This window comes from Jaculus jaculus, chromosome 7 (assembly GCF_020740685.1).
Source record: "Jaculus jaculus isolate mJacJac1 chromosome 7, mJacJac1.mat.Y.cur, whole genome shotgun sequence".
Classification (NCBI taxonomy): Eukaryota; Metazoa; Chordata; class Mammalia; order Rodentia; family Dipodidae; genus Jaculus; species Jaculus jaculus.
In genome coordinates this window covers 155,521,632-155,763,877 of record NC_059108.1, presented here as the reverse complement: position 1 = coordinate 155,763,877, position 242,246 = coordinate 155,521,632, and the positions used below count along the sequence as shown (strand labels likewise).

General features: G+C 45.6%; 5 protein-coding genes and 1 non-coding gene across 16 annotated transcripts; 3 read left to right on the top strand and 3 right to left on the bottom strand.

The window, feature by feature from the left end:
• Positions 1-4,815: 4,815 nt before the first annotated feature.
• Positions 4,816-52,881, bottom strand: LOC105944577 (cytochrome c oxidase assembly factor 8). Of its 2 annotated transcripts, XR_006638137.1 has the most exons (6): positions 52,752-52,881; positions 39,176-39,373; positions 35,507-35,570; positions 16,478-16,568; positions 11,955-12,119; positions 4,816-4,832 (listed from the first exon to the last, which is right to left on the bottom strand). XR_006638137.1 is itself a non-coding variant. In XM_045154676.1 (5 exons), exons 1-5 carry the CDS (start codon positions 52,872-52,874, stop codon positions 12,014-12,016), a joined length of 582 nt encoding a protein of 193 aa, XP_045010611.1. In that variant the 5' UTR covers positions 52,875-52,881; the 3' UTR covers positions 11,828-12,013. The 2 variants fall into 2 exon arrangements, 1 of the variants encoding a protein (XP_045010611.1); XM_045154676.1 differs by lacking the exon at positions 4,816-4,832 and having other exon boundaries at positions 11,828-12,119.
• Positions 52,882-52,994: 113 nt separating this feature from the next.
• Bag5 (BAG cochaperone 5) lies at positions 52,995-57,952 on the top strand. Of its 2 annotated transcripts, none has more exons than XM_045154984.1 (2): positions 52,995-53,132; positions 54,332-57,952. In XM_045154984.1, the coding sequence occupies exon 2, from the start codon at positions 54,359-54,361 to the stop codon at positions 55,700-55,702; it is 1,344 nt and encodes a 447-aa protein (XP_045010919.1). In that variant the 5' UTR covers positions 52,995-53,132; positions 54,332-54,358; the 3' UTR covers positions 55,703-57,952. The 2 variants fall into 2 exon arrangements, with proteins under 2 accessions (XP_045010919.1, XP_004665683.1); XM_004665626.3 differs by lacking the exon at positions 52,995-53,132 and adding an exon at positions 53,326-53,463.
• Positions 57,953-89,476: 31,524 nt separating this feature from the next.
• Positions 89,477-95,909, bottom strand: Trmt61a (tRNA methyltransferase 61A). 2 transcript variants are annotated; one of them, XM_004665625.2, is made up of 4 exons: positions 95,840-95,909; positions 94,944-95,303; positions 91,905-92,171; positions 89,477-90,488 (listed from the first exon to the last, which is right to left on the bottom strand). In XM_004665625.2, exons 2-4 carry the CDS (start codon positions 95,272-95,274, stop codon positions 90,229-90,231), a joined length of 858 nt encoding a protein of 285 aa, XP_004665682.2. In that variant the 5' UTR covers positions 95,275-95,303; positions 95,840-95,909; the 3' UTR covers positions 89,477-90,228. The 2 variants fall into 2 exon arrangements, with proteins under 2 accessions (XP_004665682.2, XP_045011576.1); XM_045155641.1 differs by lacking the exon at positions 95,840-95,909 and adding an exon at positions 95,639-95,810.
• A 6,460-nt stretch (positions 95,910-102,369) lies between these two features.
• On the top strand, positions 102,370-105,317 carry Ckb (creatine kinase B). The gene is given in 8 exon segments (XM_045154378.1): positions 102,370-102,434; positions 102,667-102,874; positions 103,098-103,324; positions 103,327-103,471; positions 103,591-103,762; positions 104,378-104,501; positions 104,660-104,849; positions 104,928-105,317. Coding segments are annotated over 7 exon segments (1,230 nt in total). The 5' UTR covers positions 102,370-102,434; positions 102,667-102,681; the 3' UTR covers positions 105,107-105,317.
• Positions 105,318-122,002: 16,685 nt separating this feature from the next.
• Positions 122,003-238,498, bottom strand: Mark3 (microtubule affinity regulating kinase 3). Of its 8 annotated transcripts, XM_045154286.1 has the most exons (19): positions 238,344-238,498; positions 212,208-212,399; positions 200,590-200,643; positions 189,598-189,646; positions 183,686-183,751; positions 174,455-174,525; positions 169,207-169,263; positions 163,149-163,385; positions 162,870-162,989; positions 162,545-162,644; positions 162,123-162,235; positions 160,332-160,485; positions 156,035-156,252; positions 151,743-151,846; positions 137,588-137,746; positions 136,697-136,954; positions 126,199-126,225; positions 124,852-124,896; positions 122,003-122,544 (listed from the first exon to the last, which is right to left on the bottom strand). In XM_045154286.1, exons 1-19 carry the CDS (start codon positions 238,392-238,394, stop codon positions 122,199-122,201), a joined length of 2,421 nt encoding a protein of 806 aa, XP_045010221.1. In that variant the 5' UTR covers positions 238,395-238,498; the 3' UTR covers positions 122,003-122,198. The 8 variants fall into 8 exon arrangements, with proteins under 8 accessions (XP_045010221.1, XP_045010223.1, XP_045010222.1 ...); XM_045154288.1 differs by lacking the exon at positions 124,852-124,896; XM_045154287.1 differs by lacking the exon at positions 126,199-126,225 and having other exon boundaries at positions 238,344-238,497.
• LOC123462391 lies at positions 191,299-191,481 on the top strand. The gene has a single exon (XR_006638219.1). It is a non-coding gene; the product is annotated as a U2 spliceosomal RNA (small nuclear RNA).
• Positions 238,499-242,246: the final 3,748 nt, after the last annotated feature.

The following is a 242,246-nucleotide window of genomic DNA, read 5'->3' as shown; positions in this document are numbered from 1 at the left end:
TCTAACTCGAAAAAATTTATAAAAAAGAATTTTATTTCTTTTTTGTTTGTTTTTTGATGTAGGGACTTGCTCTAGCCCAAGCTAACCTGGAATTCATTATGTAGTCTCAGGCTGGCCTCCAACTCACAGCAATCCTCCTACCTCTGTCTCCCAAGTGCTAAGATTAAAGGTGTGCACCACTACCCCAGCCTAAAGTAGTTTTCTTTTTTTTTTTTTTAAAGAAATGAAGCCGGGCTGACCTGGAATTCACTACATAGTGGATTCCAGGTCAGCCTGGGCTACAGCAAGAACCTAACTCAAAAAAAAAAAAAAAAACTTTAGGGCTGGAGAGGTGGCCCAGCAGTTAAAGCACTTGCTTGCAAAGCCTAAAGACCCAAGTTTGATTCCCCAGTACCCAGGTAAAGCCAGATGCACAAAGTGGCACAGGCATCTGCAGTCAGTATGCTGTAGCTACAGGCTCTGTGGTGTGTCCCTTCTCTCTGTAGCAGGCTGTGGGGATGCACACCTTTAATCCCAGCATTTTGGAGGCAGAGGTAGAAGCATCACGGTGAGTTTGGGACCACCCTGAGACTACATAGTGAATTCCAGGTCAGCCTGAGCTAGAGTGAGACCCTCCCTCAAAAAACTATGTAAAAAATTTGTGTGTATGTATGTGTGTGTTGTGTGTGTGTGTGCATGCACACATGCATGCCAGGACAAATGAACTCCAGATGCATGTGCCATTTTTTGCATTTGGCTTTATGAGGGCCCTGAAGAATTGAACATAAGCCTTTAAACATTAACTTTTTTTTTTTTTATTGAGCTAAGGTCTCACTCTAGCTCAGTATGACCTGGAATTCACTATGTAGTCTCAGGGTGGCCTCAAACTCACAGCAATCCTCCTACCTCTGCCTCCCGAGTGCTAGGATTAAAGGTGTGCGCCACCATGCACAGCTCGTTTTTTATTTATTGACTTTTTTTTTTTTTGGTTTTTCGAGGTAGGGTCTCACTCTGGTCCAGGCTGACCTGGAATTAACTCTGTAGTCTCAGGGTGGCCTCGAACTCGTGGCGATCCTCCTACCTCTGCCTCCCGAGTGCTGGGATTAAAGGCGTGCGCCACCACACCCGGCTTTTTATTTATTGACTTTTGAGAGAGAGAGACCCCACACCAGAGTCTCCAGCCACTGCAAACGAACTCCAGACACGTGTACCACCTTGTGCATCTGCCTTATGTAGGTACTGGGGAATTGCATCTGGGTCCTTAGGCTTCACAGGCAAGGACCTTAACCACTGAGCCATCTCTCAAGCCCCAAAATTGGCTTTATTCCCCCCTGTATTAACAAATCAGGTAACCTAGCTTGAATTATGGGAGTATAACAAATCTAAGAAAGAGGAGGTCATTAGGTTTGCAAAAAAAAAAAGTTTGTTTTATACAGATGACAACTGAGCAATGTGAGGCAGGGCTGTTGGGAATCCCTGTGTGGAGATCCAATGGAGCCATGGATGGATTGTTCCCGAGGTTGTGAGCAGCCCAGCTGGAGGGGTAGAATTGGAATCCTAGGGATTTTGTCCTGGTTATAGATGCCAGTCTTGGAGCTATAGGAGTTGACATTTGTACTATTTGTTTTAGATCTTGCATTGGTTCAATTTTTCCTTGTAAAGAATGCCATCTTTTGCAGTGTGAATGTTTACTGTGCATTATGTGTTTTTGGTTTTCAGCTCACAGTGAAGACCTTGGACTATGGGGAAGTTTGATTTGTATTTGTAAAACCTATGGGTATTTAAAGTTAAATGAAAGCATTGCAATCCCAGATGGTCATCAGGTTATGGGGGCCAGGGGCAGAATGTGGTGGCTTGAATTAGGTTTCCCACATAAACTCATGTATTTTGAATGTTTGGTCCCCTGATGGTGGTAATTTAGGAGGTAGAGCCTTGCTGGTGGTGTGTTGCTGGTGGTTGGTTTAGGGAGTGTTATAGCCAGCTCCCTCTTGGCAGAGCTCAAGGATCCCTTTCCTGATGCTGTTTCCCACCTCCTGTGATGTCCAGCCTCTGCTCATGCCATACTTTCCTCAACCATCATGGAGCTTCCCCCTAAGATTGTAAACCAAAATAAAACTTTTCCTCAGCCGAGTGTGGTGGCTCATGCCTTTAATTTCAGCACTTGGGAGGCAGAGGTAGGAGGATCACCATGAGTTTAAGGCCACCCTGGGACTACATAGTGAATTCCAGGTCAGCCTGAGCTAGAGTGAAACCCTACCTCAAGAAAATTTAAAAATAAAATAATTAATAAATAAATAAAACCGTTCTTCCCATCAGCTGCTTTTGGTCAGGTGCTTTATCCCAGCAACTTAAAGGTGGATAGATGGTAACTACAACATTTAGTGTGGCCGGGTGTGGTGATGCACGCCTTTAATCCCAGCACTTGGGAGGCAGCGGTAGGAGGATCACCAGGAGTTTGAGGCCACCCTGAGAATACAGAGTGAATTCCAGGTCAGCCTCGGCTAGAGTGAAACCCTACCTTGAACAACAACAACAAAAACAAACAAAAACATTTAGTATGTTTGTGAGGGCCATAGCTAGCACAGGAGGCATGAGATGCGGGTGGGGACCGAGATGCTCCTGCCCTGCCCTCATAGCATGTGTCTCTGTGACTACTTGGCCTCGTGTCTATGACCAGATGGTCAGGTTCTGAAGTCCATAGCCAATGTATTACCAAGAGGTCCTGGCTAGAAATAAAGCTGACCTCTTTGTGGGGCCTGGGTGTGTACAGGTGGCCCTGCCAAATCCTGCCCATATGCCAGGCCAGGGCTGCTGGATTCCCTAACCATGGGGACAGGCTTGAAGGCTCCAAAGAGACACTGAATATTGTTTTCTGTTTACATCAGACGCTCCTTCACCCAGGATGGTTGCCCAGTCCACTTAGCCCAGGTGTGGCTGGCAGGCAGGACAGATAGCCCTTCTCCAAGACCTCTGTGTACACTGTGGCTGGCTTTGCTTCTATCTTTCTGCCCTCCATTAAGCTGCAGCCTCTTTCAATGGTGAATTCCTTCCTGGGTAGCAGTGTGTGCTTGGGGGCAGCTGGGCTGTCAGCCAGGTAGACCCAGAAGAACCCTGCTTCTGGCCACATACTCGCCCTCCTCCAAGTCCCCGTGTACTTTTCCACTGAAGGACTGAGTCAGGACAAAGTGGAGACAGTTACAACAATCAATAGCCAGCAGCTCAGTATGCAGTGGGAAGCAGCCGGAACTAGCCTAAGAGATGGATCAATTTATTTTGACAGCATGAAAGAAATGACTTTGCTGGCAGATCATGGCGGTGAGCTGTGTGCCCAAGAGGAGGGTGTGGGGTCTGGCAGTGAGGGGGCGTGGCATCAAGAGGAGCAGAGACCCTTGAGGGATGGGGTGTCTTCTCCAGTGTCCTGTAACAGGCCTGGTGCACACTAATGCTGAGTAAGCAAGGACCACGGCTCCTATCAAGACCCTCCCAGAAGCCCTCTCACACATTGCTGAGGGACCAGTTCCCAGTCTGTTGCAAACACATCTTCCCTCACTACAACATGAAAAGGCCTTGAGTGTGCTGTGAAATCAGCCAGTTACAGAAGGCTGACCTCTGAAGGGTTCCAAGTACATGAGGTCTCTGGAGCAGTTCAATTCACTGAGACAAAAGTAGAATGGGCTGCCAGGGCCTGTGGGAGGTCAAGGAGAAGTGGCACTTAGGGAAGATAGCTTTTTCTTTTTAATTTTTTGTTTATTTATTTTAGAGCAATAGAGAGAGAGAGAGAGAGAGAGAGAGAGAGAGAGAGAGAGAGAATGGGCGCGCCAGGGCCTCCAGCCACTGCAAACAAACTCCAGACGTGTGCGCCCCCTTGTGCACCTGGCTAACGTGGGTCCTGGAGAATCGAGCCTCGAACCGGGGTCCTTAGGCTTCACAGGTAAGCGCTTAACCACTAAGCCATCTCTCCAGCCAAGGGAAGATAGCTTTACTTTAGAAGAATGAACAAGATCTGGAGATGGATGGCGTCATGTGATAGTTCTCACAACATGCATGAGCTTAGTTTAGGATGATAAGCAAGCTGGTGGGCCTGAGGCAGAGGATCAGGTTATCCTTGGCTATAAAGTAAATTTGAGATAAGCTTGAGTCAGGAGAGAATCTGTCTCAAGCTAGGTAGGGTTTGTTCTTATTTTCTTGGAGACAGAGTTTCACTATGTACCACTGGCTGGTCTAGGACTATGTTGTCCAAGCTGGCCTTGAACTTTCAGCAATTTCCTGCCCCACCTTCCGAGTGCTGGGACACAGTTGTGCGTCACTATACACAGCTTAGGAAAGTTGGCTTAAAAATGTTGATTTCCGTGCACTCCACCATCTTCATTTTCTTTTTGCTTCATGTTCATGGGGCCTCTGAAGTGAGGCCGAGTCAACTGAAGGCAGGATAAAGTGCTAAGTGGAGTGGACAGGCTTGGGAGCAAAGGGCCCCTTCATCTAGAATCAGGGAATTAGAAAGGACTTCCTAGGAACACCCTTGAAGTGGTCAGGCTGTTGGCCCACGGACCTCCTATGGTCAGCCTGGTTCATCCCTACCCATTATCCCTCCACACACAGGCAAACGTGCAGATCCTAGAAATCATATCCCAGTGTCAGGGGCTGCGGGAGCTGCCCAGGGTGCTGACGGTGAGGCTCTGAGCAGAGTGGAGGTGGAGGATCACTTCTGGGAAGCTGACAACTGGAAGAAATATGGATAACCTGTGTGCCAAGGACCTGCTGGGTTGTAGGTGCAGCTGTAGGTGCCCAAGCTCATGTCAGCAGCTGGTAACGCATAAGGGTCTGGAGGGATGCCTGGTCCTGCAGGAGAGACACTGTGACTCTTTCAGAGCTGCTTTGCCCTCTGTGGGAGGCTTGGTGGCAGAACAGGGCCCTCCTTGGGGGAGGGGAAGGGAAGCATGCAGAGAGGCAAGGCAGTGGGCAAGGTTGGTGCCATCCCTAGGCACATCTATGTTGAGACAGGATTGGCTGTCTTCCAGCTCTGGGTGAGAGTCCCAGCTGTGTTCATCTGGAAGTGTGCAGCAGCAGACTCTGTGAGGCACCATGCCTGGAACAGGTAAGATGCTCAGGAAGCACCCATGAAGAAGAAAACACAATAGCCAGGCATGGTGTCACACACCTTTAGTCCTAGCACTCCGGAGGCTGGGGCAGGAGGGTCATTACCATGAACTCAGGGCTCACCTAGGGCTATAGAATGAGTTCCAAGTCAGCCTGGGCTAGAGTGAGACCTTGCCTTGAAAAAAATATAAAAATTTCTGGGTGTAGTGGTACATGCCTTTAAAATTCCAGCACTCGGGAAGCAGGAGGATCCCTGTGAGTTCAAGACCAGTCTGGGACTATAGAGAGAGTTCCAGGTTAGCCTGAGCTATAGTGAGACCCTACATTAAAAAAAAAAAAAAAAAAGGGCCCAATGCTATGGTACATGCCTTTAATCCCAGCACTTGGGAGGCAGAGGTAGAAGGATCACTGTGAGTTCGAGGCCATGCTGAGACTCCATAGTGAATTCCAGGTCAACAAGATGGTGCTGAAAGCGAAGCAGGAAGCCCCTGCCCTCCCAAAGCTGGGGCCAAAGCAAGGCTCTGACAGCCAAGAAGGCCGCGCTGTAAGGCGTCCACAGCCACCAAAAGAAAAAGATCCACATGTCATACACCTGTCAGCAACCCAAGACACTGCAGCCTCCCAGCCTGGATACCCTCAGAAGAGTGCCCCTAGGAGAAGCAAGCTTGACCACTGTGCCATCATTAAGTTCCCCTGACCACCAAGTTGGCCATGAAGAAGACGGAAGACAACATACTGGTGTTCGTTGTGGGCATCAAGGCTAACAAGCACCAGATCAGACAGGCTGTGAAGAAACTCTATGACACTGATGTGGCCAGTCACCACCCTGACCAGGCCTGATGCAGAGGAGAAGGCCAACGTTTGACTGTCTCTCCATTATGATGCTGTGGATGTTGCCAACAAAATTGGGATCATTTAAACTGGTTAATTCTAAATACACTTTTTTTTTCACTATAAAAACAAATTGAAGAGAGAGCTGGAGAGATGGCTCAGTGCTTAAAGGCACTTGCTTGCAAAGCTTGATGGCCTAGGTTCTATTCCCTAGTACCCACGTAAAGCCAGATGCACAAAGTGGCAATGTGTCTGGAATTTGTTTGCAGTACCTATTCCCTCTCTCTCTCTCTCTCTCTCTCTCTCTCTCTCTCCTTGCAAATAAATATTAAAAAAAAAAAGTAGATGTGAATGTTAATCACTGCTTGACTATGTTAATAAAGTTGTTTAACTATAAAAAAAAAAATTCCAGGTGTGGTGGCACATACCTTTACTCCCAGCACTTGGGAGGCAGAGATAGGAGGATCACTTTGAGTTTGAGGCTACCCTGAGACTACATAGTGAATTCCAGATCAGCCTGAGCTACAGTGAGACCCTTCCTCAAAAAAAAAAAGAAAAAAAAAAGAAAAAAGAAAGAAACAAGCCAAGAGTGTTGGCCCACACCTTTAATTCCAGCCTTGGAGGGCTGAGGCAGGAAGGTGGGGAGTTTGAGGTCAGCTTGGGGTACAAATAGAGTTCCAGGCCAGTCTGCATATGTAGTAAAAAAAAAAAAAAAAAAAAAAAAAAAGCCAGGCATGGTGGTGCATGTCTTTAGTCCTAGTACTTGAGGAGGCTTGCCTGAGAAGGATCACCATGAGTTTGAGGCCAGCCTGGGACTAGAGTGAGTTCCAGGTCAGACTGAACTAAAGTGAAAAACCCTGCTGCTGAAAACAATTCTTCCTTCACAATTAGTGAAGGAAAGGATAAGACAAGGTAACTGAGGTGGCATTGGGACTTGAGCCCCAGAAATGCCCATAAGTGAAGCTGGGAAGCCGGGTGTGGTGGCACGTGCCTTTAATCCCAGAACTTGGGAGGCAGAGGTAGGAGGATCGCCATGAGTTCAAGGCCACCCTGAGACTACAGAGTGAATTCCATGTTAGTCTGGGCCAGAGTGAAACCCTACCTAGGAAAACCAAAAAAAAAAAAAAAAAAAGTGAAGCTGGGAGAGCACCAGGTACTACAGAGGAAGAGCAAGAGGTATAGAAATGGAGGGACAGCTTGGCTGACTGGATAGGGGAGGAAGAAAGTGAGGGTTGGAGCCAGGCGTAGTGGTGCACACATTTAATCTCAACACCCAGGAGGCAGAGGTAGGAGGATCACCATGAGTTCGAGGCCACCCTGAGACTCCATAGTGAATTCCAAGTCAGCCTGGGCTAGAGTGAGACCCTACCTCGAGAACAAACAAACAGAAAGTGAGGGCTGGGAGAGGGAGAGAGCAACAGGACAGAAAGCCAGAGCTGTGGGTGGAGGCTCAGGAGAGCAGGACAAGAATGCCACAGGCCCTGACAACTGGCAGACAGAGGGCAGTCCTAGCACACTGGTAGACACAACCAAAGCTGCCTCCTTTCCCTAGGTGCTTAAAGTGGGGCAGCCATGTTGGAGTTTTTTATTTTCATTGTTTTGTTTTTTGAGGTAGGGTCTCAACTCTAGCCCAGGCTAACCTGGAACTCACTATGTAGTCTCAGGGTGACCTCAAACTCTTAGCAATCCTCCTACCTCTGTCAAGTGCTGGGATTAAAGGTGTGCGCCTGTCAGGGTCTAATGCGGAAGAGGTGGCAGAAAGAATGTAAGAGCCTGCCTGTGAAGTCTAAGGACCCAGATTCGATTCTCCAGGTCCCACGTAAACCAGATGCACATGGTGGTGCATGCATCTGGAGTTCGTTTGAAGTGGCTCGAGGCCCTGGCGCACCCATTCTCTCTCTCTCTCTCTCCCACACCCTTCTCTCTGTCTCTAATAAATAAATAAAACATAAATCAGAAAAAAAAAAAGAATGTAAGAGCCAAAGGAAGGGTAGGACTCCTTACAATGTGCTCCCTCCAGACATAAAATGGCTTTGATGCCCAGCCTGGGCCAGGGCCCCCCAACCCACATACACACACAAGACCCTGAGGGTGGTGAGGGGCAAATGATCCTACAGGACTTTGGGCAAGTACTCTGCGAATGGCTCTTATGCGTAGTTTAGTGAGAGTTCACTGTATTTGTATATACTGTCCTGACTGCATATGAGCACACACACCATACTGTAGCCTCCTCTTTGAAGCCAGGCATGCTGAGAACTCAAACATTACTCCTGGACACACACCCTCCACCTGGGAAGCCCCAGGGTGACCAGTCCTAGACCACTCTCTACAACTATGACCACCCCCACCACTCTTTTTCATGCAGTTCAGGCTGGCCTCAGACTCATAACAGAGAATGGCCTTTTTCTTCTGATGCTACTGGGATTCCAGACGTGTTACAACGTCCAGCTCTGACCCTGTCTTTTTTTTTCTTGTGACTTATGCCTTATTTTGTTGACAGTTTTGTGCACATATACGGTTTAACCATAAACCCCTCACAATTACTCCCTCTTGTCTCCCTTTTATGTATTTTATTTATGTGAGACAGAAGGGAAGAGAGAATGGGCATGCCAGGGCCTCCAGCCACTGTCAATGAACTCCAGACACATGCACCCCCTTGTGCATCTGGCTTATGTGGCTTCTGGAGATTTGAACCTGGGTGCTTAGACTTTGCAGGCAAGCACCTTAACCGCTAAGCCATCTCTCCAGCCCTCTGGCCTTCTTGATGCGGTTCTTCCTGGCCTCCCTGATCTGGGCTTTGCTGCTGGAGCTCGTCCCTGCCCCTGTGGCAGGGGGTCCTGCCAGACTTGTTAGAAGAATCAGACTTCTGTTTCTGTGTGTGTATGCGTTCAGTGTGCTGGTTGGGTTTATGGGGTTGTATAGCGGGACCCTGAGTTACAAGACACTTTTGGGGGACACTGCCTTTTCTGTTTTGCTTGGGAAGGCCATGAGTGAGGCATCTGTCTCTGGACACATCCAAACAGAAAGGACTCAATCTCCCTGTGGAAAGGCTGCCAAGAGGCTGTACCCATGAAGCACTTCACGGCCAGAAGACTCTGGAAGCAGGAATTCCAGGAAATGTCAGCTCTCAATGCCAGAACTCCAGGAAATGTATAGTGACTGTTGACGTTATCACAAAAGGTACCCCAAAAGGGCAAGTGGATGACATGCCCTCATCACCGTGGTGGGTTGTTATACATTTCTGAGTAATGATGGAGAGGGAGTTAGGTCCACTAAAACGGAGGACAGGTCATCAGTGTGCTCAGCCTGCTGTGTTTTATAGAAAAAATGAATAAACACGAGTACAGATCCTAAAAAAATAAATAAATAAAAAATAAAATAAAATGGCCTTGATATCCATGACCTCATAGTGCCTGACACTACCTACACAAGACCATCATAAGAGGAGGGAAAGATCACGATGTCAAAATAAGAGAGACTTATTTAGATGGGGAGGGGATATGATGGAGAATGGAATTTCAAAGGGGAAAAGGCAGGGGGAGGGAAGGTATTACCATGGGATTTTTTAAAAAATTTTTATTAACATTTTCCATGATTACAAAATATACCATGGGATATTTTTTATAATCATGGAAAATGTTTTTAAAAATTGAAAAAAAAAAAAAAGATTTTTTTAAAAAAAGGTGTGTACCACCACACCTGGCAATTTCTTTTAACTTATTTATTAGAGGCAGAGAGAGGATTGGAAACAGAGAGAGAGAGAGTGAATGGCGCGCCAGGGCCTCTAGCCACTGCAAACAAACTCAGATGCATGTGCCACCTTATGTATCTGGCTTACATGAGTCCTAGAGAATCAAACCTGGGTCCTTAGGCTTAGCAGGCAAGTACCTTAACTGCTAAGCCATCTCTCCAGCCCAAGTTTTATTTTTAAACATTATTGGGCTGGAGAGATGGCTTAGCGGTTAAGCGCTTGCCTGTGAAGCCTAAGGACCCTGGTTCGAGGCTCAGTTCCCCAGGTCCCACGTTAGCCAGATGCACAAGGGGGCGCACATGTCTGGAGTTCATTTGCAGTGGTTGGAAGCCCTGGCGCGCCAATTCTCTCCCTCTCCCTCTATCTGTCTTTCTCTCTGTGTCTGTCACTCTCAAATAAATAAATAAAAAATGAACAAAAAAAATATTTAAACATTATTTATTTGCAGAAAGGCAAGAGCAAGCAATAGAATAGGCACACCAGGGCCTCCAGCCACTGCAAAAAACTGTAGCATATGTGCCAATTTGTGCATCTGGCTTTACATGGGTACTGGGAATTGAACCCTGGCTATTAGGCTTTGTAGGCAAGCACTTAATCACTGAGCCTTCTCACCAGCTCCATTTTAGTTTTTTTTTTTTTTTTTTTTTCCCCAAATTAGGGTCTTGCTCTAGCTCAGCCTGGCCTGGAATTCACTATGTAGCTCAGGGTGGCCTCGAACTCACAGCAATATTCCTACCTCTGCCTCCTGAGTGCGGTGGCACACACCTTTAATCCCAGCACTCGGAGGGGAGGCAGAAGTAGGAGGATCATCGTGAATTCGAGGCCATTCTGAGACTACATAGTGAATTCCAGGTCAGCCTGGGCTAGAATGAAACCTTACCTCAAAAAAAAAAAAGAAAGAAAGAAAAAAAAAAGAAAAAAGAAAGAAACTTGATTCCAGGAGCCCTGAGGACCTCAGGAGGTGAACGGTGATGGCAATGAAAACAGGTATTAACCTGTTAGCAAGCCGCCAACTGACAGCCATTTGCTCATTGATGGTATTGTGTTTGCACCAGATAATTCTGGGATGCATAAGCTCAACATGGGTAATGTGGAATCTGCTGGAGGTGACAGGGCCTCTCCGTAGCAGCACACCCTGCGTGACTGCTAGCTGCTGTTGCTCAGAAAATACCTGAGATTGGGGCTGGAGAGATGGCTTAGCAGTTAAGCGCTTGCCTGTGAAGCCTAGGAACCCCGGTTCAAGGCTCGATTCTCCAGGACCCACTTTACCCAGATGCACAAGGAGACGCATGCGTCTGGAGTTCGTTTGCAGTGGCCGGAGGCCTATTCTCTGTGTCTATGTGCCTCTTTCTCTCTGTCCGTCGCTTTCAAATACATAAAAATAAACAAAAAAATTTTTTTAAATACCTGAGATCAAGTGAAGGAGGAAAGGTTTGTCTGGGCTCACAGTTTCAGAGGCCGTGTCACCTGGTCGTGTGGCGAGGCAACACCCAGGGCAGGGAGTAACTCACAGCAGCAATACTCCTACCACTGCCTCCTGAGTGCTGGGATTAAAGGTGTGTACCACCACACACAGCTTGATTCACATTTTTATATTGCTTTATTTTGAATTGATGTAACTCCATACACAAACACAGGCACATAGTACACCATGTCTGTGAGAATGAGCCAGCTAGGAATCCGGAATCCATGGCCAGGAGGAGGAGACCATGGCTCCTTAGAAGATGTGGGACTTCAGGTCACCTGTAGTTTTATTTTATTTTATTTTTTTGTTTTTCAAGGTAGGGTTTTACTCTAGTCCAGCTGACCTAGAATTCACTATGTAGTCTCAGGGTGGCCTCAAACTCATGGTGATCCTCTATCTTTGCCTCCTGAGTACAAACACCCAGCTTAGTTTTTTTTTTTTTCTTTTTTAAATTTATTTATTTATTTGAGAGCGACAGACACAGAGAGAAAGACAGATAGAGGGAGAGAGAGAGAATGGGCGCGCCAGGGCTTCCAGCCTCTGCAAACGAACTCCAGACGCGTGCTCCCCCTTGTGCATCTGGCTAACGTGGGACCTGGGGAACCGAGCCTCGAACCGGGGTCCTTAGGCTTCACAGGCAAGCGCTTAACCGCTAAGCCATCTCTCCAGCCCTTTGTTTTGTTTTTTGAGATAGGGTCTGTCACTCTAGCCCAGGCTGACCTGGAATTGACTCTGTAGTCCCAGACTAGCCTTGAACTCACAGTGATCCTCCTATTTCAGCCTTCTGAGTGCTGGGATTAAAGGTGTTTGTCACCATGCCCAGCCACTTACAGATTTCAGGGCCCTCATGAATGGAACCTAGATGCTGGAGGGTCTGGTGGAGTGGGCTCCTAAACACTTAGCTTCTTTTGCTTCCGTCGCAGCTTGTTCCAGATCTTCTCCAATGCCACTTTCCCCATGAGGAAGGTGATGGCAAAATTACGCTTGTACCAGTCTCTATAGAGAAACAGGAGAGGGACACATGATGCAGCCATCAGGAGGGGCCTGACTAAGCAGCTGCCCCAGAGGTGAGTACACCGACTACCCAGAAGTGACTACCCAGAGGTGACTACCTGGAAGTGAGTACACCAACTACCCAGAGGTGAGTACCTGGAAGTGACTACCCAGAGGTGAGTACCCAGAGGTGAGTACACCGACTACCCGGAGGTGACTACCTGGAAGTAACTACCCAGAGGTGAGTACACCGACTACCCAGAAGTGACTAACTGGAGGTGAGTACACCAACTACCCGGAGGTGACTACCTGGAAGTAACTACCCAGAGGTGAGTACACCGACTACCCAGAAGTGACTACCTGGAGGTGAGTACACTGACTACCCGGAGGTGACTACCTGGAAGTGACTACCCAGAGGTGAGTACCCAGAGGTGAGTACGCCAACTACTTGGAGGTAACTACCCAGAGGTGAGTACACCGACTACCCAGAGGTGACTACCTGGAGGTGAGTACACCGACTACCCGGAGGTGACCACCTGGAAGTGACTACCCAGAGGTGAGTACGCCGACTACCTGGAGGTGACTACCTGGAGGTAACTACCCAGAGGTGAGTACACAGACTACCCAGAGGTGACTACCTGGAGGTGAGTACACCGACTACCCGGAGGTGACTACCTGGAGGTGAGTACACCGACTACCCGGAGGTGACTACCTGGAGGTGAGTACACCGACTACCGGAGGTGACTACCTGCAGGTGAGTACACCTGACTACCCCCACTCCTGCCTTCTCTGCAGCTTCCTTCCCTGCCCATGGTTCCTTTTCCTAGAGATGTCCTATTCTCCTCTGGTGTTTACTAAGGGATTCCCAGCCTTGCTGGCATAGAGTAGTTCCTGGAGACAGTGAAGAAGGATGAGGAGGCCTGGCAGGCTTCAGAGGGAATGTGGGTGCTGCCCTGCTGTGGCCCCTGATTTGCATACGAAGCAACAGCCAAAGGGATACAGGGTGTGAAGCAGCTCATTGGGAAGCTCCACACCCTCTCCGGGATGACTGAGGAGATGGTCCTGAATGGCTTATACAAACCCTACAGGTAGCAGAGCCTGTGTTTCTGCATGGGAGTGAGGGCTCCAGGTCCCCCATCTATGGGGATGTGGCCATACACACAGAGCCTGCAGGCAGCAGACACGCTCCATGCTTTAAGTAGGTCAGGGTAATACGTAACGTTGGACACAGAGACTGGTCCACGGCTAATCTCTAGCCATGTGTGCCCTTTGGAACTCATCCAGCTTCCACTGTCCACACATCCACTGGGGTCTTGCCACCTTGTCCCAATCTAGATGTCACTGTTTATTATTTTCATTTTGTTTACTGAGGCAGGGCTTCATTCTGGCTCAGGCTGAACTTTAACTCATAGCAGATCTGCTCAGCCTCTCAAGTTCTGAGATTTAAGGTGTGAAAAATAAAATAAAGGCATGAGCCATCACATCTGTCCAGCTTCATGTTTTTGTTTGTTTTTTGAGGTAGGGTCTCACTCTAGCCCAGGGTGACCTGGAATTTACTGTGTAGTTTCAGGGTGGCCTCAAACTCACAGAGATCCTCCTATCTCTGCCTCTCAAGTGCTGGGATTAAACGTATGTGCCACCATGTCCAGCTCTTATTGTATTTTAAAGCAAAGCTCAACAGTTACATCCTACTATTTCATCTGTAAGTGCAGTTCCTTATAATGTAACCAAGAGCTAGAACATTAACATAATCAGCTAGGCAAGCAAGGGGCTCAGCCTTGTAATTTTAATCCTAGAATTCAAGAAGCTGAGGCAGGAGGGGTGCCTTGGATTTGAGGTTGACCTGGGCTTTAGGATGAAATGTTATCTGAAAAAGCAAATAAAGGCTGGAGAGATGGCTTAGCAGTTAAGGTGCTTGCCTGCGGAGTCTAAGAACCCAAGTTTGATTCCCCAGGATCCATGTAAGCCAGATGCACAAGGTAGCACATGCTTCTGGAGTTTGTTTGCAGTGGCTAGAGGCCCTGGTGTACCCATTCTCTCTACATAAAATAAATAAAATAAAATAAAATAAAATAAAATAAAATAAAATAAAATAAAATAAAATAAAATAAGTAAGGGGCTGGAAAGATGGCTTAGTGGTTAAGACAGTGGCCTGCTAAGCCAAAGGACCCAGGTTTGACATCCTAGAATGCACATAAACCAGATGTACAAGAGGACTCATGCACACAAGGTGGCACATGCATCTGGAGTTCAATTGTGGTGGCTAAGGCCCTGGAATGCCAATTCTCTGTCACTTGCTCTCTATAAAAATAAAATGGTGCCAGTGTCTGTCATTAGGTTGTCCCCCTCACCCACACACATGTGAATAAATAAAATTAAAAAAAAAAAAAAAACTAGCCAGGTATGATGGTGCATGCCTTTACTCCCAACACTTGGGAGGCAGAGGTAGGAGGATCACTGTGAGTTTGAGGCCACCCTGAGACTACATAGTGAATTCCAGGTCAGCCTGGGCTAGAATGAAACACTACCTTGAAAAAACAAAAAGAAAGAAAAAGCCAAGAAACAGCTGGGCTCCATGGTAGTGCACACCTTTAATCCCAGAGGCAGAGGTAGGAGGATTACCTGAATTTGAGGCCAGCCTGAGACTACATAGTGAATTCCAGGTCAGCCTGCACCCGAGGGAGACCCTACCTCACACACACACACACACACACACACACACACACACACATATATATATATATATATATGGAAGTACAAGACTAGATTAATGGGGATGTGTGGTGGTTTGATTCAGGTGTCCCCCATAAACTTAGGTGTTGTGAATGCTAGGTTCCCAGCTGATGGGAGATTTGGGAATTAATGCCTCCTGGAAGGAGTGTATTGTTTATTCCTCCCTGGATTAACAAATTGGCACCCTACCTGGTATCGTGGAGTATAAGAAATGCTAGAAAGAGGGTCATTGAGTTTGCAACACGGTCTTGTGTTTTGGAAATGGCCATGGGCAGTATGAAGCGGGTTTGCTGGTTGCCTGCATAGAGACCGCATGGGGCTATGAGGATGAACCGTGGCTTGCAGTGGAGACCCAGTGAAGATGCCGGGACCATGAGATGGCTACCGAGAAGCTGCCGGCCCCGATGAAGTTTCCCAAGACAGTGAGTAGCCTAGCTGGAGGGGTGGAATTGGAATGCCAGAGACTTGTTGCTGGTTAGAATTATTGGAGTTGAAGATTTGTCACTGGCTAGAGTTGCTGGACTTGAAGCTACAGAGTTTGATGTTTGCCCTGGTTGTTTTAAATCTTGTATTGGCTGAATGTTTCTTTGCTATGCCCAATAACATCTTTTGCAGTGTGAATATTTATTCTGTGCCATTATGGGTTTTTTGAGGTTATTTTTGGTATTACAGCTCAGTTAAAAGATCTTGGACTATGGGGATGTATGAACATCGTTGGGATTGATAAAAACTATGGGGACTTTTAAAGTCAGACTGAATGCATTGTATTTTACATCATGTATGGATATCAGTTTATGGGGGCCAGGGGCAGAATGTGGTGGTTTGATTCAGGTGTCCCCCATAAACTTAGGTGTTGTGAATGCTAGCCCAGCTGATGGGAGATTTGGGAATTAATGCCTCCTGGAGGAAGTGTATTGTTAGGGGAGGGCTTATGGGCTTTATAGCCAGTTTCCCCATGCCAATGTTTGGCACACCCTCCTGTTGCTGTGGTCCACCTTATGTTGGCCAGGGGGTGATGTCCACCCTCTGCTCATGCCATCAGTTTCCCCTGCCATCATGGAGCTTCCCCTCGAGCCTGTAAGCCAAAATAAATCTTTTTCCCAGAAGCTGCTCTTGGTTGGGCGATTTCTAACAGCAATGCGAACCAGACTGCAACAGGATGAAAGGGTCCAAGTGAGGTCAGGGGAAGAAAATGAGTAAAGGAAAGGTGGAGGGAAGGCAAAAAAGCCAGGCATTCTGGTGCACACCTTTAATCCCAGAACTCGGGAGGCAGAGGTAGGAGGATTGCTATGAGTTTGAGGCCACTCTGAGACTACATAGTGAATTCCAGGTCAGCCTGAACTAGAGTGAGACCCTACCTTAAAAAAACCAATAAATAAATTCTACTCTATTCTAGATATCATATTTGAACTTTTTAAAAATTTTTATTTATTTGACAGAGAGAAAAAGAGAGAATAGGCACACCTTCAGCCACTGCAAACAAACTCCCGACTCATGTGCCCCCTTGTGCATCTGGCTTATGTGGGTACTGGGGACCTGAGCCTCGGTCCTTATGCTTTGCAGGGAAGTGCCTTAACTGCTAAACCATCTCGCTAGCTCTGCCCTTTCAGGAAAAAATAAACACTTACCTGTTATAATACATATGCTTCTGAAAATTTTTACTTAAAAATTCCTTGTAAAAGTCAGCCATTTCTTCTGCATTCAGTGTTGCTTTCTGACCTGAAAGTAATTATACATAAGACATAAGGAAAAGAAGCTAGGCATGGTGGCCATGCTTGCAGAACCAGCACTTGGGAGGGAGAGGCAAGATGAGCAGGAGTTTGAGGCCAGTCTCAGCTACCTAAGACCTGTCTCAAGAAACCAGAACAGAAGGAGAAGAAACAAACAAACAACCAGTGAGTTATACTCAACAAGCTTGTAGAATATAAGGTGAGTACACTAACAGTATTTTTTTTTTTTTTTGAGGTAGGATCTCTCTGTAGCTCAGGCTGACCTGGAGTTCAGCATGTAGTCTCAGGCTGGCCTCACGGTGGACCTCCTACCTCTGCCTACCAATTGCTAGGATTAAAGGTGTGCACCACCACACCTGGCTAAGAACTGTATTTCTATATACTAATAAAGAATAATCCAGAAAGCAACTTCACTTACAATAGCATCAATAGTAAGTCTTGCTGGGCATGGTGATGCATGCCTTTGCACTGGGGAGGCAGAGGTAGGAGGACTGCTGTGAGTTCAAGGCCACCTTGAAACTACACAAGGAATCCCAGGTCAGCCTGGGCTAGAGTAAGACTCTACCTTGGAAAAACAAACAAACAAACAAAAAAGTAATTTTAAATGGTGGCACATGTACCTGGGAGTTACTTTGCAGCAGCTGGAGACCCTGGCATGCCCATTCTCTCTCTTTCTCTCATAAATAAATAAATAATATTTTTAAAATATTTTATTTTTACTTATTTCACAGAGAAAGAGGAAGAGAGAATGGGCGCCCTAGGGCCTCCAGTCACTGCAAATGAACTCCACATGCGAACACCCCCTTGTGCATCTGGCTAACGTGGGTCCTGGGGAATCAAACCTGGGTCCTTAGGCTTTGCAGGCAAACATCTTAACCATGAAGCCATCCCTCCAGCCCATAATAAAAATATTTTAGGGCTGGAGAGATGGCTTCGCATTTAAGCACTTGCCTGTGAAGCCTAAGGACCCCGGTTCAAGGCGCCTGATACTAAGGCACTGTATAATATACAGCCTAGGTGGAGTAGGCACCAGATACAGAGGCATTAACATACGATCCTGGTGAAGCTGACCTTAGGCACATAGGGACTAGGGAGAAAGTTTAACCTTCTGTACATAAGCCTGTGTCTGTCTGAATAAACCTGAGCCTTGATCAGAACTTGTCTTGGCTCCATTCCTTGTGTTCTTGTTTCAGACTCATTCCCACTCCCTCCTTCAAGGAACATTTTGACCTTCATGCTGCAGGCAGGCACAACATGGCGCCCAGAACAGTGACTTGAATCCAAAGGGCTTCAGTGAAGAACGCCAACATCAACTTGGGATCCGCAGAAGAAAGTGAAATTTAAGAGTCTTCTGGAATAAGGTAGGTTGGCACAATTATGGGACATGCAAAGAGTAAAAAGAGCTAATTGCTATAGTAAAAGATATTTTAAAAGCACAAGGAATTGGGATTGCATCAAGTTCTTTAAGCAATTTTTTTGATTTCATTAATAAAACAAGCCTTTAGTTTATAGAGCAGGGAAATTTTGATTCAGATGTTTGGGATAAAGTAGGGAAAGAATAGAATTAAATGCCTTTATACAAACTCATGGTCCTAGCAAGGTTTCGGTAATTGCTTTTTCCTTATGGTCCTTGATAAAGGATGTGTTGGATTCAGGTACAAAAGATAGTTTAGTGAAGCAAATGTTAGATCACACTCTAGATGTTATTGAAGAAATTACAAATCAAAGTCCTGAAAAAGGGACACCTGTAACTCACAAAGAATTGAATAAAATATTACAATCTTTACAAATTTCTAAGGAAAATAGTGATGAGGAAGAGGAGGAATTAAAAGAAGCAGCAGAATTAGAGAAAGAGGCCGCTAATTATCATGCAGATTGGGACCCACCGTGTCCCTCTGCCCCCATGCTCCCCACACAAGTAAGTATATGTAGCAGAATTAAAAAATGAGGTGGCAGCTTTAAAGGAGAGAGTAAACCCAGAGAAAGAAAAAAGAAATTTAAAAGATGAGTTAGATAGTATTATTAAGAAGCCTTCTGAAATTGTCTACACATCTTCATTGCATCCTACTCAGCCTGTTTTTTAATTGCTCCCTCTTAGACAGGGTAATACAGAAAGCCATGGAAGAAGGTGATGAGGAAGCACGAGCTTTCCCATTAGCTTATCCAGTAACTGAATTTCAACAGGGTGATCAAATGATGAGGCAATATGCTTCCTTTAAAGACATAAAAGAATTAAAAACAGCTTGTGCACAGTATGGACCTACGTCACCATATACTATGTCAATTATAGAAGCGTTGGCAGGGAAAATTCTAACAGCAGATGATTGGAAATCTATAGGCAAGGCTTATTTATCAGGAGGAGAATATTTAATTTGGAAAGTAGAATTCTATGATTTATGCAAAAAGACTACAATGTTGAATCAACAGGCAGGGAATGGTAATTGGAATGTTGATATGCTTACTGGGAAAGGAGATTATGCTGGGAATGACAATCAAATTATATATCCCCTTGTTGTTTAATCTTCCTTCAAAAGGAGAGGGTGAGAATTTAACTAAGGGAGAATTTAACTAAGATTATACAGGGTCCTGATGAGAATTATGCTGATTTTGTAGATAGATTGATAAAAACGGCTGGGAGTGGCACTGGTATGGACTTTGTAAAACAGCTTGCTTATAAAAATGCACATAGTGGGCTGGAGAGGTGGCTTAGCGGTTAAGCGCTCGCCTATGAAGCCTAAGGACCCCAGTTCGAGGCTTGGTTCCCCAGGTCCCACGTTAGCCAGATGCACAAGGGGGTGCACGTGTCTGGAGTTTGTTGGCAGTGGCTGGAAGCCCTGGCACGCCCATCCTCTCTCTCTCCCTCTATCTGTCTTTCTCCCTGTGTCTGTCACTCTCAAATAAATAAATAAATAATGAACAAAAAATATTTTAAAAAGGGCTGGAGAGATGGCTTAGCGGTTAAGCGCTTGCCTGTGAAGCCTAAGGACCCTGGTTCGAGGCTCGGTTCCCCAGGTCCCATGTTAGCCAGATGCACAAGGGGGCGCACGCGTCTGGAGTTCGTTTGCAGTGGCTGGTAGCCCTGGCGTGCCCATTCTCTCTCTCTCCCTCTATCTGTCTTTCTCTCTGTGTCTGTCGCTCTCAAATAAATAAATAAATAAATAAACCAAAAAAAAAATTAAAAAAAAATATTTTAAAAAAAGAAAAATGCGGGCTGGAGAGATGGCTTAGCGGTTAAGCGCTTGCCTGTGAAGCCTAAGGACCCCGGTTTGAGGCTCGGTTCCTCAGGTGCCATGTTAGCCAGATGCACAAGGGGGCGCACGCATCTGGAGTTCGCTTGCAGGGGCTGGAAGCCCTGGTGCGCCCATTCTCTCTCTCTCCCTCTATCTGTCTTTCTCTCTGTGCCTATCGCTCTCAAATAAATTAATTAATTAATTTTTAAAAAAAGAAAAATGCAAATAGTGCTTGCAAAGCAGCCATACTGCCTTATAGAAAGAAAGTTGATCTACAAGGATGTATTAGATTATGTGCTGATACTGGCCCTAGCTATATGCAGGGGATAGCCATGGCTGCAGCGTTACAAAGAATTCCTTTTCAAATGGCCGCCACTGCAGCAAGATCTGGCAAGTGCTTTTCTTGTGGAAAAATAGGACATATGAAAAAAGATTGTCCAATTAAAAGAAAAAAATGGAAATTCCAATAATCCAGCTCCTGGTCTTTGCCCAAAGTGCAAAAGAGGAAAACACTGGGCAAATGAATGTAGATCTAAAACAAATAGAGATGGCAACCCTATTATCCAGCAGCAGGGAGGAGGGGCAGCCCCAGGCCCCGCAAAGACAAGTTTATGGGGCAATTCAGTTTGTTCCTCAAACGGCCAGTCTCCCAACTTCTCGGAGCCACCCCAGGGAGTGCCGGACGCGACCTCCGTTCCTCCACCTCCACAGTACTGACTCCAGAAATGGGACTTCAAGCACTGCCTACCAGAGTACGTGGCCTCCTGCCCAAGGATAGTGCAGGCTTAATCTTGGGAAGAAGTAGCAGTACTATGCAGGGATTACAAATAGCACCTGGAGTTATTGATGCAGATTTCACAGAACTTAAAATTGTGGTGTCTTCTCCAAAAACAATCTTTACAATATTGCCCAGTCAGAGAATAGCTCAATTGTTGCTCCTTCCAATGATAAGAACTGGAAGAGTTGCTAATGTTCAGGGTCGAGGGACTCAAGGATTTGGTTCATCAGATGCTTACTGGGTTCAACATATCAATACGGAACGTCCAAAATTAACTTTAAAATTAAATGGGAACCCAGGCCCAGAAAGCCAAGCACCACATGTTCTCTCTCACATGGGGATCCTAGCTACAGATGATTGGGCTTCTGCGTGAGAAGGAAAATACTTAGTAGCAGAGGCCAGTACAGTAAGTTAAAAAGGAGATATAAAGGGAAGAGAAAGGAAGGGAGGAGGGTACTTAATAGGTTGATATTGTATATATGTAAGTACAATGATTGAGATGGGGAGGTAATATGATGGAAAATGGAATTTCAAAGGAGCAAGTGTGTTAGGGGGAGGGAGGGAATTACCATGGGATATTTTTTATAATCATGGAAAATGTTAATAAAAATTTAAAAATTAAAAAAAAAATTAAATGGGAAGCAATTTGAAGGGTTAATAGACACTGGAGCTGATGTTACTATTTTGTCTGGCAATCATTGGCCTGCTTCTTGGCCGAAGCATCCTACAGGGACTCAATCGAGAGGTATTGGAAAATCCTCTTGTCCTGAGCAGAGTGCTGCAGAATTACTTTGGGAAGAATTGGAAGGAAATACTGGGTATTGTAAACCTTACATTATAGACGGTTTGCCTTTAAACCTGTGGGGAAGAGATGTTTTGAGTCAAATGAAATTGTCGATGTGAAGTCCTAATGAAGTTGTTACTGCTCAAATGCTTAGACAGGGTTACTTGCCTGGTAAGGGATTAGGAAAATGGGGTCAAGGTGACCCATGACCTATTCAGGTAGCTTCTAATGCAAATCATCACGGGCTGGGGTATTTCCCCTAGTGGCCACTGGTCAGGCCATGCCGCCCCACGCAGAACCTATTTGTTGGAAATCTGATGATCCTGTATGGGTGGATCAGTGACCTGTGACATGGGAAAAACTGATAGCTGCACAAACGTTAGTTCAAGAGCAATTAGAGGCAGGACATATAGAGAAATCATCTTCACCCTGTAATATTCCAACTTTTGTCATTAAAAAGAAATCAGGAAAATGGCGGTTACTACAAGATCTGAGAGCTGTGAATGTTACTATGCATTTAATGGGAGCATTACAACCTGGTCTGCGTAGTCCTGTAGCTATTCCAGCTGATTTTTCTAAAGTGATTATTGACTTGAAAGATTGCTTTTATACTATACCTTTACATCCACGAGATTGTTGCCGTTTTGCTTTTAGTGTTCCTTCTAGTAATTCTAAGGAGCCTATGAAAAGATGTCAATGGAAAGTTCTCCCTCAGGGTATGGCTAATAGTCCAACTTTATGTCAGAAATTTGTGGCTAAAGCTTTAGCTTCTACAAGAAGCAAATTTCCTCAAATATATATTATTTACTATATGGATGATATTTTATTAGCTGGAAAGGAAAAGACAGATGTTGACTTGTTTTTCTTACATGGAACAACAGCTCACTATGTGGGGATTAAAAATTGCACCTGAAAAGGTACAACAAGATTCCCTTTTTTCTTGAGTTTTATTTATATCCAAGACAAATTAAACCACAGAAAGTTACTCTTAAAACACAGAACCTTGCCACTTTAAATGATCTTCAGAAATTGTTAAGAGATATTAATTGGATTAGGCCTTATTTAAAACCTATTACTCATGAATTAAAACCTTTATTTAATATACTACAGAGGGACTCTAATCCTTCTTCTTTTATCTCTCTTACACCTGAAGCTTCTAAAGCATTAATTACAGTACAAAAGGCTATAGAATCACAATTTATCGCTTATATTGACTATTGTAAAGAGTTGTGGGTTACTTGTACTTCCTACCCCGTATACTCCAACAGGATTGTTGTGGCAAGGAGCTCCTGTACTATGGATGCATCTTGCATCTCCTCCAAGAACTGTCACTCCTGATTATGACGAGGTTGCTAAAATAGTGATGGAAGGAAGAGCTGAGTCTATTAAGTATTTTGGAATAGAACCACAGGTTATCTGTCAGCCTTATAATTCAAAACAGGTTTCTTGACTTTTCGCTTTTTCAGATACTTAGGCATTATCCATGGCAGATTTTGCAGGAAGCATTGGTAATCATTACCCTAAACATAAATTGATTCAGTTCTTCATGCAACATCAAGTCATTTTTCCTTGCAATATACAATTTTCTCCTATCAAGGATGCTATGTTGGCCTTTACAGATGGATCTTCTTCTGGCCTAGCTGCTTATTTTTTAAATGGACAAACATATACTTTCAAAACTCTTTATAAGTCTGCACAATTTGTAGAACTGGCAGCCTTTAAAGCTTTATTGCAACATACTGCTACTATATCTGTTAATATTTACACTGATAGCCAATATATTGTCCACTCAGTTCCTTATTTAGAAACCTATAGTAGAGTAAGTCCTTCTTCTACTGATTACAATTTGTTTGTACAGGTTCAACTTTTGATTCTCCAGCGCTCAGCACCTTTCTATGTAGGACACCTTCATGCTCATTCTGGCCTCCCTGGATCCTTAGCTCTGGGAAATGCTATTAGAGACAAGGCTATTAGAATTTTTTCATGGAAGAAGCTATTAATGCTCATAAGCTTCATCATCTTAATGCTGATACTGTCTTAAACATAAAATTACACGTGAACAAGCACAACAGACAGTTAAAAATTGTCAACAGTGTCTCACATTTTTACCTGTGCCACACCATGGTGTCAATCCTCAAGGTTTGACTCCTGGCCACTTATGGCAAATGGATATAACTCATGTTCCTGAGTTTGGAAAAATGAAATTTGTACATGTTTCTATTGACACTTATTCTGGTTTCATTTGTGCTTCTGCTCAAATGGGAGAAGCTACTAAATATGTTATTGCTCATTGTCTTCATTCTTTTAATATTTTAGGAGTACCTTAACAACTGAAAACAGACAATGGTCCAGGATATACAAGTGCAGTATTTAAGCACTTTTGTTCTTCTTCTTTTTTAATTATAATTTTATTTTATTTTTTTCACAATTTTTATTAACATTTTCCATAATTATAAAAAATATCCCATGGTAATACCCTCCCCCTCCCGCACTTTCCCCTTTGAAATTCCATTCTCCATCATATTACCTCCCCATCTCAATCATTCTACATACATATATACAATACCAACCTATTTGTTCTTCTTTTAATATTGAGCATGTTATTGGAATTCCTTATAACCCCCAAGGGCAAGGTATCATTGAATGAGCAAATGGAACATTAAAAATCTGGTTACAAAAAACTAAAAAGGGGGAAATGACACAGGGATCAGTAACAAAATGGTTAAATCATACTTTATTTTAAAATTTTTACTTTTGGATGCAAAAGGGTTTTCTGCTGCTGACTGTTTTTGGCATGCACAAACCAAGACTAATTATGCTAAAGTAATATGGAAAGATCCATTGACTAACAAATGGAGTGGACCCGACCCTGTATTAATATGGGGATGAGAATCTGTTTGTATTTTTTCACAGACAGAAAATGGAGCCAGATGGTTGCCAGAACATTTGGTCCGGTATGCAGGCCACGAGATCAAACAAGAGGACACTGCTGATCCTGATGATATGGTGTCATCTACATCTTGCTTACAGTGAAGTTTACTGGACTGTCACCAGGATTGTGGTGGTCAGACAATGGTCATCAGCAAACTTACGTGTGGGAAATTGCTGCTGCTATAGGAGGTATCAAGGTTACATCTGCCAGCAATGATTCCAATAGTTTTCCGAAGGGAACTGTTATGGCCTATGTTACATCACCTTATGCCCTGATGTTAGGGAATATGAATATTACTTGGTATCACGGATCTGAAGGAATGTTTAATGTTACCTGTGATAATTGTAGTCTGTCCAATTGTTTCTCATGATTCTGAAACTGTAATGATTGTCAAACAACTTGCATTTGTTATGTTAATCTTTCAAAGGGTTGGTATTCTGACAAGGGTATTCAAATTCTAGAGGACACAAGAAGTTCATACTGCACACTTTGTTAATAATCTAGCTAAAAACATTTCTTTTGCTTTGGGAACTCAAGTAGCCATAGATAAGAAGTTAGAAGAAAAGACAGATGCCTTGTTTGATGTAGTGATCTATTTAGGAGAGCAAATTCAAGGAATGAAGATTAGAGCTCGATTGGAATGCCATGCAGATTACCAATGGATCTGCATCACCTCTAAAACTTACAATGCTACCTATGAAGATTGGATAAAGGTCAAAATGCACTTAGAAGGAATTTGGCACCATGATAACATTTTGTTAGATTTGGTTAATTTACATTCAGAAATTCTAGCTATACAAAACAGTCATCTTAATTTTGATGCCACTAAGGTTGCTAATGATTTACTTGCTGAAATTAAGTGTGTTACCTGGTTGGGACTCTCTAAATTCCTGGCTAGGCAGCTTTGCAGCTGTGGGAATTTGCCTTCTGCTTCTCTTATGCCTATTGCCTTCAAGTGTCTAATGAAGTCTATTGTGAATGTTCACACAGCGGTCCGAGGTATGCACTACAGAACACGTCCTTGGCTCCCTCAGACTTAATACTAATTCTCCCTGAATTTTATCTGGCTGGTAGCCAGAGATGGGTAAGATCGGGGGAGGAGGCATCCAACCTAAGATAGGGCACGTATTGAAGGATATTATGTTTGTCCAGTGATAGGTAAGGATGTTCTTCTGCCTCTGACAACCTAAGACAGGCACAGATGCTTCTTTTAATAAATAAAGGGGGAGATGTCAGGAGCTGTAGCTGCTCTTTGACCTTGGGAGCCAAGGGTGATCTCTAATCTCTCTCTCTTTTTTTGTTTGTTTTTACTTATTTGAGAGCAACAGAGAGAGAGAGAGAGAGAGAGAGAGAGAGAGAGAGAGAGAGAGAGAGAGAAAGAGAAAGAGGCAAATAGAGAATGGGTGCACCAGGGCCTCCAGCCACTGCAAACCGAACTCCAGACGCATGCGCCCCCTTGTGCATCTGGCTAACGTGGGTCCTGGAGAATCAAGCCTTGAACCGGGGTCCTCAGGCTTCATAGGCAAGCACTTAACTGCTAAGCCATCTTTCCAGCCTGGTCTCTTAACACAAAGGAGATGTCCGGATCTGCAGCTGCTCTTTGACCTTGGGAGCTAAGGGTGGTCTCTAATCTCTTAATACAAAGGCGCCTGATACTAAGGTATTGTTTAGCATACAGCCTAGATGGAGTCAGATACAGAGGCATTAACATACTATCCTGGTGAAGCTGACTTTAGGCACGATAGGGATTATCGAGAAAGTTTAACCTTCTGTATATAAGCTTGTGTCTGCCTTAATAAACCTGAACCTGGATCAGAACTTGTCTTGGCTCCATTCCTTGTGTTTTTGTCTCATATTCATTCCCACTTCCTCCTTCAAGGCCCGTTTCGATCTTCGTGCTGCAAGCCAGCACAATCTCTCCACTCTCCCAAATTTTTTTTTTGGGGGGGATGGTTTTTTGAGGTAGCATTTCAGTCTAGCCCAGGATGACCTGGAATTAATCTCTGGGTGGCAATCCTCCTACCTCTGCCTCCTGAGTGCTGGGATTAAAGGCATGAGCCGAGCTGGAGAAATGGCTTAGCAGTTAAGTGCTTGCCTGTGAAGCCTAAGGACCCCGGTTCCAGGCTCGATTCCCCAGGATCCACGTTAGTCAGATGCACAAGGGGCGCACGCGTCTGGAGTTCCTTTGCAGTGGCCGGAGGCCCTGGCGTGCCCATTCTCTCTCTCTCACTCTCTCTCTCTCAAATAAATAAATAAACAAAAAAGCCGGGCATGGTGGCACACGCCTTTAATCCCAGCACTTGGGAGGCAGAGGTAGGAGGATCGCTGTGAGTTCAAGGCCACCCTGAGATTCCATAGTGAATTCCAGGTCAGCCTGGGCTAGAGTGAGACCCTACCTCGAAAAACCAAAAATAAAAATAAAAAATCAGAATAAATAAACAAAACAATAATTAAAAAAAAAAGGTATGAGCTACCACGCCTGGCTCCCAAAAAGTATTTTCACAAAGACAATAAACTTGAGAGATAACCTGCAGTTCTCAGATACTGAAAACTATAAAACCAAGTAATGAAAGACTTAAATTAGTGTAAAGACATCCTATGTACATGGTTTGTTTGGAATATTTAATTCCCAATAGGATAATACTTTCCCGTGGACTAAAAGATTCAACACAAACTCTATCATAATTCCAGCTGACTTTTTCCCCCCTTGCTATAAGCCTTTTGGTTTGTTTGTTTTGTAGAAATTAACAAACATCCTCTTAGCACTGTGTGTGTAAGTGGGGGGGGGGGGCTTGGAGAGTGCAGAGCCAAGAGGTGCCTGAAGATATGAGACAGTATTTGGCCCATTTTTCTCTTGCTGAAAAAAACAAGCATGGCTGTCACCACATGACAGAAACAAGCACTCTCCTCTGACAGGCACAGGCTGGTGCCCAGGACTTCACACAGCTAGGGGCAGAAGGGCTCAGCCTCACTCCACCGCTGCATGCATCCTCAGCTCTGCCTCCTGTAGGTGCGGTGGGTGGTTTGCCGTCTGCTGGGCCTCCGCTTACTCAACTCCCGATGCACTGGCTGGCGGTGCGTCCTCTGTCACTACTCCTCTATGCGGAGCGCGGGAAAGTGCCGGTCCTTGTTCTGCGCTCATCCAGTGTCACCCACGCCACAGCTTCTGTGTCTAGTTCCTGACTGCTTCCTGCCAGCTACTCCACTTAGAAGACTCTTCTGACATTCCTCCTGTCCTGCTCTCCTCCTCACTTCACAGCTACTTTCTTTCCAGCAGCTGTACCCTAGCAGTGCAGTGTGGGATACTGGCCAAGCTCCCACCCTGCAGGTATTTTGGCTGCCACAAGGCAGGGCAGCAGCAGCCCTGCCCCATCCATCTGGTCCCAATGATAAGCAGTTTGCCTGCTCCTCAGGCACATTATCTGGGTGGAAGGATGGATGCTGTTCAGGCAGGGAGTCACTACTACCTGAAGGCAAGGGACACCAAAAGGCATCTGGGGAAGGCAACATGATAGCTGGTCTAGAAGGATGGACAGGGCCAGGTGGAAGCACTGGGAGGCCCCCGAAGTACAGGGGAAGTGGGAACAGACAGGAAGATGCCAAAGCGGAGCCTAGAGTAGTGGCTTTCAGGGTGGAAGCTTTGACTGGTCTTTAGGGAGAAGTGTATATCCCCCATCCTCACTCTTGATTCATGGACGTGGGAGAGACTAAGAGGCAAGAAACGTCCTTCCCCTGGCAGCATCAGTGAAAGCTGCTCCGCTGGACAGGCAGGCTGGGGCTCTGGCCTCAACTGACCACAGAGCCTTGTACTGTGACTTCCCAAGCCTGTTGTTTCCTCATCTCCAGCATGCGATCACCAGAACAGCCTCAAGGAGCTGCTCGGAGCCTGGGCTAGTTGGGGAGGCATGAGGGAGCTTTAGGTTAAGTCAGTGGGCACTAGGAGGGGAGCCCTGCTTGGGGCATGGCATGTGCTGCCCACACATGACACCTTCCCTCTAAGGGGCTCTCAGACAAGCCTGGGGCCATTTCCCCCAAACTCCTCAGGCCAATGCTCAGAAAGCAGGAATACCACATATTCTTATTAAGTCATTCGTGCTCCACCCACAAGCAAAGCTGCCTCATTGAGCACACAGCAAACTAAAGCAAGCAGGAAGGCAAAGAGAAGGGGTGGGGGAGGGGCAGGGGAGAAGAGGGGAGACAGAATGGAGGATGGAGAGGGAAAAAACCACCATAATTCATTACATCATTACTGAAACTGTGTGGGTGTCCCACAAATACCAGCTGACAAAGTGGATCTCTCCCTCCCTCGCGCCCTCCTTTGTGAATGACAAACACTTGAGCAATGAAAGCAACAGAGGGAAGAATGTTCTCTCCTACCATACTGCCTGCCCTACAGGTGGCATTTAAGGGAGGGACAGACAGAATTGAAATCAGGACAATCTGATGTCTGCACCTGAAATTAAATCAGTAATTTTAAAAAATTATTTATTTATTTGAGAGAGAGAGGAAGATAGAAAGAATGGACACACCAGGGCCTCCAGCCACTGCAAACAAACTCCAGATGCAGGCACCACCTTGTGCATCTGGCTTATGTGGATCCTGGGGATTCGAACCTGGTTCCTTTGGCTTTGCAGGTAAGTGCCTTAACCGCTAAGCTATCTCTCCAGCCCTAAATCAGTCATTTTTCTGCACTGCCTCAGAATTTCCCTGTGAACATCCAGCAGGCAGGCTTTGTCATTACAGAAAGCGCAGAGAAGAACCCTCGGCTGAACTGTTTCCCTGGATTCTTAGAGGCATTTCATGGCCACTTTCTTACAGCATGTGGTAACAGGCGCAGCTAAACCCTTCTAGAAAAGGGCCAGGAATTTCATGCAGCCACTAAAGCAACTCCACCAGCACTGAGCCTTCACAATTAAACCCTTTCCTATGAACACAGAAAGCACAAAATGGTCCAGACAGAAACTGGCCTCGATATACAAGACCTCACAGTGCTTAGCAATACCTACACAAGACCCTCATAAAAAGAAAAGAAGATGATGACATCAAATTAAAAGACAGACTAATGGAGGGAGGGAGGGGATATGACGGAGAGCAGAGTTATGAAGGGGAAAGCGGGGGAGGGGATTACCACAGTTTGTTGTCTGTAAGTATAGAAGTTCTCAACAAAAAGAAAAAACACAAAACGGTGCCTTGTTGCTTAGGATACAATGGAAAATTTAGTTTGCCCACTTTTTACTTTGTCTGTAGGTGTTGCTATTGAAGCAAATTTGTTGCAATCTGTTTAAAAGTCCAGCAGACCTATTGTCATCATGACCACAAACACCCGCCCATCTGTCACTCATGAATTTATGTTTTCTGGACACTGACCCCTTTGTCTAGCCAGCCCTCTGGGCCTCCGCCATCCTGTGTTTCCATGGTAGCAGCTAGGCTCATTCACCACAACACAGCTTCTGCCTCATATCTTAGGGCCCAACATGGAGGGCAGCCAGCTTGGTGAAAGGCTGGCATCCTTGAACATAGAGGGTTACAGAGGAAGGTAGAGAATTACATGCAGCAAAAGAAGGGCAAAACAACAGTGGAGAGAGAATTTTCAAATGAAAGGAGAACTGCTGGGGTAGCTCTGGTTCCACCTGACGATGACAGGTGATGACTGGGCCCTGGTCCAACCGCCACACTGTTCTGAGCCTCCTCTGCACAAGCTCAGCAAGCTCTTGCCAGAAGTCTCGGTCACAGGAGTCCTAACCACTGAGCATGTGTTCAGTTCTCATGTCACTGTAGTTCCTGGAATGTCTACTAAAGGCCTGGGTCCTAAAGGAAGGTGCCCATGGTGGTAAGACTAGGAGATGGTATCTTTAGAAGGTAAGAAACTAATGGGAGCCCAGGTCATTAATGTGCACCCTCAAAGAGGACTGTGGGATCCTGGTCCCCACTCCCCTTTTTGAAGAGACAGGATCAAGCTATGTAGCCATAGCAGACCTGGAATTCGTTATCTAGACCAACCTGCCCTTAAGCTTGTAGTTTTCCTCTTCCTGAGTGCTAAGATTATTGGCATTGGTGGCATACCTGGTTTCCTCTGAGCCCTCCCCTCTCCTTAAATTTTATTTATTTTCAAGCAGAGAAAGAGACACGGAGAAAGAGGGAGCACATGGGTGTGCCATGTCCTCTTGCCACTGCAAACTCCAGATAGATGTATGTCTTTATGTGTCTGGTTTTATGTGGGTACAGAGGAATCAAAACTGGGCTGTCAGGCTTTGCAAGAAAATGTCTTTAACCACTGAACCATCTTTATAGTCTTCTCTTTCTCTCTCTTTTGGTTTTTTGAAGTAGGGTCTTGCTTTAGCCCAGGCTGACCTGGAATTCACTATGAAATCTCAAGATGATCTCGAACTCATGGCAATCCTCCTACCTCTGCTTTCCAAGTGCTGGGATTAAAGACATGCGCCACCACGCCCGGCTCAGTCATCTCTTTTTATTTGCAAGGACAGAGACAGAGAGAGAGAGAATGGGCACACCAGGACCTCTAGCCACTGCAAATGCATTCTAGATGCATGTACCACTTTGTGTACCCAGCTTTACATGGGTACTGGAGGATCAACAAGGGTCTTCAGGCTTTACAGGTAAGCACCTTAACAGCTGAGCCATCTCTCCAACCTTCCCTTTTCTATATTTATTTATTTGTAACTAGGACCTCTAGCCACTGCAAATGAACTCCAGATTCTTGAGCCACTTTGTGCATTTGGCTATACATAGGTACTTGGGATTTGAACCCAAGTTGTTAGGCTTTGCAGGCCAGTGCCTTAACCACTGAGCCATGTAGCCAGCCTCCTTCTTTCTTTTTGAGGTAGGGTCTCATTCTAGCCCAGGCTGATTCAAACTCACAGTAATCTTCCCACCTCACCTCCCAAGGCTGGGATTAAAGGCATGTGCCACCAGGCAGGGTTTTTTATTTTATTTATTTGACAGAGGAAGAAGGAGCGAGAGAATGGGTACTCCAAGGCCTCTAGCCACTGCAGACAAACTCCTGATGTGCGTGCCCCCTTGTGCATCTAGCTAACATGGGTCCTGGGGAATCGAACCTGGGCCCTTTGGCTTTGCAGGCAAATGCCTTGACCGCTAAACCATCTCTCCAGTCCCCCAGGCTGGGCTTTTTTTATTTTTGGTTTTGTGCTCTAGCTCAGGCCGACCTGGAATTCACTATGTAGTCTCAGGTGGCCTTGAACTCATAGCAATCCTACTACCTCTGCCTCACAGGTGCTGGGATTAAAGGCAAGAGCCACCATGCCTGGTCTTTTTTTTTTCTTTTTTGAAATAGTCTCTGTCATAGTCAGCTCCATGATGCTGCGATGAAACAAACCAGACACAGTTCATGGGAGAAATGGGATTTATTTCAGGCTTACAGATCCAGGGGAAGTTCCACAATGGCAGAAGAAGCTGGCCCCCTTCCACAGATCCACACAGACAGAAAAACTACTACCAGTGCCACAAGCAAGCGTTAAACTAAAAGGGATCCCAAGACCCGCCCACAGTGACACTGCATCCAGACAGGTGGCTGGAAATCCAAATTATAAGCCTTTTTTTTTCTTTTAGTTTATTTTTGGTTTTGCAAGGTAGGGTCTTGCTATAGCCCAGGTTGATCTGGAATTCACTAGGTAATCTCAAGGTGACCTTGAACTCACAGCAATCCTACCTCTGCCCACTGAGTGCTGGGATTTAAGGTGTGCACCACCATGTCTAGGCCAAGTCACAAGATTTAATAAAATATCTGAGTCTATTGGAGGACATATATTCAAACCATTACCGTCTCACTCTAGTTTAGGCTAACCTGGATCTCACTCTAGTCCCAGGCTGGCCTTGTACTCACAACAATCCTCCTACCTCTACCTCCAAAGTGCTGGGATTAAAGGCATGCACCACCACACCCAGCGCTTTTTATTTTATTTTATTTGTTATTATTATTTATTTATTTGAGAGTGACAGACACAGAGAGAAAGAGGCTGAGAGGGACAGAGAGAATGGGTGTGCCAGGGCCTCTAGCCACTGCAAACAAACTCCAGATGCATGTGCCACCTTGTGCATCTGGCTTTACAAGGGTCCTGGGGAATCAAGCCTCGAACAAGGGTCCTTAGGCTTCATAGGTAAGCACTTAACTGCTAAGCCAGCTCCTTTTTAACTTTTTTTTTTTCCTCAGAAGAGGGAGAAAGAATGAGCACACCAGGGTCTCTAGCCACTGCAAACAGACTCCATATGCATGCACCACTGTGTGCACCTGGTTTTGTGTGGGTACTGGGGATTGAGCTCAGGTTATTTAGGCTTTGCAGACAAGCATCTTAACTACTGAACTCTCTCTCCAGCCCTTCTTTTTTAACTTTAAAAAAAATGTATTTAGGAGCTGGAGAGATGGGTTAGCAGTTAAGCACTTGCCTGTGAAGCCTAAAGATCCCAGTTCAAGGCTCGATTCCCCAGTACCCACATAAGCTAGATGCACAAGGTGGCGTATGCATCTAGAGTTTGTTTGCAGTGGATGGAGGCCCTGGTATGGCCATTCTCTCACTCTGTCTATATATACTTCTTTCTCTCTTAAATAAATAAATAAAAATAGAATAATATAAATTTAAAAGTGTGTTTATTTGCAAGTGTGTGTGTGCCCATGTGTGCGCATGAGCACCAGGACTTATTGCTACTACAAAATAATGTCCATCCAGAGCTGGAGAGACTGCTCGATGGTTAAAGGTGGTTATTTGCAAAGCCTAATGGCTTGGATTGGATTATCCAAACTCACATAAAGCCAGATGCACAGAGGTACAAGTGTCTGTATCTGTAGTTTGCAGTGGCAAGAGGCCCTGACATGCCTAGTCACTTTCTTGCTCTTCTCTCTCCTTCCCTCCTTAAAATAAATAATAAATAAATACCAGGCATGGTGGCATATGCCTTTTAGTCTAGCACTCAGGAGGCAGAGGTAGGAGGATTGCTGTTAGTTCAAGGCCAGCCTGAAACTACTTAGTGAATTCCAGGTCAGCCTGGGCTAGAGTGAGAAGACCCTACCTCGAAAAACTTAAAAAAAAAAAAGCAGTTCATGCATCTGTGATCCAAACAAGCCTAGACAATGGGAGGTGGAGACAGGAGAATCCACAGCTGGTGGTCGTTTTATTTATTTATTTATTTTCAGTCTGGCAGTTCATTTGCAGCACTGAGAGAGCCTGACTCAATGAAGGTAGAGCACAGGCATTTTGAAGTTGTCCTCTGACCTCCACGCAGGCTGTGGTACAAGTGCCCAAAAGCACACATGCACACAAATAAATAATAAATATGTAAGTAAATAAATAAAATGAATGTGGGAAGAGAGAAGAAACACCCAGAAGTTGTTTTCTGACCTCCACACCAGGGCACATGCAAGTCCACACACATAGATATAAACATGCACACATAAATAAATGGTTTAAAAACAAAACAAGCAGACAGAAAGCTGGAAGAAGCCATTCTACATGTAGTTCATGGGAGAAAGATATACCACCAGTGAAGATACTCAACAGTGGACACTGCAAGCCTTATAACTGGCCAGCCAGCCCAAATGAGCCAACGGGTGCAATAGAGGCAGGTCGGTCATGGTGGAAACCAACTGCCCTCCAACTGGACTGGAGGCTCATTCCATGGGAGGGAATACATCCCTGATACTGAAAACTTAAAACAGGGGTAGTCATGAGCCCTAGGGGTGTAACATCTGCTGATGTCTGGATAAATGTATATACCATGCTTATCAAACTGCCCAGTAAGCACTTCTCTTAATATTTATACCCTTATATTAACACTACTCTCACTTTGGGTAGAGGATCTTCTCTTTTCAGATGGCAGTGACCTTGAGATGACTCAGAAGGTATCATAGTGCTGGAAAGAAGTGACTGGAGTACTGAGTAACATCTTGATCACATCTTCCAAGGCTCAGGGTCTAATGTGGAAGAGGTGGTGGAAAGAATGTAAGAGCCAAAGGAAGGGTAGGACTCCTTACAACGTGCTCCCTCCAGACATAAAATGGCCTGGATATCCATGCCCTCACAGTGCCTGATACTACCTGCATAAGAGCATCATAAGAGGAGGAAAAGATCATGACATCAAAATAAAAGAGAGACTGATTGAGATGGGGAGGGGATATGATGGAGAATGGAATTTCAAAGGGGAAAGTGGGGGGAGGGAGAGTATTACCATGGGATCTTTTTTTTTATTTATTTTTTATTTTTATTTATTTATTTGAGAGCGACAGACACAGAGAGAAAGACAGATATAGGGAGGGAGAGAGAGAGAATGGGCGCGCCAGGGCTTCCAGCCCCTGCAAGCGAACTCCAGATGCGTGCGCCCCCTTGTGCATCTGGCTAACATGACACCTGAGGAACCGAGCCTCGAACCGGGGTCCTTAGGCTTCACAGGCAAGCGCTTAAGGCTTCACAGGAGGACCCCGGTTCGAGGCTCGGTTCCCCAGGTCCCACGTTAGCCAGATGCACAAGGGGGCGCACGCATCTGGAGTTCGTTTGCAGGGGCTGGAAGCCCTGGCGCGCCCATTCTCTCTCTCTCCCTCTATCTGTCTTTCTCTCTGTGTCTGTCGCTCTCAAATAAATAAATAAATAAATGAACAAAAAAAAATAAGAAAAAAAAATAAAAACAAAATAAAACAATGACGTCTCCAGTGGGAAATGAAAAAGTAAGTGTTCTGGAGGGATGGCTTAGCAACTAAGGTGTTTGCCTGCAAAGCCAAAGGACCCAGGTTCGATTCCCCAGGACCCACATAAGCCAGATACATAAGGTGCCTGCATCTGGAGTTCATTTGCAATGGTTACAGGCCCTGAAGTGCCCACTCTTTCTCTCTACCTGCCTCTCTCTCTCAAATAAATAAGTAAAGAAATAAATTTTTTTGTTTGTTTTGTTTTTCGAGGTAGGCTCTCACTCTAGCCCAGGCTGACCTGGAATTCACTATGTAGTCTCAGGGTAGTCTCGGTCTCATGGTGATCCTCCTACCTCTGCCTCCCAAGTGCTGGGATTAAAGGTGTACGCCACCACACCCAGCTTATAAATAAATCTTTTTTAAAAAGCGAGTGTTAGATGAGACCCTGAGTCAGCTTCCCAGAGAATGAGACCTACCCTTGACCTTCCCTCATTTCATACTTCCACTTGCTCAGGCCAAAATAACATTGGCAAACAGCCCAAATGTACTAACCTGTTTCAATTCTCAGGTCCAATCCCTTAGCTTTCAGTCTTGAGTGAATGAATTCTTCTTTTTCCTAGAAGAAAGGCAGCATTGGAGCTCTTGCTGGCAGGACATGCCTCTGAGCCCAGCACTTGGGCGGTGGAGGCAGGAGGATCAGGAGCTAGAGTCACCCTTAGGTTGATGCCTCTGTGTTCTAGGCCCCCTGTGTGTACATCGAAGTTCTATCCTCCACGTGCTTGTGGCTCTTCTCCGGTTTCTCCCTGAAGCCTCTCAATTTCTCTTGAGTAAACCTTAAAGTATAGTGTTTCCACATGACAGCTTGTTTCCTAAATTCCAGTTTGTGATTTCTCCCTTAAATAAACCCCACAATGTGTGATTTCCCTCTAAATAAACTTAATAGTTCATAATTTATCCTTCTTGAGTCTGTCTTTATTAATTCTTTATTAAAGGTATGACAGAACCTAAAATTTGGGGTTCATAAGTTCTGGGGAAACTCTACCAAACCTCAAAATCCTGAATCACTAAGGTGATCATGGTCTTTCTCTGTATCTCTCTTCATCCTCATAGATGAATAAAAAAGCCAGGCATGGTGGCGCATGCCTTTAATCCCAGCACTTGGGAGGCAGAGGTAGGAGGATCATCATGAGTTCAAGGCCACCCTGAGATGACAGAGTTAATTCCAGGTCAGCCTGGACCAGAGACCCTACCTCAAAAAACCAAAATAAATAAACAAATAACGAATAAAAATATTTTAGATTTTTTAATTATTTATTTATTTATTAGACAGGGAGAGAGAGAGTGAGAAGGGGCATGCCAGGGCCCCTAGCCACTGCAAAAAAACTCCAGATGCATGTGCCACCATGTGCATCTGGCTTACATGGGATCTGGAGACTCGAACCAGGGTCCTTAGGCTTCACAGGCATGTGCCTTAATTTCTAAGTCATCTCTCCAGCCCTAAAAATATTTTTTTAAATAATTTTTGTTCATTTTTTATTTATTTGAGAGTGACAGACAGAGAGAAAGACAGATAGAGGGAGAGAGAGAGAATGGGCGAGCTAGGGCTTCCAGCCACTGCAAATGAACTCCAGACCCATGCGTTCCCTTGTGCATCTGGCTAACATGGGACCTGGGGAACCGAGCCTTGAACTGGGGTACTTAGGCTTAACAGGCAAGCGCTTAACCACTAAGCCATCTCTCCAGCCCTAAAAATATTTTTTTAATAAATTTTTATTTATTTGTTTGAGAGAGGAAGAGGCAGATGGAGAAAGAAAATGGGTGTGCCAGATCCTCCAGCCACTGCAATCTCCAGATACATGCGCCATCTTATGTATTTAAATTTATAAGAATCTGGGGTACCCTAAATTTATTGGTACACTGGCATACTGGTGCATTGCCAAGGAACCCCAAAATTCCCATTTCAATTCAGCTAGTCTAGCTAGCCAAAAAGTCCTGGAGATTTTCCTGTCTCCCCTGTACAGTCTGAGCTCAGGTCATCCTGCTTATCTTACAAGCACTCTATCATGGAGCCATCACCCCAAACCCTAGCTCTTCTTTTCTTTTTGGAAACAGGGTCTGAAGTAGCTAAGGCTGTCCTTGAATTTGCTATGTTTAGGTGTGAGCTACCATACCCAGAAGATTTGAAAATGAGGTGCTCAATAAACTTCAGGTGGCCTGGAGTGGTGACGCACACCTTTAATCCCAGGCAGAGGTAGGAGGATCACTGTGAGCTTGAGGCTAGCCTGGGATTACAGAGTTCCAGGTCAGCCCACACTAGAGTAAGGCCTTACCTTGAAAAATAAATAAATAAAATAACTAACTAACTAGCTAAATAAATAAATAACTTCAGAACAGGGCATGGTGGTGCATGCCTTTAATCTCATCACTCAGGAGGTAGAAGTAGAAGGATCACAGTGAGTTTAAGGCCACTCTGAGACAACACAGTGAGTTACAGGTCAGCTTGGGCTAGAGTAAGACCTTACCTTGAAAAACACCAAAGAAGAAAACAAAACAAAACACTTCAAGAGACCATTTATAAACCCACACAACACAATGGTCTTTATCTGACTGGCTCACTAAGTAGATAAATAAAGTGTGGTTTTTTTTCTCCATTAGAATATTTATATTTGCTCTCATATAGTTTCTGAGTTAGGCTTTAAAAATCTTGAAGTCAGCCGGGCATGGTGGTACACGCCTTTAATCCCAGCACTCAAGAGGCAGAGGTAGGAGGATCGCTGTGAGTTCGAGGCCACCCTGAGAAAACATAGTGAATTCCAGGTCAGCCCAGGCTTCAATGAAACCCTACCTTGAAAAACAAATAAAAGAATCATGCCAGGCATGATTACACACACCTTTGATCCTAGGGCTGGGGAGGGGAGGCAGAGATGGGAGGATCGACATGAGTTTGTGAGACAACATAGTAAATTCCAAGTCAGCCTGGGCTAGAGCAAGACCCTACTTTGAAAAACCAAAAAAAAAAAAAAAAAAAGAAAGGAAGGAAGGAGGGAGGGAAGGGAGAGGGTGGAAGGAAAACAGAAAGAATGAATCTTGAACTCTCAGGAGTGGGTGAGGAATTTTTGCTATTGTCATGGCTGTTGTAAAATGTGGACACCATGTAGGACAGGTACTACAAGTTCTGGCTTTGGCACTAATGATCATTTCCCTTCCTAAAAAGCCTCAATTAAGGCCTGTGACTTAGGAATGATCAACACTTCTTATGAAACTTAGCTATTTATTGAAAAAATCATTTGTTGGGGCTGGTGGGATGCCTTAGCGGTTAAGGCATTTGCCTGCAAAGCCAAAGGACCCAGGTTTGATTGCCCAGGACCCACGTAAGCCAGCTGCACAAGAGGGCACAAGCATCTGGAGTTCATTTGCAGTAGCTAGAAACCCTGGTATGTCCATTCTCTCTCCCCCCCACCCACCGCCTTTTGCTATCAAATAAATAAATAAAAATTTTAAAAAATCATTTGCAAGAACCGGGCATGGTGGTGCACACCTTTAATCCCAGCACTTGGGAGGCAGAGGTAGGAGGATTGCAATGAGTTCAAGGTCACCCTGAGACTACATAGTAAATTCCAGGTCACCCTGGGCTAGTGAGACCCTACCTCGAAAAACTAAAATTAAATAAATAAAATCATTTGCTCTCTTAAATACACTATTAAGAGGCAGGGCTGGAGAGATGGCTTAGTGGTTAAGAAGTTTGTCAGCAAAGCCAAAGGACCCAGGTTCGATTCCCCAGTACCCACGTAAAGCCATATGCACAAGTTGGCACATGTATCTGGAATTTGTTTGCAGTGGCTAGAGGCCCTGGTACACCTGCTCTCTCTCTCTCTCTCTGTTGCTCTCAAATAAATAAATAAATAAATAATAAAAAGAAGGGCTGAGCTGGATGTGGTGGCACATGCCTTTAATCCCAGCACTTGAGAGGCAGAGATAGGAGGATTCCTGAAAGTTCAAGACCACCCTAAGAATAGAGTGACTTCTAGGTTAGCCTGGTCTAGTGTGAGACTAACCCTCAAAAAAAAAAAAGAGAGAGAGACAACATAAAATGTTGTATACATATGCCATACATATAGGGTAGGGGACTGAGAGGCACCAGAAAGGTAATGTAAACACTAAGGACTTTTAGCACCCCCAAGTGGCCAAATATATCTCTTCTGACCTGAATCCTCCACTTACCTTATTAAAAGTCAAATTCTGGTTAGCCCAGAACTGCTGATTCCATTCTTGTGTTTCCTGTCTCAGTTCTCTGAGCTTTTGTTCCATTGGTGATTCATTTTCAGGGATGTAAAAATGAACAGGTCGAAGGTTTGAATATTTATCTGGAGGTCCTATCCAATCATGACAGGATTGTCTTGGAGGACAGAATCTTGAGACCTTTAATGAAATGTGTGGGATTAGCACACAGCTATATGAAACCAGTTATTATATTCATAAAATAAACAATCTGAATTTGTTACTACCCTCATCAGTTCACTTTGTGTAAGGTTACAATGTGCCAAGGATTTCCCAAATAAAACACCTATAATTTTGGTGTTTGTAGCTAAGGCAACCCTGAACTCCTGATTCTCCTTCCTCCACCCTCCTACAGGTGTGCCCCACCATGCCTGGTTATTCATGCTAGGGACTGAACCAGGGCGTTGTGCATGCTAAGCAAGCCCTCTTCCAAACTGAGCTACATCCCCAATCCAAGACAACTTATTTTAAAACAATACCTATACCTATGCATGGCGGTACACATCTGTGATCTCCACACTTGGGAGGCTGAAGCAGGAACTCGTGGATTCTCCCCTAACCACTACCATGGGGACCAGCTGGTTCACACTGCCCTCTTGACACTGCCCCACACACCAGTTCCCAATCTGTCCAAAATGCTACTCCTTCCCTGAGAACCCTTCAAAGACTTCTCCTTAGACCCAGGGCGGTCTTAAATCCAGACAGAGGGAGCTTTCTCACAGAGGAGCACAGAAGGTGCCATGACTCCTCAGTCGGCTTTCACCCCCCTCCTGTCAGTGCAGCTGCCTCCCGTCTTTCCTCAACCAGGTGCGCAGCCCTGCACTGCACTCAGGCCCGCACGTTTGTTTCTCCCTGTGGGCTCCAGGGGGCGCCAGCCACACCTGTCCCTCTTTTGGTGGAAAAACAACATACAGCCGGGCACGGTGGCGCAAGCCTTTAATCCCAGCACTTGGGAGGCAGAGGTAGGCTGTGAGTTTGAGGCCACCCTGAGACTACAGAGTGAATTCCAGGTCAGCCTGGGCTAGAGTGAGACCCTACCTTGAAAAACCAAAAAAAAAAAAAAAAAAAAAAAGAAAAAGAAAAAAAGAAAAAACACATACATGTGCCAAAGGAAGGAGACTTGCTCCAGTACTCAGTAATGTCGCATGTTCAGGAGAAAGCCACTTTATCTTCATCCTGTAGGACGTGGTGGTACACGCCTTTAATCCCAGCACTTGGGAGGCATAGGTAGGAGAATCGCCATGAGTTCGAAGCCACCCTGAGACTACACAGTGAATTCCAGGTCACTCTGAACTAGAGTGAGACCCTACCTTGAAATATCAAAAAACCAAAAAAAAAAAAAAAAAAAGAAAACCAAACAGCATTTCATCCATTTATTTATTTGTTTATTTATTGCGGGGCTGTACTTGATTGAACTCAGGGCCTAACATATGCTTTGCAAAGGCAAGGCTCTACCATTGAACTACAGTTTCAGCCCCCAAAGGTATGTTTTAGATGGCTTGGTGTTGAGTGACTTCTAACTTCCGCTGCATGCAGCATTTATGGACAGACTAGCTCCAAAGGTCCAGATGAGCCAAAAGTCAGCACTGTTGAACTGATCTTCACATTTCTGGGGACGTGAAAACTCAAGCTACCGGTTTTGGAGTTTCTCCAGGTCTACTAATAAAAGAGCTCAGAGGTGAAGGAGAAGTGGAATCGCCTTGGGGGTCCTGAGTCAGACCTTGCACAGATGGAGAACAGGGAGAGAGAGCGCAGGTGAACAGTACCAGCAGGAACAGGGGAAAGCCAGGACTGATCAGGGGCTCCAGGCGGATGGAAAGTCGTGCACAGCCACTGCTGCAGGGGATGGCAGGAGCCTCGTGAACCTGGCCTAGTCACAGCTCTGTGGCCCAGCCTGCCCTTCTGACCACTCATTTTGCATTCCTTTCTGCTTGTAGATTCAAATCCCTTTAACTTTTAACCCCCTTATGCCAGCACTTCTAGAACTACATACACATCAGCCAGCTGAGCCACCAGAAGCAGAACAAAGTGGGAAGTTCTGAGAGGAGGGATGTGAGTCTCCATAGAGGGACTGCGTCCATCCTGGTGAGAGCCAGGCTTGTTTATTGACAGGCACTTTGACCTACACTGCTCCACATTACGGTTTAGAACTGGCTGAGTCAGCCTTGGTGTCACACACCATAGGTAAATGCCAAAGAGAATACGGTAGGACTGAGAATACATTAACATTAGACTGATGCAAGGATTTTGGGTAGGGGTTGCTGCTGTTGTTTTTAGCAGGGTCTTACTCTACTCTAGTCTAGGCTGGCCTTGAACACAAGCAATCCCACCTCAGCCACCAGAACTCTAGGATTAAAGGTTTGAGCCACTATGCCAGGCTTTAATTTTTGTGTTTATTTATTTGAGAGAGAGAATGGGCATGCGAGGGCTTCTTGCCACTGCACAAACTCCAGACACATGCACCACTTTGTGCATCTGGCTTTACATGGGTACTGGAGAATTGAACCCAGGCTGTCGGGCTTTTCAAGCAAGCACTTATAACCACTAAACCATCTCTCCAGCCCTCTCTTTTTTTTGAGGGTATATCAATGGCCTGGAATTCACCAATTAGGCTAGACTACCTAACCAGTGAGCTCCAGAAACTCACCTTTCTCCACCTCTCCAGAGCTGGGATTACAGGCGTATGACAACCATGCCTGGCGCTAACATGGCATTGGGGATCAAATTCAAGTCCTCATGCTTTTGAGGTAAGCACTTTACTGAGTTATCTTCCAGGCCATTTCTTTTATTTATTAATTTATTTATTCAAACTTATTTATGTGTGTACATGTGTTTGTCTTGTGTGTGTGCAGATGCCTACATGTCACAGCCTGTGTGTGGAGGTCAGAGGACAACTTTCGGATTGGTCCTTGCTTTCCACCTTGTTCCTGTGAGGCAGGGTCTCTTAAGTGTTGTTCACCACTCCATAAGCTTCTGCCTCCCTTCTTTTTTTATTCTTATTTATGTATTTGAGAGAGGGAAAGAGACAGACAGAGAGAAAGAATGGGTGTGCCAGGGCTTCCAGCCACTGCAAACGAACTCCAGATGCATGTATCACTTTGTGCATCTGGCTAACGTGGGTCCTGAGGAATTGAACCAAGGTCCTTTGGCTTTGCAGGCAAGCGCCTTAACCGCTAAGCCATCTCTCCAGCCCCTCTGCCTCCCTTATTCTTTTTTGTTGTTGTTGTTTGTTTTTTGTTTTTTGAGGTAGGGTCTCACTCTGGCCCAGGCTGGCCTGGAAATTAACTATGTAGTCTCAGGGTGACCTTGAACTCATGGCAATCCTCCTACCTCTGCCTCCCGAGTGCTGGGATTAAAGGTGTGCACCACCACACCTGGCTAGCCTCCCTTCTTGAAGTAGACTCCCTGAAATTACAGAAGCCCACCACAGCTTCTGGTTTTTTTGGATTTTATGTGATGTCTGGGAATCTGAACCCAGGTACTGATAGAGCAGCAAGGGCTTTATCTACTGGCCATTTCCCCAGCCACACTATTTTTATTTTCATGGTGGGCTGACCTGGAATTCACTCTATAGTCCCAGGCTGACTTTGAACTCACAGTAATCCTCCTACCTCTGCCTCCCAAGTGCTGGGATCAAAGGCGTAATCGCAGAGAGTTTGAGGCCAGCTTGAAGCTACTGAGTGAGTTCCAGGTCAGCTTGAGCCACAATAAGACACTGCCTTGAAAAAAGACCAAAACAAGGTGTTTTTGTTTTGTTTTGTTTTGTTTTTTTGCAGGGGTGGGAGGGAAGGACTCAGTTGGTACAGCATTTGCCATGAAAGCATGAGAACTTGAGTTAAATCCCTATAACCTCTGTGTTAATGCCAGGCATGGTGGTAGACACCTGTAATTCTAGCTCGGTGGAGGCTGAAGCAGGATTCCTGGTGCTTGCTTGACAGCCAGTTTAACCTACTTGGGGAGTTCAGGCCACCAAGAGACTGTCTCAAAAAAGGTAGGTAGGGCTGGAGAGATGGCTTAGAGGTTAAGGCACTTGCCTGCAAAGCCAAAGGACCCAGGTTCGATAACGAAGGACCCACATAAGCCAGATGTACAGGTGGCACACACATCTGGAGTTCGTTTGCAGTGGCTAGAGGCCCTGGCATGTCCATTCTCTCTCCCTCCCTCCCTCCCTCTCCCTCCCTCTCTCTCTCTCTCTCTCGCCTATTTCTGTATCTCTCTTAAATAAATAAATAAAAATAAAATATTTTTTTGGGCTGGAGAGATGGCTTAGCGGTTTAGCGCTTGCCTGTGAAGCCTAAGGACCCCGGTTCAAGGCTCGGTTCCCCAGGTCCCACGTTAACCAGATGCACAAGGGGGCGCACGTGTCTGGAGTTTGTTTGCAGAGGCTGGAAGCCCTGGCGTGCCCATTCTCTCTCTCTCCCTCTATCTGTCTTTCTCTCTGTGTCTGTCGCTCTCAAATAAATAAATAAAAATGCTTTAAAAAATAAATAAATAAATAAATAAAATATTTTTTTTAAAGGTAGTTAACTGGAGAGATGGCCCAGAAGTTAAGAGTGCTCATTTGCAAAGCCTCCTGACATGGGTTCAATGCCCTACAACCCACATAAAATCACAAACAAAGTGGCACATACAACTATAATCCTAAAGAATATTTATAGTGACTGGAGAGATGGCTCAGCAGCTCAAGGTGCTTGCTTCCAAACTGTGCCTACAATGGGTGGTTGAGCCAGTTAATCTGATGTTTTGTTTTGTTTTTTTATTATTTATTTATTTATTTATTTGAGAGTGACAGAGACAGAGAGAAAGACAGATAGAGGGAGAGAGAGAGAATGGGCGCGCCAGGGCTTCCAGCCTCTGCAAACGAACTCCAGACGCGTGCGCCCCCTTGTGCATCTGGCTAACGTGGGACCTGGGGAACCGAGCCTCGAACCGGGGTCCTTAGGCTTCACAGGCGAGCGCTTAACCGCTAAGCCATCTCTCCAGCCCTAATCTGATGTTTAATTACAGTCTGGTAGTTGGTCTGCAGCACCAAGAGATCTGTCTCAAAAGTGGTGGAGCACAGACACTTCAAAGTTGTTCTCTGACTTCCACATGTGTGCCATGATATGCACACACACACAATTTTTCTAAAAATAAGGTAGACTGCTAGGCATGGTGTTGCACACCTTTAACTCCAGCACTTGGGAGGCTGAGGTAGGAGGACTGCTGTGAGTTCAAGGTCAGCCTGGACCTAAAGAGTTGTACAAAAAAAAAATCCAAAGAATTAATGAAACAAAGAGTTGGTTCTTTGAAAGGATAAACAAGATTGATAAACCATTAGCAAATCTGACCAAAAGAAAGAGAGAAGAGACACAAATTAATAAAATCAGAGATGAAAAAGGTAACATCACAACAGATTCCAGAGAAATTCAAAAAATCATAGGGACATACTATAAAAGCATATACTCCACAAAATATGAAAATCTGAAAGAAATGGATGATTTCCTTGATTTATATGAACTACCTAAATTAAATCAAAATGAGATTAATCACTTAAATAGACCTATAACAAACATGGAGATCCGAACAGTTATCAATAATCTCCCAACTAAGAAAAGCCCAGGTCCAGATGGATTCACTGCTGAATTTTACCAGACCTTTAAGGAAGAGCTAACACCATTGCTTCTTAAGCTTTTCCAGGAAATAGAAAAAGAAGGAATTCTACCAAACTCCTTCTATGAGGCCAGCATCACCCTGATACCAAAACCAGGCAAAGATAGAACAAAAAAAGAAAATTACAGACCAATCTCCCTCATGAACATAGATGCAAAACTTCTCAACAAAATATTGGCAAACAGAATACAAGAGTATATCAAAAAGATCATTCACCCTGACCAAGTAGGCTTTATCCCAGAGATGCAGGGATGGTTCAATATACGCAAATCAATAAATGTAATACATTATATAAACCGGTTGAAGGACAAAAATCACATGATCATCTCATTAGACACAGAGAAAGCATTTGACAAAATCCAACATCCCTTCATGATAAAAGTCCTACAGAGACTGGGAATAGAAGGAACATATCTCAATATAATAAAAGCTATTTATGACAAGCCTACAGCCAACGTATTACTAAATGGGGGAAAAACTGGAAGCTTTTCCACTAAAATCAGGAACAAGACAAGGGTGTCCACTATCCCCTCTTTTATTTAATATAGTACTGGAAGTCTTAGCCATAGCAATAAGGCAAGAGACACACATAAAACGGATACAAATTGGAAAGGAAGAGATCAAGTTATCATTATTTGCAGATGACATAAAGGACCCTAAAGACTCTACTAGCAAACTGTTAGAGCTGATCAAAACCTACAGCCATGTAGCAGGATACAAAATCAATACACAGATATCAGTAGCCTTCATATACGCTAACAACAAACACACAGAGGATGAAATCAGAGAATCACTCCCATTCACAACTGCATCAAAAAAAAAAAAAGTACCTTGGAATAAACCTAACCAAGGAAGTAAAGAATCTCTACAATGAGAACTTTAAAACACTCATGTAAGAAATTGCAGAAGACACTAGAAAGTGGAGAATCATCCCTTGTTCCTGAATTGGAAGAATCAATATTGTGAAAATGGCAATCTTACCAAAAGCAATCTACACATTTAATGCAATCCCTATCAAAATTCCAAAGGCATTCTTCATGGAAATAGAAAAAAACAATCCAAAAATTCATTTGGAATAACAAAAAACCTAGAATATCTAAAATAATACTGAGCAACAAAAATAAGGCTAGTGGTATCACCATACCTGATTTTAATCTATACTCCAGAGCCATAGTAACAAAAACAGCATGGTACTGGCACAAAAACAGACATGTAGATCAGTGGAACAGAATAGAGGACCCAGATGTAAGCCCAAGTAGCTATAGCCACCTGATAATCGATAAAAATGCCCAAAATACTCATTGGAGAAAAGACAGCCTCTTCAGCAAATGGTGTTGGGAAAACTGGATATATATCTGCCGAAGGATGAAAATAGATTCTTCTCTCTCGCCATGCACAAGAATTAAGTCCAAATGGATTAAAGACCTGAAACTCTGAAACTGCTAGAGGAAAAAGTAGGGGAAACCCTTCAACATATTGGTCTTGGCAAAGATTTTCTGAATACAACCCCAATTGCTCAGGCAATAAAACCACAGAGTAATCACTGAGACCTCATGAAATTACAAAGATTCTGCACTGCAAAGGACACAGTGAAAAAAGCAAAGAGGCAACCTACAGAATGGGAAAAAATCTTCGCCAGCTATATATCTGATAGACAATTAATATCTAGGATATACAAAGAACTCAAAAAGTTAAATAATAAGGAATCAAACAAGCCAATCAAAAAATGGGCTATGGAGCTAAATAGAGCATTCTCAGAGGAAGAAATACGAATGGCATATAAGCATCTAAAAAAATGTTCTACGTCACTAGTCATGAGGGAAATGCAGATTAAAACTACATTGAGATTCCATCTCACTCCTGTCAGATTGGCCACCATCATGAAAACAAATGATCATAAATGTTGGCAGGGATGTGGAAAAACAGGAACCCTTCTACACTGCTGGTGGGAATGCAATCTGGTCCAGCCATTGTGGAAATCAGTGTGGAGGTTCCTAAAACAGCTAAAGATTGACCTACCATATGACCCAGCTATAGCGCTCCTAGGCATATATCCTAAGGACTCATCTCATTTCCTTAGAAGTATGTGCTCAACCATATTTATTGCTGCTCAATTTATAATAGCTGGGAAATGGAATCAGCCTAGATGTCCCTCAACTGATGAGTGGATAATGAAGATGTGGCACATTTATACAATGGAGTTCTACTCAGCGGTAAAGAAAAATGAAGTTAAGAAATTTGCAGAAAAATGGATGGACCTGGAAAGGATTATACTAAGTGAGGTAACCCAGGCCCAGAAAGTCAAGTACCACATGTTCTCTCTCATACGTGGATCCTAGCTACAGATGACTGGGCTTCTGTGTGAGAATGAAAATACTTAGTAGCAGAGCCCAGTAAGTTAAAAAGGAGACATAAAGGGAAGAGAAAGGAAGGGAGGAGGGTACTTAATAGGTTGATATTGTATATATGTAAGTACAATGATTGAGATGGGGAGGTAATATGATGGAGAATGGAATTTCAAAAGGGAAAGTGTGGGGGTGGGAGAGGGAAGGAATTACCATGGGATATTTTTTATAATCATGGAAAATACTAATAGAAATTAAAAATAAATAAATAAATAGAAAGAAAAGGAAAAATTATGAAAGAAAATAATAATACATCAATTAAGTTTAAAAAAAGAGTGAGTTGTGGTCTCCCCTTTGCTAGAGGTCAGAGAAGGGTATGGCTTGTCCTTATATCCTTCTGCCACAAGAGTTTACTCCCTAAATCTAGTTTCCCCTAAACCCAATCTAAGACCCTCCCTGGAAAGGCATTCTTCCCTACTTGAACAGTTCCTTTCTGGAGGATTAATCCTGATCCCCTACATAGAAACCTGGCACTGGGGCTGGTCAGTCCCAATCCCACCCAGAACCTGGAGAAGAACCCAGTCTGGCCTCTGTGTAGGCTTCTCCACTTCTGCTGTGTAGGAGCTATGTCTTCCTTCTCTTCAGTTCTAATAAAACCTTGCTACACTTCAAGGTAGATGACATCTAAGCAAAGACACCTGAGCTTTCCTGTGGCCTCCACACGCACCAGCACACACACGAACATAGGCATATACATGCATGCAAACACACATACACTTAAAAGCCTTAGTGGCTAGGGATATGACTCACTGGTAGAGCATTTGTTTAACATGCCCAAGGCTCTGGGTTCAATCTGCAGTACTGAAGGAGGAGAAAAAGTAGGCTCAGTGGGGTGGAACACACCTGCACTCAGGAGGAAGAAGGAAAGGATCATGAGGTGGAGGGCAGCCTGGGTTACCCAAATGGATCTTGTCTCACAAAACAAACAATAAAAGCTTTAGATTTTTACAAATGTTTCTGGGCTTCCCCCTAAACTAAAGCCTCTGCAACAGGGATGCTTAGACACTGGGAGAAGCACAATTCCAGCCAGTGGACACAAAGCCAGGGCCTACTGTGTGCACTGCCCCTTGAGACGGAGGCTCCTTCTCTCCTCCAGCAGACAGTGGGGCTGTAGAGAGCAACATTCATCTCCTTCCAGAACTGTACACCTCTTGTCTTCTTACAAACTCCCCACTGAAAATGTTAGAGCCCCTCAGCAAACAGTCCTTTCCCAGATGCACAAACAGAGAACAGCCCCCCAAGGTGTGACCAGCACATAGTTCTTTCTTCATGTTTATCTACTTTCCCACATCACCTGCTCAAGATGAACCTTATGAAAAAGGTTCCAGCCATTCTGTTTTTCATTATAATTAAAGAGATTTTTTTTATCTTGATTGTGGCAGGTTAGTAATCTTCTGCTATCTCTACACAAAAATATGTCTGTCTTTGTTCACTAAGCAATTGTCATTAGGAAGTAGGAAAGAAGGCAAGAGGCTTAGGGAGGAAAAATCCTTTTGTAAGAGAAAATTCCCTTTGTAGTGTGAATAATTACTGTAATTTATGGTTCTTATGGTATAAGCACATAATGCCTGGCTTCCTGTGGCTGTGTGTGGGAAAGGAGGCTCGTGGAGGGTCATGCCCCTTGCAGGGAGGCAGGCCAGAACCTAGCATTTCCAAGAAGCAGACTGGCAGTCCTAGAGGCACAGGCACGCTCTCATCAAACTGAATTTTCATTGTTGGGTCAAGAAGGGGGAGCTAGGCTTTTAGTTGTTGAAGTCTTTTTCCTTTTTACCTCTAACTTGCCAGGTGGGATGGCACCATACTAGGCTTCCGCTTGTCTAGTCCTGTGAACCATGAAGCTTCTTTCCTACTAAGGAGCACTCTGTCCCTAGGGATCTTCTTGCAGAAGCCAGGATAGAGGAGGCATTAAGCCACTTCCTTAGCACCCTCCTTCCTGGCAGTGCCCAAAGAAGCCAACAGGGAAGGACAGAAAGAGCACTGAGCAGTGCTGGCATACTTGCCAGGGCCTTCCTGATCTCTAGCTCCACACTCCTCTAATGAGCACTCAAAGCCTTTCCTGAACCGAGGGTCAGGGTCCTCAGACCCCACTACAGAGGTGCAAGACCAGCCAGCAAACCAAAATTAGCAACATGTAAAGGTCATACCCAGCAGGAGTGCAAAGGTGTCATGTTAGAAAAGCAATTGTGGGCAATCCTAATTTCAGGAGTGCCAACTGCAGGGAAGAGACAGGTGAGAGGAACATAGTCCCTGCACAGCCTCCCTCCCAGGTACCACTCAGAGTCACTTTTCTTACTAGTTTTTCAAGATAGTGTCTCACTATCAGTCTAGTCCAGGCTGACCTGGAATTCGCTATGTAATCGCAGGCTGCCCCCAAACTCTCTGCAATCTTCCTATTGCTGCCTCCCAAGTGCTGGGATTAGAGGCGTGCACCACCATGCCCGGCCCAGATTCACTGTTTTTGTCATCTTTGGGGACCACCTCTAGAACCCAGATCGAGTTTGCAGGCCCACACCTCAGTACTGTCTAACCATTTTGTTGGTGGCCTTAATCCAACTGCTTACTCCTCTCAAAAGCTAGGCATCAAGCTGGGCATGGTGGCACATGCCTCTAATCCCAGCACTTGCTAGGCAGAGATAGATGGATCGCTGTGAGTTCAAGGCCATACTGAGACTACAAAGTAAATTTCAGGTCAGCCTAAGCTACGGTGAGACCCTGCACCAAAAAAAAAAAGAAAAAAAGGCTAGGCATTGTCTCCCAGGCATGTTGGGGGAGGGCAATCTCAAATTACAGTGGCACCCACAGTTAGTCTTTCTGGAGCCTGCGTTTCTTCAGTTAGCTGGCTTTCCCTGGGTAAGAATCTACAGGCAGGCACCTAGGCCATGTATAAACATGCAAAGCCCTGCCTACCTGGCCATCTGTGTGAGAACAGCCACACACATTTTCTGTGCCCCTGGTATTTCATGAACCCAGACAGAAAATCCAACCTCCACAAGACAAATGTCTCCACTGATGCTTTAGCAACATATAATGTGGCATGACTTTCAAAAATGCAGGGGAAAAGCTGGGCGTGGTGGCTCAGGCCTTTTATCCCAGCACCTGGGAGGCAGGGGTAGGAGGATCACCATGAGTTTGAGGCCACACTGAGGCTACATAGTGAATTCCAGGTCAGCCTGAGCTAGAGTGAGACTCTACCTAAAAAAAAAAAAAAAAAAAAGCAAAAATCTGAGGGCTCAGGCCTATAATCCCAATACTTGGGTGGCTGAGATAGGAGCATCACCATGAGTTTGAGGCCAGTCTGAGCAACAAAGTGAATGAGTTCCAGGTTACCCTGGGATAAAGTGAGACCTTGCCATAAAAAAAAAAATAGTGACTAGAATCTCAATCTGAGTAGTATCAATTTAAAAGTTTGGGGTGAGTAGGAAAGATGTGGCCCTCCATGTTGTATAAGGTCAATGCAAAAAAAGAAAAAGAAAAGTCCTTTGACAGCAAAAATTGGGGATTAGAGGCTGGGGAGACAACTCAGGAGTTAAGGCACTTGCCTGCAAACCCTAATGACTGGGGTAAGACTCCCTGTACTCTCATAAAGCCAGATTCACAGAGTGGCACATGCACCTGGAGATCGTTTGCAGCCTCTAGAGGCCCTAGTGTGCCCATTCTTTCTGTCTTCTCTCTCTTTCTGCTCAAATCTTTCCAAAACAAACACAGGGAGCTGGGTGTGGTGATGAACACCTTTAATCCCAGCTGAGGTAGGAGGATCACTAATCTATCTGTGCTGCAAAAATTTAATTACCCAAGAAGCAACAAAGATGGCAACAGACACATAAATACAGTGTCCTGAGGCAAACTATTCTCTTCTGTGCCATCAAGTATCTACCACAATGAATCATTCAGCTCCAGTAGTGAGGGTGGACTCTGGCAAGCTCTGACTCACAGCCTACTCCCACAGCCGGAGTCATCACCACTGCCACCTCCCAAGAGTGAGCAGCACAAATTCAGCCATCACTGGGACTTCAAAAGCCAGAAGTGTCACCATAAGGGCCAGACGCCAGGTAAGACTTACTTTATTTTGTTAAGACTTACTTTAAAAAGGTCCTGTGTGCTGGGCGTGGTGGTGCACACCTTTAATGCCAGCACTCAGGAATCAAAGGTAGGAGGATCCTCGTGAGTTCGAAGCCACCCTGAGATTACATGCACAGTTAATTACAGGTCAGCCTGGACCAGAGTGAGACCCTACCTCGAAAAACGTAAAAAGAAAAAAAAGGGAGGGCCTGTGTGACCATGAAGAAATTCTTAAGATTGTAGTCATTTTTTCCAGCATTAGTTCCTGAAGAAGGTAGAGGAAACCCTCAGCCTGGAAGAACTCTTAGCTGGCTCACAGAGCATGTTCAGACACCTAATTTGTCTTTCTGCCCAAAGACTGAGGTGGGTTTCTATTTCGTAGGGACAGAGTGAGGGCTTGTCTCCTGTGCCAAGAAACCCAGCCAGGGGCCCAGGGCTAGGCAACAAGTCTAAACTGTAGACTAGACAAAACTTCAAAGCCCCTTTTATAAAAGTATGCTAAGACCCAACCCAACAGAAATGAAAATTTACAAGGCAGGCATATTTAGCAATTCTTAATTGGCTCTACTTTTTGTTTTTCTTTAATTACTGCTTAAAATAAGCTTTCCAGTGTCCCTCATTGGCCTGTTAGCAAATGAGGTGTCATTAAACACGTGCTCGGCTTAGCCTATCTCACACGATTAAGTCAACATTTTCATCTGACAGATGAAATGTTAACTTAGGCCAAGCGTTGTGACACACGCCTTTAATCCCAGCACTCGGGAGGCAGAGATAGGAGGATCACCGTGAGTTCAAGGCCACCCTGAGACTCCATAGTGAATTCCAGGTCAGCCTGGGCTAGAGTGAGACCCTACCTCGGAAAAAAAAAAAAAAAAGTTAACTTAGGTCTCTATTAAGCAAAATATCCTCGCCCAAAGAAGGGTGACTGAAGCTGGATGTCGTGGCACACGTCTTTAATCCCAATCGGGAGGCAAGAGGTAGGATAGGAGTTCGAAGCCAGCCTTGCCTAGAGTGAGACCCTACCTCAGGAAGAAAAAAAAAGGGGGGGGGGCTGTGACTGACTTTAAAAAATACTGCTTGCTATTCTTTCTTACTGCAGACATTCCTTGTGTATCTTTGGCCAGTTGCATGCATATTGCAAACAACAATTCAACAGAAGTCCTGCAAAAGTAGGACGATAAAGTTGGCTATAACGAGGCTAGGACGAAAACAATGCACGCGGTTCACATGAGAGCTCAGAAAACAAAGTAATGATCCTTGGGAATAAACAAGGCTCGCACACACTCCAGAGCTGGTCCGCTACACTGGGCCGTTGCGAAGGTCAGCCAGAACCTGGGGTGGACTCGGGCGCTCATCGGGCCCGGAAGTCTTCTTCCCGGTCGGGGTCCCGGCACCCCGCTTACCCGGCTCGGCGCCGCCTCCCTGCGCTCCTCACTGCGCTGGGGAGCCAGCCGACAGCCGCGGCCCGCCAAGGCGCGGCAGAGTGGCAGGCGAAGGGACTTCACTCGCGACCGGAAGGCGGCCATGCCCGAGCGCACGGGCTTCCGCGGCGTACAGCTGGATCGCGACACCGCCAGGAGCTGCCTTACGACAGGGTCGCAAAACCTCAGGCCGAGTGCTGCGCGGCCGACCATGAGCGTTCCCAGCGGGGCGAGGAGCTGCTGGGGAGGCGCCGAGCGAGGCGAGGCTTTCCCGGGGTTGGGGATCGTTCGGCCTGGGTCAGGCCGGCAACGGCAGCTCTGCGGAAGCGGAGGCGGCGGAGCGCGATGGCGCGCGCGGCACAGGTGAGGGCGGCGGGGCGCGGGCCTTCCTCCGTCGTCGCGGGGATCCTTGCAGCCTGTCCCTCCGCGGCTCTCATCCCGCGGGCCCGCGCCCATTGTGAGGTCAGGTGGCGGCGCGTCGGGCCCGGCCGACACGCCCGGGACCGGCCGCCGCGGCCAGTAGCTGCCGCCGCCGCCGGCCCCTTCACCGGCTGCCCGGGTCAGACCTAGCCGGGAAGGGCGAGGGGGATGTCGCTGGGGGCCCCGCTCCGGTGCCGCTCCCCGTGAAGGGTCGATCTCCCACCTCGCCTTCCTCCGCGGCAGTCAAGACCGCCGCCGCCCAGACCTCTTCGGGGTAAAGCGCTGCGAGGGCCGGGCTGGCCGGGGATGGAGGACTGGGGCGCCCGCCCGCGGGGCCTCAGAGGCGGGCCGGGCTCGGACACCCACCGGGGGCTGACTGTCCTCCTCCAGAGAGCCGTTTGGTAGAAACCGAGAGCGCGGGGATGCGCTAAGCACGCTTACGGGGAGGCGAGTGCCCGAGTTATCCCGTTGTCACGTTTTTGTGGGGACACAGGGAGTAGGACGGTGGACGTGGTATGGACGGGGGAGGGGGTAGTTCCCCCAGAGCCCCACATGTACCCTGGGCGTATCCTTCCCGCCCCTCTGTAGACTGCTGCAGCTCTCTTGGGAAGGTGTGCAGGAGCTGAAAGGATGGGCGGTAGGGTGCAAGGGACCCTTACTCTTCTAGGAACCCGGCTCTGCCAGTGGCTTAGTTTCTCTTTCTGGACAGTAGGGGTAGCTGTTGTCAAGATGAGGGTCCTGGGAATTTGGAAGGTTAGAATACTTAAGTTCCACAAAGGTGTCCTGTTGGTTTAGAAAGACGAGCATAGGATGTTGAGATCTAAGGAAATTGTGTGACTTCTAAGCTGATCATTTAGCTTCCCTTGAAGCTGTGTGCCGCTGTTTTTATGAAATTCACAGATCAGAGATTCAGCTCAGGCTGGTAACTACTGTCTAGTCTTAAAATCACATGTGCAGCTGTTTTCAGGTTGGGGAATTGACAGGTCACATCCTCTTTGTCCTTGTGTATAACCGGGTTTTGGATCATAAAGACAAGTCCGTTCTCAAAGCCTGCTTAAATATGAGCAATTTAGAATGAAGTTTTACCTGAGTCCTATCCTGTAGAGACTATGCTGTAATAAGTTGTTCTTGTCATTTTTCAGTGCTTGTGAAACGGAACACAACAAAGTATGGCTATGGGAAACCAACACCCTTCTGTTAGTAGGCTTCAGGAAATCCAAAAGGAAGTAAAAGGTATAGAACAGCAGGTAATCGGCTTCAGTGGTCTGTCAGATGACAAGAATTACAAGAAGCTTGAGAGGATTCTAACAAAACAGCTTTTTGAAATAGACTCCGTAGATACAGAAGGAAAAGGAGATATCCAGCAAGCTAGGAAGAGGGCAGCACAGGACACGGAACGCCTTCTCAAAGAGTTGGAGCAGAATGCAAACCACCCACACCGGATTGAAATACAGAACATCTATAAGGAAGCCCAGGCCCTTGTGAAAGACAAGATCGTGCCTTTTTACAGTGGGGGCAACTGTGTAACTGATGAGTTTGAGGAAGGCATTCAGGACATCATCCTGAGGCTGACACATGTGAAAACCGGAGGGAAGATCTCCTTGCGGAAAGCAAGGTACCACACGCTAACCAAGATCTGTGCGGTACAAGAGATTATCGAAGACTGCATGAAAAAGCAGCCTTCCCTGCCGCTCTCTGAGGACACTCATCCTTCTGTTGCCAAAATCAACGCTGTGATGTGTGAAGTGAACAAGGCCAGAGGCACTCTTATTGCACTTCTGATGGGAGTGGACAGCACTGAGACGTGCAGGCACTTATCGTGTGTGCTCTCGGGGTTGATTGCTGATCTGGATGCTTTAGATGTGTGTGGGCATACAGAAATCAGAAATTACCGGAGGGAGGTGGTGGAAGATATCAACAAACTCTTGAAATACCTGGATTTAGAAGAAGAAGCTAACACTACATATGCATTTGACCTGGGGCAGAACCATTCCATCCTGAAAATAGAGAAGGTCCTGAAGAGAATGAGAGAGATAAAAAACGAACTTCTCCAAGCGCAGAGTCCTCCTGAGTTGTACTTGAGCTCCAAGACAGAGCTGCAGGGTTTGATTGGGCAGCTGGATGAGGTGAGTCTTGAAAAAAACCCTTGCATCCGAGAAGCCAGGAGAAGAGCAGTGATTGAAGTGCAGACCTTGATCACATACCTGGACCTGAAGGAAGCCCTCGAGAAGAGGAAGCTGTTGCCTTGCGAGGAGCACCCCCCACATAAGGTGGTATGGGATGTCCTAGGAAACCTGTCAGAGATCCAGGAAGAAGTCCTCTCCTTTGACGGAAATCGAACTGACAAGAACTATATCCGGCTGGAGGAGCTGCTGACCAAGCAGTTGCTGGCCCTGGATGCTGTAGACCCGCAGGGAGAAGAGAAGTGCAAGGCTGCCAGGAAACAGGCTGTGAAGCTGGCTCAGAACATCCTCAGCTACCTGGACATGAAGTCGGATGAGTGGGAGTACTGAAGTGTCAGAAGCTGACCTGGCTGGTTTGCACTTTATATCCACTTCTAGAGAGCTTTCAGCTCATAGAGCTTCAATGGGATTTATACGTGCATATTCAATCTCAGTATTTATGGTTTAATCAAATTATATTCAGTATTCCTGCTGCTTTTGATGTTGCAAAACAAATATCATTACAGCACATTAATTTTTCCATTTGGCTCATTATCCTTACAGTGTGTGGTTTGTTTGGTATGTGCTTTCTGTGTTTATTTTATATGTTTTTAATCAGAACATGAAATAGAGGCAGCATTCCTAATTTTAAATAGGTTGTGCAAGCATTAAAAGCAGAAATCCACAATCTAGAAATAGACCAACCTTATGTAACTCCAGGGCAGTTATGAGAAGGGGAAATTTGGAGGTTGGATAGGCGGAAAGTCCAAGTACAAAAGCAGTACAAAGATAGGTTTTATGATGTGAAATAAAGCAGCTTTTTGTTATTTACAAGGCCTGATTGTCCCACCCAACTTAACAGGGTAGGGTTTTTGTTTGAAAACAGTCTCTCTTCCCCATGGTCTTCATTCTTCTGTGTGTAGCATTAAAAAAAAAAAAAAAAGATTAAACCTGATAGCCAAAAGACATCAGTTATTCATGCTGTTGCCAGATTTTTGTATCACAAGTTAAGATTTTCCTTACTAGCTAGTAAGGATAGGAGCGTTTAAATGAAGTCTGTGGACCTTAAAAAAAAAAAAAAGACATCCATGCCTGTAGTTAGAGGATGAAGGCTGAATAGGTTTACCATGTCATGTCACACCAACACTAAGCAGGAAGTTCTGCCTGTAACATATGGCGGACTTTCTCTGTGGATCAAGGCTGTAGAGTACACAGACATGTTAAACTGCTATTCACAGTGCAGATAGTTGGTAATCCACAGGGACCAGGTCTCTGCAGCTGTCAAAGGAGGCTGGCTGACTGCCGCTAGCGCCATAAGCACCACCTGCTCTTGCTTGGAGTTCAGGCTCCTGGATGCCTCCCTAGTTCATGTTATGGGTGTGAGTCCCTTCATTGCCTGAAAGGTCCATTAGACTGTTGTCAGGCATGAAGGGGTTTTGTAAATATTTTTGGAGGATCCAATTTTATGGTTACTACTATCAGTGAGAAAATAATTCTCCCAAACTGCAGTGCCTTGATAACGTGGGTCCCAGTATTGTAACAGACCCCATTCTGTAGCCACTTTTCCCATCATGGATCCTGTGAGAGCAGATCTTGTGAATCCTAGTGAGCTTTAACTTTTCAGAGACATTAATTTGGAAATTGTGTAAGGAAATTGTCACTTTAGACAGCTAAAAGTATGACAGATTAATAGCCTTAAGTAGCTGAAATGAAAAAAGCATAGTCCTAAACTAATCTCTTGGTCTCAAAACACGCCCTCAATATGCCTTTCCTACTGGAAATGTCTTGGAATCAATGGATCCTGGGATGTTCCAACAGTGAGCCCGTTTCATGACAGGCCCAGCCGTGCACAGCTATGGTGCTCTTAGTACAGGTCATTGGAATTTTCCTTTTAGCCAAAGCCTTTTAAGATTGCTTTTCTGTATCATACTTTTTAGAATGCTCTTAAAATCTTGAATTTTTAAATTATGCCCCCTGGGAAATCAAGATTACATTAAAATCACTTTAGATATACACTTCACCAGGCTCTAATACTTCTTTTGAGAGTCAAATGCTAGCCTTTCTTTCAAAGTGTCCATTGTCCTGTTGAAACAGATTTTTGTCTGTAACCAGGATGTCCCATTTCCCACACTGCCAAGCTTGACCCCTGGCTGAGCACAGGACACCCTCCTCCCAGCCCTGTTGAGTTTTTCACTTGGGTCCTTTTAGCGGAGATGATCACAAAACCTTGTGTGACTTGCGTGTGGTTCTGTTTCCTGTTTAGTCTGCTCTAGTTCCTTGTACTGATCATCTCCCGTAACAAGCCTGAGCTGCTATCCTCTCAGAGGGAGCCACGTGTGTTAATAAGGGCTGCCTGCCGCATGTACTTTTTAAGTTGGGCTCATCACTGAATGTTTTATGAACCTACATGAAGAATTGTAAAAGCCTGCTCCCCAAAGAAGTGTGGCCTTGTGTGCATTAAACCATGTCATCCATGTTATCAAAAAAAAAACAACAACTGGAAATTCTTGCTTTCTTCCCCTTCAGTCAGCTGTGCTTGCAGATGACAAAGGTCACTTTATGAGGAAGTCCCTGTTACAATAAATGTAATGGATTAATGGATCTCGTAACTTCAGTTTAATGCTTTATTTTGGAAAAAAAAAAAATGCCTGGGTATTTGTTACAATTAAGTTTAACCAGTTTTTTTTTCTCATTTGTTTTTATATTTTTCCCCTTTTTTTTTGTTTGTTTGTTTTATATTTAAAAAAAAAAAAAAGAAATGAAGCCAGGCATGGTGGCACACACCTTTTATCCCAGCACTCAGGAGGCAGAGGTAGGATCACCGTGAGTTCGAGGCCACACTGAGAATAGAGTGAAATCTAGGTCAGCTAGGACTAGAGTGAGGCCCTACCTCAGCAAACCACCACCAACAACAAAAAGGTTTTGAGACAGGGTTTCATGTAATTTAGGCTGGTTTTGAACTCATTACACAGCCAAGGCTGGCCTTGAGTTCCCATCCTAAGTCCTAGAATCACAGGTGTGCACCATCACATGTAGCATCTCATTTGTTTTTACTTTGATGACTTATACCTGATTTCTAAGAATCTAAGTTTATTCTATACATGCAGGGTTTTTTTTTTAATTTTTTTGTTTGTTTATTTTTACTTATTTGAGAGTGACAGAGAGAAAGAGGCAGATAGAGAGAGAGAGAATGGGCACGCCAGGGCCTCCAGCCACTACAAACCGCCCCCTTGTGCATCTGGCTAATGTGGGTCCTGGAGAATCGAGCCTCGAACTGGGGTCCTCAGGCTTCACAGGCAAGCATTTAACCGCCAAGCCATCTCTCCAGCCCTATACATGCAGGTTTTAATGTTTTTTTTTTTTTTTTTTTTTTTTTTGAGGTTAGTTCCTAGCCCAGGCTGACCTAGAATTTACTCTGTAGCCCAGGTTGACCTTGAACTCATGCTGATCCTCTTACCCGGGCCTTTCCAGTGCTGGGATTATAGGTGTGAGCCGCCATGCCTGGCTTGTTTTGTCTTTTTGAAACAAAGTGTCACTATGTAGCCCTGACTAGCCTCAAACTTGTTTCAATCCTCCTGCTTTAGTTTCTGGAATACTAAGACTATAGGTACACAGGTTTTATTACAAAGTTATGTAGCTTAAAAAAAATTTTTTTTTAGAATAATTGTACAATTACTTGCCTTTGATTTTGATGTGTAATACAGGAGTGTCTAACCTGCCTTAGCCCTGCTAAGTGTTTGACTGTTGTAATTTGTCTAAAATGATTCAGCATTATCTTGGTAGAAGACTTAGTAGCATACCCCTTAGTGCAGCAAAGCAAAACTCTCAGCTCTGCTTGTATGGAGAGAAGATGCGAGTCCCAAGGTGTGTGTTGAGTTCTCTGCTGGTCTCATGCTCCTCCCACACTGTTCCTCCCACATTCTATCTGATTTCAGGGAATCTTTTATAATCAGGTGGGTGGTCCAGACTTGAGAGCACTGGCAATCTTGCTGCAGTTGACCACACTGATGTCCCTGAAACTTTATGGCAGAAGTGTCCTCTCACTGCTGTGTCCGGGAGCACACTCAGAAACACTGCCATTGTCTTTCCACAGGTCAGGATTTATTGGATAACAATAAATTCATAAGGATGAGAGTTTTATTAGCATTAATTTGCCTAGTAGCCCTTATTCCCTTGGTAGCTGGCTGAAGAAACCGGGTTCTTTTATTCTGTAAATTCATATTGCACAGTAAATTATATCTGTGCATACATACAGTTACAGAATGCCTATGAAGGATGAGGCTTAGCAGAAGGGTTGATGGACACGCAGAAAGTGGGGCAGCAGGGTTACAGACTGCCCTGCTGTGGGATCTGTGTAGAGTCAAGCCAGTGGGTCTCAGGCATGAGCAGAGTTGAGTTGAGCTACCCAAATGTGGTCGAGACCTGGAGGCCATAGAGGAAAAGGGCAGGACCACGTTCAGACAGGTGAAAGAGTAGACAGCAAGCTCAAAGGAATAGAGCAAACTGGCAACATACAATTCAAGGAGGTCTTGTCAACAGTGAGGACCTAGAGGAGCTAAGGCCCCTGGAACAGTTGGGAGTTCTCTGCCTATCAGGGTTTTTTGTTTCTGTATTTTCAAGGTCAGGTTTTGCTCTAGCCCAGGCTGACCTGGAATTCACTCTAGTCTCAAGGTGGCCTAGAACTCACAGTGATCCTCCTACCTCTGCTGGGATCAAAGGTGTGCGCCAGCACGCCCAGCCTATCGGTCCTTCGATACATGCAGTGGTGCAGATCTCAGGCCAGTGGGACCATCGCCATTGCAGTGTTGTGTGTCCTCTGGGTTTCCAGCGAGGGTGTTTCACTCTTTTCTTGGTCTGGTGTGTTCGATAATGAGAGAGGGGTAGAGTTAGGGTGACTGGACCCCTGATGGTGAAAAGAGCAGGCTGGCAGCTGGGGCTGTTCAGCTGTGCAGCCTCCCTCCCTTGCCCCTCTTTTTTTTTGGCAGGGAGGGGCCAGAATTCAAGGTAGGGTCTCATTGTAGCCCTGGCTGACCTGGAATTCACTATGTAGTCTCAGGGTGACCTCAAACTCTGCGATCCTCCTACCTCTGCCTCCAGAGTGCTGGGATTAAAGGCGTGTGCCACCACACCCGGCTTCTCAGCTATGCAATTTCTAATAGGCCAGAAACAAAAGGAAGTTAGTGGTATGGATTAAGAATAATACCATGAGGTAAACTGGACAAAGGGCTTAGCGGGTAAGGTGCTTGCCTACAAAGCTTAAGGATTCAGGTTTAAATCTCCAGGTCCCACATAAGCCACATGCATCTGGAGTTCGTTTGCAGTGGTTAGAGGCCCTGGCATACCCATTCTTTCTCTAATAAATAAATAAAATGCCATGGAGTAACTTAGAATTTATGACGCTTAACTGGGCAGCCTTGGGCTTCTTGTTACAGGCTCCCTTGCAAGCATAGCTTGTGCTAAAATTAATATTGGCCATCCCTGGAGTGAGCAGAGTGGGGCAGGTGAAGGCCCAGCAGCCCCATAGGACCACTAAGCCTGTGCTGGGAAGCCCTGGAGCAGTCTGAAGACTAGTGAGCTTGTCCCAGCTTCTGGAGTGTTAACTGCGGCCCCAGAGACAGGTTTGTGTTTGCACTTGCTCATAGGGGCATGTCTGAATATTTCACATGTAGTAATTGGATGTTTTACATGCATTTCCAATTCTCAGAATCTTCCAGAGCAGGCCTCAGTACTGTCTGGGTGCATTGCCCAGACCTCAGACTGAGAAAACCGCCCACTGCAAGAATGTTGGCTGATAGTTGGTGCAGAAGACTCGGTCACATCACAGCTCTGGCCCTGTTGAAGCCAAAGCAGCCAGTGAGCCTCTGCTTCGGTTTCTGAAAGGCGGGTGTGTGTAGCCCTTGGGGTGACTGCTGGTTCATTAGTGAAATAGTTAGTGCAGTGACACATGCCCCAACGCCATCACCTCCGCGTTCAGTGGAAATACCCTTGTGGGTCTTACTCTGCAGAAATGACACCAGTGTGAAGGTATCTCCATCTTTTTTGGGGGGGAATGGTTTTGGCTTTTCGAGGTAGGGTCTCTAACCCAGGCTGACCTGGAATTCACTATGGAGTCTCAGGGTGGCCTCGAACTCGCAGCGATCCTCCTACCTCTGCCTTCAGAGTGCTGGGATAAAGGCGTGTGCCACCACACTGCCTGGCTATTTCCATCTCTGAATGCATGGACCTTTCCAGAGTGACAGGGCCTTAGGCCATCTATTTTCACATGTGTAGATATGTGCAAAACAGGCCACAAGCAGGATGACTGTCCGTGGCCCTTCCCTCTGCTCACTCAGGATCACCCAGCTTCTTATCCTGGGACCCCAGAGAACTGAACTGAGATAGACACAGCTAGCAACACTCAGGAATTATGAGGCTCTAAGAAAATAGCTCAAGAATTAAGAGGCTGGGTGTGGTGGAGCACACCTTTAATTCCAGCACTCAGGAGGCAGAGGTAGGAGCATCACCATGAGTTTGAGGCCCCACTGAAACTCCATAGTGAATTCCAGGTCAGCCTGGGCTAGAGCATGACCCTACATTGGAAAAAAAGGAAAAAAAAAGAATTAAGGGTTTAGGGCTGGGGAGATGGTTCAGTGGGCTAAAGGCACTTTTTTAAAATTTTATATTTTTTCAAATTTTTATTAACAACTTCGATGGTTATAAAAAATATCCCATGAATGGGCTGGAGAGATGGCTTAGTGGTTAAGCGCTTGCCTGTGAAGCCTAAGGACCCCGGGTCGAGGCTCAATTCCCCAGGACCCATGTTAGCCAGATGCACAAGGGGGCACACGCATCTGGAGTTCGTGTGCAGTGGCTGGAGGCCCTGGCGTGCCCATTCTCTCTCTCTCTCTCTCCCTCTGCCTCTTTCACTCTCGATCTCTCTCATATAAATAAATAAACAAAAAAATTTAAAAAAATAAGAAAAGTGCCCCACCATTCCACAATCCTGCAGCCTGGGCCAGGGGTGGGGGGCCGGTCTTGTCCTCAGTTTCACCCACAGCTGCAGTAGACAGCCTTGCGGGGAAGTGGGAGGTGGCTGTCATTTCAGACCTTGGTCCTTGCAGTAGGAGGGAGGGGTCAGTCCATGCCTTCTCAAGAACTTTCCTGGAGGTGGAGAGGAGAGAGGTGACAGTGTGGTAGTGTGAACTGGGCTTCCAAGAACACAGACGTGGAGCTGAAAGCCGGCTATGCGTTCTGGGTGGCTGCTAGTTGGGACTTGTTCCCACTCCAGAGCCTGGTGCTCATTCTCCCCGCACCTAGCAGGCCACTCTCTTGAGTAGTCCATTCCTTTTTCTTTGTGGCAGTCCTGAAAGGCACAGGAAGGCTCTCCTTCCTCTCTAGCGTGGACTGACGACCCCAGGCTGGAGCTGGAGCTGGAGCTGGACTGGCAGCAGATCTCCGGCCCTAGAGAAGGGCGGTGACAGGTGTGCCGTGAGAGAAGCCTTCATCGCACACCCAGCGGAGCTGCCCATCACGACTGCGTCTGCCTCTCAAAACTGCTGCTGCTGATGGCCAAAATGGAACTCTGGTGGCCATCCTGGCATGCCCCATCCAGCTGCCCAGGCTCTGGGGGGCACTTTGGAGTGCTCTGTCAGGGGCTGGCTAGGAGGCTCCCAGGGTAGTGTTACCAGTGTCGGGAGCAACAGAGCTGTTCTGAGTTCTGACTGGGCTTAGCTTGGGAGTGCTGCACACTCAACAGTCATTAGAACTCCTCAAGCCATAGCAATTGAGGAGCTTGCCAGCGAAGCCTAAGGACCCGGGCTGAATTCTTCAGGTCCCATGTAAGCCAGATGCACAAGATGGCGCATGCATCTGGACTTCCTTTGCAGTGGCTAGAGGCCCAGGTGTGCCTATTCTTTCTTTATCTCTCTCTCTCTCCTGTCTCTAATAAACAAATTTAAGAAAATTAAAAAAAAAAAAAAAAAAGAACTCCTTAAGCCAGTGGTTTTTGAGCTCTTAGGACTAGCAAAGACTAGGCAAGTGAGGACCTGGTGTGATGGCACACGCCTTTAATCCCAGCACATAGGAGGCCGAGGGAGGAGGATCACTGTGACTTTCAGACCAACCTGAGACGGCATATTGAATTCTGGGTCAGCCTGAGCTACAGCGAGACCCTACCTTGAAAAATACAAGGCTAGAGAGATGGCTTAGTGGTTAAGGCACTTGCCTATGAACCCTAAGGACTCATGTTCGACTCTCCAGGTCCTATGTAAACCAGACACACAGTGACACAAGCACACAGGGTCTCACATGAGCACAAGGGGGTCACACATGTCTGGAGTTTGATTGCAGTGGCTAGAGGCCCCTGGTGCACCAATTCTCTCTCCCCTGAATTAAAAAAAAAAAAAAAAAGGCAGTCTGGCTGAGCGTAGTGACACATGCCTTTAATCCTAGCACTCTGGAGGCAGAGGTAGGAGGATCGCCATAAATTTGAGGCCAGCCTGAGAATACAGAGTGAATTCCAAGTCAGCCTGGGCTAGAGTGAGACCCTACCTAAAAAAAAAAAAAAAAGCAGGGCTGGAGAGATGGCTTAATAAAGACACACAGATAAGTTATGAAAGTTTTATTTTAGGAAAATAAAACAGAAAGTAAAGCAGAAAATCTCCCAATCTGGGAGGGGTCCTGAGTGGGAATCCATGTGGCAACATGGGTCAGGGTTTATTTTATTTTTCTTTTTCAAAACAATTTTTCAATATTTTAGGGGCTGGAGAGATAGCTTAGCGATTAAGGCGTTTGCCTGCAAAACCAAAGGATCCCACATAAGCCAGATGCACAATGGGGGCATGCCCCTTCTCTCTCTCTCTCTCTTTCTTAAATAAATAAATGATTAAAGAGAGAGAGAGACCGTGGGCAGGGGGGAAAAAGCCACTGAAAACATTTCCTGGAAAGAGGAAGAACCCGACAGCTATTCCTGCTGGCCGGCTGTGTTAGACTGGAGTCTGGCACAGGTCAGAATATGGATGCAAGTTCTTTTCGGCCTGTGTCCCTTACTAGCTACAAAGAAGACTGACTTATTCCTAATCTCTGTCAGTAGCAGTGGTTACAGAAGCCTGTCTTACTGTGGTCACACAGAAGGACAGGGTTTGGTCAGCCTTTGCCAAGGCTGCTGGACAGTGTGGCCCACTGCATGCTGGCTTGAGCTCCTGCCATCTAGGTGGAATACCCAATACCCCATGCACGTGTTTCCTTCACAGGGGCGTGGCTACTACTAATGGGTTGCTGGATGATCACATGCCTGAGGGACGTGTCAAGCTTAGGGGACACTGGCCACCTACCATCTCCTATATGAGTGCAGGATGCTGCCCTGCCTGCCCACCTCTGTTTCCATCCAGCACTGCCTACATCTGCTATTCCCAGGGGCATGCTTCCTTCCCCTGACCCTTCCCTGAAGAGTCTGAGCTGAGGGCCTAGAACTGCCCCCACACTAGCACTGCAAGCACCTATACCCTGCTCAGTTAGGGCTCAGGGGCTGAATGGATGAAGTCTTTGGACAGACCCACAGACAGCCATAGCTGTTCTGGCAGGGAAGAGATGCAGGCAGTGGAGTCACCATTGCTAAGGAAGCCATCCTCTGGGTTTCAACAGCAGTGGGGTACTGTTGCAGTCAGGTTTGCATTGCTGGCAGAAAACACCCAACCAACAGAAGTTTGTTGGGGGAAAAAGTTTATTTTGGCTTACAGACTCAAGGGGATGCTCCAGGAATGGCAGGAAAAATGATGGCATGAGCAGAGGGTGGACATCACCTCCTGGCCAACATCAGATGGATGACAGCAACATGAGAGTGTGCCAAACACTGGCAAGAGGAGGTTGGTTATAACACCCATAAGCCTGCCTCCCAACAATACACTGCCTCCTGGAGGGGTTAATTCCCAAATCCCCATCAGTTGGGAACCTAGCATTCAGAACACCTAAGTTTATGGGGGACACCTGAATCAAACCACCACATTCCACCTTTGGCCCCATAAACTAAACCATCTATGATGTAAACTGCAATGCATTAAGCACAACTTTAAAAGTCCCCATAGCTTTTATCAATCCTAATGATATGCAAACATCTCCATAGTCCACGGTTTTTTAACTGAGCCATACTACCAAAAACAAAAAAAAAAAAAAAAAAAAAAACATAGTGGCACAATAAACATTCATACTGCAAAAGATGGCACTGGACATAACAAAGAACTATTCAACTAATACAAGATTTTAAAACAACCAGAGCAAACATCAAACTCTGTAGCTCCAAGTCCAATAACTAACCAGTGTCAAGTCTCCAAGTCCAATAATTATAACCACTTACAAGTCTCTGGAGTTCCAATTCCACTCCTCCAGCTAACTTCATCTGGTGCTGGCAGCTCTTCTTGGTAGCCATCCCATAGTCCTGGCATCTCCACTGGGTCTCTAATCTGCAGTTCATCCTCATGGCTCCATTGGGTTTCCACACAGCTAATCCAACAAGCCTGCTTCAAATTACCCGTGGCCATTTCCAAAATACAAAATACAAAACCAGGTTGCAAATTCAATGACCCTCTCTTTCCTGCATTTGTTTATATTTGTTATATTCCACAATACCAGGTAGGCTACCAACTTGTTAATACAGGGGGCAATAAAGCAGATTTTGAAGAAGAGGACACTCCTTCAGCATTCAGGCCCCTTCAAAAGACTGCTTTCTAGGGTCTGGAGAGATGGCTTAGCAGTTATGGAATTTGCCTGCAAAGCCAAAGGTTTCCGGTTTGATTCCCCAGGACCCATGTAAGCCAGATGCACAAGGTGGCGCATGCATCTGGAATTCGTTTGCAGTGGCTAGAGGCCCTGCTGCACCCATCCTATCTCTCTCTGCCTCTTTCTGTCTTTCAACTGTATAAATAAAATATATATGTTTTTAAAAGACTGCATTCTAGCTGGGCATGGTGGTGCACACCTTTAATCTCAGCACTTGGGAGGCAGAGGTAGAAGGATCACAGTGAGTTCAGGGCCACCCTGAGACTTCATAGTAAATTTCAGGTCAGCCTGGACTAGAGAGTGAGACACTACCTCGGAAAAAAAAAAAAAAAAAAAAAACCAAACCTGCATTCTTCCTGTTGTCCCATGCATGTCTCATACAATTGCAGCTAAATGGGCAGAAGTTTTGGCCCAAAGATGTCATTTCTGTGCCACATCCTTCTGTTCACACTAGTCCATTTCTACTCAATGCACCCTGCACAAACTCTCAGGACACAGGCACAACAGCAAGCCTCTCACACAAACTGCTTCTAGTCCAGTCCAGGCAAAGCTCTTTCTCACCTTCATAAGCCACACCTCACAGTCCATAGTTCTTACTGCATTCAGATCTTTCAACTCTGACCAGAATAGTCCATCAAGCTACACTTACAGCACTGCAAGGCATCTCTTAGGCCAAGATTTCAAATTCATCCACGTCCTCCTGAAAAGCAGTTCCAAATACCAAAGGCCACACAGTCAGGTTGCATTGCTGGCAGAAAACACCTGACCAAGAACAGCTTGGCTTATAGACTCTAGGTGAAGCTCCATGATGGCAAGGGAAAAAGATGATATGAACAGAGGGTGGATATCACCTCCTGCCCAACATCAGATGGACAACAGCAACAGGAGAGTGTGCCAAACACTGGCAAGAGGAAACTGGCTATGACACCCATAAGCCCACCCCCAACAATACACTGTCTCCAAGAGGCTTTAATTTCCAATCTCCATCAGCATTCAGAATACTTAAGTTTATGGGAAACACCTGAATCAAACCACCACTGGTACAAATGAGAGACACAGCTCCACACCACACTGCCTCTTGCAGCAGCCTGAGTTCTTTTTAGAGCCTCCACTCTGGAAGATTTTTTTCTTTTTTTTCTTTTGTAAGCAGAGAGAGAGAGAGAGAGAGAATGGGCAATGGGCATGCCAAGACCTACAGCCACTGTAAACAAACTCCAGATACACGCACTACCTTGTGCATCTGGCTTTTGATGTGGGCACTTGGGAACTGCACTTGGATCCTTAGGCTTTACAGCCAAGTGCCTTAACTGCTAAGCCATCTCTCTAGCCCAAAACTGGGATTCTTGATTTTTCTGCAGAAAGAATTTCACGACAAGCCAGCATGAAGCAGAGTTGGAGTTTATTAAAGAGATTTTTAAAATTATTATTCAGTTTTTTGAGGTAGGGTCTCACTCTAGCCCAGGCTGACCTGGAATTAACTATGTAGTCTCAGTGTGGCCTCGAACTCACTATGATCCTCCTACCTCTGCCAGAGTGCTGGGATTATTAAAGGTGTGCACCATCATGCCTGGCAAAAAGAGATTTTTTTTTTTTTTTTTAGGTAGGGTTTCACTCTAGCCCAGGCTGACCTGAAATTCACTACAGTCTCAGGATGGCCTTGAACTCATGGCAATCCTCATACCTCTGCCTCCTGAGTGCTGGGATTAAAGGCATGCGCCACCACACCTGGCTGCAAAAAGAGATTTTTGAGGAGCTAGGGAGTTGGCTCAGCAATTAAAGGCACTTTGCTTGCAAATCCTGATGGCTTGGGTTTGATTCCCAAGTACACATGTAAATCCAGATGTACAAAGTGTTGCATGCATCTGGAGTTCATTTGTAGTGCCAAGAAGCCCTGATTCACCCATTCTCTCCCTGTCTCTCTCCTTGCAAAGAAATAAAAATAAAATAAAAAAGAGATTTTTGAGGGGCTAGATGACTCAGTGATTAAAGGCATTTGCTTAGAAAGTCTGCTGGCCAGGGTTCAATTCCCCAGTACCCACATAAAACCAGATGCATAAAGTGGCATATTTATTTGCAAAGAGAGACAGAGAAAGGGAGAGACAACACACCAGGGCCTCTTGCCACTACAAACTCCAGATACATGCCCCACTTTGTGCATCTGGCTTTACGTGGGCGCTGGGGTATCAAACATGGGCTTTTAGGCTTTGCAAGGAAGTACCTTTAGCCGCTGGGCCTCTCTCTAGCCCTGAAGTCATGTCTCAGAAGGTTGCTAGGTTGCTAGGGAACATTTTTTTTCCATCCACTGTAAAAGAGCTCTTGAGTTCCTCCCAAGGTAAAGTGGATGGGATTACTGACAGTTGATAAGGTAAAAGCCTAGGTCATGGGGCTACAAGGAAGGTAAGAAGGTTTTATTGTTAATCTTGGTTTCGTTGTTGTTGTTTTGTTTTTTTTCAAAGTAGGATCTCACCAGGCATGGTGTGGTGGCTCATGCCTTTAGCCCAGTACTTGGAAGGCAGAGGTAGGAAGGTCGCTGTGAGTTCAAGACCACCCTGAGACTACAGAGTAACTTTCAGGTCAGCCTGTGCTAGAGCAAGACCGTAACTCAAAAAAAGAAAAAAAAAAATCATTTATTTGAGCCAGGCATGAAGGCACACGCTTTTAAATCTAAGCACTTGGGAGGCAGAGGTAGGAGGATAACTGTGATTTCAAGGCCACCCTGAGACTCCATAGTGAATTCCAGGTCAGCCTGGGCTAGAGCAAGACCCTAACTTGAAAAAATTATTTATTTGCATGTACATGGTACACCAGGTTCTCTTGGCACTACAAACAAATGCCAGATGTTTGGAGTTTTTTCTTGTGGGGGTTGAAGCAGGGTCTCACTCTAAATCAGGCTGACCTAGACCCTATAGCTATCTGCCTAACTTATTCTCCCCAGTACTGGTATTAAAAGGAATATTGTTTATGTGAACAACCTTCACAGCAAATGTTAACTGTGCTGGAATTCTTTTTATAACCTTTTGTTTCTTCTTCAAATTATTCATTTATTTGTTGGTTTTTTTGTTGTTGTTGATTTGTTTATTTTTCAAAGTAGGGTCTCGCTCTAGCCCAGGCTAACCTGTAATTCAGTATGGAGTCTCAGGATGGCCTCGAACTCATGGTGATTCTCCTATGTCTGCCTCCCGTGTGCTGGGATTAAAGGCATGTGCCACCGTGGCTGGTTAAATAAATAATTTTTTAAAAGGTTGTAGGGCTGGAGAGATGGCCTAGTGGTGAAGGCACTTGCCTACAAAGCCTAAGGACCTAGGTTTGATTCCCTAGTACCCATGTAAAGCCAGATGCACATAGTGGATCATGTATTTGGAGTTCATTTGCAGTGGTTAGAGGCCCTGGTGCACTCATTCTCTCTCTCTAAGCCGGGCACGGTGGCACATGCCTTTAATCCCAGCACTCAGGAGGCAGAGGTAGGAGAATTGCCATGAATTCGAGGCCACCCTGAGACTCCATAGTGAATTCCAGGTCAGCCAGGGATAGAGTAAGACTCTAGTTTGAAAAAAAAAAAAATTATTGGAGATAAAGAGACAGATTGAGAGAGAGGGAGGAAGAGAATGGGCACACTAGGGCCTCTAGCCACTGCAAACTCCAGGCACATGTGCCATCTTGTGGGTACTAGGGAATTAGAACCTGGGGCAGTAAGCTTTGCAAGCAAATGCCTTTAACCACTGAACATGCCCCCAGACCCACTGTGCCAGAATTCTTTTTGTAAAATTATATATGTTTTTATTAACAACTTCTATACTTATAGACAACAAACCATGGTATTTCCCTCCCTTCTTGTCCCTTCCCCTCTCCCACTTTTTGCTTCATAGCTCTGCTCTCCATCACATCCCCTCCTTCTATCCATTAGTCTCTCTTTTAATTTGATGTCATCACCTTTTCTCCTATTATGAGGGTCTTGTGTGGGTATTGCTAGGCACTGTGAGGTCTTGGATTATCAAGATCAAATTCTGTCTGGACAGTTGTTATGTAGGTAGTGTTACCCTTCCTTTGGCTCTTACATTCTTTCAACCACCTCTTCTGCAATGGACTCTGAGCCTTGGAGGGTGTGAGATGTTTCAGTGCTGGACACTCCCCCGTCCCTTCTTCTCACGATGTTGCCTTTTGGGTCATCCCAGTGGTCATCGCCATCTGAAAAGAGAAGCTTCTGGGCTGGAGAGATGGCTTAGCAGTTAAGCACTTGCCTGTGAAGCCTAAGGACCCCAGTTCGAGGCTCGATTCTCCAGGACCTATGTTAGCCGGATGCACAAGGGCACGCATGCATCTGGAGTTCATTTGCAGTGGCTGGATGCCCTGGTGAGCCCATTCTCTTCCTTTCTCTCTCTCTCTCTCTCTCTCTCTCTCTCCCTCTCTGCTTCTTTCTCTCTCTGCCTGTTGCTCCCAAATAAATAAATAAAAATAAATAAATAAAAATAAAGCTTCTCTAACCAGAAGTGAGAGTAGCATTAATATATGAGTATGAACATTAAGTGTAGTGATTTCAGGGCAATTTGGTGAGAGTAATATATGCATTTATCCAGACAAGAGCAGGCTTTATATCCCCAAGGCTCATGACCTTTCCTGTCATAGGCTTTTGATTAGGTCTTCAGCACCAGGCACATATTCCCTCCCATAGAGCCGGCCTCCAGTCCATTTAGAGAGCAGTTGGTTTCCCCTAACTGTGCTGGAATTCTTGACCCTCACCTGACCAGAGGCTCCAACCAGAGTCAGGTAGGGAGATCCTTTCCCTTCCTATATCCCCTAAATTCCCCTCCTTTCATCTTGCCTGGGGAGGACATCTGGTCATACTGGGAGAGGCCAGTGGGCTGCAGCTGGCTGTGGAGGCCCAGAGCAAGGTGGGGAGCTATGGGGGAGGGGTAAGACAAAAGCTCTGGGGAGTACATACTGATGCTTCCTCTGTCCTTCATCTCCTGGGCCAGGCTTGGGGCAGGGCAGGTGCCCAGAAAATGCCCATGGTGCCCTAACCCAGCTGGCAGACTGAAAGCATGCACAAAGAGCTATTTGCTCCCAACGGGCCCCATGCAGGCTTTTCCCTGCTCTGCAGGCCAATCAAGAGTGGTCACCATGCCCTTGCTAACAGAGGCAGAAACTGGCTATGGACACTGAGGGGGGGAAGAGAATGGACCAGCTAGCATGTGATCACACCAAGTGATAGCTGCTGGCTTCAGAGCGAACAGACGAGTTCAGAGACCAGTGAGACCCTGAAGGCAGCTCAGGGGCAGCACCCTGCCTGGACAAGTCACCTAGTCACCTATAGACCCTGAGGACCCGAAGCAGTTTGGTTCCTGCCTGAATCCCTGGACCAGGCTCACAAAATACCTATTGAACAAAGGCGTGCTTGCTGACAGGAAGTGCCGCAAGAGTTGGCAGGATGAGGTGACCTTACGGGTGCTGCACCCAGACAGTGAGTGGGTGTGGGCATAGCCCATTTGTGTGTCCATACATGTCCCACAGGAACAATAGAAGGGATCACGTGAGCAGGGGAGACAGAGATGGCCATTTTAGGGACATGCCCTAAAGGGACCAGCAGGGAGGAGACGTCCTAGTGGGTGCAGAGGTGGGAGAGCAAAAGCCCAGGCCCGTGCTCCAGATGCTGGGAAAACTCTGCAGTTGGACACAGCCAGTCAGAAGGACCTTGCTGAGCTAAGGAACGGTGGGTGCTATATGACTGGATGCTATGTTGACTGTCCATACTGGTGGCAGCTGGGGCCAGAGGAGAGGAGGAGGAGAGAAGGGCAGACTCGGATCCAGAGGAGAGGGTTTGGTTCAGTGAATGGGAGGGTGCCAAGGCTTGTTCTGCCTGGCGATAAGGTCAGCCCCTGGGACAAAGTCACCGCACCCTGGGTTTCCTTGAATAGGCATGTGAGCAGGGTGATCAAGGAGCCTCGAAGCCCAGGGCCAGGCTCTGCAACCTGGTGTTGGCTGGGCTCCTCAGTGTCTCTCGTGGACTTGGTTGAACCCCACTTCCTTCGGGAATCCCAGCCACCATCTTCCCCGGGAATGGCATCTTCTGGATCTCACTTCTAACCCAGCCATCCAAAGAAAGGGTAGGCATCCTCAGATCAACAGGGTGGCCCTATAGTTCAGGGACATGTGAGGACCTAGAGAAGATTACCGAGACAGAAGAACAGCCCGCACAAAACCCTGAGGCCAGAGAAATGCAGTCAGGTTAGAGCCCGCACAGCTGGGTCCCTGGGTCCTCCAGGCTTGCTGCCTGATTCAGCTCCCCGCAGCCCACCTGCTGATTTTCAGGGCCTCTTACATGCTAGTCACGTACTTTACACTGAGCTATATCCCCGCTCTTATTCACTCATTCATTCTCATTCACTTAATTTTTTTTTTTTTTTTTTTTTTTTTTTTGCGGCAGGGTCTCACTCTAACTCAGGCCGACCTAGAATTTATTATGTAGTCTCCGGTTGGTCTTGAACTCACAGTGCTCCTTCTCCTTCTGCCTCCCAAGTGCGGGGATTCAAGGCGTGCACCATCATGCCCGGCTTTATTCGTTTGATTTTGAGACACGATCTTACTAAGTTGCCTAGTCATTGTCACCCAGGCAGGCCATGCAATGCTCTGCCCTCAGGCCCAGTAGCCTGGTGACTTTTTGTGGACAGTCGCTGTTGCAGTCAGGTTCCCACTGCTGGCAGAAATCACCCAAGAGTAGCTTATGGGACAAAGAGGTTTATTGTGGCTTACAGACTCAAGGGGAAGCTCCACGATGGCAAGGGAAACGATGGCATGAGCAGAGGGTGGACATCAGCCCCTGGCCCACGTAAGGTGGACAATAGTAACAGGAGAGTATGCCAAACAGTGGCATGGGGAAACTGGCTATAACACCCACAAGCCTGCCCCCAACAATACACTGCCTCCAGGAGGCATAAATTCCCAAATCTCCACCAGCTGAAATTCCCAAATCTCATCAGCTGGGAACCTAGCATTCAGAACACCTGAGTTTATGGGGGACACCTGAATCAAACCACCACAGTCACTGTGAAAGGGTGCCCAGCTAGTCCTAGCCCTGTCCTCCTAAGGCCACCTGTAAAACTTCTTCCTTTTTTTTTTTTTTTTTTTCTTTTGGTGTTTCAAGGTAGGTTCTCACTCTGAGTCTGACTTGTAATTCATTATGTAATCTCTGGGTGGCCTGGAACTCACAGTAATCCTCCTACCTGTGCCCGGTGCAACCAAGTCTCTTTTAAATCAAGCTATGGGGAAGGAGCGCTACAGACACTCCTGGCCCCACCCTGCACTTTCACAGGCAGCCTGCAGGGTGGTCACCTGCACAGAGCTTGAGGCTCGGTGACCTTGAAGCACCCCCAGACATGCCTCAAGGCTGCCTTATTCTTTCATATGCAGCCACCAGGAGGCGCCCGGGGCCAGTTTTTTTTTTTTTTTTTTTTTTTTTGTAGAGCAGAGTGCAGCTGTGAGGCCTGGGCCCTTGTGGTATGTGTGGCGGGAGCGGGGGCGGAGGCCCCAGTCTCACTGATCTGATGGTGGACAGGTGCAGGTGGCCTTAGCACGACCTGATTTGCAGCTCTATGCCTGGCAGTAGATGGTGCTCTGGTTAGTCTTCTGGTGACCACTCACTGTGATCAATCGCAGGCTGGCATGGAGTCCCTGCAAATCTGGCAGGTGGCTTTTAACTCACTCCTAACTTGTCCTCAGGGAGATTGTCTCTGGCCCTCCCTCCAACAGCCCCACAGGGTCCCACTGCCATCAGGGTTCAAAGCCTGAGGGGTGGGCACAACCTCTGGCCATGAGGCCTGTGGGCCAGGTCTGCACTACCTCCCCTATGCCTAACAGTCTGGTTCCCTGCTGGACTCTAACTTCTCCCTCATGGGTAGTTGGTGCCCATCCTCCATGGCACAAGCCAAATGTAAGAATCCTTTGGGGGCTGGAGAAATGCTCAGCAGTTAAGGCGCTTGCCTGCAAAGTGTAGGCATCCAGGTTCGATTCCCCAGGACCCATGCAAGCCAGATGCACATGGAAGCACATGCGACTGGAGTTTGTTTGCAGTGGCTAAAGGCCCTGGTGCACCGGTATCCTCTCTCTCTCTCTCAAATAAATTAATTTTTAAAAAGATCATAGCTGGGCATGGTGGTGTACACCTTTAATCCCAGCACTTGGGAGGCAAAAGTAGGAGACGTGCTGTGAGTTCGAGGCCAGCCTGAGAATACATAGTGAGTTCCAGGTCAACCTAGACTAGAATGAAATCCTAACCTAAAAAAAAAAAAAAATCATAAAAAGAAGCCTTTGGGGATCTCTCCAGATGCAGACCTCGGTGCTGGTTCCTGGAGGTGCACAATGTGCTTGCCTTTGACAGACACTCCTGGAGCCCTTGGCCAAGTGGGGATCCTGCTGCATGTTGGGGGTCAAGGGAAGGAGGACTGACAGTCAATGAAGCTGAAGGGAAGGAAGGGTTTGGAAGGTCTGGAACACGTGGTATGGTGAACAGGGGGTGGCTCTGACAAAAGCAGGGAGTCCATCTCTGAGAAGAGGGAAAGAGGGCTGGTCCCCATCTTGCCAAGGTCTTCCCCAGTGCTTCCAAGGCTCAGGGGGTCCTAACAAGCCCTGTTTTACACAAGCCTCAGTTCTCCACCTTTACAATCAAAGGCTGGAGAGATTGCTCAGTGGTTAAGATGCTTACCTACAAATGTGGGACAATCAGACCTGAGAGAGCCCGCTCCATGCCGCCATGGTCCCCTCCCTACACAGGGGCTCGGCAGCTCCATGGATGGTCTAATAGTAACAGTCACTATCACTACATGGCATGCCTCTGAAATTCAGCTCCATGTTGCCCAGGGCAGGTCATGGCTGGGTGGGGTGAGGCATAGTGGCCTGGAAGCCTCACTTGCATCCCTGGGCCAGGCAAGTGTCTCAAGGTCCAGCAATGGAGATCTGCCTCCTACCTTGCGCCTGGCCTCTTGGCAGTAGTGGCCTTCACCCAAGGAACGCCTCCAGTGCTGATGGCCAGACCCCTGCTCTGACTATATGCCCCTCCTCTGAGCTCTCATTACCTCCCACGTTACCTAGAAACTTCACCCCAGCTCCAGCCAATCCCCCGTCACAAGTTCTCATGAGCAGCAGCCCCTTCTCGAAGCCCCCCTGCCCTCTGCTTGCTCCTTGGCATATCCTGCCCAAAGAAGCCTGATGGGAGCACACCACCACTTGTCTTGCCTAAATGCAGTCTGCTTTGTGAGGACTAGAACTTGTATCTCCTCTAAGATCAGAGGGACAGTGGGGTACAGGCAGGCCACCCCTAGTGGCCCCACCTGTTAGCCCCAGTACCTGACAGCCTCAGCTTAGGCCTTTCTGTTGAAGGATGGAAGCACCCTGGAACTCATCCTTTTCCAGAGGCCTTGCATTCCAACAGACAGCAGCGTGTGCCCCAAGGACAGACAGATGTCCTTAATGGGCAAATCTCACATCCCCCTGCTGATGACGCCGCCGCCATCCTTGCATCTGTCATGCTGAGCACACATGTGGCTTGGAGTCAGAACCTACCTGTCCACTCACGGGGGCCTGAGGACCTCTGGCCACACCCGTGTTGTTAGGCAGGGAGACTGAGGCAGGACATTAAAGCATTCAGCTGTGTCTTCAAAGAAGGCTTGAGTATTCTGCCCCCAAAGGGGCCCAGTCTTACCACTTTGCCCTTTTCCCAGGATGCCAGCAGCAAGGAAGACACCCTGCCTTGTTCCCTCCCTCCCTCACCAGCAAAGATCTGAAGAAGCCAGGGCCGCTGAAACCACCTCCTTCCCCAGACACCCAGATTCCAAACACTGGCCTTGATTGAAAGATGGCCATCCTAGGCCTGTGTGTCCCTAGACTCTGGCTAGTCTGCCGGGCTTAGGGACAGCCTCTGTCCTGCTGGGACCTAGTGCTTCCCCCCCCACCCCCCACCATAGCGCCATCTCTGGGTCATTGCATTCTGAATGCACAGACATTACATTCTGAGGCCTCGGTGGCCCTGCTCTGGATTGGAAGCTCTGAAGAGCCTATGGGACACCAGGGAGGCTGGAGTTCTGGACTGCTGGGCCACCCAAGGAGCCCAAGGCCTTAGGGACATGCAGCTTCTCCAGCCTCAATGAACACCTGAATGTGGCTGTGTGCAGTGTGCATGTATGTGAATGTGTGTGCATGCATGTGTATACTCACATCAGTGTGTGCTAGTGTGCAAATGTGCATGCGTTTACATGCATTGTGTGTGTGTTAGTATGCACTGGATGTGTTTGTATGTGGATTCAAGCACATGTGTGCTTGCAATGTGTCAAGGTGGGGATGGGGAGGGCTGAGGTCAGCGAGGGACTGGAGCAGCATTGACTGTTGACTAGGGACAGGCTGGAGCTGGGCTGGGGCTACCTTGAGGTGCCCTGGGAACAGGCCCAGAAGGAAGCTTGCATAGGCAGGCGACAGCACCATAGCAACGCAGCACAAAGCACTGGCCTACTTACCCTGCCTCCACCCCTCACTCTGCTCAGGGAGGGGACATGGGGCCTTTGGAGCCTCTGGGGAGATTGTGCCCCCAGCCTTTATGAACCCAGTGTCCTGGAAGCTTTTGGCTCCTCTTGACCTGAGCCAGGCTTGCAGAGACTCACTTTTCTTGTCCTTTATTTGGGGTGAAGAGTGAGATGCGGGGAGGCCAAGCTCTCAGTAAATGTCCTTGCTTCTGGGTGGCTCCAGACACAGTGGTTTTGAAAGTTCCTTTTAAAATTCCTTTTAAGCCTCAGAAATGTCAGGGTACTGGGAAAATGCAACCCCCCCACCAGGTGGCTCTCAGATGGACCTCTGCCAGCCCGGCCCTCTCTGGCCACCTGTGCTGTCCACACGGCTTGCTCATGCTGCTGGCCACCCAGGACCGTCCCCGTCCCATGGGGTCTCCAACACAGTGCTGGCAGAGGCCTGAGGGCCAGCAAACTGCAAGGCGGCTTAATAGGGCACCCTGGGGACAGGAAGCTCTTCTTAGCCCCATGTAGGGGACAGGGGTGTCACTTGATACTATACACAGAAAAGCAAATATTTTCCTGATCTCCTGGCACTCCCCACTCCCCAGAGGCCCGTGTTTGACCTCAGACTAGGCAGCTGCTGCAGTCTCTTGTTCTCCAACTCGCTCGAGCCCTGAGGACGGCTGTGACTCACCAGCCCAATTCCCCTTGTAGACTGGAGCCCCCACCCCCCATCATCCTCAGAAGTGCTCAGGGAATGAGTGAGGGATAGGAGTGAAGGAATCAACGAGATTTAGAGGGGGCAGTGCCTTGTACCGTGTAAGTTAGGGGGTATCTGCCCACACAAACTTGTGCCCCTTCCCCAGAGCCAGCTGCCACTGCCTTCCTCTCCCCAGCCCCTTAATTTATGCGGGGGGGGGGGAACCACTCACTGGTCCCCCGCTTGGCAGCGGCTTTGTCCCTAGGCGGATTCCCAACGGCTGCCTTGGGAAGAAAGAACCCTTCTCTCTGGCCGGTGGTGAGATCACCGGGAGAGGCCCAGCAAGCACAAAGGCCGTGGCCCCCACCGCGCTCCACTGGCAGCTGCCTCTTTGTCCCCAGCTCCTGGCCTAGGAGAGACCCCATGGGGCCCCAGCTCAGCCTCGGCGGGCCTGGCTTCCTCCCTGGGAAGCTCACAGATGGGGGAGGGGCAGGAGCCACCCCATCCCCTGGCTTTGCTCCCGATCAAGTGACTGCCCCTGTTGAGGGTGGACAGCGCACAATCCCAGGAGCCTGGCGAAGGTGCTCTGTCTGTGTGGGTCCCCAGGACACAGGCAGGCCAGCTCCCAGGGTAGGAGGGACTATGGAAGGGAGAGGTGTTGGAGGACAGCTCATTCCCTGGCAATCCAGAAAGCACGGATCAGCTGCAGAAACAGCTCGTTAGCCCCTGACGTTGGTGTGCCTGTGTCTTTGGGGGCTGGGCAACCCTAGACAGCTCTCAAGAAGCTCCAGCAGGCCAGGTGGGGGTAGCTCCTGAATATATCCCATTTCACTCAGGCCTGGCAGACTAAGGCTCAGAGCAAGAGCTCTTCTGCCCAAAGCCCGTCAGCTGGCCCAGGGCACAGTGCGGACCACAGGAAAGGCCCTCTCCGATCTGGCTTTCCTCTCGCTGTGCAGAACCCCCACTCCGGGCTGCACTGACCCTACAAGCCAGCCGGGGCTCAAGGACTGGGTCCGAGGTAGGAGACAGAAGGTGGCCGAGCTGTGCCTGTGGAGCAGCAGGAGACCTGAGCCATGTCAGGCGCTGGCAGGGCTCGGCAGGGGCCACCGTGTGCCTGGGCACGTCTGGCTTCAGACGGGAATGGACACAACGCACTAGAAACATGCGACTCGGCGGAGCTGTGCAGTAGGGCTGGCGGGAGGGGGGGCTCCGGGGACGGCCTGGGGCTGGCGTCCCAGTGAAGGAGGGAGGTCCGAGGCCTCGAGAATGGGCCTAGGGACGCTGCCAGAGTATGAAGGACTTAGAAACATGGAACTGTGTGTGAGGGGAGCAGCCATGAGGGAGAAGAATGGGGCGACTCCCCACCCCCACCGCTGGCAACACTGGAGTCGCGGAGCTCCTTAGCAGTCTCTCCACGGAAAGAGGAAGTGCAGCCTGAAGGAAGCAAAACAAACTCCGCCTCTGCCCAGCGAGGCCCGGGCCAGGGACATCGTTCCAGGGGAAGGAGGACTGGACACTGCTGGCTCGGGTGGAGTGTCCAGTGGGGAGAATTGGTAGGGCTGAGGGATCTCCCAAAACTCCAAGCATAGATTCCTGTGACCATTAAGTCCAGCTCTATGGAAAGATGCCAGGCCAGAAGAGCTGGGGACCCAGGCAGGAAGGAGGAGCAGGCCGGCCGGCCTGGAGGGGTGGGGATGGACAGGGTTGCAGAAGCCGGGTGGGGTGGGGGGCATCCAGGCAATACATTTGAGCTGAGAATTTACAGCCAGTGTGTCTGTGCCTCCTGTGGGGAGGGCTCACCGCAGAGCCAGGAACAAGGGGACACTGGGACCTCAGCAACCTCCTCTCAGAGAAATGTTTCCTTCCCTGTTGCCTACTGCGCTGAATGTCCATTGCTCATGTATCATGGCAACAAGGCTCTGTCGCCCCCACTGTCCCTGCCCCACAGCTGGCCCACCACCCACAGCGGTGCTGGCATTCCTTGCAGGCCAGGCTTCCTGCAAAATCCGGACCTGTATAAAATCCAGAACTTTGTTTGCCATATGTGTGTCTGATAGCTCAGAGTAGCCAGTGTCCTGCGTGTATTGTCCAGTGACCTGAGTGACAGAGGCTGCCAGTGCACAGCTGGGTCACTGCTGACTGCCAGGGGCTGGCTCCTTGCCACAGTTGTGCTTCCTGTGGCAGCCACACATACTTTTCAGAAATCTCACATTCCCACTGCCCAATAAACTTCCTTGACAGGTTCACTCTGGGTAAATGTTACTGATGTGACCAGAAGTGGCTATGTGGTTGCCCTTAAGTGAGGCTGGTGGGTACCAAGGTGTCCTCATGGGTACACAAACTGGTCAAAATGCTTGGAGCAGGAGCCAGGCGTGGTGGCGCACGCCTTTAATCCCAGCACTCGAGAGGCAGAGGTAGGAGGATCACTGTGAGTTCAAGGCCACCCTGTGACTGCATAGTAAATTCCAGGTCAGCCTGGGCTACAGTAAAACCTTACCTCGAAACACACACACACACACACACACACAAAGCTCCAGTCATGCATGATGTGGAGACTGAAAAATTACTGTATTACTGGGGCTTGAAAACTCAAGTTCAGAGTGGGAGAGAAAATATGCAATAACATGGATAAGCAACAGAGATGAGCACTCAATGTTCTCCTCTGGCCTCTGCATGCACACGCTGGTGCATGCACACACACCACAGGCACATGCACACACACAGTGAGCCATCTTTGGGGAAGGGGCAGGCTAGGCCTGTTGTTGGCAGTAGGGCTGCTGGGAGGGTCTGGAGAGGGACAGGAGTCCTCTGGTACAGAGTGGATGTAGGAAGTGGGGGCCCTACTTCCACGCTGCAGCCCTAGGCTGTTCTGGGGACCACTGGAGCTGCGTAGCTCCACCAGAGCAGAGGCCGAATGCACATAGTGGCCTGTGGTGGGGACAAGGGCACCGCACTTCCACCTGCCCCACAGCATGTGACCCCACTGTCCTCTCCCCAGTATGGTCCCAATACTAAAGAGCCCCAGTCACTAGAGGGACCATGAAAAGAGTGAGACTAGAAGCAGTGACTCCTGGGAGTGTGAGATGATGGACATGTCATGGCTGAGAGCAGTGAGGAGCAGGCTTCTGGCTTCAGGCCCAGCAGCATGAGAGCCCAGCTCGCTGTTACTACCTCCTCCAACCCAGGACCCAGGGTATTTTGAGGCTGATTTCAGACCATATCCTTTCACACCATCTGCACCCTAAAAAAGTTGTCATGCCTTAAACACACACACACACACACACACACACACACACACACACACACACACACAAAATCCAGCCAGGCTCCAAATTTCCTACATGCCTTATATTATGAAAGAGAGTATTTGGTGGGCTGGAGAGATGGCTTAGCGATTAAGGTGTTTGCCTGCAAAGCCAAAGGACCTCGATTTGATTCTCCAGGACCCACGAAACCAGATGCACAAGGTGGTGTATGCGCCTGGAGTTCATTTGCAGTGGCTGGAGGCCCTGGCCCGCCCATTCTCTCTTTCTCCTCTCTCTCTCTCTCTCTGTCTCTTTCTCCCTCACTCTCTCAAATAAGTAAAATAAAAAAAGAGAGTATTTGGGCTGGGTGTGGTGGCACATACTTGTAATTGTCCTATACTGGAGGTGAAGGCAAAAGTATCAGAAGTTCAAGGTCATCCTCAGCTACACAGAGCGTTCAAAGCCAGCCTAAGTTACATGAGACTGTCTCATTAAAAAGAAAAAGAAAAAATTAGCATTGGAGAGATGGCTTAGCACTTAAGGTGCTCACATGTGTAGCCTAAGGACCCAGGTTTGAATCCCCAGAGCCCACGTAAGCCAGATATACATGACATGGTGTTCATTTGCAGTGGCTAAAGGCCCTGATGTGCCCATTCTCTCTTTCTCCTCTGTCTCTCTCTTTCTCTAGTAAGTAAATTTTAAAAATGAAATAAGCCGGGCATGGTGGTACACGCCTTTAATACCAGCACTTGGGAGGCAGAAGTAGGAGGATTGCCAAGAGTTCGAGGCCATCCTGATAATACAGAGTGAATTCCAGGTCAGCCTGGACTAGAGTGAGACCGTACCTGAGAGAGACAGAGAGACAGAGAGAGAGACAAAGACAGACTAGGGAAACGGAATAGTATGAAGGATTCTAAGTCCTCCTAGCCAGAACCAGAGCTGGCAAAGGGGACCCAGAGCTTGCTGGGGCCTGTCATGGTGGGCATGGGCTGTGTCACAGTTTTCTCTGCATTTACACTGAGCTTCCATGTGATGTGCAGCCAGCTGGGCCTTTGTGGATATAAGATGCACACAACATGGCTGAGGCTGTATTTGCTTTTGTTCCTGGGCACAAGACCTGCCCCATGGTCTGTGAAGACCAAAGAACCTGAACCCCCAAGCCTGGCCCAGAGCAGGAGTGAATGCTTCAGCCAGAGGGAGAGGTCATACTATATTTCCCAAGGATGGGCTTGGCGCTGATGCACCGTTTGTTGGCAGCGTGCTGGTGTGACAGCATGGAAGTGGCTGCCAGGGGCCTGTGACATCAGCTACCCATCGCTGTTCTCTCACAGCTGCTTTAGCAGGAGGCCACAAGACTCAGGGCAAATCAAGTGCCAAGTAAGAGGGCAAGGAGAAGTGCTGTAGACTTTCTCTAGAGGGACAACAAATTTGGATCTGGCGTCCTAGTGGCTAAAACAAAAAAGGACCCAAGATTATCCAAACTGGCATTCCTCAAACTTCAATGTAGTTCCCATCACTTAGGAACTGTCTAAGACATGACAGAAAAATGCTAAAAGGTCTAGGATGGGGCCTGAATTCTCTCTCTCTTTTTAAAAAAATATTTTTATTTACATATTTGGAAAGATAGAGACAGAGAATGGGAATGGGTGCTTCAGGGCCTCCAGCCATTGCAAACAAACTCCAGATGCGTGCACCAGTTTGTGTGTTTGCCTTCTCTTATTTATTTATTTTTGATGTAGGGTCTTGCTCTAGCCAAGGCTGACCTGGAATTCACTATGTAGTCTGAGTGGCTTCAAACTTACAGCACTCCTCCTACTTCTGCCTCTAGAGTGCTGGGACTTGTAAAGGCGTGTGCCACCATGCCTGCGTCTATTTTTTAAAATTAATTTTTGGGCTGGAGAGATGGCTTAGCGGTTAAGCCCTTGCCTGTGAAGCCTAAGGACCCCGGTTCGAGACTCGGTTCCCCAGGTCCCATGTTAGCCAGATGCACAAGGGGGCGCACGTGTCTGGAGTTCGTTTGCAGAGGCTGGAAGCCCTGGCGCATCCATTCTCTCTCTCTCCCTCTATCTGTCTTTCTCTCTGTATCTGTCGCTCTCAAATAAATAAATAAATAAATAAATAAAATATATATATTAAAATTAATTTTTTAACAACTTGCATGATTGTTAACAATATCCCATGGTAATGCCCTCCCCCCACTTCCCCTTTGAAACTCCATTCTCCATCATATTCCCTCCCCCTCTCAATCAGTCTCTCTTTTATTTTGATGTCATGACATTTTACCTCCTATTATGATGGTCTTGTGTAGGTAGTGTCTGGCACTGCAAGGTCATGGATATCCAGGCCATTTTGTGTCTGGAGGAGCACGTTGTAAGGAGTGCTACCTTCCTTTGGCTCTTACATTCTTTCCGCCACCTCTTCCACAATGGACCCTGAGCCTTGGAAGGTGTGAGAGAGATATTTCAGTGCTGAGCACTCCTCTGTCATTTCTCAGCACCATGGTACCTTCTGTCATCCCAAGGTCACTGCCATCTGAAAAGAGAAGATTCTCTACCAAAAGTGAGAGTAGCATAAATACAAGAGTGTGAACATTAACAGAAGTGCTTACTGGGCAGTTTGATGAGCATAGTATATACATTTAGCCAGACAGTAGCAGATGTTATACCCCTAGGGCTCATGGTTACCCCTGTTGTAGGTTTTCAGTATCAGAGATATATCCCCTCCCATGGAGCGGGCCTCCAGTCCAATTAGAGAGCTATGACAGACGTGCCACTATTGCACCCATTGGCTCATTTGGCCTTGCTGGCCAAATATAAAGCTTGCAGTGTCCACCACTGAGTATCTTCACTGGTGATTTCTCTCTTTCTCCTCTGCCCCCCTCTCTCTCTCTCTCTCTCTCTCTCTAGTAAGTAAATTTTAAAATTTACTGGTGATTTCTCTCTCCCCCATTGAATTGCATGCAGAATGTCTTCTTCCAGCTTTCTGTCAGCTGGTCTACATGGAGGAGGTTTTCAGCTCAGTTTCAGCAGGATTTCTCAGTGACCTTGTAGCCCAAGTATGTGGAATCTTCAGCAGTAGGGTCTTACTATCTATTCCTGGTGGGAAACTAAGGGCCTCAGCAATAGCCTGTAATGTTTTGGGGGCATCAGGGACCTCCCTGGCCAACAACTCACTGGAAGGTATTCCATCCCTGACACTGAAAGTTTTCTAGTAACAATCCTGAGTATTCCATTGTCCAAAAAAAGTGGGTTTCCATATGATTTATTTATATCCTCTTAGACTTTGATTAGCCCTCTCTCCACCTTTCCTTTACTCAATCTCTTTCCCTGACCTCACTTAGGCCTTTTCATCCCCCATTAATCTATTCTTCTACTTACATATCTACAATACCATCCTATTAAGTCCCCCCATCCTTTCTACTCCCTTTATATCTCTTTCTAGCTTACTGGCCTCTGCTACTGAGTTTTCTTCCTACTCACACAGAAGTCCGATCATCTATAGCTAGGATCCACATATGAGAGAGAACATGTGATGTTTAGGTTTCTGGGTCTGGGTTACCTCACTTAGTATAATCCTTTCCAGATCCGTCCATTTTCCTGCAAATTTCATAACTTCATTTGTCTTTACCGCTGAGTAGAACTCCATTATGTAAATGTGCCACATCTTCATTATCCACTCATCAGTTGAGGGACATCTAGGCTGGTTCCATTTCCCCACTATTGTGAATAGAGCTTGCCTCTCTTTAAATAAAAATAATTTGAGGACTGAAGAAATGTCTTAGCGGTTAAGGTGCTTGCCTGAGAAGCCTAAGGACCTAGGTTTGATTCTCCAGTCCCCACATAAGCCAGATGCACAAGGTGGCACATGTCTGAAGTTCCTTTGCAATGGGTAGAGGCCCTGGTGTGTCCATTCTGTCTCTCTCTAATAATAAAATAAAAATAAGTCTTTTCTTTTTTTCTTTCTTTTTTCTTTTTCAAGGTAGGGTCTCATTCAAGCCCAGGCTGACCTGGAATTCAGTCTGTCGTCTCAGGCTGGCCTCAAACTCACAAGCGATCCTTCTACCTCTGCCTCCTGAGTGTTGGTATTAAAGGTGTGAGCCACCATGCCCAGCTAGCAAGCACCTTTAATAGCTGAAACATCTCTCCAGCCCACTGAGTTGTCTGCACACATTCCCAGGTTGTGTGGGTGGTGCTGCAGCCCTTCCTGGAGAAGAAGCCGGAAGCTACTCCTTGGCAGGAGCCAGGTCGGAGCTAGTCAAAGTGGGAAGAGGTCCTGAAGGGCTGGGTCACAGCTCTGTGTCAGCAGACTTGCTGGGCTTTGTGGAAATATGATTGGGAATTGTGGTGGTTTGATTCAGCTGTCCCCCATAAACTGAGATGCTCTGAATGCTAGGTCTCCAGCTAATAGTAACTTGGGGATTAATGCCTCCTAGAAGCAATATATTGTTGGGGGCGGGCTTATGGGTATTATAGCCAGCTTCCTCTCGCCAGTATTGGGCACTCTCTCCTGTTGTTGTCCATCTGATGTTAGCCAGGAGGTGATGTCCACCCTATGCTCATGCCATCATTTTCCCTGCCATCATGGAGATTCCCCTCAAGTCTGTAAGCTAAAATAAATCCCTTTTTCCCCAAAACTGCTCTTGGATTGGGTGTTTTCTTCCTTCCTTTCTTCTTCTTCTGTTTTGTGTGTGGGTGTGTGTTTCGAGGTAGGGTCTCACTCTGGCCCAGGCTGACCTGGAATTCATTGTGTAGTCTCAGGGTGGCTTCAAACCCACGGTGGTTCTCCTACCTCTGCTTCCTGAGTGCTGGGACTCAAGGCGTGTGCCACCACGACTGGCACTGGTCAGGTGCTTTCTGCTCACAAAGCGAACCTGACTGCCACAGGGCCCCAGCATGAAGCTTAGTTCTACATTGGGCAGAGTGGGGTGAGGGCTGCTTCAGAGCAGGTCACTGGGGCCTGAGAAACTTGGGCCCCAGGAACACTTGAGAGAAGGCATCTTGTGCACCACTGTCCCTTCATCCATAGTGGAAATGTAGCATACCAACCCCCGGGAGACAAAGGTCTAGGCTGGCCAGAGTGCAGAGGGGCAGGCCAGGGCTCTAGCCTCCCGGCCAATGCCCCACCCTCACTTGAGAGGGGATGAGACACGGTGCACTCTGGTGGGAGCCTTAGGAGTCTTGGGAGTGGAGAAACAGAGTGAATAGGACGGGCTGCAGTGGCCAGAAAGTGGGGACAAACAGTCACTGAGGAGCAACTGAGGTGGCTTCTCATTAAAAACAGCTTCCTCTCCCATCCCCTCTACTTCTTCTAAAAATGTGCCTGCACCCGCCTTCTCCCTCTGTGAAGGGGCAGATGTCAGGGAGAAAGCTGATTATTGTCAAAGGCTGGAGGCTGTGACCGGAGCACTTGGTGAGCGTGACCCAATTCTGAGCTATTCTCAGCCTGGTGGGAGCCAAGCTATTCCCTCCCGCCAACGATCCTGCCTCAGAGGCAGCCTGACTTTGAAGCCTCCTCGTCCTGGTGGCTGTTTAGACAGACTTGAAGCAGGCTGGCCAGGCTGCCGCATGGGCAGGGCCAGCAGAAGCCCCATGGTCCTGATGGCTGACAACGTACAGTGCAGAGCCTGTGGCCCAGATCAGCCAGGCTGTACTGTGACGGGCCTGCCCATAGCCTCTAGAGCCAGCCCACACTGGGCACATTTCTGAGGCCTTGCTCGGGGGCCAGGGAAGAGTAGGAAGCAAGCCAGGTTCCTTCAACATCCCAGACCCTGTCTGGACTGACCAGCAGTCCTGCCCATCATTCCCCAGGCTCTGGCTCTCTTTCCACTTGGGACTGGAAGTCACCAATGAGATGTGTTTCAACCAGAGTATCTGTGAGCACAATGACACGAAGTGCTTGAAGGGCCCGTGTGCACCTGAGCTGGGGATGTGATCATGCGTTTCAGGAGAGGGAGGTGGCCAGCAGCACCAAGCTTACATCAGCACAGTTCTACTTGCTCAGCTCAGCAGGGGCTGCCTAAGAGCTCAAGCCGTTTCTTTCTTTTTGCGGGGGCAGGGGGAGGGTGTTTTGAGGTAAGGTCTTGTTCTATCCCTGACTGATCTGGAATTCACTATATAGTCAGTCTCAGGATGGCCTCTTAACTCAGTGATCCTCCTACCTCTGCCTCCCAAGTGCTGGGATTAAAGGTGTGCACCACCATGGCCAGCTCACTGTTTTGGGGTGACTTGTTTCCCAGCATGTCTGATGGCAGCAGCTGAGAATATCCACCTGGACAGTTGTGCTCAAGCCAAGCACAGGCAGTGTTTCTAGTTGTCAGCTCCAGCCCACAGGTAACCATGACCATTGGTCTGACTTTCCAGAAAACTGATTGCAAATATTCTCCCTTGGTCCTGCTAAGTGACTCAAATGAGCTGATGTGTCAAAGCCTTCAAATACCTAGAGGCAAAGACCATTTCAGCATCCAGAGGGCAAAAGCCATCTAGTGCCTAGGGTACAAAGGGCACTTTTTGGATAGAGCCCAAATTCTGGCCTTAGATTGTGAAGCAGAAAGAAAAAGGGACTGGGCATGGAGTTGGGAAGATTGCTGTGAGTTTGAGGGCACCCTGAGAGTACATAGTGAATTCCAAGTCAGTCTGGGCTACAGTGAGACCCTACATCAAAAAACTAAAAAAAAACAAAACAAAAAACCCAACAAAACTCCAGAAAGAAAAACTAATGGGGTGGGCGCAGTGGCGTGTGCCTGTAGTCCCAGCTACTTGGAGGCTGAGACAGGAGGATTGCTGAGCCCAGTTCTGGGCTGTAGTGCGCTATGCTGACCAGGTCTCTACACTAAGTTCTGCATGAATATGGTGACTTTTGGGAGCAAGGGACCACCGCGTTCCAGGAAGGGTGAACTGGCCCAGGTTGAAGCGGAGCAGGTCAGGAAGTAGTGGGAGCTTGTGGGAGCAGGTGCCGCTGGCTCCCAGAAGTGACAACCATGGTGGTATTTTGCTAACTGCTTCAGTTACTGACATGACGCTGCCCATGTGCAGGCACTGTCTCATCCTCACAGGGAGGTGACTCACCACCAGCTTGAGGCAGGGCTCCACATGCTCCCATGGGAAGGGTGGGGCCTAGCTTCCCAGCTGAAGGCAGGCTGCTCCATGAGCTCCACTGCCCACAGGGCCTGTGAGGCCTCTTCCTCAGGCCTTCCCCATCTCGGAACCACACAGTAGTGGAGCCTACTTTTCTTTATTGCTCACGTCACCTATGCTATGTGTCTAGTTCTAGGAACCCTTCAAATCAGGTCCTTTTCCTGAGGGGGTCTCACATGATGAATTGCCCCTTCCTCCCTTGAATGGTGGGACAGAGCTACGACGGCCAGGCACAGGGATCTCCTGCATGGTCTTCCTTGTAGCCCCAAAAGCCCAGACCTGAAGGGAGGCCTCTGCCTGATGAGCCTCTCACCCAACTAACCAGGAAGGGAGAACACCCCAGGCTGGCCTGCAGCCCCCATGGCCTCCCAAGAGCTGGTGCCCTTGACGGCCATCTGCTCCTAGCATGTGGGCTGGCCTGAGACTGCAGAGGACACTGCAATGGGTGCAGGAGATGGCAGGGCCAAAGGACTAGACAGAAGACAGGCCAGGCAAGGGGCAGAGTGCCCGTCAGTGACCTGTCATTCCCTACCCTACCCACTCCTCCCTCAGAAGTGGTCCCCAGGATCCTTTCTGGGGGACCCTGTGGTAGTGCAGGACAGCTCACAGGAGGCTGGGAAGGGGCACACCTCCTTGGAGGCTAACCTCTTCCCCCCCCAGAGTGGGGTCTTGGCCTGGGAGCACGCGAGGAGTCTGGGAGTCAGGCAGGCCCTGTCCTGGTCACATAGGTCAGCAGGTCCAGCGGCATGGTTGGTGGAAGAGCTCCCAAGGAAAAGCTGAGCCAGGGGCCACTGCAAGGCCAGGTGGGGTATTTCCAGGATCTTGCTCCATGATGAGTCCCGAGCGAGGATCTGACTCAGGAGGTGACTATCCTCTGCCAACGGGACTTAACAGCCACCAATCAGGCAGGCCTGATCTGCAGGACAAGGCACCATCTGGCCTCCATTCCGGCCACAGGGGCATCCGTGCTGAGGAAGCCCTACAGAGAGTGTACAATGTAGGGCACAGGATGGCTGGCAGGATCCTACTGCTTGAGCACGGGCAGGTCTGAGAAAGCAGCACTGAGGAGGGAGTGTCTGAGCACTGCCCTGGCTCCACAAGGGCCCAGGGCAGACTCAGAGCCAGGTGAGGGCTCCAGGTTGAGCTTGACCTAAAGGTGAGCAGGTGTAGCCAAGGACAGTGGTCCTAGAGATTCTACACAACTCTGAGGGGACACGGACCTCCCAGGCCATGGAAGCTCCTATCAGTGGCGACATGCAAAATAGTCTACACAGGGACCAGTCATCTTGGGATGCTACCACCATGAAGGCTAAGTTAGATCTCTAGGGTAGTGAGAGAGGCAGCCCTGGCCAGGAGCTGCAGAACAAGGCACAGTGCTCTAAAATGACACATTGAGGGCTGGAGAGATGGCTTAGCAGTTAAAGCACTTGCCTGTAAAGTTTAAGGACCTGGGTTTGATTCCCCAGTACCCGCATAAAGCCACATGCCCAAGGTGGCATATGTGGCTGGGGTTTGTTTGCAGTGGCTGCAGACTCTGGTCATTCTGCACATTCTCTCCCTCTCATAAATAATAAAATGCCACACTAAGACACATTACCCCAGAGACAAGGGGCCCTTTCTGCAGTGGTGGAGGTGGCCACACACTTCCCCTTTGTTCAGAGTCCTGGGCCACTGTCTTGGAGCCCTCACAGTGTCTACTTAAGATGGAGAGGAAGGGGCAGAGTCTAGGGGCCAAGTGCGTGTGGTGGGCCTAGACACCAGCCAAACGGCAGCTCCTCAGCCGGCCAGGAAGAACAGCCAGCACAGCGGGGCAAAACATTTATTGCACCACCAAACACCCTTGTGCACCAGCACAGCATGGGTACACACTCCCAGGGGTGGCCCCACATCAACATGGCCTGCACACTAGGCCTCCCTTGAAACTGGCCATACACTAAGGCTGGACACCAAGCCCAGGGCAATGTAGGGCCCCAGCCCAGGAATCACCTTCTCCCTTGGGGAATGTTTCCCTGTCTAAGAGGTAGTAAAAAAGGTGTTTTCCATAAGGAACACCTGAGATGTACCACTGTCCCACTACCCTAGGACTCATGGGGAGCAAGAATGCCCATAGTGCTTTGGATTTTCACAGGCTGAGGGAAGGGACCCTGGCTCTGACATGGGCCTGTCCTACTGGACTTCCTCTCCGCAGGATGCTGTCTAAGCCAGGTAACAGCATACCAGGGGCTGTAGCCTGGGAAGGGGTTGGCAGTGCCCCAAGCTGTTCTACTCCAACCTATAACACTGGCAGTGATACCCAGAGAGACTGTGGCAGTGCAGACTTCATGTTGGTAACAGACAACAGCCAGGACAGAGCTTGAGCCAGGCAGTGACAGGGTAGAGACTTTCTCCCTGGAAGATGAAGAACGCATCCCCATCAGTGCCACCCTCCTCACCAGCTCCCCCACTCCAAGGAGGCAACAGGTTCCAGCCCTGTAGCCCAGGTCTAAACATGAGCCGCTGACCAGAGAAGGCAGCCTCCGGCCGCCCTGCCAGCCTCATATACCTCTACCAAGGCACACTAGCCTGGGGTCTTGGTGGCGAATGTCAGGTAGCCAGTGTGGCCCACAGTCTCTTTCATGGGTGTGCCGCTGCGAAAGGGGCTGCCGTCAGGACCCGTACTAGCCCCCAGGTCAGGCAGGGGCAGGCTAACGGTGCGCACGTTGTAGACCTGGGGCAGCACCTCCAGGGTGCTCAGCTCTGTGAAGCCCTGGGCTGCCAGTGCCTGGCACGTGCGCTGCACCTGCTCAATGCATGGAGAGAAGGAGCAGAAGCGTCCACCTGTGGGGAGGAGGATGGAGGGTCAGAAAGTGAGGCTGGCAGGACCCCAACCGCCCCCCCCCCGGGGCCTGAGGCTGGCTCAAGACTGTCTGGAGTCTCCAAGTTGTCAAGCCTGGAAGCTGTGTAGGGGTCTTGAGGAGCCATGTCCCACTTCCTGGCCTGCCCTGTGGCAGAAGTCCACCTCAGCCAAGCTCCATGGCAGCCGGCAGACAACCATCTTGCCTTCCAGAAGCCAGCCAAGGGCCAGGGCTGTCAGAGCGGGCCCAATAATAGCTCTAACAATAGGGCAGCATGGGGCGGTGCGTAGGCCTTCACTGTCACAGGAAATTAGAGGCTGTCGCTGGCTCTTGGGAACAGGAGCAACGTACCATGAGCACAGCCTGAGCCCTCCCTGCCTCCAAAGGGAGCAGCCCAAAGCTTCCCTCCACCAGCCCAGAGGGTCCAACCCTGTCCCTGTCCTGAGGGAGTCATAAGGAAGTCAGGGCAGGGAAGAGGTGTGCACAAATCTCTCTAGGCCCAGCTTCCAGTGTTCCTGACACAGGGCTGCTAGTAGGTGCCTAGGACACCAGCACGCAGAGCACATTGTCACTGAAAAGAAGAGCACACCACGCACCTCCTGTCAGAGATATGAGGAGTTGGGAAATACCAGTCATGAAAGTCAGGCTCAGAGGACCCACAAGAAGATCCAGGAAAGGGCCCAGTGGTAGGGACATGCAATAGGGGAAGGGAACAGACAGCCCTGGGCCACACAAGAAAAAGCACACAAGGGACTCTGCCTAAGTTGGCAAAAGCCCAAAAAGAACCCTGCCGTGGGGATCCTGAGGTGTGTGGGGCAGAGGTTGAGAAATACCAGGAGCTGGGTGGGGACCCATAGGATGTCCCTTCTCAGCCCCAGGCCACTTCAGCAGTCACCAGGGACAGGGCTCCAGCCTGTCTGGGAAGCTTCCCACCCTCTGCACCCTGCCCCTGCTAAGCCAGGAGTGGGGCAGCCTGGCTGCCAAGTCTGCTCCTTCTCCAGAAAAGGCAAAAATCCCTGGGACTAGCCAGCGCCTCTCTGGCCCGGGGCCAGACTTTCTCCAGGCCTCCCCAATGCTCCGCCTCCACACCCAGCATCTTCCCTAAAAGGGGCCTAGCTCTGCAGTGTGGGGGTGGGGAGGCTGCAGAAATGGTGGGGGCGGGGGGCTGCCTGTGACTTTCACCTAGGAGCCAGGCCTGCCCTGACACGCAGACCTGCTTGTACCTGGATAGGGCTGCTAGGGCTCCAGGGGCCACAGAAGACTCCTACCTCAGCTGGGGAACAGGACCCATCCTCCCCAGACCACTCCCCAGAAGCCTGGGCTCTATATGGGCCCAGAGCTTGGGCCAGACTGGCGAGTTCAGACCAGCCAGGCTGAGCACTGAAAAACCCTGACGCACCTTCAACCTTGAGGGCATCCCAGGCATGACCCACAGCCTCCCAGGGTGATGGGATGTCTAGGAAGACAGCGTCAGCCACGTGGTTCACACCGAAGCCACTGCGGCACACATCCTGGGTGCGCACGGTCACCCACTGGCCCACACGATGCTCCTGGAACTCTTCCCGGGCCTTTTCTGCCCGTTGCTGGTGGAACTCCACTGTGTGCAGGTGGCCCGTGGGGGCAATACTGCGAATGATGGCATGGGACACAGAACCACTGCCGGTGCCTGGCAGGACAAGACAGGATAGAGGCCAGGGTGTTACTTGAGGACCACAGCCACCTAGAAACAACTTCATCCTCACCAGAAGAACCCATAGTGGGCCTAAGAGGTCTGAGCCACACGTCTGCTTTGGGCAGCCTCGGCCCTGGGTTTGGGATGCTGGCGCTTGGAATGTCAGGCAGTGTTTGCCATGGGACAGCACCACCCAGTCCCCACATGGACCAGGCTTGAGGGTGTCCAGTGGGTTCACAAGTTCAGTGGGGCCAGCTGGAAGTGAGTTCAAGTGCAGATGACACTCAGCCTTGGAACTGACACCGTCCACATACTGGTTGATCCCTGTGTCCTGCCTTTACATGCCACCCTGTTCCCCATCTCCTCCAACAAGCTCGTTGGCCCACTAGGGTCAGTTCATCCCTGCCATGCTGCCAAATCCATCCCCACCATAAAGGGACAGTTCTACCCAGCCTTGTTCGACCTCGCATGGGACAGAGCCAACTTGCCACTCAGTCCCACCCTTCCTGCAGTGTCCCCTGTCTGGCTCTGTCCTAAGTTCTCTACTCTTCCTCAGCTTCAGGGCCATTTTATTATTTATTTATTTATTTGAGATAGCGGGGGGGGGGGGGGAGAATGGTACGCCAGGGCCTCCAGCCACTGCAAATGAACCCCAGACGCATGTGCCACCTTGTGTATCTGGCTTCCAATTCCTGGGGAATTGAACTGAGGTCCTTTGACTTTGCAGGCAAATGCCTTAACCGTTAAGCCACCTCTCCAGCCCACCTCAGCCAAGCCACCCTCCTCACCAGCTCCCCTCATTATTCATTTATTATTATTATTATTATTATTATTTTGGTTTTTGGAGGTAGGGTTTCACTCTAGTCTAGGCTGACCTGGAATTCACTATGTAGTCTCAGGGAAGCCTCGAACTCATGGCACTCCTCCTACCTCTGTCTCACGAGTGCTGGGATTAAAGACGTGTGCCACAATGCCAGGCTTCAGGGCCATTTTTCACTTGACCTCATATCCTCCAGGACCTGAGCTAGGCCTGTGTCTTCACCCACCTCCATTACTGCCCCCTTCCACAGCTCCAGCTGTCCCTATTTGATGGCCACTCTCAACAATGTGTCCCTCACTGCTGCTGACACATCCAATAAACTTGCCATGTCCCTCTTAACATCAAATGGCACTTAGCACTAAGTGCAAAGCTGGACACCATCCAACCCTGATCCACTTAGACCTAGACCGTGCCACCACGTCAAGGGCTTCAGGGCCAGGTGACACATGACTCACCTTGACTCCCCACTCTGCCACCCCGCCTCCAAGCCACCAGTGACTCCTACCACTGGCTCCCCAGGCCCCTCCCTCTTGGCTCTCTGCAGCAGCAACCCTGCATCTTGTCTCCACTGTCAGCACTGCCCTTTCTACCCTCAGTCAAATGGCTCCCCTTGGTAGAGTAACAGGGCTTGTCTTCCCCTAGGGAGAGTACAGATACCTGAAAGTCTTCCAAGGGGTACCACTAGTGCTCTCCAACCTCATTTTCTGCTCTCCTGCCCTCCCTTTCTCCTCCAGGCACCCTGGTCTCCTTACTGAGCTTAACAGCATGCTCCCACCGGGGCACATGCACCACCCTCCTTTGGCTCTTGGTAGCACCCTGTCGTCATTTTCAACTCAACGGTCACCTTCTCAGAGGTCTTCCCTGACTACCTATCCAAGTTTGAAGCACCCCTCTAAGTCACTCTGAAACATGCATCCTTACAAACTTCCCATAATCAACAGCACTGAGATGGTCATGAAGCTCACTGCTGTCCTGTCCCTTAAGGGTGGGAGCCTGGTACTGCACAGGAACACAGGAGAAGCAGGCTGAGAGTAGTAACACCAAAGAGTGGACGGGGCCTAGCTCAGGATGCATCTGGAGCTAGCATTGAACCCTACTCTCACCTGCCTTCCTCCTTACCAGCCCCAAAAGCAGTGGTACTAGGAACTTGCTATCTAGCCCATAAGGACCCATCACCAGAAAATCTGGCCACACCTGGGCCTGGGTACATTCATGTGAGGGTTGCATATCTTGCTGGCCAACCCCTGTGGGGGCGGGTGTGAGAGATGTGAGAGAAAACAGTGAACTCTCAGGCACTTCTACCTATGTCCAGGCCCTGGCTCAGTGACAATGGCACTTACCTTTGTTGGAGTGGGCGAAGGCCAGTAAATGGAGCAACTCACCACTACTCACCGCTCCTCTAGAAAGGGAGAGCTAAAGCCGGGGTGTGGTGGCACATGCCTTTAATCCCAGAACTCAGAAGGCAGAGGTAGGATCACCATGAGTTCAAGGCCACCCTGGGACTACATAGTGAATTTCAAGTCAGTTTGAGCTAGAATTGAGACCCTACCTCGAACCCCCTCACCCCTCAAAATAGGACAGTTAAGACTAGGGGTGGAAGTCAGAACCTTGGCCAGCACCAAACATCTCTGGCCATACTCCACAAAGCAAGTCAAGATACTCATGAGAAACAGTCTCCTCCCTCTCCCCTTTCTCCTTCTCTGCTAACCTAGATTCCATCCAGATCGCCTGTCAGTCCAGTGGTGCTAGCCTGATGGCCTTCCCTGCTCCTGTCCTCCATCCTTGACGTCACACCTCCCATCCCCCACCAGAGCAGAAGTGCTGAAACACAAACTGAGTAGGCCTAAGCTCCAGTCTGAAAGGATGGGCTGCAGGCTGTCTGAACCCTGGACTGGACCTTCGCCTTCATGCAGGTTCTCAGTATTGAGGGCACTGGAGTAACTCACCAGACTCACAGACCACAGAGCCAGGCCGCAGCTCCAGCATCATGGTGAGCAGAGCGATGTCGGTGGAGTACAGGATCTGTGTGCGGTGGGGCAGGTTCAGTGTCCAGAGCTCAGGTGTGGGGTGCAGTACGTACACCCAGCCACCTCTGCTGCAGATGACCTTAGAGCCAAACCTGCGACCAATGAGGTCTACTGAGTGTCGCAGGACACCATGCCGGGTTTGAGTCTGTGCCCCGCGCTGCACACGCACTGCCACCATCGAGCCATGGCCCAGTGACAAGATGACTGTGTCGCCCTCCTTGATCAACTCCTCATATGCCACGAAGCTCATGGTGCTAATGTCTTCCAAATGCCAGGGACCTGGAGAAGGGTGTGTGGGCGTAAGGTCGGGGGACTAGGGGCAACATGAGGATGAGGGTAAAAGTCGGTAGGGCTCAGATTCTGAATAGTATAAGTCGAGGTGGCCTATTTCAGGTCCTTCAGCTCAACAGAGCTGCACTCTGGCCTGATATTTGGTGCCTTTCTTGGTGTGGGAGGCAAGACTGGGGAGAATGGGCCATGGCAGAGGCAGGGGCCCAAGGGTTCCTACACAGCCAGGATGAGCCTCGTCCTCCTGGAAGGAGTCTGACTCCATTCCCCAGGTGGGAGAGAGGGCGGCTACCAGCGGGGAAGCGGCAAGTGTTCAGAGAGATCACCTCCAAGACGGGTGGGCTAGCGCGGAATCCCTCCCCACCATGCCCGAGTAGGGGGCTCCCGGCGGCAGGGGAATGAGCGAGGGGAAGCACGCAAGCGGAAAGACGGCTCGCCCAGGGCGCCGGAGGGTCGACTCAGGGACCGCGCAGAAGCCCTGGCACCAGGCTGGCCTCGGCGACCCGCAGGTTCGAGTTTAGCCTCACCCGCTGCGCGCCGGGTCCCCGCTTCCACACGTGGCCTGGCGGTGCCCGGCGGCTCCAGCCACACTTCCGGCGCGCGCTAGTGACGTCGCGCGTCTGCGCGCTGGTTGCGGCCGCGCCGCCCTTCTCGCGCTCACCCGGGACGCGCGCTGCTCGGCGTCTGCGTGGCTGCAGTCTTCGGTGCATGCCTGCGCGTTGCCTAGGAGACCGCGAAAGGACGAAATAAAAGTCCCTCCCCGCCAGCTGCTCCCGCCGCGCGCAGCCCTTTGGGTTTGCCTGGTGCCTGGCCACAGGGGCACCGGCCTGGCCCTAAAGCGCTTCCACGGTCCTGCAACCCCCCGCCCGACTTCCCCACGGGGGCGGAGCGGGGTGCATGGGACGCTCAGCACGTTTGTCATGGCAGTCGCTTCTGGAACACCCTTCCTGGAGCCCAGAATAAACCTCAGAAAGCAGAGTCGGCCGGGCGTGGTGGCGCACGCCTTTAATCCCAGCACTTGGGAGGCAGAGGTAGGAGGATCTCCGAGAGTTCGAGGCCACCCTGAGACTACAGAGTGAATTCCAGGTCAGCCTGAGCCAGAGTGAGACCCTACCTCGAAAAACCAAAAAAAAAAAAAAAAAAAGAAAAGAAAAAAGCAGAGCCGCAGGGCAGAGAGCCCCCAAAGGCTTGGGCCAGGGTCAGCCCGCATGCCCGACGGGGTAGTCCGGGGCTGGAGAGATGGCTTAGCCAAAGGATCCCGGTTCCACTCTCCAGGACCCACGTAAACCAGCTGCACACGGTGGCGCATGCATCGAGTTGGTCCGCAGTGGCTGGAGGCCCTGGCGCGCCCATTCCCTCTCCACCTCTTTCTCTCAAGTAAATAAATAAACAATAAAATATATTCTAAAAATAAAAAGAAGGGGTTAGTCCGAAGCAGTGTGCTGGAGTGGCCCTAGGCCAGGCAGGTGCCCGGCTTCTCCGAGGAGGCGAAAGGGGTCTCGCCCTCTCCGGGGACGCGGGCACCGCGGGAGCTGCAGGAACCGGGTTCCCGCGGGCCAGGGGGAGGGGCCGCCGGAGGAGGCCAGGAAAAGAGAAGCGGTGGCGGCGTTCGGTCCCAGCAGGCTCAGGCTGAGCCCCGTGGGCTCCTCGTGAAGGTTCCTCTGTGAAGTGTGTGCCTCGCAAAGGGGGGAGGGTGCCGGCAGCGTCTTCCTGCAGACTTTAGCGGGTGAGACCGGAGGGAGAGACTTAGGTTAACCAGCCCGCTACCCTGGGAACCCAAAGCCATTGCGGACCCCAGCCGGCAGGCTGCTGTAGCCTGATGAAATGGGGAGAGCCAGGCGCTGCAGGCCTGTGAGCCTCCTCTAAGGTCAGGTCAGGCTAGTGGTGTGTGAGGCCTGTGCTGTGGGTCCCTCTGGGAGGATAGACCATGATAGCTAGTTTTGGTGGTCTTCCACTGTGGGCTCATGTTCCTGTGAGGTCACAACTTTTAGCATCCATGGCTCCCTACCACATTCCAGTGGGCTACTTTACTTGCCTGGATCAATTCTAATTGCTCCCATGGGAACTTAGGACTTTCCACTTCTCGAAGTTCCTTTTCCAGAGCTTCTAGTGGTGACTGGGCCTGACATCTGTTCCAAGCTTGTGAGCTCAACAGGAATTTCCCCAGCTGCCCACTACCGGCTGGTCATCCTTTCCTGAGCCCCTCCTAAGCCACCTTAGAGCTGTCCATCTGTCCTGCTGGCCTCAGCCAGAGTTCTAGCAGAAACAGCCTTACCAGAGAGAGTTTACACACTGGGTTCTAACAAGAACTGATGTTATTGCCTGTGCCCAGCAATGTCATGTCATACACCCCCCACACACACACACACACAACCTGAAGGTGGAGGAACCACTTTACAGGTGGGGAAAAGACTAAGAGAGGTCAGGCGCTTCAACTGAGATTGGGGTTTAAAGCCAATAAACCTGGTTTCAGAGAACTACCAGCATATTCAAAGCAACAAGGAGAGGGGCAGGAGAGATCACTCAACGGTTAAAGATGCCTCCAAAGCTTGATGGCCACTGTTTGATTCCCCAGTGTGCACAATGGCACATGTATCTGGACCAAAGGAGGAGGCTCTGATGTACCCATCATGTCTCTTTCTTCCTCTCTCTTCGAATGAAGGAAGGGAGGGGTAGGAAGTCCCGAAGGAAAGGGAGAAGCTGAGGGTACCACTGGGGGAGGCTGCTCCACCTGTGCCATGTCCTCTGTGTCCAATGCCACCTCCTGCCTCATTGTGCTCTGCAGCTCCTAGGCAGTCTTTGCCACTCTCCTGACTTCTGCCAACTTCCTCTTTGCATTCTATAGAGCAAGGGAGCCAGGAGGAAGCAATGTTTCTGGGCACAGGCTGAAGATGGCCTTGGTGCTCAGCCTGGAGCCTGGTGCTGTCTGAGCTTGCACCTGCCCAGGTAGGCTGGGCCATGCTCTGTGGATGAAAGGCCTGGGACTTTTTTGAGGGCTCTTCCATGCCCCGTGGTTAATGTGTAATCAGGTGATTTCTAAGGAGTCTGGACCATAAACTGGCTGGGTGATGTCACCTAGCTTCTTGCCTGGAAGCTGCTGAGCCAACTACTATGGGCCCCAGAGAGAGCAGAGTGTCCACAGTCAGGGTTTGGCCCACCAGGCCTCACTATTGCTCCTTGCTCTGGGGATCACTAGGGCTTCCAAGTAACCTGGCCTGCCCTAACATTGTAGTCTGAAGGCTTCAAAGGCCTTGGCCACTGCCCCCCATACTCTGCTTGGTGAGTCAGCCTGTGTCCCAAGGACAGGTACCCTGGGATCACTGAGGGTGGCTGGACCTCTGAGCCAGCACTTCTGTTTTCCTCCTTAGAGTATCAACAGAATGGGGCAGAGGCTAAGGGTCACAGGAAGCCACAGGCGGCAACCTGTGCCAGTGCTGGGTGTGGCTCACTACTGAGGTGGGCAGCCTTGCCCCTCATCTCTCCTTGGTAGTCCTGGTCTCCTCTGTGCAGGGAGAGGCGAGGGGTAAGGACAGTTGGGGGGTTCTGAGAAGCTGCAAAAATCCAGGACAATGAGGAAGAGAAAGCCCTGCCCCCTACCTTCCCTGTCTGGACACCAAGCCACTTCCTCTGCTCTCCATTTTACACAGAGAATCATGAGCACTTTGGGCCTTTGGGGGTGGGGTGGGTTTGGCAGCTGCAGATATCTGAGATGAGGAAGGGGCTGCAGGGGCACAGGGTGCAGAGATTCCAGGCTTAAGGGACACCTGCTGCCTGGCCAGCCCAGGGCTCTTTTTCTTTTTTTCCTTTCTTTTGAAACAAGAGCTCATGTAGTCCAGGCTGGCCTTGAACTTCTGAGCCTCCTGCTTCCACCTAAGGGCTAAGATTACAGATATGAGTCAACACACCTAGCTCCATGCACCTTCTTTTATGGGTATGTTTTATTGGCCTATGAAGTACCTGTGTGGATTAGGCAGAGTGGCTCACACCTGTAACAGAACTTGGTAGGCTGAAGCAGAAAGTTAATGAGAGTTTGAAGCCAGCCAGGGTACACAGTGAGAACCTATCTCAAAACAACTATAACAACAACAAAACAAATGGCGACTTGGAACAGGTTGAAGCTGGTGGAGGTGAACAAGGAAAGAGTTCATCTGTTCAGCAGCCCTGGACACACCCTTCCAGGCTACACTGGCACAGGAGGGCGGGCTTCCTGCCCTTAGGTCTCTGCCTAGTGTCCCTTAAGCCTGGAATTCCTGCTCCAAGTCCTACTGTTATTTGGATCATGAGAGGACACTTGCTCAAAGCAGAAGCGCTGGATCCTTTCTCCTTTGCTGCCCGCCTCACCCTCCCATGTGACCCTAGCACCTGGAAGGGGCTTATTGTGCAAAGGCTGCAGGGATTTTGTCAAGTACATAGAGATGCGAGGTTCCCTCCTTATTTCATTACCATAGCAGTGGTTAAGGGGCTGTGAGTAGACACACAAACTCACTTATTTTCAAAATATTTTATTTATTTATTTATGCAAGAGAGAGAAAGCCAGGTGTGCACGCCTTTAACCCCAGCACTGGGGAGGCAGAGGTAGGAGGAGCGCTGTGAGTTCGAGGCCACCCTGAGACTACACATTTAATTCCAGGTCAGCCTGGGCTAGAGCAAGACCCTACCTTGAAAAAAAAAAAAAAAGAAAGAGAGACAGAGAGAGAGAGAATATATGGGTATGCCAAGGCCTCCAGCCATTGCAAACGAATTCCAGACACATGCACTACCTTGTGCCTCTGGCTTACGTGGGTACTAAGGAATTGAACCTGGGTCCTTAGGCTTCACAGGCAAGTGCCTTAACCAGTAAGCCATCTCTCCAGTCCTCACTTCTTTTTTTAAATGTTTGTTTACTTATTTATTTATTTTTATTTTTAAGTTTTTTGTTTTTTCAAGGTAGGGTCTCACTTTAGTCCAGTCTGACCTGGAATTTACTATGTAGTCTCAGAGTGACCTTGAACTCATGACAATCCTCCTACCTCTGCCTCCCGAGTGCTGGGATTGAAGGTGTGCACCACCACTCCCGGCTTTATTTTTTTTTAATTATCTATTTATTTGGGAGAAAGAGAGAGAGAGAGGAGAGAGAGAATGGGTGCACCAGGGTCTCTAGCCACAGCAAACAAATTTCATATGTATGTGCCACCATGTGCATCTGGCTTATGGGTAATGGGGGATTGAACCTGGGTCCTTAGGCTTCATGGGCAAGTGTCTTAACTGCTAAGCCATATCTCCAGCCCTACTAATTTATTCAAGAGAGAGAGAGGAGAGGGAGGGAGAGAATGAGTGCACCAGGACCTCCGGCCGTTGGAACTCCAAATGCACGAACACATCTGGCCTTACACGGGACCTGAGAATTGAACCCAGCCTGTCATGCACACGCCAGGGCCTCCAGCCACTGCAGACAAACTGCAGTTGCATGTGTTACTTTTTAATGGGACTTTTTTTGTTTTTGTTTTTTTGAGGTAGGGTCTCACTCTGGCCCAGGCTGACCTGGAATTCACTATGTAGTCTCAGGGTGGCCTTGAACTCACAGCGATCCTACCTCTGCCTGCCGAGTGCTGGGATTAAGGGCATGCGCCACCACACCTGGCCAGACTTTTTAAAAAATATATTTTATTTATTTATTTGATACAGAGAAAGAGAGAGACAGAGAGAGAGAGAGAGAAGGAGAGAATGGGCGTGCCAGGGCCTTCAGCTACTGTAAACAAACTCTAGATGCATGTGTCCCCTTGTGCATCTGGCTTATGTGGGTCCTGGAGAATCGAACTGGGATCCTTTGGTTTTGCAGGCAAGTGCCTTCACCGCTAAGCCACTCTCCAGCCCTAGCCCTAATCGGACTTTTAAAAAATGCACATAAGGGTACTCGGGAAATGGAACCTGGATTGTTAAGCTTTGCCGACAAACGCCTTATTTTTATTTTTTTAGGTAGAGTTTCACCCTAGCTCAGGCTGACCTGGAATTCACTATGTAGTTTCAGGGTGGCCTTGAACTCACGGTGATCCTCCTACCTCTGCCTCCCCGAGTGCTGGGATTAAAGGCGTGCGCCACCTTGCCCGGCTAAAACTGTTTTGTATAGGCTGGATTCATAGAAGTGGGATTGTCAGGGTTATGGATTTTGAACATTTTAAATTTTCATAGATTTTGCCAAATTGCTTTCCAGGAAGGATGTAGTGACCTGCAGCTGCAGGCAGGGCGTTAAGACATTTAAACTCACAGCCAGCACTGGCTAGAGTCAGCCTACGTTTTCCCAGATCTGGGTGCGTGGGGTACTGACAGAATCGCCGGTTTAGTTTGATTCTGATTAGTGGATTTTAGCAATCTCGTGTATGCGTGTTTTGTATTGACATTTCCTCGCATCTTTGCCTGGCGACTCTGGGTGGCAGTTTTGGTGGTGAGGTGGTAGGGACTTGAATCTTAAGAGGAGTGGGATTGTCAGGGCGCAGGTTCCTGTCTTTCAGCTCCCGTAAGTCTGCGCAAGGTCAGGCACCACGGGCTAGGTGGCAGCCAGACTGCGCCTCTAGTGCCGCATCGGAACACCCAGGAGATGTCCGCGGGCACCTTGAGGGAAGGTGAGTGGCTCGGTGCCAGTTCTGATGGCAGAATCGGAGTGCACGGAAGTGGTACGCGATAAGGAAGGACTCAGAGAGATGCTCTCTCCCGGCTTCGCGCGGTCGCGGCGGAGTGCGGGACTAGACAGGAGCGGGGGAGGCAGGAGCCCGGTCCTCAGTTGCTGGCTGGCTCTCAAGCCTCAGTTTCCCGCCTGGAGGCAGAGTGTAAGAGGCGGGTCTAGGATGACCAAGCACCGGGGATACTGGGCGTGCGCCACGCAGGACGGCTCGGCTGCGCGGGGTGCAGATTAGGGGACCGCTGGGTGGGCGACTGGGGGATGTCGGGGGGGTTGCTGCCGAGGGACAAAGCGGCGGCACCACCCCGAAGCGCGGGCCAATGGAATGAATGGGCTATAAATACCCGCCAATGGGTAGCCCGCGACGCGCCCCTTAAGAGCCCCGGGAGCGGCGAGCTGCCGCTGTTCGCCTGCGCCGCGCCCGGAGCTGCCGAGAGATCAGCGCCCCCGCCCCGTCCAGTCTCGGGGTGAGCGGGCCCAAGGGCCGGGGGCGGAGGGGCCCGGGGCGGCGGCGTCACGGGCTGCCGTGCGGCCTGGAGCGCTCCGGGGCCCGGGGATGCTCGGACGCCGGGCGCGAGCTGCAGACCCCTCCGACCTTGGCAGCGTCCCAGGGGTGGGGGGGCGCCTGCGGGCCCGAAGCGACCAGCGGGACCCGGAGGCTGGTGCGTGGAGCTCCGCTGACCCCGCGCCTCTCCGCAGCCCGCCGCCGCCGCCATGCCCTTCTCCAACAGTCACAACGCGCTGAAGCTGCGCTTCCCGGCCGAGGACGAGTACCCCGACCTGAGCGGCCACAACAACCACATGGCCAAGGTGCTGACCCCCGAGCTGTACGCCGAGCTGCGGGCCAAGAGCACGCCGAGCGGCTTCACGGTGGACGACGTCATCCAGACCGGAGTGGACAATCCGGGTGCGCGCCGCTCCCTCTCTGCCTCCCTCCCTCCCTCCCTCCCTCCGCGCGGTCTGCTTCCTTCCGTCTCCCGGGACCGAGGGTCCCGCGGCCCGTCTCCGCCCTCCCCCGGGCCGGGGGCGTGTTGGGGGGGCTCGCGCTCGTTCCCGCGCTCAGCTGCAGCCCCCCCCGCGGGGCGCCCCAGCTTGTCGGTGACGTCACTGTCCCTGCGCCCCTCCCCCAGGCCACCCGTACATCATGACAGTGGGGTGCGTGGCGGGCGACGAGGAGTCCTACGACGTATTCAAGGCACTCTTCGACCCCATCATCGAGGACCGGCACGGCGGCTACCAGCCCAGCGATGAGCACAAGACGGACCTCAACCCTGACAACCTGCAGGTGCGGGGTGGCGGGGCCCGGCGGGGGCTGGGGACGCAGTGCGCTCCCCGCCGCCGCCGCCGCCGCTCACCCCGCTGCGTCCCCAGGGCGGCGACGACCTGGACCCCAACTACGTGCTGAGCTCGCGGGTGCGCACGGGCCGCAGCATCCGCGGCTTCTGCCTCCCCCCGCACTGCAGCCGCGGGGAGCGCCGCGCCATCGAGAAGCTCGCGGTGGAAGGTAGGCAGGGGCGGGCGGGCCCCGGGCCAGCGCGTCCCCGAGGGACCCCGAGGAGCCGCGGAGGCCGGAAGGGGTCGGGGTCCGGCGGGCCGTGGGGTCCTGACCTCGCCGCCCCGCAGCCCTGTCCAGCCTGGACGGAGACCTGTCGGGCAGGTACTACGCGCTCAAGAGCATGACGGAGGCCGAGCAGCAGCAGCTCATCGACGACCATTTCCTCTTTGACAAGCCCGTGTCGCCGCTGCTGCTGGCCTCGGGCATGGCCCGCGACTGGCCCGACGCCCGCGGCATCTGGTGAGCCTCCTCCCCGCCCCCGTCTCCGTGGAGGGCGGGGTCCCTGGGGCTGAGGAGGGCGGGCCCCGTGCGCGCGGTGCCACCCCAGCCTGGTGCCCCAGGTGACCTTGGTCCCGCAGGGGTGCAAGGGCCCCGCGCCGCAGGAGGCCTCGGAGGTGGGGACTCGTCAGCGTCTCTCCTCCGCCCTCCTCTAGGGAGCCGGCGCTTCTTGTTTTCTCTCCTTCTCACCCTTTCCCCCGCCGGGATTCTGCCAGGTGCCAGTGACGCAAAAGCCTCCGCACCAGTTCGGGCAGGGCTCCTGCCCCCGCGGTCGGTGCGTGCGGCGGTGGAGGAGGCGCAGCGCGCTTCGCCTGGCGGTGGGCTGCCCTGCCCGGCCGCCCCCTGCCAGCCACAAGCACGTGGCTGCAGGTTGGGGTACATGTGAGGAGCCGAGGTGCCATCATCCCCCACTGTGGATGAGGCTGGGTTCTCAGGGACAGCCCACACCCCGCATCCCTCCAGAACCAGCACTACTGGGGCTTGGGAAGTTTCTCTGGTCCGAGGTCACCTGGAGTGGCTTTCAGGATGTGCCCACATTCTGCGAGGGGATTTGGCTTAACTGTGCCTCTCCCCCAGGCACAATGACAATAAGACCTTCCTGGTGTGGATCAACGAGGAGGACCACCTGCGGGTCATTTCCATGCAGAAGGGGGGCAACATGAAGGAGGTGTTCACTCGCTTCTGCACTGGCCTCACCCAGGTCAGGCCTGGTGCCCACACCTTGGGACTGCCTGCTGGGGGCTTGGTGCCAGGGAGGGCCTAGGGGCCGAGCCCAGAGCCCAGTTCTCCCAGTTCCAGTTGGTTCCTTGGGGGACTCCCAGCCAGGTCTCCCCTTTGACCTTCCCTTTCCAATTTCAGATTGAAACTCTCTTCAAGTCTAAGAACTACGAATTTATGTGGAACCCTCACCTGGGCTACATCCTCACGTGCCCATCCAACCTGGGCACTGGACTGCGGGCAGGTGTGCACATCAAACTGCCCCACTTGGGCAAGCACGAGAAGTTCTCCGAGGTGCTCAAGCGACTGCGGCTTCAGAAGCGAGGCACAGGTGAGGGGCAGGTGGCACAGGTGAGGGGCAGGAATTATCGGTTTCCTCTGCTCTGCTGACCTGTTTCCCGATGTCCAGGTGGTGTGGACACGGCCGCAGTGGGAGGGGTCTTCGATGTCTCCAATGCCGACCGTCTGGGCTTCTCTGAGGTGGAGCTGGTACAGATGGTGGTGGATGGGGTGAAGCTGCTTATCGAGATGGAGCAGCGGCTGGAGCAGGGCCAGACCATCGATGATCTCATGCCTGCCCAGAAGTGAAGCCTGGCCTGCACCACCACCAGCCTGCTGCTTCCTAACTTATTGCCCGGGCAGTGCCCGCCATGCACCCCTGATACTTGCCGCCTGGCGGCTGAGCCCTTAGCCTCGCCGTAGAGACTTCTGCTGCCCTGGGTAGAGTTTATTTTTTTGATGGCTAAGCTGTTGCTGATGTTGAAATAAACTAGGGCTTGGCCTGTTCTGTGTGTCTGGAGTGGCGCCTCTCCTTTCCTAGGGACAATGGCATGGAGGTAGGGGTTGTCTTAGGCCTGGCATCTGTGCCAGCTCATCTACTACAAGACAAGACAGTAGCCAGTGTGTGTGGGTGAGGGGGGGCAGTCTGCTGTTCCAGCTCTTTCCTGTCCTTGGAAGGGACATGAGGGGAAAGGGAGGGGATCCAAGGCTCTGAGTCCTGAGCATGTAAGGACATTTGGGCCTTTGGGGTGGAGCCTAGGACTTGCCTCAGCCCCATCCCGGGAGAGGGGAACAGATGGAGGGGCAGAAACTTGATACTTTTCCAGTTCCATCCCATCTTCCAGGCACCCTGCAGAGCCAGGAATCTCTCTTCCTGCCTTCTCTCCTCTCCTGCTTGCCCCCCCCCCACACCTACTCTGTCTCCAGAATAATCTTCTGTCCCACTTTCTGCTCCCAGCAGTCTCCCCTCTGGGTCCCCAGGCTCTACCCTCCAGTTCCATCCCGGAAAAATCCTTTTGGTCCCGATCCTTGACTTACCGCCTTCTTTCCAGGGCCCTAGGGATAGCCCACCTGCTTCCACTCATCACCTGGCCCCTTCTAGAAGATGAGACTTGGCTGTTTCTGCTGTGCCCTACCTCGGGAAGGGACATGGCAGAGAGGGTGGGGGTTCCAAGATTCTGAGCCCCTGCTATCAAGGTCCAGTTGGGTTCCATGGGCTCTTAGGAGGGAATCTGTCCAACAGCTGAGGCAGGATGCCTGCTTCCCAGCCCCCAGAGTGCCTCCTTCAAGACGGCTTGGGCTGCCACCTGCTGGCCAGGTTATCCTCTACTCTATGGCTACGTGTCAGGACCTAGGGGCACCCCTACTGCATGTGATCTGGCAGGGTGGATGGGTGTCACCATAAACCTCACACTCATTGAATGATGCTTGCTCAGTAAAGATTGTGGGTTAATACATTCTTGTTTCCTGTGGACATGGTGTGTGCCTGGAGACTGGGAGGCTGCAGCAGGCATGTCTGTCAATGGTCAGGCTCCATCTGGGGAGTCACATCCAGTTGGCATGGAGCCCTCAGCGACAGAATTAAGAGAGCACTGATCTCATGGGGTGGATTGGGTATGGTAGAGGTGGGTTTTCTTGGTATCTTGGTATCCCTCCTTTGTATCTTGGATGTCACTCATGTCTCTCCCCTGGGTGTCCTAGTCAGTTCCAGCTGCAGTTTTAGCTTTTTTTTTTTTTTTTTTTTGGCCAGGAAGGGCTGGGACCCAGACCAGGCCAGAATGAGAACTGGCACCTTTCCCTCAGCTGTGGTGTCCTACAGCTGGTGAGGATAAGCCAGCCAGCCACACTGTAGTCTCCAGTGGGTGACTCAGGGGAGAAAGTTGACAAGAGTCAGCCCTTAGAGGCAATCTTGTCACTGGCAGGAAGTGAGACCCTGAGAGGGGAGGGTGCCGGCAGCATGGAAAACATGTCAGGCACCGAGGGACACGGCTGCCACCCTCCATGCAGTGAGGGGCACCTCCGAATGATGACGGGGCAGGGACATGGTGTCCAAGAAATGAGGCAAGGCTTTCCTGGACCACCTGCCTGCAACTATCTGGGGCCTGTGTGGTCCCCACTCAGGAAACCATCCTTTCTCCTGTTCCTTGAACCCAGAAGTCCCTCCCGCTGGCTAAGACCCCCTTACCACTGCTGGGTCAACCAGACTGTCCTTGGGGCAGGGCTTGCTGCCCTACCTGAGGCGGGCACAGCACTGAGGCTGGGCAGATAGGCCCATACCTCGGTAGTGTTCTAACATTCTCCTTGTCATGTCTCAGACGAGGTTCTTCCCAAAGCACAAGGGACCAAAGCCTGAAATCACACCCCAAGTCACTGTGCCTTCTGAAGGGTTCCAGGAGGTACAGCCTAGGCTGGAAAGAGTTCTTTTCAGGCAGTAACGCCCACAGGCCATGTGGATGGGCCCCCGCTGGCTTTCCTACTCTTAGCGAGAGTGACAGGGCACCACGCCTGAGGCCCTGTGGGGAAGCTGCTTCCTGGACTCAGCTGCCCGAGGCCGCAGGCCACTTCCAGGCCTCTGAGCTCAGAACCACTGTACTCTCCCAGGTCCTGAGATTTTCAACCCCAAATGTCCTCTGGTAGAAATTGTTGCCTCTTCTCTTCCTTCCTTCCTTTATTTATTTATTTGAGAGAGAAAGAGGCAGATAGTGAGAGGGAATGGGTGTGTGAGGGCCTTCAGCCACTGCAAACGAACTCCAGACACATGTGCTACCATGTGTATCTGGCTTATGTGGGTCCTTGGGTGTTGAACCTGGGTCCTTAGGCTTCACAGACAAGCACCTTAACTGCTAAGCCATCTCTCTAGCCCCCCCCCCCTTTTTGAGGCCAGGTTTCATTGTAGCTCAGACTGACCTAAAACTCACTCTGTAACCGAGGCTAGCCTGGATGGGACTCATGGCAACCCTCCTACCTCAGCTTCAGTGCTGGATTATAGATGTGAGCCACAATACCTAATGGCTTGCTTGTCTTCACTTTGCTGTGCTGTACGTACCACTGTAAGCTGCCTGATGTTTGGGGCGAGGCAGAGTTTAAACATGTTCAGTTGGGGATTGCTGTTCCACCTGCCTGTGTGCTCACCAGCTCCATGGGACCTCCCACACGGTCCAGACAGCCTCCCCCTTCCTCTGGGTTCAAGATTTAAATGGGTGTATTGAATTTGCATTTCATGCACTGTCGAACGAGCGTCTAAGCACCCACCCAGGACAGAACCCAGGGGTGGAAGGAGGCAGGAAGGCACTGTGCTCAAAGGGAGCCTGGCTGCACTGAGTGCCCAGTGCGCACATGGGACTCCTGGATTTCTCTATGGGTCAGCCTACAGCAGGGCTTCAAGTCAGCCACCAACTGGCTGGGGTTTGCCTGTGGTGGGAGTGGGTACCTTTGCCTTCTCCACCTGAGTAGGACTCTCCACCCCTAACCTTGTGACCACCAGAAACATTTCTAGACACTGACATCGGAGTACCGCTGCCCTACAGAAATAATTAAGAGATAAAATTACATAGAACAGGAAAGAACTGGTCAGGACTGTTTGCCAACAATAAAAGCCTGGCCAGCCCCACCCCTCCTACTGCGTGCAGGCAGACATCATACTGGTGTGGAGAATTCACTGAGGTGATGACAGGCTGAGAAAGCTGACAAGCAAAACAGGTTATAAAACAGCTTGTACCAAGATCCTACACAGAATATGTATGGAAAAACCTCCGGAACTCTGGTCGGCTGTGGGTGGTGGGGAAACAGGTGATTTTCTTTATGCTTTATTTTCCATACTTTCTACAGGGAACATGTAGTACTTACATAAGACAAAGTCTTGTTTCCTGCCATGTTGGGGATTGAACTGAGGGCAACTAACCTACCCCTGGCTACACTTCCAGCCCTCAAAACAATTTCTTTTTTTTTTTGAGGTAGGGTCTCACTCTAGCCCAGGCTGACCTGGAATTCACTATGGAGTCTCAGGATGGCCTCAAACTCACGGTAATCCTCCTACCTCTGCCTCCTAAATGCTAGGATTAAAGGCGTGTGCCACTATGCCCAACTCAAAATAAAATTTTAATATTTTAAAAAATTTATTTATTTGAGAGAGAGAAAGAGGCAGAGAGAGAATGGGTGTGCCAGGGCCTTCAGCCACTGCAACTGAATACCAGATGCATGCGCCCCCTTGTTCATCTGGCTTACATGGGTCCTGGAGAATCAAACTTTGCTTTGCAAGCAAATGCCTTAACCGCTAAGCCATCTCTCCAGCCCCTTCCATTTTTTTTTTTTTTTTAAGATTTTAGTGTGTAACATCTGGTGAGAGATCATTAAGGCATTAGCTACCCCACCGTCACTCCATGCTTAGAGAGGAGAAAAGACTGGCCCTGGGTCAAACAGGGCCACTGGGCTCCAAGTCATGGCCTTTTTTCACTACTCTGACTTTTCAGACATTCCAGACTCCTCATGGGTGGGTCCTGCTTCCCGTAGTTGAGAAGGCTGCAATTGCCTGGCCGCCTTCTTACGCTGCACTTCTATTTCTGAGCCAGCCTGGTACTTAAGCCTCCCAGATGCCCGCGGCAGCCGCACATTGCACTCACAGGGATCCCAATTCATGTCTTTCCCACTGTCAAAAAGGAAACTCTGGGGCTGGAGGGATGGCTTAGTGGTTAAGGTGTTTGCCTGCAAAGCCAAAAAAGACTCAGGTTCGATTCCCCAGGACCTACGTTAGCCAGATGCACAAGGGGGTGCACATGTCTGGAGTTTGTTTGCAGTGGCTGGAGGCCCTGGTGTGCCCATTTTCTCCCCCCACACCCCGCTCTCTCCCTCTTTCTCTGTTAAATAAATAAAAATAAAATATTTTTTTTAAAAAGGAAAATTCTGGCCATGAAGAAGTCACCCCCCAGCCGGGCATGGTGGTGCTTGCCTTTAATCCCAGCCCTCGGGAGGCAGAGGTAGGACTGCTTTGAGTTCAAGGCCAGGTAAAACCAAAAAAATAGAAATTAAAAAAAAAGTCACCTTCTACCTGGGAGGTTTCCACCAAACAGGCTATAGCATTTCAGCCTACAAAAGTGAGGCTTTATACTGGAGGACTGGGTTCAAGTCTGGCTGTCTGCAGCCTCAGTGACTGTCCCTTTCCGTCCTCTCCCCGCTCCCTCACTATGAACTCCTGGCTCTGCTTTGCTGAACTCCCAGAGGAGCAGCTTTAGCACCAAAGTCCTGATGTCCACACAGTAATACCCAGACAAGATACAGGTACACTTACCAGCTGCTCCCTCTCTGGCCAACCTATAGGGCACTGATGGTGGTGGTTCCCTGATGATCAATCTCCCCTCTCCTTTAGCTACAAAGCCCTGGTGCTTAGCCTGTATTCCCAGTATTCCCTTGTACCCAGGTGTGGCCAGGTGATACAACAGAACGTTCTAGCAGCCACTTTGGGATGTGAGAGCTTCTGGCCTATGCCACTCCTGGCACTGATCAACTGGGTCTGTGCTCCAGCTCTGCCATCAGCAACTCCACTGCAGAACAGGGCCTGGAAAGGCATCTGTCCAAGAGGTAGGTGGATGGAAGACCAACCTGGCTCTGGGTGGCCCCTGAGCCCATACAACTCAGGATGACTTGCCAAGGTTGGCCTGATGATAGTGCAATAGTGTCAGACTTGGTTGGTGACTTTGTGTTTTTAACTTGGGGACAGGCTCCCTTTTGCATGTCTGCATTTTGCTTCATATTCTCTGCCATCCTATAACCTGCAATGGTGGCCCTATCCCAACAGCTTCCTTTTGGGAAGGCCCTTGTTTCTTGCTTGCTATCTCTGAGCCTCTGTCACAACATCAAGTGCGAGCTCAAATGCACCAGACTTCCAGGCCTGTGGGCAGCCCATCCTCATCGGGACCTGGGATTGTTGACTCTGGCTCGAGGGACCACCTGCGCTGCTGCCTCAGTCATGCACCAGCCTCCTCGGCAGAGGAGGCAGAGGCCCCATCTCTCCCTTCTTCCTAGAGACAGAGGAGGAGCCAGGCACTGCTTTGTCCTGGCCTCTAGTCAAGGATTACATGACTTTGCTTTTTTAGCAAAGTCCCAATGTTTAGCTAAATTCGTTAATGACATTCTCCTAGACAATGCAGCCGGGCACAATGTGTGCTAAACACTTAGCGCTCCCAGGACAAATGAAAGCACAGCATGGCCACTGTGGGTAACGAGAACGCCCAGTTACCCTGACAGGGTGGGTTCTCTAGAGCTCACAGTATGAGGGGAGGAGGATCAGGGATGAGGCCACTGGGTAGCAGAGGTGTGGCCAATGGACTGAATTGTGTGCAAGAGCCTGGGAAGAGGGTGGGGAACAGCAGCTCCAGCCCAGGACACCTAATATAGTGTGGAATGGGCTTAGGGGCAAGGGGGTTCTTGGTGTTAGAAAGGTGGTCTGGGGCCCCTCTACTCAGGACTCCTGGTGCTGTGCCAATGGAAATGACTGCGTAGGCTGCTTCCATGACTGCTTTGAGAAGTTTTGCACTGCCCACGCCTGCTGGCAGCTCCCTCGAGGAGAGGGGGGCTGAGTGAGACAAGCTAGTGCAGATCCTGTTCTGAAAGTCATGACAGAGAGGCTGCAAGACAGGCCTTTCTTCCAGGACCTAAGAGCCAGCTGTCCCATGTCTTAATATGGCACAGGCACAAATCTGCTCCCAGGTGCAAGGTCACTTTCCAGGGAAGTACTGGGGAATGAGGCTGCTAACAGAAGTGTGTTGTCAGAGACATACTGACAGCTGCCTTGGAGCTTGCTGGTGTCACTGTTCCACACGGCCTAAGTAGGAGATGAAATGGGCCCTGGGTGCTGCCTTCCCACCTGCTGTTCCTTCCCTTCTATAACCCCCCCTTTTTTTTAATTTGAGAAAGAAGCAGAGAGAGAGAGAGAGAGAGAGAGAGAGAGAGAGAGAGAGAGAGAGAGAGAGAGAGAGAGAGAGAGAGAGAGAGAGAGAGAATGGGTGCATCAGGGTCTCCAACCACTGAAAATAAACTCCAGATGCATGCACCACCTTGGGCAACTGGCTAATGTGGGTCCTGGGGAGTCGAACCTTGAACCAGGGTCCTTAGGCTTCACAGGCAAGCGCTTAACCACTAAACCATTTCTCCAGCCCCCCCCCCTTTTAAATTTATTAGAGAGAGGGAGAGAAAGGGCGCACCAGGGCCTCTAGCCACTGCAAACGAACTCCAGATGCATGAACCACCTTATGCATCTGGCTTAGGTGGGACCTGCAGAATCTAATCTGGATCCTTAGGCTTTGCAGGCAAATGCCTTAACTGCTAACCATCTCTCCAGCCCCCTTCTACACCTTTTGTCTGTTAGATCTCCTCTGCCCCTGCCCTGTCTGGCCTCCTCCCATGCACACTGGTCAGTGTCTGCCAGGGAGACTGAGCTTCTCAGTGACAGATAGGGCTTTTACACAGTTCTTTCTCCCCTCCCTTGAGGTAGGGTCTCGCTCTAGCCCTGGATGATCTAGAACTCACAATGTAGCTCCAGGCTGGCCATTGAACTCACAGCCATCTTCCTACTTAAATCTCCCTTGTGCTGAGATTAGTGTGTGCCACCACACTCGGTGTCATTGTGTTCATTTTTGTGTCTCTAGACTCAACAGAGTCCTCCAGAATAGCCTTCCTTTCCTTTTTTTTTTTTTTGGTTTTTCAAGGTAGGGTCCCACTCTAACCCTGCCTGACCTGGAACTCACTATGTAGTCTCAGGGTGGCCTGGAACTCACAGTGGTCCTCCTACCTTTGCCTCCTGAGTGCTGGGATTAAAGGCGTGTGCCACCACACCTGGTTAGCCTCCCTCTCTCTCTTTTTTTTAAAAATTATTTTATTTATTTGAGAGAGATAAAGAAGCAGAGAGAGAAAATGGGTACACCAGGGCCTCCAAGTCACTGCAAATGAACTCCAGACACATGCACCACCTTGTGCATCTAGCCTCCCTCTCTTAAACCTTCCAAACATTTATGGCAGTGAGCAGCCATATTAACAAACAGAGATGAAGAGTCTCACTGCCTTCTGTGACAATGGCAAAGGATTTAGAGAGTTAACCCATAGAAACAAACTTCGTTTTTTGTTTTGTTTTCTCAAGGCAGGGTCTCGCTGTAGCCCAGGCTGACCTGGAATTCACTATATAGTCTCAGGGTGGCCTTGAGCTCTGGGTGATCCTCCTATCCCTGCCTCCAAAGTGCTAGGACTAAAGGCATATACCACCACACTCCATTTTTATTTATTTATTTATTTATTTATTTATTTATTTATTTATTTATTTATTTATTTGAGAGAGAGAGAATGGGCATGCCAGGGCCTCCAGCCACTGTAAATGAACTCCAGACACATCCGCCACCATGTGCATCTGACTTACATGGGTCCTGGGGAATTGAACCTGGGTCCTTCGGCTTTGTGGGCAAAAGCCTTAACTGATAAGCCATCCCTCCAGCCCAACACCCAATTTAAAAAAATTACATATATATATGCACATATATATTTGAGAGACAGAGAATGGGTATGCCAGGGCCTCCAGCCACTGCAAATAAACTCTAGATGCACGCACCTCCTTGTACTAAGCCATCTCTCCATCCCAACTTTAAAAATTATTCATTGATTTGCAAAGGGGACAGAGAGCGAGCGAGCAAGAATAGGCATGCCCGGGCCTTCACCCACTGCAAACAAACTCCAGATGCATGTACCGCATTGTGCATCTGGCTTTACATGGGTACTGGGGAAGCCAACCTTGGTTGTAGGCTTTTCAGGCAAGCACCTTAACTGCTGAGCCATCTCTCCAACCCCTCCCCATTTTTGTTTTTGTTTATATTTATTCCTGTGTGCATGTATGAGTATGTCAGGATCTCCTGCTGCTGCAAGTGAATACTCCCATCTGGCTTTATGTGGGTGGCTAAGAAATTGAACCTGGGCTGGCAGGCTTTGCAAGCATCTTTAACTGCCAACCATCTCCCCAGCCTTGAACAACTTAATTCATCTTCAGATATGTTTGAATTTGATCTTTAAATACTTGAGGCTTGACTAGCTAAAGCTTCCAAGACCAGGAAACTCCAGGATACAGATGTGCATAAGGAAAATGCAGGAGTTGCCTGGCTTCACAGGTTCCAGGGGGCCTGGCAGAAGTACAGGAGACCCTAGGGAATGCTGGAGACTTCCCTCAGGTGGGAGAGATGGGGTACGGTGTGCTGACTTGGGGCTCATGGGCAGAGCAGGGCATGCAAAGGTAGTCACTGAGGGAAGTGCCACTGCAGTTACTTGTTCTTTTCAGTGACAATCCTCCCAAGGGCCCTGACTCAGCAGTAGCCAGGAGCCATGGGATAAGCAAGTACCAGGGAGCTGGGAAAGCAAGTTAGGATCCTCAGGTCTGCAGCCAGTCATCCCACTGTGCCACACAACCAAAGCAGGTCAGCCAGCAGACAATGAAAGCCAGTATAGTAAAAAGAACCCAATGTGGCTAGAGGGTGTATGCACCATGGGGTGACCCTTCAAATCAGGCCAGGCTTCCCCCTAAGGAGGAATTGGACCTGCATGCACCAGATGCTGACAAGCCAAGCCTCTGCTGCATCATGGATTTGAAGAAATACAGGCTTGTCTGTAGCAGGCCTGGGCTGGGCTGCTGCTCTCTTCACTTGAAATCTAAATGCTACTAGACAATGTCTAAGTGTGGAGTGGGTGCAGACCAAGGTGCTAAGTCAGACATTTAAGCCCCCAGTGGCAGATCCTATGTCAAATGTCAATTGAGGCAAGACCATCTCTGTGTGTTTGTACCAATCACCTCCAGGACTTAGTCTGCGCATGATCAGAGGTGAATGACAGAAAGTGGGATCACGGATGTGGTTGCTCACACGGGTAATCTCAGCACATGGGAGGGCTGCTGTGAGTCTGGGGAAACCAAAAGCTACATAGTGAGGCCATATTTCAGAAAAGGAAGAGGACCATCATTGGAACAGAGTAAGCACTAACCCTACCTGGAGATCCTGATTCTACTATGAGCCCAATCTCTAGCCTGCTCTGTCCCACAGGATGTTCTCTGGTGGCAGAGACCAGACAGGATGGGTAGAAAGCCAAACCACACAGCTGCTGCCTGCCTGCTTGGAAGGAGTGGCAGTGGGGACCTTTCCAGACATCTCCTAACATTTTATTAGCACTTCTGCAGACACAAATACTTATTCCACACTGCAGGCTGGCGTAGTTCTAGGTACTTGGGACACAGGAAGAGGGAGGAAGCTTCACCACACAAGGCTTCCATTATAGGGTAGGGAGGGCAGAACTCAGTAGGTTTGTAAACAAAGTCCACAATCAACTACATGGCAAGAGGGTGGAGTCTGGCAAGGAGCCTTGGACAACCTCTGAGGTTGCTGACAGCCTTCGAACTGTCTGTGCCCTTGTAACCAGGCTCAGTACTTCCACTGTCTGCTGGAAAAACCTGAAAAGGCTTGACGTCAGGGAGGTGGCAATTCAGGCCTATGAAGGTCCCAACAGCAGGCCAGAGACCATACTTTTCACCTTAGAAATTCTGAGTCCATTTTCAGGCTGGAGAGATAGCTTAGCAGTTAAGGTGCTTGCCTGCGAAGCTTAAGGACCCACATAAGCCAGATGCACATGATGGTGCATGCATCTGGAGTTTGTTTGCAGTGGCTGGAGGCCCTGGTACACCCATCCTCTTTCTAATAAATAAAAAATAAAATCCCAAAACATATATATTAAAAAAAAAAGATGGGCATGATGGCACACACCTTTAATCTTAGCACTTGGGAGGCAGAGGTAGGAGGATCACTGTGAGCTTGAGACCACCCTGAGTCTACATGGTGAATTCCAGGTCAGCCTGGACTAGAGTGAGACCCTACCTTGGGGCATGTTAGGCAAATGCTCTGTGGCTAAACCACATCCCATTTATTCAAGCTCCTTTTGCAGTGGAGGCTGCCATCTGCTTAGAGCTCTGCTGCACAGGCTGTTGACCTGGTATTTGTTTTCTGCCCAGCAGCCCTGAGTTACATAATCCCACTAGCGTCCTGAGAGGTTAGAACTGCCAGTGGTCAGAGTGGGGTCTGGGCTGCAGGCTCAGTGGTACAGAACTTTTGGTACACATGCTACATAGCAAGTTGAAGGCTACATGACAATCTCAGCTGGTAGAGTGCTTGACCAAGCACGCACCAAGCCCTGGGTTCAATCCCAACACAGAATAACCTGGATGTGGAATATAAGAATAAACATTAGCTCTACCTGGCTTTTAATCTTTCAAACTATCAAAAGCAAAAAACTACTTAGAAGTAGTTGTTAGCTAGATGTGGTGGTACTTGCCTATAATCACAGCATTAGATGTGGGGGGTCTGTCTGGATCACATAGGAAGAATTAACTGTTCTCTGACTTGACTAGCAAGACCACCACCTGATTTGCACTCAGAGGGATGGAGTCACACCTGGACTTTTGGACTGGGACAACACACCTGGTATGCCTTCCCCACCACTCCCTGGAAAAGCAACAATCCCCTTTTCTACCACTATTTATAAGATCTCATAGCAACTCAACAATTACATAGACACAAGACACTCTAAATATGCAAGCAACAAAATGTGAGCCCTTCCTCTCATCTGACATGAGATAGAGACAGCTTCAGGACAACCTCATCCCAGCCCTGCTCCCTGCTGGACTCTATTCAAGACTACCATGAGGCTCTGGGCAATTACCACAGCAACTACTCCTCTCTAACAGAGGAACAGAGATGAAAACAATTACAAAATACAAAAGGGGGCTGGAGAGATGGTTCAGAGGTTAAGCAATTGCTGACAAAGCCAAAGGACCCAGGTTTGATTTCCCAGTACTCATGTAAAGCTGGATGCACAGGATTGTATGCACATCTGGAGTTCATTTGCAGTGGCTAGAGGACCTGGCCCACCCATTCTCTCTCTCAAATAAACAAACAAACAAAAAGGGGGCTGAATGGTTAAAGCATTTGCCTGCAAAGCCAAAGGACCCAGGTTCGACTCCCCAGGACCCACGTGAGAAAGATGCACAAGGGGGCACACACATCTGGAGTTAGTTTTCAGTGGCTGGAGGCCCTGGCGTGCCCATTCTCTCTCTCCCTGCCTATTTCTGCATCTCTCTCCCTCTCTCTCAAACAAATAAAAATAAAAAAAAAATTAAAAAAATGTCCGTGTGCCGGGTGTAGTGGCACATGCCTGTAATCCCAGTACTCAGGAGGCAGAGGTCGGAGGATCGCCATGAGTTCGAGGCCATCCTGTAACTACAAAGTGAATTCCAGGTCAGCCTGGACTAGAGTGAAACCCTACAGCAAAAAAAAAAAAAAAAAAGAAGTCTAGCCGGGCGTGGTGGCGCACGCCTTTAATTCCAGCACTCGGGAGGCAGAGGTAGGAGGATTGTTGTGAGTTCGAGGCCACCCTGAGACTACAGAGTGAATTCCAGGTCAGCCTGGGATACAGTGAGATCCTACCTCGGAAAACAAAACACACAAAACAAAACAAAACAAAACAAAACAAAACAAAACAAAACAAAACAAAACAAAACAAAAGTCTAGCTGGGCATGGTGGCACACGCCTTTAATCCCATCACTCAGGAGGTGGAGTTAGGAGGATCTCCGTGAATTCAAGGCTAGTCTGAGACCACATAGTGAATTCCAGGTCAGCCTGGGCTACAGTGAGACCCTATCTAAAAAAAAAAACAAAAAAACAAAAAAAACACCAAAACCCTAAAAAAAAAAGGTCTCTGTATCCCAGGCCAGCTTTGAACTTGTGATCCCCCTACCTTAGCTTCCAAGTGCTGGGATTACAGATGTGTACCAGCACAACCTGCTGAGAATTCTTCCTGGCTTTAAAGACACCTGCTGAGAATATGATCAAAGTGGTGCTCATATCTCCAAAGATGGAGGTGGCATTTCCAAAGATGAAAGGGGGTCCTAAAAGCCTGGCACATTCTTTCCTGGTAGGAAAGCTGTTTTGTTCCACTGGTGTGCCTCAGGACACATGGACAATGCTGCCTGTCAGACACCTTCACTTGAGATGGCCAGGGAGTGAACAACTTGAACTTTTTTTAAAAAAAGTTTTTCAAGGTAGGGTCTAGCTTTAGCCTAGGCTGACCTGGAATTCACTGTAGTCTCACGCTGGCCTTAAAACTCAGTGATCCACCTACCTCTGCCTCCTGAGTGCCACACCCAGCAACTTTAGCCTTTTGAGTCTGAAATTTCTTTTTTTTTGGTTTTTTGAGGTAGGGTCTCACTCTGCCTCAGGCTGACCTGGAATTCACTATGTAGTCTCAGGATGGCCTTGAACTCACCAGGATCCTCTTACCTTTGCCTCCCGAGTACTGGGATTAAAGGCATGTGCTACCACATCCGGCTTTGAAATAACTTTCAACCAACCTAGAATATACCTTTTCAAAGTTTGTTGTCTGCAGAGCTTATCTGCTATTTTGAGAATGTGGATTCTAAGAAAGGCACAGGCCCCTTTCTATGATCAGTTTTCATGTTTTGATTTTGGAGAAGGGGTAACTACATGTGGCCACTGAAATCAACATTGCCTGGTAACAGTCTTTTTTTTTTTTTTAAAGGTAGGGGGAGCCGGGCGTGGTGGAGCAAGCGTTTAATCCTAGCACTCGGGAGGCAGAGGTAGGAGGATTGCCATGAGCTCAAGGCCACCCTGAGATGACAGAGTTAATTCCAGGTCAGCCTGGACCAGAGTGAGACCCTACCTAAAAAAAAAAGGTAGGGGGGATCTCACTCCAGCCCAGACCAACCTGGAATTCACTATGTAGTTTCAGGGTGGCCTTGAACTCACATGATCCTTCTATCTCTGCCTCCCAAATCCTGCGATTAAAGGCATGGCTGGTAATGGTTTTTTTCAATGCAACCAATTCTGGAGCCAGTGCCTGATGCTTCTGTCAGTTCTCACCTCCACAGTAACATGTTAAAACGCAGACATAAGCAACAAAACCAATCTAGGAGCTGGGGAGATGGCTCCGTGATTAAAAAGCACTTGCTTGCAGCTGGGCATGGTAGCTCACGTCTTTAATCCCAGCACTTGGGAGGCAGAGGTAGGAGGAATGACATGAGTTGGAGGCCACCCTGAGACTACATAGTGAATTCCAGGTCAGCCAGAGCTAGAGTGAGACCCTACCTCAGAAAACAAAAAACAAAAACAAACAAACAAAAAAAGAATTTCCATGAGCTTAAGACCACCTGGGCTAGAGTGAGACCCTGTTTCAAAAACCCGGTAACAGGGCTGGAGAGATGGCTTAGCAGTTAAGCGCTTGCCTGTGAAGCCTAAGGACCCTGGTTCGAGGCTCGGTTCCCCAGGTCCCACGTTAGCCAGATGCACAAGGGGGTGCACGCGTCTGGAGTTCGTTTGCAGAGGCTGGAAGCCCTGGCGCGCCCATTCTCTCTCTCTCCCTCTATCTGTCTTTCTCTGTGTGTCTGTTGCTCTCAAATAAATAAATAAATAAATAAAAATTAAGAAAAAAAAAACAAAAACCCGGTAACAGAGGCTGGAGAGATGGTTTAGCAGTTAGGGCTCTTGCTTGCAAAGCCTAAGGACCCAGGTTCTATCTCTCAGTACCCATGTAAGGCCAGATGCACTAAGTGGCATGTGTCTGGAGTTGGTTTGCAGTGCACTCATTTTCTGTTTCATAAATAAATATGAAAAAAAAAAACCAAACCAACCCACCAACAAAGCACATCTGGCACCAGGCTAAGAGGCCTGACAGCTCCCACTCCTCAGTCAGACAAGAGCTTTTGCAGCATTAACCCCCCCAGAGTCCCTGAATCTGGGGACCAGGAGCCTCTTTTCCATGAGATAGTCTGGAAAGTTCCAGCAAGTGGGCATATATGTGACTGCTGGGTTATAGGGTATACAGCCTTCCGGATGGTTATGAGGACCCTCCTACCTACAGTTGCTTGGCTGTTCCTACTTCTCTGAACCTCTCAACACGGTTTTAGGACTCCATGCTAGGTCTTTCTTACCTCTGCTGAGTTAATTTTATTCATCTGAGAGTGAAAGAGGCAGAAAATGGGTACACAGCAGGGCCTCCAGCCTTGCAAATGAAGTCCAGACGCATATGCCACTTAGTGCATCTGGCTTATGTGGGTAGTGGGGAATCAAACCTGGGTCTTTAGGCTTCACAGACAAGCACCTTAACCACTAGGCCATCTCTCCAGCCCCGTTGCTGAATTTTTGTCTCCATCCACTTAATGAGAGCTCCTGGTTACTTTTCCCATGGCTTAGCTAGGTGCCCCCTTCCCAACTCTCCTGAGGCTCTTTTTCCTACCCCAAGCTTCTTGTCACCTCCATTTCAACTCAAAGTGAATGTACCTTTCTGCTGCCCAGACCCCAAATGAGTCACCCTTGCTTTTTTCACTCATTCTGTACAAAGTATATCCAGGGACTGGAGAGATGGATCAGTGCTTAAGGCACTTGCCCATAAAACCTAAGGACCTAGGCTCGATTCCCCAGTACCCTGTACTTCTTCAAAGTGGTGCATATATCTGGAGTTTGTTTGCAGTGGCAAGAGGCCCCTGGTGTGCCCAATCTCTCTATCTCTCTCTCTCTCTCTCTCTCATTCAAATAAATAAATAATACATTTTTTTAAAGTATATCCAGAAGCTGGTCATGGTGACACATGCCTTTAATCCCACCACTTGGGAGGCAGAGGCAGGAGGATCACCTGAGTTCGAGGCCACCCTGAAACAACACAGTGCATTCCAGGTCAGCCTGGGCTAGAGAGGGACCTGTGGTGGTTTGATTCAGGTGTCCCCCATAAACGTAGTTGTTCTGAATGCTAGATTCCCAGATGATGGAGATTTGGGAATTAATGCCTCCTGGAAGGGGTGTATTTTTGGGGGTGGGCTTATGGGTGTTATAGCCAGTTACCCCATGCCAGTGTTTGCCACACACTCCTGTTGCTACGGTATACTTTATGTTGGCGAGGGGGTGATGTCCATCCTCTGCTCATGCCATCGTTTTCCCTGCCATCATGGAGCTTCCCCTCGAGCCTGTAAGCCAAAGTAAACCTCTTTTTTCCCACAAGCTGTTCTTGGTTGGGTGATTTTTACCAGCAATGTGAATCTGACTGCAAGAGGTACTTTGCCTGTGAAACCTAAGGTCCCAAGATTGATTGCCCAGTTCCCATGACAGCCAGATGCACAAGGTATGCATGCATCTGGAGTTCCTCTGCAGTGGCTAAGAGGCTCTGGCATGCTCATTCTCTATCTCAAATAATAAAATATTAAAAACTGTAAGCCTGTAAGCCAAAAAAACCTCTTTTTCACAGAAGCTGCTCTTGGTTGGGTGATTTCTACCAGCAATGCAAACCTGACTGCAACAGGACCCTACCTTAAAAAAAAAAAAAAAAAAAAAAAAAAAAGCAAGAAAAAAGTCAAAACAGTGTCAAGTCAAGTTCATTATTCCCTCTTCATAAGCACGTAGGTGTTGGTAAAAAGCTATAGGACCGATTCATGTGTGAATCACAAGGAGAACATACACAGAAAAAGAACAACCCAGTGCTATCAAGTCCTAGCATTTTCCCATGTGAGTGTGCAAGGCCCTAAGGATGGGGTCCTCCAGATGCCTTCCCTCCTCAGAAGGCCAGGAGAAAAGATGGAAGAGACATGAAATGTTAGGATCTGCACACAGGATCAGATGCTTTGATACCTCACACACATTCCTTTGTTTCCAGTCAACCCAATGGCAGAGGCAAACACCATGCCTTAGGGACTGCCTTAGTCTAAGTCTTAAACATAGCATTCGGAGACAGAGCAAAATTTTACTGAGAAAAAGTGAATTTTTAATTATCTTGTGAATCTACTTAGAAAAACACACACAAGCAATGTTCACAACTATAAATTTAAACCTTTTGCACTAAAAAAAAAAAACACAAAACAAACACAAAACCACAGGCATATGAACTGTAAACCTGTATTAATTATCAACTAGTCTTAAGGTTAATTCTTAGCAGTAATTCAGTATTTTCCTTCTTGGCAATTGTAATGTTTTAGCACCAAATGATCTCCCACAGAGGTACTAGTAACAACGCTGGCTGTCAGTGTAAGGAGATGTTTCCACACACAGTACTTCCCACACACACCATCCACTCACACCACACAGGAGGCATGTGCACATGGTGTCACAGACTCCAGGGCAATGGAAACAAGACAGAGGCACAGGGTCACACAACTTTAATGTAGTGCATTTGTAGAAAAGGCCAGCCTTCACTCCCAGGTGTGCTCATCCTCAGACTTCAATGGCATGATTTAGAAGATGCAGACGTTATTGCCTAAATATTACTCTATACATTTCCATCAGTGTTCAGGAAAACACTTTTAATTGCTACTTAATTTACACCATAATTACTGGGTTACAGCTTTAGCTCATTGGCAATTTTGGAAGCAATATTTTTGAATGCTATAGATGTCCCTGATATCCGTTTAAACCGGACCCCATTCAGAGACAGTCTTGGCAGCTTACAGACTTCCATTTCCCACTGTACCAGGTTCTCTGCATGCCCATCCCCGTGGACACAGAAAAGCAGGAAGCGCTCCCTCTGCTCGTAGTCACAGTTATTGGCGTCCAGCACTTTGCGGATCTCCCGCATCATGTCGCTGGGGTCCATGGAGCTGGTGGTTTTCATACTCCAGGTGAAGCGCAGTGAGCGAGGCTTTGCTTCTTTGTTTTCATCCTTTTGCTCGGAAGATACATTGCGACTGAAATGCACAGTGGCAGGTTTATTAATTGCATAGGAAAATGAACCCTTTCCACCTTGGCTAGTTCACCATCCACACAAATGATCCCTGCATTTCGCCATGCAGCCTCACCTTTGCTAAGACAAGTATACATCTACATCCTCACTCCCAGTCATAAGCCATGCACACAAAAATCACCTGGCTGGAAAATGGGCACTGATTAAATTTAAGAAAATCTGTAGAAACCAGGCAAAACACAGACAGAACCGACCCTTGCCCTCAGGGTATGTTGGCCCCAGCTTCTTGCTCTGTCCACCCACAGCTTCTCTGCTAGTCTAGTTCTGCTTACCACACACTGCCCACAGTGCTCTAACAGGCCCCCGTGTCCACAGCTTGTCATTTTGTTCTAGAAACAGCCCTAGATACTGAATGCACAATTAGGTTGAACATTCTTTCCATCACTTTCACCCACCTTACTGATTTTTCTTCTATCTTGTTAAGCTCCCAATTTCAAAAGTTTTATAAAAAGAAAAAAAAACTTCTGATGGCACTCATGTGATACCAACTGCTTAGGAGACTGAGAAGGGAGGATCACTGGAGCCCTGGAGTTCAAGACCAGCCTGGGCAACAATGAGATCCAGCTCAAGAGAAATGAAACAAAAAGCAAGAGTACACCTGAATAAACTAATCTTTTTTTTTTTTTTTTTTGTCTTTTGTTTTTCGAGGTAGGGTTTCACTCTAGCCCAGGCTGACCTGGAAGTCACTATGTAGTCTCAGGGTGGCTTCGAATTCAGAGATACTCCTACCTCTGCCTCCCATGTACTGGGGTTAAAGGCATGCATTAGCACATTTGGCTTCAAGCTAAATTTTGCTGTGTTCAAATGCTCAACAGGCTACAGAAATAAGCCTAAGCTCTGAAACACTTTTGGGCTCAGGAAGCCATATGTGAGGAAACAGTCTGGTGGAGGGGCCACAGAAGGGGGACACACCTACAGGTAAGCAGGGCAGACAAGGAGGAATGGCCCCTTGGACCACTTCTGGGGAAAGAGTTAGAAAGACAGCCCCACATGCAACGCCAATAAAATATAATGGAGCCAGAAAATAAATTTTGTGTGTGTGTGTGTATAACTACTACTACTATTTTTTTTTTTTTTTTTGTATTTTTCAAGGTCGGGTCTTGCTCTAGCCCAGGCTGACCTGGAATTCACTATGTAGTCTCAGGGTGGCCTCGAACTCAAGAGATCCTCCTACCTTGGCCTCATAAGGGCTGGGATTAAAGGCATGTGCTACCACATCATGCATGTGTGTTATTTTTGAGACAAGGGCCCATTTATCTCATATGGGCCTTGATATGTAGCAGAGGCTGGTCCTTAACTCTTGGTCCTCCTGCCACTATGTCACAAGTATGTGCTATGACAACTGGCTGAGTTTTTGTTTGCAGCAAGGTCATCACTACCAAAGATGTGGAGGGAAGAAAGTACAGAATGCACTTATGGGTCAACCTAGTGCACAGACCCACCAATCTAGGGCAGCATTCATGAAGCAGCTGACCCTTTCTGAGCACTTGTCGCCGTAGGCCTTATATGATTTATACCACCTTCTTGTGGATGAGTATATAGCTAAAACATATTCTAGGCTGGCTTATCTGGTGACCATCCCAACTCTGCCTTGAAGGGAGAAGCCTATAAAGCAAGCAAGGCCTCACAGGGACAGCTGGTTAAGCAGATAGGATCAATGAGGACTTTCACTCAGAACAGTCATACCATCAGAACTTTTACTGGAAAAACCGGGACAGCAAAAGGGCTGTTAGTGAGGCACTCCAACAACATGATGTGACTGATGGGAAACAGGTCAAGCAGAGGCCTATTACTAAAGAGATGGAGTCCTGAGCCTGTCTGTGACTGTAAATCCACACAATGACAGCTACACAAAGCCAAAACATATGTCTACAATCATCTTAGAAGAAAAGTTTGAAACAAGAAAATTCTGCATGTGTAGTATTTTGCATTTATTCCTTGAGGGCAGAACCACATGGGGAATTTGTAGTAAGGTGGAGGGCTTCTTCCTGTGGGCACTGATACTGATCCTAGATCTCCCAACCTCACTCAGGGCATCAAGACCCCAATGTGAAGTCTCAGGATGGCAGGTTCTCATGACATGCTGGTGCCCTCATGTGGCCACTGGAGCACAACATGGCCTCTTTACCCCAGCAAAAATAGGAGGCTTACAAAGAACATGCTAACTATGGTGTTCAGAAAACACCGTCATCTCTGCCAATACTGAAGTAAATGCTTAGAAAAGATTTGAAGTAAAAATAATTTCCCTCACCTTGAGCCCTCATATCTCCCGTTCCTCTCATATTCAGTTGGAAGTCTCAATGGACAGAATGTAGAAGCAGAAAAGTGGGAAAGAGAAAAGAAATCTTACATACCAGTACACAAACACCCATTTATCAACAAAAACATACAGTGAACAAGTGCAGGCACTTTCTGGCCCATCACAGGGTTTCTTAAAACTCTTCCTCCTCTCAGTCTGACATACTCTCCACGTGGACTCAAACGTGTGTGAGATAGGCATCCATGCCAGTTTTCTTGCTGGTCCTTCCAGCTGTGCACAACCATGGCCTCGGACTGCAGCTGTTTCTGACCTTTTACCACTCCTAACAGTGTAACAGATTTCCAATTAAAAGGAATGAGACTCTCAGGTTTAATTACAGCACACTCTTATTAAGGGAAGATTTGATGTCATGGAAGATCAACTGAAAAATGATCAGAGTGGAATTTTCAATAGAAGAGAGTACTTCCCCCATAGTTTCTGACAAAGAGCTTCAAGAGCCTTGCAGTGCTGCACTGGTTTTGTAAACACAAAAAGCCACTGCCTGGACTTCAAGTGACTTGAGAGGAGCAGGCATACAATAAGCACTTCAATGGCAGATTTCCTGCCTTACGTGTGCACATTCCAAGAAGAGCAGTATTTTTGGTCTCTTGATTTATAAACACCAAAAATATTAACCCAACCAGAATACCACTTACTACCATGCTTCATAAAGTGATACATGCTTTCTTCAGTGAGTAGTGAAGTAGCTTTACATACAATGCTATTTACTCTTCAACTCTCCAAAAATTTTAGAACAATTCTGCTATGCAGCTGCTCACATCTGAGTTTCTCACAAGCCTAACCAAGTGAGGATGAAGATTTGAATTTTATGCCTGTTTTCAACAACAGCATTAGCTAACTTCTAAGTTACTTTAAAGCCTATGCCAATTCAACCCTCAGTAAAACCAAAATGTTAACTAATACAATTACCACTTACCTTTTGCATGCTTGTGTCCACTCATTAATTGTATGTTAATGTTACTGAGCATCTCATTCTTTGTACAGGCACATGCTGAGTGTTATTAGTACAAAGATAGAATTATTCTACTGAAGTGACAGTGCACAGAGCATGCACAGGCCTTCAGTGCATGGGGGCTGTGGCTACAGGATTCTTTAAAATGCCAACAGAGTTAATCTATTTCTTTCCAGTGTCCTTTCAAAGAAATGAGGTTTAGTTCAGCAAAAAGTTTAGTTAGGGAAAAAATAGGGCCAAAAAGCCAAACTTGATGTTAATTGCAAGAGCCATTTGCGGGTGAGAATTGAAAAATAGGTTTGTGTATATATACATATAAATCCTACCTTTTGATAAACCTGAATGACATGTTTCTAAAAGAAATTAAGCCAAAAAAAAATTAACAGAAAGGACTTGCACAAATTAGAAAAACTAATCACTTATAGAGAGAATGTAAAAAACAAAACAAGACAAAATAAAAACAAAAAGGTTTCCTCTTCTGGCCAATAATCAATATAACAGTGATAACAGTAAAAGTAAAATTATTACAGATAATTAAATGAGTATGTGACCTTCTTTTTTTTAAAGGAAGGGTCTCATTCTAGGCCAGACTGACCTGGAATTCACTATGTAGTCTCAGGGTGGCTTCAAACTCAGGGTGATCCTCCTACCTCTGCCACCTGAGTGCTGGGATTAAAGGCATGCAACACCATACCTGGCTTTATTTTTTGCTTTTCTGAGACAGAGCCTTGCTCATGTCCCTCAGGCTGGCCTAAAATTTGCTGTATAGCTGAGATTTGGTCTTGCACTCGCAAACCTGCCTCTCCTGGGATTACAGACAGGTCACTAAATAAACTCAATGTCTCACACTGAAGAAATGAGAAGTCAGCTGGGCGTGGTGGCGCATGCCTTTAATCCCAGTACTTGGGAGGCAGAGGCAGGAGGATCACTGTGAGTTCGAGGCCACCTGAGACTCCATAGTGAATTCCAGGTCAGGATGGGCTAACGTGAGACCCTTCCCAGGGGAGTGGGGGGAGGAATTCGAAGTCATTTGTAACACATATAATATTTCTCAGATCTCTGCAGAATATCTTTTTAAAAAATAATTTGAGAGAAAGAGGTAGAGAGAGACAGAGAATGGGCATTCCAGAGCCTCCAGCCACTGCAAATGAACTCCATACACATGTGCCACTTTGTACATGTGGCTTACATGGGTACTAGGGAATCAAACCTGGGTCATTAGGCTTTGCAGGCAAGTGCCTTAACCACTAAGCCACCTCTCTAGCCCCCAGAGTATCTTATGAACAAAAATCTTGCTTTCTTAAAATTATTTTTTTGGTGTATGCATGTACATGCATGTTCACACGTGTAGGTGTAGGTACACACAAACTGTATGTAGGTGTGGAGGTCAGAGGGCAATTTCCTGGCCATCAGCCTTGCTTTCCACCTCATCTGAGGCAGGGTTTTTGTCCTCACTGATCTTCAAAGCTGTGTTGAACCAGGCTACTTGGCCCATGAGTCTCTACGAAATTCTCCTGTCTCCTCTTCACATCTTGTTATCAACATGCTAGGATTAAAGAAGCCTGCCATAGCTTCTAGCTTTGATGTGGGGTCTGGGTATTAGAACTCAGGTACTGATGACTGTATGGCAAGAGCTTTATTCTCTGAGCCATCTCCCCAGCCCACACCCTCTCTTCTTATATATAAACATGAAAAATGTCATACTAAGTGGAGTATGGTGGTACAAGTTGGGGCTCAGAATTTGTGAGGCTTAAGGATTACAAATTTGAAGCCAGCCTGGTCTACATAGTGAGTTCCAGGCCAGCCAGAGCTACATAGTAAGACCATGTCTCAGAAAAGGAAGGGGGAGGGCAGAGAGCTTGCAATGTAGCTCAGTTGGTAAAAGTGCTGCTTTCCCTAGTATACATGAAACTCTGGAATTGACCTAGCATTACACAGCTCCAGACATGATGGCACACACCTGCAATCCCAGACACTAGGGAGGTAAAAGTAGGAGGATCAGAAGGTTCAAGATCATAGTGAGTCTGAGGCCAGCCTGGGCTACATGAGGCCCCATTTCAAAACACCAAACCAATAAATAAATACGTAAATAAATAAGTAATTAGGGCTGGGGAGATGGCTCTGTGGTTAAGGTACTTGCCTGCAATGCTTAACAACCTGGCTTTGATTCCCCAGTGCCCATGGAAAGCCAGATGCACAAAGTGGTGCATGCACCTGAAGTGAATTTGCAGTGCCTAGTGGCCCTGGTGCCCTCCTCTTTCTCCTTGCAAATAAATAAATATTTAAAAAAAAAATTAGGGGGCTGGAGAGATGGCTTAGCGGTTAAGCGCTTGCCTGTGAAGCCTAAGGACCCTGGTTTGAGGCTCGGTTCCCCAGGTCCCACGTTAGCCAGATGCACAAGGGGGCGCACGCGTCTGGAGTTCGTTTGCAGTGGCTGGAAGCCCTGGTGCGCCCATTCTCTCTCTCTCCCTCTATCTGTCTTTCTCTCTGTGTCTGTCGCTCTCAAATAAATAAATAAAAAATTAAAAAAAAAAACTAGAGCCAGGTGTGATGGCACACACCTTTAATCCCAACACTTGGGAGCTAGATGTAGGAGGATCACTGTGAGTTCAAGTCCACCCTGAGACTATGTACTGAATTCCATGTCAGCCTGGGCTAGAGACAGACCCTACTTCAAAAAATAAATAAATAAATTTTTAAATAGGGATGAAAAATTGACTAAGTGGTTAAGGCACTTGCCTGCCAAGCCTAATGACCCAGGTATGATTCCTCAGTACCTTTGTAAAACCAGATGTACAGAATGGTACATGAATCTGGAATACTGGCATGCCCATTTTCTCTCTCTGCTTGCAAATACATAAATATATATATTTTTAAATTAGGGCTGAAGAAGATGGCTGAGCAGTAAGAGGTACTTCCCAACAAGCATGAAGGGCCAGGAGGACCTGAGACTAAACCTGAGTTCAAATCTCCATACTCCCATGTTAAACAGCTTGGTATGGCCATGTGCAACTATAACTCTAGGCCTAAAGAGGAACAGAGACCTGGAATCAATAACAAGGGACTACAGCTTGGGCTGGAAAGATGGCTCAACAGTTAAAGGTACTTGCTTGCAAATCCTAAAGGCCTGGGTTTGATTCCCCAGTACCCAGATGTACAAAGTGGTTTATGTGTTTGGATTTTGTATGCAGTTGCAGGAGGCCCTCACTCTCTCTCATTCACTCACTCTCTCTCTTTGCAAATAACTGAAACAATGTATTAATAAGAAACTCTGGCTCAAGAACAAGACCCAGGTGGAAGAGAGGTGGAGTGAGGCATGACATTCCTCGCCATCCACAGCAGGCAAGTGACCTCCACTGCAAGTGAGTATATAAGGCACATACATGTGTATACACTATATACTACAGTATAGGTGCCTGCACACACACATACCCACATAAAATATAAAAACAGGGGCTGGAGAGATGGCTTAGTGGTTAAGCACTTGCCTGTGAAGCCTAAGGACCATGCTTTGAGGTCCGATTCCCCAGGACCCACACAAGTCAGATGCACAAGGTGGCACATGCATCTGGAGTCCATTTGCAGTGGCTGGAGGCCCTGGTGCACCCATTTTTTCTTTCTCTCTATGTCTGTTACTCTCAAATAAATAAATAAAAATAAACAAAGAAGAAATATAAAAACAAAAACTTAAGGAGATGCATAGGTTGTGCCAAACAGAATCTGACAAAAGATCTATCACACAATCAGCTTTTCTAGACACGTGCAGATGAAAAAGCTCAGTCTGTAAATCAGAACACAGTAGATATACATATATACCAAATGATGACTCTAATAAAATTCTTGCATTTTTTTTTTAATAACTGGGAGCTAACTTTGTATTGGTTTGGAATTAATCAATGAACTACTATAGATAATTGTCAATTCATATACATCAGACATGGTACATCTCAGGTTATGCATCATATAAAATATTATGCATATGAATTAGATACTACATGAGTATAAATATATTATTTGAAAGATTATTTATTTATTTGGGAGAGACAGCAAGCGAGAAGGGAAGAGAGAATGGGCACGCCAAGGTCTCCAGCCATTGCAAATGAATTCCAGATGCACATGCCAACTTGTGCATCTGGCTTACATGGGTTCTGGGGAATTGAACCTGGGTCCTTAGGCTTCCCAGGCAAGTACCTTAACTGCTAAGACATCTCCCCAGTCCCTCAGTTGATTTTTTTTTTTTTTTTTTTTTTTTTGCTTTTCAAGGTAGAGTCTCGCTCTAGCCCAGATTGGTTGACCCAAAATTCACTATGTAGTTTCAGAGTGGTCTTGAATTCTTGGTCATCTCTTGCCTCTGCCTCCCAAATGCTGGGATTAAAGGTGTGTGCCTCCATGCCCGGCCTGATTTTTATTTTATTTATTTATTTATTTATTTTTTTTTGCGGGGGGGGGGGGAGAGAAAGAAAACTGGTGTGCCAGGGCCTCAGCCACTGCATTTGAACTCCAGATGCTTGTGCCACTTAGTGGGCATGTGTGACCTTGTGCTTACCTCACCTTTGTGTGTCTGGTTTATGTGGGATCTGGAGTAGAACATGGGTCCTCAGGTTTAGCAAGCAAGTGCCTTAACTGCTAAGCCATTTCCCCAGCCCCTGATTTTTATTTGTTTATTTACTTATTTTGGTTTTCCAAGGCAGGGTCTCACTCTCGCTCAGGCTGACCTGGAATTTACTATGTAGTCTTAGGGTGGCCTCGAACTCACAGTGATTCTCTTACCTGTCTCCCAAGTGCTGGGATTAAAGGTGTGTGCCATTATACCTGGCTCCCTGAATTTTTTTTAAAGCAGGGTCTCACTCTAGCCTATATGTTGCTATAACTCACAGTGATCCCCCCGCCTCAGCCTCCCAGGTGCCAGAATCAGAGGTGTGCACAACCACACCTGGGGAGGTGGAGACAGGAGGACAGCTGTGAGTTGAAGCCAGCCTAGGGCTATAGAGTAAGTTCCAAGATAGTCTGGTATATATTGAGGCACTGCATCAAGAGGGGGGGAAAGGCAGGTAAATAAGTAAGTAGTGGATTATACCTGTTTCTAGTTCTCATTAAGTTTTAGAGGCAGATTTCATTTTAGCCTAGTCCCCAAGGAAGATACTGTGGAAGACAAGGAGGCCTGGGACAGGATGACTCTTGAAGAAGAAAGGAATAATTCTCATGTCACTAGATTCTTCTTTTTTCGAAGTAGGGTCTCACTGTAGCTCAGGCTGGCCTGGAATTCACTCTGTAGTCTCAGGGTGGCCTCGAACACATGGTGAACCTCCTACTTCTGCCTCCTGAGCACTGGGATTAAAGGCATGCACCACGCCCGGCTTTAGAATCTTCTTATGTACACTCATTGTATCTATTCCTTGACGGTCATGGATAAGTGCCTCGGTTAAGGTTTGTTAGATCGCAGCCACTATTACTTCTTTTTTAGAATCATTGTATGTGTGTATGTTTATGCTCATGCGGTGTTTCTGTGTGTGGAGGGTATTGGTCCTTGCCTGAGGAAGGGTCTTACTGTTCACCACTGTGCATGCCAGGCTAGCTGACCCATGAGTTTACAGAATTCTCCTGTCCCCACCTCACATTTTACCATAGGCAGGACAGGATTTCAGAGAAATGCTACCACATTCGGCTTTTACATGGTGCTTGCTAAGGATCTGAACTCCAACTTGAACTAAGCCCTTTATCCACTGAGCCATCTCTCTAGCCCTTTTTGTGTTTGTGTTTTATTTGTGGTATGTGTATACCACTGTGTGTGTGGAGGTCAGAGGACAACTTATGGGTTGGCCCTTGACTGTCCACATCATTTGAGGCAGGGCTTCTTATTCTAGATTCTTAGACTACGTTTCTTTGCTATGCTCATGGTCTGCTGTTTTTTGCTGCATTCACCATGAGCTTCTGGGAAATTCTCCCATCTCTGTCTCCTATCTTGCCACCAGCATCAGGATACTGAGACTAAAGAAACCTACCATGGCATCTGGATTTCATGTGGGGTCATTGAGCGGCAAGTACTTTATCCACTGAGCCATCTCCATAACCTTTTTTTTTTTTTTTGGAGACAGGATCTCACTAGGTAGCCATAACTGTCTTAGAACTTTCTTTTTAAATATATATATATTTAACTTATCTTCAAGCAGAGAGAAGAGAGAGAGAGACTGAATGGGCTTGCCAGGGCCTCCAGATGCTGCAAAGGAACTCCAGATGCATGCACTACTTTGTGCATCTGGCTTTACATGGGTACTAGAGAATCAAACCTGGGTCATCTGGCTTTGCAGGCAACCACCTTTAAAGCTGAGCCATCTCTCCTGGCCTGGGACTTTCAATGTAGACCAGGCTGGCCTCAAATTAGTGGTTTCTTCTGTCTCTGCCTCCTGAGTCCTAAGATTATTATGGTTGTGTACCAACACACTGAGATTCATTCATTTTTTTTTTTTTTTTTGAGGTAGGGTCTCTCTTGTATACTACAGGCTGACGTGGAATCACTATGTAGTCTCAGTGTGGCCTTGAACTCATGGCAATCAATCCATATACTTTTGCCTCCTAAGTGCTGGGATTAAAGGTGTGTGCTACCACAACTGGATTTTTTTTTTTTTTTTGAGAAAGTGTCTCATGTAGCTCAGGCTGGCCTCAAACTCACTATATAGCCAAGAATAACCTTGAACTGCTGATCCTCCTGCTTCTATCTTTCAAGCACTAGAATTACAGGTAGTGCCACAATATGATTTAGATCAATATTTTTACATTTTATTTTATTTATTTCCTTAAGAGCAGAGAGAGAGAGAGGGAGAGGGAGAAGACAGAATGGGTGTGGCAGGGCTTCCAGCTACTGCAAATAAATTCCAGATGCATGGGCCATTTTATGTATCTGGCTTTATGTGGGTACTGAGGAATCAAGTCTTGGTCTTTTGGCTTTGCAGAAAAGTACTTTAACCACTAAGCCATCTCTCCATCCCTAGACCAGTGTTTTTTAAAACTCTGAGTTGTGACTCTTCATAGGGGATCACACTCACAAAAAACAAAAGGCAACAGTAAAGTTTTTGAGGACCAGATGGTTCAATGGTTAAAGGCACTTCATTGCACAGCCTGGGCTCAATTCCCCAGTACCCACATAAAGCCATATGCACAAAGTGAAGCATACATATGGACTTTGCAGTGGCAGAAGGTGCTGGCTTGTAATCTCTTTGCCTCTTTCTGTTTCTCTCTCTCTCAAATAAATAAAAAAAAACTTTTTTGAAAAGTTTTTAAAATATTTTATTTATTTATTTGCAAGCAGAGAGGGCAGGAGGGAGACAATGGGATTAACAGGGCCTCTAGCTGTTACAAATGAACTCCAGATGCATGAGTCACCTTGTGCATCTGCCTTTACATGGGTACTGGGGAATTGAATCCAGGTCATTGGGTTTGCAGGCAAACATGTCTTTAATCTCAGCACTTGGGGCATTTAGCTCAGTCCTCAGCACCGAAAAAAAGAAAAAAAAAAAGACAAAAATCACACACACACACAAAACCAAGGGGACTAATCTCAGCACTCACAAGACAGAGACTGGAGGATCGCCATGAGTTTGAGACCACCCTGAGACTACATAGTGAATTCCAGGTCAGCCTGGACTAGAGCAAGATCCTTCTTTGAAAAACAAAACAAACGATTTTTTTTTCCTGCTCCTATAGAAACATAATGGTTTATCTATGAAAAATAATTTTAGGGCTGGAGAGATGGCTTAGCAGTTAAGACATTTGCCTGTGAAGCTTGAGGACCCAAATTCAACTGTCCAGGTCCCAAGTAAGCCAGATGCACAAGGTGACGCATCCGGAGTTCTATTACAGCGGGTGAAGGCCCTGGTGCACCCATTCTTCCTTCTCTCTCTTGCTCCCTCTTATAGAAAATAGTTTTAATATTCTCCAACTTTATTTCTCAGCATGTAAATATCAAGTATGCATTGTACTAGAATGTTTTTCCATGTATTTTAGTTTGGACAGAATTTTCAACTATTTCTAAAATCGCCTTAAATATACTTTTGCTATTTTGTTCTAGTATACTATGTATTCATACAAAATAGGATGCTCAGCACTGACAATTTTACAATCAAAGTACTGATCAACTCTGAAAAACACTGATGATACTGTATATCCTGCAGTGTGAAATATTTAACTTTTTTTTTTTTTTTTTTGAGGCACTCTAGCCCCCTGGCCTTAAACTCATAGTGATCCTCTAAACTCAGCCTTCCAAGTGTTGAGATTATGGGTGTGCTGCCACCACACCTTGCCAAGATTTAATTCTTTAAGTGAAAATAAACAAACACATAGATCTTATTAGTATGAAGATTTACTTTCCTCTTTCAATTTCTTTCTTTTTTAATGCAAGAGAGAGAGAGAGGGAAAGAAAAGACAGAATTGGCTTGCCAAGGCCTCTAGCCACTGCAATCAAACTTCAGCTGCATGTGCCCCTTGTGAGCATGTGCGACCTGGCACTTACTTCACTGTGTGTCTGGCTTACATGGGACCTGGAGAGTCATAGGTCCTTAGGCTTTGCAGGCCAAGTGCCTTAACCACTAAGCCATCTCTCCAGGCCCTCTTTAAATTTCTTCATGATTATCCATAAATAGCTGATTCATATACCTGTTTGTCTGGAGTTGCTTAAAATTCTTGGGCAAAGGTATATCACAAATTAAATAAGACAATGTAAAAGGCTTTAAGCTCATTCTGTCATGCTCCCTCTTGAATGGGGTGTCATAGCAGAGAGGCTAAGAAGAGTAAAAGGCTAACTGAAGTGTATGACTTATAGTTAAAGTCAGCAGGTTTCAGGAATCTTAAGTTGAAAATGAGTGAAATCAGAAATGATTCTATATCTGACATATTTATCAGCAATTTTTTGTTGTTGTTGTTGCTTTGAGGTAGGGTCTTACTCTAGCCCAGGCTGACCTGAAATTCACTATGGAGTCTCAGGGTGGCCTCAAACTCACGGCAATCCTCCTACCTCCACCTCCCGAGTGCTGGGATTAAAGGCATGCACCACCACGCCTGACCAGCAAATTTTTTTGAAGACATGTTTCAAATTAAATTAGGGGTACCATCTTGTCAAAAATTAGTAAATCAGAAATCCCAAGCTGGTATTTGTTGTCCTGACAACTAATTAATGTCCTAAATGTGACTCACTTGGGTGCAGATGGCTGGTTTAGTATAAAATTATTAGAGGGATTAAGGAGCCTGAAGTGAGTTAGTTTACCATTTAAATAACAGAAATGTACCCAGGTGTGGTGGCACATACCTTTAATCCCAGCACTTGGGAGGCAGAAGTAGGAGGATCATCATGAGTTCAAGGCCACCCTGAGACTAATAGGGAACTCCAGGTCAGCCTGAACTAGAGCAAGACTCTACCTTGAAAAACCAAAAATAAATAAACAGAAATGGTGTGAAAACAGTGGGATACCAGGCCACAGGGTGCATAGAAAAACAGATATAAGGGGCTCCATTCACCTCAGACCCTAAACAAGACCCTGCTGTTGCTCTGTAAGGCAAGGAAGTAAGAGGCTGGGCAAGCATGAGGACCTGATTTCAATTCCCAAAACCAATATAAAAAGCCTGGAGTTGGGCTGGAGAGATGGCTTAGCGGTTAAGCGCTTGCCTGTGAAGCCTAAGGACCCCGGTTCGAGGCTCGGTTCCCCAGGTCCCACGTTAGCCAGATGCACAAGGGGGCGGATACATCTGGAGTTCGTTTGCAGAGGCTGGAAGCCCTGGCGCGCCCATTCTCTCTCTCTCCCTCTATCTGTCTTTCTCTCTGTGTCTGTCTTTCTCAAACCAATAAATAAAAAAAAAAAAAAAAAATGTTTAAAAAAAAAAAAAAGCCTGGAGTGACCGTGCATGAGTGTAACACCAGTTCTGAGGGAGGTGGAAACGATAGTCACTGACTCACTGGCAGCCACAGGTTCTGTAAGTGTCTAAGAAACAAAGCCAAAGAACAAGAGGATGACACTTAGCATTCTGTCTTCTACACATGTGAACACAGGGTGCACATCTCACACACATACACAGTCATACAGTATATATACACCATACACACCCGAAATAACAAAAACCTTTACCCAAGGGCCAGACTGTTTTTAGTGCTGTGAAAACAAACCGAGCTCTATAATTTCTTTCCTTCTTTTTTTAATTTTGATTTTTTTCAAGGGAAGGTCTCACTCTAGCCCAGGCTGACCTGGAATTTACTATGTAGTCTCAGTGTGGCCTCGAACTCAGGGCAAGCCTTCTACCTCTGCCTCCCAAGTGCTGGGATTACTTACTTATTTACAAACAGAGAGGGCGGGGGGGGGGGGAGGGAGGGAAGAGAGACACACAGTGAAAATGAGCATGCCAGGGCCTCCAGCTATTGCAAAGAAACTCCAGATGCATGTACCACTTTGTGCATCTGCTTTATGTGGGTACTGGGGAATCAAACACTGGTCATTTAGGCTTCGTAGGCAACTACCTTAACCGCTGAGCCATCTCTCCAGCCCCAGCTTTTTTTTTTTTTTTGAGGCAGGGTGTCACTGTACCCCAATTGACCAGTAACTCAGGCTGTCATTGAACTATGGCGATCCTGCTATCTCAGCCTGGGATTAAAGGGGTGTGCTTCCACACCCACCTATTTTAAAGGTTTTCAAGTATGAGGTCGGAGATATATATGAACAAGAATTACATGAGGTGGAGGGAAAAGAAAAGCACCTAGGAGAAGCCCCACACATCACATTAGAAAGACACATTTCCATTTGTTCTGAATGTTTGCTGCAACAACCAGCACCAGCTGGCACTTACCTCCTTGTGAGTTTTGAAGTTAATTTACTAAAAAGATTAGTGGAGCCTCGGCTTCGAGTCTGGGATAGTGGTGTAGCTTCATGGGACAGGCTGGGTGAGGCAGGAGGGCCATTATACGTTGCAGTTCGCCGCTCTCGCGGCTGGCCGTGGAAAGTGCTACGAGTGGCAGTGCCTCTTGGGAAACGGATTCGGTCTGGGGTGGTCGAACTGCTAATACTGTGGGTGGAAGCAACTGGAGTTCTCTGATCAGGAAGAGTGCTAGGAAAACAGTAAAAGAGAACCAACAGAACATGAAAATTTATAAACACAATATGTCTTTAACACACAATGGAATAAATCAGCCATTATCAATTGAGATCCAAAGGATATTTTAAGGGACTTAGGAGCAAAAAGCAAGCTCAGTGGGAGAGTTCTAAAGGAATAGGCCATAAGAGAAATCCTCAAAGAGTTTAGTGGTAGAGTATATAAACATTTTTAAGGACAAGATTAATGTAGGGAAATTCTAAGACTGGGAATGGCTAACTGAAGCTTTCACCCTTTGCTTCCCTCTCAAGTTGCTTACCACAGAGAACTGTGACAGAAGGAAACAAAGAGTTGCACATGTAATGGAAGGACAGGCAGCCAAGAGCTTCTGGAAGCACACAAGTGGAATAAGCATAACACTCCACATGCTAAAAGCAACTTGGGTGGGGGGGTGGATTTCTCATATCCTCTGTAGTACATCAAGTCATGAAGACACACACAGATGATCACAAACAATATGAGACAGGATGGAGGAAGGATACCTTGTGTGGAAAACTGTAACAAAATCTTGGACTAAAAAACCCACAGCACAAAATTAAGCAGAAGTAGGAATACATTAGTTTTACAAGGAATGTGCATTTTTCTTACATAGCCTTGAAGTTATCTCCTTCACTGTCTATTGGAGGTAACATCATCTTGGGGTGCCCAGAGGCTAACATGGACATCGACTTCTGATGTCTCAGCCGACAGGTAGATGTGGCACAGACTGAGGCAGGGCTAGCTGCATAAGCGAACACTTCTGTCAGGCTGGGAGGGATTGGGTTTAGGCAGAGGCAGAAACAACAGTGTGATGGAGCAGTGAGCAAACAGCAGCTGCTGTCTAAGCACAACCTTCTTCCCAGACCCTCATACCACAGTGAATAAGATCTCTTAAGCTTGCCTTGGGCAATCTAGAACAACTGCTGGCCTGTCACTGCTTTTTTCAAACAGTAATTTTAAAAGCTTATTACCTTATGAAAAACAATGGCTTATATGCTTGACTATCTGTCTATGTGTCCTCCAAACTCTGCCCAAAATGAAGCCCACTTTGAAAGAGATGTATCCACACAAATGTAGGTGGTAAAGTGAATGTGACACAAGCACATAGTGCTCTTTACCTGCTCCCAAAGCACACATAAATTAAATGGATGAATGAAATCATGGGTATAGGAACTAGATGTTAAGCACCAGAGTACTCTATCATTTGAACAATACAATTTAGAACCAATCTATTTAAAGGCCATTTGTTCCTTTATGAAGAACAGTCAACATTTCTTTTTTTGTTGTTGTTTTATTTTTTGTTTTCTGAGGTAGAGCCTCACTCTAGTCCAGGCTGACCTGGAATTCACTACATGGTCTCAGGGTAGCCTTGAATTCATGGTGATCCTCCTACCTCTGCCTCCGGAGTGCTGGGATCAAAAGTGTGCGCCACCATGCCCAGCTAAGATTCTTAATCATTCCAGAGCCCCTTCTAATTAAGATAAGAAAACTAAAACCGACATTAACTGTAAATGTTTATAGCACCTTGCCAGCAGCTTCAGGCAAACCCACTCACAGAGGGCAACCTAAGACCAGGACTCCTCAAATCCAGCTCAATCCTTCTGTCCTTGAAGTTCCAAAGGCAGCTTCTTTCCTTTATGGATGGCAAGACAAGGATCTTTTTTTTTTTTTTTTTTTGGTGAGGTAGGGTTTCACTCTAGCTCAGGGTGACCTGGAATTCATTATGTAGTCTCAGGGTGGCCTCCAACTCACGGTGATCTTCTTACCTCTGCCTCCTGAGTGCTAGGATTAAAGGCGTGTACCACCACACCCCACTAAGACTAGGATTTATTTATTTTTTATGAAAGAGAATGAGAATCAAACTCCAGATGCATATGCCATGTTGTGCACCTGGCTTTACATAGGTACTAGCTTATCAAATCTAGGTCATTAGGCTTTGCAGGCAAGCACCTTAAGGGCTGAGCCATCTCTCCTGCCTGCCTTGCTTTTCTTTTTTCTTTATTGGGTTTTTTGAGGTAGAGTCTCACTCTAGCCCAGGCTGACCTGGAATTTGCTACATAGTCCCAGGGTGATCTTGAACTCATGGCAATCCTTCTACCTCTGCCTCTTGAGTACTGGGATTAAAGGAGTATGCCACCATGCCTGGAAAGCCTTGTCTTTCTTTTTAAAATATTTAATGTATTTGAGAGAGAAAGATGCATAGACACACAAAGAGAGAGAAAGGGGGAGGAGGGAATGGGTACACCAGGGCCTCCAGCTACTATAAATGAAGTCCAGACACATGTGCCACCTTGTGCATCTGCCTTACATGGGTCCTGGGAAATTGAACCTGGGTTCTTTGGCTTTGCAGGCAAGTGCCTAACTGCTAAGCCATCTCTCCAACCCAAGCCTTGTTTTTCCTAATAAGTTGTAAGAAGCCAAGGTCTCTTGTCATTGCAAATGAATGCCAGCTGTGAGCACCCACCTTGTATCTAGCTTTATGTGGGTGCTAAAGAAGTGAATGTAGCCGGGCATGGTGGGGTACACCTTTAATCCCAGCACTCAGGAGGCAGAGGTAGGAGGATTGCCATGAGTTTGAGGACACCCTGAGACTACGTGGTGAACTCCAGGTCAGCCTGACCAAGAGTGAGAGCCTACCTTGGAAAACAAGCTTTACAAGTAAGCACCAGCACCTTTAACCACCAAAGCATCACTCTAGGCCCTCAATTTTCTCTTTCATCCTTTCCAAGCTTGAATCCACTTTAGTTAGTCAGGGACAGGTACTCTGGACAGTGCTATTCAGACATGTCTTGATATCAGAGCTCACTGATGTGAGATGCTTCAATGTTCACTAAAAGCATATTCAGCAGTTCAGCTAGACACTGCAATCCTGGAATCCCAGCTAGTCAGGAGGCTGAGTCAAAAGGGCTGGAAACTGGCTGAGTGCTAGGGCAGCTGCCTAGAATGCATAAGGTCCTAGGTTCATGTTCTAATACCACATGGAAAGAAAGAAAAAGAAGAGCAGAAAAGAAAGAAGGATCAATCTTTGCACAAAGTCTGTGGCTAAAAGGGAAAATAGTAAAACCACTTAGCAACTGAAACTTTTTTTTTTAATCCAAGCAGCCCAGGCTGACCTGGTACTCACTCTGTAGTCCCAGGCTGGCCTTGCACTCACACTGATCCTCCTAACTCTGTCTCCCGAATACTAAGATTATAGGCATGTGCCAACATCCCCAGCCAAAACAATGTAATTTTTTTTTTGGTTTTTCCATATAGGGCCTTGCTCTAGCCCAGGCTGACCTAGTGGAATTCACTCCTTAGTCTCAGGCTGGTCTTGAACTCACAGTGATTCTCCTACCTCTGTCTCCTGAGTGACAGCTGGGATTAAAAGCATATGCCACCATGCCCCGCTCCCCTGAAATTTTTTTGTTTGTTGAGGTAGGCTCTCAATAGTCTAGCCCAGGCTGACCTGAAACTCACTATGTAATCTCAGGGTGGCCTCGAACTCATGGCGATCCACCTACCTCTGTCTCCCAAGTGCTGGGGTTAAAGGCGTGTGCCACCATGCCCGGCTTGAAATATATATTTTTAAACAATAGATTGTGAAGATCTTTCTTAAAAAATATTTTTAATATTTTTAATTAATTAATTTTTAAAATTTCCTTGTTGTTTATGCCATCTCTCCAGCCCTCCTGCATTTCTCTAAAAGATTCTGTTATGTTTTCTTGTTACCACCATCATCACGTGACATCCTTGAAAATATCCTTAATAGTTTCATGCAGACATGTAAAGGCACTGGGCATTCAGGGCAGAGTGCCCACGGGATGTGAGCTGTTCAGCAACATTATTAATTTGAGAGATTAGGTACAGTCTGTATAAACTAAAGACATTCTTCACATTCCTCTGAGAAGTTTACTATTAATAACAAAAGTTACAGCTTGTTGAGCAGCATGTCAGAGTTTGTGCTAAGGGTTTAAGACTCTCTGTAACTTACATGATGGTGACAGAATCAATCACTACTTCTGATGTAATCCAACCCTCTGCTGCCAGAGCTCACAGAGTTAGTATTGGAACTAGACCATTTTTGAAGGTAGAGCAATTATCTCAGGGAGTAGGCAGGCCATCAACAAGCCTGGCTTTAAAATGGGGCTCACTTGTAAATCACTCACAGGTGCTTGTGTGAGAGCAACAACCCATCAAAACCCACAGTCTCTGGAGCCCAGCAGTAATATAAATTCCACACAGAGAAGCTTACAGAATGGAAATGACACATTAGTAAGTATCAGCACATGAAGCTCATTTTATTTTTATTTTACCATTTTCTTCCCACTGTCTTGTGAACTACTAGTAAACAAGTATTCTCCACTGAATGAAATACTCTGCCCCCAAATTAATTTTTTTCCAAATTAATTTTTTTGTACATGCATGCATCTTTGTGTGTTAAACGTGGGTGTGTGTGACACGACATATATGTGGAGGTCTGAGGACAACTTTTCGCTTTGCATTTTAATTTTCAATTTATTTATTTGCAAGCACAGAAAGAGAGACAGACAGGCAGACACAGAGTGACTGAGCATGCCAGGGTCTCTAGTCACTACAAATGAACTCCAGAGGCATGGGCCACTGTGCATTTAGTTTGACATGGGTACTGGGGAACTAAACCCAGGTAGTAACAAACCTGGGTCATTAGGCTTTACAGGCCAGTGCCTTAACCACTGAGCTATCTCTACAGCCTTGACTTTTCTTTTCTTATATTTTTTCTACACACACACACACACACGACTCCCAGCACTCAGGAAGTAGAGGCAGGACGGACACACACCCACACACCACACATATATATATGACTTATATATGACATATATATGACTCCCAGCACTCAGGAGGCAGAGGCAGGAGGAACACCATGAGTTCTGAGACTACACAGTCAATCAGCCTGGACTAGAGTGAAACCTTACCTTGGGAGGAAAAAAAAAAGATGGGCATGATGGCACATGCCTTTAATTCTAGCACTTGGGAGGCAGAGGTAGGAGGATTGCCATGAGTTCAAGGCCACCTTGAGACTACATAGTGAATTCCAGGTCAGCCTGGGCTAGAATGAAACCCTACCTTGAAAAACAAAAACAAACAAACAAAATCCTGTATTGGGCTGGAGAGATTGCCCAGTGGTTAAAGGCACGTGCTTGCAAAGCCTGATGACCTGGGTCAGATTCCCCAGCACTCATGTAAAGCCAGATGCACAAAGTGGTATATGTGTCTAGAGTCTGTTTGCAGTGGCAGGAGGCCCTAGCATGCTCATACTCACTCTGTCTCTAATATCTTTCTCTCTCAAATAAATCTATTTTTTAAAAAACCTTACATTCAAAAAGAAAGATACAAAAAAAGAAAGAAAGAAAGAAAGAAAGAAAGATAGATAGATAGATAGATACAGGTGGGCATGGCTGCATATGCCTTTAATCTCAGCACTTGGGAGGCAGAGGTAGGAGGACTGCTGTGAGTTTGAGGCCAACTTGAGACTCCATAGTAAATTCCAAATCAGCTTGGGCTACAGCAAGACCCTACCTAAAAACCCAAAAGAAAAATAAAGTAAGTTGGTATATAGCTCAGTGGTAAAGTGCTTATTCAGTTATACTGCCTATGACAAGAAAATAAAACTCATATTGAGACAAACATTCCAAATTCAGAGTAGGAATCTGAAGGCAGTTATAATTTGTTAAGCTGGGCAGGACATATGGCTTAGGGGTTAAAGCACTTGCTTGGAAGCCTAAGGACCCAAGTTTGATTTCCCAGAATCCATGTAAACCAGATGTACAAGTTGGTGCACATACCTGCAGTTTGTTTGATGTAGCTGGAGACCCTGACACACCCATTCTCAATTATTCTCCCTTTGAGAGACAGCTCTTGGCCTGCTATTGGGCTTTAGTGAAAACTGAACACTTGACAATGGTCCATCAAGTTATTATGGACCTGAGCTATCCATTATTAACTGGGTGTTAACTTGACCCACTAGGCCATAAAATTGGATGTGAACAGTCACAGTCCATCATCAAGTGGAAGTGGTATATATGGATCAGGCTTGAGCAGGCCTTGAAGGCACAAGTAAGTTAAAAGAGAAAGTTGCCCAAATGCCTATGGTTGCTACTCCTGTTACTATGCCTTCTGTCCTGAAGCATGCACTCACTTATGGCATCATGCGGAGTACCCTATGATCAACTGACTGAGGAGAGGTCTAGGGCATGGTTTACAGATGGTTCAGCACATTCTTCAGGCACCTCCCAGAAATGGACAGCTGCAGCATAACAGCCCCTTTCTGGAACAACTCTGAAGGACTGTGGTGAAGGGAAGTCTTCACAATGGGCAGAACTATGGGCAGTGTACATGGTGGTGCATTTTGCTTGGAAGGAAAAAATGGCCAAATGTGCAGTTATACACTACTGATTCACGGGTTGTGGCCATTGGTTTGGCTGGATGGTCCAGGACTTGGAAGAAGCACAGTTGGAAAATTGGTGAGAAGGCCATATGGTAGGTATATGTGCATAGAGCTATCTGAATAGGCAAAGGATATAAAGATACCTGTTTCCCATGTTAATGCTTATAAGGTGACCTCATCAGAGGATGACTTTAATAATCAAGTAGATAAGCTGACCCATTCTGTGGACAGTGGTCAACCTCTTCACTCAGCCATCCCTCCCACTACCCAATGGGCTTATGAACAAAGTGGCCATGGTGGCAGGGATGCAGGATATGCCCAACAACATGGACTTCCATTAACTAAGGCTGACCTGGATATGGCTGCTGCTGAATGCCAAATCTGCCAGCAACTGAGAACAACTCTAAGCCCTCCATATGGTAGCATTCCTCAGAGTCACCAGCCAGCAACTTACTGGCAGGTTGACTACTGTGGTGGTTTGATTCAGGTGGCCCCCATAACTTAAGTGTTCTGAATGCTAGGTTCCCAGCCAAAGGAGATTTGGTTATTAATAGCTCCTGGAGGCAGTGTATTGTTGAGGGTGGGCTTATGGGTGTTACAGCCAGTTTCCCCATGCCATTGTTTGGCAAAATCTCCTGTTGCTATTGTCTACCTTATGGTAGCGAGGGGTGATGTCCACCCTCTGATCATGCCATCATTTTCCCCCACCATCTTGGAGCTTCCCCTCAAGCCTATAAGCCCAAATAAACCTCTTTCCCCCACAAGTTGCTCTTCATTGGGTGATTTCTTTCAGCAATGCGAACTTGACTGCAACAGTAAAGTGGTACCAGGAGTGGGGTTGCTGCTAGACACCTGACTGTGCGACTTTGGCCTTTTAGAGTTGATTTCCAACAGGAATATGGAAGGATTTGAAACCTTGGCCTGAGAGATGCCTTGTTGCGCTATAAGTACAGTTTGATGGACTATTCTGGTCACAGTTGAAAGACCTGAATGCAATAAGAACTATGATCTGTAAGCCTTGGCTTAGGAGGGTGAGAAAGAGCTTTGCTTGGACTGGACTAGGAGTTTCTGTGAGAAGCTTGCTGTTATGCCCGTGTCTACAGAAGTTGTGCAGGGCTGCACTGTGTAGAAATGGATTGGTGTAAGCAGAGGGATATGGCACAGAAAAAATGAAATTTTGGGGCCTAAACTGCTGCCTGTTCACCTGCAAATTGTTTGAGAGATTACAACCATTGAGATTGGGCCAGCTGACTTGCACTGGGCAACGGGATGAATGTACACTCTTTTGAAGAGGCTTGAGTGCTCAAAAAGTGTCCTATTCTTCAAAGTTTGCTTTATTCTCCCCTGCATTAACAAACTGGCACCCTACCTGATATTGTAGATTGTAAGAAATGCAGGAAATAGAGGGTCATTGAGTTTGCAACATGGTCTTGTGTTTTGGAAATGGCCATGGGCAGTGTGAAGCAGGTTTGCTGGTTGCCTGCATGGAGATACCATGGGGCCATGAGGATGAACCTTGTGTGAGTCATGGGGTGATGCCCACACTCTGCTCATGCCACTGTTTTCCCCCGCCATCATGGAGCTTCCCCTTGAGCTTATATGCCAAAATAAACCTCTTTTCCCCACAAGCTTCTCTTGGTTGGATGATTTCTACCAGCAATGCAAACCTGACTGCAACAACCACATTGGACCACTTCCATCATGGAAAGGGCAGCATTTTGTCCTTACTGGAATACACATTTATTCTGTGTATGCATTTGCTTTTCCTGCACATAGTGCTTCTGCCATCCATGGGTTTACAGAATGCCTTATCCATCATGGTATTCCACACAGCACTGCTTCTGACCAAGGAACTCACTTCACAGCCAAGGAAGCACAGCAGTAGATTAATGATCATGGAATTCACTGGTCTTAACATGTGGCCCAGCACCCTGAAGCGACTGGCTTGATGGAATGGTAGATGCCTTTTAAAGAAACAGCTACAGTGCCAACTAGGTAGCAATAGCTTGGAGGGCTGGGGGAGTGTCCTCTAGCAGTCTGTATATTCTCTGAATCAGCATCCTACATATGGTACTCTTTCCCCTACAGCTCTGACTCATGGGTCCAGGAATAAGGGGTAAAAGTGGGAATAGTCCTGTTTACCATCACCCCAAGTGATCCATTAGCCAAATTTTTGCTTTCTGTTCCTGCAATCTCACCTTCTGATGGCCTAGAAGTCTTAGTTCCAGAGGGGGGAGTGCTTTTGCCAGGGGGCACAAAGAACATTCCATTGAACTGGAAGCTAAAACTTCCCCATAGCCACTTTGGACTCCTGATACTCTTGAGTGAAAAAGCTGAGAAAGGCATTACAGTGGTAGCAGGGCTGATTGACCCAGACTACCAGGGGGAAATTGGACTGCTTCTCCACAATGGAGGAAAGGAAGAGTATATCTGGAGTGCAGGAGATCCTTTAGGGTGTCTCTCAAGTGTTACCATGCCCTGTTATCAAAGTCAATGGACAACTGCAACAATCCAATCAAGGAAGTGTGATAAATGGCCCAGATCTTTCAGGAATGTAGGTATGAGTAAGGAACCAAGACCTGTTGAGGTGCTTGCTGAAGGTGGAGGAAATATAGAATAGGCAGTAGAAGGCAGTTACAAATACCAGCTAAAGTCAAGTGACCAGTTATAAAAAACAAAAACAAAAACAAAAACAAATGAAGATTGTAATTGTCATGAATGTTTCTGTCCTACCTTGTTAAGAGTATTTGTACATATTTATACCAATATTATGAAGCTTTTGTTCTTCCTCTACTTCTCTACTAGGTAATTAATACTGATTAAGATTGTATTGCTAGTTAACTCTTGTTGAATTTATATTTGACCTATTAGAGATTAAGCATTCCTCAAGGTATCTTGCTTTGTGTTGGGGATGAGGGAAGATTGTGCATTTCCAGTTGTACATGGGATAATTATATCATGTTAGGCGGAATTATACCTTGTTACTTGCCATCATTTGGAAATTAAGTATGATGTAAGGAGATTTTGGTGTCAAGTTGACAAGGGGTAGACTTTGATGGTTAAATTTTTTGTGTCAACTTGATCTGCTTAGGAATACATAGACATTCCCCTAAGTGGGTCTGTGAGGTTGCTTCTAGGAATGATTAACTAAAGGAGGAAGTTCTTCCTCCAGGATAAGCCCCTCTCTGGGAGATGGCGCTTTGGGAAGAAAAAATTTTTTTTACTTCTAACTATTGCTCCTGACAGGAGGAGCAATAGTTAGAAGTAAAAATGGGGCACTCACTCAGCAGTGACAAGATCACCGTGGCAACCAGGGTCCAAGACCAGAGACTGGCAGCCCTGATAAGCAGCACTCACTCAGCAGTGACAAGATCACCATGGCAACCAGGGGCCAAGACCAGAGACTGACCAGAGACCCTTTGCGAGCTGATATGTGAATGAGCTAACCCTACTAAGGTGGCTACCAGCAGCCAGGATGACTGAGGAAAAAATGAGTATAAGAACCCCAGCAAAAGCTCAGGAAATTGTCACTCAACTCAGAAAGGCAGACTCTATGTCTCTCTCTTTGTTGATACCAGCTGTGAGAAGCAGACTGTGAAACCCCTTAGCAGCCAAGCACGGAGGAGCAAGGCCCAGACCACAGACGCCAAGTGAAGTTGCAAGTGAGTGCCCCAGGGGATTATGGCCAGGAGAGGCTAGGGTAGTTGAGAAGATAAGGGATCTGGCTTAATTAACATGTGTGAAGAGTGAATAAAGTGTCAGCTAAATTAACATAATCCTCTTGACTAGCACTCATAACACCTCCCACCCAGTGGCCAGCGATACTTGCTATTTTCCAGCATGGACTGAAGACCAGCAGCTCTCCAGGAAGCCTCTGGCCTTTAGTACTAGATTAGGACTGCTGAGGCATCCAGCCTCATGGACTGAGCAGCTAATGGATTCCTTGCCTCTCAGGTTGGCAAACTGCTATTGTTGGACTGCCATAAAATAATCCAATAAATTCCCTTTTAATACAACTCATTCTATTGGTTCTGCTCCTCTAGAGAACATTTGTCAAACCATGCGTGTTTTGTTCTGTTTCTAAAAATATTTTATTGATTTATATGAGAGAAAGAGAGGCATATAGAGAATGGGTGTGACAAGGCCTTCAGCCACTGCAAACCAATTCCAGGGGCATGGCATCCAGTTCTATGTGGGTGCTGGAGAATTGAACCTGGATCATTTGGCTTTGCTGGCAAGCGCCTTAACTGCTAAGCCATCACTCTAGCCCCACGTGTGTCTTTTTGCCTAAACTTTCATGGTTTTTATGATCATTCTTATGTTGGAATTCTGTATAAACGAGTTCATATGGGAGATAAGTTCTAACATATTTAAAGCTAAAATTAGAATGTGCCAGTTTTGAAGTTAAAGGGCCTAGGAACACTACAACTCACACGTATTTAAATTAGTGAAGAAGTAAGATCTACAGGAAGGAGGGAACAATAATGATCTAGGAAACTCTTTGCAGAGAGAAGTCTTGCTGTGTCCAACTGATGACTCAGGGGTTTTTGTTTGGTTTTTGGTGGTTTTTCAAGGTAGGGTCTCACTCTAGCCCTTTAATACCAGCAATAAACATGGTTGAGCACGTACTTCTAAGGAAATGAGATGAGTCCTTAGGATATATACCTAGGAGTGCTATAGCTGGATCATATGGTAGATCAATCTTTAGCTGTGGCCACAAATTCAAGGTCATCCTCCTACCTTGGCCTCACAAGTTCTGGAATACGCCCGTCTTGAACATAGGGATTTTAAGTATTCACATGTGCTATAAATACTCTACTACTGTTGTTCCAAGGCAGGTGTTTGTTTAGAGGCACTCAGAATGGTCCAGCGTTGACATACCATCGTAGGCTTTCCTACAATACAGCCTCTAACAAAACTAGGCTGTCCCAAAACCCTGGTAATAGAATTGTTTATCTGTACACCAGGAAGGTCGGGAAAGCACCAAAGTCAGCATGGGGCCTGTGCCCATGCCAGCTTTGAGGGGTTTGTGCTGTGGGACCTAAAGACCTTATGAGAGTGTCCAAAAAATAAAAATAAAAAAAAATAAACAAAACATGTCAGCCAGGCCTATGGTGGTTCCACGTGTGCTAAATGTGTCTGTGAATAGGATCAAGCGAGCTTTCCTTATTGAGCAGAAAATTGTCATGAAGGTGAAGGCACAAGCACAGAATCAGAAAGCTAAATAAATATCAATCTGTTTTAAATAATAAAAACTAAGGCTTGGGGCTGGAGAGATGGCTTAGCGGGTAAGTGCTTGCCTGTGAAGCCTAAGGACCCTGGTTCAAGGCTTGATTCCCTAGGACCCATGTTAGCCAGATGCACAAGGGGGGGGCCACGTGTCTGGAGTTTGTTTGCAGTGGCTGGAGGCCCTGGAGCTATCTATCTGTCTCTTTCTCTCTCTGTCTGTCATTCTCAAATAAATAAACAACAAAAAATTAAATAAAAAAAAAACTAAGGCTTGTTCTATGGCTTTACGCTTAAAAAAAAACACTCTACTACGGAGCTACATTCCCAGGTTCTTTTCAATTTTCATTTTGAGAGAGGGCCTTGCTTTATAGTGTAGGCTAGCCTTGAACTAGTGATCCTCCTGTCTAAATGTCCTTATAGCTACTAGGATTTCAGGTACCACACCAAAAGATGGTTCAGCAGTTAGAAGCTTTTGCTTTCAAAGCCTCCTGGTCTGGATTCAATTCTTCCATGTAATCTAGACAGAGTGGTGCAAGCATCTTGTGTTGGTCTGCAGCAGCAAAAGGCCCCAGTGCACACATATATACACATACACATACACGCAAATAAATAAATAAAAATCCCACAAATATGCAACCTATGGAAACCAGGTCTGGTGCCACAAGCTTGTAATTCCAGCAATGGTAAGACTGAGGTAGGAGACTCACAAATTTCATGTCAGTCTTGGTTATATCGGGTTGGGGGAGGGAACCAACCCCCCCTAAAAAAACCCAAACCAAGAAACTGGGTTGTCTTTCTTCTTTTCTTCCTTCTTAACAAAAAATAGTAATTTATTTATTTAGTTAGTTATTTGAGAAAAAGAGAGAGAGAGAAAGTTGGCTGTGGTGGCTCATGCCTTTAATCCCAGCACTTGGGAGGCAGAGGTAGGTTGACTGCCATGAGTTCAAGGATATCCTGAGACTATATAGTAAATTCCAGGTCTGCCTGGACTAGAGTGAGACCCTACCTGAAAGAAAAAAAAAAAAAAAAGTTGGGGGGGGGGGGAGAAAGAATGGGTGTGCCAGGGCCTCTAGCCACTGCAATTGAACTCCAAATGTGTGTGCCACATTGTGTGCCTGGCCTATGTGGATTCTGGAGAGTCAAACCTGGGTCCTTAGACTTCGCAGGCAAGTGCCTTAACTGCTAAGCCATCTCTCCAGCTCTTTATTTTATTTTATTTTATTTTTTGAGGTAGGGTTTCACTGATTTCACTCATTCTATAGTTCAGCTGGTTTCAAACACAATATGCCACCACACCCAGCTATGGGTTCTGTCTTACAAGGTATGAAGCTAAGGTTAGTTTGGCTAAAGATAGTATATTCAAAAGGCAAGATAGCCAGGCATGATGGCACATGCCTTTAATCCTAGCACTTGGGAGACAGAAGTAGGAGGATTGCCATGACTCTGAGGCCACCCTGAGACCCCATAGTGAATTCCAGGTCAGCCTGGGCTAGAGTGAGACCCTACCTCAAAAAAAAAAAAAAAAAGTCTTTTACTGTTATTTTCTGTTAAGACATTTATGAACTAGAACAAGCTTGAAAGAATTGAGACTGGAACTGTTATAAAAGGAAACCTACCAGAGAAAAGACTACTAGTAAGAATTATATGAGCTGGGTGTAGTAGTGCATACCTTTAATCCCAGCACTCGGGAGGCAGAGGTAGGAGGATCACTGTGAGTTTGAGGCAACCCTGAGACTACATAGTGAATTCCAGATCAGCCTGGGCTAGAGTGAAACCCTACCTTGAAAAACTAAACAGAAATATATGTATTCTATGACTAATTATATTTATTGCCATACTTAATTACATTTTCAATGTGTGTGTGTATTTTGGGCTGGAGAGATGGCTTAGTGGTTAAGATGCTTGCCTGTGAAGCCTAAGGACTCAGATTCCATTCCCCAGTACTTCTGTAAGTGAGATACACAGGGAGAGCATGCATCAGGATCATTTGCTAGAAGTCCTGTCTCATCCATTTTTCTCCTGTAGTCTTAGAGTAGCCTTGAACTCACAGTGATCCTCCTCCAACCTCTGCCTCCCGGGTACTGGTATTAAAGGTGTGTGCCACCTCACCTGGCTCTCTCTCTCAAATAAATAAGTTAAAAAAAAAATGTAGCCAGGTATGGTGGCACACACCTTTAATTCTAGCACTCAGGAGGCAGAAGTAGGATTGTAACTGTGAGTTTGAGGCCACCCTAAAACTACATAGTGAATTCCAGGTCAGCCTAGGCTAGAGCGAGACCCTACCTCGAAAAACCAACCAACCAAACAAAGAATCAAACAAAAATTTAGTGAGGCATGGTGGCACAAGCTTTTAATCTTATCCCTTGGGAGGCAGAGGTAGGAGGATCACTGTGAGTCTGAGGCCACCCTGAAACTACATAGTGAATTCCAGATTAGCCTTAGCTAAAGTGAGACCCTAAGTAAACAACAACAAAAAAGAGGAGAAAAGAAAAATGAATAGGCAAATTCATTCTAGCTTGAGGTATTTGTATAGATTATACATTCTAACAAATGAACTTATTTTGTCCCCTAATCAAGAACAATCTCATTACTCTAATTTTCTTATTTTATAAATCCAAGAAAGTTGTTTGCATGATATGATGTTCTCTTTATGGACATATGACCTTACCATATTAATCCTTTCAGAAGAGTGGACTCCCTGTTTTCCCAACTATCAAGTGTGTCTCTGAGGTGAAAATTATACTATTATTCAGCTACCTACATCTTTGTGACAAACTGCTGACCTTTCACTAAATCCTTATCCCCCACCTTTGCTCACATTCTCCTGAGGTGTGGTTCCCTGCCTCAGGCTCCAACATCTCCTTTCAGTCTCTATATTAAGAGTACTAGCAATATACCTAGGACATACCCCATACTCTGTTCAAGGTATTAACACATATACCACCACTACTTCCCTACTCACTGTTCTGGAATAAACCATAACTCTAGACAACAAGAAATCTTACTATAAGTTAGTATTTGAACTGTACTTACCTTTAGAGAATGTTTGCTGTTTTTTGAATTTTAAGTATAAAAGCTGAGAGTAACATGTTTCCACTTCTCTTGTCAACAGGTAAAATGTCTTACCTATTTTCTTTGCCATTCTGAATCACTGAGTGTCTATCAGCTGTAGTTCTCTCACTGCAAACATAAGTGTTTCGCCGTGTCATTCCACCTGATGCTGTGTTACTCTAGAAGAAAAGGGCATTTTTTGTCTTAGACTATTGGATAAGCATAATCCAATGGGGGGGGGGGGACCTACCTACATAAACAAGTAGTCTTCACAGTTTTCATCTGCTATTTCAGTACTTTGGAGACTGAGACAGAAAGACTCCTATGAGTTCAAAGCCAGCCTACAGTAGATCTTACCTCAAAAAAAAAAAAAAAAAAAAACAAGAGATGAGAGAGATGGCTCAGCAGTTAAAGGCAATGGCTTACAAAGCCTGCCAGTTTGGGTTTGATTCCCCAGTATCCACATAAAGCCAGACAAACAAAGTGGCATGTAAACCTGGAGTTCGTTTGCAGTTGTAAGAGGCCCAGGAATGCCTATTTACTTCTCTCTCTTTCTCTAGTAAATAAAAATATTGAAGCTTAGGGTTAAACAAAAAGATTTCTTCTTAAATACACACAAATAGACATTTTATACAAATGTTTATATAAGCATTATTTATAATAACTAAAATGTGGAAATAATCTAAATGCCTTTCAACGGATGAGCAGAAGAACTGGTCTGTATATACAATGAAGTATTACTCAGCCCTCAAAGAGAATGAAGTATATGACAATTTTGGACAATCCTTGAAAATAATGCTCAATTCAAGAAAACAAACACAAAAGGGTGCATACTACATTTACATGGACTACTGAGAGCAGGCCAGTCAGGAGAGACAGACAGCAGATTGATGGCCTCCAGGAGGAGAGGAAAATATGGAATGTTAATGGTTATAGGGTATGGTAGTTTGAATGTGAATGTTTATAATGCATGACCCTATAGACTCAGGTTCATTAAAATATTTTTTATTTATAAACAGAGAGAGTGAGCAGGAGAGAGAGAGAGAATATTTGGATGTGCCAGGGCCTCCAGTCACTACAAATGAACTCCAGAGGCATGCATCACTTTGTACATCTCACTTTGTGTGGATACTGGAGAATCAAACTTGGGTCATCAGGTTTTGCAGGCAAGTGCCTTAACACTAAGCCATCTCTCCAGGCCTAAAATTAAACTTTCTACTTGAATCCCTAGCAGGTAGATCCCTGCCACAAGAACATGTGTCACTGGGGATAGATCCTGGGGTCCAGACCTGGGGTGTGATGGGGGCAGATCTAAGTCCAGCCTAAAGGTGTAGAGCGAGCAGCTTAAGCTCTGGCTGCTGGTGTTCTGTGATGCTGGCTATTGGTGATGGCTCTCTGCTTGGATCTATGAAAGGGAGCCAGCTTTTGCTGCCACTGATGGTATTCCCCTGGACTCTATAAACCTGAAAGAAATCATTTTCTCCCATAAATTATGTCTGGTTGGATGTTCATCCTAGAAATGTGGAGCTGACAACACAGGGTATACTTTTGAGGTATTATAAAGTTCCAAAACTAAGCTGGGTAAAATGGTTAATGTATGCCTGTAATTCCAGCACACTGGAGGCAGGGGAAGAAGGGCACACGCCTTAAATCCCAGCACTCAGAAGGCAAAGGTAGGAGGACTGCTGTGAATTTGAGGCCACCTAAGACTACATAGTGAATTTCAGGACAGCCTGGGTTAGAATAAGACCCTACTTCGGAAAGCCAAAAAGCAAGCAAATAAACAAAAAACCCCAAGCCAAACAAAAAAATACCAAGAAAAGTTCTGAAAACAGAAAGAGATGATATCAGCACAACACTATGAGTATAATACCAAGATATGCTTCTTTTTTTTTTTTTTGAGGGCCTCACTTTAGCCCAGGCTAATGTGGAACTCAGTCTGTACAATCAGACTGATCTTGAACTCATGAACTAGTGATATTTCTACCTCTGCCTCCCAAATGCTGGCATTAAAGGCATGCACCACCATGCCCAATTTAAGATGTGCATTTTAAAATGATTAATTAAGGCTGAAGAGATTCTCAGTGGCTAAGTGAACTTTCAGCATAAGCATGAACATGAGGGGGCCTGAAACTGTCAGTTTTAATTTCCAGATCCTACATAAACAGCAGGGACTACATGTATCTGCAACCTCAGTCCCACAAAGAGGAGCAGAGACCAAGGAATCACCTAGGCTCTTGAAAAACAGGAAGTTCAGATATCAGTAGGAGACTCTAGCTCAAATAAGAACATGTGGGAGAGCAATAGAGCCAGATACCTGACATTGGGCTCTGGACACCACAGGTGAGTTTATGGGGTGCAGCAAGGGCACAGAGGTATGCATTTAAACAAGCACAAGCAAGCAAAAAAAAACTGTAAAATGGGGATGGAGAGATGGCTTAGTGGTTAAGCGCTTGCCTGTGAAGCCTAAGGAACACATTGATTCCCTAGGACCCACGTCAGCCAGATGCACAAGAGGACACACGCGTCTGGAGTTCATTTGCAGCGGCTGGAGGTCATGGCATGCCCATTCTTTCTCTCTCTCTCTGCCTCCTTCTCTCTCTGTCGTTCTTAAATAAATAAATAAACAAAAAAAATTGTAAAATGGCTAATTATGTTATGTAGATTTCATGTCAACCTAAGGATTTAGGTCTGGACTCAAGTCAGTGTATAATTTAGCAATCACATAACTTTCCTTTATCTTCTTCACCTCACAGTTATCTAATCAGTGGTCTCTGGTACCCAGAAAGGCTTTGTGAAAATACAACCTTCTCTGGAGTACAGGTGGTCAACCTCTTGGCACCATGCATACCAAGTTTCTGCTTACTGTTACCTGTCTGCACTGCCAGTTTTAGTTGCCTGGTTTGTTTGTTTGTTTGTTTTACAGGTAGGGTCTCACTTTAGCCCAGGCTAACCTGGAATTCACTATGTAGTCTCATGGTGGACTGAACTCACGGCAATCCTGCTACCTCTGCCTCCCAAGTGCTGAGATTAAAGGCATGTGCCACCATGCCTGGCTCCCAGTTTTTAGTTTTTATTCCTCATTCAGTGTTGACACAACCTACAGCTTAGCAGATATTTGTGGGGTAACTCCACAGAGCTCTTGACACACAAAAGGTGACCTCTTACCTAACATAGAAGGTGTGTGATACCTTGACTACCTACAGTCCTCCAGAATCCAGGTGAAAACTTCCAGGGTAACAGTATTAAGGTCTGGAGATTTTAGAAGGCTATTAGTGCTTTAAAAATGGGAGCAGCAAACCGGGTGTGGTGGTGCACGCCTTTAATCCCAACACTGGGGAGGCAGAGGTAGGAGGATCACTGAGTTCGAGGCCACCCTGAGACTACATAGTGAATTCCAGGTCAGCTAGAGTGAGACCCTACCTCAAAAAAAGAAAAAAAGAAAAAAAAAAAAAAAAAGGAGTAGTTAGTTGGGCATGGTGGTGCACACCATTAATCCTAGCACACAGGAGGCAGAGGCAGGTGGATTGCCATGAGTTTGAAGCCACCCTGAGACTACATATTGAATTCCAGGTCAGCCTGGACCAGTGTGAGACTCTACCTCAACCCCCCCCCCAAAAAAAAGGAGTAAAGGGCCAAGTTGTTCACTTCTGCGGTTTGAGGAAAATGTGTTTCTATAGGATAACAACAGAACATTATCTCAGAAACAGAAACAAGCAGCAGCCCTCACTAGACAATGAACCTGTTTGTTGGTGCCTTGATCTTGGACTTTCCAGGCTCTAGAACTGTAGAAATAAACTTCTCTTCTTTTTTTCTTTTTTGGTTTTTCAAAGCAGGGTTTCACTCTAGTGTTGACCTGGAATTCACTGTGTAGTCTTAGGGTGGACTCGAACTCACAATGATCCTCCTATTTCTGCTGAGATTAAAGGTGTGTGCCACCATGCCTGGCAACTTCTGTTGTTTTTTTGTAAAAAAAATACTATTTAAAAGAGAGGGTGAATGAATGAGTGAATATGGGTGATCCATGGTTTTCTGCCACTACAAATGAACTACGGACACATGCACCACTGTATGCATCTGGCTTTACGTGGGTACTGGGGACCTGAACCTAGGTCATTAAGCTTTGCAAGCAAGCACCATTAACTGCTGAGACATCTTACCAGATCCAACATTTCTATACTTTATAAATTATGCAGTTTCAGGTATTTTGTTTGAGGAGCAGGAATGAACTAAGACAAGGAGTATCAAAGGGGCATGTCTAGTTGGGGGTGTTGAAGGCAGAGAAAAGAGAAGTGAAATGGACTCAAAAAGAGTTGTGTCTAGTTAGAACCAAGCTGTACCATCCCATCCCATCCAACAATACTTACACTGGGAACAGCAGGACTTTTCTTGCGTTCAGGAATATCTGCTTTATTGGGATTGCTAGCATTCCCAAGCATGGGACTGGCAGGAGCAATTCCCTTTCCACCTACAGCATTGCCGCTGGATTTCCTGGAGGGAATCCCATCTTCTTTAAGGTCACTATCTGCGGTGCTGGTCTGACTCCTCTTTGGATATGCCACAACTGAAGGAATAGCTGGTCCAGCTACAATAAAGAGTTCACTCTTTAAAAGATGGGATAAAGTTTCTCACTTTATTCTGTAAAAATGAATATATTTTGTAGGATGATCTAGACTGCTAATCATCATTCATCAAGAAATGTAAAATCAGAGAACTTCCGGTTAAGATGGCGGCATAGGTACCACGCCAAAGCAGCCTAGGGGGGAAAAAGACCAAAAAAACTCAGCAAAATACACATTTTTACTAAAAAGTGAGGTGTATAGGAAATTGAGGCGGCAGTGGAGAGGTAGAAGAGTTATAGAGCATCCAGAGCCTGCACAGGCGGAAAAGCGGCTCCGGCAGCTCGGCCAACCGCTGCAGCCGCGGCGCAGCAGAAAGCCGCCAGACTCGGCTCGAGCCGCAGGACAAGCCAGGTGCGGGATTTTCCCCTCACACCGTGCTCTCCGCAACTCGGGAAACGTGAGGGGACAGCGGCAGCGAGCAGCGGAGGAGAAGACCGCGAGGTAGAAGAACGCGTGGAGCAGTGAGAGATCCAGAGAAGCCTTGGCTCCCTCCCCTCCCCCAACGCCTGAGCCCAGCTCCAGCGAACACAGCAGCTGCCCGGGACCCGGCCACGCCAACTTGGGCTGACAGCGGGACCCAAGCAGGAGCAGAGTTCGGCAGCAACTTCAGCGGCTCCAGCACCGGTACCAGCGGCCCCAGCAGCAGCGGACCCAGAAGCGGCAGCGGCGGCAGATCCCGCAGCAGCGGCTTCGGGGGGAGCAGCAGCGGTGGACACGGCAGCGGCAGCTTCAGCAGCGGTGGTGGCAGCTACAGCAGCAGCAGAGGCAGCAGCAGCAACTCGGTTTGCCCCGTAGGAAAAGGAAGTGCCCAGCTCCAGAAATCAGAACAGCAGCCCGACGACCCTGGCAGCAACTTGACTGAGACCAAAATCACCCAAGGTAACTGGGATTGCACCAGGGAAGGGTCTCACTTGGTCACAAGCTGACTTGGATCCCTCAACAGACCAGAAATCTAAACCTCTTTGTTGATAGAGGATCTGGTCATTATAATAACTACTCTTGCATACATACTCGGGGCTGTTTTTGATTGAATGTGTACAGTGTTTAGTTAAATTTTAGAATCTACCTGTATTTTATTCCACTCAGCCTGCTTGAATACTCCTAAAGCAGGGAAACTCAACCCCTAAGAACATCTTTGTAGATACTCTGAGAGTCTTAAGAGCCACACCTAATACCTTAAGGTCCTACCCTGAAAATATATTACATCAAAGCAATTGATACAGCTAAGAATACACAGCTAGCTAGAAAATCCAAGCATTAACTTAATCCAAGATGCAAAAATATATACATTATAACACAAGAAACACTAAAAAGCAAGACGATATAAATCCACCTAAAAGTATTAATGCATCAGAAATGTCCTCCAGTGAGAAAGAGTTAGAGGAAATGCCTGAGCAAGAGTTCAAAAGAATAATTATAAATATGTTCAAAGAGGTCAAAGAACACATGAAAACAATCAAAGAAGAAATCAAAGAGGAAATCAAAGAGGAAATCAAAGGAATCAAAGAAGAGGCAGGACACCAATTTAATGAAATAAAGAAGGCAATACAAGACATAAATAGGGAAATAGAAATAATAAAAAAAAAAACAGTCAGAATTACTAGCAATGAAGAACACAGTTAATGAAATAAAAAACTCTGTAGAAAATCTCACCAGTAGGATGGATGAGGGAGAGGACAGAATATCTAAGCTAGAAGACCAGGTGGCAGATCTAATGCAGTCCAACAAAGAGAAAGACAAACTTATAGAAAAGTATGAGTGGGAATTTCAAGATATTTGGGACACTATGAAAAGATCCAATATAAGAATTCAGGGCATAGTAGAAGGAGAAGAACTCCACTCCAGAGGCATAGTAGGCATCTTCAACAAAATCATAGAGGAAAATTTCCCCCAAATTGGGAAAGAGGTGCCAATACAGATACAGGAAGCCTTTAGAACCCCAGCCAGACAAAACCCAGAAAGAACCTCCCCTCGCCATATTATAATCAAACTTCCAAACACACAAACCAAAGAAAAAGTATTGAAAGCAGTTAGAGAGAAAAATCAAGTTACCTACAAAAGCAAGCCCATCAGGATTACAGCAGATTATTCAACACAAACTTTTAAAGCCAGAAGGGCTTGGAGTGATATATTCCAAGTTCTGAAAGATAACAACTGTCAACCAAGGTTACTTTATCCTGCAAAGTTATCCATTCAAATAGATGGAGAAATAAAGACATTCCATGACAAAAGCAGGTTAAAGGAGTATTTGAAGACAAAACCAGCTCTACAGAAAATACTTGATAGAATCCTCCATGCTGAACAAAAGGAAAAGCACACATATAAGGAACCTAGAAAAAACCAGCTATACTCAAATACCAGTTAACAGAAGAGAGCACAGGTAGAACAAGTAACACACACACACACACACAAATGGCAAACATAAATACACACCTTTCAATAATATCTCTTAATATCAACGGTCTCAATGCCCCAACGAAAAGACGTAGATTTGCAGACTGGGTTAAAAAGCAGGATCCTACAATTTGTTGTCTCCAAGAAACTCACCTTTCTACAAAGGATAGACATTATCTTAGGGTGAAAGGTTGGAAGACGGTGTTTCAAGCAAATGGGCCTAGAAAACAAGCAGGGGTTGCTATCCTAATATCAGACAGGGTAGACTTTAGTCCGACGTTAGTCAAGAAAGATAAGGAAGGTCACTTTATATTGATTAAGGGCACACTCCAACAGGAGGACATTACAATCCTAAACATATATGCACCTAACATGGGGGCTCCCAAATTCGTCAAACAAACACTATTAGAACTAAGGTCACAGATAACACCAAACACAGTGGTGGTGGGTGACTTTAACACCCCACTCTCATCAATTGACAGGTCATCCAGGGAAAGAATAAACAGAGAGGCATCTGGACTAAATGAGGTCATAGAAGGAATGGACCTAACAGATATATACAGGACATTTCATCCAAAGGCTGCAGAATATACATTCTTTTCAACAGCACATGGAACATTCTCTAAAATAGACCATATATTAGGACACAAAGCAAATCTTAATTAAAATTTTTAAGCTTGGGCTGGAGAGATGGCTTAGCGGTTAAGCGCTTGCCTGTGAAGCCTAAGGACCCCAGTTTGAGGGTCGGTTCCCCAGGTCCCACGTTAGCCAGATGCACAAGGGGGCGCACGCGTCTGGAGTTCGTTTGCAGAGGCTGGAAGCCCTGGCGTGCCCACTCTCTCTCTCTCCCTCTATCTGTCTTTCTCTCTGTGTCTGTTGCTCTCAAATAAAAATAAAAATTAAAAAAAAAATTTTTAAGCTGGGTGTGGTAGTGTGCTCCTTTAATCCCAGCACTTGGGAGGCAGAAGTAGGAGGATAACCATGAGTTTGAGGCCACCCTGAGACTACATAGTTAATTCCAAATCAGCCTGAGCCAGAGTGAGACCCTCCCTCAAAAAACAACACAAAAACAAAAAATTAAACATTGCTTGGGGGGTTAGGGGCTGGAGAAATGGCTTAGCAGTCAATGTGCTTGCCTGTGAAGCCTAAGGACCCAGGTTTGATTCCCCAGTACCAACATAAGCCAGACGCATATGGTGGTGCTTGCATTTGGAGTTCGTTTGCAGTGGCTAGAGGTTCTGGAATACCCATTCTCTCTAATTATTTTTCTTTCTTTTTTTAAACTTGATCTTTTCAGTTCAAATGCCTAATATCTATCCTCTTATGGTTAGCTTCTACCAGACTATATTGCACAAACAGAACATGATCATCAGTATGGAGGGCTCTACCAGTTACACTGCTCCAGACAGTAAACTGAGGCAGAGGTAGATGAAAGATATACACAACTACAATCTGTGGTAGGGGACTCAACGGGCAAGATTTTCACTCAGCTAAGCCTTACTTAAGGAAACACCACCAAATGTTCAATGGAACTTGGTCAGGGAATCTTGATGTTGTGTAGGAAGTGTATTGAGCCAGTCTGTAATCCTAGCAGGTTCTACACAAAAGGACACACCCTGAGAATCTGCTGGATAGATCTTAGACTTACCATGGTCACTGTAACGTCTCTGCTTCTGGCTTGAAGAAACACTTCTCTGTACTTTGTGATGAGGTGACTGGCCAGTGCTATTGCTGAGGTCACTGCTGGGCCGCACCTTAGCAAGTGAAAGGTTGCTGCTAGAACTGGAGTCACTAGCATCCAGCTGTGGGAAAATGAGAAGAGCACACACAGACACTGGTTTGTCAGGAAACTCAACTTCTCATAACACACATCTCTTGTGAATATTCAGTTAAAGAGGTGGTATCATGACATATAAAAACACAACTCTAAACTCAGTTAAAAGTATTTTCTGACTGCTGGGTAAATTCACAAAAGGTTATGTATTGATCATTTCCTTTCTAGGCTTTGTAAATAACTAAATATACTGTTTACTTTGTTAGGCACTTTACAATGAACTTTTTTTTTGAGGCAAGCCCAACAGACTGGCCATTTTTTATGTGGGGTTGGGGGGGGGAAGAAGAGGGAGGGAGAAAATTGGTACACCAAGGCCTTCAGGCACTGTAATCGAAGTCCAGATGCATAAGACCTTGTACACTTGCTTCACTGTGCATCTGACTTACAGAGGACCTGGAGAGTAGAACATTAGTCCTTAGGCTTTGCAGGGAAGTGCCTTAACAGCTAAGCCATCTCTCCAGCCCAATATTTCCAAACTATTAATGGCTGCAAGTTAGCTTTTAAATGAAGAGTTTGTGAAAATACCAGTCATGATGGATTATTATCTTGATGCTACGTAACAGCTTATAATAGTCAAAGGAACTGCAAATTGTTATTTGCAGGTAAAATATATTAACCAAATATGTTTGGTATATTTTAAAAATTAAGGAAACAGTTTATATAAACTGTTAATCCCCCCCCCCCCCCAACCAGGTAAGGTCTCACTGCAGCCCAGGCTGGCTTGGAACTCACTATATGAACTCAGGCTGCCCTCAAATTCACAGCAATCCTCTGATCTCTGCTTCCTGAGTTCTGTGTGCCATCATACCCAGCAATTTTTATTCATTATTATTATTTTGGTTTGTTTTTCAAGGTAGGGTCTCACTCTAACACAGAATGACCCTAAATTCACTATGTAATCTCAGGGTGGCCTTGAACTCACGGCAATCCTCCTACCTCTGCCTCCCAAGTGTTGGTATTAAAACTGTGTGTCGCCGGGCGTGGTGGCACACGCCTTTAATCCCAGCACTCGGGAGGCAGAGGTAGGAGGATTGCTGTGAGTTCGAGGCCACCCTGAGACTCCATAGTGAATTCCAGGTCAGCCTGGGCTAGAGCGAGACCCTACCTTGAAAAACCAAAATAAATAAATAAATAAAACTGTGTGTCACTACACCTGGCTATTTTTTTTTTATTTTATGTAAACTAATAAAAAAATTTTTTTGAGACAGAGTTTCAAATAGCCCAGTCAGGTTTTGAATACTCTATGTATATGAAGCTGAAGATGATATACTCCTAATTCTCCTGTCTCCACCTATGGAGTACTTGGATTAAAGGCATGTGTTAACATATCTGGCAAGCTTATCATTTAAAAGGTATTTTAGGGGCTGGAGGGATAGCTCAGCAGTTAAGGAATTTGCCTGCAAGGCCAAAGGACCCAGGTTCGATTCCCCAAGACCCACATTAGCCAAATGCACAAGGGGGCACACATGTCTGGAGTTCATTTGCAATGGCTGGAGGCCCTGGTGCGCCCATTCTCTCTCTCTCTCTCTCCCCCTCTCCCTCTGTCATATAAATAAATATATTTTTAAAAAGATATTTTTACTTTTCTTCTGTGATTACTCTTACCTCTGAAGATTTTCTCCCCAATAATAAATATGTAGCTGTGATTTCATCATATTTCATTTTACTGAGAGAGTCCTGAATTTCTTCTTGTGAATATCCCATTCCCACCATAATATCTAAAAGGAGGATAAAACATAGTTTATATATTTTATTTGGATTAGAAATTATTCTAGGGTAAAAGGATTTTATTTACTTGACTGAAGATAACACATTTCCTAACATAAATGAATAGCTAAAGCATGTTTCAGAGTCACTGGGCACTAGTTATAAGAAAACTACAGGCAATAAGCCCTAACTATGACAGAACAGATGAGCTGATCCATAAATTCTGTACTTAACTTCTCTTCATTTTTGTTTGAGGTATACACATGTGTACAACAAATATGGTATTTACACAAACACAAACAGGCAGGCAGAGTAAATACCTATTCTTTTCTGGTCTGAGATGTCTAGTTCTGGTTCAATGAATGGCTTAAGCTCATCTTCCTCATGACCTGCATTGATCCACCTGTCCTTCATGATTTGCTAAAAAGATAAACTGTTGGTTAGTGCATAAAATATCTCATTAATCATAATATTTAGGCAAATTGCTTTACTGTTTTTCCACAATTAACTGATTATACCTCTAATGGTAACCTAAATTTTTTTTTCACTCACTGTGTAAAGCCTAAGAAAATTATTCAGTATATCACACAAACTAAATAAGGTTCTGTAAATACACTCCCTTTCTACTGCCTCTGGTATGGTTACCTCAAGAGTGCCACGTTTCACTGGGTTCAGCACCAGGAAGCGTTTGAGAAGGTTTTCACAGTCTGTGGACATGTAGAAAGGGATTCTGTATTTTCCTCGTAATACTCTCTCTCTCAACTCCTTTAAGGATACAGAAAGAAAACTAGTGAATCAACTTTTAGGTTGAAAAACAAAACACCACAAAAGCCCTCATACTGACAGAACATCAAAAATATTTATTCACACAATTGTATAAAAATCCTTAAGACTGAAAAGCACGGCTACAACTGCATCTTGTACCTTCAGGTTCTGCCCGTCAAAAGGAAGTGACCCGCTGACTAGGGTATACAGAATGACACCGAGACTCCACACATCAACTTCCGGTCCGTCATACTTCTTGCCCTGGAAGAGCTCTGGGGCTGCATAAGGAGGACTACCACAAAACGTGTCTAGTTTATTGCCAACAGTAAATTCATTGCTAAAACCAAAGTCTGCTATTTTGATGTTCATATCCGCATCTAACAATAGATTTTCAGCCTAGAAGAAAAATATCAAAACAAAAATGAAACAACTAAAATAGAACTACAACTATAATAATAATGTCAAGCATTTCATATAAACTTTTGTAATGATGCAGTTACTTTCTCCTAATTAATAAAATGTGAAAACACTGTTTATAGAAGGAAAAAAAGAAACAATTAGAATTTCATATATGTATACATATATTTCATATATGTATACATACACATATATAGATAGATACTTTTTAATTTATTTGCAAACAGAGAAGGGAAGAGGGACAGAACAGGCACACCAGGACCTCTTGCCACTGTGAACGAATTCCTGATGCATGTGCTATGTGCTACTTTGTACATACGGTTCTACGTGGATACTGGGGAATCAAATGCAATATCCAGCCCGACATGCTAGCTCAGGCTGACCTGGAATTCACTATGTAGTCTCAGGGTGGCCTCGAACTCTTGGCAATCCTTCTACCTCCTACCTCTGCCTCCCGAATAAGCAATGGGATTAAAGGTGTGGGCCACCATGCCCAGCTTAAATTAGAATTCTTAACAACAATAACAGTCATCAACTACATATTAATTAAAAGACAAATTTAAATATCAAATATCCCAAGGTCAACAGGAGAAATGGCTTAGCAGTTAAGGCACTTGTCTGCAAAGCCAAAGGACCCAAGTTTGACTCCCCAGGACCCACATAAGCCAGATGTACAAGAGGGTACATGCATCTGGAGTTCATGTGCAGTGGATGGAGGCCCTGATGTGCCCATTCTCTCTTTCTACCTACCTATTTCTATTTCTCTCTCAAATAAAAAATATATTAAAACATTTTAAAAAAATATTCCAAGGTCAATGAAAATTTGAACAGCTTTTTCAATTAAGAAGAGGTTTTTCTAAAAACATATATAAGCAGAGTTGGAGAGATGACTCAGCAGTTAAGGAATTTGCCTGCAAAAGTCTAATGACCTGGGTTTGATTCCTCAGTGCCCACATAAAGCAAGATGCACAAAGTGATGCATGCATCTGGAATTTGTTTGCAGCAGCTAGAGGACCTGGAGTACCCATTCTCCCTCCTTTCTGTCTGAATCTGTCTTTGTTTGCAAATAAATAAAAAAGTTTTTTTAAGTAGTATAAGGCTGGAGAAATGGCTCAGTGGTTACAAACACTTGCTTGCCAAGACTGAGTTCCATTCTCCAGTATCCATGTCAAGGCAGATGCACAAAGTAGCACATGTATTTGTGGAGTTCCTTTACAGTGGCAAGAAGCCCTGGTGTGCCCATTCTCTCTCCCTCTCTGTGCTTGCAAATAAATTTAAAAAAAATCAAAAAGTGTGGGTGTGTATATACACACACACACACACACACACACACACACACACACACACACATGAGGTAGGGTTTCACCCTAGCCCAGGCTGACTCGGAATTCACTATGTAGTCTCAGGGTGGCCTTGAACTCATGGCAATCCACCTACCTCTGCTTCCCAAGTGTTGGGATTAAAGGTGTGTACCACCACACCTGGCAAAAAAATGTTTATTTTTGGTGTTTGTTTTAAGAACTCACATTTCATAAAAAGTTCTAAATAACTGGAAAATTGGTGCTAGTGTGGAAGGAGAATTCCCAAGTTCACTCCAGGAATAAATCAGTTACTTTTATTGATTTAAACCAACAGGTATGAGGCAGCTACTACACAGATGATTATTAGACTGACATCTGCATAAACAATACTGAGTGAGACAGAGCCCTATCTTCAGGATCTCACAGTGTAGAGGAGAAAAAGCAGGAAGGTGAGCAGATACACTAGTATCTGAGTGTTGACACAGAAGATACACAAACTTTAGGGGCTTTGCACTAGAATGGACAAGGCAGCTTCCTAGAGGAAGTGAATCCAATTCTGAGAAGGTACAGCTTATCATAGGGGAGGTGTTTTAGTGCAGAGTAGAGTCTGAAACCCACGATGGAGAGAGTATGGTTCTATCAACAAGTAAAAGTAGATGGGAGAGAACTGCACAAGAGAAGCCTGGGTGTACTGAATGAGCTGTGTTAAGGGATTTTGGATTTGCATCCTGAGGGCAAGAGAAAGTCACTGAAGGTTATTAAACAAAGATTGGCAAATCTCTCTCATCTGTGTGTTTAATAGGCAATTTTGGATACAACATGGAAAACATAACATCAAGGCAGCAGCAAAATCAGCAGCAGAGAAAACCTGGCCAAAAACAAGTGTAACCAAGTATGACATGACAGCAGTCTGGTTCTGGAGAGTATGACTGGGGTGGAAAGGACATTCAAATAACAGTAGCACAAGGACAATGCAACTGGGTGGAGGGTTAAAGAGAGAGAGGACCCTCAAGGGCATCAGTCACCAGAACAAGAAATGTATGTTCCAGTTTAGGAAGTAAAGTTTTGCCTTTGAACTGGCTGCACTTGAGGTACCCAAGAAATGCTTCTTGACGGCAGGATTCTAGGTCTTAATGAGAACCAAAGGGGCAGATTGGGGGTCATCTGCATGAAAGCAGTCACCACAGCTGCCAGAGTGAAAAGCACATACACTCAGGGTAGGCTTGTGAGTAGCATATGGAGATTAATACTAAATTAAGACCAAATATCTAGGAGCTATTTAGAGATGAGGTGAAGATAGAAAGGAGGGTGTTGCTTATTAAAAGGGCCAGGTAGCAAGTGGGAGCTTTCTGTAAGGGTACAGACGTGAGCATGTGGGAAATATTGCTGGGTGAGCAGCCATCAAGTAGGAAAAGGAAAGAATAACTGGAGAGAAGACTGGCAACAGACAGAGGGAGGCTCCAGAGGAGCTAGATGAAGGGCAGGAACAGCATCAGGCCTCATGTACCTGTAACAAGATAAGGGAGGAAGGACTGTCCATGGATGCAGTCAGGCTGAAGGCCTGCAAAGATTGTTTTATGAGCCCCACAAAGTATCGTCATTTCTGACAAGGCAGAGCAAAGGTGCAGCTCATGGAGGCTTCCAATAGGCACTGCAACTGGCAAAAGAGAATGCCTGCTTACTATGAGCAGACATAGGTGCCCAATATCCAGGTGAGCCATGAACTTCTGGGGACCCTCATTTGTGTCACTATGTAATTAATGACTATCCAGATACCAACTACTAGTTACCTTTACTGAAATGTGAACTACTTTCAATAAATTTCACTTTTGGGTGCTGGACAGACAGCTCAGTGGTTAAAGGTGTCTGCTTGCAAAGTTTGATGATTTGGGTTTGATTTCCCAGTACCTACATAAAGCCAGATACAAAGTGCCGCATGCACATAGAGTTCATTTGAAGCCACAGGAGGCCATGGTCTACACTCTCATTCTCTCTCTCTCTTCTCTCAGATAAATAAAAATATATTGTTTTTAAATTCACTTAAGAACTAAAGAAATGGCTTAGCAGTTAAGGTGCTTGCCTACAAAGCCCAAGGACTCAGGTTTAATTCCCCAGTACCCACATAAAGCAAGATGCACAAGGTAATGTATCTGACTTTGTTTGCAGTGGATGGAGGCCTTTGTATGCCCATCCTCTCCTTCTCTCCCTCCCCCCACCCATGTGTGTACGTGCTCTCACACTCTCCCCAATACATAAATAAATAAATTTTTAATTTACTTTATTCCTAATACTCTTTATTAAATAACTTGGTGAAAAGAATTCAATTATTATTGGATCTTTTTTTTTTTTTTTTTTTTTTTTTTGAGGTAGGATCTCACTCTAGCTCAGGCTGACCTGGAATTCACTATGTAGTCTCAGGGTGGCCTTGAACGCATTGTGATCCTCCTACTTCTGCCTCCCAAGTGCTGGGATTAAAGGCATACACCACCACGTCTGGCTTGACCTTTTCTTTTCTTGCTTTAAAATATTTTTGTTTATTTGAGAGAAAGAAATAGGAAAATATAGAGTAGAGAGAGAATGGGTACGCCAGGGCCTCTAGACACTGCAAGCTCCAGATACATGTGCCACTTTGCACATCTGGTTTATGTGGGTACTGGGGAAGTCAACCTTGGGTCCTTAGGCTTTGCAGGTAAGTGCCTTACCTGTCAAGCCATCTCTCTAGCCTTAAAAATATTTTTATTTCGGGTTGGAGAGATGGCTTAGTGGTTAAGGCGCATGCCTTATGACCCAGGTTTGATTCTCCAGGTCCCACATAAGCCAAATGTACATGGTGGCGCATGCATCTGGAGTTCATTTGCAGTGGCTAGAGGCCTGCTGTGCCCATTCTCCCTCCCTCCCTCTCTCTGTCTCTATTTGCATGTGCTTGCGTGGGTGGGCCAAGGTCTCTTGCACTGCAAAAGAACGCCAGAACCTTGGGTCACTTCTTGTATCTGGCATTACCCGAGTCCTAGGGAATTGAACCTAGGCTGACAGGTTTTGCCAGAAAGTGCCTTTAACTGCTAAGGTATCTCCCTAGCCTCAAATTCATTTTTTTAATATACATATATTTTTTTATTGACAACTTCTATACTTACAGACAACAAACCATAGTATTTCCCTCCCCTTCCCCATTTTCCCCTTCACAACTCTGCTTTCCATCATATTCCCTCCCTCTCTCCATTAGTCTTTTAACTTGATGTCATCATCTTTTCCTCCTATTATGAGGGTCTTGTGTGGGTACTGCTAAGCACTGTGAGGTCTTGGATATCGAGGCTAAATTCTGTCTGCACAGTTGTAATTTTTTCCTATTCAATAGCACAATGTAACTTATATACCTCATGTCTGGAGTTTGATTGTAGTGGCTGGAGTGCCTGGTGAGCCAATTCTCCCTCCCTCCCCCTTCCTTTCTCTCTGTCTCCTCTGCAGAGATGGCTTAGCAGTTAAGGCACTTGCCTACAAAGCCTAAGGACCCTGGTTTGATTTTCCTAGTACCCATGTAAGCCAAGGGGGCACATGTGAAGTTCATTTGCAGTGGTGGGCTCATATTCTCTTTCCCTCTCTCAAATGGGGGTGGGGACATCTGGAGAGGTGGCTCCGAGGTTAAAGGTGCTTGCTTGAAAGGGTAATGACCCGTGTTCAATTCCCCAGTACCCCTGTTAAGCCACATGCAGTCAGAATGGTATATGCACTGGAATTTGTTTGCAGGAATAAGAGGCCCTGGTGCTCCCATGCACTCAGGCACTCTCTCTCTCTCTCTTCCTCCCTCCCTCTCTCCGCTTTCTCCCCTTACAAATGAATAAACATTTTTTAAAACAGAGAGAACTAACTAATATTAATACTAAAAGAGAAAAGAGAAATTATTAGATCAGGCAGTAACAAGATAAAATTTATTTGCGTTCTAGGTTTATTTTCTATATGGAAAAGCAAAATTGTTTTACATTCCTTGTTTTCATGCTCAAAAAAAGTTTTTTTTTTTTTTATTGGTTTTGCTTACTTAACTTACATGTCTGTCTGCCTGAATGTGTGTATGCATTCCACAGTATGTCTGTGGAGTGGAGATTAGAGGAGTTGTATGTACCCCATCTTTTTTTTTTTTTTCTCCCTGAGGTAGGATCTCTCTCTGGCCTAGGCTGACCAGGAATTTACTATGTATTCTCAGGGTGGCTTCGAACTCACGGTGATCCTCCTACCTCTGCCTCTTGAATGCCGGGATTAAAGGCGTGCGCCAACATGCCCGGCTTACCCTATCTTCTTTGAAATGGGGTCTCCTGCTACAGTAAACAAGTCTAGCATATGAGTGGTTTTATATGGGTGCTGAGGAACTGAACCCAGGCCATCTGTCTTTGCAAGGAAATGCCTGTCATCCCTGAGTCATCTCCCTAACTCCCACTTGTATGTTGTATTTGTGAAATGACTCCAAGAAAACTGTACATTCACTTAGCAAGGACACATGGGCTCACCTTGAGGTCTCTGTGAACAATCCGTTTCTGGTGGCAATACTGTACTGCAGAAACAATCTGAACAGGAGAGGAGCAAAGATTAGTCACCACCGGTACAGACTCACAAATAAGATGAAAAGATTTCATTAATGTTCCCATAAACCAAAAAAACACATTTCAATGTATGATTTCTTAAAACAATTTTTCGGGCTAGGGAAATAGTTTAGCGGTTAAGGCGCTTGCCTGCAAAGCCTAAGAACCATGGCTCGATTTCCCAGGACCCACATAAGCCAGATGCACAAGGTGGTGCATGCAGCTGGAGTTTATTTGCAGTGGCTGGAGGCCCTAATGTGCCCATCTCTTTCTCTCTGCCTCTTTCTCTCTCTCTGATACTCTAAAAATAAATAAATAAAATAAACCAAAAATAAATAAATAAAAATTTTTCCTATGCTTTGAAATTTTCTTTTATTTATTTTTACAATTTTTTGTTTCTTTTTATTTATTTATTTGAGAGTGACAGAGAGAGAGAGAAAGAGGGAGGGAGGGAGGGAGGGAGGGAGGGAGGGAGGGAGGGAGGGGGAGAGAGAGAGGGAGGGAGGGGGAGAGAGAGAGAGAGGGAGGGAGAGAGGGAGAGAGAGAGAGAGGGAGGGAGGGAGGGAGGGAGGGAATAGACGCACCAGGGCCTCCAGCCATTGCAAACGAACTCCAGATGCATGCACCCCCTTGTGCATCTGGCTAACGTGGGTCCTGGGGGATCGAGCCTCGAACTGGGGTCCTTAGGCTTCACAGGCAAATGCTTAACCGCTAAACCATCTCTCCAGCCCTGAACTTTTCAATTGAGATTATTTCAAGGGTGAAAGCCAAAAGTTCTCTCTAGTTTTAATTTAAAGTCTGTCTGTGAGTCTTACTTATTGACATTCCATTTATTTATTTGAAAAGGTTCCATGTATCCCAGCTGGTCTCAAACTCTCGATGTAGTGGAAGATGACTTTGAACTCCTGATCCCACTGCCTCCATCTCCCCAGTATGGGATTACATGCATGTACTATCACCACCATATTTAGCTGGTGCCAGTAGCCACCTTAATCTGAAGGACCCTGTCTGCTCTAAGGCCAAACCCCAGATGGTACTAGGGCAACCTTCTATGCCCATGAAACTAAGCCACAAAACAAGCAGCAATTACAAATGATCCAAGGTAAGCCGGGCATGGTGGTGCATTCCACCCAGCACTAGGGAGGCAGAGGTAGGATGATCGCCATGAGTTCAAGGCCAGCCTGAGATTACATAATGAATTCCAGGTTAGCTTGGGCTAGAGTGAAAACACGACCTCGAAAAACCAAAAGGTCCAGGCCAATATCAGGCCACATGGCTTTCCTCTGCTGAACACTTATCTCCCCAGCTGCTCCTAACAATATTGTTCCTTGATCAGTTTCCTCTTTTTTAAAATGGAGGAAGGAAGAACTAATGCTTCCCACATGTGAGCTACGAACTTTAAAAACTATGTGTATTAAATGCTCTAGCCAATAAGGATTTTTCCCATTTTCAGCAGCTAGTAGGCTTTCAGTCAACCTATAATTATTTCTGTGATTTATACTGTCAAAAACTGCTTATAGAAATTTTTACAATTACTGGAACTTGAGGGAATTAACATGGGATATTTTTTATAACCATGGAAAATGCTAATAAAATTTTTTAAAAAAAGGACCCTTACCCCGATATGGTAGTGTACACCCATAATGCCACCTATAGTCTCATCAATGGAGAGGCTGAGATAGCAGAGTCTCAAGCCTGAGGCCAGTCTAGATAACAGAACAAGTTCCAGACCAACTGGGGCTAAGTATCTGAAAAAAACACCAACCCCCAATAAAGAAGGTCTACTTTTTTAAATTATAAAAATGTTACATGCTTGCAAATATAAAAAACATGTGTAAGTAAATACCTGTATTACCAAACATAACATCTCTTATTTGCTTCTAATATTTTCCTTGATATTTTATGTGTGTGTATATATATGTATGTGTGTATGTGTAGATAGATAGATAATTTATGATTATGTATACAGCATGAAAACAACTTTGCTTTTCCATGTAGAAAATTAACCTAGAACACAGATAAATTTTATCTTGTTACTGCCTGATCTGATGATTTCTATTTTCCCATTTAGTATTAATATTAGTAGCTCTCTCTGTTTTTTTTTTTTAATTTTATTTATTTATTTGAGAGCAACAGACACAGAGCGAAAGACAGATAGAGGGAGAGAGAGAGAATGGGCGGGCCAGGGCTTCCAGCCACTGCAAACGAACTCCAGACGCGTGCGCCCCCTTGTGCATCTGGCTAATGTGGGTCCTGGGGAATCGAGCCTCGAACCGGGGTCCTTAGGCTTCACAGGCAAGCGCTTAACCGCTAAGCCATCTCTCCAGCCCCTCTCTCTGTTTTTAAACAAATATTTTGTTGGGTGTGGTGGCAAATACCTTTAATCACAGCACTGGGAGGCAGAGGTAGGAGGATCACCATGAGTTCAAGGCCACCCTGAGGTGACATAGTTGAATTATAGGTCAGCCTGAGCTAGATAGAGTGAGACCCTACCTCGAGAAACCAAAAAAAAAAAAAAAAAAGAAAGATATATATATATATATGTATGTATATATGTACATATACATATATAATTTATTCATTTGCAAGGGGAGAGAGAGAGGGAAAGGGGAAAGGGGAGAGGAGGTAGAAAGGGGGAGAGGAGGGAGGGAAAGAAAGAAAGAAAGTGGGGGGGCTCTTGCTCCTGCAAACAAATTCCAAATGCATGCATCATTCTGTCTGCATCTGGCCTTACGTGGGTTCTGGGGAACTGAACACAGGCCATTACACTTTCAAAGCAGCACCTTTAACCACTGAGTGACCTCTCCAGCTCTGCTTTTTGTTGTTGTTGGGGTTTTTTTTTTTTTTGTTGTTGTTGTTGTTTTGGTGGTGTTGTTGTTTTGTTTTGTTTTTTAATTAATTTGAGACAGAGAGAGAGAGAGAGAGAATATGAGAATATGGGCTCACTAGGGCCTCTAGCCACCACAAATGAACTTCAGATGCATGCTCTCCCTTGGCTTACATGGGTATCAAGTGCCTTAACTGCTATGCCATTTTTGTAGCCTTTTTGTTTTGTTGTTTTTGGAGACAGGTTCTCACCCTAGCCCAGGCTGACCTGGAACTCACTCTGTAGCCTGAGGTTGGCTTTGAACTCACAGCAATTGCCTCTAAGTGCTGGGATTAAAGGCATGTACCATCACACCCAGCTCAAAGACCTTTTCAGTCTAAATAATGGTTTGAAAATTATGGTCTATGAGAAAATTTAGATCTATCCCTATTTTTGCAAAAGGTATTAGAATACCACCATGCTTATTCTGAATACTATCATTCTCATTCAAGTAGTATTGTCTATGGCTGTCCTTACGTTATTAGAACAGAGTTAGATAGCTGGGAGACAGACCGTATGACTCACAAAGCCTGCACTATGCACTGGAACTTTTCAGAGTCTGCTGATTTCTGGTCTGAACAACAGCACAACACAATGACTGAAAGGTTAGAGTATGGACTCTGAGAGCCTGAGTTTCAATTTGTTGCCGGTCTGCTACTTGACAGACACAAGATTTTGGATAATTTACATATTAGTCCCAATCTTTATCAAATGGACTTAATACTCTTTAACTTACAAGGACTTATCCTAGTAGTTGGCAGGTAACGGTCAATCAATCTATACCAAATGCTAATAAAGATAAGGGTTATGGTTTTTTGTTTGTTTTTGTTTTTCGAGGTAGGGTCTCACTCTGGCTCAGGCTAACCTGGAATTCACAAAGTAGTCTCAGGGTGGCCTCTAATTCACAGCGATACTCCTACCCTCTGCCTCCCATGTGCTGGGATTAAAAGTGTGCGCCACAATACCCAGCTGTACATTGTTATCTTTAAACTTAACAAGCTTATTAAACAGTGGGTAAGAGCAAGGCAACAGGAAAAGTCACTGATGGATTAAGTTATATTAGGACTTAGTTTATACAGGTCAAAACCTAAAAGAGTTGGGGCTGGAGAGATAGCTCAGTCAATAAAGGCACATGCTTGCAAAGCCTGATGATCCAGGTTCAATTCTACAGCCACTCACATAAAGCTCATGGACATTTGTTTGCCACAGTAAGAGGCCTTGGCATACTCCAAAACACATGCATGCACACTCAAATAGAAAACAAAGTGAATTCCAGGTCAGCCTGGGCTACAGATCCTACCTTGAAACACAAAACAAAAACAAAGAAATAAAAAGTAAAAAGCTAGCCGGGCGTGGTGATACACGCCTTTAATCCCAGCACTTGGGAGGCAGAGGTAGGAGGATCGCCATGAGTTCAAGGCCATCCTGAGACTACATAGTTAATTCCAGGTCAGCCTGGACCAGAGTGAGACCCTACCTCGAAAAAAAAAAAAAAAATTAAAAAGCTAAGAATGGGCTGGAGAGATGGCTTAGTAGTTAAGGCACATGTCTGCGAAGCCTAAGGACCCAGGTTTGATTCTCCAGGTCCCATGTAAGCCAGATGCATATTGTGGTGCATGCATCTGGAATTCATTTGCAGTGGTTAGAAGCCCTGGTGTATCCACTCTCTCTCTCCCCATCTCTGTCTCTAGTAAGTAAATAAATAAAAATAAATCATAAAAATAAAAAAAAAAGCTAAGAGTAAATTTTGGGAGTATGATGCTCTTCTTGCTAAAATTTATGAAAATTTTAAAGTAGTTTTATTTATTTACTTATTTATTTATTTGAGAAAGAGGCAGAGAGAGAGTGAGTGTAAGAGACTGACAGAATGGGCACGCCAGGACCTATAGCCACTGCACATGAACTCCAGACACATGTGTCACCATGTGCATGTATGTGGCTTACATGGGCACATAAAGAACAGAACCTGAGTCCTTAGGCCTTGCAGGCAAGCACTTTAACTGCTAAGCCATCTCTCCAGCCCTGACATGGTTTTAATTATGTAATCATCAGTATCTTTAAAAGGTTATAGCCTTATAAGGTTAAACTGTTAAAAACCAAGATAACGGAGCCTGATGTCTCAATTACCATGATTGCCACTTAGCACAGTGGCTAGGGTGTCAAAAGATACTTAAATTTTTGTTGAACAAAATGGCCAACTAATGTTTGACTAATGAGCTTAATAAGCATTTACAAAAGGAAACTCGTTGTTTTAGGGTTTAGAAAGGTGAGTTTATCAAATTAATAAAGCAAATACATGTTAATTCATACCTGTCTAAATTTAGCTCTTGCTTCTTTTTCCTTCATTCTTCCATGTGCAACCAAATAGTCAAATACTTCACCTATAATTGAAAGAAATACATGTAAGCAAAAGTCTTCTCCACATTAATTTTCCCACAAATTCATGTTTTACTTTTAACAATACTCTAGTTTTTATTTTTAATATAGATATGAAGTGAGTCAGCAATTGTGGAACATGGACTAAACCAGCCTAAAGTTAAATGATAGGTATTGATGTTTATCAGTAAAATCTTTAAGCTAGAGAAAAATCTTAAAATTAATCTCTCAAATGCTCAATTTATATAACTTTTAAAATGGGTTTTAATGGGTGTTTTCAGTATGCTTTAACAAAAACTGAGCAATGAAAATGGAGAGTTAAATGCATTAAGTTACTTGTGTTAAAAGAAGATATCCTCCCTATACGAGTATGACCACAAAGCAGTTCATTTGTTTGTGGTCTTTTCCAAGGTAGGGTCTCCCTCTAGCCAAGGCTGACTTGGAATTCACTATGTAGTACCAGACTGGACTGCAAACTCATAGCAATCCTCCTACCTCTGCCTCCCGCATGTTGAGATTAAAGGCATGCATCCTCTTACCCGACTCATTTCCTGATTATATTCACCAAATATTCACTGAGTACCTACTAATTGCCAGGCACTGTTCCGGGCTCTGGAAAATTCAGCAACAAGCCCAGCAAAACCTTATAGTAGGAAAGACAGGCAATGAACAAACATGTACAGAACCTATCAGTAGACCAAATGTGCTATGGAGAAAAAAAGCAAGGCAAGAAAACAGTAAGATTGTGTTTGTGCTCTGTTGACTACCTGAAGGAGAATAAACAGCAAGGTAGCCAGGGCATGAGAGAGGTGCTGGCAAATGGGGAGAAAACAGGTAATCAAATCCTCAGGAATCCTGCAGGGTTTGGGAAGGACTCTGGCTATACACTAAAGAAGATGAGAAACAGACAAGAGACGAGTGACCTCTTACAAGGATCACTGGTTACTAGAGAGGAAAGGACTAGGGGCCACTGTGAGACCTGTGCAATACTGAAGCCAAGTAGGAAAGAGACTAGCTAAGCAGGAGCTCTCACAGCGTTGACCTCCTTGGAAAAAGGATTCTTTGGAGAAGCCTGGTTCTGTCAACTGTTTGTCAACTTAGAAAAAAAGAAACAGGTCATCTCTGAAATCCACTGAAAATGCTCACTTAGAAAATGATATGGAAGCCAGGCATGGTGGCGCAGGCCTTCAATCCCAGCACTTGGGAGGCAGAAGTAGGAGGATCGTTGTGAGTCAGCCTGAGACTACATAGTGAATTCTTGGGCTAAAGGGAGACTCTACTTCAAAAAAAAAAAAAAAAGGAAAATATTTTTGGGAAACAAACAAATCTACTTAATCCTTTCATCAACTTTGTGACGACATTCAACTAAGATCTTTTATACTTAAATTTTCACTTTAAAATCCAACCTTAGGGCTGGAAAGATGGCTCAGTGATTAAGGTACTTGCCTGCAAAGCCTAAGGACCCAAGTACAATAATCCAGCCAGATGCACAGGTGGCACACGTATCTGGAGTTCATTTGCAGTGGATAGAGGCCCTGAAGTGCCCTTTCTCTCTCTCTCAAATAAATAAAAAAATAAATAATTTTTTAAAAGCCAACCTTGGGCTAGAGAGAAGGCTTTGCAGTTAAGGTGCATGCCTGGGAAACCTAAGGACCCAGGTTTGATTCCCCAAGTCCCTCGTAAGCCAGATGCACATGGTAATGCATGCATCTGTAGTTTCTTTACAGTGGCTACATGACCTGATGTGCCCACTCCCTCCCCACCCCTGTCTCTAATAAATAAAAACCTTTTTTAAAAAGCCAACCTTAGCTCTGAATGAATATATTTTACATGTTATTACTTGGTTACAAATGATCATTTGGGGGAGGGTGTTTGTGTATGTGTGTGAGTATGAAAGAATGAATGATAAGGGTATATGTTCATGTGTGTGAGTGCAAGCCTGCAAGTGCCACAGTACATGTGTGGAAGTCACGTTCACCTTCTTTGAGGCAGGGTCTCATGTTCATGACTGCTTTTGCCCACACTAGCTAGGCTGAGCTTCTGGCAGATTCTTCCATTTCTGCCTCACTTCTTGACCATAGGTGTGGCTAGGATTGCCTGCAATAGTGTCAACTTTTTAAGTGGGTGCTGAGGTCCTCATACTCATGTGCTGTGCACTCTGTCTGGTAAGCATTCTCCCCAGCTCCAACATGATGATCATTTTGAAGTTACTGCAGGGCTAGATAAATGGCTTAGCTGTTAAGGGATTTGCCTGCAAAGCCAAAGGACCCAGGTTTGATTCCCTAGGACCTATGTAAGGTCAGATAGATGCACAAGGTGGCACATGAGTCTGGAGTTAGTTTGCAGTGGTTGAGACCCTGGCACATCTGTTCTCATTCTCCCCACCTCCTCAACTTAATAAATAAATAAAAAGGGCTGCAGAGGGCTAAAGGGATGGCTTAGCAGATAAGGAGCTCACCTGCAAAGCCAAAGGACCCAGGTTCAATTCCCCAGGATGCACCACATGGTGGTGCATGCTTCTGGAGTTCATTTGCAGTGGCTGAAAGACCTGGCACACTCATTCTTTCTCCCTCTCCTCCCCCCGCCAAATAAATAAAATTTAATTTTTTTTTAAAAAAAAGGCTAGTCAGGCCAAATGAACCAACAGGTGCCACCACGTCTGTCATGGTGGAAACCAACTGCCCTCTAATTGGACTGGAGGCCCGCTCATGGGAGGGAATACATCCCTGATACTAGAAACCTAAAACAGGGGTAGTAATGAGCCTTAGGGGTATAATGTTTGCTGCTGTCTGGTTAAATATATATATACTATGCTCATCAAACTGTCCAGTAAGCACTTCTCTTAATGTTCATACCCTTATATTAATGCTACTCTCATTTTTGGTACAGAACCTTGTCTTTTCAGATGGCAGTGACCTTGGGATGACTCAGAAGGCATCACGGTGCTGGAAAGAAGGGATGGAGTGCCCAAACTGAAATATCTCTATCACATCTCCCAAGGCTCAGGGTCTATTGTGGAAGAGGTGTTGGAAAGAATGTAAGAGCCAAAGGAAAGGTAGGACTCCTTACAACGTGCTCCTCCAGACACAAAATGGCCTGGATATCCATGACCTCACAATGCCTGACACTACCTACACAAGACCATCATAATAGGAGGAAAAGATCATGACATTAAAATAAAAGAGAAACTGATTGAGAAGAGGAGGGGATATGATGGAGAATGGAGTTTCAAAGGGGGAAGTGGAGGGGAGGGAGGGAATTACCATGGGATATTGCTTATAATCATGGAAATTGCTAATAAAAATTTTTTTTAAAAAAGGCGGGAGAGATGGCTTAATGGTTAAGGCACTTGCCTGCAAAGCCTAAGGACCTAGGTTTGATTCCCCAGTACCCACGTAAGCCAGATGCACAGGGAGATGCAAACATCTGGAGTTCATTTGCAGAGGCTAGAGGGCCCGGCATGCCCATGCATTCATTCTCATTCTCTCTCTCTCTCTGTCTCTTTCTCTCTCTAGAGAAAAAGGAAAAAAATCAACATACTTTTTTAGTTTTAGGCAGGGTGTGGTGGATCACACCTTTAATCCCAACACTTGGGAGGCAGAAGTAGGAGGAGTACCATGAGTTCAAGGCCACCCTGAGATTAAAGAGTAAATTCCAAGTCAGCGTTGGTTACAGTGAAACCCTACCTCAAAAAACAACAACAACAACAAAAAAAGTAGGGGTTGGAGAGATGGCTCAGCAGTTAAGGTGCTTGCCTGCAAAGCCTAAAGACTCAGGTTTGACTTCCCAATACCCACAAAAGCCAGATGCACAAAGTGGTGCATGCGCCTGCAGTTTGTTCACAGTGGCTAAGGCCCTGGTGCACCCATTCTCTCTCCTTCCCCTCTTCCTCTTTAAAAGAGAAATAAAAATATAGAAAAAAATAATAAAAAGTTGTAGTTATTGCATATACTAATTTGCTACTTTAGCTATGAAATAAATTTAGATATTTTTATTATTTAATTGAGAGACAGGCAGAGCATATGGAACACTTGGGCCTCTAATCACTGCAAATGAACTCCAGACCCATCTGCATCTGCTCCTCATGGGTACTAGGGAACTGAAGCAGGACGACAGGCTTTGTAAGCAAGTGGCTTTAACTGTTGAGCCATCTCCCCAGATCAACTATGAAAATTTACTAGTCAAATGTCAGCTTAATAAAATACCAACATCTTAAAATTTTCATTTATTTGAGTATGTATATGTATAGGTGGTCCAGGGCCTCTTGACACACAAACACTAGACATTTGTGCCATTTTTTGTGGTGGCTGGGAAATTGAACCTGGTCTGGCAGACTTTGCAAACAAGAGCTCTAAACCACTATGTAATATTCCCTGCACCTTCCCCACCTTTTTTTAATTTTAATTTTATTTATTTTTTTATTTGCAGTGCTAGGAGTTGAACTAAGGGATTCATGCATGCTAGGCAAGTTCTCTACCACTAAGCAAAGATCTCAGCACTTCAGTTCCCAATCTTTCTCCCCAACTCCCTTTTGGTTGAAACAAGATCTCCTTTGTATCCCAGGCTAGACTCAAATGTCCAATCCTTCTACCTTAGCCTATTGGGTTCTGTGATTACAGGCACTGGCTTTTATGTAAACTTTTTCTGTTTGGGTTTTCCTAAGTTTTTTTTTTTTTTTTTTTTTTTTGAGAGAGAGGGAAAAAGGGAGAGAAAGAACGCCAGGGCATATTGCCACTGTAAACAAACCCCACACCCATGTGTCACTTTGTGCATATGGCTTTACATGGGTAGTGGGGACTAGAACCTGGGCCATCAGGCTTTGCAAGAAAGTGCCTTTAACCGTTGGGACATCTCCCCAGCCCAATGTAAGCCTTTTATAAATAAATGACATTTCTGTTTCAGAGAAATAATACCAAAAGTGTATTTAATGAGTGATAACAACTAAAAATATGTGCATATTTACAAAAAGCAGTTTGACTTAAAAACAGCTGGGGGCTGGGGAGATGGTTCAGCACTTAAAGGCATTTGGCTGAAAAGCCTGCAGGCCAGGTTCAATTCCCTAGTACCCATATAAAGCCAGATGCACAGAGTTGTGTATGAGTCTGGAGTTTGCTTGCAGTGGCAGGAGGCCCTGTTGTGTCTATAATATCTATCTCTGTCTCTGCTTACAAATCAATTAATTTTTTGGAAAAACTAGAGGAACATCTTTGTCTAGCATGTAAGAGGAAGGTCCTGGGTTTAATCCCTAACACCACAAAAACCAAGCATAGTGGCACATGTCTGTGATCCTAGTACTTGGGGGGTAAGGCAGAAGAGCAGACATTCAAGGAAGGTCATCTTGTCCACACAGCAAGTTTAAAAGGTTAGCATGGGATACATGAGTCTCTCTCTCTCTCTCTCTCTCTCTCTCTCTCTCTCTCTCTCTCACACACACACACACACACACACACACACACACACACACACTAGTGGATAAAGTCAACTCCCTGTTATAAAGAACACAGATAAGGACTAAAACTCTCAGTATAATTTAAATTATTTTTATAAATTCAGTTTCAATATAAACCTCTTAAGAGATTTCTAGAACCATAAAGTACACTCAAAGTTACTAAGCTCTGTAAGTCTAGAATCCAATTTATAAGCTAGGAATTTTCCTTATTAAAAATGTATTAATACTCAGATTAAGCAGCTGTACAGTAAACCTCTAAAAGCTACTTAGAGAACAAAAGCTGAGTGGAATCCTTCAAAGGTCAGGAAAGGCATGGCTGGATGAAAGGTCTGGATGGGGCAGTTCAGAAAGCCTAGTTTTAGTTCAGCTTTTGCAAACAACTATCTATGGAACCCTTGATATGGGACTGTTTGCCTTGCAATTCTAAAATTGTATGATTCTCCCAAACATAACAGTCCTAAACTGTGGGGAGGAGCTAATACTTGGAGGGGGGGGTTCAAGACAGAGTCTCACTCTAGCCCATGCTGACCTGGAACTCTGTAGGCCTCAAACTCACAGTGATCCTTCTACCTCTGCTTCTTGAGTGCATGACTCTAATGAAACTTTTATCATTCACATGTCCTACAGACTGAAAAAGCTTGGTAGGTTAATTGTTTAAAACAGCACATCTAAGATGGTAAACCCATTTAATTTATAATGCTGAAAGCTGCATTAGCACACCCACTGTGAAGCTCCGCCCATAGTTCTATTTTACGAAGTCTGACTAAGACAACGATAACATCAGGTCACACAACCAGTAGGAGGCAATGGTTGGATTCACCCCATGTCTGTCTTTTCCCAAAGCCTACCTTGTTTATATTTATTTATTTATTTGAGAGTGACAGACAGAGAACGAGGTAGAGAATGGCCTACCTTCTTTCTATTAAATTTGGGATGCTTTAAAAAAAAGAAAAATATGTGTGTGTATATAAATAAATATATGTTTATATATATATATATATATATATATATATAATTTTTATTTATTTATTTGACAGAGGGAGGAAGGGAAGGAGAGAATGAGTGCATTAGGGCCTCTAGCCACTGTAAACGAACTCCAGGCGCATGTGCCACTTTGTGCATCTGGCTTACGTGGGTCCTGAGGAATCAAGCTGGGTCCTTTGGCTTTGCAGGCAAGTGCCTTAATGTCTTAAGCCACCCCTCCAGCCTTTGGATACTTTTTTGTTTTGTTTTCTCTTGACCCCACATAAGTGTAATCTCTACAGACTGGGCAACTAAAACATTAAAAAACAAAAAGCAGTGACAGACTGACAAAGCAGAAAGGGTACATGCTGTTAGAAGGCTGGAATCCAGGGCTGGCAGTAAAACCCACCCTTGCCCACCTCTATTTTCTTCCATCTCTCACTACCTGGTCACATGATGGGAGACACTGGAGATCGAGGTCAGGCACAGAAAGTACCTCAAACATATGGAAGCCATACAAATGAGGTTATGAACAACATTATTCATATTGTTATCCCAGGGGATGAAGAGATGTTGGAACTCCATACAGACTTTAATTCCAGCACTTGGGAGGCAGAGGTAGGAAGACTACCATGAGTTCAAGGCCAGCCTGAGACTACATAGTGAATTCCAAGTCAGCCTGGGCTAGAGCAAGACCCTACCCCAACCCGCAAAAACAAAGAAAAGAAAAAAAAAAAAATAATGGGGTTGGGGAGAGGGCTCAGTGGTTAAGGCACTTGCTTGCAAAATCTAACAACTCTGGTTCCATTCTCCAGTACTCACATAAAGCCAGATGCATAAAATGGTACAGACATCTGGAGTTTGTACCAGCTGGAGGTCCTTAAGTGCCCATTCTAGGTCTCTTTTGTTTGTTTCCTTTGGTTTTCCTAAACAGGGTTTCACTTTAGTTCAGGCTAACCTGGAATTCACTATACAGTCTTCAAGTGGCCTTGAACTCAAGGTAATCCTCTCAAGTGATGGGAGTAAAGGTGTACGCCACCACACCACCCTTTTCTGTCTACTTCTTACTATCTCTCCCTGCTTACAAATAAATAAAAACTTAAAAGAAAAGAAAAGGAAAAGCTGTGTGGCTGTGCATGTCTGTAATCCAAGAGCTGAGCAGGATAGAGACAGGAACATCACTGGTGTGCACTAGTTAGCCATTCTAACTGCAAAATTTAAAAAACTGGATTGAGGGAGATGGCTCAGTGGTTAGAAGTACTTGCTTGCAAAGCCTGCTGGCCTGAGTTTGATTACCCAGTACCCATCTAAAGCTAGACATAAAATGTGGCACATGTGTCTGGAGTTCATTTTCAAGTGGCAAGACACATTGGCACTCCCTTTCTAACTCTTTTTTTTAAAATATTTTTTGTTCATTTTTTATTTATTTGAGAGTGACAGACACAGGGAGAAAGACAGATAGAGGGAGAGAGAGAGAATGGGTGCGCCAGGGCCTCCTGCCATTGCAAACGAACTCCAGACGCATGCACCCCCTTGTGCATCTGGCTAACGTGGGACCTGGGGAACTGAGCCTTGAACCGGGGTCCTTAGGCTTCACAGGCAAGCAGTTAACCGCTAAGCCATCTCTCCAGCCCTCCCTTTCTAACTCTTAAATAAATAAATATTTAAAAGTTAAAAAAAGCCAGGTGTGGGGGTGCACACCTTTAATCCCAGCACTAGGGAGGCAGAGGTAGGAGGATCACCCTGAGTTTAAGGCCAGCCTGAGACTACATAATGAATTCCAGGTCAGCCTGAGCTAGAGTGAGACCCTACATTGAAAAAATAAATAAATAATTTTTTTTTAAATGGGCTGGAGAGATGGCACAGCTGTTAAGGCACCTGCCTGGGGAAAGCCTAAGGACCAGAGACTTCAATTCCCCAGTACCCAAGCAAAGCCAGATGCACAAAGTGGCGTATGTATCTGGAGTTTATTTGCAGTGGCTGGAGGCCCTGGTCCATCCATTCTCTTCTCTCTTCCCTCCCCCCATAAATAAATAAATTTTAAGATTAAAAAAAAAGTAGCTGGGTGTGGTGGCGTCCTCCTTTAATCCAAGCACTCAGGAGGCAGAGGTAGGGGAATTGCCATGAGTTCAAAGCCACCCTGAGGCTACATAGTGAATTTCAGGTCAGCCTGGGCTAGAGTGAGACCCTACCTCAAAATAAATAACTAAATAAATTTTTTAAAAGTAAAAATTTCAAATGCTTGGGATAAACAGACTGGAAGGAGAAGGGAGATTATGTATCTTTGAAAAGGAAGAAAACTCCAGCACATGCCATAATAGGGGTAACTTCAACAATGTTATACTAAGTGAAGTACGTTAGACACAAAGGCCAAATACTGTGTGATCTCATTGTATGGTGCCTAAACTAGTCCATTCACAGAGATAGATCCAAGTACTTGGATATTATTAGTTAATAATGCTAACACTGAAACACTGCAACCAAAAGAACTGCCAAAATCAGCAATTCTGACTTGATCTCTATGACTCTAAGTGTTCATGCACACAGAAGAGTAGCTGTATATCCTCCTGGAAAGGAAGATGACAGCCCACACAACATAAGCAACATAAACGTGCTTACCTCCACTTGCATATTTCATGATTAAGAGACAAGAACCCACGCAACATAAGCAGTACAAACATGCTTACTTCCACAAGCATATTCCATGAATAAGTAAAGAACCCACACAACAAAAGCAGTATAAACATGCTTACCTCCACTTGCATATTCCATGATTAAGTAGAGCGTTTTTTCCGTTTCAATGACTTCAAACAATTTCACTGGGGGAGGGAAAGGACATAAGAGGGAAAGAAACAAATGTCTGCATGTACAAGCCATGTACATATATGCTACGAAAATCACATTTTTCCATTTTTTAGACAGCTGGTCTTTTAGAAAGTGCTTTTAGGAATTTCTTTAAAAAATTATGTGTTACAACAGAAAAGATTTATAAAAGCAAAGAATCCATAAACAAAGATTTTTTCTGGGTGTTCAGAATGTTCTCAGCAGTCTCACTACTTCCTCTCTTCCTGTTACTGTCCTTGATAATGTTAGTGGAGGTGATCTGTCCTTTAGCAGTTCACCCCACCCTTCATTTTTCATGGCCAACAGGGGTGGCCTACTCCCCTCCTCCTGCAAGTTCAAGTTCTTTCACTTGTCACCATGGCTGTGAGGAGATTCCACCTGAGATCTTTGTTGCTGGGGAACATTACACCTCTCAAAGAACAAGATTCCTTTCTTAGTTTTCTGAAGACAGAAGTGGCAAGAATTAGAAGAGATTATATGCCAAATAACTGAATTTTTTTTTTCTTTTGTATTTCTGGAGATTGAATTTACAGCCTTAAACATACCCTTTTTAGCTGGGCGTGGTGGTGCATGCCTTTAATCCCAGCACTTGGGATCGCTGTGAGTTCAAGGCCACCCTGAGACTACATAGTGAGTTCCAAGTTAGCCTGGACTAAATTGAGGCCCTACCTCGGGGGGGGGGGGGCGACCTTTGCAGCAGGTGTGGTGGCACACACCTTTAATCCTAACACTCAGGAGGCAGAGGTAGGAGGACTGCCATGAGTTCAAGTCTACCCTGAGACTACATAGTGAATTCCAGTTCAGCCTGTGCTAGAGGGAGACCCTACCTCAAAAAAACAAAACCCAAACTAAAACCAAAACCAAAAAAAAGGAAAAAAATACCCTTTTCAAATTTACTTTGAGACAGGATCTCACTAAGTTGCCAGGATGGCCTTAAAATCATTCTGTAGTCCAGGCAAACCTTAAATTTGTAATTTTCCTAACTCCACCTCCCTTGTAACTAGGATTACAGGTGACAATCTGCCTGCTTCAGTACTGGGATTAAAGCATGAGCCACCATATCCACTTGAATAAATTCTTTTCAAGAATGAAGCCGGGGCTGGAAAGATGGCTTAGCGGTTAAGTTATTTGCCTACAAAGCGAATGGACCCAGGTTCGATTCTCCAGGACCCATGTAAGCCAGATGCACAAGGGGGCACACACATCTGGAGTTCATTTGCAGAAGCTGGAGGCCCTGGTGTGACCATTCTCTCTTCCTATCTCTCTCTTTCTCTCTGCCTCTTTCTCTGAAATAAAGAAATAAAATATATTTAAAAAGAAAAAATAAAAAGGAATGAAGCTGGTGTGGTGGCATAGGCCTTTAATCCAAGCACTCAGGAGGCAGAGGTAGGAGGATTGCCATGAGTTCAAGGCCACCTTGAGACTATATACTTGAGACTACATAGTGAATTCCAGGTCAGCCTGGACTAGAGTGAGACCCTATCTCAAAAAAAAAAGAAAAGAAAAGAAAAGAATGCTGCTGTGTGGGCTGAAAATATGGCTTAGTGGTTAAAGAGCTTGCCTGCAAAGCCAAAGAACCTCTCAGTTCAATTCCTCAGTACCCATGTAAGCCAGAGGCACAAGGTGGCATATGTATCTGGAGTTCGTGTGCAGTGGCGGGAAGCCTTGGCGTGCCTACTCTCCACCTCTTTCCTGCTCTCAAAATAAAAAAATATATATATTTTAAAAAAGAATGTTGCTATGATGCTCACTTTGGCAGTACATATACTGGGAATAAAGTTTGAAACTTTAATAAATGTCTTTGCCTAGTTAAAAAAAATAACCTATATACTCTTATATTATATTATTTATATATGTTTAAAAGCTGGGTATTGTGGTGCATGCTTTTAATCCCAGTACTCAGGAGGCAGAGGTAGAAGGATTGCTGTGAGTTTCAAGGCCACCCTGAGAATACATAGTGAATTCCAGGTCAGCCTGTGCTAGAGTGAGTCCCTACTTCAGAAAACCAAGAAAAAAAAAAAAAAAAAAAAAAGGTGTTGAAGGGGATGGAACAATGAAGTTCTATTGCACCAGTTCCATGTTACAGGTGAAAATGAACATTTTGATTAGTACTAGTTCATAAAGCCCTAACATATCAACTAAAACATTTCATTTAAAATATGTTAAGGGGGGATGGAGGGATGGCTTAGCAGTTAAGACATTTGCTTGTAAAGCCAAAGGACCCAGGATCCACGTTAGCCAGATGTATAGGGAGTGCACATGTCTGCAGTTCGTTTGCAGTGGCTGGAGGCCCTGGAGCACCCATTCTTTCTCTCCCTCCCCCTCTGTCAAATAAATTAATAAATAAAAATAAAATATTAAAATTTTTGGGCTGGAGGGATGGCTTGGCAGTTAAGGCATTTGCCTGCAAAGTCAAAGGACCCAGGTTCAATTCCCCAGGACCCACGTTAGCCAGATGCACAGGGGGCGCACATGTCTGGAGTTCATTCACCATGGCTGGAGGCCCTGGTTTGCCCATTCCCTGTCTCTCTCCCTCTTTCTCTGTCAAATAAATAAATATAAAATATTTTTAAAATATTTTAAGGGCTACAGAGATGGTTCAATGGTTAAGGGCACTGGTTTGCAAAGTCTGGTCGCCCAGGTTCAATTCCTCAGTACCCATGTAAAACCATATGCATAGGCTGGCACATGCATGTGGAGTTTGTTTACAGTGGCCGGAGGCCCTGATGTGCCTCTCTCTCTTTTCCTCAAATAAATATTTATACAATTCTTTTTTTATCCAGGCGTGGTGGTGCCTTTACTCCCAGTACTTAGGAGGTAGAGGTAGGAGGCTTGCCGTGAGCTCAAGGCCACCCTGAGACTTCATAGTGAATTCCAGGTCAGCCTGGGCTAGAGTGAGACCCTACCTCCAAAAACAAAAACAAACAAACAAAACATTAATGAAAGTGAAGTAAATTTCTGAAACTATTACTATCACCATTTTGTACATCTACTTACTTTTGTTAGTATCCTCTTTAAAATTTATCCAAATCAGAATGAGATGCTAATCCTTCACTTTGCATATTTTGATGCTTTTACTAGATCAAACAAAGGACTTGACAGAATGGTCAATAAGTGTTTGACAAATTGATGAGTAATATTCTCACACCATTTCTTAAACTCTATGTTCAGGCTGTTAGGAAAACCAACTTAGAAAACTAATGTGTGTTGGCAAATAAGTAGCATAAAAATGAAATCTTAGCCGGGTGTGTGACACACACCTTTAATCCTAACACATGGGAGGCAGAGATAGGAGGATCACTGTGAGTTCAGAACCAGGCTGAGTGAATTCCAGGTCAGCCTGAGATAGAATGAAACCCTACCCCCCCCCCAAAAAAAAAATTAAAACTTTCCAATGGGCCAAAGCAATTATTGGCTCTTTTGAAAAAATTGTTTTAATATAACATTAATTTTTAAACACTTCTGTATTACAAAGAATATGTCATTTAGTAAGAAAGACCTATGATTAATCAGAGGACATTTTGCACTTGCCTAGCATGCACAAGGTCTTGGTTTGATCCTAGGGGCAACAGGAAGAAAATGTTCAGTTGTAAAGTTCTAAGAGACAGTGACAGTTATTTTTTTGAGAAAAACTGAATTAAAATCCAGAATTTAACAATTAACTTCAAAGAGGTGAGATGAAAAGCAAAAAAAGTTTTCCTAGCATTATATTTCTTTTAATTTTGTCTCCAAACATTTCTTTTACTAATTATAAGTTGTGTAGTTTTTCACATTTTAATTAATAACTATTCAGGATGATAGCTTGGTAGCATTTTTTCACAGTAGTGCACATAATAATGCCTTTTAAATTATGATGATTGATTTGGTAAAATACAGTATAAGCTCTTTGTTCAGATACATAATCAATTATGAAACTGCATGGAAAAGCTCTCTCCCTCCCCAGTTGTATGTTTTTCTTCTATCCTTGTACCTGAAAAAGTTTGTTGTTGTTTAATTTTATATTTATTTATTTGGCAGAGAAAAAGGGAGAGAGAGAGGATGGGTGCGACGGGGCCTCCAGCCACTGTAAATGAACTCCAGGTGCATGTGCCCCTTGTGTATCTGGCTCACACCTTAACTGCTAGCCCATCCCCCTTCAACCCCTGAAGAAGTTTTTATGGGCTATCCTAAACACTAAACATTATCCATCTCATTTAGTCTTAGAATATTTTCATATTGCAAGAGTTATTACCACATAAAAATGCAGTTACATAATTAAATGAGCCCTATTACGATACACATGGAATCACAAATTTTCATTGGGGGCTAGAGAGATGGCTTGGCAGTTAAGGCACCTGCCTGCAAAGCCTAAGGACCCAGGTTTGATTCCCCAGTACCTACACAAAGCCAGATGCACAAGGTGGTGCATGTATTTAGAGTTCATTTGCAGTGGCTAGAGGCCCTGGTGGTGCCCTATTCACACACACACTCTCTCTCTCTCTCTTTCTCTCTCAAGAAAATAAACAAAAATATTTTTTAAAAGTTTTCACGGGGGTATTAACTGCAGCCTGGTCTGTATTAGATGATTTGTATGCTTCATCTTGGTCTCACAATTAGTATGTGGGCAGAACAATGCCTCTGCCTCACTCTTATACACCTTGCACACAGCTGTGCACATAGTAGATACAAAAAAACACCTCCTTGCTTTAAAGAATTTCTATTAAAATTCCATTATATAGCAACTATCTCATCTTTAAAAAAAAAAAAAAACTATTCTGTCCAAGTTGTTTTGGTTTTTTTTTTTTTTTTTAATTTTTTTTTATTATTATTTGAGAGCGACAGACACAGAGAGAAAGACAGGTAGAGGGAGAGAGAGAGAATGGGCGCACCAGGGCTTCCAGCCACTGCAAACGAACTCCAGATGCGTGCGCCCTCTTGTGCATCTGGCTAACGTGGGACCTGGGGAACCAAGCCTCGAACCGGGGTCCTTAGGCTTCACAGGCAAGCGCTTAACCGCTACGCCATCTCTCCAGCCCTGTTTTGGTTTTTCAATGTAGGGTTTCGCTCTAGCCCAGGCTGAGCTTGGATTCACTATATAATCTTAGGCTGGCATCAAACTCACAGCGACTCTCCAACCTCTGCCTCCCAAGCATTGGAATTAAAAGCATGCTCCACCATGCCCGGCAGTATTTTCTTTGAGAAGATTAACTCTTTCTAATATTCTAGCTAATAATGAAATACAATTACATTTTCTTTCTTTTTTGGCATGTGCATGTTCATGCAGAGGCCAGACGACAACCTTAGGTTTATTTCCCAGACATTGTCCACCTTATTTTCAGACAGGGTCTCTCAATGGCCCAGAACTTTGCCAAGTAGGCTAGACTGACTGGCCAGCGAGTCTCAGGGATATCTGCCTGTTTGAGCCTCCCTATTACTAGAAATATAAGCATTTACCACCATGCCTGGTTTTTTTTAACTTGGGTTCTGAGGATCCAACTCAAGTTCTTGCAAGGCAAGTACTCTATTGACTGAGCTATCTTCTGAGCCCTACAATTATATTTTCTAATATACTAACAAAACTGGAAAATTAGCTTGATTATAGATATTCCAATTGCATTAGAACTTTAAATCAAAATGCTCAAAACCTAAGTTTTTAAGCTGTTTTCAATAATTTCAAAAAGCTAACACAAATGAACAACAACTTGTATGTATATATAAATTTTATTGAAATTATACCTGGGCTGAGGGAAAGATTCTATCACATCAGGAAGCATGTTTAGGTTTATGACATGCTTTCAAGAATGCATTCAGACATGAAAGGATTTAAGAAAGTAGAAAGTACCTATATTTGGATGATTTAAAATCTTCATTATTCTTACTTCTCTGAAGAGCTAAAAAAAAAAAAACACAAAAAACAAAAAAGACAACCTTCAACATAAGTTATTAAACATTATATTCCACATTTGTAGTATAATTTGAAGTTTTTCTAAGTTAATGAGTCATAAATGTTTATTACCCTATCCCAAGAATAACATCAAAGTCAAGAGTAACACTAAAGCAGGTCCTTTAAAAAAATATTTTGTTGGGCTAGAGAGATGGCTTACCGGTTAATGCATTTGCCTGCAACACCAAAGAACTCAGGTTCAATTCCCCAGTACCCACATAAAGTTGGATACATAAGGCAGCACATGCACCTGGAGTTTATTTGCAGTGGCAAGAGGCCCTGGAGCACCCATACATTCTTTAACAAATTATTGTTGTTGGGGGTTTTTGTTTTGTTTCGCTTTTCTAGCTCAGGCTAACCTGGAATTCACTATGTAGTCTCAGGGTGGCCTCTAACTCTAGGCAATCCTTCTACCTCTGCCTCCCATGTGCTGGGATTAAAGGCATGTGTCACCATACCCAGCTATACTCACATGCTTACTCTTTCTCACAATTAATTTTTTAAAGACTTAATAAATACAAAAACTCAATTAAAATGCATCTGATTTAGCTGACTGAGCAAGCAAATTTTGTGTTTGTTTGTAAATTCAGAGTAGTAACAACCCGGTGTATGTTGCTGGGTGATGGTATTGAGCAGTAATCTCAGCATTTGGGAGATAGAGGTAGAAAGGTTAGCCTAGTCTAAATGAGATCCTAATGGAATTTCAAAGGGGAAAGTGTGGAGGTGGGGAGGGAGGGAATTACCATGGTTTTTTTTTTTATAATCATGGAAAATGTTAATAAAAATTAAAATAAAATAAATGAGATCCTGTTCAAAAAAACAGCAAAGGCTGGGCATAATGGCACACACCTTTAATCCCAGCACTTGGGAGGCAAAGGTAGAAGGATCACTGTGAATTCAAGGCCACCCTGAGACAACATAGTGAATTCCAGGTTGGACTGAGCTAGAGTGAAACCCTACCTGGCGGTGGGGGGGTAGGCTGGAGAGATAGCTAACTAATTAAAATGCCTGCCTGCCTTAAGGATCCAGGTTTGATTCCTCAGAACCCATGTAAAGCCAGATGCACAAAGTGGCACAGGTGTCTGCAGTTTGTTTAGTGGTAGGAGGTCCTGGCACGCCCATTCTCTTTCCATTGCTCTCCCCTCTCTCTCATAAATAAACTTTATCACACTTTTAATATATTTTTATTTATATCTTAATTAATTTATTTGAGAGACAGAATGGGTGTGCCAGGACCTCCAGCCACTGCAAATGAACTCCAGATGCATGCGCCCCTTGGGCATCTGGCTTATGTGAGTCATGGAGAGTCGAACCAGGATCCTTTAGCTTTGCAGGCAAACGCCTTAACCTCTCAGCCATCTCTCCAACCCCCCTTTATCACACTTTTTTAAAAACAGCAAAAGGCCCAGCATGGTGGCACACACTTTCAATCCCAGCACTCTGGAGGCAGAAGTAGGAGGATTGCCACCATGAGTTTGAGGCTCCCCCAAGACTACATAGTGAACTCCAGGTCAGCCTGAGCTAGAGGGAGACCCTACAACCTACCCCCCACCAAAAAAAAAAAAAAAAAAAAAAAAACACCATCAAAAGAGTGGCAGCACTGTTTCTTGGTTTTTTGGCAAAGACTGAGTGTACTATTTATTCTTATCAGTTCAATATCTAGTATATCCTGTATTCATAAACACTTTGATTTTTGGAGCATGGAAATGGAATGAAAGCTTGCCCTGTTCACTCTTGTGATTAACCTGGCAGTACAGTACTTGCAAAAATAGCATAGCTCTTTGGGGGAACTTAAAAATATCAAGAAGCCAGGCATGGTGGCTCATACTTGTAATCACAGCATTCAAGAGGCTGAAGAAGAAAGATCAGGTATTTAACAGCAGTCATGGGTACACAGTGGGTTTGAGACTAGCCTGTGTCTATCAGCCACTTTCTCACTACTAGGACAAATACCTCCACTTCACCAAATGGCTTCACAGGGGCTTCTTTCAGAGATACCAATGCTGCCTCACTCTGCTTAACCTGGGGGGGGGGCGGAGGGCTCCCTGGAACCGTGTGCAATCAATAACCTCTTCAATCTTGTACCTTTTATTTTTCTAAAACCAGTACCAGTGACAATGCTCTCAAGTTCTGTTGTCAGGTTGGTGTGAAGCCTACACAGTTAGTTGTATGCTAATCCTTGGAGAACAGAAACATTCAGCATTCTCTCTTCAGGCTATTTCCTTTCAAAGGAAAGTGAAGTCTTACTAGCTTTACCCTTCAATGGATTGGGTTTTGCCTTCAGGGTAGCTTTCCTAGTTTCCCAGTGCATAAAAGTTATCCTTAATGGTAGTAATTTTAAAAATTACAGCTAAAATGACTACAACATCTGTACCTAGGACTTCAAACTTGCTTTGATTTCTTTCTGTGCCAAACTACATTTTTCATGTCTTCCTGCTCTATTTTTCTCTTTTGTGGCAGATCTGAATCAGGGCAGTGAAAAGATACCATCACAGAAGCAACATTTTCCTGCCTCAAAATTTCCTCAGCCAAAAAATTAGCCCACTATTTTTTATAAAAATATCTTTATGTATTTATTTGAGGGAGAGACAGACAGACAATGGGTATGCTAGTGCCTCCAGCCACTGCAAACGAACGCCAGACACATGCACCACCTTTTGCATCTGGCTTACGTGGGTCCTGGGGAATTGAACCTGGGTCCTTTGGCTTTGCATGAAACGCCTTAACCGCTGAGCCATTTCTCCAGCCCAAACCCACTACTTTTAAATTCAACTTCACTCAAGTTCTCATCAGTAGAATGCAGCCAGTTTCTCTGTCAAAATATCATGCAAACTACCTCTAACCAGTTCCTGGTAAGCATATTTCCCTATGAAATCTCATAAGCCAAGCCTCCATTGTTTGCATTTCTCTCAGCCTCTTGGCCTTCCAAACTCTCATCCAAAAGGCCTATTTAGCTCTGCTTCCAGGATTGTAAGGCTTCTCTAGTTCAAAGTTCCAAAGTCTTATACATTTCTCCAGTAAATTGGTTCTAATAGCCTAGGGATCATATGGTCAGGTTTATCACTGCAACAGCACCACTTTTCAGAACCAATTTTCTGTATTAGTTACCTTCTCATAGCTAGGGAAAATAACCAACCAGTGAGCTGGAGAGATGGCTTAGTGATTAAGTCACTTGCTTGAGAAGCCTAAGGACCTAGGTTCAACTCTCCAAAACTCACATATGCCAGACACATGGTGGGTTATGTGTCTGGACTTTGTATGCAATGGCTGGTGGCCCTGGTGTTCCCATTCTCTCCCTCTCACAAATAAACAGATAAATAAATAATATCAAAAATAAAGAGCCAGGTGCAATGGTGCATGCCTTTAATCCCAGCACTTGGGAGGCAGAGGTAGGAGAATTGCTATGAGTTTAAGGCCAGCATGAGACTACATAGTGAATTCCAGGTAATCTTAGGCTAGAGGAAGACCCTACCTCAAAAAACTTAAATAAATAAATAAAATAAAATAACCAACCAGAAACAAATGATGGAAGGAACGGGGTCAAGGTGGCAAAAGCACAGCATGAGCAGATAGCCAGTATCATTTCTTCACATCAGCAGGGAAGAAGTAGAGAGAACCAGCAGGGCTGGGCTATATAAAACCTCAAGGCTTCCCCTACTGACAAACTTCCACCAGCAGGTCTCTATCTCCTAAAGGTTCTACAACCTTACCAAACAGCACCACCAACTAAGGATTAAATATTCAAACACAGAGCTAGGGAAATGCTTCAGTGGTTAAAGGCACACCAAAGCTCACAGTTTGGTGGTGGAGATTCCCAGGATGAGTATCAGGAACCTTAATTTAGTACACAAATTTTACTGGGTATCTACCGTGCAAGGTAAACACATCAGTATGTTCCATTGCTATCCTCCCACAAGGAAAACAATATGTCTGGGGCCTTCCAAGAAGACAAATATGGAGAGAAAAAGCTATTTGAAATTACTGGTTTAGGTTTTATAATACTTAATTCACTCATTCACTATATGACAAAATAACTTATGAAAGTCAAAGAGCTAGCTGCACATAAGGACACACACCTTTAATCCCAGCATGTGGAAGGCTGAAGTAGGAAGGTCACCATGAGTTTGAGGCCAGCATGTGGCTACAGAGTGAGTTCCAGCTCACCCTGGGATAGTGTGAGACCTTATAATGAAAAACAAACAAAAAAAGCTAGACATATGGCTTAGCAGTTAAGGAAAAGGCACTTGCTTATTGCATGGCCAAACCTTGTCTCAAAATAACAAAACAAGGGGTTGGAGAGATTGTTCAACAGTTAAGGCACTCGCCTGCAAAGCCCAAGGACCCAGGTTCGATTCCCCAGTACCCATGTAAATCCAGATGAACAAGGTGTGCCTGGAGTTCATTTGCAGTGGCTGGAGGCCCTGGCATGCCCATTCATTCTTTCTCTCTACCTCTTTCTCTATCACATAGATAAATAAAATATTTTTTTAATCAATCAACTGAATTTTAAAATAAAAGGGATAGGCTGGAGGGATAGCTTAGCAGTTAAGGCATTTGCCTCCAAAGCCAAAGGACCCAGGTTTGATTCCCCAGGATACACGTTAGCTAGATGCACAAGGGGGCACACATATTTGGAGTTTGTTTGCAGTAGCTGGAGGCCTTGGCGTGCTTATTCGCTCTTTCTCCCTCTCCACCCCATCAAATAAATAAAAATAAAAAATATTCAAAAAAAATAATTGTATTGGAGAGATGGCTTAGCAGTTAAGGCACATGCCTATAAATCCTAAGGATCCAGGTTCAATTCTCCAAGTCTCACATAAGCCAGATGCACATGGTGGCACCTGCTTCTAGATTCCATTTGCAATGGCTGAAAGCCCTGGCACACCCATTCTCACTCACTCTCCTCCACTTGTCATAAATAAATAAATAGGGACCAAAAAAGAACACTCAGGGCTAACAGTCTCAGCACTGGGAGGTGGGGTGGGTCTGAGGTAGGAGGATCATGTGAGATCAGGTACTCAAAACTAGCCTGAGTAGCACAATAGTGTTTGAATCTTATTTTTATACTTATTATTATACTACCAGGTCAGAAGCATCAGCTTGGAAGGTCTTGTCTCTGTTTTGTTGAGTATCTTAATTGAATGAATAACTCTATATTCAATTTAGACAGCACCAAACTAGAAGAGAGAATTAATACAAAAGGCTCACTGCTTAGAAATGCCCCAATGAGAAAAAAAAAGAAAGAAAGAAATGCCCCAATGAGGCTGGGGATTCAGCTTAATGGTAGAGTGCTTTCCTGCCTGGCATGTGTAAGGCAACACACATACACGTGCATGCATACAAGGCAAGATGCCAAAAAGACGTTATAGCAGAAAACCATTTTATCAAGAATCACCATAGCCTGGCATGGTGGCTCACGCCTTTAATCCCCAGGGCTCAGGAGGCAGAGGTAGGAGGATCACCATGAGTTCAAGGCCAGCCTGAAACTACATAGTGAATTCCACCTGAGCTACAGTGAGACCCTACCTTGGGGGGGGGGGGGTTAGAAGAATCATCAACATCAAATTTGAGTATAGAAAAAAATCAACTTTAAGTGTGCAACAAATTAGACCTGTGTTTGGGGCATTTCTTATGGGTAGCCAAAGGGCTGGGTATTTATTCTGGAAAAGGGTAAATGAAGAAGACCAGAAATAGCAACCACAAAGGCCTGGCTGTGTTTGTGATGGTAGATTTAGCCTCTTTTCATATGGCAAAACATAGAGAAGTATTACAGAAATTTCTAAAAGGCAGGAGGTGCTGGTCTAAAGGAAGAAAAGAAAATTCTAATAACAAAGCTGCTGAACATCAGAACAAAATCTTCCTGGAAGATAAGGCTGGCCAAAGAACCAGGCACCATGGATAAGTTTTTAATTGTTTTATTACATGTTACAAATTTCTTATTTTTATTAGGTGGTTCCAATTTAAGAAAAAGATGGTACTGGTACCACCACCCAAGGCAGGGTCTCACTCTAGCCCAGACTGAGCTGGAATTCACTATGTAGGCTTAGGGTGTCCTCAACCTCACGGCATTCCTCCTACCTCTGCCTCCCAAGTGTTGGGATTAAAGGCATATGCCACCATGCCCGGCTACATTGTACTGTTTAAATTGGCTGTATCCCAATTAACTTTTTGTCACAGAGACCCAGAATCAGGACTTCCAAAGCCTGTAGCTGATATTCCTTAGTCTATGCGTGCAATCCTCCACACACTATGGAAACCCTATGCACTGAGATGGAGTTTCTTTCTCACCTGGTGTGGTGGTTTGATTCAGGTGTCCCCCATAAACTTAGGTGTTCTGAATGCTAGCTCCCCAGCTGATGGATATTTGGGAATTAATGCCTCCTGGAGGGAGTGTATTGTTGGGGGCGGGCTTATGGGCTTTATAGCCAGTTTCCCCATGCCAGTGTTTGGCACACCCTCCTGTTGCTGTGGTCCACCTTCTGTTGGCCAGGGGGTGATGTCCACCCTCTGCTCATGCCATCGTTTTCCCCTGCCATCGTGGAGCTTCCCCTCGAGCCTCTAAGCCAAAATAAATCTCTTTTTCCCAGAAGCTGCTCTTGGTTGGGTGATTTCTAACAGCAATGCGAACCAGACTGCAACACCTGGTTAGACTCTAAGTCCCTAAGGAAGTCCTAGGTAGTCCTAGCACATCGGTTGACCAGGGATCAGCTGCACTTACATGATACATCAGAAACTCAACATAATGAATTCCAGTTATTGTTCTAAGCTTGGCTACAGTCTCTAATTATTAACTTATTTACTTCTCAATGTAACCCCCTACAATTCTGTGACTGTTATAAAGACATATCAAGTAAGGTGACTCATCACATAGGTAGGGTTGTCGCCTAGACTTAATCCATACAGTGTAGCTTCCACATACTCCTAAGCATTACTCTTCTGTTAACAGTTTAAAACTGAAACTGATGGGCTGGAGAGTTGGCTTAGCTGTTTAAGGCATTTGCCCACAAAGCCAAAGGATCCTAGTTCAACTCTCCAGCACCCATGTTAGCCAGATGCTCAAGTGGGCGCATGCATCTGGAAGTTCATTTGCAGTGGCTGGTGGCCCTGGAGTGCCCATTCATTCATGCTTGCTCGCTTGCACGCTCTCTCTCTCTCTCTGCCTCTTTCTCAAATATATAAATTTTATATTTATATATATATATATATACATATATATATATATAAACTGAAACTGAAAGAAAACAATACTAACTTTAGATAGGTAACAGTATATTGACATGTCTTAATAAAGTCTAGTAACTTTTGAATAGTGAAATACATTTTTTAAAAAAATGAGTCATAACTTGCTTATTAACAACAAACTTGGATTTAATAAGTGAAGACCAAGGTTCCATTCCCCAGGACCCAATACAACCCCAATTGCTCAAGACAGCCTCTTCAGCAAATGGTGTTGGGAAAACTGGATATATATCTGCAGAAGGATGAAAATAGATTCTTCTCTTTCACCATGAACAAGAATTAAGTCCAAATGGATTAAAGACCTTAACATCAGACCTGAAACTCTGAAATTGCTAGAGGAAAAAGTAGGGGAAACCTTATAACATATTGGTCTTGGCAAAGACTTTCTGAATACAACCCCAATTGCTCAGGCAATAAAACCACAGATTAATCACTGGGACCTCATGAAATTACAAAGGTTTTGCACTGCAAAGGACACAGTGAAAAAAGCAAAGAGGCAACCTACAGAATGGGAAAAAGTCTTTGCCAGCTATATATCTGATAGAGGATTAATATCTAGGATATACAAAGAACTCAGAAAGTTAAATAATAAGGAAGCAAACAAGCCAATCAAAAAATGGGCTTTGGCCGGGCGTGGTGGCGCACGCCTTTAATCCCAGCACTCGGGAGGCAGAGGTAGGAGGATCTCCGAGAGTTCGAGGCCACCCTGAGACTACATAGTGAATTCCAGGTCAGCCTGAGCCAGAGTGAGACCCTACCTCGAAAAAAAAAAAAAAAAAAAAAAGGGCTTTGGCGCTAAATAGAGCTTTCTCAAAGGAAGAAATATGAATGGCATATAAGCATCTAAAAAGATGTTCTACGTCACTAGTCATCAGGGAAATGCAGATTAAAACTACATTGAGATTCCATCTCACTCCTGTCAGATTGGCCACCATCATGAAAACAAATGATCATAAATGTTGGTGGGGATGTGGAAAAAGAGGAACCCTTCTACACTGCTGGTGGGAATGCAATCTGGTCCAGCCATTATGGAAATCAGTATGGAGGTTCCTAAAACAGCTAAAGATTGATCTACCATATGACCCAGCTATAGCACTCCTAGGCATATATCCGAAGGAATCATCTCATTTCTTTAGAAGTACGTGCTCAACCATGTTTATTGCTGCTCAATTTATAATAGCTGGGAAATGGAACCAGCCTAGATGTCCCTCAACTGATGAGTGGATAATGAAGATGTGGCACATTTATACAATGGAGTTCTACTCAGCAGTAAAGAAAGATGAAGTTATGAAATTTGCGGAAAAATGGATGGACCTGGAAAGGATTATACTAAGTGAGGTAACCCAGGCCCAAAAAGCCAAGTGCCACATGTTCTCTCTCATATGTGGATCCTAGCTACAGATGAGTGAGCTTCTGTGTGGGAATGAAAATACTTAGTAGCAGAGGCCAGTAAGTTAAAAAGGAGACATAAAGGGAAGAAAAAGGAAGGGAGGAGGGTACTTAATAGGTTGATATTGTATATATGTAAGTACAATGGTTGAGATGGGGAGGTAATATGATGGAGAATGGAATTTCAAAGGGGAAAGTGGGGGAGGGGGGACTTCCGTGGGATATTTTTTATAATCATGGAAAATGCTAATAAAATTTTTAAGAAAATGAGTCATAACTTGCTTATTAACAACAAACTTGGATTTAATAAGTGAAGACTGAGGTTCCATTCCCCAGGACCCACGATAAGCCAAATGTTCAAGGTGGTACACACATCTGGAGTTCATTTGAAGTGGATGGAGGTCCTCACATGCCCATTCTCTCTCTCCCTCTATCTATCTGCCTCTTCTCCTCTCTCAAATAAATAAAATACTTTTTTTTTAAGTGTTATAGGTACACAACATATAGAATTCTTTACTTAAAAACTGACCAAAACTCCCTAGTGTTGGGCTGGAGGGATGGTGTAGTGGTTAAGGCGTTTGCCTGCAAAGCCAAAGGACACAGGTTTGATTCCCCAGGACCCACGTTAGCCAGATGCACAAAGGGGTACATGCGTCTGGAGTTCATTTGCAGCGGCTGGAGGCCCTGGTATGCCCATATTCTCTCTCTCTCCCTCTCCTTCTTTTTCTGTCAAATAACTAAATAAAGTATTTTTTTTTAATCCCTAGTATAGCTAGGTGTGGTAGCACACACCTTTAATTCCAGCACTTGTGAGGCAGAGGTAGGAGCTTCACTGTGAGTTCAAACCCAACCTGAGACTATATAGCGAATTCCAGGTCAGCCTGAGCTACAGTGAGACCCTACTCAAATAACAAAAACAGGGGCTGGACAGATGGCTTAGCGGTTAAGTGCTTGCCTGTGAAGCCTAAGGACCCTGGTTCGAGGCTCCAGGACCCACGTTAGCCAGATGCACAAGGGGGCGCATGCATCTGGAGTTCGTTTGCAATTGCTGGAGGCCCTGGCGCGCTCATTCTCTCTCTCTCTCTCTCTCTCTCTCTCTCTCTGTCTGTGCCTTTCTCTCTCCATCTGTCGCTCCCAAATAAAAATAAACAAAATAAAAATAATAATAATAATAATAATAATAATAATAATTCCCTCATATAGAAGCTACATAGTGAATTCCAGGTCAGCCTGAGCTAGAGTGAGACCCTAAAAAAACCAAACACCAAAAAAAGGGGGGGGGGGTTGGAGGGATGGCTTAGCAGTTAAAGCATTTGCCTGCAAAACTAAAGGACCCAGGTTGGATTCCCCAGGAACCATGTAAGCCAGTGCACAAGATGGCGCATGCATCTGGAGCTCGTTTACAGTGGATGGAGGCCCTGGCGTGCCCATTATCTCTCTCCCTCTTTCTCTATCAAATAAGTAAATAAATAAAATATTTTTTAAAAGAAGAAGCTGGAAGGTGAAAGCACAAAAACAATAGAGGAAAAATAAATCTCTTGAGGTTATGGAGGTGACTTGGTGAATAAAGGGCTTGTCCCACAAGTAAATGTAAATTATTATTATTATTATTGTTTGTTTTTGTCGAGGTAGGGTCTCACTCCAACCCAGACTGACCTGGAGTTCACTATGAAATCTAAGGGTGGCCTTGAACTCACGGCAATCCTCCTACCTCTGTCTCCCAAGTGCTGGGATTAAAGGCGTGCGCCACCACGCTCGGCTTCTTCTTATTATTATTATTTTTTTTTTGGTTTTCAAGGTAGGGTCTCACTCTAGCCCAGGCTGACCTGGAATTCACCATGTAGTCTCCTGGTGGCCTTGAACTCACTGTGATACTCCTACCTCTGCCTCCCAAGTGCTGGGATTAAAGGTGTGCACCACTATACCCAACTTAAGTTATTTAAGGGACAAATTACATGATAATTATACTACAAAGAAAAAGTTAGGGGCTGGAGAGATGGCTTAGCGGTTAAGCACTTGCCTGTGAAGCCTAAGGACCCCGGTTCGAGGCTAGGTTCCCCAGGTCCCACGTTAGCCAGATGCACAAGGGGGCGCACGCGTCTGGAGTTCGATTGCAGAGGCTGGAAGCCCTGGCGCTCCCATTCTCTCTCTCTCTCCCTCTATCTGTCTTTCTCTCTGTGTCTGTCGCTCTCAAATAAATAAATAAAAAATTTAAAAAAAAAAAAGAAAAAGTTAAAATACTGAACACCAGACAAATCTTACCTTTTGTAGACTTGTTGGATTCAACTGAGTTTTGTCAATTATTTTTATTGCAACCTAGAGAAAAAAAAATATTTACAGATTTTCAGAATGCTAATTATATAATGATAATAGTTTTGCAAATTCTCACACATATGCCATTGATTAAAAGCAAACCAAGAACTGGGCATAGTGGTGCATGCCTTTAATCCCAGCACTTGGGAGGCTCTCCCAAGAAAGGTAGGAGGATCACCATAAATTCAAGACCAGCCTAAGACTACATATGAATTATAGGACAGCCTGGGATAGAGTGAGACATTACCGCAAAAAAACATAAACGGGCTGGAGAGATGGCTTAGCAGATAAGGTATTTACCTGCAAAGCCAAACAATCCCAGTTCACTTCTCCAGAACCCACATAAGCCAGATGCACAAGGGGGAGCATGTGTTTGAAGTTTGTTTGCAGTGGCTGGTGGTCCTGATGTGCCCATTCTCTCTCCCCCTCTTTCTCTCTCAAATAAATAAAATAAAATAAAATCTTTTTTTAAAAAAAGGGGCTGGTGGCTTAGTGGTTAAAGCGTTTGCCTACAAAGCCAAAGGATCTCAGTTCAAGTCTTCAGGACCCACATAAGCCAGATACACAAGGGGGCGCACACATCTGGAGTTCATTTGCAATGGTTGGAGGCACTGGCGTGCCTATTCTCTCCCTGCCTCTTAAACAAATAAATTAATTAAATATACTTAAGAAAAGCAAGGGGTTAGAGGTTAACAGCACTTGCTTGCAAAGCCTGCCAGCCTGGGTTCAATTCTCCAGTGCCTGGGCAACACAGCAAAACAAATCATGGAAATGTTCTAAATTGGTAAGGAGCCGGATGTGGTAGCTCATATCTTTAATCCCAGTTGAGCTAGGAAGATCACTGTGAGTTGAAGGCTGGCCTGGGGTACAGAGTGAGTTCCCGGTCAGCCTAGACTAGAATAAGAGCCTGTCTCACAAAAGAGGGGGTAGGGAATCAAGCCTTTTAGGTGTTTAAAGAAAGGGAACTAGCTCCAGACCAATCTCTGAAATATTACATACATCACCTGGTACTGATATGGGAAGCTAAATAATATAGAACTGGTATCGAAGTCTGAGCAGAGAATCAGGAACAAAGATTACATTATGTCAGCACGGCCCAGAAGAATCTCTTACAAAGCCAAGACCCTATTTCTTGGTGACTCAGAGCTTATATATCTCATCTTAGACTACTCTCATTATTAAGTTTCAGAGCTTAGAGTCCCAGCTTACTGCCAGAGACCTTAGGTATGTGAGAGGCAAGTTTTACAGGAACAAAAAAATGGTTAGCAGACAGATGCCTGTAGCTGGGCTACCAAGATTAAAAAAAAGAAAAACATGCAGGGCTGGAGCTATGGCTTAGCAGTTAAGGCACTTGTCTGCAAAGCCTAAGGACCCAGGTTTAATTCCCCAGTACCCACATAAGCTAGGTACATGGTATCACATGCAACTGAAGTTTGTTTGCAATGGCTGGAGGCCCTGGAGCACCAATTCACAACTGTTCCCCCCACCACCTCTTTCGTTCTCCCAATTAAAAATAATATTTTTTAAAAGAAAAAGAATGCCAGGCTTGGTGCCACACACCTTTAATCCTAGTACTCAGGAGGCAGAGGTAGGATTGCCATGAGTTAGAGGCCAGCTTGAGACCACATAGTGAATTCTAGGTCAGCCTGGGCTAGAATGAGACCCTACCTTGAAAAAGAATGGAATTTCAAATGGGAAAGTGTGGGGGTGGGGAGGGAGGGAATTACCATGGGATATATTTTATAATCATGGAAAATGTTAATAAAAATTTTAAAAAAAAGAAACACAGATGGATTTACAGCACAGGATAGAAGCTGCAATACAGATCATAGCCTTGAAACAATACAAAAGCTACAGTGTTAGGATTAACTAGCATAAAAAACCATGAGGGCTAGAAAGATGACATAGTGGTTAAAGTGCTTGCCTGCAAACCCAAAGAACCCAGGTTCAATTCCCTAGGACCCATGTAAACCAGATGCACAAGATAGTACATTTGTCTGGACTTCATTTGCAACAGCTGGAGTCCCTGGAGTAGTGCCCGATCTCTCTGCCTACCCCCTTCTAATAAGCAAATAAAAATAAAAATATTTTACCAAAAAAAAAAAGGTTCTGGGGCATTGTGGCGCATGCCTTTAATCCCAGCTCAGGAGGCTGAGGTAGAAGGATTGCTGTGAGCTCAAGGCTACCCTGAGACTACACAGTTAATTTCAGGTCAGCCTGGACCACAGTGAGACCCTACCTCAAAAAAACAAACAAACAAACAAACAAAAAAGACTACAGAGTATGGGATACAGCCAATATAAAAGTCTATACAGGCTGGGCATGGTGGTTCATGCCTTTAGCCCTGGTACTTGGGAGGCACAAGTAGGAGGATTGCCGTGAATTCTAAGCTACCCTGAGACTACATAGTGAATTCCCCGTCACCCTGGGCTAGAACAAGACCCTATCTCAAAGAACCAAACTAAAAAAAAATAAAAGTCTATATAGTACAGGACATAACTTTGGGGCAGGGGCCCAAAATCTCCTTATCCCCAATTTCCATCTCAGTATCTTTTATTCAGAAAGAGCCAAGTATATACAAACACAGTATTAAAAAAAAAAAAAAAGCCACCTGGGATATAAGAAGAAACTATAACTTTGAATAAAGTACATTTCTTAGCTATAAATAGGAGAAAAAAATCAGTTTTATTAATATTTAGCAAATGGGTTCTACATCAGCATCCTCACGGTAGACTCATCACTGCCTGTATTGATGGCTGAGAGTATAGTTCAGTGGTAGAATATTTGCTTACTATGCATGAGACATTGGGACTAATCCCTAAAACTAAGAAAGAGAAAGGAGAGGGAAGAAAGAAAAAAAAAAAGAAGGACTGGAGAGATGACACAGAGTTAATGGTGCTTGCCTGCAAAGCCTACATACAAACCTGAGTTCTATTCTCCAGCACCCATGTAAAGCCAGATACACAAGGTGGTGCATGCCTTTAAAACCAGCACTCAGGAAGCAGAGGTAGGAGGATTGCTATGAATTGGAGACCATTTAGAGACTACACAGTGAATTCCAGGTCAGCCCAGGCTAGAGCAAGACCCCACCTCACAAAACAACAAAAGTGGTGGGGGCGGGAGGGGGCTGGAGAAATGGCTTAGCCATCAAGGCACTTCCCTACAAAGCCTAAGGACTCATGTTCAACTCTTAAGGTCCCATGTAAGCCAGGCGCACAATTATGATGCAAGGTTATACATGCATAGAAGATGGTGCACAGGTCTGGAGTTTGATTATAGTGGCTGGAGGCCTTGGCATGCCTATTATCTCCTCTCATTAAAAAAAAAAGAAGAAGAAGAAGAAGAAAGGAGAGGGGGAGGAGAGGGGAGCGACAGAAAGTAGAGGGGAGTGAAAAAGTTTCCAAAACAGGGAAATGTAAGTTGACAGAGGCTTTGACATGATTAGGAAGTATAAATTAATTCAGATTTGTACATAAGTTATAGAGTGGTCCAAAAGCCCACCCCACAAAATGGAGGCAACTATGTTTTCCACTGTGTACACTACAGAGCACAGATCCAATAAATATACCATGGAAGAAAGTACTTGCAGCCAAAGTCTAGGGCAAAAGATTTGAAAGTCTATGTGAAAGGTTCTCATACTTTTTGGTGCCCTTTATACTCTTCTTAAGGACTGATAACAACCCCAAGTGAGGGTTCTATCTGTCAATATATACTGCATTCAAAGAAAACACCACCAAATAAAAAAAAAAGAAAGAAAAGAAAACCAATAAATTGTAAAAATAAGCATTTCTTTCAAATTAACAATAAACCCATTATGTATTATTATGACGTGTTTTCATTTGTTTCTGCATTCTATCTGTTCGGATCCATGGTCTCTGGAAAAATCCCATTCTCTACCAATGAAGAGAATGAAAAAAAGAAAATGGCTGGGCATGGTGGCACACGCCTTTAATCCCTGTGCTCAGGAGGCAGAGGTAGGAGGATCACCTTGAGTTTGAGGTCACCCTGAGACTACACAATGAATTCCAGGTCAGCCTGGGCTAGAATGAGACCTTACCTTGAAAATAAATAAATAAATAAATAAAATAAATGTATTAATAGTATTAAGAGTACAAAAATAGGTGCTGGAGAGATGGCTTAGCAATTAAAGGTACCTGTCTGCAAAGCCTCTCACCACAAGCACCTAAAGCTGGATGCAAAGTGGTGCATATGTCTGGCACTTACTTGCAAAGGCAAGAGATCCTGACAAGCCCATACACACATAAAAACATCCACAAATAAATTTTTTAAAAAATTTTTTTTGGGGGACAGGGTCTCACTCTAGCCCACAATGACCTGGAATTCACTATGGAATCTCAGGGTGGCCTCGAACTCATGGTGATCTTCCTACCTCTGCCTCTCAAATGCTGGGATTAAAAGCGTGAGCCACCATGCCCGGCTTAAAAAAGATTTTTTTAAAGTTTTTTGGGGTTAGGGGAGGAGGTTAAGCACTTGCCTATGATGCCTAAGGACCCCAGTTTGAGGCTCAATTCCCCAGGACCCATGTTAGCCAGATGCAAAAAGGGGCACACTTGTCTGGAGTTCATTTGCAGTGGCTAGAAGCCCTGGCGCGCCCACTCTCCCCTCTCTCTCTCTCTTTCTCTCTCTATCTCTCTGCCTGTCTCCTTCTTTGCTGGCCACCAATATGTTTTTATCCTCCTTCTCAGGGCTAAATCCATCAGCATTGTGGCCTTTCTCATTCCTCTTACTCTGATCTTCTCTAGGTTATGATTAGACTTTGCAATTGCTCTTTTCTTCTAGATCTGCATAATGTACTCTTCTTAGTATAAAGATTCTACTCTGCTTCTGTTCTTCCATACTTCACCTTCAGGGACTGCCTATTCAAAAAAGAAGCTCAAATATGTTGTATTCAGCTTCAACAAATTGTATAAAACAGTCATTCTATCAAAGCTATTGTATTCTCAGCATTAAAGATTTAACAGGATGTATGCATGCCTGAGAAGTTCCTTTGTTCCTTCCTTCCTTTTTATCCCTTCTTTCTTTCTTTCCAAGCAGAAAGAGAGAGAAAGAGACAGAGGGAGGGAAGGAAGAGAGAAAATAAATATGAGACTAGGTGTGCCAGCACTTTAGTCACTGTAAATGAATTCCAGATGCATGCACAACTTTGTGCATCTGGCTTTACATTAGTACTGGGGAATCAAACTGGGGTCATTAGGCTTTGCACACAAGTGCCCTAACATCTGAGCCATCTCGTGAAAAGCTTCTAATCTCAAAAGACAGCCTCAGCCTGGGGAGATGGCTTAGCAGTTACGGTGTTTGCCTGAGAAGCCTAAAGACCCCAGTTTGATTCTCCAGGACCCACATAAGCCAGATGTACAAGAAGGCACATGTATGGTTCAGTTCTCCAGGACTCACATAAACCAAATGTACTGAAAACTTAAAACAGGGGTAGTCATGAGCCCTAGGAGTATAATGTCTGCTGTTATATGGCTAAATGTATATTCTATGCTTATTAAACTGCCCAGTAAGACTTCTCTTAATGTTTATGCCCTTATATTAATGCTACTCTCACTTTTGGTAGAGAATCTTCTCTTTTCAGATGTCAGTGACCTTGGGATGATTCAGAAGGCAACATGGTGCTGGAAAAAAGTGACAGGAGTGCTCAGCACTGAAATATCTCTATCACACCTCCCAATGCTCAGGGGCTATTGTGGAAGAGGTGGCGGAAAGAATTTAAGAGTCAAAGAAAGGGTACGACTCCTTACAACGTGCTCCTCCAGACACAAAATGGCCTGGATATCCATGACCTCACAGTGCCTGACAGTACCTACACAAGACCATCATAATAGGAAGAAAAGATGATGACCTCAAAATAAAAGAGAGACTGATTGAGAGGGGGAGGGGATATGATGGAGAATGGAGTTTCAAAGGGGAAGGTGGGGGAAGGGAGAGCAATACCATGGGATATTGTTTATAAACATGGAAGTTGTTAATAAAAAAATTGAAAAAAAGCCAGGCGTGGTGGCGCACACCTTTAATCCCAGCACTCCGGAGACAGAGGTAGGAGGATTGCCATGAGTTCAAGGCCACCCTGAGATGACAGAGTTAATTCCAGGTCAGCCTGAACCAGAGTTGAGACCCTACCTCAAAAAACAAACAACAACAACAACAAAAAAAAATAACTGAAAAAAGACAGCCTCTTCAGCAAACGGTGTTAGGAAAACTGGATATCTATCTGTAGAAGGATGAAAATAAACCCTTCTCTTTCTCCATGCACAAGAATTAAGTCCAAATGGATCAAAGACCTTAAAATCAGACCTGAAACTCTAAAATGGCTAGAGGGAAAAGTAGGGGAAACCTTCAACATATTGGTCTTGGCAAAGACTTTCTGAACATAACCCCAATTGCTCAGGCAATAAAACCACAGATTAACCACTAGGACCTCATGAAATAATAAACCTTCTGTACAGCAAAAGATAGTATGAATACAGCAAAGAGGCAACCTACAGAATGTGAGAAAAATCTTTGCAGCTATACATGTGATAAAGGATTAATATCTAGGATATGCAAAGAACACAAAAAATTAAATAACAAGAAATCAAACAATCCAATTAAAAAATGGGCTATGGAACTAAATAGAGAGTTCTCAAAAGAATTACAGATGACATATAAACATCTAAAAAAAAGTTCTACATCTCTAGTCATCAGGGAAATGCAAATTAAAACTACACTGAGATCCCATCTCACTCCTGTCAGATTGGCCACCATCATGAAAACAAATGAGCATAAATGCTGGCAAGGATGCAGAAAAAGAGGAACCCTTCTACATTGTTGGTGGGAATGCAATCTGGTCCAGCCATTATGGAAATCAGTGTGGAGATTCCTGAGATAGCTAAAAATAGATCTACCATCTGACCCAGCTACACCACTCCTAGGCATACATCCTAAGGACTCATCTCACTACTTTAGAGATACTTGCTCAACCATGTTTACTGCCACTCTATTCACAATAGCTGGGAAATAGAACCAGCCTAGATGTTCCACAACTGATGAGTGGATAATGAAGATGTGGCACATTTACACAATGGAATTCTACTCAGTGGTAAAGAAAAATGAAGTTATGAAATTTTCAGGAAAATGGATGGACCTGGAAAGGATTATACTAAGTGAGATAACCCAGGCCAAACATCGCATGTTCTCTCTCACATGTGGATCCTAGCTACAAATGATTGGACTTCTTTGTGAATAGGAAGAAAACTCAGTAGCAGAGGCCAGTAAGCTAGAAAGGAGATATAAAGGGAAAAGAAAAGAAGGGAAGGAGAGGACATAATAGGTTGGTATTGTATATATGTAAGTAGAAGAACAGATTAATGGGGGTGAAAAGGCTAAGTGAGGTCAGGGGAAGAGATTGAGTAAAGGAAAGATGGAGGGAGTGCTAAGCAAAATCTGAGAGGATATAAATATATCATATGAAAACCTACTTTTTTGGACAATGGAACACTCAGGAGCCATAGATTGTTACTAGAAAATTTTTAGTGCCAGGAATGGGATACGTTCCAGTGAGTTGTTGGCCAGGGAGGTCCCTGATGCCACCAAAATATTAGACCATTGCCGAGGCCCTTGGTTTCCCACCAGGAATAGATAGTAAGACCCTACTGCTGAAGATTCCTCATACTTGGGCTACAAGGTCACTGAGAAATCATGCTGGAACTGAGCTGAAAAACTCCTCCATGTAAACCAGCTGACCAAAAGCTGGAAAAAAGCCATGCTTCATGCAGCTCAATGAGAGAGACAGAAAACACCAGTGAAGATACTCCGCAGTGGACACTGCAAGCCTTACATCTGGCCAGCCAGGCCAAATGAGCCAACTGATGCAATAGTGGCAAGTCTCTTATGGGGGAAACCGCTCCATAGGAAGGAATACATACCTGATATTGAAAACCTACAACAGGGGTAGTCATGAGCCCTAAGGGTGTAGCATCTACTGCTGTCTGGCTAAAAGTATATACTATGCTTATCAAACTGCCCACTAAGCACTTCTCTTAATGTTCATACTCATATATTTGTTTTTTGTTTTTTGGGGTTTTTTTTTGGTTTTTCGAGGTAAGGTTTCACTCTAGCTCAGGCTGATCTGTATTCTCAGGGTGGCCTCGAACTCATGGCAACCCTCCTACCTCTGCCTCCCGAGTGCTGGGATTAAAGGCGTGCACCACCACGCCCGGCCATACTCATATATTAATGCTACTCTCACTTTTGGTTACAGAACCTTCTCTTTTCAGATGGTAGTGACCTTGGGATGACTCAGAAGGCATCATGGTGCTGAGAAGAAGTGACAGAAGAGTACTCAGCACTGAAATATCTCTATCATACCATCCATGGCTCAGGGTCCATTGCGGAAGAGGTGGTGGAAAGAATGTAAGAGCTGAAGGAAGGGTAGGACTCCTTACAACGTGCTTCTCCAGATACAAAATGGCCTATATCCATGACCTCACGGTGCCTGACACTACCTACACAAGACCATCATAATAGGAAGAAAAGATCATAACATCAAAATAATAGAAAGACTGATTGAGAAGGGGAGGGGATATGATGGACAGTGGAGTTTCAAAGGGGAAAGTGGGGGGAGGGAGGGGATTACCACAGGATATTAATTACAATTATGGAAGTTGTCAATAAAATAAAATTTTAAGAATAAAAAAATAAAAATAAGAGACAAGTTTGGACTGGAGAGATGGCTTAGCGGTTAATGTGTTTGCCTGCAAAGCCAAAGGATCCCAGTTCAACTCTCCAGGACCCACGTAAGCTAGATGCACAAGGAAGCACATGTGTCTTGAGTTCGTGTGCAGTGGCTGGAGGCCCTGGCATGCCCATTCTCTCTCTCTCTAACAAAATAAATAAATAAATAAATAAATAAATAAATAAATAAATAAATATTTTAAAAAGAAAAAAATTTCTAATCCCTCTTTCACCTAAACTGGATTGACTCAACCACCAAATTAATCTTGGCCTAAACCTGGTGCTTAGAGAGTTTGGAAGTGAGAAACTGAAGTCACCAAGAGAAACTATGAAGCACCGTTGTAGTACCTCGGGAGCTACAGGCTGGAAAAGACTACCCAACTCATTCCCAGAGTTGTAGGTGGGCCACGGGTGGGAGACAGAAGGGATATAAAGACAAGGAGGTCTTCTAGGTGCGAGAACTTACATGAGAGAAGTGTATCTGCCACATGCACTGTAGAGTTCTGGGAAATTCTACTTTGTTACTCTGATGCTAGAAGCAAAGTGGGAAATTACAAAATAGGGATAAAGAGCTTGTGCATGAAAAAGGCTCTCGTCTACAGACATATCACCCACTCTAAATGATCTCCTCTTATTTGGGAAGCTAAGCAGGGTTGGGCCTGATTAGTACTTGGATGGGAGAAGGGCTCCCCAATGGCCTTAAGGTAAGAGATCCCACAATCACCCCTGGGAAAAGTTTATCTTCTACTTCCTGGCCAAAAGAGCCTAACACCCTGACGCTGAAAGGTATTAAAATATCCATAAACATAAGAAAAAGCAAACAAACACCAAATCCCTGGGGGGAACATAGCAGGAAGAATGGTGCATTAATCTATTCAAACTGCTTAATGAAATACCAGATTTGGTAACTTTAACAATGAAAAAAAAAAATTTTGACATCTTTTCTGTTTTTTTCTTTTTTTAGCAGGGTCTCACTCAAACCCAGGCTGATCTGGAATTCACTATGTAGTCCTAGGTTGGCCTTGAACTCAGTGATCCTCCTACTTCCTGGCTCCTGAGTGCTGGGATTAGAGGCATGTGCCACCAAGCCCAGCTTTTTGTTTTTGTTTTTGTTTTTGACAGTTTTACAGTTCAATTTCTCTCTTCAAATAAATGAAAACTTTTTTAAAGCCCAAAAGAAAGCCGGGCATGATAGTGCATGCCTTTCATCCCAACACTTGGGAGGAAGAGCTGGGGAGATGGCTCAGTGGTAAAAGTTACTTTCATGTTTGCAACACCTGACAACCTGGGTTCAATTCTCCAGTACACATGTAAAGCCAGATGCATATGTCAAGAGAGGCCATTCTGTCTCTCTTCTCGCAAATCCATAAATAAAAAATATCTTTTAAAAAGATAAAGGGGGCCGGGCGTGGTGGCGCACGCCTTTAATCCCAGCACTCGGGAGGCAGAGGTAGGAGGATTGCCGGGAGTTCGAGGCCACCCTGAGACTCCATAGTGAATTCCAGGTCAGCCTGGGCTAGAGTGAGACCCTATCTCGAAAAAAAATAAATAAATAAAAAATAAAAAAAAACAAAAAGGTAAAGGGGACGAGCCGGGCATGGTGGCACACACCTTTAATACCAGCACTTAGGAGGTAGAGGTAGGTAGATTGCCTGGAGTTTGAGGCCACCCTGAGAATATATCGTGAATTCCAGGTCAGCTTGAGCTAGAGTGAGACCCTACTTCAAAAAAGATGAATAAATAAAAAGATAAAGGGGGGGCTAGAGTGATTGCTTAGCAGTTAAGGCACCTGCCTGTGAAGCCTAAGGACCCAGGTTCAATTCTCCAGGACCCACATAAGCCAGATGCACAAGATGTCACAAGCATCTCAAGTTCATTTGATAAAGGCCCTAGCACATCCATTCTCTACCTGCCTCTTTCTCTCAAATAAATAATTTTTTAAAAGCTTCTTTCAGCTGGATGTGGTAGCACATGCCTTTAATCCCTGCACTTGGAAGTCTGATGTAGGAGGATTATTGTGAGCTCAAGGCCAGCCAGGGCTACAGTGAGACCCATTTCATTCATAAACAAACAAACACACACATGCAAATAAATAAATAAATAAATGCTTCTTTCAGTTATGTTATTGTAGTCATTGAGCAAGTATCTACTAATGTGTATCAGGTGCCAAACACTGTATTAAATACTACATTTACCCTTACAGAGTAGAGGGAAAAGACAAAGCCAAAGACCTACATAAGGAAATTCCCAGGATCTTTAAGGAGTCTTATTTCTGAGGAATCCTAGAAGTGGTCCCACACAGAAAGAAGAGTGAAGAGTACTGCAGGCAGAAGGACAGCAAATGCAAAGACCTAAACAAAAGAACTGTGTCATAGCAGCAAAAAGGCTTTGCACTACACAAGAAAATGAGGAGGGAGTAAATTCTGTGATCTCAATGTGAACTCATGTTCTTCTGATAAGAAATACAGCAGAGGAAAAAGCCAAGAAGGCCTGTGCCTTCCTGCTCAACCTAGCAAACACGGGCAATCAGAAGTCCTCAGAGAAGTAAGGAAACTTATGGGATAAATCTATAAATACAATTACTAAATTGCAACACCATGCACTTCTATACAGAAGTGAATACATGAAGTTCAAGATACTTTTATTGAACTTTCCACTGAAAAATAACAAAACACTTTATTCTTCAAGGTAGATTATTCACTCAGCATATTTACATTTGCAATGATGGGAAAGCAAAAGAACTCCCACATAGTTAACATGTCACATTCCTAAAAAAAAGTTTCAGTTAGCAATAGTACAAGCATCAGGACAGAAGCAGCACAAGTATTTACCTCTCTGCCTGTAAGGATGTGTCTTGCCAATTTCACTTTTGCAAAGTTCCCCTTGCCGATTGTTTTCAACAGTCTGTAGTTTCCAATGTGAGGTTGTTCATCTGCGCAGGAAGCTATTGAGTTTCTACACCTAGCTCCAGAGCGCCCGGTTCGAGAGGTAACTTCTTGCCTCCCATCTCCATGTGAAGTATGCTACAATGTAACGTACACAAAGATAAGGAAATGAGAGAACATGCAGTGCTTGCCAAGTTTTAAGAGTTTCTAGTTGAAGAAACAAAACATTAAGACTTTCAATTTAATACTTAAAGTGTCCAACACTTCAAAGGAACTGAACCACAGAACACAAATTTACGAGGAAAACAAGAAACTGAGAAGAAACATCATGTCAAGTGTTGCAGTTCAAAAAAGCTATTTAGAAAGAATTGAGTCAGTTCCCAACTTAGGAGTTTTCAACTTTATCATGTAATACATTTAGTAGAAACAGGATTTCAAATTTTTCAAATGTCCTGGGCTATTGATAATAGAACACACCCCGTCAGCTATGGTAGGGACTCTAGGGTGCACTGTATGGCTAGCACTATTCTGGATTCAGGTATTCAGTAAATTACAAGATACCTTTTTTTCCCTTTCTTTTTGTTTTTTTGAGGTAGGGTCTCACTGTAGCCCAGGCTGACCTGGAATTCACTAGTTTTAGGCTGGCTTCAAACACTCAGTGATCCTCCTGCCTCAGCCTCCCAAGTTTGTACAAAATGGCTTTATTTAGTAAGTGATTTTTTTTTTTCTCAAAACTATAGGTTAGTGTAAGCATCCTGAGTACATAAGGTAGGCTAATCTAAATATTGATATTGACATTTGTGTAGATAATGGGTATGACTAGGGGCATTTTTTAGCTAAAGGCAACTGAGGAGCAACTGTATTATTTAAGTATATAGTTATCACACAAAATAGGACTACATTCCACACTCAGACAACTTAACTTTCCTATATGCTATCCACTACAGAACACATCTGAATCTCACCTCTGTCTGGGAAGGAGCAGAATGCTAATGTCACCACTCATGGATGGATGAGGATATGGCCACATAAGTGATTAGTAAAAAATTCTAAGACAATCTCCTGCAAACAAACACTCCATTTCATTGTCTGTTTTACACATTAATTCCATTTCGAGGCTATATTTAGAAGATCTACAGACTGCAAACCATTATACAACCAAAAGACACAAAATATTCCTTAGACATACATGTAAAATATCTTTTAGAGCTGGGCATGGTGGCACACACCTTAAATCCCAGCACTCAGGAGGCAGAGGTAGGAGGACACCATGAGTTCAAGGCCACCCTGAGACTACATAGTGTCCAAGTCAGCCTGAGCTAGAGTGAGGACCCTACCTGGGAACCCCCCCCCCAAAATTGTATGTATACACACACACAACTTTTAGGTTAATTTTTTGTTTATTTTTATTTATTAGAGAGTGACAGACGGAGAAAGAGCCAGGTGGAGAGAGAATGGGCACGCCAGGACCACCAGCCACTGCAAACAAACTCCAGGTGCATGTGCCACCTATTGTATCTAGCTTATGTGGGTCCAGGAGAATTGAGCCTTGAACTGGGGTCCTTAGGTTTCATAGACAAGCGTTTAACCGCTAAGCCATCTCTCCAGCCCACCTTTTAGATTTTGTTTAAAAAATGGCCCCCCAAAATACTGTGCCTTTTAAAAAGCTAGGCATAAAAAAATAAAATAAAATAAAAAGTAGGGCATGATGGCACATGCCTTTAATTCCAGCACACCGGAGGCAGAGGTAGGAGGATTACCATAATTTTTTTTTTTTTTTTTTGAGGTAGGGTCTCACTCTAGCCCAGGCTGACCTGGAATTCACTATGGAGACTCAGGGCGGCCTCAAACTCACGGTGATCCTCCTACCTCTGCCTCCTGAGTACTGGGATTAAAGGCATGCGCCACCACGCCTGGCTTGATTACCATAATAAATTTGAGGCCACCCTGAGATTACGCAGTGAATTTCAGGTCAGCCTGCGCTAGAGTGAAATCCTGCCTCATAAACCCAAGAGAAAGACAGACAGACAGAGATAATGAATTGTGCCTTTGTATTTATGGAGCAGAGAATCAACCTGAAATTTCAGACTACCTACTTTGGTACTATCCACATAAGAAGACAGGAGATACCAGGTTTACAATTTATTAATTTATATGTTTCACCTCTTTCTGAACAAAGACATGTGCCCACATATCTTTGCCTTTGATTTGAGGGTTTTTTCCAAATATATATATATATGTAATCTTCAGGATGGCCTCCAACTCACCAGTGATCCTTTCAAGTGCTGGGATAAAGGCATGCCTGCCACCACACTCAGCCCCCAAACACTGTTTCTAATTTAAAATAACAAGCCAGGGGCTGGATAGATGGCTTACCGGCCAAGGCATGTGCCTGTGAAGACAAAGGTCTCAGGTTCGACTCTCAAGGATCCACATAAGCCAGATGCACAAGGTGGTGCATGTGTCTGGAGTTTACCTGCAGTGGCTGAAGGCCCTGAAGCACACACACTCTCTCTGTGTCTACCTTTTATCTCTCTGAACTAAGTAAAACTAAATTTAATTGAATTTTTTAGAAGGGGGGACTGGAGAGACGGCTTAGCGGCTAAGCGCTTGCCTAAGAAGCCTAAGGATCCTGGTTCAAGGGTCAATTCCCCAGAACCCACATTAGCCAGATGCACAAGGGGTGCATGCGTCTGGAGTTCCATTTGCAGTGGCTGGAGGCCCTGGCGTGCCCATTCTCTCTCTCTGTCTGTCTGCCTGCCTGTCTGTCTCTGTGTGTGTGTCTCTCTCTCTCTGCCTCTTTCTCTGTCACTTTCAAATAAATAAATAAAAATAAACAAAAAAAAATTTTTTAAAGGCATCTCCTTAACAAATGGGCATGTTTTCCAAATGTTTAAAAAAAAAAATCTGGGCTGGAGAGATGGCTTAGTGGTTAAGCACTTGCCTGTGAAGCCTAAGGACCCCGGTTCCAGGCTCGATTCCCCAGGACCCACGTTAGCCAGATACACAAGAGGGCGCACATGTCTGGAGTTCGTTTGCAGTGGCTGGAAGCCCTGGCGCGCCCATTCGGTCTCTCTCTGTCTGCCTTTTTCTCTGGGTCTGTCGTTCTCAAATAAATAAATTAAAAAAATGAACAAAAAAAATTTTTTAAAAATCTTCCCCAGGAATGATGGTGCATGCCTTTAATTCCAGCACCCTGGGGGCAGAGGTAGGAAGACTGCTGTGAGTTCAAGGCCACCCTGAGAATACATAGTGAATTGCAGATCAGCCTGGGCTAGAGTGAGACCTTGCCTCAAAAAAAAAAAAAAAAAAAAAAAATCAGGCGTGGTGGCGTACGCCTTTAATCCCAGCACTCAGGAGGCAGAGATAGGAGGATTGCTGTGAGTTCCAGGCCACCTTGAGACTACAGAGTGAATTCCAGGTCAGCCTGGGATACAGTGAGACCCTACCTCGGAAAACCAAAAAAAAAAAAAAAAAAAAAAAAAAAATCTACAATGCCAAATTGTGACAACAAGCAGCCATCTTCCAACTCTTAGGAGATTCACAAAGTCAAATTTCATTTTTTTAAATATTTCATTTATTGTTTATTTGCAAGCAGTGGGGGTAGGGTGCACAAGGTAATGGGGAAGCTAACCTAGGTCTTTAGGTTTCATAGGCAAACACCTTAATTTCTAAGCTTATCTCTCCAGTCCCACTTTAAATAAATAAATAAATATATATATATATATATATATTTACATATATATATTTATGTATGTGTGTGTGTGTGTGTGTGTGTATATATATATATATACATACATACATACATACACACACATACAATTTATTTGCAAGCAGAGAGAGACTGTATATTTTATTTTTTTTAGTATTTATTTTTGAGAGAACAAGAGAGGGGAAGATACAGAAAAAGAGAGAGAGAGAGAGAATGGGCACACCAGGACCTCTAATCACTGCAAAGGAACTCCAGACATATGTGCCACCCTGTGCACTGGCTTACGTGGGTATTGAGGAAATCAAACCTGGGTCCTTACGCTTCACAGGCAAGTGCCTTAACAGCTAACCCATCTCTCCAGCCCCAATTTAAATTATTTATTTTAAAAATTTATTTATGCATGTGTGCATGTGTTTTGGGGGTCTCCTGCCACTGAAAATGAATGCCACATGTAAGCCACTTTATGAACATGTCTCTGGCTTTATTTTTACTTTTGCTGTGGAACTGAACCTTGGCCAGCAAGTTTTATGAACAGGTGCTTTTAACCACTGAGCCATCTCTACAACCCTGTCTCAAAAGAAAAAAAATAGTGACAAATCATACTTTTCAGAAACTAGAAAACAAAAGAAAATATCTTTTATATATACAAGGATAAATTCCTAGCCAGTTATGAAGATAATGGAAATTTTGATTATTACTAATCAAGGCCCAGTACTGATAGCACCTCTGGAAGTGGGAGTGAAGGTAAAGCAGAAAGAAGAATGTGACAATCTATTAAATAACACATCCCCTAGATCCTCCTCTTCTACCATGGCAAAACAACAGAAACAGAAACCCTGGAGGTTCCCTAGAAAGGGCAAAAATGTGCATTTAGACTCAAGAAGTTTAAGATCAGCCTAGACAACACAGTGAGACACCACTACATAGAAACGGGAGAGGAGGAGAAAGAAGGGGACAGAAGACAAGATGAAGGTTTTATGTGCCTGAGGACACAAGGCCCAAGTGAGGGCTGGAGAGATGGCTTAGCGGTTAAGCGCTTGCCTGTGAAGCCTAAGGACCCCGGTTCGAGGCTTGGTTCCCCAGGTCCCACGTTAGCCAGATGCACAAGGGGGCGCACGTGTCTGGAATTCGTTTGCAGAGGCTGGAAGCCCTGGCGCGCCCATTCTCTCTCTCTCTCCCTCTGTCTTTCTCCCTGTGTCTGTCGCTCTCAAATAAATAAATAAAATTAAAAAAAAAAACTTTAAAAAAAAAAAAAAAACAAGGCCCAAGTGAGAACAAGGATACTGAGATGGCTAAGCAGTTAAAGGCACTTGCTTGCAACACCTGCCAACCCAGATTTGATTCCCCAGTACCCACACATCAAGCCAGGTGCATAAAGAGGCACATGCATCGAGTTCATTTGCAGTGGGAACAGGCCCTGATGCTCCCTCCGCCATCCCTTACTTGTGAATAAACTAAAAAACAAGCAGAAGGAAGGAAGGGAGGGAGTGAGGGAGCGAGCTGGGCATGGTAGTACACACAGAGGTAGGAGGATCACTGTGAGTTCGAGGCCACCCCAAGGCTACAAAGTGAATTCCAGGTCAGCCTGGGCTAAAGTGAGACCCTACCTCCAAAAGCGGGGGGGGGGGGGGGGGGGGGCGGCTAGCCAGACACCTTTCCTCTTGCCCTTTTTGGTGTCATTCTAAGAGAAAAGTTTATCAGTCTAGAATTCTATATGCAGTTGAAATACCAATCCAGTGAGAGGACAGAATAACAATGTTTTCAAACACTTAAGGATTTAAAAACTGCCTTCCAGCAGCTTTTTCAGGAAATCACTAATGAACTACTCCAGTTAAGACCTGAGAATGAACCCTGAAAGAGGAAGGAAGGGAGCTGGGCGTGGTGGCGCATGCCTTTAACCCCAGCACTCAGGAGGCAGGTGGTAGGCTGTGAGTTCGAGGCCACCCTGAGACTACATAGTGAATTCCAGGTCAGCCTGAGCTACAGCCAGACCCAACCTCGAGAAAAGAAAAGAAAAAAGAGAAAGGAAGGAGGTGAAGTAAACAGAATCCAACAAAAAAAGGCATAAAGGATACTTAGGGAAAGCAGTGACAGGAGATCCCAAGATTGCTGTACCGCATGCCTAGCCAACACAGCAGCCTAGACAGGTGTTAAATAAGATGTCGCCAGAGTCAGGAAAGTCTAAGCAAACAAGCAAGCAAACACAGTAACTCCAGGGAGGGCAGAAATAAGTGCAAAGAAAGAAGAATTATCATGGCAAGTATACAGGTCAGCTGTGAAAGCACCACACTGACCATAACAGTATGCACCCTAGGCAATGATCTAAACAATGGCAACTATGGAGAGAAAAGGGGAGCTGAAAGACAAGGGGAGACAAAGCCCTCATCTTCCTTAGCAGAACAGCAATAGAAAATGCCTAAATCTGAGGCTGGAGAAACGGCTCAGCAGTTAAGGCACTTGCCTGCAGAGTCTAATGACTCAGATTCAATTCCTCAGTACCAAAGCCAGATGCACGAAGCAGTGCATACATCTAGAGTATATTTGCAATGGCTGAAGAACCTGGTGTGCCCATTCTTTCTGTTTCCACTCTACCTCTCTCTGCTTGCAAATAAATAAACTGAAATTAAAAGAAAATGCTAAGCCGGGTGCGCATGCCTTTAATTCCACCACTCGGGAGGCAGAGGTAGGAGGATCGCCTTGAGTCCAAGGCCACCCTGAGACTCCATAGTGAATTCCAGGTCAGCCTGGGCTAGAGTAAGACGCTACCTAGAAAAACCAAAAAATAAAAAAAGAAGAAGAAGAAAGAGAGAGAAAATGCTAAAATCTGGGCTGAGAGATGGCTCAGCGGTTAAAGGTAAAGCCTGTGAGCCCTGGCTTGATCACCCATTCTTTTTTTTTTTTAATTTTTAGTAACATTTTCCATGATTATAAAACAATATCCCATGGTAATTCTCTCCCTCCCCCCCCCACACTTTCCCCTTTGAAATTCCATTCTCCATCATATTACCTCCCCAACTCAATCACTGTACTTACATATATACAATATCAACCTATTAAGTACCCTCCTCCCTTCCTTTTTCTTCCCTTTATGTCTCCTTTTTAACTTACTGGCCTCTGCTACTAAGTATTTTCATTCCCACACAGAAGCTCACTCATCTGTAGCTAGGATCCACATATGAGAGAGAACATGTGGCACTTGGCTTTTTGGGCCTGGGTTACCTCACTTAGTATAATCCTTTCCAGGTCCATCCATTTTTCCGCAAATTTCATAACTTCATCTTTCTTTACTGCTGAGTAGAACTCCATTGTATAAATGTGCCACATCTTCATTATCCACTCATCAGTTGAGGGACATCTAGGCTGGTTCCATTTCCCAGCTATTATAAATTGAGCAGCAATAAACATGGTTGAGCACCTACTTCTAAGGAAATGAGGTGATTCCTTCGGATATATGCCTAGGAGTGCTATAGCTGGGTCATATGGTAGATCAATCTCTAGCTGTTTTAGGAACCTCCACACTGATTTCCACAATGGCTGGACCAGACTGCATTCCCACCAGCAGTGTAGAAGGGTTCCTCTTTTTCCACATCCCTGCCAACATTTATGATCATTTGTTTTCATGATAGTGGCCAATCTGACAGGAGTGAGATGGAATCTCAACGTAGTTTTAATCTGCATTTCCCTGATGACTAGTGACGTAGAACATCTTTTTAGATGCTTATATGCCATTCATATTTCTTCCTTTGAGAATGCTCTATTTAACGCCAAAGCCCCCCTTTTTCTTTTTTTTTTTTTTTTTTTTTTTTGGTTTTTCGAGGTAGGGTCTCACTCTGGTCCAGGCTGACCTGGAATTAACTCTGTAGTCTCAGGGTGGCCTTGAACTCATGGCAATCCTCCTACCTCTGCCTCCTGAGTGCTGGGATTAAAGGCGTGCGCCACCACGCCCGGCCAAAGCCCATTTTTTGATTGGCTTGTTTGCTTCCTTATTATTTAACTTTTTGAGTTCATTGTATATCCTAGATATTAATCCTCTATCAGATATATAGCTGGCAAAGACTTTTTCCCATTCTGTAGGTTGCCTCTTTGCTTTTTTCACCGTGTCCTTTGCAGTGCAAAACCTTTGTAATTTCATGAGGTCCCAGTGATTAATCTGTGGTGTTATTGCCTGAGCAATAGGGGTTGTATTCAGAAAGTCTTTGCCAAGACCAATCTGTTGAAGGGTTTTCCCTACTTTTTCCTCTAGCAGTTTCAGAGTTTCAGGTCTGATGTTAAGGTCTTTAATCCATTTGGACTTAATTCTTGTGCATGGAGAGAGAGAAGAATCTATTTTCATCCTTCTGCAGAAATATATCCAGTTTTCCCAACTCCATTTGCTGAAGAGGCTGTCTTTTCTCCAATGAGTATTTTTGGCATTTTTATCGAATATCAGGTGGCTATAGCTACCTGGACTTACATCTGGGTCCTCTATTCTGTTCCACTGATCTACATGTCTGTTTTTGGATCACCCATTCTTTATCTCCCTCTTTTTCTCTTAAATAAATAAAGCATTTTAAGCAATAGTTACTTTTAGCTTGTCATAATCTCTTTTTTTCAGTCATTTTTATTTGTTTTAAAAAATTTTATTTATTTGAGAGAGAAAGGCAGAGAGAGAAAGAATGATCAGGAGTGCCAGGGCCTCAAACAAACAAATCCCAGACACATATGCCACCTTGTACATCTGGCTTATGTGGATCCTGGGGAATAGAACCTGAATCCATTTGCTTTGCAGGCAAGTGCCTTAGCCGTCAAGCCATCTCTCCAGACCCTTTTTATTTCTTTTTTTGAGGCAGGGTCTCAATCAACCCCAGGGTGACCTGGAACTCACATAAGCATCTGGAGTTCATTTGCAATGGCTAGAGGCCCTGGTGCACCTATTCATTCTTTTTCTTTCTCTGTCCCCTTTCCTCTTTCTCTTAAAAAAAAAAAAAAAGAAAAGAAAAGAAAAGAAAAGAAAAGAAAAGAAAAGAAAAAGAAAAAGAAAAAAAAGAAAAGAAAAGAAAGAAAAAGAAAAAATAAATAAAACTAAAACTCTCCAGGTGTAGTGGTGCACACCTTTAATCCCAGCACTGGGGATGTAGAGATAGGAGGATTGTCATGAGTTCAAAGCCACCCTGAGACTACATAGTGAATTCCAGGTCAGCCGGGGCTAAAGTTAGACCCTACCTCAAAAAAAATAAAAAAATAAAAAAAGTTAAACCAGGGCTGGAGATGGCTTAGCAGTTAAGGCGCATGCCTGCGAAGTATAAGGACCCTGGTTCGACTCTCCAGGTCCCATGTAAACCAGGTGCCCCCTGTTTGCAGTGGCTAGAGGCCCTGGTGTGCCCATTCTCTCTCTCTCTCTCTCTCTCTCTCTCTCTCTCTCTCTAATAAATTAATTAGTAATTTAAAATGTTAAACCAGCCAGGCATGGTGGCACACGCCTTCAATCTCAGCACTCTGGAGGCAGAGGTAGAAGGATCACTGTGAGTTCTAGGCCACCCTGAGACTACATAGTGAATTCCAGGTCAGCCTGGACTACAGTGAGACCCTACCTTGAAAAATTGAAAAAAAAATAAATAAATAAACCAAGGGCTAGAGAGATGGCTTAGTGGTTAAGGCACTTGCCTGCAAAGCCTAAGGACCCAAGGCCCGATCTCTAAGTCCCATATAAAACAGATGCACAAAGTGGTGCATGCGTCTGGAGTTTGTGTGCAGTGGCTAGAGGCCCTGGAGCGCCCATTCTCTCCACTCACTCTCTCTCTCTCCCTCCCTCCTTCCCTCTGTCTGTCTCTAATAAATAAATAAAATATAAAACAACTTTAAAAATGTTAAACCATTCCAAGGTTAAGATAACCTGCTATAGGGAAATGACTTTTGTTACTTTCCCCCCAAACCTCATCCTATTGTTGCTGGTGGTGGTGATGAAACCACTCTCTCTTGCACAGAGAAATTTACCAAGTCATCTGTCATTCCTCCTCCAACTCCCCTCACTTCTAGCCTTTAATTCCCCTCCCCCCCAGGTAGGGTCTCACTGTAGCTCAGGCTGACCTGGAACTCACTTGTGTAGTCTCAGGGTGGCCTCGAACTCAGTGATCCTCCAACCTCTGCCTCCTGAATGCTGGGATTAAAGGCGTGTGTCACCACACCCATCTCCCCTCACTTCTAAATCATCCTTAATTTCTCAAATATGTCACTTCTCCATTTCTACCATCACAGCACTCATGGGAAGAGCTCATCATCAGCACCCTTCTCCCACTATGATCTCTTCACCTTACACACAGAAACCAGGAAACAAGACTTTTGCTATCTTAAGTATGCAAATCTAAGCCAATGACACCATGACTGAAGGCAATGTGTTATCTTCACCTTTTTCACTAACCTGTCCCTTTCCTTCCCAAAAGCTTCATCAGTCACCTCCTACTCAAGTACTTGGCAGTACACAGGACTTAGCAAACAACAGGTGTTAAACAGCTAAATAAATACACAGCCAAGCAGATTTTTCTAGCAGTATTGATTTTTTAATTATTTTTATTATTTATTTGCAAGCAGAGACATACAGACAGACAACAGACACACCAGGGCTTCTTGCCATTACAAACAAACTCCAAATGCATGCACCACTTTGTGCATCTGCCTTTATGAAAATACTAGAGAATCAAATATTGGCCAGCAGGCTTTCCAAGTAGGCACCTTTAAACACTGCGCCATCTTCCCAGTCCTAGAGCATTAATTTTACATAGTTGAGTACTTAGCCCTAATAAAACCAAAAAAAGAGTTGTGGACTGTGGACATAGCTCAGTGGTAAAGTGCTTGCCAAATGCATGTGAGGCCCTGGGTTCTATTCTCAGCACCATAAAGCAAAGTTTTCAATATTAAATCAAAGTCTTTAGATTATTCACTTTTTACACCAGAATATACTTTATCCAAAATAACACTACAAAAGCAACCTTAAGGTGGAATTAACATTCACAGAAACCCTACCATAAAGTTTAAAGTAAGCAATTTATAGGTGTTATTTTCTTTAATCACAACAAGGGGTAGATAATCTTACTTTCTGATAAATAAAAGATTATGTACAGCCTAAATCTGTAACTCAAATCTCAACTTCTCTTCTGTACTGGTGTTAACTTTGCTCCACATCTTGTCAGCAAAATCTTAAGTGTTTTCAGCCTTTCCCTCAACCAGTCTCAGGTGTCCATCTTCCTTCCTCTCTCACCTCTAGGCCCAGACTCCTTCCAACAAGCCACCTTTTATTCTCTATTTTCTATTTTTAATTAATTAATTTATTTGCAAGCAAAGAGAGAGACAATGGGTGTGCCAGGGCATAGTACTACTGCAAACAAACTCCAGATGCATGTGCCATTTTGTGCATCTGGCTTTACATGGGTACTAGGTAATCACACTAGGGTCTGTTAGGCTTTGCAGGCAAGTGCCTTAACCACTGAGCCATCTCCCCAACCACCACCATCCCACTCTTTATGAAAGTGATCGAAGGGGCTGGAAAGATGGCTTAGTGGTTAAAAAGTGCTTGCAAAGCCTTATAACCTGTGTTCAATTCCCCAGGACCCATAAAAAGCCAGATACGCAAAGTGGAACATACACCTGAAATTCATTTGCAGTGATTAGAGGCACTGGTATACCCATTCATGTTCATGCATTCACTCACCCTCCCTCCCTCCCTCTCTTGTGTGCACGCACTTTCTGTGCTTGCAAATAAATAAAATGTATATTGGTGGGGGGCTGGAGAGATAGCTTAGTGGTTAAGGCGCTTGCCTGCAAAGACAAAGACAAAGCCAGATGCACAAGGTGGCGCATGCCTGTGGAGTTTGTTTACAGTGGCTGGATAAACCTGGCGCACCCATTCTCTCTCTCCTTCTCTCTGCCTCTTTACCTCTTTCAAATAAAGAAATAAAAATTTAAATATATATATATATATATATATATATATATATATGGCTGGAGAGATTGGTCAGTCTTAAAGGTCCTTTGCTTGCAAAGCCTGAAAGCCAAGGTTCAAGTCCTCATTATCTATGTAAATGTCAAATGCACAAAGTAATGCATGCATCTAGAGTAGTTTGCAGAGGCAGGGGGTATGGCATGGCCATATACACTCTCCATCTTTCTATCTGTCCCTCTCTCGAATAAATAAGTTTTTATAAAGAAATAGAAGGCTGGGGAAATTGCTTAGTGGTTAAGGTACTTGCCTGCGAAGCCCAAGGAGTCAGGTTCAACTTCCCAGAATCCATGTAAGCCAGATACACAAGGTGGTGTATGCACCTGGAGTTCATTTGCAGTGGCTACATACAGGCCCTGACATGCCTATTCTCGGTCATATTCATCCTTTCTCTCTCTCTGCAAATAAATATATATATATTTTAAAGTAGAGCCTAGCATAGTGCCACACCTTTAATCCCAGCACTCAGGAAGCAGAGGTAGGAGGATCCCTATGAGCTCAAGACCAGCCTGGAACTAGAGTGAGTTACAGGTCAGCCTGCACTAGAGACCAGCCTGAACTAGAGACCCTACCTCAGGGGGAAAAAAAGAAAAATTTTAAAAGCTTTCTTTAAACCATCTTTCCCTTTGTAGTGCACATGAATGTCATGCTAGATACTCAAGAACATCAAAAATGCTGAAAAAGAACAAAGGCAAACACCAGGTCCTCAGTAGACCATGATTCAAAGTCATTGTCTGGTTTTCCCATAACGTAAGGGTTACATTGATGAGTTTGAAAGAAATGATGCTCACAAAGCTGGGAAAATTTTGAAGCTCACAGGCAGGCTAAGCAAGTGTAGAGTGATCAGCCCCAGATGTGATGTGGAGCTCAAAGGTTTATATGCTCTAGTCCCATCAGTTTGGTTTCATTATACTGACAACCTAAGCTGGCATCATGGACCATGAAGAAGCAAGACAAAAACACACAAGAGGGAAAATCCCAGAATTATTTTTCTAGGGATGTAAAACATACACATAAATAAAATGTCTCAATGGAAAAAAAACTTTAAACATTTATTTATCTATATTTTATTTATTTGAGACAGAGAGAGGGAGGGAGAGAGAGAAAGTGAGAATGGGTGCACCAGGGCCTCCAGCCACTGCAAAAGAACTCCAGACGCATGCGTCTCCTTGTGCATCTGGCTCACGTGGAACCTGGAGAATCGAACCTGGGTCCTTAGGCTTCAAAGGCATGCGCCTTAACCGCTCAACCATCTCTCCAGCCCCCAGAAAAAAAAATTTTAAATAGCTGGAGAGATAGATGCCTTAGTGGTTAAGGCTTGCAAAGCCTAAGGACCCCAGTTCAATTCTCTACTACCCATGTAAGCCAGATGCACAAGGGAGCGCATGCATCTGGAGTTTGTTTGCAGTGGCTGGAGGCCCTGGTGCACCCATTCTCTCTATCTGCCTCCTTCCCACCCCCTCTTCCTTTCAAAATAAATAAATAAATACTTTTTTTAAAAAGCCAGGCATTGTAGCTCTCCTATTTAATCCCAGCACTATGGGAGAGTAAGGTAGGAAGATCTTAGTGAGTTTTGAGGCCAGCCAGGAACTACATAGTAAGTTCTAAATCAGCCTAGACTAGAGTAGACCCTGCATCAGGGGAAAAGAAAAAGGAAGGAGAAGTGAGACATGGTGGTGCACTGCCTGAAATCCCATCACTAGGGAGGGTAAGGCAGGAGTATCATGAGTTTAAGGCCAGCTTTAGCTAGACAGTGGGTTTGAAGCCAAGCCTGAGGAGAGATGGAGGGAAGATGAGGGGAGGAAAGGTAATTTCACTGGAGGGAAAAGGGAAAGAGGAAATCTCACTGGAAAACAGGGCACGAGGACAAAGATGGGACGACCCGTAAGTAGACTACTGCTACCAATGACAACTAAGTTTTTTGTATTACTGTGTATTTTATTTTTTAAATTATTATTTTTTATTTATTTGAGAGCGACAGACAGAGAGAAAGAGGCAGAGAGAGAGAGAGAGAGAGAGAGAGAGAGAGAGAGAGAGAGAGAATGGACGCGCCAGGGCCACCAGCCACTGCAAACGAACTCCAGACACGTGTGCCCCCTTGTGCATCTGGCTAATGTGGGTCCTAGGGAATCGAACCTTGAACTGGGGTCCTTAGGCTTCACAGGCAAGCGCTTAACCACTAAGCCATCTCTCCAGCCCCTACTGTGTATTTTATTAAGTCACTCAGTAATTCAACAAATATTTATTTATTGGTCATCTATGATAAACAAATGATTTGTTCAAATATTTGAAATAGTATCAATAAGAATGATTCAGTGGCCAGGCGTGGTAGAACATGACTTTAGTCCAAGAATTTTTTTTAATTTTATTTATTTATTTGCAATCAGAGAAAGACAGACAGACAGACAGGGAGAGAGAATGGGCATGCCAGGGCCTCCAGCCACTGCAAACGAACTCCAGATGCGTGTGCTCCTTGTGCATCTGGCTTATGTGGATCTTGGGGAAATCAAACCTGGGTCCTTTGGCTTCAACAGGCAAATGCCTTAACTGCTAAGCCACTTCTCCAGCCCTAGTCCCAGAATTTGGAAGGCAGAGGTAGGAGGATCACTGTGAGTTTGAGGCCACCCTGAGACTATATAGTGAATTCCAGGTCAGCCTGGGCTAGTGAGACCTTACATCAAAAAAAAAAAAAAAATTAAATTAAAAAATCCGGGTGTGGTGGTGGATGCCTTTAATCCCAGCACTCGGGAGGTAGAGGTAGGAGGATCACTGTGAGTTCGAGGCCACCCTGAGACTCTGTAGTGAATTCCAGGTCACCCTGGGGCTAGAGTGAAACCCTATCTTGAAAAACCTAAAAGAAAAAAAAAAAGCATGATAGAATGATTCTGTGATAAAAACTTAGATCAAGCCCAGCATGGTGGTGTATGCCTTTAATCCCAGCTATCAGGAGCAGAGGTAAGAGGATCATTGTGAGTTCCAGACTAGCCTGAGACTACACAGCCTGGGCTAGAGTGAGACCCTACCTTGGGGAGGGGGGACTTACATCAGTGTTGGGGGATGGAAAAAACCATGGGTAATCAAACTAAGCATCACTGAGCAAGATGAGAAGGTAAGGCATTACCCTGTGGATACCTAAAGAATTCTCCAAGCAAAGAGAGCAGCTAAAGCCCTGAGGTTGGAGTGTCTCTGAGTATTCACAGAACAGAAGGCAACACCTGCTACTTGTGTAGTGAGCAGGAGAGAAAAGTAGAGGTAGACAAAGAGGAAAAAGAGACCAGGTTATATAGAAGACCTAAGTGTGTCACTACTATTGCCAATTCTATTTTATAAATGAGGTAACTGGGGCACAAAGAAGCTAAAAAAATTTCCTGAGGCCACACAACGTTAAATTATTTGTCCAATGCCATGCAAAAAAAGAAAAGAAAAGAAGAAAAGAAAACAATAAGAATGATGCAGTGATAAAAAACTTAAATCAACGCCATGAATTTGAGGCTACCCTGAGACTCCATAGTGAATTCCAGGTCAGCTTGGACTAGAGTGAAACCCTACTTTGAAAAAAAAAAAAAAATAGTAATAGGGGCTGGAGAGATGGCTGTGGCTTACTGGTTAAGGTGCTTGCCTGCAAAGCCTAAGGACCCATGTATGATTCCCCAGGATCCACATAAGCCAGATGTGTGATGTGGCGCATGTGTCTGGAGTTCCTTTGCAGTGGCTGGAGACCCTGGCATACCCATTCTTTCATTCTCGCCCTCTTTCTCAAATAAACAAATAAATAAATAATAAATCAAAAAAAGAAAAAACTTAGATCAAGAGAGTGAGACCCCAACTCAAAAAACCAAAAAAAATAAAATAAAATAAAACCTTAGATCTAGCCGCTGGGCACGGTAGGAGGATCACTGTGAGTTCAAGGGCACTCTGAGATGACATAATGAATTCCAGGTCAGCCTGGAGTAAAGCAAGACCCTACCTCAAGTACAAAAATAAAAGGTCAGATTTATGAACCCAAAGAGTCACTCCTCTAGTAGTTTAAGATGACCTAGACGGCTAGAGATATGGCTTAGCAGTTGGGGTGTTTACCTGCAAAGCCAAAGGATCCTGGTTTGATTCTCCAGAACCCATGTAAGACAAATACACAAGGGGGAGCATGCATCTGGAGTTCGTTTTCAGTGGCTGGAGGCCTTGGCACACCCATTCTCTCTCCCTCTCTCTCTTTCTCTCTCTCTGAACTAAATAAATAAATAAAATATATTTAAAAATATATATATGACCTGGAGCCAGGTGTAGTGGTGCATGCCTTTAATCCCAGCATTTGGAAGGCAGAGGTAGGAGGATCGCCATGAGTTTAAGGCCACCCTGAGACTACACAGTGAATTCTAGATCAGCCTGAGCTAGAGTCCCTACCTCAGAAAACCAAAGTATATATGTGTGAGTGTGTGTGTGTATATACATATACATATATATATATATATATACATACATACACACACACATATGTATATACATATATATATAATGACCTGGGTGGGAGAAGAGATATGACTTAGCAGTTAAAGAGCTTGCTTGCGAAGCCTAAGGACCCATGTTCAACTCTCCAGATCGTATGTAAGCCAGATGCACAAAGGTGAGGCAAGCACAAGGTGGCATATGGTCACTAGGTGGCACAAGTGTCTCAAATTCAATTTCAGTGGCTGAGGCCATGGTGTACCAATTCTCATTCTCTCTCTCTAAAATAAAAATAATTAATTAAAAAAAAAATATATATATATATGACGTATGATGGACATGGCGGCACACACCTTTAATCCCCACACTTGTGAGGCAGAGGTAGGAGGATCACCACAAGTTCGAGGCCACTATGAGTGTACATAGTGAATTTCAGGTCAACCTGTGATAGAGTGAAACCTACCTCAAAAAAAAAAAAAAAAAAGAAAAGAAAAATGAAAACTTATGATGGGGGAAGTCATGAGCCCTAGGGGTGTAAAGCCAGCTGGTGGCTGGTTAAATACATATATCATGCTCACCAACTGCCCATTAAGTACATCTCTTAATGTTGATACCCATATATTAATGCTACTCTCACTCTTGGTTAGAGAATCTTCTCTTTTCAGGTGATGGTGACCTCTGGGATACCTCAAAAGGTATTATAGTGATGAGATGTTGACAGGAGTGCTCATCACTGAAATATCTCTATCACACCCTCCAAGGCCCACAGTCCATTGCGGAAAAAGTAGAGGAAAGAATGTAAGATCCAAAGGAAGGTTAGGACTCCTTACAACATGTTCCTCCAGATACAAAATGGCCTGGATATCCATGACCTTGCAGTGCCTGACACTACCTACACAAGACCATCATAATAGGAGGAAAAGATGATGACATCAAAAAAAGAGAGCTGGGTGTGGTGGCACACACTTTTAATCCCAGCACTAAGGAGCCAGAGGTAGGAGGATCTCCATGAGTTTGAGGCCACCCTGAGATGACATAGTGAATTCCATGTTAGCCTGGACTAGAGTGAAACCCTACCTTGAAAAAACAAAATAAATAAATAAATAAATGAGAGATTGATTGAGTGGAGAAGAGAGATGACAGAGAGTGGACTTTGAAAGGGGAAAGTGGGGGGAGGGAGGGAATTACCACGAGTTATTCTCAACAATTATGGAAATTGTCAATTAAAAAATAATTTAAAAAATAAAAATAAATTAAAAAAAAAAAAAGTAAAAATCCAGGCATGGTGGTGCACACCTTTAATCCCAGTACTTGGGAAGCAGAGGTAGGAGGATCACCATGAGTTTGAGGCTTCCCTGAGACTACATAGTGAATTCCAGGTCAGCTTGAGCAAGAGACCCTACCTCATAAAAACTAGGAAAAAAAAAGAAAGAAAGAAAGAAAAAGAAAAGAATGTAAAAGCCAAAGGAAGGGTAGGACTGCTTACAATGCACTACTCCTCCAGACACAAAATGGCTTGGATATCCATGACCTCATAGTGCCTGACATGACCTACACAAGCCCATCATACTATGAGGAAAAGATAGTAACATCAGAATAACAGAGAGACTGATTGAGAGGGGGAGCAGGTATGAATGACAGAGTGGAGGTGCAAAGGAGAAAATTGGGACAAGGTAATTATCATGGTTTATTGTCTATAACTATGGAAGTTGTCAATAATTTAAAAATAAAAAATTAAGAAAAGAAAAAAATATTTGAGAGAAAGAGACAGAGTATAGGCACAATGGTCTCTTGCTATTGCAAATGAATTCTAGATGCATGTGCCATTTTGTGCATATAGTTTACATAAGTAGTGGTGAATCATATCTAAGCTAGCAGGGTTTGCAAGCAAGTGCCTTTAACCACTGGGCAACCTCCCCAGCCCATAGAACATATTTTAAATGAGGTATTATACAAAGTATTTACTATTGTTGCCTAGTATACAGCAAACTATCAACAAATGGTAACTATTCTTACTTTAGACAACCATACCTTGTAGACAACCAAGGTTTTTTGGGTTTTTTTTGAGGCAAGACCAACAGACTTGCCCTTTTTTAAAAAATAGTTTATTTATTATTTATGAGAGAGAGGTTTGGTGGGGGGGAGAATGGGCACGCCAGTGCCTCCAGGCACTGCAAACAAACTCCAGATGCGTGCACCCCCTTGTGCATTTGGCTAATGTGGGTCTGGAGAATCAAACCTGGGTCCTTTGGCTTTTCAAGCAAGTGCCTTAACTGCTGAGCCATTTCTCCAGCCCTTGCCCTTTTTTTTAATGGGAGAGAGAGAGGGAGAGAATTGGCATGCCAGGACCTCCAGCCACTGTAATAGAATGCCAGACATGTGCGCCACCTAGTGTGCATGTGTGACCTTGTGTGTTTGGGTCACTGTGCATCTGGCTTATGTGGGACCTGGAAACAATCTAAAAGGTATACTCTAGTAAGCAAACCTACACTGAGCACTCAGACAGTAATGTTGTAAGTATGTCCCTAGCAGTGTAGCACCAACATCACCAAGAACTTACTAGAAATGCAACCTGGAACCAGGAAGGGTGGTGCATGCCTTTAATCCCAGCACTCAGGAGGCAGAGATGGGAGAATTGCTGTGAGTTTGAGGCCACCCTAAGACTACATAGTGAATTCCAGGTAGGACTGGACTAGAGTGAAACCCTACCTCGAATCCTCCCCCCCCCCCAAAAAAAAGAGGATTTGCTGAAAGGTCTCTATACAACTCAACAGTAGAACATAAACTAAAAACTTCATTTTATTCTTTTTTTTAAGGTAGGTAAAGTCTCACTCTAGCCCAGGCTGACCTGGAACTCACTGTGTAGCTCTGGATGGCCTTAAACACATGACCATCCTTCTACCTAAACCTCCCAAGTGCTGGGATTAAAGGCATGCACCACCATGCCAGGTCCATTGCGTCTTTAGAAAGCATCTTATTTGGGACTTGAGAAATGACTCTAGGTAAGAGTGCTTCTGTGGGCTGCAGAGATGGTTAAGGCACTTGTCTATAAAGCCAAAGGACCTGGTGTCATTCTTCAGGACCCTCTGTAAACCAGATGCACAAGGTGGTACATGCATCTGGAGTATGTTTGCAGCAACTGAAGGCCTTGGCACGCCCATTCTCTTTGCCTCTTTCTCTCATCCTCTCTTTCAAATAAATAAAATAATAAAATAAAATAAAAGAGTGCATCTGTGGGCTGGAGAGATAACTTAGTGGTTAAGGCATTTGCCTGTGAACCCTAAGGACCTAGGTGCCATTTCCCAATACCCACCTAAGCCAGAGGTACATGGTGGCGCATGTGTCTGGAGTCCATGTGCAGTGGCTAGGGGCTCTGGCGTGCTCATTTATTTTCTCTCTCTCTCTCTCCCTCTCTCTCTCTGCCTCTTTCTCTCTCATAAATAAATAAATAGTGCTTCTGTACAGCATGAGGGCCAGAGGGAACCTGAGACTACCTGAGTTCAATTCCCCAGTACCTACATACATAGCTAGGCATGGCCATGCATGTCTGAAACCCATCAAGTGGGAAGCAAAGACAGGAGAATCACTGGGGCTTTAAGCTTCGTGTGCAAGCACCTTGATCACTAAGCCATCTCTAGCCCATAAGCAACATTCTTATCACAAGTGAATACAATTATTTAAAATTTAAATAAATTACCTAGGATAAGCTAAATGAAATGCTTTTTACAAAACAGGAAAAACAAAGCTGTCCTAGTCATAAGTCAATGCCCATCATCAACTAGTGAATTTAAAAATTTGTGGTACATCCAATGAAATACAACTCAGCAATAAAAAGGAACAAAATATTAATACACTTAAAGACACAAATCTCAAAAGCATTGTGCTCAGCCTGAGCTTCACAGTATCCTGTATCTTTAGGAAAAAAAAAAAAGCTGGGGCATGATAGCACACACCTTTGATCCCAGCAGTTGGGAGGCAGAGGTAGGAGGATCACCTTGAGTTCGAGGCCACCCTGACACGACATAGTGAATTCCAGGTCATCCTGGGCTATAGTGAGACCCTACCTCGAAAAAACAAAAACAAAACCAAACCAAAAAAAGGGTTGAAGAGATGTCTTAACAGTTAAAGCACTTGCCTGTGAAGCCTAAGGACATAGGTTCAATTCTCCGAGTCCCACGTAAGCCAGATGCACATGGTGGCACAAGCATCTGGAGTTTATTTGCAATGGCTTAGAACCCTGGTGTGCCCATTCCTGCTCCCTCCCCCACTCCCCCTCTCTCTCCCCCACTTCTCTGTCTCTAATAAGTTAAAAAAAATCTTTTAAAAAAAGAAGTGTGAATGTTTTATCTCTATAAACCTGACTTTAACAAATGAGCTTCTCGATAGACAAAGAACTCTCATTCACTGTTGTACATTCACCACTCAACTGGCAGGAAGTCTAACATAAGCTGTTATAGTAATGACAGATAAATACCATGAGCTATACTAAAAGTGAACCCAAAGCATGACAATGACACAGGCAGCACTTTGTGGAAGAAATGCAACTACTTCCATATAATGACAACTGCAGAGATAAAAATGGACAAGGGCAAGGTGGATTAATGCAGTGAGGCACTACAAACCATTGACTTTAATAATGTCAAAAATTCAAACTTACATTATATGAGAATAAAGAGACTGCACACTCCAGACCCCACCCCTATCCCTACTGTGGTACTGGGGATTGAACTCAAGGCCTTACACATGAGAGGCAATCCCTTTACTACTGAGCCGCACATACTCCCAAGCCATAGGATGGGTTTTTTGTTTGTGTTTTTTTTTTGGGGTTTCTTTAGTATTTTATTTTATTTATTTAATTATTTGAAGGGGGGGATAGAATGGGCACACCAGGGTATCTAGCCACTGCAAACGAAGGCTAGATGCATGCATCACCAAGTGCATCTGGCTTATGTGGATACCGGGAAACATATGTGGGTCCTTTGGCTTTGCAGGCAAACGCCTTAACCACTGAGCCATCTCTCCAGCCCCTTAGATTTTGTTTTTAAGAACAAAAATAATAATTCCGACAACAAACACAAAAATTACATAACAATTCAACAAATGAACCAAATGAGATGTTAAGAATGAGTGCCAGAGCTGGAGATGGCTTAGTGGTTAAGCGCTTACCTGTGAAGCCTAAGGATCCCAGTTCAAGGATCAATTCCCCAGGACCCACATAAATCAGATGAATAAGGTGGCATATGCATATGAAGTTCGTTTGCAGTGGCTGGTGGCCCTGGCGCACCCATATTCATTCCCCCCCCCCCCGCCTCTTGCTCTTTGTCTGTCGCTCTCAAATAAAAATAAACAAAAGAAAATATTTTAAAAGAATGAGTGCTGCCGGGCATGGTGGCGCATGCCTTTAATCCCAGCACTCAAGAGGCAGAGGTAGGAGGATTGCCGTGAGTTTGAGGCCACCCTGAGACTCCATAGTGAATAGTGGGCTACAGTGAGACCCTACCTCGAAAACCAAAAAAAAAAAAAAAAAAAAAAATGAGTATTGGTCCCAGCACTAAGGAGGCAGAGGTGGGAGGATCATTGTTAGTTTAAGGCTAGCCTTAGCTACAGAGTGAGTTCTAGGTCAGCCTGGGCTAGACTGAGACCCTACCTCAAAAAGAATGAGTGCTGGAGTTAGAGAAGCTTCTATTGTCAGATGGTGGTGATTACTGGGGTGACTCAAAAGTCACCATGAGATGGGCGTGGTGGCGCATGCCTTTAATCCCAGCACTCAGGAGGCAGAGGTAGGAAGATCGCCATGAGTTCAAGGCCACCCTGAGAACACAGAGTGAATTCCAGGTCAGCCTGGGCCTTATATCCCTCACTGAAATATATAGTGACCCTGCCGGGCATGGTGGTACACGCCTTTAATCCCACCATTGGGGAAGCAGAGATAGGTGGATCACTGTGAATTCGAGGCCAGCCAGGGAGTACAGAATAAGAGTGAGACCCTACATCGAAAATACCTTACAACATGCTCCCTCCAAATACAAAATGGCCTGGATACACATGACCTCAAAGTGCCCGACACTACCTACACAAGACCATCATAAGAGGAGGAAAAGATCATGATGTCAAAATAAGAGAGACACTGATTGAAATGGGGAGGGGATATGATGCAGAATGGAGTTTCAAAGGGGAAAGTGGGGGGAGGGAGGGTATTACCATGGGATATTTTTTATAATCATAGAAGTTGTTAATAAAAATTTGAAAAAAGAAAGAAGATAAATAAATAAAAGAACTATATACTGAAAAGGACCTTGCAATCTTGTCACAATTGCAGTTGTCTTTAATCCCAGCAATTGGGAGAAAGACTGCTGTGAGTTCCAGGCCAGTATGGGCCAGAACAAGACCCTACCAGGGGCAGAGGGCAGAGGGGGATTATGGAACTCATGCTCCAGTTCAATTTAAGGTTTTCATTCTTTGAGTAAAAATCATTGATCGTGGGCTGGAGAGATGGCTTAGCGGTTAAGCGCTTGCCTGTGAAGCCTAAGGACCCCGGTTCAAGGCTCGGTTCCCCAGGTCCCACGTTAGCCAGATGCACAAGGGGGCGCACGCGTCTGGAGTTCGTTTGCAGAGGCTGGAAGCCCTGGCACGCCCATTCTCTCTCTCTCCCTCTACCTGTCTTTCTCTCTGTGTCTGTCGCTCTCAAATAAATAAATAAATAATTTTAAAAAAATAAAAAGAAAAATCATTGATCGAGGGCTGGGCAGGAGTGAAGCCTGCCTTTAATACTAGCACTTGGCATCATGGGGTATGACATCCTGCTGTCCTGAGGGTGAGGGAACACACTAGAAACAATAAAGAAACAAGCCAAAAAAAAAAAAAAATACTAGCACTTGGGAGGCAGCGGTCGGAGGATCACTGTGAGTTAAAGGCCACCCTGAGACTACATAGTGAATTCCAGGTCAGCCTGAGCTAGAGTGAGACCCTACCTCCAAAATTAAAAAAAAAAAAAAAAATGATCAGGCCAGGCATGGTGGCACATGCCTTTAATCCCTGCACCTGGAGGTAGAGAGAGGTAGGAAGATTTCTGTGAGTTCAAGGCCAGCCTGGGCTAGAGCAAGACCCTACCTTAAAATAATAATAATAATAAAATCAACATACATAGTGAATTCTAGGTCAGCCTGAACTAAAGTGAGATGGTAACTCAAAAAAAAAAAAAAAAAAATCAATGATCAAAACAAATGAAACCACTGTTTTCTATTTGTCCCATTCTTTAGGGTAGCCAAAGCCCAGAAAAAATAATCAGGTCAGAAATAAGTCTCTTCAAAAGGAGAAGAAAAAGGTCACAAAATCCCTGGCTTGGTGGCATATATCTGTATTCCCAACAGTTGGGGAGACTGAGGCAAAAAAAAAAAAAAAAATCACTGGAGACAGCTTGGGCAACATAGAAAGACCCATTGAAAGAAAGGGAAAGGATAGCTGGGTGTGGTGCTATACACCTTTAATCCCAGCACTCGGGAGGCAGAGGTAGGAAAATGGAGGTGAGTTTGAAGCCTGAGACTACATAGTGAATTACAGGTCAGCCTGGGCCAAAGTGAAATGAGACCCTACCTCCAAAATCCAAGGAAAAAAAAAAAAAAAAGGAAAAGGAGGGCTAGGGAGATGGCTCAACTGTTGAAGGTAGTTGATTGCAGAGGTTTAATCCCCCAGTATCCATGTAAAGCCAGATGAACAAAGTGGCATGTGTGTCAAGTTCGTTTAAAGTGGCAGGAGGCCCTGGTGTGACCATTCATTCTTCCTTTCTCTCTCAAACTCTCTAATAAGTACATAAATAACTTAAAAAAAAAAAAAGATGAAAAAAAGGGATCTGGAGAGATGACTCAGCCATTAAGCTGCTTGCCTAAAAAGCCTAAGGACCCAGATTTGATTCCCCCAGCACTCACATAAAGCCAAATGCACAGTGGCACATGCATCTGGAGTTTATCTGCAGTGGTTGGGGGCCCTGGAGTGCCCATTCTCATTCTCTCTGCTTGCAAATAAATAAGTCTGTGTCTGTCTGTGTCTCTGTCTCTATGTATGTATGTATGTATACATAGATACATATATATATAATATATATATATACATATATATAACATATATTAAAAAATATATATATGTATACATATATATATATATTAAAGGAGCTGGAGAGATGGCTTAGTGGTTAAGCACTTGCCTGTGAGAAGTACCCCGGTTTGAGGCTCAATTCCCCAGGACCCCCATAAGCAAGATGCACAAGGGGGCGCACGCATCTGAAGTTCGTTTGCAGTGGCTGGAGGCCCTGGTGTACCCATTATCCCTCTCTCTGCCTCTTTCTCTCTCTCGCAAATAAATAAGAAATAAAGAAAAAGAAAGGGCATGGTGGCACATGCCTTTAATCCCAGCACTCAGGAGGCAGAGGTAGGAGGATCACCATGAGTTCGAGGACACCCTGAGACTACATAGTGAATTCCAGGTCAGCCTCGGCTAGCCTGAGACCCTACCTCAAAAGGGGGGTCTGGAAAGATGGATTAACGGTTAAGGCATTTGCCTGCAAAGCCTAAGGACCCCGGTTCAATTCTCCAGGTCCCACATAAGCCAGATGCACAAGGGGGTGCATGCGTCTGAAGTTCATTTGCAGTGGCTGGAGGCCCTGACATACCCATTCTCTCTCTTTCTCTCCCTCTGTGTCTAATAAATAAATAAATAAAAATAAAAAGTTAAAAGATAAAAAGGGGAGGGCAGCGAGGAGATAAAAAGAAAGTCCACTAAGACTCATGTAGTATATGGCTTCCTATTATTCCGAATCAGGGAATTTTCTAATCTATCTCAGGTAGGGGAACACATACAACCATATATTAATATACTATAGGAATGGTTAGTGTAAGCTTTATGTGAACAGATTAAATTACCTAATAGCAGGCTGGAAAGATAACTTAGCAGGTAAGGTGTTTGCCTGCAAAACCAAAGGACCCATAAGCCAAATGTACAGGTGGCACATGCATCTAGAGTTTATTTGCAGTGGCTGGAGGCCCTGGCGCACCCATTCATTGAGTCACACTCTTTCTCTCTCTCTCAAATAAGTGAAAATTGAATTTACAAAAATCAACTAATAGCTATCCTGCAACCAAGTGGCATTTTGAAGATTAAAATGAAGGTATTTGAGACACTAGGCTCAATGTCAGAAGACGGTTTTCAAAGTACAAAAACACCCACAGCGAGAGATGGCATTTTCTTGCCACAAATTCCTTCATAACACTTATAACGAAAGGCCAGTCAAGTTTATTAGATCAGAACACTCCCGGATTCAATGGGAAACAGCTCCCAAATACCTGGACTCAAACACTTCTTCAATGGAATTTCTACTACAACTTGTCACTCCCTAAACATCGCTGCTCCTGGTGTTTTGTGGGGTTTTTTATGTTTAAGGTCCCTGTGAATAAAATCAAAGAGTCCTTTCATAGACTTATAGGGTAGCAGCACTGCAAGGGACCTCTTGAGCAGAAGGAAAGCAAGCCACCACCGGCTGTCCCTCGGCCAGGCACATCTGCCTTTCAGGAGGATTGGCCAACTGCTTCCGACCAGATTTAGCCGCGCATGGACGGGAAGCTACTTTCTATAAAGGCTGAGCTCGCTCGCTCGCTCTCCCCACACGGTAACAACTCTTCTCCATCAAGTTTCTGGAGCTGAGGGGGTCAGAGATCCCTCGATGGGCACGCAGTTTTCGGGGCTGTCATCAAGCTGAGTCCCGGGTCACGTTCACCAGCGAGCTCAGAAAGGACGGTGCACTGGGCTCGAAGGAGCCCCACGAGGCGCCCGCCCGCCCGCGCTAGCGGCAGAGCTGGGTTCCAGCGGGAGCCGCCCGCCGCCGCGCACGCCGTGAGAACCGACCCGGGACGGGGCCGCGCCGCGCCGCGAGCCACCCCGGAGCCCACCGCCCGGCAGCACTCACGTTTTCAGTGTCCCGTTCATTGACCGTCGGCAAGGGGGTCCGAGTGGACATCTTAGTGCGCCTCGGTTCTGCGCGACGCGAGGGCGAAAACAAAACGGCCCAGCCGTGGGCAGCCGGCGGGCAGCGGCCGCGAGTCCCCGGGCCCGCCGCGAAGCCGAGGGCAGGGCTGCCCTCCGCAGCCGACGTCTAGATCCCGGGCCTGGCCCGGGCCGTGCCCCGGAGGGCCCCAGGGCTCATTCTCCCCCCAAGCCCCGGCGGCCGCGGCGGGGAGCCCGGCGGGGGCGGGGACGGGGACCGGGTGGCCGGCCGGCGTGCCGAGCGTCAGCGCGCCCCGCGGGCCCGGGACCTCCGCCGCCGCTCCCACCCGCCGCGCCGCGGAGCTCAGCCGCGGAGCGTCCACTCGGCGCGCCCGGGAGCCCGTGAAGAGGAGGCGGTGCGCGAGGATGCGGAGGTGAAGCGCACGACAGGCCGCCACGGGCCGCGGGCGCCGAACATGGAGGGAGCCGCGGACAAGGCGCCTGTGCCCGGCCGCTTCCCCCCTCTCCCGCTCGCTTCCCGCCTAGCCTCCGCCCTTGCCAGCCGCCGCTCCCCGGCACCTCAGAAGCCTCACGGACCCAAGATGGCCGCCCCTCGGCTTCCTCCGCTGCCTCCCGGCTGCCGGAAGTGACGACACCGCCGTCCTGGAGTTCCGCCAATCAGCACGGCCTGAGAAAGCCGCCGGCTACTGTTGCTAGGGGCGACTCGGTCCGGTAGGTCTGAGGGGCGGTGCCAGGCGGGGTTGGCAAGGGCCGGCCTGGGCGCCGCGGGCTCCAGTGGGCGGCGGCGTAGACCGTGCAGTGAGCCTGGACGTGAGGGACAGAGCTGGGCGACGGGCCTGGGACACCGGCTGCGTCCCTCTGCTGGGCTGGCAGGTTTACATATGGAGATGCTACTGCGTGCAAAAGTGGAGGTCGCATTCCCGAGGGCGCCCTGCAGAACTGGAGCCACTGCAGCAATGATCGAGCGGATGCTGAAGGAGTCAGGCTCCTGCCTCATTAGCTGACTTTCGGACACCGAGCATCCAGTCAACCAACCTTCTTTCTTCTGGCCCACTAGGGATTGGACGCGATTCATCTAAATGCCCATCTGGACGGAGGAGTACAATGACAAGGTGGCATAAAGAGGATGGGGAGGGTCGCCAGGCGAACCCTCCCTCCGACCCTCCCTCCACACTAGAGATCAGTTTCTAAATGCTGGTAGAGGCTTATAACCAGTATCTCTGTTCCTTTCTCCCTCTCTTTTCCTCCTATCCACTTGCTTGGCTCCTCTTGCCACAGCCTCACTAATGCTGAGATAACTATAGTCAGGGCCACCATTGCCAGGTTCAGTGGACACCTGCAGCTGGGGCCCTAGACATGCTCCTCTCCTGACTTCCTCAACCCTGACACCTCTTCAAGTCTTCCGTGGATGGAATCCATTAGTGCCAGGTTCTGGGAGGAAGAGCACTGTGAACTATGCGATAAGACACACTGCTACTAAGTGTCTACCTTAGAAGCACGGTGGTTGCTCATGCCTCAGGAAGACCATATAAAATGTGTAGACACACCATGTGATCTAAAGTCTAGATAGGTTAGTGTGACTTTGCCAAAGCACCTGGGTTAGTGATAGAAGTAGGATTTGAACTTTGTTACCACAAATTTGAAAGTATGTAACTCTTGTAATGGGTAAATACTTTGCTTCCCCCCACACACTTTTTTTTTTTTTTTTTTTATTAAGAACATACTTTGAGACTGGGCATGGTGGCTGGAATTAAAGGCATACTCCACTAGGCCCAGCTTCCTTTTTCCTTTTCTTTTCTTTTTTTTTATTTTTTATTTTTTTAATTTTTTTTATTTTTCAAGGTAGAGTCTCACTCTAGCTCAGGCTGACCTGAAATTCACTATGTATTCTCAGGCTGGCCTCAAACTCATGGCAATCCTCCTACCTTTGCTGAGACTAAAGGTATGCGCCACCACATCCTGCTCCACTCAGGTGTTTTATTAAGCTTGTTTTATTAAGCCTGGCTGGAGGAGGTGTCACTGGGAGTGGATGCTGGGGTCCAGCTCTGAGGTATGGTCTGGGGCAGATCTGATCTCCAGCTCAAAGGTGTGCAGAACAGGGCTGGAGAGATGGCTTAGCGGTTAAGCGCTTGCCTGTGAAGCCTAAGGACCCCGGTTCAAGGCTCGGTTCCCCAGGTCCCACGTTAGCCAGATGCACAAGGGGGCGCACGCATCTGGAGTTCGTTTGCAGAGGCTGGAAGCCCTGGCGTGCCCATTCTCTCTCTCTCCCTCTATCTGTCTTTCTCTCTGTGTCTGTCGCTCTCAAATAAATAAATTAAAAAAATTTTTAAATAAAAAAAAGGTGTGCAGAACAGTCAATTCTGGCAGAGGCCCTGCTATTTGCTGCTGGTTTTATGCTTTTGGTGTTTGCTGGCTGGTGATGGTTTCTCTGTGCTTGGATGTATGAAATTAGTTTATTCCACCACTGATGGAACTTCCCTCTGGATCTGCAAGTTCGAAATAAGCCCCTTCCTCCCCTAAACTGTGCCTGGTTTGGACGTTCGTCCCAGCAACATAAAGCTAACTACAAAACCTGGTATAATAGTGAAAGCAGGATTTTGGCAGCTCAAGTGATTAAAGGCAAGCACCACCACTCCCGGCTTACTTGCTTTTTTATTAGGAAGAGTTATTTTACATAAAACAGGGTTTCTTATGAAAGTTTTCAATACAGAAATGTTAAAAGGCCGGGCGTGGTGGTACATGCCTTTAATCCCAGCACTCGGGAGGCAGAGGAAGGACGATTGCTGTGAGTTCAAGTCCACCCTGAGAATACAGAATGAATTCCAAGTCAGCCTGGGCCAGAGTGAGACCCTACCTCAAAAAGCAAAAATAAGGGCTGGAGGGATGGTTTAGTGGTTAAGACATTTGCCTACAAAGCCAAAGGATCCCGGTTCGACTCTGCAGGACTCACGTAAGCCAGGTGCACAAGGAGTGCATGAATTTGGAGTTCGTTTGCAGTGGCTGGAGGCCCTGGCACACCCATTTTCTCTCTCTCTCTGTCTCTCCCTCTTTCTCTCTCTCAAATAAATAAATAAATAATAATAAAGAAAAACCAAAATTATAATAATAAATGAAAATGTAAAGATGGTTGAAAATAAACAAATGAAAAAATATATAAACAAAATAAAAAACAAGGTGTCACTTTGTAGCCAAACTGTCCTGGAACTCATGGTCATCTTACTGCCTAAGTCTCCCAAGGGCTGTGATTAAAAATTAGATGCCCCACCTTTGCCTTCTTTACCTTTCCCTTTTCTCCTGAGGTCAGACTTGTCATCCCTGACTGACCCAGACCTGCCCCGGCCCCAGCAGCTCCCAGGCTGCCACACCCTGCTTGTCTAGCCTGTCTGGCCTGACTCTGCTCAGCTGTTTGTGGTATTTGGCAAAGCCTCCCACCCTACCTAGCTTCTTCTTATCTTCTTGGTCTCTCCTAGAAAGATGAGTTCCCACTTCACAGAGGCATAGACCGTCCTACAGGACAAAGAGTCTGGGAAAGCACATGGACCAAGGGCGAATACCAGGCCAGCTGCAGGCCTCGCCCCACCTCCCATGCACAGGAAGGGAGCTGTGGCAGGTCAGCTGCAGCTAAGGTAACAGAGGAGGCCCTCTAGCACCACTGTTCTGGAACCAGCAGGACTGGACACTGACCTGAGGACGAGGACCTGGCTCCCTGGACGGTGATCAGAGACATAGTGGCAATGGATGACTGGCTGACCACAGAGTGCTAGAGTGACTTGTTGCATTGGAGAAACCACGAAGCCAGAAGAAAGTGGAAGAGAGGCCTGGGCTTGCCTGGGCAGAGGTGCCCAGAGGGGCACTGGCATCTCTT

Bases quoted from the DNA above. Each gene is read 5' to 3' on its own strand.
- LOC105944577 (XM_045154676.1), bottom strand. From the start codon at position 52,874: ATGGCCGCCTTCCGGTCGCGAGTGAAGTCCCTTCGCCTGCCACTCTGC. The intron at 16,569-35,506 runs GTTAGTACATTT...AATTACTTTCAG, and splicing joins GGACCTGAGAATTGAAACAG to GTCAGAAAGCAACACTGAAT. The intron at 12,120-16,477 runs GTAAGTGTTTAT...GTTTCTCTATAG, and splicing joins AAGCATATGTATTATAACAG to AGACTGGTACAAGCGTAATT.
- Bag5 (XM_045154984.1), top strand. From the start codon at position 54,359: ATGGCTATGGGAAACCAACACCCTTCTGTTAGTAGGCTTCAGGAAATC.
- Trmt61a (XM_004665625.2), bottom strand. From the start codon at position 95,274: ATGAGCTTCGTGGCATATGAGGAGTTGATCAAGGAGGGCGACACAGTC. The intron at 92,172-94,943 runs GTGAGTTACTCC...TTGTCCTGCCAG, and splicing joins CTCTGTGGTCTGTGAGTCTG to GCACCGGCAGTGGTTCTGTG. The intron at 90,489-91,904 runs GTGCGTCAGGGT...TCCTCCCCACAG, and splicing joins GGATGCCCTCAAGGTTGAAG to GTGGACGCTTCTGCTCCTTC.
- Mark3 (XM_045154286.1), bottom strand. From the start codon at position 238,394: ATGTCCACTCGGACCCCCTTGCCGACGGTCAATGAACGGGACACTGAA. The intron at 174,526-183,685 runs GTAAGCATGTTT...TTTCAATTATAG, and splicing joins CATGGAATATGCAAGTGGAG to GTGAAGTATTTGACTATTTG. The intron at 162,645-162,869 runs GTAACCATACCA...TTATCTTTTTAG, and splicing joins TGAAACGTGGCACTCTTGAG to CAAATCATGAAGGACAGGTG.